The sequence below is a fragment of the Diadema antillarum genome, unplaced genomic scaffold (assembly GCF_040938485.1).
Source record: "Diadema antillarum isolate AM-2024a unplaced genomic scaffold, OU_Dant_1.0 seq00000674_RagTag, whole genome shotgun sequence".
Lineage (NCBI taxonomy): Eukaryota > Metazoa > Echinodermata > Echinoidea > Diadematoida > Diadematidae > Diadema > Diadema antillarum.
The window spans coordinates 2,424,546-2,703,386 of record NW_027271580.1 but is presented as its reverse complement, the minus strand read 5'-3'; the positions used below and the strand labels follow the sequence as shown (position 1 = coordinate 2,703,386).

Here is a 278,841-nt window from a genome sequence, read left to right as displayed (position 1 = left end):
GTCGTCACGGGTTTCCCCCCAAAGGATTGCGTCAGCCAATAGTGTCCCTCGTCTGCCTCACTGCGTCGATACAATCCTTGCAGTCTTTTACACATGGACTTGCCAAGTGAGCACGCAGTACCGCGATTGCGACTGTATTATGCTTGTTTACGTGTCTGTGACCCATTGGTTGGTTCTTTCTTTGTGAGCTGACAAAAGGAGCTGCGTTGCTCCAGGGAGGTGGCTGTCTCTTCCACCTCCCTGGTTGCTCCGTTGCGAGTCGCGCAATTCAGTGCCTCACGAGATGATGCAGATGAAAAGAACTTTGAGGACATCGACAATCGTTGGATATCGAGTCTGCAATTGTAGATGTCCCGATGATGTCGCAATAGCATGGTGCAGAAATGAGTCTGAAAACGACTGCTGGGATTCTTATCCGATTTCATTAGTTTTTACCCTTTCATGAATCCTATACAGTGTACAATGTATTTGGCTTTAAATAATGCTCGAAAATAATCGTCGTTGAAACACTGCTAACGGTCCAGTTTCATCAGTTCTCTCTTCGATCCTAATCACTGCAGGATAGTACGTGTACACTGTAGGGCCTATCTTTACGCAGTCGATTTCCTTGTGACAGTATACCAAGACAACATCATTCTCTGCGTTGGAATTACACGTTCAGAACACCATCCTTGGGAAGAATTAGAACAGAAATTTTTAAGTGTTTTGATATGATGTGAACTAAAACTAAGAATGTTCTTTGTGACGACTCAGTCACCAAACCAAAAACAGCTCATTAGCCCTAATCACATAACAGAACATAAAACAGAGATGGACTCACAGTCGTAGCAAACAATACTTTTTCTTCTCCCATGTTATGTCGAGACATATTCTTCATTAAAATGGTGTAATGATCACGGATAGTTATTCACTGTCATGTTTGTTACACTGATAAGAACAAGTATTGGCACAAACCATAGAGAATGATGTTCGTGGTTATATATACATATATGTACACACACACCTGATATAATATATATACATATATATATATATATATATATATATATATATATATATATATATATTGAAACAAAGAGAGGGAAACCCCATTTTCTTTGCTCAAAGTTTTCATTATATATATATATATATATATATATATATATATATATATATATATATATATATACACTGTATATATATATACATGGACCAAATTACCTTTGTCAGTAAACAGAGTGCATTTCAACAATTATTAAGCAATCTGTATTGAAAGGCCACTGGTATCATTCTCCGCATACAGTTTCATAAAGGCGTTACATGGTGAACAAAATCCTTACACTACATGAGTACTCTTTGGTTAAATTCTGATTTTTATTATTCCACATCATGCATAATGTGTGTAATATGCACAACTGGGAAGGCTACACAGATTACAGCATGCCTGTACTGAACTACATCACTTCACAAAATGGCAGCACATCTTATGAGAGATATCTCTTTCACTTTGTTATACTGATGTTCAGACGAACAGAATGTAAACCATTTAAACGAAAATTAAACATTATTAAGATTTGATATAACGATTTCAAAACAAATGCTTACCAGATTAGGTTGGTCAAGAGAAAGAAAGAAAACATTATAACACATAATCACAACTCATTTCCACGCAAACACCTCACATCTTGCACAATGCACCGCTTCACTTTTCCCCCTCATTCTTCCCTTTCTCCTTAACGCCACTCAGTGAGTGGTGACTTATATATTATATTCTTACAATGCATTGTTTAGACAATCATTTTTGAGGCCATTGTTCTCGTCAAGCGATTGCTTATGATGATGGTCTCCTGAATTTCTGTACATCAAGAATTGCTCAATTTGTCTTCGGGCAAGAGATATACTGTAACTTATGTTTGCATAAATGTATGCACAAAATTGTTTATTTTCATTTTGAATTGTGTCGGGGGGGGGGGGGGGGAGGGAAGCTGAATATTTGAATTATTTATTTGTTTTTAATTGTCAGATTCAATTTATATTGGGCTAAATTTGTTTGTTCAATTGACTCTGTATTTCATTTATGTATGAAAAAGAAATTCAGAAATAAAATCAGAATAAAAAAGAAAGGGGGGGGGGAAACTGGAGCAGGTAGACAGGTATGCTGTTGATGCTCTCTGCTTCTTGTGTAATCATGACACATGCCACATGTAGATGTGACCCTTCATTTATTTTTTTATGAATTCTCTGATCTTGACCACTGACCAAGGATTGAATTTTCAACCCTCTTTCCACAAAGGAAATATTTTCTGATTTACTTTATATGCATTACACAAAATAACATAATTGATTTTACCTAATGTAATCTATGATAAGAAAATTGCAATTACTGATTCACTTTACTATTTTCACCAGATATTACAACTGGACATTCCAAGCTCAAGATATGGCTGAAAATGATATCTTTCACTGAAGCACAAAACCCTTTGACCTCTTACCACAATAACGCTCATACAAATGATTGTCACTCTATTTCTAGCTCTGTCTACAAACTTATGTCACCAATGGACATTGATAGCTAAAGCTATAGCAGGAAATATTTTTTTTTGCCAAAGCACGGTGACTTTGAGCTTGACCCTCACCACTATCCTGTTCACGCAAACAATTGTCAATTCATTTCTCTCCTCTCCATCAACTTACATCACTAATAGACATTCCTAGCTGGAGTTATGGCTGGAAATGACAATGTTTTGCAGCAGTATATTGATGTACATGTATGCCCTGAACTTTGACCAGAATTACTTTCACATATTTCTTTTTTTCTTTGGTTCATTTCAAACCTTTCTACCAAATTATTACCTTTAGACATTTTTAAATGCATTTACATGAGAAAAACACAATTCTTAGCCAAAGTTTAGTGACCTTTGAACATAAGAATTTTGCTAAAAAACAAATCAGCAGATCTTCACCTAATGCAGAATACCTGAGCAATATATGAGAAATCCATCCAGCAATAATGCTATATAGCACAAACAGGCAGACTGATGGACAGACGGACAGATAATTCAAAAACTTCTTTTGTCATACGATGTAATAGAAAAGGGAGGTCATAGCCTTAGAAGTCCAACATAACTCAAAAACAAAATGCTTTCAGTATCATTTGGGGCACAGCATATGAATGTCAACTGTTGTGTTTCTGCATAACACGTTGTCTCTGTAATTCTATGGTGTGTACCAAATACCACACTGTAAGAGATCTTCACTAAAATCTTGATTTGACCACTAAACTCTAAGAATGAAGTTGGATGAAACAGAATTTTTGAGCTATTAGTGCACAAGCAATGAAAATCTAGTGTTTTACTTTGATTCTCAGTCATCGATTTTTGCTTGCGTAAGAAGTGGACCTTTTGAAAGAGTATATCTGATAATTGGCTAGTAACGTCCATCAATGCATCTATGTGATATTAAAGGTAAAACATAGTTCTGGTACGCCTGCAGAACTGTCAAATTTCTCTCCAAAATGTACATGTATGCCAAAGGACTGCGTGGAATAACGCTGTAATGAAAGATATTTGTTGGGTAACTATGAAAATGCCCAAAAGGTTTGCTGGAGTCGCAATCTCAGAACTTATGCGATCAGGGTCAGGCTAACTCGAACTCGGGGACAACTTGGCCTTGCTTTGATGGCAGGGCGGAATTGTCCAGCTCTGGATTGTACAGTGTTGTACTATGGGATCGCTTCACGTTCTGCAAGCTGGTCACAGTTACAGGCCGAGTTGATACAACGCACGTATCACAGAACATCTTTGGCGTGGATACAAATTAAACATGTGCCTAGATGTATAAAATATGGCAATCACGAACTCCTTCTGGAATAACAGTCGGTGTATTCTACACTTTTGAACACAAAATACTCCCAAACAACTCACCAACCCGGCAAATCGCGTAAGCCAGGTAAGTTTCTTGGTAGACTCTTGAAATATCGCAAGCAAATATGAAATGGTGCAAGACAGGTTCTCAAACCCTTACCAGAACTATATTTTCACTTTAACACATCATACTTTCAGCACTGTCGATGCTTTGGTCCAGATGTAATGAAAATGGAAGATGTCCCGGCTAGCACATTATATAATTTTCATTCTGGTATACCTTGTACTTATACTTTCTATGTTGACATGTTTAAGTTTATGACACATGGGGCACTGAAAAATATGAATCTGAGATTTGACAATGGCCATGTGACAATAAGTCCATTTGTACAATTACATTATATTACATGTGTTAACATTAACATTCATGGAATGAATAGAATCAGGGGAAGAATTTCTTGTGTATACCTAGCTCTTGAATTAAATAGTTGACTTTTGACACTCATACAATGTCTGGTACATCATCACCAACACATAGAAAATAGTATACAATGGCATTTAACGACAGCATAAAAATCATTGCAAATCCAAGTTAAACTGATAAAAGTACTGATATAACATTTTCATGCTTCTCTGATCAGGAAACAGTTCTATTTTTAGTTTGTGGTCCCTATATCTGTATATAAACAGATGTACAAGTACTTTTAAGAGCATAACGTCTTGGCAATACTTCTTGTAATCTTGTTAACTCTTTGCTTAAATTAGGGCATACATACTTTGCACACTGTCCTTTAAATTACATGCAAGGCATTTTTTTTCTTCATTACACTATAACATAATCTTTTTTATCCCTACAGTATTCACAAGAGTTCAAATAATAAATAGATGTACATGTATAGATAAGAGAACAGACAAAACAAGCACACCACCAGTCAGAGCTATCATTAATATATTTTTTCCCAACAATAACAATTTGGTCACTGTCATGATGTATCTGCCATATTACCATGACATCCATATTATGCAAATGGACCCTCTCATTTTATGATTGTGGAATCATATCTTCAGGTGGGAGGCTGGAAGTGTCCACAGGTGATCTATAAATGCTGAAAGCATGAAGCAGCACAAAGACAAAGAGAAAGGTCACAAAGTCTTGGATGGCTGCTTGCACAAATCCCACGCACTCCTGAAAGCGAACGATAGATTCTGCTGAAGCGCCTTTGAGGGTCAGCATTGCCGAGAGAACGCGCTGCGCTGAACTCTGGAAGGGTGCCTGGATGGAGAGAAAATGAATGCATGCTATGGAATGAGGCACAAAGTAGACAGTGGATGGATAGCCAAACAGATCAGGTAGATTGCTGATAATTAGGGTGCGAGATTGATCAGACATAAATGCTAAGACATTCAAAAGAATGATGTAACCTGCATCCAAGGTAAACAGAATATGTTACAATTTTGTACACTTGAAATCGCATGCAAAAAGTATTCAAGTTCACTTTATTTCAAAATTTGAATGTACAGCATGAGTGCACATTATGTGACAAAAGTCAGAAAGGTATTGTTATCTATGACTGCACTGTGAAATATGTAGAACAGCACAAAATTCCCCAGTAAGATTTCCCAACATCCAAGCAATGCAGTGAATCATAGTACATGTAGAGCTGGTAGTTAAAGAAGACACTTATACATCATTCACTGGACAGCAGAAAATTACATCCAGACAGAATTGTTGCAAACACAATGAACATAAAGCCAAGACACAATTGAGTGATTATATCATGTACATGCAGACATTTCTCATGTAACAAGAGCATGCATATAGGATTAAAGTGATGGTATAGTATTGGTTGAGATGAGGATTGAGCTTTTAAGTTTTTGTGAAGTACTGAGAAACCACTTAAGAAATGTTACAGGTCATACAATTCTGAGAGGAATTCAAAGTTCATTTGATGCAAATGGGTTTTGAAATGGCTGAGATATCCAAAAACAAAGTAAAACAAGGTGATCCTAATAAAAAGTGGGTCCCACCTCTCATTAGGATCCCTTTGTTTTGGATGTCTTAGCTAATTCAAACCAAATTTTCATCAAATAAACTTTGAATCCCACTTACACTGCACACACTCTCTCATATTTTGTAAGAGGTTTCTCATTATCTCACACAAAACTGTTGGAAACCTGAATCCCCATCTCGACCAAAACCACACCATCCCTTTAAATATCGTCGCTGGTCTCACCTGATCTATTTGAAAGTAGAAAAGAAGGCCTTCTGTGATGCAGAATACCACAATGATGGACTGTCAAAAGATAAAGATGAAGCCAGAATAAAGAGAAATACCAGTGAACCAACATTCATATTTTTCAAAAAATTTCTTATTTAAAGCAAAACAGACATACTGTACATATTGTACATGATTGCAGGGGCAGCAGAACATTGTTAATAGTGGAGGGGCTTTGGGCCTAGGGCTGGGGCAAGCATCAATGGAACACAGCCACCCCCCCCCCCCACCCGAGATATCTATCAAGTAATGCCCTATCATATCAGCCATTATGTAAACTTCTTACTCAAGATTGCAACCCATTTTTCACATTTTCAGTGAGTTTGTACAATGTAAACACATTAATACCGGTATAGTGCATCCCAAATTAGAGTTCTACCGTAAAGCAAGATATTTTTGTGGTATGATTTATTTATTCATTTATTTATTTTTGTGTGTGTGAATTGTCACTGGAATTCGATGCATAGTGTAGACAAGAACTTCTGCATGAATTTAATTTCACAAATCCTGGCACAAAAATTAAAATGCACAGGAACATTCCTTGTTTTACAGTAATCAAATAGAATATAACAAGGAAAAGTAGAAATTACGCGGTGCGTAATATATGTCCCCGCCGGAAGTAGCATTTAGTAGCAAAATGTACAATATAGGTAAAAAGATCAAGGTCAAAGGTCAAAGAAGTCAAAGGTCAAAATTCTATGTAGAAGTTTTGAAGCCCTCACCTAGTGCCATCACATAAAGCAAACGGAATCGAAATCGGGTTAGAAATGGCGAAGGAGTAGCATTTTGTAGCCAATGTACAATATAGGTAAAAAATTAAGGTCAAAGGTCAAAGAAGTCAAAGGTCAAAATTCTGTGTAGAAGTTTTGAAGCCCTCACCTAGTGCCATCACATAAAGCAAACGGAATCGAAATCGGGTTAGAAATGGCGAAGGAGTAGCATTTGGTAGCAAAATGTACAATATAGGTCAAAAATCAAGGTCACAGGTCAAAGAAGTCAAAGGTCAAAATTCTGTGTAGAAGTTTTGAAGCCCTCACCTAGTGCCATCACATAAAGCAAATGGAATCAAAATCGGGTTAGAAATGGCGAAGGAGTAGCATTTTGTAGGCAATGTACAATATAGGTAAAAAATCAAGGTCAAAGGTCAAAGAAGTCAAAGGTCAAAATTCTGTGTAGAAGTTTTGAAGCCCTCACCTAGTGCCATCATATAAAGCAAACGGAATCAAAATCGGGTTAGAAATGGCGAAGGAGTAGCATTTTGAAGCAAAATGTACAATATAGGTCAAAGGTCAAGGTCAAAGGTCACAACTGAAATTCTGTATAGAAATTTCAAAGCTCCCATGTAGTGCTATCATATAAAGCAAACAGAATCAAAATCGGGTTAGAAATGGCGAAGGAGTAGCATTTTGAACATTTTGATCACACACGGACGCACAGACGGACGGACGGACGGACGGACGGACAGACGGACAGACGGACAGACGGACACACACACGTACGGAGCCCGTTTCATAGTCCCCTGCTCGAACTCGTTCGGCGGGGACAAAAATGAAATCTGTCATGAAAATACAATACACTAGTTCTTCTAAGCCTTTTTGACCTGATTTCAGATACCAAGACATAGATCACTTGAGTGTTGATGCTATTCTACACAACATAGATTCTAGATAAAAATATCATGTTAGTAATTCTACATTAGTCCTAATCACCAACATGAGGAAGAATCTACTGGTACATCTTGGATGCACATACTAAAACAGCAATGCACATGTGTGTACAGTTCTGGTCGAGGTGAGGATTTAGCTTTTAACGTTTTGCGAGATATTCAGAAACCACTCTATGAGATGTCAAAGAGCTTGCAATTCTAAGGGGTATCAAAAGTTAATTTGATGAAAATCGATTTTGAAATGGCTAAGATATCCAAAAACAAGGTGAAGTAAAGAGATCCTAATAAAAGGTGTGGCCTGTAGTCTTTTATCATTATCGCTTTTTTGGATATCTCAGCCATTTGAAAACCAAATTTCATCAAATAAACGTTGAATCCTTCTTAAAATGACATGCTCTTTCATATTTCATAAGAGGTTTCTCATTATCTCACTTAGGAATGTACAAAACATAAATCCTCACCTCAACCAGTACTGCACAGCCCCTTTAATACAGTCCACTGTAAAGAAAACAAAATGATCATCATAACTCTCAGAAGCATTTCACACTTTAGAAGATGTATATTTTTTACAAAAATCACCCTTTTGTCATTCCTACATTGTTGCACAAACATTTCATGCACTCACTCTGGCACTAGAGTGGGTATTTTATCACTGACCTTGACCTAGAGATCCCCTTGCAAGTACAGAGTACTTGGGTATTCCCAGTAATCTCTACACAAATATTAGTCAACTGCACACTGGTTTGAATAAAATCAGCTTGAGAATAAAAGAAACAAGGAAAAGTAGAAATTACGTGGTGCGTAATATATGTCCCCGCCGGAAGTAGCATTTAGTAGCAAAATGTACAATATAGGTAAAAAGATCAAGGTCAAAGGTCAAAGAAGTCAAAGGTCAAAATTCTATGTAGAAGTTTTGAAGCCCTCACCTAGTGCCATCACATAAAGCAAACGGAATCGAAATCGGGTTAGAAATGGCGAAGGAGTAGTTGTAGCCAATGTACAATGTAGGTAAAAAATCAAGGTCAAAGGTCAAAGAAGTCAAAGGTCAAAATTCTGTGTAGAAGTTTTGAAGCCCTCACCTAGTGCCATCACATAAAGCAAACGGAATCGAAATCGGGTTAGAAATGGCGAAGGAGTAGCATTTGGTAGCAAAATGTACAATACAGGTCAAAAATCAAGGTCAGAGGTCAAAGAAGTCAAAGGTCAAAATTCTGTGTAGAAGTTTTGAAGCCCTCACCCAGTGCCATCACATAAAGCAAACGGAATTGAAATCGGGTTACAAATGGCGAAGGAGTAGCATTTTGTAGCAAAAATCAAGGTCAAAGGTCAAAGAAGTCAAAGGTCAAAATTCTGTGTAGCAGTTTTGAAGCCCTCACCTAGTGCCATCGCATAAAGCAAACGGAATCGAAATCGGGTTAGAAATGGCGAAGGAGTAGCATTTTGTAGGCAATGTACAATATAGGTAAAAAATCAAGGTCAAAGGTCAAAGAAGTCAAAGGTCAAAATTCTGTGTAGAAGTTTTGAAGCCCTCACCTAGTGCCATCATATAAAACAAACGGAATCAAAATCGGGTTAGAAATGGCGAAGGAGTAGCATTTTGAAGCAAAATGTACAATATAGGTCAAAGGTCACGGTCAAAGGTCACAACTGAAATTCTGTATAGAAGTTTCAAAGCTCCCATGTAGTGCTATCATATAAAGCAAACAGAATCAAAATCGGGTTAGAAATGGCGAAGGAGTAGCATTTTGAACATTTTGATCACACACTGACGCACGGACGGACGGACAGACGGACAGACGGACACACACACGTACGGAGCCCGTTTCATAGTCCCCTGCTCGAACTCGTTCGGCGGGGACAAAAAATTCCTCCAAACAAGCAGCTCTGTACTATACAGAAGAGACATAATCTCTAAAAAAGTTTGTGAACCGTGAAAGGGCCAAGGGGGGGGGGGGGGTGGGTGTAATCAGCTCCCCTTGACGTTTCGCACTATATTTCTGTAACGCGAGAAGGCCTTGTCACGAGGCTTCATGACCTTCTTTGTGTAAGTCTTGTGCAACTTTTGAGACCAAATTTGCAAAGAACACATGTACTTTTACAAGGCCTAGCCCATTTTTGTAAACTGCATGTCACCCCAAAATGGGCACAATTTTGTGAGTTTGTGTACATTTCCTATGGAAAACAGTTGCTCTGTTATGAACTCATAAAAACCTGATTATTTTTACTATCGATTACTTTGATTAATTAATTTTATGCTAATTATGGGTAGAAAAAAGGTTAGTTACAATTTCAAATGAAAAATAAAGAAAAAAAATCAGAGAAATACATAAGAAATTCCCAAAAACAATAAAATATATAAGAATTGAAATGGCTTTTGGAAGTTTTATGATGTACAATTGTTGAATATGTTTGAAAAGATAAAACAAAACAAAACAAAACAAAACAAAACAAAACAAGAAAGTTGACTCTCAATGCCTTTAATTAGGCTAGAATAAGATCATGGGCTTGAGTTACATTATATCAATTACCAATGCAACATAATTTTGAGTTTGTTTTAACACTTTCTGTGGTCATAATGTTTGATTTCTCCAGCCTAAAATGATTTTCTCTATATCATCTGCTGACTTCTTTATATACAGTATATATATATATATATATATATATATATATATATATATATATATATATAATATACACAAATGATATTTATCCATACCATTCAAACTTTCTTTGCTATGTTTCATAATGGAAATTTTCTTGGAAATCACTTTTCATTAAAAAAAAAAAAAAACACACACACACACACACTCAAACAAATAAGGGAAAGGACTACCGGTACTTGTTTCTATGAGTCGGTTTAACATTTGCTCAAGCTTAACCATGCACTATTCTGGTTAATTTGTATGCTACCTACTGTAACAGCAATAACTGCTCATTGTCGATGCCATAAATCATTTCCAGTTGCTGGCCCTTCTCACTACTTAATTCACAGAATTACATTCGTATTGTAAAATTCCCCAAATATATATTTTTCATCTTCATAGATGTACATTTGTACAGAATACAGAGACTCAAACAATTTAAAGCCTCTGGAATTCCCCTCACATTTTTCATATAAAAAATTTTGCTGACAAAAATAAACACAAAGCAAACTACTGAGGTCATCACCATTGTCCCCACCTATATATATATATTTTGTTCTTTCATTACCCTGCGGCAGACTTGCTCAAGGGGCCAACAGGGTATCTACTTCAGGTCTAAGGTCTCATCATATTTCCTTCTAGTAACAGTTACCTGAGCTGATGGCCAGGCTTAATTTCTATGTCAAGAATGTCATATCAACGCATACATTCAATAACATGAAGCCATTCAACGTCATTTGTGCATCCCTGATGTTATCCAATGCAGATATGAGCACAGTGTAAATGTACACACAAAATGTCAAGAAAACAAATGATTCAGAGTTTGGAGTTCATCAGTTGGAACTGTGTGCAAAATGTAACTTACAATACATGTACACATAGTATAAACACATGAGAAATAGCTGAGTGTGTAAACACTTGTGTGTGTTAACACACTTGGCTATCCCCTTTATTATTATCTAAAATTACCATGTGCATACATAGCACTGATACCCAAGCATCATAATTATGTGCCATAGAATGGGCATATAAAAAAGAAAAACACAAGTATTGACAACTTCAAGAGAGGGAAATTTTTTAATGCATACTACGAATTCTCTGGATGTATAAAACTGACTTACTGTACATGATATATCAAATTTCTACAGTGCACATGAAATTGATGCGGTCAATGAAAATAAACATGCAGCATTCATCTGATCTGAAATCAATCAGATTGTAGGATTTCTTTAACCATTCTTCTATACTAATTACTATATACTCCATTTCATGGCCCATTTTGTTCATCAGTGCAAATGATATTGTACTCTTTGCATGCTTGGTTTAAAATACATCTCACAATAAGACAATGTCATCAATTTCAAATATCTGTTCCTCATGGATAATACCCCTTTGATGTAGAATACAGTTTAAATAGAGTACTGATGTGACAACGTTACAGTCTTGTGACATCAGCCATAGCTTAGGGCCATAGCTTAGTGCTGGTTCCAAAGAAGATATTCTTGCAAGGGGCTTCGAGCAATAGGTTGGAAGCGCGTACAAGCATTGTTGGCAACCACTGCATTCACAGGTACTCAGGCTGCCTTGGGTTGTTTTGAATCAGTTTCCGTGGCAGTGAATGGCTTATGGCATCAAGCTCTTCAGAAATTATCCTACCTAATTTAAACTCTACCAGAGCATTAATATCATGCCTTTCAATTGGAAATCAAAACACAGTATAAGAATGAAGGAATACAGGGACTTTGAATACCAATGTGATGATGTCACAGTCTTTTGTGTGACAGCTTGGTGCTGGTTATAAAGGAAGATATTCTTGCATGGGGCTTTGGGCAGTGGGTTTGAAGCAGGTACGAGCATTGTAGGCAACCATTGTGTTCACAGGTATTCAGGCGCCATTGGGCTGCTTTGTTTGAAAGAACCCCACCCCCTATACAAAAAGGTTAAACAAGGGACACCTTCAACTCACCTGCTGTTCAAAATACATCAGAATCCAGAGTCTGGTGATGATGGCCAGTATTATGAATACAACAGTCTTCATTGAGATGAGGTGCTGCAATTTCAGCTCCCTGTCTTGTCTTTGGGTTTGCATCTCTGTACCAAGATCAGGTGTCTGAACAGGTGAATGTTTTGAAGCACTTGTCCTATTACCGGTCATACAATTCCTGTCTGATTCAGAACTGTGAGCATTTTGAGCTTGTGAGGCCTCATATCCTGTCCCTAGGTGCTTGGTTCCATCCACCAAAGGAGATGATGCTATTGCAGGAGCAGCCCGTTGCTGGAAGTCACTACGTAGCACTCCTGGGGTGTGATGTGGAGCCTGGTCTGGACAGGAATGGCAAGAGGCAGGCACACTGCCAACAGGTCTAGAGGGCGAGGATTGCTTACAGGCAGACTCCTCAGATACTGCATTGCTCCGTGCACCAGTCTCTTTTGCCATCTCACAACCTACAAATCAACAACATAACAGTTTATGCAAAGTGTGAATCCTGTTCTCTGTCTTATCTTTGATGCAAACGAATGAATATTTCCCTTATTCTCTGAGTTACGGTTCTGTACGACAGAATTTTTATGAAAGCAGGATTATGCATATCACATAATCACAGTTTTCAAGAAATCTTTTGTAACCAACATAATTACACCTAATTTAGATATAAAATCATGACTTCTCCATCTTGGATTATAATGATGTGCCATGCTCTCTACTATGTAGGTCAAAACTGTTACAAAGGCTTTGAACTATATCAGGAACCACTGCAGGAGTATGCTGTCAGGGTATTGCCAGTGAAAGAAAACATGATCTACATGTATTACTTTACTTTGTTGCCAGCAATATATCCTTATCACTTTTATAATTTTAGCATTATCATTTTTTTCTCCATGTCACTGTGATTCTTTATTATCACCATCATAAGCAACATCAATACAACCATAACGGCTGTTACTATAGTTGTTTTTGTTATTTCATTAGTTGCCACTGCACAACGGAAGGACGGACGGACGGACAGAAGGATGGACGCATGGACGAACAGAAGGACAGACAGACGGACAACCTGAAAACATAATACCTCCAGCGACGCTTCGTGGCGGAGGCATTAAGGGCGGACGTCCACTTGGGCGCGGACAAGCTCCGGAAGGGTTGCGGAAGCAAATTTTGTTATTTCGGCATCCTGTCCGTGACAGACGCGGAATAACTTTGTGAATCGGCTTGTCCTGTGACATTCCTAGGACTGTCCGCGGACTGTCCGCGGACTGTCCGCGGACTGTCCGCGGACTGACTGCGGACATTCCTAGGAATCACTCCGGAAGAGCGCGAAATACCTCGGAATATGCTAATCGTAGCCGGGCAGCGCGGAAACATCTAGGATTACACCAGGAATGAACGCGGACAATCAGGATGCCTTCCGGACAACACAAGTTAGGCATGCGGACAAACTGCGGACAATACCAGGAAAATGGAAAGGTATAAATTTGGCGCTGACTTTGACTTTTCCTCATTTGACTGCTAGCCGTCATTGATGCTCCTTGTTGTGCTTCCGCAGTAGCGGCTGATATGATTGGTCAATATTATTTGATAAATGTGACCACCAAAAGTCGAAGAATAGGATTGTCTGCATGTCGGCCGACTACTCATTTTTTTTTTTAATTTCTCTCATCTGGGAGAACAATTTTTGTCTCTGCCTACAGTCACATGGATGATATTCGCAAACTTTTTGAACCATACATAGCATATGATATATATATAACATACATGAAAATGTAAATGTATATACTGATACATATATATATATGTATATATAATCATGTTGATAAGGTAATAGACGTGTGGCCAAGATAAAAAGATAAGTAACAAAACTGCAACAAAGTTCATGCTGTACTCACTACGATTTATTTCTTCACAAGAAATAAACCGTTGGTGAATACAGTACAGCATGAACTGTGTTGCAGTTTCGTTACTTTTATATATATATATATATATATATATATATATATATATATATATATATATATATATATATATGTATATATATATATATTCTTTATTCCCTTTTTTAGACCGGTGCTTTATCCATCGTGAAGTATATACACGTTTTGTCTGATACTTCTGTAGAGCATGCCAAAATGATCCTAATCATTAAATTTGTTTTTCTTTCTCTGATTTTTACCCTTGTGCATCTCTAACCCTCCCTTATTTTGATCACTTTTGAACATTTTCAAGTCCGAGAATTTCTTTTTTATGCTTAGAGCTTACTAGCCTATTGTCAATGAAGTGTAAAAATTGGGAAATATTTGTAACCTACTTTAATTTACTTTTTTTTGGGGGGGGGATTTCAGCTGGGCTGTCAAATTGGACAATCGAGTTTATTTGCAACTAAAACAAAAAGAGAAGAAAAAAATATTAGGTAATAACAACTACGAAAATCATTCACGTAAAGAATATTTCTGAAATGATTTGTGATGCTTAATGTGTACTTAAATATATACACTCAGCAAAAAATAAAACAAAAGAAAGACAGAAATTTAACACTTTTTCGAGTTCATGATTTATTGCCTTTTCTCTCATTTCACTTGAATTTTGAAGTGACAGAAAATTCTTCATTTTCCTCCATCATCTTTAGCTTTCATTGTTATTTTGGGCTTCAAAGATATTACATTGTAATGAGACCACAGGTATATCTTTGCAATTGAATTCATGCTTTTTAGTGTGATGAATTTGTCTTTTGTTCTAATATGTTGTATCATTAGAAAGTATTTACGTATGAATAACAACTTGTTCATGTTTATATAATGCATTAATATTTAGCCAAAAATATTATGCTTTTTTTCTGAGTGTACTTCCACCTACTTTTGTGATTTTTCAGCTGGGCTGTCACATGGGACAACCTAGTTTGTTTGCAAATAAAATACGAAAACAACATAAAGGGAAATGTACTGTAGTAAGTAATAGGAACCAGGAAAGTCACTCAGATGAAAGACAATTTCTGAAAAGATCAAATCAAAACAAACTTACTAGGAATTTAGGGGGCTGATTTCACTTCTTTCTGGTTGCTTTTGGCACAGTCTCTACTCCCTTCTTCTTTGTCTTCTGGGACCGGAAATTCCTTAGATTTACCTGTTCTTCATCACTAGACGAAAGGTGTGCCTGTGATGGGGATATTTGCATGGGGGCCTCGCCTCCCTTCTTGCTCATTTTGCGTTTCATTGGCATGACGCTCGCGGAAAGTGTCGACATTTTCGTGGATCACAAAATTTCCGCATCGGTTCACAAAATTTCCGCATCGGTTCCGGACACTTGCAGATATAGATCCGCATCGGCTCCGCGCTGTCCTAAAACATTCCTGGTGTCTTCCGCTTTCATTCGGGAAGCTTCCCCACACCGCGGGATTCTTTCCGGAGCGTGTGCGGAAGGAGCGGAATGGTTCCGGACAAGCGGGACATCCTCAGGACATCGTCAGGACAAGTTGCCGAAGGTGTCAGGAAGTTCATTTCCGCGTCCAAATTTTGGTCTCCATCAAAATTTGGACGCGGAAATTTTTCTCTCTCCCGAAGGTGCGGAAACGCCCGGACATGTTTAGGACAGTGAGCGGACACGTTCAGGAACGTGCGGACAGGTTCCCGAAGGAGTGCGGAATACCAAATTTGCATTCCGGGGCTTGTCCGCGTCTTGTCCGCGCCCTAGTGGACGCCTGGTCTAAACAAAAAATGAATAGCAATAATGGTGGAAGTCTTTGTTAACTGTTTAATATTTTTTGTAGACAACAATAGCAGTGGCAGATCCAGAGGGGGGCGCACCGGGCATGTGCCCCCTCTTTATATTTTGTTAAAACAAAAGAAATAGAAAGAAAAAATGGAAGGAACGTGCGCTCCTCCTTTAATTTTGTAAAGGCGTCTCCCCTTTACAGAATTCCTGGATCCGCCCCTGCAATAGGTACAGGTGGAGCACCACTTTGATTATTGACAACTACTCCAATTTGCCACATTACACAAAATTATACATAGGGCCATCTTCCTAGTCAAGCTATGTTCACGAAGATGGTCCCCTGCATTCCAATCATTTTCTGTGAGCATTATAGACCGATCCAACTTGACAAAACACCCGCCATTCATTGTCGTGTCCCGGTGTAGCACACATATGCTAAATGCATGATATATATCGCGGTGGGCACGAGCTTGGGCACCACATATATCATGTATTCTCATATGCACCTATGCATTGGACACTGCAGTAATGGCAGATTTTACTGGCAGGTCAGATCAGTCTAGATACTACAGCGTTTCCCCTTTCAGTGTACATTTAACATTACATTGCTTCATATCAATAATTTTAACGTTTTCTCATGTATGTACCTACTACATGATAATGTACTACAGTAAACCTCGCATGAGTCGAAGCTCTCGGGGACTGACAGATTTTTTTTCGACTCACAGTTATGTACATGTATTATAGTACATTTGCATGCATGTGTGTATGTGTGTGCGCGCGTGTGTGTGTGTTTGCATTCAAATTTGTCTGTTCTTGAAGATAATGTTCTTATTTTGTTCAAAATTGAACATGGAATTTGTATCAATACTAGTAGCTAAATGTAGTTCTGAGAATGTCTGCGCTAATGTGGCAATGTGCATGTGCTATGTCTATGGTGCAACATAGGTAGCCATCTCTGTCAACCTACCCTGAGACAAACTCTCTCCCAGGCCCATCCCACCTCCATTGAACAAAACTATACAGCCAGCCGGGCACGCACAAACAAGCTCCACCCACTTGGCCTGTCACTAAAATATTAAAGCAGCGATTGGTTGACCAAGGAGTTCTGGTTTGACATGGATAAAGTATGAATGTGCTGTGTGTATGGATAAAGTATATGGATCGATGTGCTGTGTGTATACATGTATACATGTGTATGTATTCGACATGCGTGCAGAGCGGTACGTGAGTGTGCATGCTTACCTGCAGCAGGCCAGGGACGGGGTTCTGCGACATGCCAATTTTTTTTTTCTCCTCTAAATGTAATGAGAATGCAAGACAAATCTTCTTCGGCTCAAGTGATGTTAACTACGTGTATTTTGTACAAAAGGGACTGAATGTTTTACTTCGACACAGCCGAAATTCGACTCTCGTACTTCGGCTTATCCAAATATTTCTTAGAGAAAATACATAGGGAAAAATCGGGACTTTTTATTTTGCTTCGAGTTAAGTGATTTTCGACTCACTCGACGTCGACTTATCCGAGGTTTACTGTAGCATATTTATTTTTGTGCACTTTGTGAGCTTTTGTATTGACAATGGAGGGGAGAAATGAAACTGAATCGAACTGAACAGAAGACACATTTACACCAAAATTGCATAAAACTACATTATACACAAAGTGTATGACAAAAGGAAAAGCTCTTTTCCACCAACTTTCCAAAACCACATAAAACATCGCCCAAAGATAATATCTGATGTCTAGGTGGAATGCATCAGACTTTTCCTGTAATCCCATTTGTGTTGGCAGGTGAATATAAAAGTATACCTTGATTATGATATCGTGTGCTACAAGAAGTTAAAGCACCATCTTGTCACAAGAACAGAAATCAACATAATCTTTACAGTTTATGTGTTACATCAAAACAATGAAACCAATCATACTACATCAACCGAATGATGTATCATTTCAACTGACAATATGCATAATCCAGTTCAGCTCTGGCAAGGTGCTCTCTCTGTATGAAGGCATATAAGCTTGAAAGCTGATGTCTTTACCCGAGGAGAGGCAGGAAGGCTGGGCCTGGCCTTGCTGCAGAGGGGTAACCTCAACAGTTGGAGTAGTGGATGAATCCTGTGTGTCCTCACTTGTCTGCCTCATCTGCTCTTTGTCTCCGGTTGGTCCTTCATCTGCATCTTGAGCTTTAATCAGATAACAAATAAACAAAAAAAGAGAAGATAGACCTCTCCTATATTTTGGATGTCTTATGATCATGGAACAAATCATTCTATGATTAAATCTATTGGAAATTAATTGTATATTGTCACAGAATGGGAGACTCTGATCTTTGGGGGGGGGGGGGAACAGATCACTGCAATCAGAAACCAGTTTTTAGTCCATCTACATTATCTACATCTAAAAACTGCATGATGCGCTTGTTTATCACTCCCACTGAAAACAAAATGGTTCCTCCTAACTACAAGGAGGGCAAACCAGCCTCCCAAGGCAATAATGGTTCCTCCTAACTACAAGGAGGGCAAACCAGCCTCCCAAGGCAATATGGATTTGAAGAGAATTTTTCTGTCTTTAACCCATTGGAGAAGGTATGATTTTGCTGCAACACGCATTTCCCATAGACGCTTGTCCACGCGGGACTCATCCTCAACAAGTTAAAAACAGAAAACTTCCCTGCTGAATTTCTTTTGTGTCTCTTATTTGTATCAATTTCTAGTGTGTCATCCATCATTTGGCTGCAAGAAAATATCTATACTGGTTCATAATAAGAACATAAAATGTGAAATCTAGTTGATATTGTCAAAATTTGGGTAACTTTTTTCGATTATACCCCTCTTTATTAATACCCAACCCTAAGATATACATCTGAAGCGCAATTTTAAACATAGTGACATATACATACATGTAAATGTCCATAGCCTACAGTGAATCCCCGCTACCTGTTTTCAAATGGTGAATTCAGTGGCTGTGACTTTTCCATTTTTTAGCTTAGGTGGTCTCTTTTTTTTAATACAAGACGTCTGTAATGAGGTACCATATTTATGGGGAAACTCTGCCTAATGGGTAAACTCATCCATTACCCGTAGCGCCCTCAGATTACAAGTGGCCGAGTTTACCTGATAGGCCGAGATTACCTATAACTATGGTACCAGTACCGTTTATTAACAATGTAAAGATCAGTGGTCCATGCAACATTATTATAGTTTCCCTGTAACTTTAGATTCCAAATCTATTTCTTTCTCTCTTTTTTTTTCAATTTTAGTGGTGGTATATTACATACGGTACTGTATTTTACCAAAAGGTTAGTCTGTATTTTATCTATATCGTCGGGGACATGTTTCGCAGAGACTTAAAATGTCTGGCTTCGACACAGAATCCCCTCCAGAGGACGGCCATAAAACTAGAATTCAAAAAATGTTACAAGAACTCCACTGGACAGATTCATCTGTCTAATACTGTATTACTGTAGGTCTATGTTCTATGCCGTATAAATTTTCAATAGCCAAAGTTTTTATTTTCGCATATTTCGGGAGTCTGGTGCTATTCATGAATCTGAGTACTAAAACGCGAACAAAAAACAAGGGGAAACTGACCAGGGTTAGAAATTAATCATATTATTAATAGTTCTACACCTATAAACCAAGTTACTGGTATAATTTAAATAAATTGTGTGAAAAACTGAGCAAAGAAAATCATGGAAAATGGGATTTCATAGAGCACCAGTATTTTACTTTGATCCCAACATGAATGTGACATGCACGCATACATTTCTCCTGTTTACATATTTGCGTTTTAGACTAATTCATCGTGAATGTCTGGAATGTCCTTTCAGTCCCATATACTGACTTTCCTGTGGCACTTCGTGCACAAACGCATATTTTGATATCATTTGCAGCCGTGAAGTTCCACTTTCTTACGATGAAACTTTTTTATTCTGCATTGGTTTGATAGAATGAAGTATATTTAAATGAAATATACGTTTACAATAACAAAAATACACTAAATGGGCCAGAAAAGTGGCCATTGCATTGCCTTGGCAGTTTAACTTTTACGTGTAAATTTATTTTTTCCGGGTTTTCTAAACTTGTGAACTTACAGGATAATTTCAGTCGTTCAATCTTTTTAAGGCGATCCTCAGAAGACATCAAAAGTTTCTGACGTCGCAATTCTCTTCTTCGCAATGCACTATTGGCATTATCCATGATTATTTCAGGAGAGATTTGTATAATTCGTCGTCGAAATTCAGGGAATCGCGCTTCTTCCGACGCTTCACTCGCGCTTTGTTCACTTCATCATACGGCGCGGCCCGCACACAAAACGCAGCTGGGCTGGCGGCGAAACAGCTCCAGCAGTACGTGCGGACAGTACTTGTGTGCAGCGCTGAAGGCTTGTGTACACAGGAGGACCAGGGAAAAATGACTTCCTTGGCTATGTGTTCAAACGCAAGCAGTAAGTAAAGAAGGTGATAAATCAATATTTTTACGAGTATACATCTCTGCTAGAACCCTAACCTGCCATGCTGGATGTATGACACAGTTGAAAAAGAAAACAAAACAAACATACAAACAAACAGACATTTAGGGGAAATAAGAAATACAATGTCCATCCCAAACATACAATTAAGTAGATATACCCGGTACCAGTACCATATATGGCATACTGCAATGACCAAATCTGCACAGTTACTGGTACTGAATGATAACGAGCAATATGTCTATTTTTTGCCATAATAAAGGCATGATCCAATACCTGGCTGTGGTAATGTAAAATTACAGCTGTACCTATCTCTTGTAGGTTGACCTTGTCTATGCAAATACAATTACAATCCTCGCAAATCTTTGTTCAATTTAACACATTTTTTTTTTTTTTCAAAAGACAAAAAACCAGACATTTTCTTCATGAATAGATCGAGCAAAGGAGTGAAAATTATGTGAATAGCAATTACAGGAAATTAATGGGTATGCCCAAATTCACAGAAATTACTAGCAATATTAAGCCGCTGGGGGGGGGGGGGAGGGAGGAATAGAATTGATTTAATACAAGGGAAAAAAAGAGGAGCATTATAACCCATTATTCTCCACCCATTACTCCATCTCATTTTGATCTTTGAGAGTAGAGTTAATTTTGAGATTTTTTTTTTTTAATTCTCCACATCTAACCCACCCCCCCCCCCCCCCCCCGCCCACCATCACCATCTAAGGTTACTGACAAACAAAAGTTTTCACTTGCCAAACTCTGCAAACCACTGCAGAGGGAGTCGACCTCATTACCACCTGGTAGGCTACACTCAATTTTCACTCTAAGTCTTATCTTGATGAGGAAGAAAACAAAAATCAGCCTTTGTGTCATACTAGTGCTTTCATAGACAGTACTTATCACTGGCTATCTACAAACACTGAGGGCGACATTATGTATGTGCAGCAGTGCAGCACCAGGGGACCGTTTCATGAAACTTTTTGTCAGCTGCTGACAACTGTTCAAAGCTACTGAAATCCTTGCGTCTGATTGGCTGATAGCAAATTTGTCGGTGAAAACCTCCGACGAACTCGTTGATGAAATGCCCCCCAGATCACTGATCTGGAGATCAGTGCACCAGATGAATGCATGCTGTGACAAAATTTCTGTCATTAGTACAATGTATAGCCCAAATATGTACCACATCCACTGGTTACGGTACTGACGAGTTTGACCACATACACAAATGCACGCAAACATAGAGATTCATTTGGACCAATCAAACTCTATGTGATTTCACTGTTTTGTATAATGGTATTATACACCCAAAAGCTACCTGGTACGCATTCATGCAAGCTTATGGACCTCTTGCAATTATACCATGGAGCTAATTAAGTTAATTGTAGCTCCATGATTATAGGCCTACTTGTATTTTCAGATCTTCAGGTTCATATTCTTCATAAACAATGGTCCATCTCAAATTATCTTTGATCTGCATTCACAAAACAAACACACACACGCGCGCGCGCACACACACACACACACGAACACACACACTAATCATCCACAGACATTGTATATAAGTACAGTTCGACCTCGATTATCCGGCCTCCTTTTGTCCGGAAATCTCTATTATCCGGACACGTTCACGCAGTGAAGGACTTTCTTTTTTCATCCAAAAATTGAGCAAAAACAGTGACTTTAACATCTTTTCATGGATCTATTTCACTAATTTCATAAGATGTGCATGATAGGTTTCTCAAAATCTAATGAGGTAAAACATGTATGATTTGTATGATTTTCACATAAAGATATACTTTATTTTTGTGAAGAAGGGACTACAATTTTGTGCAGGCTGGCATAGATTACACCACCATTGCGGGGTACGCTACCTGCCTAGCTGCCAGTGCACTGGGACGGCAGCTTGGACGGCAGCTATATACATTAACATTGTGTCTCCCATACCAGTATCCGGCCAATTCACTTATCCGCATGAGCGCCGGTCCCGACATGGCCGGATAATCGAGGTTGAACTGTAGTGCACAAGAAGATCACTGGTTGGAACTGTCTTTGAACAATGTACATATTTACAATACTTTGGCATGGTTTCTGACCATGTGATTCAGTTAAAACTTGCAAACCATTTGCTTCAATATAAAAAATGAGCATTTGCTCCATGTTTTTAGAGTATACACAGAGTTTTAACCACTTCAAAGCAAGAACCAAGCAGGATGAATAAAGTTAAAGGACAAGGAGTTCACCTTTAATATGGACATGTGGATTGAGTGAATGCAGCAGTGTTAGTAGAACCATGGTCTATGGCATAACACATCAGTGAAAGTTTGAGGAAAATTGGACAATCTGTTCAAAAGTTATGCATTTTTATATTTTCTGCAGTCACAGCTGGATGAGAAGACTACCACTGTTAAAGATGTCACATGCTTGGAACAATATAAAGAAAAATCCATAAAATTATTATCATTTTTTGAAAAAAGAACATATTCCCTCAACTTGTTAGTACATGTAATGTATGCTAAGGGTAATATCATTCCCCCTGCCTTCTGAAAGAGGCAAGTCAAGGGCACTTCTATGTGAGAAAAATGACAAGAGACCCGCGGGTCTAGCGCTCACCTGAGTATCGCAAGTTCACCTTTCACGCAGTCACTAATCTAAATTATTCACAGCTCTACCAAAATTTGACCAGGCATTCTCAAGTAGAAGATGAAAATGTACAATAAGGGCCCAAATTTTTTTAAGATTCCTTAATTTTGGGGGAATGGGGCCCCCTGGGGCCCTCTGGGTGGAGCATGGTGCCCATTTTTACAAATTGAGATCCTGACCCCCTAGGGATGCTACCTGCCAAGTTTGACAAAAATACATCATGAAGTTTTCAGGAAGACGATGAAAATGTACAATTCAGGCCCCCATTTGGACCTTCCCAACCACCCCACCCCCCACCCCCAATAGGGGCACCCCTGGATCTCCTATGAACAGACTTGAAACTACAGTCATTAATGTACTCTCTCATAGTATTATCTTAGCTCTATAAATTCTGATTCTAGACAAGATTTTTAAAGATACCTTTATTTTGGGGGTTTGGGCCCCCTGGGGGCCCCCTGGGTGGGGCATGGTGCCCATTTTAACAAATTGAGATCCTAATCCCCTAGGGATGCTACCTGCCAAGTTTGGTGAAAATGGGTCATGGGGTTCTCAAGAAGAAGATAGAAATGTACAATTTAGGCCCCATTAGGACCCCTCCTCACCCCCCTCCCCTGGGTCCCAAGGGGGGCACCCCTGATTCTGCCATGAACAAACTTGAAACTACAGTTATCAACGCACAAACTCATAGTATTAACTTAGCTCTATCACTTCTGGTTCTAGAGAAGAAGATTTTTACAGATTCCTTAATTTTGGGGTGTTTGGGCCCCCAGGGTGGGGCATGGTGCCCATTTTCACAAATTGAGATCCTAATCCCCTAGGGATGCTACCTGCCAAGTTTGGTGAAAATGGGTCATGGGGTTCTCAAGAAGAAGATGAAAATGTACAATTTAGGCCCCATTAGAATCCCTCCCCACCCCTCTCCCCTGGGTCCCAAGGGGGGCACCCCTGATTCTGCCATGAACAAACTTGAAACTACAGTCATCAATGCACAAACTCATAGTATTAACTTAGCTCTATCACTTCTGGTTCTAGAGAAGATTTTTACAGATTCCTTAATTTTGGGGTGTTTGGGCCCCCTGGGGGCCCCCTGGGTGGGGCATGGTGCCCATTTTAAGAAATTGAGTTCCTAACCCCCTAGGGATGCTACCTGCCAAGTTTGATGAAAATCGGTCTTGGGGTTTTCAAGAAGAAGATGAAAATGTAAAAAGTTTACGCACGACGCACGCCGGACGCCGGACGAAGGGCGATCGCAATAGCTCACTTGAGCCTTTGGCTCAGGTGAGCTAAAAATACTGTATGTTGAATTTTTGTATATTTTCATCATATCTTTCTATGTATGCATGTGACATCACAAGCTGTAGTAGTCTTCTCATCTAGCCATGGCGGCACTGATGTCCAAAATGTATACAAATGTACTTTCGAACAGATTGTCCCATTTTGCTCAAACTTTCACTGATGTGTTCCACTAATACTGCTGTGTTTCTCAATCCACATGTATATCACGGTGAACTTGTCCTTCAAGCTCCTCTGTAAAAATACACCACCAGCACTATTTGGCATACATGTACTAGTACAGCAGTCAAATTGCAAACTCTGTATTTCTTCACCCATTCCACACTACACACTAACACTGTTGAATTAAAGGCAAAATGAACAAGAATGCATTATCATTAACTGTTCAGTGTTTTATTTGTCACGAAAGTTGTCGGAATTATCTGTTTCTCCTCACAAAGCTTTACCCTCCCCTTGAGATTCAAACGGAACTTCCGTGCACCAGGGATACGATTTACATAAAAGAACATTTATGAAAAGCAGAAAACTATGTATACTGGTTTTTCCCTGGCCTACGGAAGTTCACAGTGGAACCTACATTTGATGAAAATGTTCCCAACTTCTAAGTACAAAGAAGACAATTCAGTGGTCTGCACAGTTCACAAACAAGCTATTAACCCCAACATACTTGTAAAGTGTGATGGATTAACTCCCAGTATATGAGTAAACCTTTGAATCATTCTATCACATTCATTTCTCGTCAACATTTGAAGATATACCCTTTAAAAATTGCACACACGCTATTATTGTTTAGCTCATCATACAGTGCACCAGAGAACAGATGACCACATTTATCACTCAACTGCATGTTCTGTGTATAGACACTGACTTAAATATTTGGCTTACTAGTTACATGGTATCAAAGTTAAGAATCATATTTTTTTCTGCATTTTTAACATGCATTTGGTGAATTTAACGACATGCTATACAAGGAACTATGCTACAGTTAACGAGTTAAATGGATTGGCAAAGCCTATAAAAAAAAATAAAGTTGTTTCACTTGACATGTACTGATAATTTAAATTTGTAACACATCTAAATAATAAACATTTAACACCGACACAATCTTTCCTTGCAGTTTTAAGTGACTCCACATTACATGCTCAACATCACTACTACATGCTTGTGAAAGGAATGCAGATATGCGACCCACAGATTTAGTCAATACTCTCAGCAGTCAAGATTTTTTTTTTTTCCTTTTTCACATCCTTTTTGAAACCAAATCATGGAAAACTGTACATAAGTTCAGATAATATTTTGACATGCTGGCACTGTATCAAAAGGAGATAAGACATGTGACAAGACACCAACTAACTTGCAGTTACAATCCAAGAGGTTTGGCATATCTGGAGGCAGGGTACCAACAACACTTGTTTTGCTTTGCTTGATTTTAGGGGTCAGGGGCAGTAAAACTGATTACGGCACGAGTGCCAAACATCTTGGATTTTCAATTCAACAACAAAAAACTTCATAGGCAAGTTAAGCTGCTCTCTTGATGAACTGTACAATACTTCAATTTCTAGGTTTCTATATCAGAAATGACAACAGAGTTCTCAAAGAGAGAATCTATCTCCTGGTACTATACCCACTGACTTCTTTTCTTCTTCTTTTTTTTTTGTCTGAGATTCACGCAGCTCACTTCTCAGTCAGACAGTGGAAGATATCTCTGAAATATCACGTTACGACTTCAATTTACACATAGAAGTTGCAAATTTTTGAGTATGTGTGTAGCTTCTTTTTTTATATATATATCTCAGATCCATGAACATTTTCATACATGTGATGATAAATAGCAAAGAACAAATGAAAAAAATGTGTTGTATCATACGAATGTGAGATTTTTACAGTATACATTTCAAACACCATTGCTCCAGTTGTGCCATTTTCTCTTTTTCTCTCTCTTTCACATTCACACACACACACACAGACAGACAGACATACATACACATCTAGTAGCATAGCAATGAAGTACCTGCTGTGACATCCATTTCTGTGTTTTTGGAAAATTATGCTTCGACATCACATAGACAACACCGTTATTTCAAACTCAGAATCATTTTACAATTATCCCTTCAGAATGGAACAACTGCTTAGCAAGGATACATGAAATGTGCAAAATCGTAACTCCTCTTCTGCAGTATCATTACAGGCATCAAAAAAGTTACTTTGTTAAATAGTGGCTGCACTAGGCAAATGCCTCACACAAAAAGCACTTCATACAGCACTGCCAACAATACATACAAGTTGTTAAAGTAATGTGTCGAATAATTAGCAAATGTTCTATTCCGTAAGTTTTCTTGCTTTGCTAATATTCTTATTTTTCTTTAACGTTCACAGATACTATTATAACACTATGAATGCCATCTCTTTATCACTGTGTGGAAACAAGGGAGCACCTAAGCCATTTCCCTTGACATCACTGACTTTTTGACATAAATATCTAGCTATAGTCAGACACTGCTTAGATTTTTTTTTTCTTTTTGTTTAAATGTGTGAATTTTTGTTCTTCCTGAGGCTTTTCTCGTCCCATGTCTTCATTCTAAACTCACACACTGCCCTCTCACTCTCTCATTCTATGAAAGTTTCAGGCTAGGAACATTTGCATTATACTCAAATTTCCTTTTTCATCATTTTTTTTAAACAGACATTTTCTTTTTTATTGTAACAAAGCTACACGTACAACTTACAGAGCAAAACATAAACAGAACCAAAAAGAAAAAAAAAAGACAGAACCCTCAACAGCAAAGAGACATAGTTGTGGATACTGTTGGAGGAGCACACACTAAATATTCTTGACCTTTAAACAACTAATCAGCAGAAAAAAAAAAATAACCAAATCGCTCATTCTTGATAACATGTCCTCTTTTATTGAACTACAAGGCACCAAGGTATAAACCAGGAGTTTAATCAAGACTAATGAGCGCAAACATTTCACATCATCAAGTCTTCCAGCATGAGACGACGTCATTTAAGGGAACACTGGTGACAAACACTGGTGACTAACATTGCAGATTGATAATAATAATAAGAGGAAATAAAACTGAAAAATAACATACAGGTGAACACATATACAAAGAGAACTCAATCCCTTCCCATGCTTGATCTATGAACATTGATGACATATGACACACACCAACATACTTTCCTTGTCTACAGGAGAAAGCATAAAAATAAATCTATGATCACATACAAGAGTACAAGTTGAAAGATATGTGACAAAGAGACCTTTCAATTGCATTATCAGTACTTGTCTATTTAAGGGAAAAAAAAAATTGCATATAAACTTCAAAATTGTAACACACTTGCTAAAATGTGCCATTCACTTTGAGTGTATTTCAGGATCTTGTATCTCATGCAGAGGGTAAGCTTATACCTACTGGTTATCATTGCGTGCATTTCTGTAACATCTCATAATCATCTTCAATGCAGACGCTTCCCACCCCCCCCCCCCATCCCCCACTCCGCCCCCCCCCCCCCCAATCCAATCCCCAGAATCCCCCAAAATCCTGCCCAATCCCTACCACTCTGATCCATTCCATGACTCAAAAGTTGTGTAGAAACTAATCTATTACAGGCCCACAGGCAGAACATTGGCTCCTGAGCTACTCCATCCTTGTTGCATTTAACATCTGACTCCAGTCCAAGCCTCCCTGGCCTCAGGTACCACTGACTTAGCGTTGTGGGTTGTAGCTTCTGCTTCCTCCACCTCCTTTTCCGACTCCACCTCCTGCACTGCCCCTACCGCCGCCCCTACCCAGGGAGCCTCCACGTGGGGCTCCACCACTGCCAGGCCTGGTATCTCCACGCGGAATGCGAGGGGGTCGCATGTCACGGGCCTTCTTCTCCTCAACATTCAGGCGATGTTCTCCTCGGAGCAAGATGGACTAACAGAAAGAAAGAAAGATGACAGGCCAACACTGATCAAATATTGATTACTCTACTTTAGAAAACAAACCAATAACAAGACATAAACAGCTGCATCTCCTTAACTTCATCTTCCATCATAAGCATTTTCAAGACCTCTTCCAAAAGCAAACCCTCCCCTCTCCCCCCCCCCCCCACCCCAAAAAAGAAGAGAAATAACTGGGTGTTACTTGCCAACATAGAAAATGACTGCCTTACAGACATTCCATCAACCCATCCACTGCAAGATTCTGACATATCTATGGGCTGTGCAGAGTGGATCTACTGGTGCTGGCATCAAACACATACATGCATTTTTGAGTCAGATGTGGTGTGCTAACAGACATTTAATTACCTTTGTTTTCTTCAGAGCAAGGATGTTCTGAACTGGCTCTGCATCGTCAAACACAATGAAGCCAAAGTATGGGAGCTTGGGTCCAGAGTTGCGGTTGATGCGCATCTCGACAACGCGCCCAAAGTCTGCAGATTGAACAATGTCGGCAAAAACAATGTTAGCTCTGACAATTTGTTGTACCTCCATACTCATGAAACATGATTACTTTCTGTGCAATTCCACACCATGTCAAAGTTGGCTGCATAACAAACCAAAAACAAAACAAAAAAATCGAAAACATATTTTAACATTTAGTTTACTGTTCATAAGTATTATGTGAGGTCGGGAGTATGGGAGCTCATAGAATTCGACTGCGGCTGATGTATATCCAGTGGCGGGATTCTTGTGCTGTACACAACACCACAAAATAAATGGAGTAAACTAAGATAAAGTAAATGGTAGATGTATCATCAACATCAGACCTGAATAAGAGGGTTATTTTTCAAGTTTCCTTACACCTCAAATTCCATTTGTTTGGGGTCATAGCAAGTTTGGTTTTACTCTCATTTATTTAATACATTTTTGAAGGCATCAAGTCGGGGGTTAATGGCCAAAATCAATTCACCTAAAATTTATGTTTTTAACTTCAACTACATTGATTTGATTGGTGTTTCTTTGCCTGGCAACAAAAGTTACCACAATGTTTCAGGAGGATGTGCTACTGTACATACAATACATTGATATACACAGTGCACTCCCGTTATATAACGAAATGCTCGGGACCGGCAGTTTTCTTTCGTTATAACGAAATTTCGTTATAACCGAACAAATACAATATATAACGAAAACAAGGAAACCACGTATATATATCATATTCTGTTTGCTGAATACTTATCATACACTGGAAAGCTATGTAAAATGTGATGGGATAACTGTATCACAATAATAAACGCAAGTTCCCCTCAGAAACTGTGCGTGACACAAAGAGCGAACACACAGTGGTGTGAAGCGTTCACCCATGCAGAGACGCTGTAAATGCTTGTTCCGCTACGTATTTTCGAAAGCAATTCGCATTTCGTTAACACGGAGCACATTTCTTTTGTTTTTCTTTGTCTGTGGCACTCGGAAAAGACTTCGTTATAACGGAAATTTCGCTATAACCGTGTTCGTTATAAGCGAATTTTTTACCATAGACTTAAATGGTGATAATTTTGGGACCAGAAGATTTACTTTGTTATAACGAAATTTCGTTATAACCGTGTTCGTTACAACGGGAGTGCACTGTACTTAACAACCATTGTGCATTACACTTTAGGCATTATGCAGATCTATGGAAAGGCGGGGAAAATTATGTTTTGATCTTTATACTTATTAGATTCCCTAGTTTTTTTAACCAGAAAGGATCACGACCAATAGTGGCCTTAAACTCGTCGAATTTTGGAGGGGCACTGCAGCCAGTTGGTGGAGCGTCATTACTGTTGGCCTCATGGCCTCAGGGTAAGTCCAGTGCTGCTTTCTATGTTTTATTTCCTATGTTTTAAATCAGTATTTCTACGTTATGAAGAACTAAAATTTCTTCTTGGCAAACATCAGTGTTGCCACGAACTGTTAATGAAAGCTGATAACTTTGAGCACTGATGTTAAGGGCCAAGAAAGGCTTAACTCTCAACACATGTGAACAATCCTATTTGGTGAATATCTACTACGTTTCTTCTGGCAAGTTAATTCTCACCTGAGAAGAAAATCTTGAGCTCTTCATCATTGATGTCTTGAGGCAAGTTGCCCACAAACAGCTGATGACTATCAGGGTAGCGGTTCGATGATGGTCCCCTTCCCTTGTCAGGACCCTCCTCAAAGCCTCTCCTGCCACTGCCCAGCCCAGGTCCCATGCCAGGAGCGGGACCTGGTCCACCGCCCATGCCACCCGGGGGTCCGCGACGTTCTTTCTTGGGTTCTCTTTGGGGGAGGACTTCCTTGGCTCTTGAAGGTGGCTCCCTCGTCAAGGTGGTCATACCACCTATCTGATCACTTGCCTTTGGGGCAATAACCTGGCTCTGCCAATGATGAAGGAAAATAGCACCAGAATCATAGTAACAATGCACTAATCTACTCTACCATCTGTGGGTTTTCAAGTAATCTTCTAGGGTGACGAGGAAATCACATGTGTAAATTGCTACAGTCAATACAAAGCTGCTCCTACGTGCCATTACCTTCATAACAAACAAGCAAAATAGAAAAATAGAACATAGTTAACAACCATTAATCCTACTCATGGCTATCAGGGTATAGCTGGCCATAACCTCACAGTGGTCTGCCAAACTAGAGAACTTGTCAGGAGTCCTTTACATGACTTAACTTGCAGAATTATCTTTCCAACCATGCACAATTCTTGTTGGTGTAGCACAATTTAAAAGCAAGACAAATATGTAAGAGAGAGGAAGAGTTACCGGTGCTGCCATGGGATTGCTGGCCAAACCAGTGCTGGGAGCTGTGGGTCCTCTGGCCCTGTCCGCCCAAGAAAAGGTTTTCGGCGCTAAAGAAACAAACAAAAAATTCTTTTATAAACGTCATTCTTACAGGGTGGGGTGGGACACATTACATCCCATAGCACTGACTAAATATGAAACATGTTCATTTCACAAGTGTGCTTTCAAACAATATCTAATCTTGTCTTATTCTTGTTGAGCAAATGGGAATGAACGGCAAAATTATTTTTATTGTTGATATGATCATAATTACAGCATTCAATGGCTTCCAATACTGTAAAAGCTGTTCAAATCACTTTTGGGCCACAAATTAACCCTAACTAGGCCGGGGGGGCCTCTGAGGCCCCCCTCGACGTTTTGCACAATGTACCGCTAACGCGAAAAGCTATCGCCGCGACGTTTCATGACTTTTTTCTTTCGAGACTCCCGCATCTTTTGACATCAAATTTGCGATGCCCGGGCGCGCGGTTACGAAGTTGCGCATAAATATGTACGTGCATGTCAGACCAAAAATTGTTCAAAAACGTGAATTTGTGTACAATTTCAATGCAGACTGTGTTTACAGGCAAATTTCATCAAAGCATGATTACTTTGGGGTTTTATAGATTAAAATCAATTAATAACATATTTTCTTGTTCGGAACAATGTTGCGGACAAATTTCATCGAAAAAACAATGAAAAACATAAAGTCCAAAAAACAAAGAAATACATAAGAAATTCAAAAAACAATAAAATACTTAAGAAATTTTTCTGATTGCACGATTTTTTTCTCTCACATTTGCTAAGGACACTAAAAAGAATATTCAAACAAAAAATGTGCCTGTTTTGAGCTTTATTTAGTGATTTATACCAAATTGTCTGATTTCATGCATCATTATGCATAAATTACCGTAAAGTTCCATGTATAAGACGCACCCGTGTATAAGACGCACCCCTACTTTTGGACCTAAAATTAAAAAAAAAAAAACATGAAAATTTCCACGCAAATATTGCGTGTGTCATACATATTATTTCAGCTCAAAATTTCTCTAGAATACAGCATGTATTTGCTCTATTTTTCGTTTCCTTTTATGCTTTCTTTTAACGGTATTCATCGGACATCGGCAAAATATGGAAGACGCAAAATGCGAGACTTGTCTCGGTACTCACTTGCTATTGTTTCGCCTTTCAATCGTGGTACATGTATCATATCGTACTCATGAGTGTACAGTACGATCTTTGCTATCATACATAGCAGAAGGTGTCTCGCATATTGACGCATGTCAGACTGGAAGATTCATTACGAAAAATAAGAAAAACAAAACATTAACAAATGTAGCAGAGGGATCGTATGGCGAGACATACGGTGCGTACGGTAATTATACTCAATATTGTTTCGCCCGGAGGGATTACCAGTAACATGTGTGTCTCTTGTACCATGCTTGTATGCACAGTGCTAGCCTTTTTCAAAAGGCAGCTCGCTATAATTTCAGCTCACGCACACAGAGAGCAATGGACTTGCACACACAGCGTGCAACGGGCAAGCGCGCTCCGATCCGATCGCTGTGTGCACACGAGTCCATTGCAAGAGCCTCTCTGCAGCTGCTGCCTTTGCAAAAGGCTTGCTAGCTAGCTAGCTAGCTACAGTGTAGCTATGCTATCCTACCTGGCCTCGTGAAGAGCAAACGAATGCCATGGATATGCATGCATGCTTCACACGTCGTTCATATTACGGTGACATAGTGTCGATTCTACTCCGTATTTTACAGCTTTTGTCTATGGCCATATTGATACTAGTACATTGATAAGTTTTACGGTATCGGTAATTTAGTAATGATACCCGTACATCGCGTATTTCAGCTACTAGGTTGGCTGTTGGTAGCTTGGTAGACTGATACATCGGTAGCAGTGCTGTTACAGCTGTTGTCTATGGCCAGATTGATACATAGTTACTGCACAAGGCCGATGTAAGTTTATCCCGTATTTGCAGCTTTTGTGTGTGTCCAAATTGAAAGATTGCTCATTTATCCGTAAGTTTTAGTGATTGCTTACCTTCTAAACATCGATGGGCATACATGGCCCCAAGTTGACCTTATAAAATTGGGTGTACATGACAGATTTTTTTCTGTGATTCGACTGTACCCGTGTATACGACGCACCCCCGATTTTCAATGTTTTCCAACGAAAAAATAGTGCGTCTTATACACGGAACTTTACGGTAGCATAATTTAACATAAATGATAATTTTAAAAAAAATTAACTTCATGGTACTTTAGATTACATCACCAAAGAACTGGACGCCTAGTGCACAAGTTCAACATACCAGCTGAGCTGGTAATTAATTGGGACCAGACAGTAGTTCAAGCCAAACTAGCTACATCATGGCAATGAATCCAAAAGGAGACAGGCAGGTGCCCATCAAGGTATCTGATGACAAGTGGCAGAACACCTCCCTCTTAGCATGCTCTTGAGTGGAAAGTTCTGACCCCTCAGATATCTACCCGGGTAAGACAGATAAATGTGATCCACCAGTAAAATACCCACGAGACTGGGACATTTAGCACACTGACAGTGACTGGAGTACTAGTGATAGTACGATTCGGTACAATGAGAAAATCATCCTCCCATACAATACTCAGACCAAGGAGAAGATGGGTTGGCCAGCTGATGTATAACTCCTCCTGATCTTTAACATCTTCCATGCTCGCTGCACCAACAAATTCCTCAACATGCTCTATGAGAATTTCTGTATGTTTACTCCTACCCCCCTGATGCCACCATCAAAACTATGTGAAAGGAGATGCAGGCACTGTTTTCCAACCGGTATGCCAAGAGGGTAGCTGATGGCACTGAAGGAGGAGGAAATGTCAACAATGAGGTCAAATCCATGACCTCCACAACTCAGTCATCAAGCCCATTCATGAACAGTGGATGACGCATTTACATGTAATTCTGAAGATCAAGACATAATCATGAAGGATTTCCATAAGACTGGGATCATGAAAGCCGTTGCAGATGCGAGACTTCCAAGCTGTCAAGAGCTACTATAAAAACAGCGATGCAGAGGATGCATACCTGGATGAATTAATGTTTCGTCACTCTTGGGGCATTTTACTGTTTTAATGCTCATCACTTCTTAATAAAAATTTCTGCTGAATTTTTAACAGTTCAGTGTTTTTCCATGTGTTGGACTTCACACTCGAAGAATTGAAACACTGCATAGTGTTTATAAATTCCTGGATCACGGACTGAACAAAAACTGACTGAGGACTTCCCCTCTACAAAGGATGCATGACAATAAATGGAGAGCGCATAACTTCTTACTCCTATTTTGGAAAGTGAAATTGTTTTCATATCGAGTAAATAACAGTCTTGCATAAGTTTCAGCATACACATGTCACATGACTGGAGCCCCAATCATGTGACTTCTGTAAGTATACAGTATACGTGTACATATGCATGGCACACACAATTGTGTGCACAGCAGAGTGTATTAGTGCATTGCAAATATGGGCATGCGAGGCCGCGCATGTTTTCTTCCGGTCCAGTTGTAATTGCTAAGGTATGTACTGGTATCTTTGTGCTGTCACACATCTAATAAATACATATAAAGTAAAGTGACAGAGTGAACAGACAGGAATTGTCACACTTATGATAGCCAGTGTCAAACCGCTAAAACGTCGTGTGAAAATGGCTGTGACCTCCTCATTAGCAAAAATATTTGTACGCAAAAGTAACCGCTTTCACAGATATCTAAGGTTTACATAGTTAGGCATGTCTCTAGGAAGCTGACAGGCATTATTGCACTTACTTTAAAGGGATAGTACAGTTTTGGTGGAGGTGAGAATTGGGCTTTTAACTTTTTGCGAGATACCAAGAAAACACTTATGAAATAGTACAGAGCACACCATTTTAAGAGGAATTCAAAGTTTACTTGATGGAAATCGGGTTTGGAATGACGGAAACATCCAAAAACAAGGTAAAACAAAGCGATCGTGTCAAAGTGTGGGTCCCACACTTTATTAGAATCGCTCTTTTTGGATATCTCAGCTTTTTCAAAACCAATTTTCATCAAATAAACGTTGAATTCCTCATGAAATTACATGCTCTTTCATATTTCATAAGAGGTTTTTCATTATCTCACCAAAAAATGTTAGAAATCTGAAGTTGGGTCTTAACCGAAACTGTACAATCCCTTTAATTTTGAGAATTCTTATTGAACTGCTAGATTCCTGTGGAATGCTATGAAATCAGCATAGATGTCACCATATGTGCAACATTATCAGCAGCACGATGCAAGGTTAGCTTCTGCAAATCGCTGCTTGATTTTTCACAAATCTTTGATGGCTATCTGAATTATGTGCCATAGCATGTCCATTAATTCAAGCTAACCAGAAAAGCAGACTAATACCCTTCTCTATCTAGGTGCATACTGGCAATATGCTGCATGGCATAACTTCCTGAGGAAACAGATCAAGGCTGGCATTATGATACAGATTTGTGTTTTTTCTTATATCTTTCTTTTGTGTTCCTCATCTAGTAACTAATCTACAACTCACTGCTTTTGAACATCATCTCCAAAGATTTAAAGGTGCATGGTCCCGGTGTTTTAGTCAAATGCATACGCAGGCGCACGGTGCAAGTTTCCTATAGAAACCTATGCTATCGACTCCTCTTTGGCGCTTACGCTATGGCCCACTTCCCAGAGTCCGAAGAAGTCCGATTCACTGTAGTCAGTGGTCCGATCACAGTTTGGCTCATGTTTCGGCTCAGGGGGATGACAGCTTTAGCAAATTTCTTTTGTGATGTCATAATAAGAAGCACATATGCACGCACCCTGGCATTACTACAGACTGCGTGATGCGCAGAGAAGACAACGAAAGCAACATTACTTAGCAACACCTACACGCTTTACTCTTGATAACAGCTCAACTTCAGCTATCTTCGTATCAATGCTGACGGTGATCGGCAGTATCATCAACAGCGCCCTCTACACTACTGGGACTGTGCACCTTTAACATTAATCTTTCGACTCACTCTTGTCCACTGGCTCCTCTATCAGTGGCTTCTCCGCCTCAACAGCCTCCACTTGGTGATTCTCCATGGGGGGCGGTGAAGCCACCCTCACAGGCTGGCTAATTCCAGGGTCTTCAATCTCACCCTGTGGTTCGGGGGTGAAGGTCTCCACCTCAGGTGCCACCGTCTTGATGGGCGTGTCCTCAGGGGAATCCGGGTGCGCAGAGCCATTGCTGTGGATAAATTCATGTACAAGTACAGATATACATAAGCCTGAAGTCATTCATTGACATTCTAAAATATTAATAGAAAAAAAAGAACAAACAGCAACAAGGATAAGTTTAGGTTATATTCCCTGTCCACACAATCTGAAAATAGAACCTGACATTATCATGCAGCCGGACCCCACACCAGTCTTGTGTGGCAGTCAGATGCTTAAAAACTGCAGGAAAAGAGAAGAATATGAATAACACTCTTGCCTGCATGCATCATCTTAACCATCAATCAAACAGGCCAATGCAAAACATATGGTGTACACTCATTCACTCACTGAGGCTATCAGTTTACCGTAAACATGAAATGTTGTATTTTCGAGACGCCTCTGTTTTTTTTTTCTGGGATTCATTTCAGGCCCAAACCTCCATACAATCAGACATCACCCATTCCCTCCCCCCCCCCCCAAAAAAAAAGGGTAAATAAATACCCAAACAATAAGCTAGCAGAAAAGACACGAGAAAATGTGCAAAACAACTACATGACAGGGTATCCGGGACACATAGTCCTGCCCAGACAGGAGCGTGACAGACACCCACTGACATGACAAACTAGACGTTACCTCACAGGAACTGGAGGCTGTGGCTCGTAGTAAGCCGTGGCCTGGGGTGGCACCTGTGGAGGCTCCTTTGGGATGACAGCCGGCTCTGGCGTGGCAATCCGCTGCTGGTCTAGCCTGATCTCTTCTCGGCCACCATCAGAGTCGCCTGCAATAGTCATAAATGTCAACCACAAATAATAGGTAAGACACACAAGCGGACATAATCACTGCTCCAATCATTTCTTCATTCGTGCAGCACGATAAACCCGCTTTACCCCACACATGTGTAAACTCTATTTTATGCATATCGGAGAGATAGATTATTGTGCCCCAAACTAGATGGGGCAGCATGGTAACATACAATTTTATTAGACTACCGAATGAACCACCTTCAATAACCAATGACTGCAGATACCAACATGATATTATCATCAAATATCTTCATTGTGACCTCCACTGACTCTTTTGCAGACCATTATGGCAAGAAACTACAAACTTCAAAATTACCCTGTTCTTTTTTTCTCCTTTCTTTTCAAACTTATGAATATTTCAGTTCTACAACCTATCGAGTACAACTGAAAAGCCTGTAGATGGCTTCGAAGACACCTAGCCCAATTATAACAGCACTCCACTCTACAGACACAAAGATTACAAGAGCAAACATGACACACACTTACAATCAACGCCAATCTCAGGCTCACTCTCGGTCTCCTCGTCCTGAAAGACTTCATCCTGGTAGCGGAAGATGTCATTGCGGACAAAGTATTTCTTGGCAGCCTGGGGCGCCAGCACAAATGTCTGCATAAAGCGACGCATGGGCTCTCCGTTATTCGACAGCTCACCAGTGACCTGTGGACGGCAGGGCAAAGAATCTCCTTCAAAGTCGCCTTACTCACCAACGCCATTATCTCTTCACCAAACTAGAAATATTCATGGCGTGAAAACTGAGAGAAACAGACACGTCTCTTCAACCACAGTCTAGTCTCTATGAAAGTTGCTTGCCACTACTGAGTATAAGCATGACACTGGATCATGAAAATATTTTGCAAATTTCAGGTGCACACAAATAATCCCTCGGTCACAAAATGCAATACTGAACTACCTTTGGATGCATTGGATAGAACCATTCACCTGTGTTCTAAATGTTCTAAATTGTTGCTTATTGTGATTTCTCAACTACTGCTGTTATCATTTCAATAAAAAAAAAATAACTTCAGTATATCGCAAATCTATAAATACCATACACGTAATGATTGCTGAACTTACCTGCACAACAACACCATCCCCTACTGTGCCATGACTGTCCACTTGCCTGATCTTAGCATGACAGTCACGGAAGTTCAGAGACACGATCTTGGCATGGATGGCCTACGATAGGAAACAGGAAACAGCAAAGATTCAACATGCTGCAACAAGATAGCAAATAACTGTGTATTGTGATTGAAGTTATTCTAAATCATAATGCCTTGCTCAGCACCATAACATCACTCTTTTAAATTGTCGCTGGCAGGAAAGAGCAAAAGTCATCATGATTGCGTGAAACCATGTTATAAGATCCTATTCCTTGACACCGGCTACTACATGCTAAACCACTATTTTGAGGGGGTGTATCTAGCAAGGTATGAATCATTCTGTCCTTGATAAATACGCCACAAACTTAGCTGTCTCATGGCATGTAAAACAGTTATAAATATTGCTCTTATCTTGAGTGATTGCCAATGTGTGAAGCAATTTCAGACTTCAATGACCTTTGAACTCATTCCAACACGTTTTGTCTCAAATCAAATTTGTTAGTCTACGTCAGAGCATCATAATTAACGAAATAAATAAATAACCTGATGCAAAACTTTCTAGACTATTAAAAGGCTACTTAATAATGCCTGTGCATCAAATGCCACAGTTCTGTTGACCCATTCTGTCTTACAATTCTGGTATGTTTAAATCATGGAATGCAGTAGAATGGTCAATTCTTACTTGAAGAAAATAGTGTCACTGTCAACCTGAGCAAAGCCTGGAATATAGGTCTGTGGACACTGCCATGACCTTGATTAAAATTTCTCAGTCTGTGAGTGCCTCATCAGAGTCTACCTGAACAAGTTTGGTGACATATGAAAGGCTGCTGGAATTATCTCACATACAAACAAATTTCAGATGTCTACCCTGGAATTTGAACTTCGCATCACATCTTCTTATCAGCCTTGTGGCATAAGCACATACACAGGGCTGCACAACAACCCATTTTTTTATTCAACGGGACATACTAATTCTATACCAAGTTTTACTAATTTTTACTGGTTTGAACCTAAAATTCACTGGTCCTGTTCTTTTTTCAATCAGCCCCAATTTTTTTTCCATGTCCGACCATTAAATTTGGCAATTCCTGAAAAGGTACTGGCCCGACGGTGATTTTCATGGTCTTGGACTGTCACCAGTGTTTAACATTAACATTCATTGTATGTGATTAAAAAATAAATAAAAAAGATCATTCCTGTTCTGATCCTCTAAAAACATTGATATTTCAGTCCCATTAAAAAAAAGGCATCAGCAAAGACATGGAAGTGAGGAGGCCAAGATTGCTGTGTTTAGTATATGCTCAGAGGATGCCAGGAGCAACAAGTTTCTTTCCACTGGCCATACTTCCTTTATTTTTCTCAATATCACTGCAGTTTAGTGTGTGCTGATTTAGTGTTATTTTCATCTCTCTCCCTCTCCTTGTTTCCTTCATTTTCTCTAAAACATCTAGTTTTAATAGAGGGGGAAGACATACGTACCTCTTGGCCATAGACAGGATCCTCCGGGCTCCCATCAGGATCAACTCCACCATGCACGAAAGATGAAGCATTCGTGTAAAACCTGTGTGTGATAGAACAAAACAAAACATGAAAAATAAAATCATGCCACTGCAAACTTTTACATATTAACTTGCAGTTGAGCTACCAGCAGGTGTATTTCACAGAAATATTTGTATTGAGTTAGTTATTCCGGAAAAAGACAAACAATTGAGAGGAAAAAGTGCAAATGAAATGAGATTCTCTGGGACTTCATGTAGCTCTCTACCAAAATTCTTCATTCAATTCTGTAACCTTTTAGGTACCGGTATATGAATAATCTGCAATATGACATGTATGCATTTTTCAGTTAAGGAAACTGATAATTCATGTAGGTACACTGTATCAATTGAAATAAAACAGACTATAAAGCCTACTAACATAATACCTTACATTCCAAACACGTGCACAAATTTTATACCCTGCTGTAGACAGAGGACAGTTTTCAGGTATCATAACCTCTAGATCCACTCAATTTGCAGGCATGAATGAGTGATGGGAATCTCATTCTTCTTACCAATCATTACAACTGTCAAAAGTATTGTGCATTGCTCTTCATTAATATATTGCAGGAACCCAGTGATCTTGACTTCTGAACAAGAATTGACTTTAAACCATACTGTACATACCTGCAATAAGGAAATATTTTCCTATATGTGACCGTGCATCACAAAACGAACAAAAAGTTGCACCCCTTGATTTTACATGAGGACTCAAAAAAAGGTGAAATGGGTCAACCGAGTCAATCTTGAGTTTTTCATATTTTCTGAAAGAGCTATCCTTCTACGTTATTCTTAAGTTTTGGATCACAACATGAATGGGAAAGTGTGTTTTGAGCAGTTTTTCTACAACCCTTTTTTTTTTTTGGGGGGGGGGACAGTAGAATGATCAGCTATGTCTTAGAGGCCCCTTTTATTTTCTTGAAATCCTTTGAATAGTCTTCACTTTCAAGTGTAACTAGAAATGTCGCTACAGCGACTGGTTATACCCCCGCCAAACAACATTTCATAAGCTTTGGTCAAAACAACATTTCATAAGCTTTGGTCAAAAAACTGAGGAAGTAGTTAAACCGCAAGATCTTTCCTTGATCTTCTGCCATTAATATGCCGTTACCGTGGCAACGTACTTTCGGGTACTGTCGAAAAATGCGTCTTGCACATCTATCTTGTACAACCAAAGGCACACATCTGTACCAAGTTTCATGGAAATTGGGCAAAAACTGAGGAAGTAGTTTGCAACACAAAATTTTCCATCATTTTGGCTCATAATATGTGAGCTGTTACCATGGCAACATACTTTTTGTCACTGTCAAGAAATGTGTCATGCTGACCTATATCCTAAGACAAACATTCAATATGAATTCCATGAGAATTGGAAGAACACTGATGAAGCAGTTTTGCCATGAAGCATTTTGCCCTATATTTTACCAATAACATGCCGTTACCATGGCAACGCACTTTTTGCCATTGCGGAAATATGTGTCTTGCACATTAACATATTCAGATGAACATCTGTACCTAATTTCATAAAAATTGATCAAAAACTGTGGGAGGAGTTCGCGACGCAAGATTTGTACCCATTTTTGCCCATAATATGCCGTTACCATGGCAACGTACTTTTGGGTACTGTCAAAAAATACGTTTTGCACATCTACAACGCAAGGCACACATCTGTGCCAAGTTTTATGGGAATCGGTTGAAAACTGAGGAAGTAGTTCGCGACGCAAGATTTGCAACGGACCGACCGCCCGACCGCCCGACCGACCGCCCGACCGCCCGACCGACCGCCCGACCGACCGCCCGACCGCCCGACCGGCCGCTGATTCCTATATACCCCCTTCAAACTTCGTTTGGCGGGGGTATAATAACTTTTGAAAGGACAATGCTACTGCTTTGAAAGTTGGCAGTAATCATGGACAGAATGTGTTGATAGAGCATGCTCAATTTCAGCTTAATCTGATAATCCCTTCATTGTTGTTGCTCCTGTAGTTTAAACGCTGTGTTTAGTCCTCCTCATCACACAGCTAGTGCGGCTTGGTAAAGATTATTAAAGCGCTTGAATAGACCCTGTACTTCAGAGCCTCTTTTCTCAGTTCACACTTTTCCAGAGTGTGTACTTTCTTTCCAGTATTTAGATAGGTTAGGGGAGCTCCTTTGAATTGAGTTATGTATATACATCATTTTAAATCTTAGAATCTGCTCTTTCTGAAAATCCATGTCTGGTGACTTTTTGTTGGTTTTGTGATGCAGGGTCACATATATTCCTACATTCACATCTATTCCTTTATACATTCATATCTATCACACCAAAAGGCACTTTTTTTCAACTCAGCCTTGACAGCTAACCTTGACTTTGACATTTTACTGGTCACTTAAGACACATAACTGTTCATTTTTTTTTTATCTTTCTCAGTACTATATAATCTACCAAGGGACATTCCTAGCTAAAGCTGTGACTAAAGAGTGATATTTTTAACCAAGTACATGTTGTATGATGACTTATGACTTTGATCTTTGAATTGTCACCACCATGAGGTTCACATAAATACTCATCATCACATTTTTATCCAGTCTGCTGAGTTACATCATCATTGGGCATTCATAAGCAGAGTTGTGACTGGAAAATGACATTTAAAGCAGAGTTCATTGACCTTGAACTTTGACCTTAAACCACTATCATTTCATGATAAGAATTCATTAATTTTTACCCTCCCCACAAACTAATATCACCAATGATACTCCTAGATGGAGTTACAGCTCAAAAATCCTACTTTCAGCCATACTTTGCCACAGTGACCTTGGATCTTGAGGCATTTTGCCAAAATCTGAAAAGCATAATACTTCACTACAACATGTAGCACACCTGGGCCACATGTTTTTGATCATTTACCCATTTTAATCTCCTCCTTCAGAGTTCCTTTCAAAAGTATTTAGTGTTTTAAATCAAGAAAAGTTTCGCTCTTGTTTTCAAACGTTAATTCATATGCATGACCACCATGTACTCCTACAGGAAGATCTGCAATTCATACACACCAATGTTATAAAAAGAATACAAAAAAGAGTGCATTCATTTATAATTATAAAACTATAATATATGCAAGTATGCTGCAACAAATGCATGTCCTTCAGCTTGCAGTCTTGAGCACAACCCACATTAATACAACACATGCATGAGGCCCCCTTAGAGGGACTTGTTTAAACTGCTGCACAACGCAATGTGTGTATTCAGTCTACGTACTGACTCGTAGCTGTGATACTAACACACTTTGAAGTGACACGCATGTAAACCTTGCCAAAGTTCAATGAGTCACAAGTCATGCAAGTGCAAGTCATCATGTTACAAACTCCTATGGCAAAGCAGACACCTATAATCTGTATCCATGCTGCTGGATTTGAAGCCTGGTATACTGTCTATATTGCATTACAATCACTTTAGGGTAATGCCACTATCAACCATAATCATTAATTACACTGTCTATCGTAAGCATGACAGCCCAAAATTATTCATGAACAAATTTACTCTTCATTATATCAGCGTCATTTAAGTGACTTCTTTGAAAGTTACCACGCAGCAACGACATTCTCATGCGCATATTGGATGGATTGTACCGAGTAAGACACTAGAAAATCTCTGTTCAGCTTAAGGCCACACACCCATCAAAGATCAATGCAATTATGTAGCTGGAACAGGACAGTATTTTGTGGTGTTCAACAATACTGAGCCAAATGTTATCATTCATTTATCAACTAGTACTACCACTCATTGAGCACTTAATCTAAAATCTTTAATGTTTCACATTATGCTTGATGTTTACAAGTCAACATACATTTTTTTTTTTTTTTTTTTGGTAATCTAAGAATGTGCTATGCAGTCTACATGCACATGGGCTAGCATCACTCAAGTAATGCAATGAGTCTGCACACTTTACACACAATCCTATGAGATTTCTAGTGCTATTGTGCAGTTTTGCAGCAGTAGTTGAAAAGTGGTCATCCCAACTAACTGATTACTTACGTATGTGCGAACACACTCGGTATGACCAAAACAAAATACTGTATATGCCGAATATTTCGCGAGGTTTTTTTATTATTGCAAATTTCGCAAGTCGGGTGCAATTCACAAATTTAAAAACATTCAAAAATATCAACTCTGATCCTGACATGAACATTTAAGGTCCAGTTTACCTTTGGGAGCAGCGATTAAAAATTTTTTCAAGATATCACATTTGATGCATATGTGTAGGCCTGTTGTATCACAAAACATCCTACTATATAAAATTTTCGCAATAAAGCCTAAAATATAAGGAGATATCAGTATTTTTCTTGATAAACCAAAACTGTAGACGGTTTAGTCTGGAAAATTTTTTATTATAACTATTGTTCACATTTTGTGTATTTAACAATACTTTAACATCGATAATACTGCTTCAAATTTTTACAGTGGTTGTTTCTATCCTTAACTCACATTTTAGAACTATTTTAAAGCACTAATGCTGGGTTTTTGTTTCATCTGCAAATGGTAAATTATGCCTTTAAGTGCACGCATACATTTCTACATTCAGTGTTGTGCTCCACAATCGCAAATTTAAACCACTCGCGAAATTGTCTGGAAGTCCTGATTTGTGAAAAATTAGAATTGCTAAATATATGATGAAAATAGTACTACTTTATCACTAAACATTTCATTAGTGCAGTGGTCTACTGGAAAAGTACTGCATTTTTAATACAGTGCATACTGGACACTTTAATAAAAGATCGCAAGAAAACTGAGGATGCATGTTGTTTGCAGTGCTGTAAAGTTGAAATGCCCATCACAAATGACCTCTTTAACAGCTGTTGTGCATCTCAACTTGGTCCCATGCACTGATGATTTAAAGGGATGGTACAGTATTGGTGGAGACGAGAATTGGGCTTTTAATTTTTTGCGAGATACCAAGAAAACACTTATGAAATAGTACAAAGCATACCAATTTAAGAGGAATTCAAAGTTTATTTGAAGAAAATCGGGTTTGGAATGACTGAAACATCCAAAAACAAAGTAAAACAAAGCGATCGTAATAAATTGTGGGTCCCACACTTATTAGAATCGCTCTGTTTTGGATATCTCAGCCATTTTAAAACCAGTTTTCATCAAATAAATGTTGAATTCCTCATGAAATTACATGCTCTTTCATATTTCATAAGAGGTTTCTGATTATCTCACCAAAAAATGTTAGAAACCTAAAATTAGGTCTCAACCAAAACTCTACCATCCCTTTAAGCTGTAACATACACTCAGGAATGCTAACATTCACACAGGAGGAGAGTGACCCTTGTTTGAGTTCTTGGTTGTCTAGCATGAAGTTGGCATACAAATGTATGTTTAGTTTATGAAATGCCAAAAGATGAATGACTACAATAGCTCACTTGAACCTTTTTGTAAAGGTGAGCTGAAAACAAGTATCCTCTCATTTTACATACAAAATGTGTACTGTAAAACGAGAAATGTTCGCGTGCATGTTAATTTCTCGAATTTCGAGAGCGCCAACATTCGCGAACTTAAAATGCACACGAAAGTTATTGTCTACACAATATGCATTGGATGCCAGTGGAAATCCGCGAAAATTTCATGCTGCAAGAAAGGCTGTCGACGGGCTCAAATTCGCGAAATTTTCATGCCGCAAATTTATATCATGTTTTACAGAACTCAATTGTGGCCATCAGTTGACTGGGGCAAGCAGGCATGACGGTTGTAGCCAGGCTGCCAACATGCCCATATCAAATTCAAACAAAAATCATTCCTGAATGCAGGAGACTTGTATATCCCTTCTTTCCATACAAGAGGTAATATGAGTTAATTTATTGTACTCAGTCCATACTTTCTTTTTCATGAAGCCTCCTACAGAATCCGGAAGACTAGTAAACTCACTGGCAGCTCTGGGGTCTGTTTCATAAAGAGTTGCGAATTGATCTTACGCTCCATTTATTGAGCGTAATCTTTACGAAACAGGCCCCTGGGTAGGACATGCCCTACGTGGGAAGGTGTAAAAGTTGTACACAAAAACTGTGCACAAAACTCACCTGTGCAAGTGCTTCGGCGCCTTATTCAGCAGAGTGTAATACTGCCTCACAAACTCTCGCCCCACAGACTGAGGAGTCACGTTGTTCATTGGAGCAGCTTGGTTGGGTCCTTGGGCTGAGTTTGGCGGATTGGTGGATGCCGTCGTGGCCGGAGCAGGCTGAGGCGCAGCCGGAGGATGGGTGGCCATTACCATGACTGTACCACTTCAAGATGATATGATAAAAGTCAAAAGAATATACACATTAAAAATAAAAGTTTGAATGGGAAGACATGCAAACACATGCACTTGGTACATGTAAATGCCTTGTCTTACCCCCATAACATCAAATTGATGACTGACAGCATGAAATAGCACCGGTTCACTTTATGACTGACATTGGTATGCAATCTGTCAGGCCATACCACACATGTGCATCAGTTACACATATTCCTATCATACACGGAAAGTATTTAAAATGTGAAAAACTAAATGTCCTATAGACATATGATCTCACAAAAATCTGTAAATGTAATTTACTACATAGCCAACACAGAACTCCTGTATACGCTGTATATTTCGCAAGGTTCTCATTTTCACGAATTTTGCAAGTCGCGTGCTATTCTCAAATTTAACAACACAAAAATTTGACTCTGACCTTGACAAGAATGCAACATGCATGCATACATGTCTCCCTTCATTACTGTACTCTATGCTCGCAAATTTGACCACTCACAAAATTGTCTGCAAGTCAAGATTCCCTTAAAACTAAAGTCATTAAATGTATGCTGTATACAGTATACATGTGGACCCCTATGGAAACCAGCTCTACTGATCAGGGTGTTCCACCCCATGAAGTGGCAATAAATTCAAATTCAAATGAGGCATACGATCAGGAATATATCTATCCAGAATTGAGACAATGTACTCGCAGTTAGACAATACAGAGGTACAGAATGAGAAACAGATCTTTATAAGGTATAAAGTTATCTTGTAAATACCAGGGTATACAGCCGCCAGTGAAACAGCATCTCTGTATGCAGTGCATTAGGCTGCGTTCACATAGAAGTATAAGTATACTATTCGCGTATTCGGTGCTCGTTTTCGAGTGCACGCGAATAGCTTGAATCGAACGATAGGATTTCCGAACACCGGTTCACATAGGAGGGCACTATTCGAAAATGCTGAATAGCATAGAATAGTATAGCATAGTGGGAATCGCGCTTGTTCGATTTTCGAGCAGCGTATACCATCTTTCGTTTATGAAATGATGAAAATTTTGGTCTGGATTTGCCCTTAAGCAAAAATAAGCATGTAGACTGACATTCTGATGCAGTTTAGAAATTGTTATTGCTGGGATGATTGTGTTGGAGGAAGAAGTACACATGTAGGGAGTTGATGGTGCGGGTGATGGTGTATTGGGTCGACTTGACGGTGCATAGCGAATAACGAATAGCGAATAACGAATAGCGAATAGCAAATAGCGAATAGCGAATACCGTATACTTCTATGTGAACGCAGCCTTATGGACTGACAGATCCTAGTAATGTATTATCATTTACTGGAATTAAATTAGGCTCTCCATCAAATTCCTGACATACAACAATACAAAGCCAAGCAATGTCTCTCCTGCATACTGGTATCACAATTTGTACTGCATAAGCTGTTATTTTTGTGCACAGATATTTTTGCAAATGATGTGGTCACAAACATTTTTGCAAGATGCTGCTTTCACGATTCTGACACTGACGCTATCATAAGTGTACTAATGCTTGTCAATTTTAGATATTTTTGTGTGTTGTTAAATTTACGGTGATTCACAAAATTCGCGAAAATTAAACTCATGTGAAAATGACAGCTTATACAGTGTATGGTTAGGTACAATATGTACATGTAGCTTGACATAGCTTTCAAGCAAGAGAATGTCATCAAGACCTGAAGAAGCTTAAACATAGATTATACGTTTAATACCAGGAAACGCCAGGCAGAGGTCGTCAGAGGTCAATTTAATTACTAGTAATTATAATGTAGTAATAAGTGTATGGTACTTATTTCATGGTCATAGCTCAAAGCTGTAGAAATTTTTTGAGTTCACCCTAATGCTGAGAGTGTAGTGTTTTTAAATTGTTCATTGACCTTTTGACCTTTGACCTTATCTGACTTTACTCCTATTTGAAAAAGATGAGCATAGGTGATGTACCTATAGTGTGAGTTTTGTGGTCTAGCTCAAAGCTTTGGAAAGTTGAGAATACAAAATATTGCAAACAATGCTCATCAGGGAAAGTTTATTGACCTTTTGACCTCTGACCTTGTCAGGCTTCACCCATCAGGTACTCCACCAGCATCTTAAGGTGATGTAACTGTGGTGTGAGCTCCATGGTCATAGATCACAGATCTGGAAAGTTATTGCAAGTACACCACAGTGCTGTGAGTACAGTGCTTGAAAAGGAAAGTTCATTGACCTTTCGATCTCTTCAGACTTCACCAATGCTCAAGCCTGGCCAGCATTTTTTAGGCCAGCACCTGTGGTACGAGCTTGGTGGTCACAGCTCAAAGTTGTGGAAGGTTCTATTGAGAGTATGCTAAACAGCTGACGCCTCCACTGAAATTGTTACGCAGTATGTCTTCCTTGTGCTATGCTGGCGAGACAACAAAGTGCCTAACTACATACATTATGCACATTTTCTGTGTACTCATAAACTGGCAAAATTAGAACATAAGCCTACAAATTATCTGAGAAAACCCTCTAATTTCTGTTCAATCAATATTTCATCTGAAGTATCTTAAATCAAGGATATACACATATATCCTAATTGAACATTTGCTAATGATTAAAATCCTCAGATATGAATCCTTTGAGGACCTAGAAACAAATCATTCCTTCTTTCTGTACATACACCACTTGTACATGATGTAATTAGATACTTTCATCCAGTATGTATGCAATACCTGTTGCTACATCAAATAAGCCTTAGGCAAGCTTTTTGGTGGTCAGAATTCACCATTCTAAAGGCATGCATGGAATCTGAATTATTATGTTATAACAGTGTATCCTGAGGAGACTAAAAATCAACAGCAAATAAACACGACATTATGAAAATTCTTTGATCCATCCAGCACTTTCAGGAAGCCATTCCTGATTTATTGGTTTTCACTCACTTTAATCCTATCTTATCATGACACTTAATCTTGGGGATAAGAGAGCAGCATCACATAGATTTTCCTTCATTGAACAACCCTACAATTCAAAGTCAGTCAGTCTGCAGGGCGAGTGATATCACTCACACTAGTATTCATTCAAGTTGTATGCATGGCTGAGTGGTGCTTGCATATGTTATGAGCAGATACATGGTCATAAACAAATTTGCATAGAACAAAAAATTGCTAGTCAGTTTTGGACAATTTCACCATCAAATGAAAGAGAAAACATCAAAGGACATGCCCATGATCAGAATAAAATGGGAAAAAAAAAAAGAATCCAGATCATCAAAATTCCATGCAGGACAAGGACTTCTGATGCATCGTCCTTACAGGGGCATTCCAGGCGATTTTCAAAACTTCACGTCATGTATTGTACATAAATAGACAGCCACATGTATAGATTTGTGGAATTCATTGTGGCCCTTGAGCAGAGAAACCAGTACTCTGAAATATCTTTAACAAATTACCGGTACACTTAACAATGCTGATGACATAGAGCCTCACATATTTCAGAAATGTAGCAGTGTAATTCCATTACAATCCCGCTTGATTAACAAGTTCACCTGTGCAGAATTTATGCATGCCTTCTTTAGTTCTGCTTCCTTGAGCCCCAACTCATGCATTCTTATGGTGAGGCTGCCATGTCTTCATCCTGGTTCACTGCAATTTGTTTTAAATTTTGAAAAAATTCTTATTCCTCAACCCAATCACTATAAATTCTGATACACTGTACTCAGAATAATTGATAGTTGTTCAAACGTAAGAGTCTGAAAAACATCCCGAGGTCTCTGTTAATTCCATTTGTTTATACTGCAGTGCTAAGCCACAGCTAGTTCCCATGACACACACCCTAGGCTGCTCAACTCTTCAGGAGAGATAAGTGTATAGAGCAAGCAATCATGGTGCTCGAGGACAACACCTTCATGAGTTCCTCCAGGGCAGGCATTTGGTAAGACCTGCAAACAGCAAGAGTCACTATGCGCTACTCATGCCAGCCAACATGTTCAAGCCTGGTGGCAGTGAGAGTTACAGTACACTGAATTTGTGTACATAAGGGAAGGACATACGTGTTAGCTACCAGCAAAGATGTCGCATAGTTTGGAACATATTTTACTTGGCATTATTGTTTCGAGTACCTCTCAACACAGCTGAACTTAAAGATCAGAGGGTTAAAGGGATAAGAGGGTAAAAGGGATAAAAAAGAGATTGTTTGTTTTTTTAGTGGAAAATTGTCCCAGAAACTCTTTCGAATACAACCATGAACCAAGCGTACAAGGTATGTTCCGACAGCTGGAGTGAGATTTGGATTGCAATCTGAATTGCAATCCAAATCTCACTTTTCCACATCACCGTTCAAACGAGCCAAAAATCCTACTGAATAATCGCGATCAGAACACCAATGCTTTTTCGGTAGCCATTCTCAAGAGAGCCAAAAATCTCACTGAACCACTATACTGGAACCCCTGCAACCTCAGCCTGACCCCAAGGAGCTATCCTGCATGTAGCACAATTGTGTGTATCGCATGTGCTCATGTATTGTAGCACACTCAATGCAGGCCCAGGCCTGGACACGGACACATACACACACACACACACGCATACACTGTACATGTACACCATGTGATAATTGCACACATTTTTTCCCCTTGCAAAGATATCAAAACACTAACTATAAAACAAGACTGCTATATTAGTGTATGAGGTCAACATACAAGGAACAAAGAAGCTCAGATTTGAGCACAACTCACACATCTTTATCCTCAATTAATCAATAATTTTTGCACTTTAACCTACCAAAATGAGTGCAAGGGCAGAGACCTACATTGTTGTGCATAAATGCTAAACTGTTCATGTGAATTTCACTGTTGATCGCTGAACAGTATTACTAGTATTTTAACAGTTGAACAAGGGTATGTGGGTATTATACTAGTATTAATTCCCATTTACATTCGTGGCAAGAAGTAAACACACACACTACAACACCAAGAAACGAAATGGCACTAAAAAATGACACTTCATCCATTGGATCTGCAAAATTAATCCCTCTGAATCAAGTCATAATGTTAGTGACCCTGCCAATGCCATGAAATAGGCAATACTACTTATCTGGAGGTGTTTTTGAGTATAAAGCACAAACAGTATGTACATTATGACACTTATCGACAAATAAGTTGTGCTCACATTCTTTTTACTAGGGTCAGGGCTTGAACCTTCACTTTTCTTTTTCTGGTAGCCCATTTGAGCAAATAAAATCTTGAAATCTAAATTTTTGGTGGCCTGAAAAGGAAATGAAGTGGCAAAAAAGAAAAGAAAAAAAGAGCAAACTTGACAATCCATTTTGAATCTTAGTTGCCAAATCGCGCCACTGAAATATAATTCTTTTTTTTTGTGTGGCCTAACATACATACCGTAAATTCTTAGTGGCCAAGAGCCACTGCTTATGTCCAGCCCTGCTAGGGTGTCTGTGGGGTTTCAGTAATTTTTGAAATTCCATGAAAGTAGATGATGAACTATTTCATATGAAAGAGAATTATGTTACTAAGCCATATTTCATGAAGTGATGTTTCTATCTCGAGAAAATCGGCTTTCAAATCATCAGTATATTACTATTTCTTTTTTTTACCAAGTAAGAGCGAAACAGTGACCCAATCATGTTTGCAAACAAAGCTGATAAGATGCATAACATGAGGACCTCCAGCAAGTGGTTAATAAGTGCACAGTGGTCAGAAAATATGCATTAGAAGTATTTTTACCAAGGCAGAAGCCACTCCCCCATTGTGTCATCATACAATGTAAGTGTTGTGTGTGTGCACACATGCTCTATCTCGCTAACCTTCCAACATATATTTCTGCGCTATTCCTTTACTGTTTCCATAATTTGCAGTCCCATGCGTGCAATGTCATGTCTCTTTGCATCGTAAGTTCTATAACCACCATCATCATTCATAGCCTTGTCAAGACATAGGGAGTGCCGGTACGGTCGGGGTAGTCGGTGTGGAGAAGGCATGCATTTTCAGGTAGCCGGCACAGCGAGCATGCTGTAAGACTGTTGCAGTAGATTGTTTAGCAGCAGGTCATATACAGATGCTCAGTCTTGGAATTGAAGCTACTTTGCCAGTATTTGTGCACACATTTATTGCTAGAGTCTTTCGAAATCTTTCGAAAGTAACATGCACTTTTCTGTTGATTGGAAATTCAAGGCAAATAATCATCTTCGAATGAGTCACTAAAATCGGTATTTGTAATACTCATACTCACAACAGACCATTCAGTGGTGTCACGCACACGCGAGAGACTGACTGTGCATCCCGAGTGCACTTCTCACCATGATAAACAGCTACCGGTCTATGTATCCGTCTGTTTGCATGGTTAACTCGTATGTAACAACTGCTAATCCATATTTTTCCATACAACTACATGAGCTTGTTCTCTGATGAAATCAAGAGTCAATTTGGGAGTACAGTTGAACCTCTCGTATCCGGACAAGTCAGGACCGGGGCTCATCCGGATAAGGGATTTGGCCGGATACGGGAGACTCAATGCTTTATACATGTACTGATGTAGCCCATTGTAGTACCACATGTACCGGTAGTAAAGTGTATACTGCAACCTTTTCATTGTTACACTCAGTAACACTAACAGACCCCAAAATAGAGGTTCGTGTTTGCAAGAATGAAATCATTTTCTTTTATAAATTCTTGGGATGATTTACCTAAATAATTATTAAGAAATGTATCAAGTAGATCTTGAAAATAAACAGTACGAGTTGACGAAACTACGCTTCAAAATAGATAGCGCATTGCGATTCGGTTGCTCTCTTCCCCACACTCTCTCTCCCTCTCTCTCTTTGTGTGTGTACTGTGTGTGAACAATTTTTGAGTGGTCAATATCATTCGTTGCTCAGCCAATGACTCGAAACAATGTATGTCTATCTAGTCACAGAATATCGACGGCTGTGTATGGACCTATATGTGGCAATGCGATATGACAGGACTCGAGCGCATAATCTGTCCATGTTCTTGCGATGATTTGGGGATGTTTTGGGATGTTAAAATGTCTGAAGGTAAGCAATTTGGAAGGAAATTTGATGTAATGTATGTTAATCATGTTGGAAGTAATATGTAATTCATGTGTTTGTGTAGGAGTTCTCAAGGAGTTGGGAATCCCCCTTTCCTCCCGTAATTATTTTTTTAAAAATCCCGGCGAGATTGCGTCCGTATAATAGAGAGATCCAGATAAAGGGAGGCCGGATAAGAGAGGTTCAACTGTATAAGGTTTGTGTGATTGTGTCCATGATGCACATTGCGAATCAGAATTATGGGGATTTTTCGTCCTCTCACCCATCTGGTTTTGGCGCCACATCACTCTTTTTGAAAATGGCGATGAAAATATAAAAAATTTGTGTTCCTCGTCCGCATCTTTGTTGAGTTGCCAATATGTAATTTGTCGATATTTTACTGCTTTAGAGCAGCCACAAAAACCTTGCAATTTCACCTGATCGTGATGTCATGCATACCTTGCATTAGAATCTCCTCTAGTAATAATTTAACACTTATCCACTATATTTTGCACCGCAGGGCGAGATTGCTTTTAAAAAAGCCGCTGCACAGCGGGCCTGCAACCTGCAACTGCTATTATGCAACGTGGCAATATTGAGGGAAGCATCACGGTAGATTTGTACATGGTGAATGCATGTCTTCGCATATCACGTACAAGACTTTAATTCGCACGCGCTTTGGATAAGTTGTGCAGATTCTGCATTTTTTACGCCAAAATTTGGGATTTTGATGGATTTCTGGGGGTGACTTGGGGACTTTCCTGTTGTGAAAGACAGTGCCAGTTACTTGTAGATGTGAAATGATGTGATATGCATGTGTTGTGACAACAGAATTTGCTGGCTAGTGACATGTGTCCGGTTTCTGGAGGGTGGCGGAAAAATGGTGGTTTTACTCTACTTTGTGCGTGCATGACAGAAATTATCAGACCCAATACAAGGCAGTACAAAACTACACTAGCACCTTGTGCTAGTTTGCACCTGCCAACATATGCAGCGGCCTCAACCGGCAGATTAGAAAAGTAGTTAGTAGACCAATAGTATGATATCAAATACATATTAAGGACCTCGCCCATCATCACCGCTCTCCCAAAATCCAGACAAGAAACTCCTTTTTTACTTGGGCTAGGCTACAAATAGATTCATATTCTACATGTAATGTCACCTACCATTAGGTCGCCATTACCATGAAGTTGCCACTCATTCATGCACCTGCCACTGTTTGTTACTTTATTATTTCATGTGTATGACTCTTTTTTTTATGTCCAGTGGAAAGTACAAAAATATGTCCTTCTGTCAAAGTGAAAAATCTCTGTGTGGCTGGGAAGAACTTTATGAACAAATGAGTTTGAATTCAGTACTATGTTTGACACACACCCACTACACGACAGGTCGAGCACCGTCCACTTTTTCATTGGGGGAACAAGGTGATACACGAAGGGTTTCAGCATGTCCCTGCAACATGTTCAAATTCTTGTGCAACATCCTCAAAAGTCAGCAACATATTGTGCAACATCCTCAGGAATTTGCAACAAGCTCAAAACAAAATGTATTCAAACATGTGAAAAACATCAGTAAAACACAACATCAAACTACCTTGTACTTTGATATTTGTGTGCAAAACATGAGGGATAACATTGAATGTAAGCAGCACAATGAGAGATAAGCTGCAAATTATTGCGTTCTACGAGCTCATGATGTGCGCTCTGCGCATATACAATTTCTGCAATATTCTCAGATTCTAAGCTAGCAACATGCTCAAATTTCAAATTGTGAACCACCCTGAGGGAAGGCAATATCTTGAAGGTAAGTTAGCTAAATCACATATCATTTTGAACTTTGGCATTTACAGCATTAGGTTGAACCATTTATGGGTGTGTTTTGAAAAATGAGAGAAAATAAGGGTAGCAGCTCGACAGTGACAAAATGATTGTCCGATGACAGCCCTGAGAGTATTGATGAATGGCGAATTGCATGTGTTGTGTGTGCATGGGTGCTGGATTGAGAACCCGAGTGCATGCACGCACAGCCATACGAGTACATGCGGGTCTGATACAGGGGCATTTACACGTGCAAGCTGCATCATGCACGCTGGCAACCGAACGCTAGTAGTACATACAAGGTACTCTCGTCACGTCGTCAGGTCGCCAGAGGCATTGGAAAATACTAGTACAAAACGTTTTCCCCATAAATTTACAAGTTGTTTTCATCACAAACTGCATGGAAGAGAAAGGTGAGAATTTAATTTTCACATGACGAGATCATCAAAGCCAAAAGGATGTAATATCAGTTTTAATTTACCCGTTATTCTCAATATCGTTATAAAAAGTGCCGCCTTCATAATTATTGATCCTAATCAATTCAATACACGAAACAACCTCTCCCAAATTACAGATCAATTCTGCAATTCATTCATTAGAATTAGATTCTGTAAATTGTAATCATTGGCATTGCCAAATGTCATGACAGTGCATGAAGTAAAACAACTTCTCCCAAAGATTTAATACTAAATCACTTCTGCAATCATCAGATTCATCACGTACTAGTGACGTAGACGTATCACTCCTCATCAAGATTGTATGTAAATAATATTAATCACTGACTGACATTGTGCATCATTGCCAAAGTCATTATGCACAATCTACTGTTATTCAGCTTAAAACTCGATAGCACAGATGTCAAGCAATTGAACGTGCCGACCACGTTCATGTCGAGCTATTTACCCAGTAGGGCTATGTGCAATCATTGCTGTAGTTCTGATACTGTAGGTGTAGGCCCTACACACACTACCTACACAGTCGTCTACACACAACTACGCCGCGCCGCTGCACTCCCGCGATGCCCCATGTCAAAATCCCCACTAATGTTCACGTGCGTTATTGTCACGCGTAAAGTGGAGGTAGTGTGGCGGTGTTGGCATGAAATACAATGAAATTACAAGTAAAATAGACAAGATTCCTTACATATGTAATATACATTTCAGCTTCTATTCACAAAAATTTTCTTTACAATGGCATAAGTGCGAATCGAGAAATATGCAGGAAGGAAGTTGTTCGACCTCATTCTCAATCGGCCCGGCATATTTATTGTGGGGATAAAACGTGCGTATTCCAATCCAAAACAAAGATAAAAAGATTCTTAAAATACACTTTCCTCACCTTGCACAAGTAGAATGGTTCCTGTTCCCCGATAAGCCCTAATTTTTCATCGGTATTGAAATAATACGACTGGTTGATGAGCAAAAACCAAAAAAATTGATGAAAAATTGTGTGCCGGGCGTTCAAGTAATGTTGTTGCACATGTACTCAAAGTGCGCGTCTGATCGAAAACTGTAGTCTTACTGCGCACCGTACCAGTAGTGCGTGCCCTGATATGCAAGTGGGAAACCCGTAAGAACAGCACACGCGCACCGTACGCGTACAATAAAGTGAGTTTCAGGGCGAGAAAACGATCCGAAAAATAAAGCAGAAATTGGTGGCGTGACGTAATATCCTACGGAAAGGTGCAAACAAAGGGCAAACGTGCTTGAACATGACACCGTTTCCTTCCTTGCAGAAATATCACAATTATAAAGCTTCCTATCAGCATTCAGGTCCAAAAATGTCTTTATTTATGTTAGACCCAGTAGGCCTACATTATATAGATGATGACTGGCGGGGGAGGGAACATAACGAATGTTCCATCCAAAGGGTTTGAAATGCTATTGAGGGATCATGAGGTTATAAGTCCCGAGACGATCGAAGTCGAGGGACATGTTATAGCCTCCCGAAATAGCATTTCAAACCCTGAGGGTGGAACGTTTGATACATGTTCCCGACAACAAAAGTGATCATCTGTTATATTATATGGGTTAGTCAAATACGTCAACGTCAACCACCAAAGATCGTAGAGATTCAATCGGGGGGGGGGGGGGGGGAGGTTTCATCGACGTTTGTCAGCGCTGACAATTTCAGCAAAGCCCTTGGTTTTGATTGGCTGAGATGCTCTGGTCACTGACTGTTACTACGGTGATTCAAGATGTCAGCGCTGACAAACGTTGATGAAACACCCCCTGCATCTTTGCAACCACCAGCATGCAGCACAACGCACTCGATCGCTCCCTCGCGCAGAGCCAAATTCACTGTGCGTCATTATTGTTACGTGAAAATGTTTTCCCATGGGAGAACAATACCAAAAATGTTCGCCCATGGGCGAACATAACGAATGTACCTCCATCACGTGACTCTGTTTAGCCCATTACTAACCTGTATTTGACTAACCCATTCAATATAATGATTTATTTCCATTTCTTCTTCGTGTCTGTGATGTTGTTCTTGCTCTTTCAGCTACGATTTTATTTTCATTATAAAGTAAATGCCATAACGTTATTAAACAAACAGAAGGTCCAATAGGCCTATGTTTATTCATATAAGATATAGCTAGAAACAGTTTCAGTATAGGTCCCGCGCGGCCTGTTATAGCTTTATTGCAGCTAGGTAACTTTTCAGTTTATCATCATCTTCTTTCCCAGTAAGATTGCAAGATTTGTAAGATTTTATTGACTCTATCGACCCCCTCTCGGGATATGAGAGTAAAAACATATTTACAATAAATGAATACAAAAATATAAGTGATAATGTACATGTACATGTGAAAATAACAGATATAAATAAATAAATATGTTTACAAAACAAGGCGTAAAGTATACTCTACCACTACGTGTACAAACATTCACATCCAGTTTACTTTCTACAAAACTACTGTCTTTCTTCTTTGGTATTGAAGAGAACTGAAACATAATAATTCTGACAAATTTGGCTAGTTTTTTCAAATGGCAAGCATTAGTTGAATTGAATAATTTGGCCATAATGTACTTGGTCTACTGGCCGTCAAGCTACTTGGTAAACACAATAGTCTCTCTTTGTGAAAAAGGGACAAACAAAAATATAATGAAATTCATCCCCTATATCGTCGGATGAACATATAGTACAATGCAATTCATCTGTCAGGCTTGCATCAAACCTGCCCTTATTAGGTATCAAACCGTAATCCATTGGTCTACATCTAAATTTACTTAATGTAATGTAATCTTTCTTACACAAGACCTGTAAATATTTCTCTAACATCAAATTATCCTTAAACATTCTCTTTGTACAGATTCTATTTGACCATGTTGCTGCTCTCCACTCTTGAATAAGCATATCACAAAGTCTAACTTTTGAGGTGTTTGAAATCCATGCAGCACTAAATCCACCCCCTTGTGCTAACCACACATTCCCTATAGCCCTGCATAATAAAAAATATTTGCAATGAATAAGAACCATTGTGATTTTGACGGGGAGTGTATGTCTCCTTGTAAATGCAGAAGAGGGACTTGGTTTCTTTTCCCTTGACTAATCTCAACCAGAATCCAATCATTCGACATTTAATATAGTTCAAAATTACTCCACGTCCAGTTTCACCATAAACTATGGCAATCAGGAGTACATTTGTTCACAAGCAAAATTTTTCTTAAGAATTTCCTATGGAAGATTTCAATTTGGACTATGCACTCATAACCCCAGACTTCACAACCATCGAGTAAAACAGGTAAAACAAGATGATGAAATAGATGGCACTGTGTGTCCACAGAGAGCTGTAACTTTTTAGCCTTGACCAACATGCTATAAAGTGCTTTTCTAGCTTGTGTGACTTGTTTAGAAATTGCCTTTTTAAAACTGCCATTATAATTGAATTTAACTCCAAGGTACACAAAGTCATCTACAACCTCAAGTGGATCACCAGCATAAACGAATTCAGGAATTCTTCTAACCTACCCACGGGAGAAAATAACAATTTTAGTCTTGCTTGCATTTACAGTCAAGCGCCATGTCTGACAATAACTATCTACAGCATCAAGAGCGTGACGTTCATAACATGTATAGTGCCTCCTTGACATTAGGCGTTTTCACATCAGCCCGATGTTTCGAAATAGCGCGCTATTTTTCTGACTTGGGACATTAAAAAATATCTCGAGCTTGGATTTTTATCGGGCTGATGTGAAAACGCCTATTGATAGCTATACTGAGTCAAAATGTAGGCACTAGGAATATGCCATTGCTCGCTCCTACCCAGAGTGTTTATAGTTTGACCAAATAACTTTCATATTTTGCAAGCTTGCGAACAGGAATTTACCAACTCGGAGAACGTCCGAGTTGGGATACAATAGAGCACTGCAAAAAGTCCGGTGTTAAATAGTGAACACCGAGCTGGTGTTAAATTTTCGGTGCTCATTTATGGTGTTAAATTAACACCTCTAGGTGTCATTTCCAAATTGTATAACTGTTTTCAAGTTTCTTAGTAACTGCACTTCTGGTTGATTTTTAATTTAAACAAGACGATCAAGAATTTTACATTAAAATACTAGATTTTTGAAAAAATGTGAAAATAAGTTTACACCAAAGTAACACCAGCTGGTGTGGTCTCTTATTGAAGCTGGACGGGTGTTAAACTATTGATATTAACACCAATAAATATCAAATCAACACCATGTGGTGTCATTTTTGAATTAACACCAGTACAGTGTCAAAATGACACCAGGTACAGTGTCAAATTAACACCACGAAGTGTCAGGTGAACACTTTTCAACACCATCACAGTGCATTTTTAACACCTGTGGGTGTGGTCCTTTATTGAAGTTTGATCGGTGTTAGATTTAACACCTGTGGTGTTAAATCTAACACCGATGTTTTTACAGTGAGCGATTTCAAGCGCATGGCGATTACAAAAACAAAACAGAACAAAACAAAACAAAAACAAAAACATGGCGCTGAATTTCAATCCGTAAGAGCCTTATGGTATAGGCCCAGGCCCTATCTTTAACTTGGAAATCAGATGCATGAAAAATTCTCTTATTCGTAGAGTTGGCAGTCTTCAACTAACAAAAAGATCTAAATCGACTTTCTTCATTGCGACTGATCCGAAACTGCTAATCTTTTATTCTGTGTATGTAATAACCGTTAATGCAAGGCATAGACTTATAATAAGGAGTAAAAAAATATCTCGTGCACATGTATTGATAATCGTTAGATCTATCATTTCCTCATGTTGTAAATAAGTACAGTCAAAGTATCGTTTAAAGGACAAATCCACCTTCATATGCTGTATACATGTGGTTTGCAGGGGCGGATCCAGGAATTCTGTGAAGGGGGGGGGGAAGCGTGACTAATATTTCTTGTGCCACTTCCGGGTTTCATTTCATTGTTTTTCTTTTTATTGCTTTTGTTTTATACGAAAAATAAAGGGGGGCGTGCGCCGGTTGCGCCCCCCTTTGGATCCGCCACAGCTGGTTTGAGTGAATGCAGCAATATTAGTGGTACACATCAGTGAAAAGTATTTGTGCAGTCACTGCTGGATGAGAAGACTACTACAGTGTGATGTCACATGCGTACAACGATGATAAGGAAAATAAAAATAGAATTTCACAAAACTTTACTTTCTGAATAAAGTGCACATTTCTTCGACTTGTTACTGACGTATGTTAAGGGTAATATTATTCCCCCTGTCTTCTGAAAGAGAGAAGTCGAGTATTCTTTTGTTATGAGAGAAAAGTGAAAATATGTTGAATTTTCTTTATTCTTTCTTTATATCGTTGTACACATGTGACATCACAAGCTATAGTAGTCTTTTCATCCAGCTGTGACTGAGCAGGAACTTCAAAAATTCATGACTTTTGAACGGATTGTCCGATTTTCCTCAAACCCTCACTGATGTGTTCTACTAATATTGCTGCATTCTCTCAACCTACATGTCTATGATTGAAGGTGAACCTGTCCTTTAATCTATTGTCTATGGTGCATTATGGAAAGAGCAAAAAGAAATGGGCCGTCTACCCTTATAGAACCATTATCGAAGCTTCTTTAGAATCAAACTCCTCCTTGTCTAACTTCGGGGCCAATAAGTGATCAATGAGACAAGACTAGTGATCAATAAGTGATTAAAGCAATCAAATGCGATTAAAGTATTACTGTAATCATCTATGCAATGTGATTATCATGGTATGAGTCCCTAAACTAATAGGCCCTCTACATAAAAGATGTATCCAAAGTATACCTCTAGTCGGTTTTTTCCCCTTAGTCTATAGCCTATAGGCCCCCTGTGTTCGGTGTTTGTGTGTGACAATATTTACATAATTACCCAACTCTTCACTTACGTTGCCACAGAAGTTGTATGTCTATTGATCAACGTGAAGAACGTCATTGTCAGAAATCACCAGAAATAGGATCGAAATATTTTTCTATAGGCCTATAAGCTTTATATGACCATTTGAGTCTTAAAGACATTATTTACCCTTTGCAGATGAAACAAAAGCCTAGCTTTAAGTTCTTTAAAATAGCTTTAAAATGTGAGTTAGGAATAGAGACGCTAATCAATATAACCAATGCTAAGTATTGTTAAATTTAAAATGTGAACAAAAGTTTTAAAAATTGTTTCTAGAGTAAACCGTCCACACAATTAATATGGTTTAATGAGAAAATATCTCCTTGCATTTTAGGATTAATTGCGAATTTTGTATATAGAGTCCAAGTTGCAACGGCACTGCTCATATAGGTTTAATAAGGCACAACATACATCTCCGCTATCCACTGTAAAACGAGGAATGTTCGCGTGCAATTTAATTTTCCGAATTTCGCCAAGATTCGCGAAATGATAAAATGCACGCGAAAGTTCTTGTCTACACTATGCATTGAACGCCAGTGGCAATTCGCGAAATGATAAAATGCACGCGAAAGTTCTTGTCTACACTATATATGCATTGAACGCCAGTGGCAATTCGCGAAATTTTCATGCCACGAAAAGGCCGTCGGTTTCAATTCGCGAAAATTTCATGCCGCGAATGTCTGTAATCGCGGGGACTTCTCCATGTCTTTTCAGTTGCGACGTCCCCGCGACGTCTCCAAATCGTATCGAAATCGTCCCTGCAAGGTTGCGGAGACTTTTGGAAACGCCACGGACAAAAGTATGGGAATCACTTTAATGCGCCAAGTCTCGCTGTAAATAGTTATAGGCCTAAACGAAAATTGAAGGCAATTTTGTTTGGTTCTTCTAGATAACATGTTATCATTTTTCTTAATCATTGTAGGTGCCATACATGCTCCAAAGGATGATCTTTGATAATCAAAGTACAAAGACGGTTTAAGTGACTTGTATATTATGTGCAACTAAAATAAGGCAAACGCCAAGGGGTGCTGTTCGTTATTCCGAAGGTTCGTTTATTCCGAAGGTTCGTTATTCCGAAGATTCTTTACTCCGAAACACAAATTCCCTATACCTAGAGGTTCGTTAATCCGAAAATGAAAAAGGTTTCGTTAATCCAAACATTTCGTGTGGCGTTATTCCGAAGGTTCGTTATTCCGAAGGTTCGTTGATCAGAAGATGAAATATGGTTCGCTATTCCGAAGGCTCGTTTATCCGAAAGTGAAGTAGAGTTTGTTATTCCGAAGGTTCGTTAATCCGAAAATGAAAAAGGGCTCGTTATTCCGAAGGTTCGCTGATCCGAAATGAAATAGGGTCCGTCAAATAACGAACCTTCGGAATAACGAGCTTTGTTTCATTTTCGGATTGACGAACCTTCGGAATAACGAGCTTTGTTTCATTTTCGGATCAATGAACCTTCGGAATAACAAACCTTATCACATTTTCGGATTAACGAACCTTCGGGATAACGAATCTTCGGAATAACGAACCTTAGGAATAACGAAACCACGCCAAGCGATGCCTTGCATCGCATTTTGTGAGTACAATGTCAGTGCTTTTCAATGTAAGTTTACTGACCTTTTGACCTTTGACCTTGTCAGACTTCCCTCAACATTTAGAACTTCACCGGCATCTTTATGTATACCTGTGGCGTGAGTTTGGTGGTCACGGAATGTTATTGAGGATTATAAACAATATTGCAAGTGATATACGTACGGTGCATATCAGAGGAAATTCATATACAGTTTGACCTTTGGCATTCTCGGACTTCATCCATTTCTAGGTGATGCACCTGTGTTGTGAGTTTGGTGGTCATAGCTCAAAGCTGCATTGTGGAGAGTTATCTCTATTGATAACCGTGCACCTAGACTGTGAGAGTAATATTGCTTTGGGACTATAGGAAAAGTTCATTGGCCTTTGCTTTTGACCTTTGACCTTGTCGGACTTTACCCATTATCTGAACTTAATCGGCATTTAAGGTGATGTACGGTGGGTATAAATTTCGTGCCAGGTGGTCATGGCTCAAAGCTGATGCAAGAGGAAAGCCTTAATTGAGAGTACACCAAATTGCTGACAACAACTGCGGCAATGACCACGACGACGACGGCGGAAAATGCCGTCTTTGTCCGGTATGCAGGGAGAAAACAACAACATTCTATCGCATAAATTACTTTTAGTCGTCGATTTTTTCCTTTCCTCTATCAAATGTGTTATTTTCATTAATGAATACCACAACCAGGTACAATTGTCATCTTCTCCAGAGAAAACCTATACTCGTCAAGATTATACTCTGCTAATTGTATACAGAGCTATTCATGGTAAAGCACCAGTGTATACAAGAACTTGTAGACTTAAAAACATCATTTCAAATATTTTATCATCTTCGAAGTTCACGGGATCAAACATTATTGAAATATCCATCGGGGAAATCAAAAGTTACTCTTGGTGACAGGGCATTTTTGTACGCTGCACCAAAATTGTGGAATAATCTCCCTTTGTTTGTAAGACAAGCAGTTACACTGCAAAAACAGTGGTGTTAGATTTAACACCACTGGTGTTGAATCTAACACCGGCCGAACTTCAATAAAGGACCACACCATCTGGTGTTGAAGTAACACCGTCTCTGGTGTTAAAATATCCAACACCCATGGGTGTTAAAGGGTGTAAAAATATACCAACACCAGCCTCGGTGTTTTTTCAACACTTACGAGAGTGTTAAGAAGTTGACACCATAATGGTGTTCATTTGACATCCCAACACCAGTTATGGTGTAAGTTCAACACCCGTGGTGTTAAAATATACCAACACCAGCTTTGGTGTTGCTTAGATTACTGATAAGTTGACACCACTTTGGTGTTCTTTTGACACCCTTTAACACCAATGACGGTGTAACTTCAACACTATTTGTTGTTAGAATCTATACCCCAACACCTGTCATGGTGTTATTCTAACACTTCAAAGTGTTATAAGTTTGCATTATTTGGTGTTTATTTGACACCACAGAAGTGTTGATATAACGCTTCAGAGTGAGAAATAAATTCCAAGTGATGCCAACTTATTAACAATTTGAAGTGTCGATACCTCGACATCATTTCACACTCTCCACATTCAATCGCACAAAATAACACAGTAATGTAAGTAGGTGAAAGACAGTCACGTGCTACTAGGTTGATCAAAATATTTAATAAATTCTGTCTGTCACAACAAAACACAATAATTCTATTACATGTAATGAAAGCCTCATCTCTACAATATAAGTATCAAAATGGAATACCTTTGACCCTGTCAGATGGTTCTTTGATTATCTATGCAAATGAGATACATTATGGCTATTGTAGGCTAAAATATCAAATTTAAATACAGTACTCACTCTGAATACCTTTGGCCTTCTTGGCACTATCAAGTTGAATTTTCAAATGAAATTGATACTAGTATTATATCTTCTTGGCTCTATCATTCAAACGTTCAAATTGAATTGCCTACTCAGCTGTATAATTCAAATATTCAACATAGATCATCCAGTCTGGTTGTAAAATGTTAACATTAAAAAAAAATTATACTCTTTCTTTTGATCAATGCTATTGCAAGTGATGATACAAGCATGTGAAATTCGGATCATTTAAATATTCAAATGACACACATAAGGCCTTCTTGGGCCAATATTTTCAACTCGAACTGGATGTAATTGATACCCCCACCTAAAACTTAGAGAGTTAGCTCAATTCATGATATTCTTGTATGCCTTTTGTTGAAAAAAAGTACAATGTAACAAAAGTTGTTACCATAGCAAGATTACTCAACAGTGAGATCAGTGTGCGACTCATTTTAAGATTACACTGGTTACATGAGCGAAACCTCAAGTCAAATGCTAGAAAACTGAGGGAGCTCACCCAATTCACAGTATTGTTTGATTTTCATTTTAAAAGATGGTTGCCATTACATTAGCACTCTGTGCAATATTTCAGGCCAGATGCTCAGAAACTGAGGGAGATTGCATAATCAACTGTTGTGTAAGTTTTTAATTTGAAAATGTCACTGCCATGATAACACTTTCTTTGACCGATACAAAAGATGACATTTGCACATTAGCGCACTACAGTGGTCACGTGCCAAATTTCAAGTCAAATGCCTAAAACATGAGGGAGTTATGAGTCAATCACAATATCTTCGATTGCTTTGTATTAAAAAAAAAAAGTTAGCATGGCAACGCATTGTTTAACATTGACGAGAAAAGTGTTTTGCACATCTAGAATTTATCTTGTCACAATATATAGGTGTCATATCTCAAGGTTATTGCTAAAAATTGAGAGAGTAAGCTCAATCCACTTGTAGTTTATACGATTCTCATTACAAAATACCATTAACTTTACAACATACTATTTGACAATGACGAAAAATAAAATTTGCAGAGGTGTATAATACAGTGGTCACATGTGCCAAATTTAAAGTCAAATGCTCAAAATCTGAGGAAGTTAGCTGAATCCACATCGTACTTGTGGATGATTTCTATGAAGATGCTGTTGCCATGGAAACGGATTTATGACCCCCACAAAAAGTGTCTTGCACCATAACATATTATCATAGTGACCATATGTATCAAATTCAAATTTAAATGCTAAAAAAAAAAGAAACTAAGAGAGCAGTGTGATCCACACAATTTTGTATGATTTGTTTAAAAACTGCAATTGCCATGGCAACAGATTTCTGGACAATCGAATTTCAACAGAATTGATTTAAAACGGAGTAGCTTGATCCACATTCTGTATTTGTAATCTTTATGAAAATTTGATGTTACCATGGTAATGCATTACTCCATACTGACACATGTAAACTAGGACATGTAAAATTACAAGGTCGTTGTTCAATGTCCCCTGGACTAAAGGTAATCACCTCCTCATCAAAAACTGTCATCGACTAATGGAGAGTACTGCTTCATCAACTGTATACAACTTGTATCATCAGTCTCTATCTCGGTTCCTCCATAGAACTGGACTTGGAGTATCTTCACAGTTTCATTGTCACAATGATGATTCTTCAAGTGTCTTCTAAAACCATTGAACGAATCAAATTATGTCCGTACACAGGCCCCCTGGGCGCAATTTATTGTTTGTCCATCACTCAGTCCATGTTCGTATGGCAAACAGTGAAAAAAAAAAGCAGTTTCAGTGGGAACTCCTAACGAATGCTTCACTTCATTATCTATTTGAAAGTTTAGATCTCGGTTCACGAACTCGGGGTAATTCCAAATGTCCAAAGGTTGATGAGAGGTTTTGCATACCGTAGACAAAACACATATTTAATGTGCTTTGAACGATGTGTCGAAGGCATTCTGAATGATATCACCAGGGCAGGGTAGTACCAAGTGGTCAACAATGAAGTAATATTGGTACACATGTATGTTATCCTTCTGACGTCCTCTGTCAAGCAAGCTGCATATTCTGATCTTCAAGCAAGCAAGCTGCATCAAGAGCTGCATCTTCTTCTGCTTTCCCTCTTCAAGTGGTGATCAAAACTAGCATCAGGCTGAAAATGTAAGGAAACAATGAAAAACAAACAGACATTGTATGAATCTATTACAAATAAAAACTAGACAAATTTGACTGTGACCTTTATTTCGATTCAAAAATGCAATTTGATAGACTCAGTCATACATAGGCTTAACACATTTTATTCACATTTATGATTATTTTAACAGATTTCAAGCTATCACACACACGGAGGGATGGACTACTCAAAACCATAACAATTCAGGCACCACTTCTTGGCAGAGGATAATAAATGGATCTTATTCCATTTTACTTAAAGATCACTATAATTTCACAATTAAAACTCACTTATACCTATTTTTTCTTAAAGAAGCTTTGAAATTTATCACTTTTCTCTTATTCGTGACTGATCAAAAAGCAACTTCAAAATTTCAGCCTACATATGGGGAGTCAATCTTTAAAGTTCAAGGATCGACTTTGAAGCATTCACGAGTAAAGTTCTCGTCGACATCAGGACATAACCCTGACAAAGGCAAGTGCGCAAAAATATTCACAACATCCAAAAAAAAAAAAAGTTAACCTGTGAAACATTGAAAAGCAAGTGATCTTAATAAATTACATAGTCCAACAACACAAAAAAAACCCAGAAAATTTCCCTTGACCTTTAATTTCTTTTCTAATACAAAAACAGATCATAGAAAGTAGAAAATGCAAAATCAATTAAACTCGTAAAAATCAATTTCATTTTCAGAATACCAAAGTACTGTGAGTTCTAATTGCCTGTCCAAAATGATTCATAAAGGCTTGTTCAGATATGATGAGTCAAACTACGGCAACATTTTAGTGCACAAATCAATGCGATATGAGATGGTAAAAAACAAACAAATAAACAGATCAAAATGCAACAAAACAAAACAAAAACACTGAGGCAAGAGGAATATATTTTGCCACACAGTGGCAAGAAGTTATGGTGCAATCAAGCTCAAAAGTAAGTGAAGATACAATGTCATGAGTTTATCTTTATCTTATTATTTTTTTTTTTTGAGTCATGTGCATTCATTAACATAATGAAAGTGGCGTGGTTCGGCGCACCATATCTGAACACTAAAAATGTCAGGGGGTTTGTCGCATCATATTTGAACAAACCTTATAGTCATGTAGACTTACCTTTTGAAATAGGATAAGGTAGTCTATAGCCAAAGCCACAGCAATCTTGCACAATCCTTGCGCCCTGGTTCACAGGTGAGAGCAGATAGAGTACAAGAAGGATTTGCAGGTTACTTACATTCTATGCTGTGTTGTAAGAAATGCATGCTATATACAATATATTCTACGACTCATTAACAAAGTATCCAGGTATCAACAGAAATTATCAGTGAATTGCACTGCATAATCAGGGAGCATTAAGTAAAACATATGATCCTTCATGTAGGATGAACCCATGGGTTGTTGTGTGACTTCTTTAAAAAAAAACAAGAAAAAAAACTCTTCTTTATTTCATCAGCATCTCCAAAATAACAAAATTACATTACATATTGATTTGTGACTGTGAACTTTTATATTACAATTGAGTTTGGTGAAATCCATTCATCTGCCTTTGAAAAATCAAAGTCACAAGATATTTCCTGCATTTTTTTTTTTCATAATGAAGGGCTCCTGAACCTTGATTATTGACCTCATGACCCTTATCGACTCCAGGGAAACGTTTGATAAAATGTATTGTCAGATGCAAAGATTTCAGCTACTTATAACAGTTGTCACCAATGACAAGTTTTGTGGAACGCCCCCTGGATTTACATAGCCTTACCAAGTTTCATTCACAGATGATTGTTTTCAACTTGCGGCATGATACACAAGAAACGATATTGGATGGATAGAGATCTAGAACATAAAAAAGGGGCTTTCAAAACCTATAGTATTGTGCATACCCTGACTGCTACCAGGTCTGGTGGTACACTATTTGATGATTGCTCCAAGTCTCATGAATCCACATCAGTTTTCCGCATGTGTTCTCCCAGCAATCTCAACAGCTTGACTGTGGTTTCTGAAGGCTTTCCTCTTGCTAGCTTGACAAGACCTTCCACCAAAAACTGGCCACTGCTCAAAAAAGCTTGGCATCGTTGCCTGGGAGAAGGAGTGAGAAGTACTGTTCAACCTGCAAGTGTAAGGACCATGAACATACATAATTATTAAGTGGCTACAAGTCCACAAACTGTCAAACTGGTGCGCAAGGTGTGATGCACTGGCTTAGGATTCAAAGTACTGAACATCCACATAACTGCACTAGTGTATTTACTGTATACAAGTGCATGAAACAGATTTATCTTGTGTGCATAAAAGATTTGATCAGAACTGCAGAAAACAAAGGGTTTTGTTCAGGTGGCTTCAGATTAATTCAGTCGGTGATTCTATTATATATACCTACAATGTACTTGAGATATGCTCATAATTTCAAGTTCGTTTTAATTAGCCACGAGGCGGGGGGGGGGGGGGGGGGGGGCAATAATATCCTGCTTCCAGGTATTCATCATCTTTATGCAGTGTACATTTATGCAAATATTATTTGAGGAGAAATGGAAAAATCAAATGCCATTTTGCAATTAATCTACTCTCATTTTCAAGGTTTTTTAGATAGATAATAAAAGGTCTTTTTGCAATTCTGTCATTTTCAAGATTCTCAAGTGCACTATTGCCAATATCATTAAGTGTGGCAATAACATAAGTATGGGGAAGAGGCATATTCCAGAAGGGATTTTTTTTTTTTCAAGAGATTATTTCAACAAATACTACCATCAAAGTAGACGTATATTCCCTCACCTGAATCATGAAAAAAGCGATGATACAGTACATGTATTCCATTTTGACTCATTTGTGAAATTTAGGATCAGTTCTCAGACAGAGAACAACTGCCAATTAGTAATATGGGCTGTGATTCTGTTTCTCGCTACCCTTGAACTCGCACCTTACGATTAGATCTAGAGTCTAGAGTCTTAACACGGACTCGGTGGAAATGCCGGTTTTACATGCATGTGACGTCATCAACTTTATAAGAGCATATAATTATAAGTATTCTTATATAATGTAAATTTGTAAGGGGTTAGCAAACTCATAAATAGTAGTACTCATATTAGAAACTAGTTAGTAGATTCTAACGTAAGATCCACGCGTAAACACTAGCGTCCTATAATCTATATAGGCCCCTACGTTCCTACGTGTACACTGTAGCTACTGAAAACATCACGTACCGGTAACCTGTTGTGATAAACAAAAATCGGGTCGGGAGAACCCCCCACCCAGCCCCTTTAATCGGGTATTCACGCTCTTTTTAGAGCGATATTTGCTACTAGTACCTAGTACTAATTTAAACCTAACAGTTTGGACCTAGAACAGTTACTGTAGGCCCTACAAAAAATATAGTAGGCCTAGGGGCCTACCACCAGTATACCTACGAACATGTACAAACCTACGAACATGATATTGTACACACATTGTTCGAACTTCGTCTTCGTGCACGTCAGTAGCGGGTAATGATTTGCGCGCTAACGAAGATCCGCACCAGAGCCTCAGAGGAAAGAAAACTACATCAATAACAATACAAAATGCCACGGAACCTTTTATATTCAAAATTTGATGATATTTTTAAAATGCAATTATTGGACAAAGGAACCCTCAGCGAAATTCGGACTCAATGCACCCCTGCAGCGCGTTGGTGTTATGGCCTATCATGTATGGCAAACACTATAGGCTACATGTACTTAGTATGCTGCGCTACATAGTATACTATAGTATTACGTGCGTGCAAAGACAAAGTTGTCTATAATATGCGATGAAATCCGTGAAAATCATGCACATCGTTTATGATAGAAAATAACTGGTACAGGAAATAATTACCTTAAAAGATACTTATCCCTGCTGACAGACTTAGCAAAGTCACCATCATAGATTCAATGTCATTTTTAGCCCCAGACGACATCGAAAACCTGACTATCGCGATGACAGACGTTGACGACTCCGCGCCACAGCAACAAATTTCAGGCATTGGCATGTGTAACCAATGAGATCATCGGACTGCGAACAAGTGACTTTCTCTGGTGGACAACTAACACCGATACGGTGTTATTAGTGAAAACCCCCTTTTCATGACAAAACTATAACACCACTTGGGTGTCATTTTAACACCGAGAATCTAACACCCAATGAATGAGAGAATGTTGGTGTTAAATTAACACCGAAGGGTGTCAAATTGTGTCAATTTAACACCAAATTTAACACCCACAGTTTGACACCCGGTTGGTGTTACACTTTTAACACCGCATTTTTTGCAGTGTACAATTAATGAGTTTAAGGCCAGGTTAAAAAGTCATCTCTTGAAGTAATGCATTTTCTGTTTGAATCTCTTGCATGTCATTTTGTAATGCGCAGTGAGAGTATATTATTATAGTAGCTGCGCAATATAAATGTCCTTTATTATTATTATACGCAGAAATTCATAACACTATAGGCCTACTCTAGGCCGACAGCAAAATTATTTGTAGGCCTAGATAGAGGCATCTCATAATTCGGTACCTTTACAGGCATAAACCTCCACGAACATAACAGGACTATCCCTTGTATCTGACAACGTTGTCATATTTTTTGACACGGGCATAAGCACATCATGCACCCGGAAACGGTTATTTTGAGAGGAATGTGTATAAGTACTATATCTGTGACGGCAGCTTATACGTCACATTCCATTGTTCTAGAAGGCAGGATGATATTCACTAGCCAATTATGGCAAAAGCTTAATAGCCATTGTAAGAGGGCCGAGTCACCATAAAAATATCTATAGCAAAATTTCACTCCATCCCACAAGACTCGTTTACCATTATAGTGCCCGCGAGCCAAGTTTAATGACTTACTTTTGTGCTTCGAGTTGTGTAAACGATGATTTTTTTTTAATACGAGGTGTTACAAAAAACATTTCCCACTTTTGAACCTTAATAGTTCGAAAACTAACACTGTCATTGATATGAGTAATAACTGTGTATATAGTGTACAATTTAGTTGATGGTGATTTTGAATATGAAAGCATGAATCGGTTTCATTAAATCTATTATCAATTTTGAAATTAGGTACCAGATTTTGGTAAAATTTGAATCCTCTGTACAAAATTGAACTTTACACAGGAACCAATGATGTGTGTATGCGGGTGTGTGCTTACAATGACCCTGAACAACAAACATGAATACCATGCACGAATACCACCTATTCAGAGCTCTGCTGACTATTGGCTTCTGGTCTCTTGCTCCAAGGCACTTAAGAATTAATAACTCGTGATGAACTGCCCTGGGCACTGCTACAGTCTGAATTCCTGGTAAAGGATGTATGCATGCACATGAAAAAAGTAAGCACATGTTTTCATGCGCTTGCATACACTATACATGTCAGGATGAATAAAGACTAGCTGTGATAGAGGAATTTGTCATGAATGTGAAATAGAGCATTCAAATCCTGGCCATTGTTCAGGACCATTGTCTGGGTGTTAACCACACACTCCTTTAAAACACACCAATTGACCCGTGTGCAACTGTGAAACTGAATTATGCTTTCATTTTTTTTTTATACCTCTATCAAAATTGTACACTATTCAACTATTGTTCATATCGATGTCAGTGTTATTAGGTGATGCGAGCATCCTCTCGGATCACCTTCTGTTTCTGTACGGATTCTTTCTTCTTCTTCTTCTTTTTCTTCTTCTTCTTCTTATTATTATTATTATTATTATTATTATTATTATTATTTCTCCTCAAAAGTTGTGTAGAAGTTAGCGCAGAAAGTCCTCTGCCTATCAATTTCAAACTTATACCATGTATGTATCATGTCCCAAAGACGACAGATCTATATAGTCTGATATAGTTTTTGAACACTATTAAGGATAAAAAGTGGGAAATGTTTTTGGTAAATCCTAATATCTTTTTTTTTTTTGGGGGGGGGGGGCTATACTGCGTTTTTTAATAAAAAAAAAACACAGTGTCCCTTGCATAATAAGAGACACACCCTCAAGTCAAAATTTATATAGAGGAAAAATAGATGGTAAAGATGAATAAAAAAAAAGTTACACATCAAAACACAGAGCTGTTAATGCTTCGTGGGATTTAAAGGCATACTGCAGTTTTGCCATTCAAAATTTCACTTTTTGAATTCTATACTCAGGTGACGAGTATACTGTATAGTCCCTCTGAAATTGAACTACAGTTCAACACCTTGTACCAGATGGCTTTGATTATTAGGGGTAAATCAAACTAACAGAATGGCGACGTTTACCTGAATTAAGAAATGAAACTGTCCACTCATTACCTTACCCGGCAGTCTAATGCATTTCACTTGCCTTTGATGAGGACTATTTTTGCCAAATCTATTTTTCTCTTTTTCTGGCCCTAAATTTTGAAACTCTCTTTTTAGCAGTATGAAAGAAGCTCTAAGTTTTAATATTTTACTGGCTTAGAATAAAAGAGTTTTTAAAGAAATTATTCTACAGCAGATTCAGCAGAAGAAGTCACTGTTTTGTAAGCCCTAATTTCAAGTTTTGTTTTAATTTACAAATATTTATTGTCTTTTAATACAATCTCCTCCCTATAACTCCAATTCCAATACCTTAGGGTGAGGGTGAGTCCATGCATCTCGTGCCTCACGTGCCTTGGTGTTGACCCACGGAGTCCTCTCAATTTAATTTCAATTCAATAGTTTATTTATTTCCATCAAAGAAAAAAAAACATGATTCAAAGCGGTACAAGTTGTCAATTTTACTTTCATTCATCTGATAAGGACAGTTGATCAAACACAATTAAAAGTATATGCACAAATGATATTATGATAAAAAAGAAACAATGTACACTTTGTTATGGTAAAAAAAAATTGTAATCATTATAACGACGGAAAAAGTGTTCCACTATAAAAAGCCAAGCTTGTAACATGGAATGACAACAACAACAACAACACCAATATACCGATATAATATATTCACCTATATACCGATTGTACATGTAATCATTGATATATGATGCTGATAATACAAGCATACATGTATAAACAATACTTACTATTATTTTAGAATGCATGATTATATTATATCAAATATATCATAACATAACAAACAAAACAATATTATGGCACAGACACTATTTGGCCGTGTATACCAAAAAATTGTGACCAAAAAGAAGATATACACGCGGTCGCACAAAGCAACAACAACAACAATAAAACACAGAAATAACAGAAATGAAGAAAAATGCACACAGTTACTGGACAACTGGACAACGGACAACTCCCTTCTTCTTTTTCTCTGTCCACATTAGTCTCCTCATGTCATTCCTTTCTTATCTATATACTTATTCTCCTTTTTATTTTACAAGAGTACTCCTTCCTGTTTATTCGTTTGTTTGTTTGTTTGTTCTGTGTGTGTGTGTGTGTGTGTGTGTGTGCGTGTGTGTGGGCACGTGTTAGTGGGTTTGTGTGTTCGACTTTTTTCTCCCTTTTTTTTTCTTTTTTTCCTGCATATGCCCAGTTTTATTAGTCGTGCAATTACATGTTTTAGTTGATTTTTATAAGTCGTGCTTTTTAGCAGTCCCCTCCATTTCAAACAACTTTGTTTCGTTATTTACTTGTCATAGAATTTACGACGTGCAATACAATATAACATTGTATCTCAATTCACTGTTTTGTATTGTAATTAGTATGTGTGTGTGTGTGTCGTTGTGTGTATTCAAACGTTTCAATATTTTCACATTTTGTTGGAGATGAAATAAATAACCTGAACTTGAACTTGAATTGGATCTGTTATACAGAGAGCTTTAAAATTCAAATTTTCACACATTTTCAATAATAAAGAAACAAACATCTGGTACATATTTTCAATAACTCCCACATAGGGTACAATGAGGGGGAGGGGTTGTAGTTCCTAAATCATCGACCCCCCCCCCCCCCAAAAAAAAAAAAAAAAAAAGATAATGTACTGGAATTTATCCTAATTATATATACGGCGTCTAACTTTATATCAAGTGGCACTATTCTTTCTTTTTCCCCTTTGGGTAAGATTTCCTCCATTGCTGGTCAATACAACAACTGTCAAAATTACATTGTGTTGACAGATAATTGACAGTGCTATATACCGGTTATATAATTATGAACATGTTCAAAATTTTAATTGCGACAAAATTTTGTGACATACAAAACTGTCTGTTTGCGACAATGAAAACTGTGAGTTTGATTGCAGCTGTTAACGAACTTGATTGCAATCCCTGGACGAAACCTAAAGTCGCCCCGTTCTGAGCGGCGAATGTTTGCGATCGTAGTGAATTCTGTATACTCTTATATTTGGTAAATTTAGTTGAGTAATTTATTGTTGGTTGGTTAAAAAAAAAATCATCATTCTGGGCAATTATCGCCCAATTGAGCTTTTAGGTGATTAAACCAACATTGGACAATTATTTTTACTTAAATATTTTATTATTTAAATTATATATCATATTAAATATTTACCAACAGAATTGGTAATGGAGGGTTGGGTGCTTTTTGCCCCGCTATTGTGTAAGTGACGCATTCTCTTTGCGTGTTGAGTAATTATTGTTGGGCTACTGATACTTGGGTAGAAATTCGCCTTATATAATTTACGAACATTATTTTGCACATTAAGGCTGGGTATTTCTTACCAGTACTTGGGTAATTTTGTTACGTTCCTTTCTAAGTTGGTAAATTTTCATGGACAAGTAAAAAAAGTCTGTGCGTGTACGCGTGTATGTGTGTATGTATGTGACGGTGTGTGTGTGTGTGTGTGTGTGTGTGTGTGTGTGTGTGGGTGTGTGTGTGGGTGTGTGTGGTATAGGCCTACGTATGGAAGGATGGTCGAACCTTACGAATTTGTAGGGGGTACCAAGAATTACTATAGGGTGTTCTCCGTTTTAGGAATGGGAGGGGGGACCACACACACACACACACACACACACACACACACACACAGGTTGAAGAGAGACACGATATTGTATATACACACATATATATATATATATATATACATAGAGAGAGAGAGAGAGTTACTTTTATTAATTAATTATTTAATTACTTTTATGATTTTTATTAATTGCCGTTATTGTTTATAATGAATTATGGTTGCCTGTCTTCACATGTGTGAGGAGATTAACAAGCATGTATGTGCGTACATATTTGTATCTATATGTACATGTGTGTGCGCAGATGTTTAGTCATACGTGTTTGTAAGCGTTTATATGTATGCTTGTTTGTGATGGTAATGTATGTATGTTATATTACGTAAAATTGACGCATGTTTACACTCCTATTAGTGTTGTTATTTTCTGCCGTCTCTGCCTCTATCATTGTCGTTATTATTTTCACTATTGTCCTGATCATCATTATTATTTTTTTTTTGTATATAAAATCCATGCTCCGTATTTTGTCCGATTTGTCCTCAGTCTTGATAAAGGGCAGGGCCCGAAAGCTCGAGAAGTAAAATCAATTGTGAGGATTCAAAAGCTACGTCTACCGCACCTTCTTTATTCTCGTTATATATATATATATATATATATATATATATATATATATATATATATATATATATAATGTAAAGCGGGCTTGGCCTCGTACGTGGTGGGTACTGCATCATTGGTATATGTGTGACGGAAGGAACACTTGCAGTATAGACGTTGCAGTGATGTTCAGTCTTGCCTTTATTCCCCGAGCTTTCGGCTGTTTCACCAGCCTTTTTCAAGGGCTTGATGAGACATGTTATGTTATGTCATTTTATGTTATGTTATGTCATGTTATGTCTCATCAAGCCCTTGAAAAAGGCTGGTGAAACAGCCGAAAGCTGTTGATACCAGTTGATACCAGTTGGTTTCTATTGGTTTCTACTGTTTTTTGTTTGTTTTTTTTTTTGCTCATGAATATTCATAAGCTATTCAAATTCTCTTCTTGAAAAAGATAAAATATTGGTAGAATTAATGTTTTTTTATGATTTCAATAAACTTTCAATTCAATCAATTCCATCATAGTTTATTTCCAATCATCGAAAATCAAAAAACATAGTACAAAGTATACATGTGATGAAATAGATGCTTTTTAGTGGATCACTATTTTCCATAATCGAATTTATTTTCCGCTCGCCCACGAAGTATTTATACAGTGTTTTTCCTAAATATTGTACATGTTATATTTTGTTCTATAATTTGTCTCGTATATATATTACATGAATCTTTTGCAAACGTTTGAACAATATTATTTCATCACATGTATACTTTGTACTATGTTTTTTGATTTTCGATGATTGGAAATAAACTATGATTCAATAAACTTTGAAATGTCTGAAATGTATTAGACATGTATTGAATAATATTGCCGTGATATTCACAATTTCAACTTGTACCTTTGATGAGGTATTTTCATAATTATTTTTTATAATAAAAGTGTAATCTACATGGTAATTAAATGGCCCTATATATGTAAATGAAATATTGCTGGTACTAACTAGGTCTAGGATGTAGGCTAAACCTAGATGTACTTGTAGGTATAGGCTTTACTACTACCTGTGGGACTATGATAGGTTAGATATAAACAATGTCTTGACATACACATGTTCTGGTAAACACCCATAGGGCCTACATCCAACACAAAAGTTTTGATCAACCAAAATTCAACTTACTAAACAGTTGGACAAATGGATGTTGGACAATATCTAATTGGGTAAAATTGATTGTGCAAATGGTTGTGCAACTCAAAATATAACCAATGGTTGGGAAATTGCAAAGTTGAGTAAAGTCTGATTGGTCAACAGCTGATGGGCAATTTGATTTGCCCAACTACATAGCAAACTCATTACCCAACAGCAGTTTGGCAGATTTTAACCGATAGTTGTGTGGACAGCATGTTGCCCAGTCTTGGTTAAAAGTTGGGCATTTTTTGCCCAACTATTTTAAGAGTGCAGGGAATTTTAGATTTCGCCAGGGTTCGTTATCAGTTGCTACTTGCGATCAAATTCGTAAACAAATCAAACTTGTTCGAAATTGAGACAAGAAAAACTGTTTAAGACAATGAAAGCTGTTTGGAAATTTGATTGCAATTGCTTGTAAATTTGATTGCAACTGGTAACGAACGCTGAAATTCCCTAGAATTTGCTACGCTCGCAAAAATTCGCAGCTCAGTGAGATACCCCCTTTGCATTACTAGTAGGCCTAGGCCTACGTGACATGCATTACATGCAATATGATATTTTGGATCAAAAATTTATCATGTAATGATTGGTTGAAAGAGCTTCACGCGGTAGTACATGTATTTCAACTATGTCAGTGTTGGCATGTTTGACACTCATGAAGTACTATTTGCAAAATGACGTCTATACTAACATTTTGCATATAATGTAGTACAATAGTACTACTTAGTATTTGCAAAATGACGTCACAAAGCACTTCTGAAATCGTGCGCAGCTATGTACCGTCACTCTAAAACATAACAATTTTCAACAAAACAACTGTGACATAACAAAGCAATTCTGACATCGCGCACTGCGCCATACCGCCTCTCTGTGACGTAATAATTTCTAACAATCATGACGCCATATCAAAGCAATTTTGACATTGCGCACTGCTTCGAACCGTCACTTTGTGAAATATAACAGTTTCTTACAAAACAATTGTGACATCACAAAGCAATTCTGATATCGCGCACTATACCGCCTCTCTGAAATGTAACAGTTTATAACAAAACAATTGTGACGCCACAAAGCAATTGTGACATTGCACGCTGCTACGAACAGTCTGTGAAATACAACAGTTTCTTACAAAACAGTTGTGACGTCACAAAGCAGTTCTGACATCGGGTCCCTTCTAAACATCGCATTCATCACACGATTTCTCGCCTTGAATTTTTTCCCAATTTCCCCTTCTTTTGATTAAGTTTTGATCCAGAATAGAAAACAAATACACTTTGCCTAATTTCGAGTTTTTGGTTAAACTATTAGGCCTCGGTGCCTGAAGACAAAGTATAATTTTTATGCTATATTTTGGATTTAAAAAATATATATATCCTCTGGTGACTGGTTGAAAGAGCTTTACGTGATTACAGGAATTTTTAGGTATGTAAGAAAGTTGGCAAGTTTGAAACTCAAACATTTGCAAAATGATGTCACAAGGCAATTCTGAAATTCTGAAAGACTTAAAATTTCTTGTTAAAACTATAGGTCTCAACGGTGCCTCCAAAAGAACTATTCACTTCAGTGCTGCACCCCTCAGTACATAGTTCTTGTGGAGTCACCTTTGCCCATAGTTTGAACAAGAAACTCTCAAGGCAAAGTATTTCAAACTGTATACAAACTAGTAGTTTTGGTGTCAGAAAGGCTACTCAGTTGACGAGAGCCTCGCAACCACACTCCTATCAGGTACCATATTCGAGAACTGAATCGCATCGCCATTCGTTCTTCCCAAGAACTGTAAGGAACTGGAATTCCCTGTCGTCAGAAATTGTTTCAGTGCCATCTGTGGGATCATTTCGAAACGGTCTAACGGTTGATCACAGTGGCTAGTTATTTTCGTCAAATCTTCTATGTGCTTGTAAATATCTGTAAATAAATTGTATTACAGTGGAAACTCGATATAACGAGATGGTCGGGACCGAGTCATTTTCCTCGTTATAGCCGATATCTCGTTATATCAGTAGGCATAAAAGAAGGCATAAAATAAAGACATTAATTTGCACATGTGGGACTACCCATCATATTTCAATCAATACTGATAACTTGATATTGTGTGTGAGGGAATTACTCACCTTTAAGGGTAAGAAGATGTTTTTTCACCAAGGAAATCCAATATCAAGAATGTGTTTCTTATTAACTGTAGATGTTTGAATTTGTAAATTTATATAGCTTGCGATTGTATCAAGATCGTCTGTGGATTGGTATGTGGTTATCGTATGGGTGTGTGTTGTGTGGAAAGCTTGAATACACATGGTCTGCACAATGGTGTGTGTGTATGTGACACATTCTGTATGTACATTATGACTGCGTGTGTGTGTGTGTGAACTTTGTGAAGACGGGGAATTCCCTAAGTAGAAGGCCAATCACAGCATCAGATTGCCTCACACCTGCTAAACGTCATGATGATGTCATGTATACATATGACCATCCCACCACATTTTCTGCATGTATCAGTGTGCGTGCACACACACATTTCACACGTACAACATGCAGTGCTAGCTGGAGTGCACTGAAGAAAATGATTATGTGTGTACAAGACAATTTTTGGCGCATCAAGCTTTACAGTCTCGGAAGATGAGAGCACAGGCAAAATAAAGCTTTACCGAAGGCATTTTGCTTTACCTCGCTATAGCAGGTTTGATTTACTATGTTTTTCTTTGTTTGGAAGTCACAAAATTTATCTCGTTATAGCAGTTATTTCGTTATAGCCGATCTCGCTATAAGAGTAGCATTTTACATAGACTTGTGTGGAAGGAAATTTGGGACCGAGAAAATTTCCTCGTTATAACCGATATCTCGTTATAGCAGTGTTCGTTATACCGAGTTTCCCCTGTATAATGTAAATAGCATCAGTCTGCAAGAATCTTCAGTCTATTGAAGGAGGCAGACTTAATCAGAAGAAGAAGAAGAAGAAGAAGAAGAAGAAGAAGAAGAAGAAGGAGAAGAAGAAGAAGACGAAGAAGAAGACGAAGAAGAAGAAGAAGAAAAAAAAAAGAAGAAGAAGAAGAAGAAGAAGAAAAAGAAAAAGAAGAGGAGAAGAGCTGGTTCATGGAATACTAATAGGCAGTCGAAAGATGGCGCTGCACTCGTTGTCATAGTAACCGAAGCGCTGTATGCGGCTGCTGGGCACAGCTCTAACATGTACACGTACATACACACGTAGGGTACACAACGTATCGCTTTTTGTTGTCTACATACCCACGCCAGCTCCACACGGAGAGTGTTGCAGCAGCCTACGACTCAAAGGGGATGGTTGCATACCACAACAAGCAATTGCCAGCCAAAATTTCAAGAGAGCAAGAAAATAATACTGCAAAGCTTCCCCCAAAGAAGCCTTCTCTGAGCCGTCAGGATGAGTGAGCAACAGTATCATTGGGAGGCACTAAGAAAGCAGCGTGTCATCGATAGAAAATATGCTGTCATGAACAAATTTGCGGCAGAGCAGGTAGGTTTTCATAATCTGAATTATAAATAGTAAAAACTATTAAAAGTTCAAAACATTTAATGTCCAGAAATCCCAGAATGAAGGCTGGCCTTTCTAGTATTGGAATGTTAGGTTCTCATCTTTCTTCTGTTTTTAAGAAATGAATCTATGTTCTACACATCTAAATATATTTTAACTTAAAAGGGGTAACGTAACTCGAAGTGGTGGGATTTTCCGGAAGCTTAATCTTGTGTCTGGTGTGCAGGTATTAAACCGCAGCAGCGACCCCATACGGACAAATAAATGTTACAGCGCCCCGCGACGGGGTTAGTGTGCAGGAAGGTCTAACCAACACGTTAGAAAATTTATTACTATAGTAGCTAGAACATAACAATCTAGAATCTAGATTTATTCCAGGCACTATCTTACTACTAGGTTAGACCCTTTCTAAATTCTAGACGATTTTGTCAGTCAGAGAGTCGGTCATGCAGTGTTTGTGTCAGTGTCTTGCCTGCGACTGTGTGAGGCTCTGGCTCTGTCATAAAAAGTACCCGTAAGGCCGTATTAGGCCGTAACAACAGCAAGAGTACAAAATATGTGTAACATGACTATCACAGTATACTGCCTGTAGAGTTTCTACCATCCTGGCATTAAAAACTTTGTAATTCGAAATGAAACCTACATGTAACACATTCCTGTATCCCAGATAGATGTCTACATTCTAGAGGAAATGGTTGATTAATTATTTAAAGGGAACAAGCTATATGAATAACTTTCACAAATGTCAGTAGTTTAGTTTGTCAAACATTGACTGTGCTGATCTCAGTCAGATACGAAGGTGAAACACAACATCATGTGATGTACTTCCTTCAGCATGGGGATTTCTGACAGTTCAGTATTTTCTAATTCTATCATGCCTACTGTAAAAGCAATGTAATTTGAAAAGTAATCCTGTTTCAATTTGTATGTTTTTGTGATTTGTCTGCATAGAATTAGCACACATAGATTGATTAAATGTAAGCACTGTGTTCAATATTTTCAAAATCTTTGTGCGATGTAGTATTGACCATACACACATAGAACTCTAATGATAGCAATCCCTAACGTACTGACTGATTGTCAATCGTATCTCTCTGTCTATCCCAGCTAAAGGAAGAAGAGGCGAATGCACATGATGCAGCAAGAGCTAAGCTGCAGAGTGAACAAGCCATGCATGAAAGAAGAAGAGAACTGGCTGAACAGGTGAAGCAGCGAGACAGACAAGGAATTCAACATTCCTACTCAGAAAGAGAAAGGTAAGTCAGAAGAACATAAATCAACATGCATAAAGAGTAAAGAATAGTTTGTCCCTGAGAACAGAAACGATCATACATTGTAACTCTCATATATCCATGTGGGCTTTCAATCTCACACACACATTCAAAACAAACAGCAGGCCAAGATGTGTACACATGTGTAATGCCACTAAATGAGTTACAAGTGTGTATTTAAAGGATGGATGATGATGCAAGGTGCTAGAATTTCCAAAACTGTCACCAGACTTCATTTTCTAATTGTTTATCTGATAGTCTTTTGATGGTTTCTTGTGGTCTTAATTCATACTTCAAAAAAAAATTCTAATGAAAAAAGGTAGAAACACATTTTTTAAAAATAATTCTTCAATGCTTGAAGTGTTCATTCAGTTTAGTTTTAGATTTCATGTGCAGCATTCTCTGTATACATGTATTTAATTGCCCTTCCCTAAGACAAATAAAAAGTTACTGATTTGATGATATGCTTTTCTATAAACATTAATGTAATGAGAAGAGCACAAAATGTACTTCTTGGTCTTTCTCATGTTAAGCCATTTGTCAACATCCTTGCAAGACTCAGTAGATAATCATAAAACCAGAAATTGTACTAAAATAAGTTCCTCTGTAATGTTGCATCATACAGGCCACTTTGTCAACCTTTCACACTTTGAATGGCTGAGCGTCATTTTCTACTTTGCTCTTTTATGCTATTATTCTTTCATCTATATCTGTCATGTGTTCCTCCTATTCCTAAATATCCATATATATATACACAAGTGGTGTGAAATTTGTCATGCATTCTGGTTGATACTTTTCCAGTTTTCTTTCTGTCCCTCTATCTGTGTAGTTTGATGCCAACTGGTAATTTCACTTTGTTCAAATGCACTTTATCTCCCCCACCTCTCTACTTCTCATTTCCTTTCTCCCTCATCTTGTTCCTAACCTCATTAATTCTCACTCATCTTCTCTTTCTTTCTTTCCTTTCTCGTGTTTGTTGTCACCTTTTCCATCATATCCAGTGAACCATCCGATAAAACCTTCCATTATCAGCAGGGACACAGAACACTGACCGTCCAGTTCCAGGATTAGCTTATGCAGTACCTGATCCATCTGGAAATATGGATATCTGTGCTGGGCGAAATATTGACCAGCTGTTACTAATTATGCCACAGAGCACAAAATGTGTCAAAAGCAACTTCTTTGTCAGCTAGTTGGATAGACTGTGGATATTTGGTGAAATATTAAAGAATACACTGGTCCATCAGTACATCAAAGGACCATTGTGTACATTTCACCAAGATATCTTATTAGTGTGCATAGAAGGCTTCAGGTTATGGCATCACTTCTTCATCCTAAAGCAAACAACAAAATGTTCAATGATATGATGAACATAATTATTTTTAAGCCAAAGAGACTATAGTGGCATAGTTGTTACTGTTGGGAAGGTTATATTCCATGTCTTTCATGTCTTAACTTTCAACTCAGTGCCATAATGTTAGTCTGTCTGACCATGTGCAATTGTAGACACTAACTCTTAACTCGTTGTCTCATGCAATTCTAAGTGTCATATGAAATAAACAGTGTTCTGCTACTATTTGTGCTGTTTTGTTATCTTTATCTGCTGTGTCTATTACTTGTAAGGCAAAGATTCAACATCAAATCTTACTTCTGAAGAATCATCCCATGGCATTCACAGAGAGTACATTAGTGATGTGATATTATGTAAAGTTTCTGTTTTACTCATTTGTCCAGACTTTTTGTGTTAATGTTTTTAATACACTTAATGCAAGTTGATAGGATGAAGTGGCTTTGGGCATTTACTCTTCCATTTTACCCATATGCCTTTACCCTACCTTGTTACTTTTCCCTTTCCCTGCTGTTATGACCCTATTCCCCTAAACCCTATCCCTCCCATCCAAACCAACCCATGTGGCTGGCATCCCATTTTCCAGGAATATTCAGCGTCTGTTGTCCGAGCGGAATTGGCACGATGAAATGATTGCAAAGTTGGACCAGGAAGAGAAGGACCAGCTTCTTAAAGACTTGCTTCGGGATCATGCCCAAAAGTCCAAAGTCCTACGCAACCATGGTCTGTACCGAGGGGATGCAAAATTCTTTACTGACCCGCAATATAATTGATAAAAGATGCAGCGAACCTATTAGTAAAACATACATTTTTGGCTGTATCAAATCTATCGCACAATTGTCACGAAAGTTACTTTGAGGACATGCATACTGAAATGCTACATGCTGTGAATCATTGGTATTAACATGTTGCAGAACATGCATGCCAATTAAAAATTATAGCAAGTTGTTGTTTGGCCACAAGACATTCAAGGCAAATGAATTTGAATATTACAATTTTGTAGTGTATAATTAATTTCAATTACAGATAAAACATGGAGACTAAGATGTATTTTATATCACGTAAATTGTTGGTGTCACGGTTTGATTCCCTTATCTTAACTATCTAAAATTGTGATTGTGTGAAAAAATCTATTTTGTGCTTGTACAGTTAGTGCTTTTCCAATGTCAGCATTGTCAATGTGTATGCATGAGAGCACATACCACATTATACATCATCTGTAAAATTTACTTAAAACAGTTGCATCAGTTTGTTTACTGTGCTGTTTGTTTGATTTGTTTGTTTTTGTTTTGTTTTTTAAATTTTTGAAGACAGTTTAAATGCACAAACTTGTGGGGGAACATGCTTTTTGAATACTGGAAAACCAGAAATATTCGCTGCATGAAGTTTTCTCAAAATTGGAGCCAACTGCTTTTTCACTACATGAAATGTTCACGAATTACCATTGGCATTTAATGCATATACAGTTGTAGTGTTATCAAGATTTTTTGCATGCATTTTAGTTTCGTAGATCTTGGCTTGGGAAATTCGTGAAAGTTTCATGCATGCGAAAATGTCTGGTTTCACAGTTATGTACTCATTTGTAGCGTGCTTGGTCGATGATGTTGGCAAATAAAAAAAAAAAATGCGTAGTAATCTGTGGATCGAGTCCTGTATGATGCCCTGTATCTTTTTTTTTTTCTAATTATTTTCATTTGGTTGACCAGTCATAGTAGTGCAGCATTTTTTTATTATTATTATTTAACAGAAACTATTCGAGCTGTACTGATACTTTATATCTATGTAATTATCACTAGTTGAGTTTAATTCAGTTAAACCCATCCCCACTGATCTGAGAAAGATTATCCTGATTTTGTTCATCTTGGTTTCTTTTAGATTAATGTTTAGTAGATGCATTGAATATTTAGTGTTCTTGAATACAAGGTATTAAAGCAGTCTAATTGCTTACATGGAATATGTGATCACATTTTGCAACCGTACAACAAACTGTGTATAGACTAATGAATTAGCAAAATGCACTAATGTATCTCAAAGGACATCTGAACTTTTCTAACATATGCACCTTTATGTGGAATGACCCCATGTGATAATCTTATGGATGAATTCTTCAGGGCTTCTCACTAGTATGGTGGTTGGTGATTTAACAAATACCGTGCAGTAAAATCCCTACAGTATTGTTTTTTTCCTTCCTACAAAATTTGCAACAATTATCTTCTATTTTTGTGTCAAATGAATATGCAAACAGCTTCTCTGGGGAAAAAAACATCATAAAAGTCCTGAAACTTAATACAACGTCTCTAAAGAATCTGTATGATTTTGTCTTATTGATGACTTGAATGTTCTGCTTATTCATATTAGAGGCTTTTTTTTCCCCAAAATCTTGGTTCACATCATGGTATGATATGCAATATGTTGTAAAATTCCAGTGTACAGTTCCTTCATATGCAAAGTGAAAAAAATAATGGAAAAAATTTCTCAATCATAAGCAATACCTTATTTGGCAAGCTGGTCTGATAACTCCAAAAAAAAAAAGGGGGGGGGGGGGCTTGCACAATGAGAAGACAGAAAGAGTAATACTTCCCCCCTTTTTTTTCCTTGAGGACCTTGGTGTACTGGTTACCCCAAAGATGTGAACAGTTTTAAATCAAAGATCCAATGCCTGTAGCATATACTAGAAGGGAAAACGAGGCTTTGGTACTTGCTTGCAGAATGTATCACTTTCTGTATTGCAATATTTGAGAGTAAGCATCACTAGTTTCATATTGTGCTCTGGAAAAATTATGTTTATTGTTGCAACTCTAGTGCACTGATGTGATTGAAACGATTGAGATTCTTGTTTTGTAATAAATGTTGAGAATATCACATGATCCCAATGGTATTTTAGTGCATTTTATTTTGTCTTGCATGTCAGCTTGCAGGTGTATGTGTGTGTGTGTGCGTGTATTTTGTACAGAAACTGAAGAGTTTGTTCGCAAAAACCGATAAGTCCATTTTTGAAGATTTTGAAGTACGGTCTCTGTCATAAAGTACAAAATAATACCTTTTAAACGATATATTGGTCACTACAAATAAAGGTACTTTTTTGAAGTTATGGTCAAAAGAAGCAAAAAAATTCTTATTATTCTCTTCATTTTTCTCGACCTTTAATCACAAATATCTCCATTTGGCAAATATGGACTTATCGATTTTTACAAACAAACTCTTCAAGTACAGTTTAGATTACTGTGCTCATATTATTTAGATGGAAATGAAATAAAGTGTGTGTGCATGTGTGTTTGCATGAATGTGTGAGGGGAGGTTGAGTGAGACCCATCAAGAGTTAAAATCCACCGTTTGAGGGACCAGTGGATAAGATTAATCAAATCAGACGTTGAATGATCGAGAAAGTTCTGGAATTTATGAGTTTCACATGTTTGAATGAGACTAGAGAGAGTATGGTATGTATTGGTCAAAACCACATTTCGAAATTCATCATCGCAAAAACAATGACAGTAGCCCTTGCAGGTTAATGCACAAACGTCATCCTCTATCGTCTGCTCGACACTTCAGCCTCTTCAGTCATCATTGCTGCGATAGGATTAAATTCTGAGTGATAACCTATCTCATATCAAATAATAAGTTTAGATTTGTGTGCAGATCAATGGTAGATATATGAAGACATGAACTCCTTTTTAAATCTACATTATAGTTACAACTTAATGTCACAGTTTCTGTAAATCAATGAAAAAAATCCGTACGTTTATCACTGTACATCTATTTTAACAAAATATGACAATACTCTTGGTTCGCCTTTACGCTATGAAATCTGTCTGCAGTCATACTCTCCACTGGAAGAGAAAACAACAATAAACCGACCCTCAAGCCACATTCATTTTTACGTTTATTTTCTTTGTAAATGGAACTCGTGATTTCGGGGCACAGTGAGATTTAAAAATCAGACTCGGGCTTGTTGCAAGCAGAGCTTCCTGTAGTCAAAATCATTGCAGACAATGCCGTAATGCTTCGGCACTGATTGCAGACATTGCAGAATATGAACAGCGCCACCTTGTGTCTGACCTTTTCCACTACCAACCCATCCACCGCTCTGCTACAGCTAGCTGAGTACTGTGGAGAACTCCATTATTCGAATGTAACCTTCAAAACTTTGAAACGGATTATCCGAGTTTCCTTAAACTAGTTAGTGATATGTTAATATTCTGCATTGACAGAATCCTATAATATAGGCCCTACATGTTTGGGGTAAATGTCCCTCTAACGATTTTCACCATTTCCTACTGCAAGATGGCATTAGCTGCATAGTCTTTCTCACCGTCTGGATATCTGTACATATGAATATATATATATATATAATTGTAATATATATATATATATATATATATATATATATATATATACATATATACATATATATACATATATATATATATATATATATATATATATATGAAGAGTTTGTTCGCAAAAACTGATAAGTCCATATTTGCGAAATGGAGATATTTGCGATTAAAGGTCAAGAAAAATAAAGAGAATAATAAGAAAATTTTTGCTTCTTTTGACCATAACTTCAAAAATGTACCTTCATAAGTAGTGACCAATATATCATTTAAAAGGTATTATTTTGTACTTTATGACAGAGACCGTACTTCAAAATCTTAAAAAATGGACTTATCGGTTTTTGCAAACAAACCCTTCATATATATATATATATATATATATATATATATATATATATTATATAAAGTTTGCGTATAGCATTGTCATGACCTCAACTTGATTAAAAAAGTGAAGCAAAAAAAAAAAACCAAACAATCGGACAAAAAAAAATAAAACCAGGTGACATACACGACCTCATAGGGTGGCTGAAACGATTAGGGAAATACAAGTACAGACAAAGGGATGTGCAACCAAAAATTGCCCCAAAAGTGCTGAAATAAAAATCAAAATTAATCGACTGCATACATATCTGTAGACATGTCACTTTATACAGAACTTAACTTGAAGAATATACCATTTTAGTTTCATTTGTCGGAAATAATCGGACAAGTGATAAAACCAGCTTTTGAGGACGAGGACAAAATTTCAAACACTTTCAAAACATACAGCTCAGATTTACACTTTTGCGCGTATTTTTGGACGGAATTGACTTCTGTTTCATATTCTTTTTTATCATAAGGTGAAATTTCATTTTATTCAATAAATAAACAAGCAAAATACAGCCGACATTAGATTAGGAGTTTAAAAAAAAGATTTATGAAACTGCTCAGAGAGACGGCGTTAACGAACCCCGATCATCAAAGGCACAAAATAATGCACCTGTGGAATTATTTTGTGCCTCAATAGAAAACTGACAACAACTACAGCCAGTTGGAACTCTATCTTTTGAACCTTCTTGGTAGGACTTTAAAATAGAAACTTTTAATTCTTTAGTTTTAGTCGAAATGGTGTACAACAGCGTATGCAGCATCGCCTTATCTGTTTAATAGTGTTACAGAACGACGGTAGTTGTCTGTAATCTATGTAATTCTAAGACCTAAGCCTTTGGGCTTGTGCAATCGGATCTTCACTGTAAGAGCGTTATGTTGTTGACAAACTTTGGTTACCATTCAAAATATTGTGCCATGCACTTTACGGTCTACTTGGACGCATCTCTCGTCGATGAAAAGGAAATCTCATGTCTTCATTCATCCGAATCCCGTATCCTAATCCTATCAACGTCCACCTACGAGGTGACCTATTTGCACTTTGCCTATGTAGACATCAAAATCAGAATTTCACCTCCATTTTCCTGCTGAAAATGTCAGTGTGAAGTAGATACAGTCAAGGTGCTTTAGACAGTTTTATATCAGTGTTGTCAGTTAATTGGTTGATTTTTTTTTTAAATCGTCAAAACACCTGTTGAGGTCGGTGCTATTGTCAGAAATTGGTTCGTTCCGAAGTAAGCCGCCGCCACGAGGACGACGGATTTTATTGGTAGCTCCCAAAGAGGTTCACGTTCTTTCATCAGTCCTCGTAACATCCCATTGATGTCTGTTACCCGTAGCAACACGGTGCGTAGTGCATTGAAGTGAGAGTATGCACCGCACCGCATTGACCCATACGCAGTGCACGTCGGTCCGATTGTGTGCCCGATGTATGGTGCGCTGCGCACGAGTGTTTGTGTGCGTGTGTTGTGAATTGAGGACCGTACATCCGAGTAGCTACCCTGAACTCAGCGGCTGTGGCGGACCGACGAATCGGTTTGCGTTGGTTGTTGCCTGGCCTTGGTGTGTACGTGTGTGTGTACACAAGATCGTTTAGCGCACACAAGACGAGTGCGAATGGTGGAAGAGTAAATAGATTCTGACTTGCAACATTGTGCCCATCTCATTGCTGATATATCCGTGATTGAAGAAGTCTCTCAGACGTTTCTAGGGACATCAGAAATATGACAGTATACAGTGTTCGCAGGTGAGATTCTGAGAAGTATTGTCCATCGTGATTGCCGTCAATTCCACATAACTGGTGCATACTTTCGTCCTTCTCTTGAGCTTCTCAGCCGGACTAGTGCCGCGTAGCGTAGCGTCGCGTTCTACTACTTTCGCAACCTCTTGTACTTGGAGTCTTCATTTACGTTTGTATACTTTTCCAGCAGTTGTTAGATCCTGTTTTGTTTACAACACGCCATGAATACGAACCACAAACTATGACCATAGAATGTTGAAATGATCGTCCTTGCACTGTCTTGTTTTAAGCAGCATTTAAGCTAGAAATTCTAGTCGATCCGTCGCCTGAACAACGAAAGAATCAGTCAGTATTCGTCTACGTGCCTCTACCTCCTAACCTCAGCTCTGAAGAAACACATCAAACCATGAGGACAACAAGAGTCGTGAGCAGTACAACACCAGAATAAACCAAAGATGTAACGATGAAGGGTTGCAAAAAGAGGAAATGCAGAACTGTCTTACTACATTGTATCAAAGCCAAAGGAGTCTTTCGTGTTGAAAGAGTGAATCTGCACTCTTCAACTGCTGGGCGGTAAGTTTCCAGCAAATTTTTCGACTGGTGAATAAAGTTCTTGCTTCATTCACCAGTCTTTACCTTTCCAGCTTACTTCATTTATTAACAGTACTGTTAAGTTTCAGATCTATAGAGCCTATTTGTTTTTTCTCAAGTGTTTAAATTTCATAAACTAAAAAGACAATGTATGATACAGTCACACACATTTATGTGTCTTTAATACCATCCAACCACACATGTGGTTGCAACTTGTTTGTTGCATTGTAATGTATCCACACTACACTAACGTTACAGCCCAAGTGACTGACAGCCTTATTAACATGCGATTTGCATCACACACCACCATCATGAAGGAAATTACCTATGGTTTATGAATTTTCCTCTTGTTTTGTACAAGTTCATTTTCTTGCAATGTAGTGTTCACTCCATTCTCACCATGCACCATCTTGATACTTGACACAAATGTTCATGTGTTTGATTGTACTCCATTTTTCACACATTCCGCCTGTTTCCTGAGTAATTTTATTACACATACAGTACTACATACATGGTAAACTGGTGCTAAATTTGTGCAGATCAAATTGCATGCAAATTCTCTGAAAACTAACCAAACAGACCAAACTACTGAAGTTGGAAGCACAACTGAACTAGATGTTCATAGAAACATTTGCAGTTTAACAGGCTGACATTTGTGACAAGACTGGAAAAGCAAGGAGAAATGACAGACAGATACTATTGGAATGAAATGGAAATCATTGTAAGGAAACAAAGTTTCTTGAATGTGAGTTAAGTGAAGTGAGCCCCCCCCCCCCCCCCCCAGTCAAGTCAAGTCAAGTATTGCATACAAAGTCTGTCTACATTGATGGATCTTTTAATCTTATTCTATCCCATTTGAGTGATGAATAAGAAGGCAGAGGACATTTTGGGGCATGATTTTGACATATTTGTCAGTAGAATATCAAGAGAGGAACATTGCTCGAGCTCGCAGTACACATGTAGATTGTTGACATTATCAGGATTTAAATAGTTGTATCCATTTAGGTACATTTATCTCATATTTCCAGAGCCTAGAATACTTTGGTATGACTTTATTTTCTTATTTTCATTGTGAGTTTATCCTCTACCCATCAGATTTTGTTATGTTTCTCAAAAAAAAAGAAAAAAAGAAATTGACTCACTAGGCGTGATCCTCATGACTTCAAATTGTAAGATCTAGTACAACCAAAGTGTTCCCATGCACTACAGAATGGGTATGACTTTGATGAGCCATGGTAAACACTGTCAAGAAAATGTCTTGTTAAATGCCACACACCCCACCAAATGACCATTGATTTTATTCATTTGTCACATTGTGGTATTGGTATGTGATTTCAGGTACTTTTTTTTAAATCCATCTGAAAGTATACTATATCATGATATCATGAATATGTCAAATTTGTTAGAAAACAAGAAATGTTATTTTGAATGATTTGGCAATATGATAAATCTCTGCTAGTCAAAGTGGAATGGCACTCAATGCTTTTCCAATTCTTGGAAGGCAGAGTGGTAGGCTTGTTACTCCATGCCTTAAATTGTTAGCTCACCTAACTTTTCTCTTACCACGCACAGGTAACTTGCACAGGTCGGCCCATAGCTCCCAATGAAGGGTCCGGCCACGGCAATGGAGAAATATGAAAGCTTTGGCCTGGTCGGAGAGGGGAGCTATGGCCAGGTGCTGAAATGTCGGCACAAGGAGACCAATCAGGTGGTAGCCATCAAGAAGTTTCTGGAAGGAGAAGATGACAAGATGGTGAAAAAGATAGCTATGCGAGAGGTTCGCATGTTAAAGGTATGCGCCACTCAGTCTCTCACTAAGCTTGTGCATGATGTATTATTGTTGATGTAATTTGGGCTGTTAATGTTGTCCTAAATTTACAGTATCACCTTGTGTAGGTTTTTCTCAAGAATTGATTTGTAATAAGTGTGCCTCCTTTAAACTTACATCATATCAGTAATGTGGTAAAAATCTCCTTTCAGAATTTAAAGTCATAAAGACAAATTCTTGCGCTCAAGTGTTGTTCAAAGGAAGTTTTTACCTCACGTGCAGAGTACATATACTGTACACATGGCAGTATGGTAGACCACAGATTTCATGTGCAAAAGAGCTCATTCCAGTTCATGAGGGAAGTCTTATGTGAAGATGGAGGGGGAGTGGGAGTGAGTGCAAAAACTGAACTTTATGAAGGATTAATGATTAGAGTAATCTGATTTATACATAATTTACGTATAAATCAGATTACTCTAATCAAATGTTTAGTGATGTATACATTTACAATTTTGTGGACCGATAACATCACAGTGAATGAATGAGCTGTTGAAAGGTCAGCCACAGATTACAAGATTACAGAATGGGTTTGGTACTCCTCCTTAAAGCTAGTTGTATGCTATCACCTTGAAATCATGCATCTGAACTTCTTTCTTTCTTTCTCTCTTTCTCTACCCAATTAAGCTGTGTACTGTACTCAGGTTTGCAAAATGTAGATTGCCTGATATTGCGCATTTTGTATTCATGTGCTTTCCTCACTGTCATCAGCAGGGGCATTACCTTTGCTTCTGACAAGATTTGATATTCATGGGTGTATTGATCCCATTTCCAACATCAGATGCAATCTGGGACCAAGTGTAATCTTAATTTGTGACACAGATGATATCTGTTCCACCATGCATTGTTCATGCATTGCAGTTGTACGCGACCACAAAAGAACTATTGATATCCCTTGCACAGTGCGTTTCTATCAATGGCTCATATCATTTGAAGATCAGCATGTCATTAGAGTCTGCCAGATTGAACAATGCCCACGCCCAGTTCCTAGGCAAGTGGCAAGGGGTCATAAAATATGGGCAAAAATGGGTACAAATCTTGTGTCGCGAACTCCTCCCACAGTTTTTGATCAATTTTTATGAAATTAGGTACAGATGTTCATCTGAATATGTTAATGTGCAAGACACATATTTCCGCAGTGGCAAAAAGTGCGTTGCCATGGTAACGGCATGTTATTGGTAAAATATAGGGCAAAATGCTTCATGGCAAAACTGCTTCATCAGTGTTCTTCCAATTCTCGTGGAATTCATATTGAATGTTTGTCTTAGGATATACTGTAGGTCAGCATGACACATTTCTTGACAGTGACAAAAAGTATGTTGCCATGGTAAAGCTCTCACATATTATGAGCCAAAATGATGGAAAATTTTGTGTTGCAAACTACTTCCTCAGTTTTTGCCCAATTTCCATGAAACTTGGTACAGATGTGTGCCTTTGGTTGTAGATGTGCAAGACGCATGTTTCGACAGTACCTGAAAGTACGTTGCCATGGTAACGGCATATTAATGGCAGAAGATCAAGGAAAGATCTTGCGGATTTAACTACTTCCTCAGTTTTTTGACCAAAGCTTATGAAATGTTGTTTTGACCAAAGCTTATGAAATGTTGTTTGGCGGGAGTATAACCAGTCGCTGTAGCGACATTTCTAGTTTATAATTGATATGGAATTATTTGTAGATTAAGAAATTTAGAAAATTTAGTTGCAGTTCTAAGCTTACTGCTTCTGCTTGAAGTGCCAGTTTGTTGACAATCCTACATGTAGACTGAACATTGTGCAGGGTAGCACTGGACAATGTGATTAAGATATCATTTTATTCTGTGAGAACAGGGGGGTGTTTCATCAACGTTTGTCAGTGCTGACAACTTGAATCACCATAGTAACAGTCAGTGATCAGAGCATCTCAGCCATTCAAAACCAAGGATTTTGCTGAAATTGTCAGCGCTGACAAACGTTGATGAAACACCCCCCTGAACAGCAGTATCAGTTCATTTGAAAATGAAAACAAATCCATTTGCCTTCTCAAATGAGTAGAATGCAGTTTCAGAGACTCCAACTCTCCCGTTTTCGACGGGAGATCTCCCGTCGAAAACCCATTTTTGCAAAATCTCCCGTTCTCCCGCTTGAGATTCAATTTCTCTCGCCCTGGGTCCGTGTCTCCCGTTGGAAAGGATTTCTATTGCTATTATATGTTGAAAAAATAAGCCTTAGATAGCACCAGAGAGCATCTAGAACCCTATATATTGTAGGAACTTGGCGCTTTGCACACATCAACTTGAAGTCTCCCGTTTGCCAGGGGTTTCAGGCGGGAGAATCTCCAGATCAGAAGGTGCTTTGGGTAGGAGTCTCTGCAGTTTACAGATTGCATTGTGAAATTAACATTGGAGCATATATTGTTATCAAAATGTGTAAACAAGTGTATACATTGTATAATTTCACCCCCCCCCACATTGTTTTCAGTGCTAGACTCTACAATACATGTTATGATTTTATCTTGTCAAAGAGATACAAACATATTCTGAGGATATGCGCAGATTACTTGTGGAGAGTGTATGTTGTTCAAAACAAGCAAATCATGTGAATGTGATCAGAATTGGCCCGCATGCCCCAACTGATAGCAAGTCAATGATGTGTTATAACACACAGTATAGGAATAAGTTTCCTGGTGTTTTGTTTTGTTGGTTTTTTTTTCATAACACTGAGATTCATTTGATATGCAGTTTAAACTGAGAGAGTTAGCTATTATTGACAATCTATCAATTCTGTTTTGAAGAATACAAAGGGTGTATTTGAGCACTCTCTTATAAAGCAAACCGGACTGTACCGAACCTATGCCAGACATGATACACTGTCCAAAATGTACTGAAGTGAACCAAGTCAAAAGTGGACCACTTCACGATGTGCAGCAAAAGTTTGCATGGGATGTGAAGAATGCGCGTAACATGCGTCAAATGCAAAGAGTTCAGTCTCTTTGTTCGGGGTGTTGTAAATTTATAGTTTACCTGTTGAGGACGGACTGAGTTTGCTACAACACACATTTCCCAAAGACACTTGCTTGAGTATACTTGGGACTCATCTTCAATGGGTTAAGTGCACTAGGTGAATGACCCTCTTGGTACAAAATGTGTGACCCCTCTAAAAATGACTCATGAGGTTCACTTTCTCAACAGAGCATTCAAACTCTAAATAAAGCGTTGCACGTTACAGTTCACTTTGGTTCATTTTTTAGTGCTCGAACGCACCCAGAAAAGACAGTTGTCATGCGGATCTTGACCTACCCGCAAAACTTACCAATTTGACCCTTTCTGCTAAGAGTTTTAACAACATTCGTTCAAGATTAGGGCAGTGACACACCTGTATGATACCTACAGTGTACACATGTACATACCAAAGATATCCCCATATAATGCGTCCATACAAATCACTATTGTACGCAGACCCCCAAACTGCCCCTTAAGAACAGAAAAATAGAGACCATTGTGGAAGCAGTCGTGAAATGATAAGCTTCTTTTCCAATGCTGTGAGTTTAATGCTGAGCACTCACTTGTCAACAGGGTGAAGGAAAAACTTTGTTGCATGGTGTGCTTTAAAAAAAAACACAATAACAACTAGATATCCATTTTCTTTGTGCACTTTAGACTTTGCCATGGTTTAGTACTGTATATGAATTGTACATGATATGCCTATCCTTTCCTTTCATTTTATTTCTGCCTCCAAGTGCTGCCACAATACAAGTGTAGTTGCAGTCTTGATGTAAACTCATTAGTGTTTGACACTAATGACAGACCATTTTTCAAGTATACATATACATGTACAATGTACACAGTACATGAGCAAAAAACAAACCAACAAACAAACAAACTTAACAAAACAAAACCACTCAAAATGATGTTCTGTGGGATCTTTGACATCCAGGTAAGCTTTAGTTCAAGCAATATGTAAACATTGTGAAACTTTAGCCTGGAATTATCCAGTGGTTGAGCGCAAAATCTTTATCTTCAGTTCAAGTCTGAAGTGTTCTTCTATTTTGCATCTCTACAGGTATAAATATCACGTTCACAAAAGCTTATAAACTATCAATAAAAGAACCTCACAGTTATTGAGAAAAGTTACAGGATGTCATGATTCATACACCGTAGGATGAAGTTCAAAGCTTAAACTTTTCAATAAACTTACTGCAGAATCATTTCTAGACTGAGTGCAAGAATGTACTGTTACAGACAGGAAGAGCAAAAGTTGTGGATATCAAAAAAGACTGTCATGACATTATTCAATGGAACTTTGCTAGCTCTGTTTCAAACACATATTGTGGTCCATGGAAGGCATATTATTGCATATCATGGTATCGCACGCTTGTAAAACCAGTGCAAAGTTTGCGAAACCAGACAATTATTTCATTTTACTTTTCCATGAATTGTTCTAGCAATCCTTCTTTAAAATGATATTAGGCACTTAATTTGCTCAGCTTTCATGCCTTCACTGTGAAGAGTGTCTGACGGCAGTACTTGTGTTTGGATTGTCCATGGGATGTACATCTGTCTGTTCACATCTTGTTCAAATTATTTAAGGAAAATAGCTCAACAGATTTTTTTTAAATCTTTTTTGTTTGTTTTTTTTTAACTTGGCCCAGGTACTGTATGCTATATGATGTTTGCTAAATGTGCCTTACAGATTTGTAGGCAAAATCTGTTAAGGTTTAGGGTCATTTATAAGTCAGTTGTAATGTCTTTTAGAAGTGTTCAGTGGTAACATGATTTGGCAGAAAGGGTAAAAATGAATAGACAGTTGTATAAAATAATAATAGCAAAAGGTTAAGGTCCAAAGTCTCTGTTTTGAAAATATTGCATCAACTAGAAATTTTTCACAAGGTATACTGGCAACAAGGGTGTCCATATCAATGAGGGTAGAGTAGCATTACTTGATATCAAAGAAACAGGATAGCCCAAATGGCAGTGTAATGAATCAAATGAGTTTATTGGAAAAGAGGGACGGGGATTGTTCTTCACTGGTACCGGTATAGTAGCTGTGGTAAGTAGGTAATGTGCATACATTTAATCATAAGCCATAGGGATTTGCGCTGATAACTAAAAAGCAATAATGTCTTAAAATTTGGTAGAATTTAATCCATGTTCCCATTTGTTAACATCTCCCTGTGACGAATAGCCAACTTTGCAGGGGAATTTAAGAATATGTCCTCAATTTAAATTGTATGACGGCAGAGCGCATCATCACAACAGTAGCAAAAATAACCCAGTGATATTTAGCTAGAGAGCCCACACAACCCATCAATCATGTGGCCTGTATATATAGAACTCACCCTGTTTCATTCCAAAGACTCAATATTGCACCAGTTTTTATGGTGCTGAGATAATACTGTGAGGAAGTATCATCTGCCAGATGCACCTGGCAGAACTTCCCCGTCATTGTCTCCTGAAAAGATCTCAATTCACAGTGATCGCCCTGTTTGGGCATTAAGCCGTAGCCATGGCAACATATTACATATGCACTGTGATTGCAGGTCAGTCTATATTTGGCAGCCACATGTCGGCGATGCATAATTTAAGTGCAGAGGGCTTATAAGTAAAGTTATCAAAAGTAGTTTGAAAGTTGCTATTGCCTTGAAATATAGTAGAATCTTTTTTTTTTCCATCTGTGTGAGGGAACAGACATTATTTTTTTTCTTTATATTTCTAGTGTTTTGGTATCTATAACCATTAACTAGTTGTTTATAACGGTCTGTTATCATAGCACACTCAGTGAGAGGTGCATCAATCTTTTGTCTCCCCTCTCCTCCAATCAATAGCATCACTGTATTGTAAGGGTGACTTCTATTCACGTAACCAAAGCCCCTTCCCGCTCAGCTATTGATTTTCCTCGGGCTGTTTCCAGCAACGGACAACTCTGTTTTCTTGACATGTACCTACACATAGACATGGGGTGTCAATGGTTCGTCCGCATGCTCCTGTGGCCTTTCAAAAGTGACAGATGAGACATAGCTTTTTGTGGCTGTAGCCTTCACACAAGGGGTTTAGCTTAAAAACCACAATTAAGCCTGTTTGATCATTATTGATTCAGTGGACAATTCCAGTACATCATGCAAGCCACATTGATTTGATAGTGAAATTTATGTCGAAAATGAGATGAGGCTATGTTTGTCAATGTCAACTGCAGATTGTAACAGCAAGGTTACTTTGTTACGCAGTGTGAAAGTACTTTTGATGTGAAGATACATTAGAAGTATAAAGCAACATGTTCAGGAACATTTAACAGTCGTCACAAACATAATGGTTATTGTGCAAATTCTGTAGACCTATGTGTTACCTTCTAGATTTATACAATTTGCAGTGTACATATTTGTAGCATTAGCAGTGTCTTTGTGCCCAATCTCTCCTTGATTTTTATTTTATTTTTATTTTTTTCATTTAAACCTTGTGACAATCACACCCTTCAGCAAGGTTCAGGTAAAAGATTTCACACAAATTAGTTCTCCATGTATACACATTTGTTTCTAAAGATACAAGATTTTTAACAATTTATGAAATACATGAAAGATTTAATGTCTTTCCTGTTTCATATTCAAACAAACCAACTTGATTCAGGTTAGTCCTACAATTTGCAACTTGGGGTTTTCAGCTCAAACTCTGCTCAGAGGTACATTTTTAGCACTCATAAATTTCATGTGATTTATGTACATATCTTTGCCAAAGCAAAATGAGTCCCTCTGAATTTATGAGAAAACATGCCCAGCCTCCAAATAAAGTGTGTTTCGTAGCTCTAGACATTCACCCATGTTTTATAAATGAAGCTCTTATGAGGCTTGTACTGTATGTCTCACTTTTATAAACATTTCCAAATTTTAATAACAAAGTGATAGGTCTTGGGCCAGTCCCTCCCCCCCCCCCCCCCCCCCCCCCGAGTAGAGGGAATATACACTGCATTCCTAGGAGTATGGCATTGCCTACCAATGACAAAAGCCTATTCGTCAATTTTTACCAATATTAGTTTGTCTATATGCGATGAAGCTTGTGATTATGTGTGCAACTTTTTTTTTTCAACATCAAGCAAAAGCCTTTAGAACTTTTGTATTGCCAACAAATTGCATTTTATTCTCTTTATCACAGTGATCCCATTGGCCAGTGTATACACTGATGCTTACATTATTCTTTCCTCTCTTTTTTTTTGCACACAGTTAACCAGCAAGTCAGTGAGATAATCAGTTGCTTTGTGAAAAAAAAAGTCTTTCAGCCATGACAAGGGCAAAATCATAACAGGTTATGCAGCTTTTCTATGAGGCTGTACATTTCAGATGTCTCATAACTGCCAATTTCCAAGTTAAAAGTTTTTGGCAAATTGTGACATTGTCGTGGACCCCAAATCTTAATGTTTTTTACAAACAAAAAGAGAGTGCGTATCGTTGATACCCTTTTCAGGTGTGCCAATTTTATCAGAATTCTTTGGTGAGAAGTAGAGGGTTTTCTCTGCAAAGTAAAGTGATGATGTTTGTGTCTGATTAGATTTGTGTACAGTGACACCCTGGTAATGGAGGCATACACTATGGGGCAGGACAAAGTATGAGTATATCACATGCACAATGCAAACACATGCTGATATATGCATAGCGTTTTCACACATTTGGTGCCAAGACAAATACAGCAGTTGATCTCAGGCCTACGTGACTATTCTTATCTCTCAGATAAATTACCAATTAATTGTATTTTTAATTTGGGGATATCACTTGGAGAATGTCTTGTAAAGTTTGATAGAACTAAAATATGTAGAAGTCCAGCAGGTACATTGGTCAGTCTGAGTCTTGCTAGTGTACTGATTTTGTTCCTCCACCTAGAAAAGTGGCATACAAATTTATAGCCATTTATGTTTTGGATTATCTGTCTGTCCATCCATCCCAGATCTCATTCACCCTATTTGACAGAGAAACTCCCCTCCCTCCCATCTTTAAAGATGAAATGCAGCTTTTAAGAGTACACCAGACATACAGTGTACAAAATTTGCATATATGGTGAACACACATCTAGCTAAATGCACCCGCACATTTTTCCCATAGCTGTAGGCTATTCATTTGGTGACTGTAAAAGTCCAAGTGAATCTGGGACCTGGCTCGTGAAGAGGCTTGAAAATAATGAGTTGCAGTTACTTGCTATTTCTCTTGCCAAAGAGTACAAATCAAATACGAGCGTGCAAGTCAGTGTCTGCTCTGGTAAATACAGTCATTGTGACTTACAATAGTTAACATCTGTATGAAGCTGATCATGGATCAAAATATAATAGTGCAATGTACCTGAGGAATGATTGCATGAGATATTTGTTTTCATGTATATATTATCAAGGCAACTGTTTGCACCGCACAGGTACAATTGTAGATGGCAACATTCTTGTGGGCTGTTGAAGTCACTTTATACACAGAGCTGCACACTGGCACTGGTCCGACGATCCCTGACCAGTAAAAATCACTGTCCGACCAGTAACATTTCCAGGAATTGACCAGTAAAAAGTAGAAAAACTGGGAACCTACTGGTCTGACAGACAAGTCAGACCAGTAGAAAAAAATGGGCTAGTGTGCAGCCCTGGTATACGAGTTTGAACTTGCAAAATTCGAACACAAAACCCACAGGACTATAAAATCTTATACGGTATTACACTTGTTGAGCAATGTATTTTGTCTTTTTATGCTTTATCTAGCAACTCCGGCATGAAAACTTAGTCAACCTCATAGAAGTTTTCCGACGGAAGAAGCGACTCTACCTTGTTTTCGAGTTTGTTGATCACACGGTGCTGGATGAGTTAGAGAAGTACCCTATGGGCCTCGATGAGGATCTTGTTCGCAAGTACATGTGGCAGGTGCTGAAAGGAATTGAATTCTGCCACCACAACAATGTAAGTGCATCCTTCCTTTAAATGAAAATCCAATCCATATTGGATGCAGAACTAGAGAAGTTCCATCAAATATGTGATAAAAAGTGTTTTAAAATGTTTGATTTTACTGTGTTTTACCAGACAAGTAATCAGTCACATGTGCAAATAAGATGAAGGTAATGATATCGTTGGCTCACAAGTCTTCCATGGATTTGCCTGCAAATTAATCTTCAACCAAATGTCTTGCTATGACATGAATTCAATAAGGAAAGCAATCTTTTGCATCAAATTTTCCCAGAGTTCTCATAGTGACTTTGTACAGAAAAAAGAAGATAACTGTCAAATTTGTTCTCTGATTTATGTCAGAAGTACTTTTCATGTTTTATGCATCTGACTTCCTTCTTTGCTGTCATTGTGTAGAGATTTTGTTGCACATTACAGAGGATCATTAAACAACACGCATACTCTCAAGAAAATGATTCTTTCTCATTGCATGTGAGGATTAAATCTCCCTTTGGAGAAATATTGTGTATTCATGTGTTGTACTTGTAGTAAAGGATGTCTACATCCAATTCAGTAACAAATTGAGTTCCAAACATCATCCATGCGATTGGAATGTCATTCATTCTCACTTTCCCATGTTGGCTTTTAATGCATACACTGTACATGACATGGCAAAGTAGCAGATTGTCCAGAAAAGTACACCGCGCTGCTTGTAATATAAGAAAACACAAAGGAGACCTCCTGTTTTGTGTTTTAACATTTTGGCCACTTCTAGACCAATGTCTAAAAGGTGAGATACAGAGTGCTGTTCAGGACCCTACCATGGTTACAGTAGCATACTATGCTATTGTAAACACACAGAGGTATCCTCACAATTAGGGCACTTTTGTCCTTTCAAGCAAACCAAGTATTTACTCAAGAGATGATCTAGCCTAAGTGCAAAAGGGTTGTGAGAGTGGACCAAAGATTGTATGAAAGGTTGGTGAATTGGAGATGCCCGTTCCCAAAGACAGACATCAGTTGTGTTTAAGAATCAAGTCAGTTTGAGAGAGAGAGGCTGATGCAGCAGTGATGTGAGAGAGGCTGATGCAGCAGTGATGTGATATTGAAGAGCAACATATAATGAGCGAGAAATTTGATGGTGAATTATTGCATCTTAGAATGTACATGTAGGCACTGGAGTTTTAATTACCATAGCTCGATGCTTAAAAGTTGGTGTCACAACAGAAGAATTTCTAGTAGCTTTCGATCTGTTATCTGGCCCTGTGGGGACGCCCTTATTGATAAGTGATTTGGCCAGATATTGGAGAAACAATGAGTGCAAGTAGGCTGCCTGCCCAGTAGTAGCTACGTAGGTAGTGTTCATTACAACAAAATTGTAATTAATACTTGTCTACTTAAAATCATAGTCATGAAATTGAAACATCTTACTGTGATTCATCACATCACATATTGCTGTAGGAATATCATAGGTAAATTGCTTGAGTTTTGTAGAAGATCTAATTATGTTTTAAATCAGTTTCTACTTCCATCATATGTCTGTTAGTGTGCATAACTATCTGTAATCTTCCTCATTGTTTCATAATTTGATTTATCAATAAGATAAAGTATAAAATGAAGTATAGACAGTTTCTTCCTCCTTCAATGAATGATATTCTTTTGTGTAATGATTGTATGTTATTCTTGTCATCTTGCAGATTATCCACAGGGATATAAAGCCTGAAAACATCCTGGTTTCCAAGTCCAAGGTGGTGAAGCTATGTGACTTTGGCTTTGCCCGGACGATAGCTGGACCTGGTGAGATCTACACCGACTATGTGGCGACAAGGTGGTATAGAGCACCAGAGCTTCTTGTGGGTGACACCAAGTATGGAAAGTAAGTCTTTGATATCTTTACTCAAGTAGACAGATGTACTGTAGTGTCAAAGCGACCACATGTTGTATTGTGGGAAAGATTACATGACATTCATTATGAAATCATTCCCTTCCCTTAGCTAGTATTTATTTACTACGGTTTCATGAAGAAGAGTCTTCCTAGCCAGCTAATTTCTGTGTAGTGTATGACATAAGAGACAATTTCTCTCTCTCTTTTTTTTTTTATTTACAGTTGAATACTGAATCATTATGTGCAATAACTCAATGATGATATGTATTCATAGACATAACTGAAACTATCGATATCGGTCATGACTTCCAAACCTGGTAAATTATCAAAATTGTGATGGCTGTAGTGTCTGTATATCAGAACATGATTTTTCAGTGTATGTGTATTGACTACTGTGAGAGTCAAAGTGCATATCCTTGACCTAGGTTGATTCTCACAGCCATTCTGTGCCCCCTAACTCTGCTTAAGTTCATATCATGTCAGATGGAATCAACACATGTCAAGGACTTGTACTATAGTCAAGATGAAGTCAAGGACTTGTACTATGGTCAAAATGATGAAGCAGTAAATATTTGCTTTTTATTCCATGCAACAGCAAATATAATCTATTAATAATTTATGAAAGCATCACAAAGGAAGAAAGACATTAATATGATTATGTATCTTTTGAGTAATGATAGAATTGAGTTAGGTCACTCGTAGGCTGCAGGCGTAGGCTCCTGCACATACTAATCATGCGTGCATATTAAGCCCCCTTTGCAAACAGATGACATAGTTGACATATCCCTTGTATATGACCTCTCTGATGAATGCTTGGCCATTAGAACTTTCTTTTGAGTCATTACAGCTTTCTTTACCTCTCCAACAATTACTCAGGAGCCATCATACTGAAAGTGAGGTAATGTAACCCTAACAACATCCATTCACCTTTTTCATATTTGTTCATCTTTGGTGCAGAGCAATAGACTTGTGGGCTGTTGGATGTCTGCAAGCAGAGATGCTGACTGGCGAACCTTTGTTTCCAGGTGATAGTGACATTGATCAGCTGTACCACATCATTCGCTGCTTCGGTAAGTGAAGGGAATTCATTGCAGCAAGCAAGAGAACATGGGCATGGGACTAAGGGGAGTGGACATACTTTCTTGTATGCAAAATCATGTTTCTGTTTTGTTTTTTGATTTTCTAGGAAGTAAAATTTGAAAAGAATTTGGTCTCTTTGGAAGGGTATTTTCCTTGCTTGGCCTGGAACTTGAAACTTTGATCACAGAGCATGTACATGACCTTATCTTTTCTTTTATATCTTTTAATGCTCACACCAAAGTTTCCCAAAATTTGAGCACTTCAGTTGTCTCTCCATTCATCAATCCTGATATTTTTAGACAAAAATTTTGCACTTAATGTACTTAATTTCAAATTTATCTCTGAAAATCATCAAACTAGGTATGCAGTAAAATATGTGTATTGAAAAAGGCGAAATTGATGATGTAAATAAAAAAAAAAAACACTTTTTAGCCACTACGCGAAGTCATTATGCCATTACTTACCACATTACATCATCTCTTCTGAGGGTAGGGTGACACAGAAGAAATCATATATTAAATTATTGGCAAAATATGGTCAATGTGGACATATCAATGCCAAAAAAATATGTGGGTGATGAAAACGCACAGTAGGGTTATTTGCCTTTAATCATATACATAATCAAAGTAGAGCAGTGTTACAATTGAATGGGATTTTGTAATTTGCAGCGTGCACCTCTTTGAAATCAGTACAGGTTAACTTATGAGACTGTATGTATAGAATTTACCCCATGTATGAATGAAATACAAAACCAAATATGACAGATGAAGAAAATATATTTACGTATTAATGCTGGTGAATCAAAATTTAGGCAAAATCAAGGTATCAAACAAGACACAATCCAGCCAATCTCCTCGAGTTCACCACAGCATTTGAAGGTATTAATGGTATGGTTGTTTGATTCCCAGGTACACTAATACAGAGACACAAGGAGATCTTCTTGAAGAATCCACTATTTGTCGGCATGCGTCTTCCAGAGGTGAAGAATGTGGAGCCCCTTGAGAAGAGATTCCCCACCCTCTCTGGACTCTCCATCTCGATGATGAAGGTGAGATACTGTAAAACAATATTTTCGCGGCATGAAATTTTCACGAATTGGAACCGACAGCTTTTTTCATGGCATGAAATTTTCGCGAGTTGCCTCTAACATTCAAAGCGTATAAAGAACTTTCATGTGCATTTTTATTTCGGGAATCTTGGCTTTCGCGAAATTCTCGAAATTTAAATGCACGTGAACATTCCTCGTTTTACAGTAAAATGCCGAGCCTCAAAACTTTTGTAGACTGAATCTTGGGGTGGACTAAACCTCACAGGTAAAATCATTTGAAGCATTGAATTACTGTTGTAATTAGTGGCTGTACCGTGATACTGTGTGGATGAAGAATGTACATGTATAAAAGTGATAACTTGTCGTACATAGTGGTATTCTAGGGTTTAGAATTGTGGAAGAGTTCAGTGAGATTTGGCGATTTGTGTGTTTATGCACAGATAAGCAGATATTTAAACAGGGTGGTTTGAAACAATTTTGCAAAGCTCAACACTGACGGCAGTGGCAATTTCAATCCAGACGATATTTTTCTTATCTCTGCACATACACACAGACACACACCCACACACTTTGGATGATACTTTGATATGTAGGCAGTACCAGTACTCGAGCATTTTCTGACCATATAATACATTTGTTATGGCTGCTAGTCCTTCTGTCATTGGTCATCTCTTGTTATAGGCTTCCCCTTCTCTTTTTCCACACTAGAACATGGATTTTAACCCCCTGAATCATACAGGCATGATATTCTGTAGATTTAAATCTGATTTCAGTATTTTGTTCTCAGGTCTATACACATTTTACTTTTTTCCATGTATCAAAATCACTTGAAAATTTTGGTTTTCGACAAACCTCAATATCATCCCTGATCTTAGGAAGTCTCTTTGCATCAGGGTAATATACAAAAAGATATTAAAGTTACATGTTCTTGATTGGCAGAGGATTTTAATACCTTATGTGTTTTCACTCACACAGAGCTGTTTACACCTGGATCCGGACCACAGACCGACATGCACACAATTTCTGAAGCACGAGTTCTTCAAGAAGGATGGCTTCTGTGACAACTTCCCCAGTGAGCTGAGCTTGAAAGTGCAGAAGGAGTTTGAGAACAACCCACTCCTCAAGTCACTCCTGGGAGATGAGAAGGGGGACGAAGAGAAGAGGGGAAAGCACAGGAGTAAAAAGGTTGGTGTTAGCGTGAAGGAGGCGGACTTGGTGTGAGGGACAAAAGGAGGGAAAGACTGTTTTGCAGTTTCAAGTTTATTCAGGATCCATAGGAGGATAGTAGGAGGGTGCTTAATTAGCATTTGCTTTATTCATTAAAAGAGACTGGTCATTACTTGTACAAGCCATCTGGCCATGTTACATTAGTACTATTTGAAAAAAGACAGTCCAGTGATATTAAAAAAAAGAGAGAAAACATTGTGCATTAAAGAGATACTGTGGCACATTCAAATTAATGCAGCATTTATTACCTTGTATGCCTTTCCTCAATGTTAGAAAAGCATACTGGAATTGCCAGCAATTATTCTAGGAGAAGGGTGGTAATTAGTTTTATTGCTCATTTTGCCCCCCCCCCCCCCCCCCACAAAAAAAAGAGGAAAAAAGCAACAAATACATGCAACAGTACTGAAGTGAAGTAGATTTGTTGCTCTTATGATTCAGTACTTCATAGAAATTGATGTGGTCATGAAGATTTTCAATCTATTAATCTCCTTGTGCTTGGTGAATTACAGCTCCTCACTTATGATCATTTTTTTATGTTGTTAATGTAATAGATTCATCCTTTGAAACAATCATCCGTCAGATTGGTGCGAAGTACCTGTTATATCATGAGGCTTTCATTTGAGTAGTTGTTTTGACTCGTGTCTACATTTTAGGAACTAGAGCTTGTGTGTATTCATTCATTCATTTATATACTAGCTTTCGTTATAATGCATCAGCTGCCTGCCATGCTTATCAAATGATGATATATTTATCTCTGGAGAATGATCAACATGTGAAGAATATAGGGCTGTACCACAAATAGTACACATTAGCTCTATAATTTGATGTTGGTATTTTCAATCCAACTTGAAGGACAAGTTCACCTTCATAAACATAAGGATTGAGAAAATGCAACAATATTAGTAGAACACATCAGTGAAAGTTTGAGGAAAATTGGACAATCGATGCAAAAGTTATGAATTTTTAAAATTTTTGTGTTGGAACCGCTGGATGAGGAGACTACGACAGCTTGTGAGTCATATGCGTACAACAGTATAAAGAAAATGTAAAAGGAAATTCAACATATTTTCACTTTTTTCGCATAATAAAAGAGCACTTGACTTGCCTCTTTCTAAAGGCAGGGGGAATAATATTACCCATAACATGTGTCGGTAAGGAGTCAGGGGAATTTGTACTTTTTTCAAAAGATGGAATTTTGTGAAATTCTCTTTATATTTTCCTTATATTGTTGTACGCATGTGACATCTAAGTTATTCATGCATAGCAGTAGTCTTCTCATCCAGCGGGTACTGCACAAAAACTTCAAAAATTCATAACTTTTGAACGGATTGTCTGATTTTCCTCAAACTTTCAATGATGTGTTCTACTAATATTGCTACATTCTCTCAATCCTTATGTTTATGAAGGTGAACTTGTCCTTTAATAGTATAGATTTTTTTAAAGGAGTAGATGAGAGAATGAATTATGTTTTAATGTAAAGTTTTTCTTAACTTGACAGCAATCAAGTCATGAGAAGATTGACAGAGAGAGGGAAAAGGAGAAGTCAAGAAAGCGACACTCTGAATCAGAGAAGGTCAAGAAGACGTCGTCCCCTAAAGATGCCCAGCAAGAAAGCAATTCACAAGATGTCAAAAAGGTGAGCTCACTGGGGCAGATTTAAAAAATACAGTAAACCATCTTTGTTCCAGTGATTATAACTAGCTAAGAAAAGCACTCTGTGTTGGCAATTCATGGATGTCAAGCAGTCCCTGCATTTAGTGTAAGAGCTACAAACAAATATATGATACACTCATCGTAAAAGCTAGGGAAAAAAAATGTCTAGTCTCTTTCAAGAAAACAAAGTGCTGATACCATAATCCTATGAAAGTCATGTAATATGGTACATGATTGTAGAGCTTTCTAGTTTTTTAGTGATATGTATTGCATCAGTAATTTCAATAACGCAATGCCAGACTGCAGTGCTATATATCCATAAACATGTGGGACAATGCTGCCACTGAGACACGTGTGTGTGTGTGTGTGTGTGTGTGTGTGTACGCATCATACACAAACATTGTGACCGCGAGCTGCGGTGATTGGAGGAGAGAGGCCAGAAGACGCGTGGCTCTTTTGGCCTCTCTTTATGCGCATGCGCACTGAGAGTGTGCGTCCATACGGAAGCTCTCGTGGCTCGGACAGCCATTTTAGGTCAGGTGATTTTGAGCGCCAGTGGTGTTCGCTGACCCATTGAGCCAGCGCTATTCTCATTCAGTGTCACGACATTTGATACAGAATGGGGGGAGGCAGCGTATTGCATTCGTCTCCATGCCGCACAAGCCACTTGCCACGATTGTAAGGCTTTAAAAGTAGTAAATTGGTATTCACCTATCAGTTTGTTTTTGCTGATATTTCCCAATGGCGGCACTTCGAACGTGACCTTTATTCTTGCTGACATTTTCCCCCCCAGATAAACACCTCCTTGACATCTGAGAAGAAATCTACTCCAAACACTTCAGCTGCCGAGCCCATCCCACCGATTTGCTCCACCAACAAGCTTCCCTCGCACATAGGGGGTCACAATGGTCCCACCAACCACGCCTCACAGGGTGCCAGCCCCACCCAAACTACCATTAATCTCACCATGGGCAACATCACCTCCAACAAGTCCAATTTCTCATCCAGCAACATGGCTGGTCCCCCTCCTCTAAGGTAAGTGGTATATGATGCATGACTCGTTTGTTTCACTCACTTACTGCAAGACACTCCTTTGCTTACAGTATTTGCTGGTGTCTTAACTGTCTGCGCTACCTGTGAAAGACTGCAGAAGAGAAATAGGGCTGGTGACACAGAAAAGAAATGAATGGAAAAAAAATAAAAGTAGAGAAAAAGAGCATAATTTTTTTATACAGAAAAACAGCATATGCCTACAGGAGATCATTGATGCTTCATTATACCACCAACAAAATCATTTTAAAATGAGAATGCGGGCATGTTTGTTCCATTCATATATTGTGTCACAATGAAATTGTAATCACTCACATGCATGTTTGTTAGCTTCTTAAGTCAGTAATCACAGATCTTTCAAAGAGGAAAGCAAGCAGCATGGAAAAAAGAGGATAATCAATCATTATTTTTTTTCCTCCAAATTCTGCCACAGGCCCAATGAGAAGATGACCAAGAAGTCCAACAACTCTTACTACAAGAAGGTTGGCAACTCTGGCAGCGACAAGACCATGATCCATGAGAAGACACTGCAGTTTGATGTCATGATGTCCAGTCAGCGCAAGTCGAAAAAGGATGCGGCCAACACTTCTCCGCGGGAGGGCGAACGAGAGGTCACTCACTTGCCAAACCTAGCAGGACGAGACGGTTAGTGGCATTTGTTTGTTTATTTGCTTGTTGTTTGTTTGTTTGTTTGCTTGTTTGTTTGTTTGTTGTTTTTCGGTTGTGCACACCTACATCAGGAACCATTAAATTGTAGGCAGCTGTCACAGAAATGAGACGATGATACTTGTTGGTTGTAGGTCACTTGCCAAACAGAATTCATTCCTCTTCTTCACACGATATATGCGTGTGGCATTACTTCTTGACCTTGGTTAGGACGCATGCATACAAGTGCATCATATAGTCCAAGGAGCTTTCGCAACACAAATCATAATTCTTTTATAACAGCAACCGATACTGACTAGTTTGTATGAAATATTTATGCATCTATGCTGAAGCTTTTTTTAGTGAAAGACATCAGGAAATAGGCTTGCAAAGCTCAATTAAAATCAGTGATATGAAAATTAGTCCAAAGCTCATGTAAGATAGGCCTACAGTGGCAAATGTGTATTTTCAAAATATGGAGATTTACTGATGGATTGATCACACAGTGAGCAGAAATCCAAATATGTCGTATTGGATGGATCACCATCAATTAAAGAAATGAAGCTAAATGCTGAATGCTAGTGAAAAATATTCCTGTACCCTTTTAACAAAAGTGTTGTTACAGGTGTGCAATTAGTTGTGTTTTGTCTTGGCATACTTCAGTTTCATTCAAACAGATAGGAAAAGAAAGGGAAGCTCTGCAATAGTATGTATCATTTCCCCAACCATTCACATGGGATTTTATCTTTAAATACTCTGTGTGAATGATAACATTGCTATGTTTGGATTTTGTATGGTTGTCACATATTTTTCCCCCTAGTGGATACACTTTGCTGTGTGTAAGGATCGACTCAAAAGTATCTTATCTCAAAATGAATCATAGATATGGAGAGTATTTAAGTCTCTCTTGTAATGTTTCTTTGTTATGTAAACTTATACAGAATATATGCAACAGATCCTGTAGAATGTTTGTAATCATTGAATGCCCATTCTTGTTTTTATGTTGGAGTGATATGTTATGTATATCTGGAAGCCTTTGTCAATGAAGTTTATCTTACATGTATTCTAAGATATGATTTTGGATTTGATACCATCGAGTGATGTGATACCATTGTCCATTTATTTCATCCACAGCCAAGTCAACAGAGCGGCAGGATAAGAAGCTGAAGACCAAGAAGAGTCATCACACCACAATGCCTCAAATTGCCAATCACTCCGAGCCTGCAGGTCATGGGTTCAACGCCAACGCCTCTTTCTCCTCCACGGACCACAATCTTCCGGCTGTTTAGGACCGTCCACTTCTGTCGTCCTGGATCCCCGGGCCAGTTGTGTGAATTGAGAACCTATTTTTTGAGCCAACAAATGGAAAAATTGCAATTGACCTGACACGAAGGCTGTGCGAACAATCTTTTTTTTTTTGCAGGCCAGAAAGACCACGTGAGAAGCGATGTTGAATGTGCAACAGGATAATGATTGGAGCTTCCGAGCCTTACAGCATTGTTGTTGTTTATTTTTATCTTTAAAAATTGTCACATACAGCCTTGTTGTATGTCACGTGGATGAATTTATGAACTCTTTGATATATCCCACCTGAACAATGTTTGTCACCGGGATGAAGAGACTTACGACTTGCATGTGAAGTGGCATGTTGAGATCTGTACCCACTCTGGGAGCAATGTCGCCTAACTTCCACGTGTGGTGCAGCTATGAAGTCGATGTTTTGGTCTGATTGCAGCTCAGTTTTTTGTTTGTTTTTTTAAAACAAATTGCAACAGGATGGCCTCGCCATGAGAATCAGCCACCATGGAAGGGTTAAAGTCTACCTACACTTCAAAGAAAGAACGAAGGAACTATAGTCTTTACCAATTTTGGGAAGATCTTGCAGAGTGAAAACGAGAGAGAAGTGAGGTTTCCTATTGGCTGACAAACCAATGGTTGCCATCATGAAGAGTTGAATGACCCACCCCCAACCAAAGTGCTCGCATATTTGTTTTGCGAGAAAAAGTCTTGGCAATGAGAGATTTGACCATTTGATAAATGAGACATCAAGCAACACCTAACCAGCATTTTATATAATGTTCTCATAATTCTTGTTGCCATATATTCACAAGGCTGCTGAATGGTTTGTTACTACCTGAAATTGTCACTTGCCTATATATGTACATACATACATGTATCTTATTCTTGGCAGTTCTGCAACGTGACTCTCACTTCGTGAAAAGACATTCATATTTTTTTTTTCATACTGGACTCTATTCCGAATAATGACTGATGAAGTAAACATTATCAGTCAAGTATAATTCTGACACATGAAGCATTTTTAATGGTTAGTAAGTGCTGCTATGACTTGATTCAGTTGTGATTCAGCTGGAGAAAACGAGAAAATTTCTCCTTGATTATTTTCATTCAAAATATGGCATAAAATCACATAGAACGCAAATAGTACCAGGATGATTCAACACGCAATGTAAATAAAGGGAGGTGTATTCTCCGAAAAGTTAGATGGTTGTATATAGTTGTATGCATCATATTTTTACATGTTATTTCAGAGTAAAACGTTGCTGAAATTTCTATCTATCTATCTATGTAACAAACACCTCACTATGTTTGTCATGAAGTGTGCAGTCCCTAATGATATTACATGCATATGCAGTTGAATGAAATTCCTATGCTTTGTTGATATTTAGTTACTCTGTTCCTATGAGCACTCTCTTGGTGAAGGGTTATCTACGTGTAATTAATCTTGCTTTCTAGAAGATGCATGTGCTATTTCAGAATTGAGCTTTATTTGTGGACCCTCATATTAGCTAAATTTTGTATTCAATCGTGGAATGCCATGACAGTTTGCATGAAAAAGAGCAATTTACTCAGGAAAGGCATTTTGTGTCAGAGTCGTAGGAGTGGGCTTTTCTTTCAGGGGGGCATTTCATGAAGGAACTTGTCGGATAAAATGTCCAACAAGTCAATTATATCCAACAAGTTCAGAGAAATCAGCCAATCAGACTAAAGAATTTCTCAAAACTTGTCGGATATAATTGACTTGTCAGATATTTTATCCGACAAGTTCCTTTATGAAATGCACCCCAGGGGGGCGTTTCATCAACGAGTTTGTCGGAGGTTTTCACCGACAAATTTGCTATCAGCCAATCAGACGCAAGGATTTACACTGACAACTGTTAAAAGGTAATGAAATCCTTGGTCTGATTGGCTGATAGCAAATTTGTCGGTGAAATCTCCGACGAACTCGTTGATGAAACACCCCCCTGGTTGTTAGTTAACAGCATGCATAATCGTTATGAACTAGTCACCCCTTTCATTGCACTCTTTCACTTGATGAAAGCACTGAAATGTATTACTGGTAATCTTTGCCATGAATGCTTTCATCTTGTGGTCCTATGCCTCATTTACTGAGGGAAAACAGCAAAATTCTATCAGTACGTATTGCTTAACTTGGGGTTAGTCAATATGGAAACTGACTTAGCATGTAGTGTTTGTAGATGTAAGTCCTGATTAGAGGCTGATTTTTTTCTTTTCTTTTTCAATTGAAGGACAATAATCATTTTACTTTATATGGCAATAATTTACAAGCCCACTGGTATATGACTAGTGGCACTGTGCGAGAATTGCTATACAAAATGAATATTCTGGTAGGCTACTACATTCATTAAACTGTTTAGTCTACATAGACACCACGGAGAATATTACTCTAATTTTTTACTCTTACAATATCCACACCAAATTTCTTGTGGTCATACATGTTATGAATAAGAATGCAAGAAAGTACATTTTCATAACTTCTTTGCCTGCACGTTCTACGTCAACTTTGGCATCTCTGATGCCATACACTCTACTGCAATATTTGTGTCCACTTTCTGGTGTGATATTTTCATGCACTGCTTCATTAAGAACAATGAGTTGTCATTTTTTTCTTTGTTTTCCACTGTTATTTTAGTTTTTTAGAATCTTTATAGACTAATGCAATTTGATTTAAGAGTTGTAGCTTCCAGAGTATATCTTATGCAAAATTTGATTTGCAACATGTTTCTAGACTACTTGTGGGGATACTTGGGTGTGTAATGGGACTCATTTATACATAGATTAATAAACTTTTCTTCATGAGGTGTCTTTTTGATTCTTCTTTTTTTTTTATACAGTTTGAACAGGGAGAGAAGATATATCTATTCGTGTAATTTGACAGAGCAGTGCATCCGCTGCGCCAAGTACATGTGAGATATTTAGAGACATGATGGTTACACGGTCTCACCGAAAAAACTTCTCTGGTGTGCTTTATCTGACCTCAGGAAGCCAAATAATTCATGATGCCAACAAAAGTTATGTTTCTGAAGGGGAAAATAAAGCCTAAGCATAAACCCACGAAACAACTATGTCTAGAACACTGGATATGCCTTTCTTAAAAGATTATTAATATATATATATATGTTCTTTTTTTTTTGGAGGGGGGGGGGGGGAGCCAAAACAAACTGAAATCTTCCTAGTGCTGGTGTTGGACAGTATTTGCAAATACATGAAGTTGGCTAGATATGCCGAATGCAATTAATTAATTTGAATTTGAAGATCAGCCGGTTTTAGCCCAATAGCTATGCAGTATATCAATTGCTGTCATCCAGTGATGTTTTCCGTATTCTTTTTCACAAGAGAAAAAAAAAATCCCTCATGTGCAAAAATTTACTCAAAAGGCAACATTCTGTTGACGTATCCGGCTGAATTGTATGAATACCAGCTTTGTTTTTAGTATTGACTTTGAAATTGCCTTCCAGTCAGTCTCAAAAGGAGATCCCAAGACAGGCAAAGCTTGCAATTCCCTCTCCTCTGGTTTTTGCAAACATCCATGTACAGAATCATCAACCTATTGGAGCGAATTAGTCCAGTCGGTCAGCTCATGTTAATTCAGCTGGTAAATAATTTGCCTACATGCTCTCCCAATATCTGCTCATCAGTGGTGGATATTGGGGGGAAATATATTTGGGCTATGTGGACATGACATTGCTTATAAAGCTTTCTGTCAAGACATGCTTGTTGACATCTTCAGACCATTCCCATTTGGTAATGATGTTAAAGCTAGGGTACGCTGCATAAAGTCCTTTCAGTCTTGGAAAAAGACTATATCCACAAGAGGAGACATGGAATGCCTTGCAGATGCCATCCGCAACCCTTTATTAACTGTCCTGACATGGAAAAAAATGATAGTTTTACATTTTTGTGATGCCATTAAGTGGCATTTTCATATGGTAATTACATAAGCAGGTATAGCCACTTATCATAATTATTATGTCTCTGGGAGTTGCTAAAATCAATTGTATAGGGAACCCGAGTTTTGTTTGTATGTTGTTGAATTAAATAACCAGAGGGTGCATTTTATTGTACGTTTATCTGGAGGACCAGGAGTTAGCAGTAATGAGTGAAATTTTGGCGTCTGAAGAAAAAGTCAATGCAGATTTTTGCTTTTCTTCATTGTGTCATGGACACTATAAACGCTATCTCTCAAGGGTTTGTTTTCTATGGGGGCATACAAAGGTAAATCTAGGGATCTGTGAAGGCAGGGTCATAGAGTATATGAGGCACAAAGGTGCTTCCAGTAACCCATGCGCCCCCCTCCCTTTTTCTTTTAAAATGATGTGACATCAGGTAGAACTTGGTATATGTCTGTCCTTTTGGATTTTGGGTATTGGTTATGGTTATGCTGTCTCAATCATTTTGAATTATCCTTGTTATCATTTATATGGTATAAATAGATATGAAAAGTCTGTTTTTACCGAGGATTATGTGTACATGCGTTGAAGTTGTTCAGAGAGTTCGAGTGTTATGACTGCTATGTGCAAGAGAGCAGATAAATATTGTCAGTTGAAATCATCACAAATTCATGGGTATCCAGTACAGTTCAGAAGCTCTGTGAAGTTGTTAGTTGGCCATACATCTAACTCTGATTCTTATTATAAATTATGACTTTACACGAGAGTCATTTGAGATAGAAGGGGAGAAATAAACCATTCTAAAAGAATTTCAAGATAATATCGGACATGCTTGCAATTATTATTGTTATAAAACACCTTTTTTCACAGGATGTGACAGAAAAAGTTGGTGACCCGTCGTACAGATCTACATTCTAACTGTATTTTGCCCTGGAGAGTGAACTCATCTGACCCACAAAGGGAACATTTCTGATCTATTCAATGAAATTTGCTTCCATGTTTATTCCTACTTATGCTAATCCAGGACTCTGACAATAATTACTAGGACTTTATTTTGTTTAAATGAGAATAATCCGTAGTATCAGGACTAGAGGTGCATACAAATCGAAACTATTGACACGTACCATGTAACAGTATTAACGGTTAGATCCACAAAAGACCAGTACATACATAGTCTTCAGCATGTTAGCTTGCAAGCTCTTTACATGCATTTGACAGGTATTTTGTACTAACAAAGCCGGTATTAACTGCAACTACTGCAAAGTGATGATACATGTTGTATGTATTCAGAATTGTTTTGCTTTTATTGCTTTTGTGAAAACCAAATAAAGGCAAGATCACCAGTGTGGAGGTGTTCGGAACTAAATACATTTGTCATGTGCATGAAATAATTATCCAAGGACTGTTTGGTGGTGTTCGTGGATGTGAATGTAAACTCTTGATATTCTCAAAAATTCGCCATGGGTGGAGAAGTGTAGAGATGTAAGTTTATACTGTAAAAGTGTAAATTTTCGCACATTTCACGCAACCTGAAACAAGTATGAAAATGAACCACGTAAATACTTTTCCTTGTCATTTATAAGAATAAGCTAATTCTCTGATTCCACTGAATTCAAATCATGAAATTTGTTTTACTCGACAGTGCAAAAAACAAATTACCACGCCAAAATGTCCACTTTCACAGTACTTAGCGTCACACTTGTCTGGACATCACCCACATTCTCATCACACACTTTGCCTTTTGCTTTATATACCACACATCATGCACACTTATTTGTAACAAAAGAACACATTTAATGTGTGTATTTGTAATGATAGAATATATCAAAATGTACATAAGATACACAGACATACACTGTACTTAATGTTACAGACTGACATCTATCTTATAATGAAGAAAGAAATTTGGGTCAAATGTGCAGAATACAAGGCACTGTTACTATTTCATGATATTTGTGACAGCAAGCTTTTCCATAACTTTTTATATACTAACAAAGGGTTATAACACCATCTTTGTATAGTGTGCAGCATAATAATAATAATGATAATAATAATAATGTAATCTTACGTGAACCATGGAGAAAAAAAAAAATCTGCCAATCAAGATTATGAGGTGGGCATTGTAGCATTAATTGCTGAGCACATATATACACATTGCATTAAAAAATGAGCTGCATCTTTAATGAGTGGATAATTATAACTCACTTTTGGTCTTTCACATTAATTTAAAAAACACTCTAAACTATGAGACGATGTAAAAAAAAAATATAGATAGTATATCGGCATAACACAGACACAAAATACATATCCAAGGCACTATAAACTGGAATGCTAAATACACAAGTACCATGTTAATCTTGAAGCCGATGTGCTATTTTAGAGGCAGAATTGGCCACTAACTTTAACAAGTCACCTTGAAAACAAAGAAAGGCAAAGAAAGAGGAGACTGACAATACAATAGAATACTGTAAAAGTGGATATTTTTGGCCCGACTAATTTTTCGCGCTTGGCCAGGTAAGAAGAGTTTCACACGTTTTTAATTCCGCGGAATCAGGACATCATAACAGCAAGCAAAAATATTTGTGTGCTTTTATTTTTGTGCTAGTTTCTGGTTGCGCAAAATGCATGAAAATTTCAACACTGCAAAAATTTCCACTTTTACATAATTTGGCATTGTTTGCTGGGTTGCCATGACACTATTCACAAAAAGAGAAGTAAATGTGCAGATGATCTCTATCGCCACCAGTGTTGTCATCTTGCGGCATCTAGTTATACACAGACCACCACCCCCTCCCCCGGCAAAAAAAAAAATGTAAAAAAAAAAAGAGTATATACATATATATATATATATATATATATATATATATATATATATATATATATACATGTATAAATATATATGACCATAGAAGAACCACGGAAGAAATTTCCACAAAGAATCGTGAGTGTGACTTATATAGATATGGTATCCACAAGTAGCACGGTGATTGTACACCTTTTTTTTAAGCAGCATCCAAGAGTTAGACTGGAAGTGAATTTGGCTTGTTAGAGATATTACAAACAAACCCACTCTTACAGAATTGTATTGAATACACCAGTTGTTACGGTATTTGTAAATTACCACAGAACGGAAAACTACGCTTAGTACTGCTGGTTTTCAGTTATCATTTCCCTTAGCCAGAATTCACAAAGGTGGTACAATTGAAACCATGGTTTATACCATGGACAATTTGTATGGAGCTCCAAGTGTCGCATGGCCTAATTCATTACGAAATCAGTCATTTCGTCGACGAAATGATCATTTTGTTAACGAAATGAACATGGCTGATTTCGTAACGAAATAAGCCATGCGACACTTGGCGCTCAATACAAATTGTCCATGGTATAAACCATGGTTTCAATTGTACCACCTTCATGAATTCGGGTCCTTGTGTAGAAGATGTTAAAACAGACATAAAGAAGAGAGAGAGAGAGAAGACAGAGTGTGAGAAAAAGAGAGAAAGAGAATGATGGAGTAACAGAGGGAAGAATAAAAGAACCTAGACAAAGCAAATAACATGAGATAATATATTAGATCAAGAGCAAGGCTGCATGTACTGTCCTCTCGAAAGGTGCCATTACAGCAATGTAACAAAATATCTAAATGATAGATAGACGAATGAATAGATACCTACAACAAGCATGATCTATTCCTAGCAAACCAAACATGAATATCAATATATGCCCCACATCTAGTAAATCTACATATTGTCGCTGGGGTGACAAGACCTTGTATTTGCAATTTTGGTGAAAATGACTTTTTTGGATTAACCCGTCGAGGACGGACTGATTTTGCTACAACACACATTTCCCATAGACACCTGCCCGAGTATACTCGGGACTCATCCTCAACAGGATAATGGTCAAATAATGGGTTAAGTGATGTCCTGTCCAAATCCCAACTGTCTTACTCCAAAAATGAAGCCACCATGGCATGTCAAAGGAAAGACTATCCCATTCGCCACAATGCTTTGGCCACAATGTTTTTTGGCTATCCTGAACATTTGACATTTTGTAGATACGAGGTCTTGTCGTCCCAGCGACGATATATCATTGTAAATATCACACAAAGTTGTCACGTACAAATACCGCATGAAAACACTACTTGGACACTGCAACGTGTGTACTTTCAGTTGTACAGCAAATACTAAATCAAGTCACATGCATTCACATTCATTCTGAGAAAGGCTGCTCCACAACTGCTTAAACCCTTATGCATGTCCATTAGGAGTCACTGGTCAATCTACGCCACTTTTAGTATACCCATGCTTGCCGTGCATATCTTGGGTTATTAACTCCTAAAGTTGAATTCACAGAAAACAAAGAGAAATCTCACTGTCCCTTTCCTTTAATCTGTAAAAGTGGAGAGAATGTATTGCAAAATACAACGTACAAAATATTTTCAGAAGGCTGTCACTCTCTCTCTTCTCAAATTTGATCATCAATTACTTCAACAGTTATCACCCAAAGTTGGTAGTAACTTTTTGTGATCTTCCCCTTCAACCCCCTGGGGTGCAAACTGTGCCCTCTGACAGACCAGCCTGCTGCTCTTGTGGTAATAGTGTGCCCATATCTTAGAGTGGGCACCGTGGAATGATAGTTCTAATTGATTAGTCTTGCTTCAACCCTTTCTTATAATACAAATGGAATGTGCTACCAATGTGACCCTGGCAAACATGAAGCTACGGAGAAAAAGATGTGTTCATTTGAATTACACAACAAAACACACAAAATAAATCAAACAAAAATAATAAATAAAAAATATCAAGTAGACACAATTTTTTTCCACCCACAAAGATCACTACATAGTTTGACCTTTCCTGCTTCATTATGGATTTTTCCACCACTGAGGTTTCTCTATTTACTGTCTTCATAGTACTGTGATATTGCGACAAAATGCTTGTGAAAAAAGGAAAAAATAATATTTTTGTCATGTCAGGAAGCATTTTTCATCAGTACTCTCTCATCACTATCTTGATTCACAAACAATTATGTTATGCAAGTATTCTCCAAAATGAAAGCTATTAAAAAAAAAAGATGAAAGACAAATGTTCAGAGGCATACTGAACCAAAGATGAAATTGCTTTCTTGTATCAAAACAGAAATGAACTAATACTTTTTGGAATCATAAGAGAAAGAGCTGTGCCTTTTTTCATAAAGTGTGTGTAAAAACAAAACAAGGCATTTGATGTAGATCATATGAGTTCTCCAGACATTTGTAAATCATTTGTAAATCATGGTACAATTAACATCGGCTAATATACATCGTCAACTCACTCCTGTTGCTTATCTGATTTTCAGAGGTAAAATGTCATTTCAGTCCACTCTTGAACTTCATGTAACCTTGGCTCTTACTCGTGGACAATTTGCTGAAGCGCTAAATCAAACAGCTATATTCCAATTCAAGCCCGACAGTCAGCTTTGACCGTGTAACACTTACTTTGCATCGTAACACTTACTAGAAAACATCAATATGAATTAATGACAGAACCATCTATTGCATTGCAAGTACATTAACTGACACCTGTCACATTCATTTATTTCACAAATTGCCTTCCATAATGTGAAGTACAACATCAGCATCAGACGCTGGCTGTGTGATTAGAATGATTCAGGTGCACAAAACAGTACACTGTGCCTATTAAGTACTGCTTTGAACCTTAAAGTACTGAATTGCTGTAGTACTGGAATAGATGAAATGAAAGGCTTCATCAGATTCCACATTGGGAATACAATGAGAGTGACATGATAACACAGCATTCATGAATTTGGAATTAGGGCATATATTTCTCCCGGAAGACTTTAAGATAACATGACTTGACACACGAACATGAATCCACTCATAACAATGGAGACAAAATTTGCTAGACATTGTAAGAGAACCAAGCATTCTGATTTATGCAACATCAGAGTGGACGGCGTGCATGTGGTTATTCTATCTAACTGGGCAGACTTGAATGAATGTGATTTTCATCATGCTGTGAGCTTACTCTGTGTACTCTGCAATATGTTTTCAGCTTGCATAACGCATCCATTTCCATAAGCTGGCATCATTACAATCTGAGTAAAAACATTTGTCGAATTCAAACACATCTTTAGGATTAACTCCTGAGTCATCGGCACTCGGTTCTACACTGACCCAGCTCCACATGACTTGACCCCAACGTATACCAAGAAACCTAAAGGCCACTACAACGTGAAGACCCAAGACTGTCCATGCATTGCTAAGAGTATTATCAAAAGAAGTTTCTTCAATCAAATACACATTGTATAATCTACTCATCATTGTATACTTTTTTTCATCAACTATAACTGATTTCTTATTAATAAAAAGAAGAAATTTGTTAATACAATTAGACTCGCATTAAGATTTACATCTTAAATTCAAGTTAAAAAACAAGTTCTTTGTAGCACAGCAAAGCACTGGACAGAGACGTAATCAAATTATCAATGCTGCAATCAGAAATACCTTTACTTTCTTTACTTTTGTATGACCTTGGGTGTGATAAAAACCAAGATTTGGTTTACACAAAAAGTGAACATGTATGTATTACTCAGTGATGAGCTTTTCTGCAGATGGACTTGGATGATTTGAAAAAAAAAATCAACACAATTCAGAGTACTTGGTATTGCCAAGCTACCATTTAAGCAGTGTAGAAAAAGACTACCGCATGATCCTGCTTTTACACCGTTACAACAGTAGAAAGTTGATTGTCGTCTCAAAATTATCTGCGTCATTCGTTGTCTCATGATATCTTCCTCTCCTACTTAAAACATATCCACAATCAAAATTAGCAGAAAGTCATCTTTAAATTCAAGGTGATCATTTATTTTCTAACATTTTCTCTGTGAATCTTTGACCAAAGCTGCTTTCAAGACAGGATCTCATTTCTGAATATGTGCCATCAAATTAAAGAATGTGTGTTGTATGCATAAAACTCTTTGAAAAATGTTCTACTGATATTTGATGTAGATGATACATAACTTCTTCAAATGATTAATGAAGTGACATGTTTTTGTTTAACATTCAAAAACTATAAATACAAACTTTATAGGAAATACACGCACATCCTCTTCTTAAGATAAGAATACCAGCTTGCTTCATGTATTCTCTGCTGCATCACATACCATTTCACAAATTCTCAGAGTGGGTGTCCCTTACCATGAAAATCCATAACCCTGAACATTCATTTCCATAGTTATAAACAAGTTGGATGAAGAATACACACAGAAACAAAAAATATCTACATAAAAACAAGTATACATCCGTTGCTTCCAAGCAAATACAAAATCAAATCCATGATATACAAGTATAAGATACAACCCTACTACCATCTTGCCTACTGCAAATGTCAATGTCCTGATTTCCAGAACAACAAAACCCAGTCCACTATAGTTCTCTTAATCAGAAATAGCAACTGTCTTACTTTCTCATAATTTTTTCCAACATGGAAGCACTTTTTTATTCATGCAGACGAATAAAGTCAATAGATATCTGGAAAATGAGATGAAATCTGATATGTTGTGAAGACTTAACCGAGCCCCATGGAAGACTATTCATATACTGGTGACAGATCTACCCTGTATAAAACTGGAGAAGTATAAGATAAACACATTTTTTTTTTTCTGTAAAGAAAAGAAAATTCTACATGAGTACTGGTAGTTTACAAGAAAACTGAAACACACTACCCCCTTTGGGTGTCAAATACGAGTCCTGGTATGAACATCCAACATTCTCATGCAGTAAAATGTCCAAAGATCCTTGTAGAGGAGAATATTGATATACGATAGAATATTGATATACTATATATTTGTATATTCTCCTTGCAGTCAGTACCATCACCCCTTATACATTCTGTAGACTAGTGCTTCTGGTTGCATGTTACAAGTGATGCTGCCACAACTACAAAGGCAGGAATGCTAGTCACACATACATTCCTATAATGTGGCTACACTTGCTCAACATGCTCTGATGCATAACTGCATGGTGAGTTGCGATTTGTAAGAAGGTAGCTCCCATCGTTTTGCAAGCCATATATGACATTAAGTGAACAACAGTAAAAAAAAATTACTTTATACCAGGCAAGGATTTGGTATCCAGGTATCAAACATACATTAAATTTCCTTTGATTTTTCTCTAATGCCTATGACATTTATCCGGATATATTATCAATGGTCTGCAACCATCACCTGGTAATGAATTGTTGTGATAAAAGTCCTGTATGTGAGTTGTCATTTCTAATTAAAGGACAAGTCCACCTTTATATACATGTGCATTGAGTGAATGCAGCAATATTAGTAGAACACATCAGTGAAAGTTTGGGGAAAATCGGACAATCCGTTCAAAAGTTATGAATTTTTAAAGTATCTGCGTAGTCACTGCTGGATGAGAAGACTACTACAGTGTATGATGTCATATGCGTACAACCATATAAAGAAAATAAAAAGAGAATTTCACAAAACTTTACTTTTTGAATAAAGTGCTCATTTTGTCGACTTGTTACTGACATATGTTAAGGATCATATTATTCCCCCTGCCTTCTGAAAGAGAGAAGTCAAGTAATCTTTTGTTATGCGAGAAAAGTGAAAATATGTTGAATTTTCTTTATTCTTTCTTTATATCGTTGTACTCATGTGACATCACAAGCTACAGTAGTCTTCTCATCCAGCCTTGAGCGACCAGAAACTTTAAAAATTCATAACTTTTGAACGGATTGTCTGATTTTCCTCAAACTCTCAATGATGTGCTCTGCTAATATTGCTGCATTCACTCAACCCACATGTATATGAAGGTATGTATATGGACTTGTCCTTTAAAAAGACCTTTTTGGTGCTCCTCACGCAATGCTACCATGTTTACCACTGAAAAATATAACTAAATAACTTGAAAAAAAAAAATTAACATCAAACTCCTATACATTTGATCATGAATGAGAAATGATGTATCTGATCAGCATCCATGCTGTTTTCAGAATGCTGACCTTTACCCTTTTCACCCTTTAGTTCTGGTGTCCTCATCATCATGCAAGGAACCACAGTGAGCAACGGGCTCTACTATGGCAAAACAGAAGGCACAATGCATGTTATAGTCATAATATATCTTTACAAGTTTGAGATATCCATCAAATCGCAATCCATTCCTCCAAATTTTGCTGAAGAATCACAGTCAACAAAGCAACTTGGTCTTTGCCTTGTAAGCTATGACAACACAGCTTGGCGCTGGCTATTCTTTCAAGTAAACCACCTCTTCTTTCAATATGAAATATCATGCACAGTGGGTTCCTAAAAGACAATCATAGAGATTCATAACTTGATTAAAATGCTTCCCAGAACCCATCCAACCAATTTTTAATTCAGTAGCAAGATGCAGACTTGGAATTCCACAGGAAGATAAATGCTGGATATGAAAGCAACATCATTGCTACATCAACTCCCATGGATTCACCCCAAGGCGGCCTGACATCACAAGGGTCAGGTGTCAAAGTGCCGTGTTCTGGTTCTTGAGGTTGGAGAAGAGTTCTTCATAGTCGGGTGGCTTGTCTGCAGCCTGGCCGCACGGCGTCAACAACATCTCTCTCCCCATCACAGAAATTGGCACTTTCTGGGATGGGGGCAAACAAATCAACAAACAAACCAACAAAATGAAAAGGTGTCACTATGTCTGTGAGAGCACATGCAGCTATTTGGGGTAATACTACTGTTATAACTTCTACTACTGCTATTACTAGAACTCATAATAATCATAATGTCAATGATAAAAACTGCCTATAAGACTGACTTTAATCAATATATAATACTACATTGATAACAACAAAAATAATATCAATCATGATGATGATGAAGATGATGATGATGACAACAATAATAACAATAACAAAAGATATATAAATATTGATACAGACAACATAAATATTCATTTACTAACTGATCAAATGCCTCAATGCAATATGGTAAACTCTGGGACTCCATCTTACTGACAATGTCATGGTAAGAGGGGCTGCCATGGAGACCACTCACCTTATGATAATTGATGAGGTCCACTAAGGATGAATGGTCAATCTGGTCTTGGCCAAAGAAGCGGTAAATGCCGTCCGATGCATCTATCAAAAAGTGCTTTGCACGTTCTTTGTCCCGGAGTGAGAGGGCATAGCCCCAGATGCGCTCACTGACTCTTATTAAGAAGGAGCCTGGTTCCTTGGGGTACAGGAGGTACTCTGCTTGCTGTCTAGAGATGATACCTGCCACGACATTTATCATTATCATCATTATCTTTGTATTTAGCACTTTATGATTATACATCGAAATTTACGCTAATACCACATTTGCACAATTTGATTTGTATTAGTCTGGGCTACCAGTTTTTTTCTTATTTCTTTTTTACTTATGTTGACAATGATCGTGGCTGTTTAAAATCATATCATATATTAATGACAATGTACTATTATGCTTTGATCTACAATATTTACACTTCTTGATTTTTTTGCATATCTCACTCTCATGTTATATAAACAAAGGCAAGCTGTTTACATTTTTTAAAAGTTTGGCTGAATTCTTTCAAATATATACTTTAAAATGGTGACACTTCAGACTTTCGCCTTGACTTGTGACCCCTGATTTTTTGACAAAATGCCCCTGAACTCAACATAGTCCATATGTTCATAGTCCAAAGTCAGAAATGCATCCAATAAGTTTGAGTTTGGTGCAGGTTTACAGCGTGGCTAAGAGAAAAGAAACACATAACCAACTATGCTACACTATGCAACATTACATACAACCTGAAAACGTAATGCCTTTACTTATACAATATGGAAGAATATTAATATCAAACTTATTATGAATACACACACACACAAAAAAAAAAAGAACATGAAAAGTCCTCTTTGGAAATGCTCATATGGCAGGACACACTATCAGCCAAACACAGGGAAAATGATTTGCTCACCATTGTTAGCATTAACTCAATCTCTGTTGGAGAAAGGATCTGCTTCCATTCTCCACATAATTTCTCCATGGCATATTGTCATATGACACTTAAAATTGAGTAAGTTTTGCGGCTAAACTCTAGAATGCATACCCTGTAATCTCTCTTACAGTGCTATGATGCTAATTAGAGCCATGAGACAGAGTTCGACCAGGATAAGCCTAAACACCTTACCATGAAACCAGGGGGCCACTTCATTGGAGCCTGTAACCAGTCCTGTCTGTCTGCCTGTTTCCTCACTCTGGAACCACTCCACTACGGCCTGGTGAGATGTGGGCTTTGGAGTCCTGATGATCTTCCTGTAGGCAGGAACAAGACATTCAATATGGGAAAAACTCTTCCCTAACACCAGGAGCAAATACCAACCAGACAATTAACACTGAATCGTAGGATAACATGGATTCAGTCAAACCAACTGTGTGACCAACACATTGGTCAATACCTAGTTCGTCGTACACAATTTGGGATTACAAAAGATACATCACCGCATCTCAAGAGCTATGAGATTTTCCATCACAAAATCTGTAATTGTGAGATATTATGGTAATGAAAGAATTCGGTACGACCATTTGCACAACTTCCCTTTACTTTGAGAATCATTGTTGTTTGTCATAATGTAATAAAGTTGCTCTCTGCATCATGAAAATGAGCAGACGCTAAGATGGTTCGGAACCATTGCGAAAACCCAGAAGACGCGAGATTGATTTTGATAAGCGGTCTTGCGCATGTGCAGAACAAGTCTCTCTTTTTTTTTCCCCTTTAAAAGTCCCCATTGCAGATCTAAAGCTCCGTAATATCAGCATCCTGACAATATGAGAAGGGAAAAATAAGTAAGAGCTTACCTTGGGGGTAGACTAGGCTTCTCATCTACTGGTGGTTCTTCTGGAGGAACAATCTTCTTGTTGTCTAGGATCTCCTCAATGTTGATTCCTGATAGGTCCTTGCTTATTCTTGACCGTCTGACCTCTTCTCTGGCTATCCTGGCACGATGGCTGCGGTCCTTGTCCGCTTTCTTTGATTCTCTCACTGTATCGTATGGAGGAGGTCAAATCAGTACACACAAAGAGTGACAGCATCCATACTTCAAACAGATTTTACACTCATTTTACTTCAAAATCACATTAAAATGAAGTAAGCAGTAAATCAATCGATGCATCAATTTATTGCTTAGTAACTTTTTGAGTGCAATCCACCTTACCTTTCACTGGCTAGTTTTTGTCCACTCCTGTGGACTTCTGCAAGCCAGTTGACCCTTCCACACAATAGCTGACTGCTGGAGACTACTCTGAGATCACTAGGAGCCAATATGTATTCAGAACTTAATAATAATAATAATAATAATAACATTAATAATAATAACAATAATAACAACAACAACAACAACAACAACAACAACAACAACAACAACAACAACAACAACAACAACAACAACAATAATAATAATAACTAATATTTATATAACCCATTTCATGCTTCTCATAATCCCGGTCACTGGATACATTTTTTCCAATCTGCACTGACAGTGCTCACTCTCCAGTCCCTGGGGAGCATTCCAGCCAGTCGCCATTTTACAGGCGCGCACATGCTGATCAACCAACATTAACTTCCTCATCCTACCTGGTACCCATTTATACTCCTGGGTGGAGAGCAGCAATGTGGACAAAGTGCCTTCCTAAAGGGCAAATGTGTCAGGCCTGGATGATTAAAATCATTAACTTCATTATGGGGTTAGTCTATGTAATCCACATTTCTCCCTTTACCATCTCAAGATGAATGTAAGTTTCAAGCCAATTTTGTGTGCATGTTGATGGTATGCTCAGAAACAGCTGAATCGCATACGTTATTGAGTCTAAAGAATCAGAATCTTGAATCGAGAATGCCTTCCAAGAAGGGAGCTGAGTTCTAACCTCTTCACAGCACAAAACTTTAACCATAGGGCTGCACTATCAGTTCTGAATTTGATAGCAACAGCATTAAAACATGCCTTCTGCAGCTAAAAACCGACACTATCCACAAGAACTCTTATTGCTCAGCCAGCTGGGTTATCCAAATGACATATCAGACAAGGGATAAGAATTACGCAAAATAGCTAGCAGCCTGTGAAACGCCTTCACTGAAGAAACTGGAAGATCTGGAAGATCGCTGGAAGCATGAGACTAAATTGAAATCAGTGATGCACCAGAAGTTGAGCAAATCATTGATACAGATCACATTTGATGGAATGATGCACACACATATTTGACCTTGAAAGTAAACTTATGGCCATGCAAGGTGAAAGAAGCAATTTTGATACCAAAGACTAATCACCGACTGAAATGATCATATTTCCTGTTTCAACATTTATAGTGTATCAGTACCCTGAGTATTATGTTTGCTACATTTGTAGATTATACTCGAGACATGCCCTCTGTAAAATATTAGAATTTTTCGTCACTCCGATTTTTATTTATTGGGGTCTAAATGTCAATTTCAAAGAGTATACAAAAAAAACCCTGATTTTTCAAATCGAACGATCGTGCTATCGTTATTTTTTGTCACGTACGTCTTGAACGATATTGATATGCAATGCGTGCACGTTATCAGCCGACCGATCAACAAAAAATCTCGATATTAGTCATAAAAACGTACGTGAATAGCTAGAACATGCCCACATCAGTACCAGAGCTCACTGAGCAGAGCTTAAACAAGCGGAGCACAAGAGCAAAATTGTTATATAGATATGATTTCATCTATCAAAATATGTATACTTTCAGGGGCTATCTTTAAATTATGGCTGGGGTGTTTTTTGTTTGTTTGCTTGTTTGTTGTTGTTTTTTTGTGTGTGTGTATTCTAGCTGTACACAAATTTGATTTCCAGGGTAATGGTACACTTTAAGGCTAAGGCATACAGCCTACATGATCTGAATGGACTGAACTAGACTGGGCTACGTACACTGGACCTGAAAGATTTTGTCTGCTTGGTCCCGCTCCTTCATGGCTGCCGCCTTCTGCTTTTCTCGTATCTCTTTGAGACTCATGTAGAGCTCCTTCCTTCTCTTTTCCTCCTCCTCCTGGAGCCGCCGTTCCCTCTCTTTCCTTTCCTTATCTTGCTGTTCCTGTAGGAAGTCAGTCACAAACACAACAAGAGGGTTATTCTTTGATCAAGTAAATGCTCCCTATGCAAATAGAATTCTTCAGGAAGTTTTCACTAACCCTTACCAAATCCATCCCTTAGAGTCAAGATTCTGGTGGTCTAATTCACCAAGGAGAGACACTTGCTATGTTCTCTTCAAATGAGTGACTATTCAAGTCCACCATTTTCTAGATCATGTAATCGTACTATACCAACGGTATAGTCATTAACTTTAGACTTTTTTTTGGGGGGGGGGGGGTAGGGTCTAGATGAGTCGAGTAGCATATCTTATATCAAAAAGTCAACTGATATGCTTTCTACCAAACACACTCTTCTTCATCCTAATCTCCTTGAACTCTTTTAAAATAAATGAAAAATATCCCCCTCATGACAAAAATATGATCATGTATTTTATATCATATGTTGATGTTGTTGTTGTTGTTGTTGTTGTTGGTTTTGTTTTGTTTTTTGTTTGTTGTTTGTTTGGTTTTTTTTTTTTTTGGGGGGGGGGTCTATGGAAGTGGCGGCAAAGGAATATTTGACATCATAAAAATAACCTAACACACTCTCATTAATCCTGATCTCCTTTTGATACACTCACATCTTCTTCAACATAATGACTTTTATTAACTATTTTGTTATATAAAAACATGCTGAAATCAGTTTTGGAGCATGATCTGAAGAAGATTTCAATTTCAGAAGAATGTAAAGGTACAAAGACATCTTGCAGGTTACACTGCAGTTTGAAAACTCAATTTTCAACATTACACTGATGCTACACCACCAGCAAAATACAGCTTGTAGCACAGCCGAGAAGCATGAAAGTAATACTGTAATTGTCAGTGACTTCAACAGAGTTACCAACCTTCAGGTCTTATAAGAATGGATAGCATCTGTTATCTTCACATCTGTTGTGTGTAGTCAAGTGCTGATGGTTTTACCTGACCACTAACAATCCAAATTTAGCTGATGTAACAAGTAAAATATTTTGCGACAGCTAACATAACAAGCAAAAATGCCAAAGCAGTTTGCTGTTTAGCCAGACAATAGTGACAGGCTCTTGTGAAATCAGGACCTTGGTTCTCTTCCAAATTATTACCTCTACCAAGGTGGTTAATATGTTTTAGCTAGCATTGGTTTGTCTGTCTGTCAGTCTGTCTGTCTGTTCACAAAATAACTCACAAAGTTATGAACGGACTTGAATTATATTTTCAGGAGAAGTTGATAATGACTGGAGGAACAAATAATTCAATTTTGGTAAAGATCTTGATCACCATCAAAACTCATAAATTTAAAAAGAAAAAAAAATTTTTTTTTGAAGGATTCTTTATCACTGATGGGGTCCACCATAAAGGCTAGATGGTGTGTTTGCTTTTGTGACCCTCAGAGCTATAATTGCGCTATAGCTGCGGCTGGTAGGCAGTGAGGGTATATTTTGATGGTTAAGGAATCTAATGATGCAGATGATATGACTGTAGGACCATAACATAGCTTGGAAATCATGATATGGGAGGAAAAAGAAATACTTGGCGGAGGTCTGCACTCTCTGAGCACTTTTCTAGTTACCTTGGCTTTCCTCAGCTGCTCTTGCTTCTCCTTCAGCTCCTCCTCCTTGCGTTTCTTCTCCGCCTCCTCCCTCTCCATCTTCTCCTTCTGGAGCCTCATCTCCTTCAGGGAGGCGTAGGCTTCCGCCTCGGCCTTCTTCCGCTTCATCTCCAGCTCCTCCGCTACCTTCTTCAGTCGTTCCTCTTCTTCCTTCAGTTTTTTCCTCTTTTCTTCCTCCTCTTTCTCCTTCTTCTTCATCTCCTCTTCCTCCTGCTTTCTATCAACAAGATAATGTTAAAACAACAATTTTATTTTGTAAAAGCATCATATTTCAACTATAAATAATGCCTCCAGCACCTTCCGGGCAGAGGCATTTTAAAAAAAAATCCAAATTTAATGTACCATATATATTTTATAATGCAACTTACAAAAAAAAGAAAATTTATCAAGTGAAAAAAAAACATTTCTTGATATGCAATTAGCTGAAAACTGGGTCATAGAATTTGGTTTCCACAACAGCTGAGATACGCTCTCACAAATTTATAATCACACCATTATCCTATGCATTTCTTTCCTACAACTCCACTTTTCCTTCCTTGATAAAAAAAAGGTTTTGAATGATTTGTTTTCCAATACGTCTTCTTCATCCAGGAAATACCAGCAAAGAGGGGGAAAAATAGCCCTTGTTGAGGCATCAAACAAGTGTATTCATGAAGGACAGATTGAATTTGTTGTTTGAATGTTGATATCGATCAGTTAATAGAGTCTGACAGTGATGAGTTTAACACTCAAACACCACACTTCTCATTCAAGAATGTAACTCTTGTATATATATATATATATATATATATAATATAAACAACTAGCAGCTATTCATGTTAGTATTACCGAGCAGTCTTAAGAATAAATTTTCGCTTTGTCTCAACAATTTAACCTTGCTAAAAGCTTAAAGGGACTATGCAATGCAAATGTATATTGACTTGTATTGCTTCATCGTACCTCGATTGTCACTCACGTGGCTAAATGCATAAATATGGGCTATATATTTCATAAGAATTTTTCAACTATTTTTCTTCAGATTACTTGGAAATGCAAAAACACCCCACAAAAAAAACACACAAAAAAAAAACACACAACTTCCAAATCAAGAGATTCTGCCAGTGACATCATTGTCAATCACTGGTAAAGTACTATTAAAATGTATGATTAACAAAAAACATTGGGATGCAGCTTCCCCAGGGGTGGATCCAGGAATTCCGTATAGGGGAGGCGTCCATACAAAATTAAAGGGGGGTGCACGCACCCCCCCCCCATTTCTTCTTTTTATTTCTTTTGTTTTAGCAAAAAAATAAAGAGGGGGCGCGCGCCAGTTGCGCCCCCCTCTGGATCCGCCACTGTTCCCCTAGACTCAGCATAACTTGCAGGTTTCCCTGTAATGTCTGTCCTTTATCATATTAAGTAACATGGAAACATGCAAGTTATGCTCTGTGTACGGAAAGGTGCATCAGCACTGTAGCAATGATTAACAGATGATGTCACTGACAAAATCTCAATTTTGACGGCATTTTGTGGGCACGTTCAAGTTGATGAAAAAAAGTAGAAAATAGAAACACTTAGATATTCATATGACCACATAAGTGATGGAGGGCGCGAATCAACACAAGTCAACATGCATTAGCATCCCCTTTAACTACTGGATCACTGCCTGAGTGAAAGAAGGCAGTAATGTTTGAAAATGCTGTTGAACTCACACACAAGTTTCTACATGTGATGTACAGGAGCTTAAGACGTCAATTATTTCAGGCTAGCACTGAATTGGCTGGACATAACATGCATAATGAGGGTGAAACGTTGAATGCAACATATGCAAAACAATGCAAACGAAACATGCGGCAAATCAAAAAATATATATGCACATGGATCTATGAATGACATTCAAACTGACGAAGGAAGGTGTTCATTCTTCCAACTCACTGTATTCATAAACAAATTTGGTGATGATGAATAAATCTAGACTCACCAACAATGTACGTTTAAAAAAATGAAAATCATGTGACTGCCCACATGAGCACATGGAATGATGACAAATTTTCTCATATTCAAAGCGATATTGTGAATGTGGAATATTTACAGAACAGAGTGGTTTTGTTTGTTTGTCTGTCTGTCTGCTCATCTGTTATACAAAACACATATATTAATGTTTAAATAGATCATTTCAAAAGTTTTTTTTTTTTTTGCTTTTTATACAAATGCTCTTTAAACTGGTACTTTCCATCCGTCCCCTGCTCCAAGTTGAATACTTCAAATCAACCAGGAAATATCATATTATAAGGATTATACATATGTTGTTTCACAAGTACATATGTAGGTGCATGCAGTCAAGCAACATAAAATGCTGTTCATCACAGAATTTACCTCATTTTTTCCATATCTCCAGTCCAATACCTTCATCGATGAGAATACAGCTATTAAAGGATTTGATTATGGCAAAAGAACTGCATATACACGCAACATATTGGTGAAAGCAAGCGAAAACATACAAGAATTTATACAATTGAAACCATTTAACTATCAGGAAGTCTTTTGAAATAATATTTCATGGCAGCTGTTGTAGTGATGTCATCACTGTATTGCTTACAATTGCACATAGTGTTCCCAATTTGCACATTATGTCTTGAATTATTATCATATACACAGTATTATGATATCGTATATCTTATCAAAACAACTTCTTCTCTGCCTATCTCAACGTATATCATGATAATTCTTTAAGTGAGAAGTCTGCCAAATGATAATGAAATATAGGATTTTGCCTCAAATCTGATCTGCATGAGATATCTATACCTCGTGTAGCATCATGGGCCAGGTACCAAGAAATCTTGCATAATGTCATAATAACAAGATTTGGGACGGATGGACTCGCAACCTGAAAACAGAGTGTCCCTGGAATACCATCTGTGAGGTCCCCATGTGGCATTAAACCACCATCATGGTGATCTTTCACTTGGTCTACTCCCACTTCGTCTAATAGCAATTTAGTCTCAACCCACATGATCTAATCCTGTTTTGTCTACAACCAGTTCGTCTAATGACCGTTTAGTTCGATTGCCACTTAACCTCATTACCAGTTGGTCTACTTCTGGATAGGCTATGCCCATTTCATATAATGCCCACAGTTTATTTGACAAAATGGAAAAAAAAATTCAAGGAGAAAAAAAAAATTGTGATTAGACCATCTGGTCATGAGATGAAATGATGATTAGTCAAACTGGGCATTAGACCAAGTAAAGACTAGACCAAATGGGCATTAGATGAAACTTACAGTAGACCGAGTGAGATTAGCTGTAATGATGTTAGACGAACTGGGAAGTAGACCATCTGATATTAAACCAAGTGGCAGTAAACCACCATCAAACTTCTACCCAGTCTTGTACCTAGCCTCATATCAAAATCTGATGCAATTTGTGAAACTTTGCATGTTGTATGCATGACATCCTGCAAAGAGAATGGTCACTGCGGAAAAATCATTACATGTGACTTCCATTTTCACTCCCCACAGGCACAAATTGTGACCATGAAAAACTAAATATCAGCTCAACTAGAGATGATAGTTTCAGTGAGCTAGTTGGGTGTTCTCAAATTACTGTGCGACATTCAAATGTAAGAACAGGACAGACAACGACGGTGTACAGCACATCTATAGGCCTAAGTTCTCTGTTACCACAATGTAGTGAATGCATAGAAGCAGATTCACATCATATTCACATTGATTCAAAGTGCCTGCCGGAAGTGTTATCCGGGTAATAATTTTCCTAGTATCACATCACACTTTACTATGCACTTTGCTACATGCACTTTTTATGGCGCTGCTACACAAATGATACCTTACTTCCATAAAAAGAGTACAGGATACCATTTGAAATGATATTCATCAGCTGAATTGGCAAATCAAATTTGAGTTGGAAAATTATTTCCTGGTTGTCATTCAAAATCTTAAGTACTTAAATCTATGCTCACTCCATCCTGCATCAACGCAAGAAAGTGTTGACAAATAGAAGCCTCAAACTACTCATCAGAAGCATGTATCTGCAACAAGGTATGCATTGTGTGTACCATATCATTGTTTACTGAAATAGGGCCAGTCAAGCAGTACCTACAACATCACATTTCCAAGATTTCATCCCATGAACGATGTTAAAGCAGCGTTCCCACTATCGTGCGATCCACAATTTAGGACATTTTTGTAACTAATCGTGGAAGTTTTGTTCAACTCATCTGAAATTTCACGTTTGGTTACGAGGTGATGCGAGTTGATACGTGTTGGTACGCTTGGATGAGATGTGGTTAAGATTAGTTTTTCTCACGCGATCCGATCTGTTACGACCTGGTTTCCCATTCAAATACGATCCCATAGGATTGTTCCGATTGAGTCAACAATTGGTGCCAATCTAAAAGGATAACTACAATCGGGATCCCTGATCTGATATGTTCAGCTAGGTTCTGATATGTTCCAATATGACTACCACGAACCAATGCAGTCTCGTGAGATAGGATACGATATCTTTCATGATCTGGATCGAAAGTGACCACCATTTGAGCTACGACTGGACCCGAATGGGAATATCATAGCCTGGCTGACAATGGATTTCACAATCCACTACCATTGATCATGACAAGGGTTGAGAGGTAGAAGTTGATGAAAATGTGACATTTGTAGCATTACATATGACTATCAAGTTATCAGAGAGGAAGAGGGTGAGGATCATTCAGACCAGCCACAATCTCAGATGGTCCCTCCCCTATTAACCTAAAGAAATAGATCAGACCATTTGCCCCTCTTCTCCAGAAAAAAAAAAATAAAGAAAATGTTTGCGCTTTCCTGTGAAATCCATGTAGAAAATATGACAAAATATGACAAAATAGAATCTAAAAGAAAGATGAGATATTTTTGAACTGCTCCTTCTTATGTTCACTCGACATGTGCTGTTAGATGTTGGTTACGACATCGGATGTCAGTCCTTTCAATAAACTAGATAATTTTTTTACAGTTTAATGAGGGTTTACCACAGCCATTTTCCTCTAGATTTCAGCTCAATCAGCCATAAAAAAAAAAAGCGCCACAATAGATGTGAAGAGGTCAAACAGTGGATGATGAAACAATGACAGCATTTAATCATAATATATACACAAGAAAAGGAATGGTTCACAGACAACCCCCCCCCCCCAAAAAAAAAAGTACTCTAGTTACTTTAAAAGTAAACATTTGCTTTTACATGTGGTCACTCAGGAACGATTCAGGAAATCATTCTTTTTTTTTGTACTGACGTTATCGTCAATAGGCCTATGTGCAGAAAAATCACTGCCATTCCCCCCCCCCCCCCCCCCGCAATTTTTGGTTTTCCTTAAAATGTTACCCTTTTTTGATTGTGGGAACTTCATTTTTGTGTATCAGTAATGGTAATATGATAATGATAATATGTATGAATATATAAAACATATATTTCTTATAATACAATATCAATCTCAAGAAATGATAAGCAATTGAATTATACATACCTCACAAATAATGCCAATAAAATGGCCATACAAGTATACAATTGCTCATTTGGAAAAGATAATCTAAATATGCAGGCAACCACCTCGCAGAATACAAAATATACAGTCTGTGAGTAAAACAAGGGAAAGTGTGCAAAAAATAAGTGGGAAGAAGTGAAGTAGTTGATCCCGATTAGCATGATTAAGAAGCGTAATAGATGAGATTCGCTGCGTTTTGTTACAATCCAAAACGATCTGATGGGATGATCACGATCAAAAACTAATCGTGTTAATCGTACAAAATTTTTGAACCATCCAAACGACTGACCTCAAGATCTGATAAGATTTGATAAGATTTGATATGATCACCACGAGTGTTCCACGATTAAGACCACAATTTCAATTGTGGCGCCAATCATGATAGTGGGACCACCACATAATATATCTTTATCAGATGACAGTTCAGAAACACCTGGTGACTATTTGACTATTTACTTGACTATCATTCATTTTCATTTGTTGATAAAAATCATTGTTTACATTAACTGTAGTTTACTTTTCAAGGGCTGCCACCCTCTGCAGATTAAAAAAAAAACTGAAGCAAAACTCAAAGAAATAATTAAAACTCTTTTTTTTTGGTTAGAGATGGGGACATTTTACGAATGAAGCATGCTAAATCAATTTTTTTTGAAAGCTCATATTTTCATGTCAAAACCATATTCTATTACTTTTGAGGAAGAAAAACAAAAATATGGCAAAATACTATATGGCAGCACTGCTATTCATCTTTACAACAAAGGTATGTCAAAAACTTTTCAAATTCAACGCTTGGTAAAATGTTGTTATTTTTTTTTCTTTTTGTGCATGAGCGACTGCTCTATGGATGCTGAACCAACATACTGATCTTCATGCAGAAGCAACTGAGGAATGCATGACTTCAGAAACACAGAAAAAGTGGGTGTGACAATGAGCTCATTTTTAAATGAATTTTGGGATGAAGTTCATGGTTTCAATTTACTACCGTATGAATGCACATGACATCAGATGGCTACACTCTTTTATCTAAGTTTTTTTTTTTTTTTTTCAAGTTTTACAAATGACTTATTAATGAATATGAAAATGTCTGTGACTTCTCTTTGTACAGATTTGTAACTGAGATGATGTGCTTTGGGTATACATTCCACAGCACTGGAGAAATGTTAGAGATACTCACTTCTGCTGTAACCTAAAATGTGAGTTGAGAAATGTATAAATCGATTCGGTCATTTCAAATGCAGCAAAGCAGATATTAAAAGTTACAGATGAGGTAAGGAATGGTACAAGTGATCAGTCGTAGTCCGCAGTTGAGGGATGAAATTTGGCCAAAAGACTTAATCGATCATGATTCCAACTGTATAAATACAACTGAAGAAGACTTCTGTAAATCAGGATCTAAAATAACAGTGGCGGATCCAGAGGGGAGCACAACCGGCGCACGCCCCCCCCCCCTTTATTTTTCGTTAAAAACAAAAGAAATAAAAAGAAAAAAAAATGAAATGAAACCCGGAAGTGGCACCAGAAATATTAGTCACGGCCCCCTTTACAGAATTCCTGGATCCGCCCCTGAATAATATGACAAAAGAAAACTGAACTAATATTTTGTCTTTGATTATGCTGCTTTTCTAATTCTAACAAACCAAGCTGCACAAATAAAAACAGAACTTCATAACAATACAGTATGCAATTTCACTTTAAGCAGAGGAACACGGGGGTCTTACGCTCACCTGAGTATTGCCAGTTTATCTTCCCTGCATTCTTGCAGACTACTACCTGAGAATATTGCAAACTTAGAGTGTGGGGCAAATTTGAGGGCTTCTATGGGGGCATAATGTCCATATGCTCAATGTTCCATCACACTGATAAAAATACCTGCCAAGCACACTGCATTTAGAAAATTTAACTATGCAGTTAAAAAATAAGTAAATAAGTAAAGATCAATATTGCTCCCCCTCCCCCCCCCCAAATCAATCACTGCCCAACCCCTGGATCTACTATAATAACCTTGAAAGTGCATTCACTAATGTATTTACTCAGAGCATGTTCAGTTTCAAACAATACATTTCTTTTTTTGAAATAGGGGGTCTTGTGGTCCTTCTATCATTAAAGTACATAAATTTCCTATTGTCATCTCTGTGATAATGCACTGAGTTCGTTGACAATTTTGATCATGTGCTTTCAAGAAGATGAATTATACAACTCTGGGAAACATGAATTTAGTCAAATATTTTCTGACTGGCTGTTTTGTCATATGCTTACCTTTTCGCTCCTGCCTCCTCCTGAGCCAAGATGCGTGCCTTCTCCTGACTCTCCCTCTCCAATATCTCCTCTATGGACTGGTCATCCTTGTGGTCACCCATCACCCACACCCACTCACAGCCATCACGTCCTTGCAGCCATTCCACTGATTTCTTCCCTGAAGGGAGAATAGGTGGAGAGAAAAAGAAACATGTCTTCATAGACAAGAGACCCGCGGGTCTAGCGCTCACCTGAGTATCGCAAGTTCACCTTTCGTGCAGTCCCTCATCTAAATTATTCACAGCTCTACCAAAATTTGACCAGGCATTCTCAAGTAGAAGATGAAAATGTACAATAAAGGCCCAATTTTTTTAAGATTCCTTAATTTGGGAGGATTGGGGCCCCCTGGGGCCCTCTGGGTGGGGCATGGTGCCCATTTTGATAAATTGAGATCCTGACCCCCTAGGGATGCTCCCTGCCAAGTTTGACAAAAATCCATCATGAGGTTTTCAGGAAGAAGATGAAAATGTACAATTCAGGCCCCCATTTGGACCCTTCCAACCACCCCCCCCCCCCCCCCACCCAAGAGGGGCACCCCTGGATCTCCTATGAACAAACTTGAAACTACAGCCATTAATGTACTCACTCATAGTATTATCTCAGCTCTTTAACTTCTGATTCTAGAGAAGATTTATAAAGATTCCTTCATTTGGGGGGTTTGGGACCCCTGGGGGCCCCCTTGGGTGGGGCATGGTGCCCATTTTAACAAATTGAGATCCTAACCCCCTAGGGATGCTACCTGCCAAGTTTGGTGAAAATGGGTCATGGGGTTCTCAAGAAGAAGACATAAATGTACAATTTAGGCCCCATTAGGACCCCTCCTCACCCCCTCCCCTGGGTCCCAAGGGGGGCACCCCTGATTCTGCTGTGAACAAACTTGAAACTACAGTCATCAATGTACTAACTCATAGTATTAACTTAGCTCTAACACGTCTGGTTCTAGAGAAGAAGATTTTTGCGGATTCCTTAATTTTGGGGGGTTTGGGCCCCCTGGGGGCCCCCTGGGTGGGGCATGGTGCCCATTTTAACAAATTGAGTTCCTAACCCCCTAGGGATGCTACCTGCCAAGTTTGGTGAAAATGGGTCATGGGGTTCTCAAGAAGAAGATGAAAATGTACAATTTAGGCCCCATTAGAACCCTTTCCCACCCCCCTCCCCTGGGTCCCAAGGGGGGCACCCCTGATTCTGCCATGAACAAACTTGAAACTACAGTCATCAATGTACTAACTCATAGTATTAACTTAGCTCTATCACTTCTGGTTCTAGAGAAGAAGATTTTTACAGATTCCTTAATTTTGGGGGGTTTGGGCCCCCCTGGGGGCCCCCTGGGTGGGGCATGGTGCCCATTTTAACAAATTGAGTTCCTAACCCCCTAGGGATGCTACCTGCCAAGTTTGATGAAAATCGGTCTTGGGGTTTTCAAGAAGAAGATGAAAATGTAAAAAGTTTACGCACGACGCACGACGCACGACGCACGACGGACGACGCACGACGGACGCCGGACGAAGGGCGATCGCAATAGCTCACTTGAGCCTTTGGCTCAGGTGAGCTAATAAGTTTTGTAAATAGAAGGGGTAGCATTCTTCAGGTGCATCTTTAGAAACGTGACAGGACATAAATAGTGGATTTGACTGACAACACGGAAATAAAGGCAAAAGATCACTGCAAACTTGATGACAAAACAAAAAATACATAAAAGAATTAAATCGTCTGAATATCAACAATTCATCTAACTGTCCTCAAGTGTGATTAAACTGGAACTTCAAAGAGAATCTTAAAATCAGCAAACAATACCTCTAGTGAAAGCTGTGAACATCCTAAAAGTGAATCCTGTACTTTTGCAGGCCAACTGCAGCTTAGAAAATGAATATAAAAAGAGAATGTTAACCCTCATTCTGTGGACCTGTTGCAACTAAGTGCACCTAAGTACTTTCGTGGTGAAATATCGCCTATGATTTGATGACGTCACAAGTGGTCTACATATTTTTACAGCGACCCATTAATGCATATGTAGATTGACACTGATGTACTTTTGTATCCATGTAAATATAGACTATAATTCCATGGAACCAAATTGCACCAAAATCACAGGAAACACTTGATACAAGTGTAGGTCATTTTCAAACACTCATTTCAATTTAGACCAAATCGGTAATCTGGACTGTTGATGATGAATTGCATGTCGTCACGCAAAATAACTCACTGTTACTCTTCGCGAGCTTTGCGGCGTACGCTGCTTGCACAACCTGAAATTATAATGAAAAAAATCTGAATCAGATATTCACACCCACTGCCCGCAATATATTCAAACTCTTTCATGTTGTGAAATGGCTTCAAAATATATTCTAAAAGTAATGGCAGTAGATGATGATAGAAAGTGAAGCTCCTGCTCGAATTACAGATTTGTGACAGCAGTCTGGTTTGTGTACCATGTGTACACGAGTGAATGCATTATCCAGCCTGCCAACCTCTCCACGGTAGCTGTTCTAGCAGCCAGCAAATGGAGCGCACTAGCAAGTTGCATTGGAGCACATTCCCATAATGTTACATCTGTTTTTGAGGATCATGACTCAGTATCATCTCCTCATTCCTCCATTTTGCCGCTTTCCACTTCAAAACTCAGATCAAGAGCATTGCTTTCCATTTTCCTTCGAACAATAGCTTGGGATTGAGTTATACTGCACAAACTGTGTAGGAAGCGCGTCCGCAGGCTTCAGAAAGCATAGGGCACTTGTGACATCATCAAAATCAGGCTGTTACTCTTGACAAAAGTAGGTTATTCAACGACTCACATTTTTGCTGAATCTTCTTCATAATTTCTCACTCAGGATTGCAATAAGATGCAAAAATTGGGGATATCTCTAGATATGAAGTTTCATGTGTAATCATACCAACTTTGACAATATAAAAATCATTTAGTGATTCAAGTTTAGATCATGTGTCTTCATCACATGAATGTGCACAGTATCATGTCTTTAGTGGTACATAATTGTACCTCTTTATCTGTTGGGAAGCAAAAGGATTACATGCTTGCCAACATGAACTTCCTATAAAAAATGGCAAAATGCTGCAGGAATGCAGTTTTTTGCAGGGATACGGCACTCATATACATGTAGTTAAGAAACATCAAATGAGAAATCATAGTAAGACTACATACGTATACATATTATGCATTAATACAGACAAAGTCTTCCACATGGGATAACGTTTATTTCCCCTCATACGCAAAACCCTTTCAATTATACTGCCATCTTGGCATCTATAGAGATGCTACATCTCTATGACAGTTTTAAGAATCTACTGAAATATGTAACGTGGCAAAATCTAAAATTAATACTTGAAGGCTACATACCTCTAAGTAATATCTTCTCTTTTTGTTTCTTTAATTTCACATCTTAATTTCTTTTGCCTCCATCAGTCTTCTTTTTCTTCTCCCTCTCCTCCTTTTCATTCCATTGTCTTCTTTTCCTCTCTTTTTTCTCTCTATAGTTTCTTCAGTGTCAATCAAGATCTTCAAGGGTGCAATTCTAATATTGTTTCCTTGGCATGCATCATTATTGCAATTTGAAGTATGAATCTCTAGAGACTCATGGAACCCCTTTTTAAAAATATTCCTCATTCAATTACCAACCCACCCGCTAAAATGCATTTCACGTAGGGTTACCAACGACATCCGCCTTCAAATGATACAATATATTAAAAAAAAAAAAGAACTGATCTACAGTGATTTTACATGAAGACAGGTGGCTCCGAAAAGCTGGTATCACTCACCAGGTTTAGGGACCCTCTTGACTGCCTTCTTGCTCTCCGCCTCGTCTCGGACTTTCCACCGCCTCACCTGCTCCTCTCGCATCTTGACGAAGAGGAGCTCCTTCTGGTGCTCGGACAACTCGGCCAGAAGGTCTGGGTCCACGTACATGTCCCGTAGGATCTGCTGTAGCATGGTTGCTTGATACGGGACGGCTTCCCTTACCTGGTCTGCTGAGAATAACATAGTACTCATTTAAAACAATTGCATTTCAATTATGACAAATTATGCGACCTGTCATAACGAAAGCCTGAAATCAACACCAAATATCACTTTCCTGATTCTGGAATTTTTAATTCTCCAGAGTAAGCTTTCCAACAATGTTTAATATGTGCCACCCTTTTCATAAATGAAAAAACAAAACAAAACAAAACAGAACAAAATACTGCATGACCTACACAAAGCACTTGCCAAATTCAGTCCACCTCACTTTAAAAAACTTATTCATAATTCATATTATAAATGTTGATTCAGAAGGAAATCAATTTAATCAAAAGTACAACATGTAGCAGTGTGAACCTTCATCAATATTTGAAGAACAGAAATACTACACACCTATGTGAGTTTCCACAGAAAAATAATGCATATAGACAGTAATGGATTAATAAAATTAGCAGTGACATTTCATTGGTGGCCTTTGACCTCAGCTAAATGATCTTGGACAGGACCATACAGAGTAATGTGAAAACTCCTTATGTGCATCTGTGACCAATGATTGGTCGCAAGTGGAGTAAAGTTTACATGTCATGTGAGTGTTGCAGGTAAATATTAACATTTGTGACAGACAACAAACAGATCCCATTTGGATCCACGGCACTTGCTATTCTTTGTCTTTGTACTTTTGAAATTTGTATTCAATTTGTATTTGAATGCAGAAATAAATCAAATCAAATCAAAAAAATCAAATCCCCTAAGTGGACCCACTTTGATTCTCACTGAATGACACCAAACATGTTGAGAGAGTCAGTCAAGAGATAATACACTTGGCGCTCCATACAAATTGTCCATGGTTTAAACGATAGTTTCAATTGTACCACCTTCGTGAATTCGGGCCCTTGTGTTTATTTTTTCTTACATATCAGGGCATCATTGTGAAAGGTCATCCATATCACAATATCTGACTTGCACTTTAAATTGTTTGTCCTCATATGTGTTTACTGGTACAGTTGAACCTCTCTTATCCGGCCTCCCTTTATCCGGATCTCTCTATTATACGGACGCAATCTTGCCGTGATTTTTTTTCCTAATAATTACGGGAGGAAAGGGGGATTCCCAACTCCTTGAGAACTCCTACACAAACACACATGAATTACATATACTTGATACATTTCTTAATAATTATTGAGGTAAATCATCCCAAGAATTTATAAAAGAAAATGATTTCATTCTTGCAAACACGAACCTCTATTTTGGGGTCTGTTACTGAGTGTAACAATGAAGAGGTTGCAATATGCACATTACTACATGTGGTACTACACGTACAATGGGCTACATCAGTACATGTGTATGTATACAAATATGTACATGTATAAAGCATTGAGTCTCCCATATCCGGCCAAATCCCTTATCCGGATGAGCCTCAGTCCCAACTTGTCCGGATACAAGAGGTTCAACTGTAGTTCTTATAGATGCTGGATACATTTTTATATTCTAGTATTCAGAAGTCTGAACTGGTGCACTCAACGATCAAAGTAGGCTTCAAATGGTAATAAAAATCAATACCTGGTACCATAATGAAACTTTCATCAAAATTGGACTACATGAAAGAACTAGAAATGTCGCTATGGCGACTGGTATGCCTCCGCCATAATGCATGATTCTCCTAATAGGTCTATAGTACATGTGGACAATGTGTGATTACATTTTCACAAAATTGGCAAAATATTAAAATGACATGTTTGTTACAAATGTATCGAATGTTCACCTTCCTTGACCTATGTTTAATTGGATGAATAGGAGAGCATGCATTTGGGGATTTAAGAACTTTAACTTTGACTTTGACCCTTTCATAAGTTTACGCACTTGAGTAATTTTGGAGGTATGGAGAAAAAGTGCAATTTCTGTATTGAACAATAAATTGTTATCATTTTTATCTGGCCTTTGATTCATAAGAGAATCACTGTCCAGTAGAACATACATAAACATGTACTGTTTAAAGATAACTTCAGCCACTTCCGAGATATGAAGAAAGTCCAGGTTCAGGTTCAGCACTTTCACTTGATCTTTGACCTTTTGACCTTTGACCTTCTTGGTAAAAAAAAAAATAAATCCCAGAGAATCTCTAGTGGGTTATACATGCATACATCAAGTTTAAAAAAAATAATCCTGCTGGCATTGCATAAATATAAGGAAAATAGTAAAATTTTAAAGTATTGCCCTTGACCATTGACCCTTGACCTTTGACCCCATGAACCCCAAATTCCCTAGATAACCACTGCCAGTCAGTACATGCATTATACTTTGTTCCATAAAGATACCTTGAACATTTTCCAAGATACAGAGAAAAAAGTGAAATTTTAACATTTTACTTGACCTTTTGACCTTTGACCTTTTGACCTCATGACCCCAAACTTTCACCAGAGAATCTTAATTGGGTAATACATGTATACACTAAGTTTCAAGAAAATATCTTCAGGCATTGCATAGATATGGGGGAAATAGTGAAATTTTAAGCATTTGACCTTGACCTTTTGACCTTTGACCTTGAGCATGTGCACCCAAAAGTTGATAGGCATAACTTCACCCCCTAATACACATACATGCTAAGTTTCATTAGGATACCTCAAAAGGTTTTGATAGTTACCCTGTCCACAAAATTCATTACGGACAGAAGGACGGACGGACGGAAGGACGGACGGACGGACGGACGGACAACCCGAAAACATAATGCCTCCGGCACCACTTCGTGGCGGAGGCATAAAAATGCTGAGATTTCAAGTTCCATAAGTTTCAAGAAAGAGTTTACAGTGCTGGCAGTCAATCATGCATATATAAGGTCATAGGTCATGCTTTCAACAGGCTCAAATTCACTTTCAAATGCAAAGACTATAACTTGATTCTTTTATTCGACATGAATTCAAGAAGAAATTATAGCCTTATCAAAGTGTCTTTGAGTTTGAAAGGATTCAGGAATATCAACAACTTTGCCCAGAGATGAAAATCCACAATTAATACATAATTTTAAAAAAAAAAAAAGTGGTTTATAATACACAGTGCTTATATAGCGCATATCACTACCGTGGTGTCTCTACATGCACAAATGTAAAGACTGATAGAAGAGTGCTCAACACTCTAGTACAATATGGTACCAAGACCTTATATAGCCCCATTTTCAACAGTTTAAAGGTTACTTGGAGGTACAATGTACATGTGCTTTGCCTCATTACATACTTGATTTAAACCAATCTTTCATGATTGCCTTGAAACACAAATAAAATTTGGGAAACACATCCTGGATAGGGCAATTTGTCAATCAGTTGGGAAAAAAATATTGATGCAAGAACCATTAATTTGAATATATATGCAGCATCCGCTGATACAAGCAGAGATCAGAACTATGACTGGCTATCGGACGGGAGCTGGGTACCCAGTCTAGTGGATATGATGCTCTCTAGCAGTCAGGCAGTCATGAGTTTGAATCCCATACATCGTACAAGCATGACATTCATCATAACTGCTCAGTGCTTATTTACAATGTACGTCAATAAAGGGCAATTTGTCAAAAAGTTGCAATGAAAAACAGCTTGACGAAAGAATCGTTCATTTGAACATTCTGGATAGCTATACCCTGGCAGCATATGAATACTTTTGACACAATACCTACAAAGATCATTGTAAGTTTCTGTAATCAAATGAGGAACATCAAATATGTAAAATAATAGGTGGGAATGCCCATTGGTTTTGTTCATTTGTCTTTGTCAAGTACTGGCAGCTGCTAGCATATCAAGCTTATATATGGAATCTGTAGGTTCTGTTTCATCAAGTACTCTAACCCAAGTCAGAAATAAAAGTAAACTGCAATCTAAGCCTGTATTGTCAGCGATTTGTAAGGGAAAGAATGCATTTTAATTACAGCATTTGATTTTGGTGGAAAACAGGAAGTAAAACTTGTCATATTATATCGAGAAGCTGTCTCTCTTTCAGAATGTGTATTAAACACAAGAGTTTGATTATGAAAGGCTAGTTTTGGGATGCCTATCTTACATAGGAATGTACAGATATCATTACAACAGCAATCACACACAATAAACTTGGTTTCTTCCAAAAATACATTGTTTTTACTACCAAAATTGCCTAGGAGTTACTACATAAGAGGTAGTGCTTACTAGGTTCAGACTCAGATTTTGTCAGAACTTAGCCAAAATAACTCCTACTGAAGTATTGAATCAATTCTGAAAATGTAAGTTGTAGCTGGGAAATCTGCTACAACAAAATAAAACAAAATACAAGTTTAATTTGTGTTCACAGCAGTTTGAGTTTTGGCTGATGCATACGCGCACAAATAAATAACATTTTGGGTTCATGAAAATATTGTTCTTACCTCTGAATTGAACTTGCCTCTCCGGGTTTCTGTATAAAATTGTCTTACGTTGGACACTCCTTCATATCTTTTTATCCTGGTAATGGAGTCAACAGATTCGGACCGATACCATCTAGAATCAAAGAGAAAATCGGGCACTAGTATGCAATCTCTAAATCTCTCTCAGTAAACAACTCCCAAAGTTATGTTTGCATGGCGGTGTGCTTAATTCAAGATAAGGTTAACCTACATACCACCAGCCCCATAGTATATTTGCTTTATTTTTCAAAATACAATGTAGTATAGAGTGCATGCAAAGAGATCAATAGCACTTTCTGAATAAATGATTTGAAAACCACTGAGATTAAAGTGCAAGTTTACCTCAATGTTCAAATTTACTGTCGAACAAGAAGAGAGAAAAAAAAAACCAAACAAACCTACAAACTTAGAATTTAGTAGAAGTTCTATGAAGAATATTACATACATTAAATATTCAAAGGAAAATCCATCAAACAGCAGTATTAGTCATGATCTAACCACTGGTATTCAAACTAGATTAGGTTGTTTAATATACTGTGGCACATGTCTCCCACTGGGCTTCACACAAGTCATTACTTCTTGAAATTCAATTACATATATGACAAAAACTTACACTCATTCATATTAATCTCTGCTTTCTTATACATTACTGTAAAACGAGGAATGCATGTTCATGTGCATTACTTCTTGAAATTCAGTTATGACAAAAACTTACAATCATTTGTATTAATCTCTGCTTTTTTGTATATTGCTATGAAATAAGGAATTTTCGCATGCATTTTAATTTTGTGAATTTCACAAGAGCCAAGATTCATGAAATCAAAATGCACATGAAAGTTCTTATCTAAACTGTATGCCTTGAATTTTAGAGGCAACTCACGAAAATTTCATGCCGCCAAAAAATTGCGTTTTACATTGTACAGCACAATGAATGTGATAATCTCTACCAATGATGACATGTACATTTGTATCTAGGGGAAGGAGCTGCAGATCTATTGATCTACCAAAAACAAGACTTTCAAAAGTTTGTGCACTTAAGCCAATAGGAGAGCTGCAAGGTGCTGACATCATCTAATCTAATTTGCATGTGGTTGCAACTGATGTCATCTTTTCGTGGAAACATATAAAACTGTAAAGCGCCTATAACTTTTATGTTGAACATGACACATGGTATTCTCATAAAACCTGTATCAATTTGCTTACAAAGTTTAAATTTACTCTACATGGTAGAGTCAACTTGAAGACAGAAGAGTATTTCTTTTTTAAGCCTGAGTAAAGTTATTTGAACCAGTGGACAATATTTCCAGCAGACACAATATTGTCAATAACATGAAGGGCTGGCATACTGGTATCTGCACCCTTTCGTCAATTGTTATTATATTTTAGTTGTTGAACATAGCAATGTCAACATCGGGACGTACCGGTAGTATTGATACAATGACATTCAGGAGGCTTTCATTTCTTTTCCTTTCTTTTCCTTAAGGCCAAGTAAAAAAAGAAACCAGTTTCTCGTCCTCGCGCGCATCGATTTTGGCCGCCGCATCGATTTTTTTACTATTTACTATTTTCAAAATGGCGCTGAAAACACCAAGAAATTCATAATTCTCGTCCCAGCCCGCTCCCCGCCCGCATCGATTTTCAGTTACCGCATCGACTTTTTTGATATTTACTATTTTTTTCGGCCGTGTCTGTAACTTGCTAGCTGTCCAAATCGGGTCCCCAGGCCATCGCACGCATGAACACATTCGAATGTGTAGAGGCCCATACACTCTGCTCTGTAACGTTGCATCTGACGGCGATGTATTTTGAAGAGAAAATGAGTCCGCTTTTCCAGCAAATGTGGAATTATAAAATGGGTGTATCTACAAAATAAATAACTTTTCCACGGATTCTGGTTTGTATCATATTTCTGCGGGATACTTTTCTTTACGACGTAAATTCACGGACACGGCCGTGAATCGTAACATCTGTAGTGTGGTATACAGGGCAGGGGAAGCTCGGTATATAAAACGGACACTGCTATAACGAGATATCGGTTATTACGAGGAAATTTTCCCGGTCCCAAATTTCCTTCCACACAAGTCCATGTAAAATGCTACTCTTATAGCGAGATTGGCTATAACGAAATAACTTCTATAACGAGATAAATTTTGTGATTTCCAAACAAAGAAAAACATAGCCAATCAAACCTGATATAGCGAAGTAAAGCAAAATGTCTTCGGGTAAAGCTTAACTTCGCCTGTGCTATCACGGTCCGAGATTGTAAAGCTCGATGCGCCAAAAACTGTCTTGTACACACACATTTTCTTCATGACAGTTCACTCTACAGCTAGCACCGCATGTTGCACGTTTATGTGTGTGTGTGTGTGCGCGTACTGATACATGCAGAAAATGTGGTGGGACGGCAGTATACATGACATCATCATGACGTTTAGCAAGTGTGAGGCAATCTGATGTTGTGATTGGCTTTCTACGTAGGGAATTCCCCATCTACACACACACATGCAGTCATAATGTACATACAGAATGTGTCACACACACACACAGCATTGTGCAGACCATATTCTAGCTTTCCACACACAACACCCATACCATAACCACATCAATCCACAGACGATCTTCACACAATCGCAAGCTATGTAGATTTAGAAATTCAAACATCTATTCTTCAATTGAGAAGAAAAACATTCTTGATATCGGATTCCAATGGCGAAAGGTGAGTGATTACCTCACACACATTAGCAAGTTATCGGTATTGATTGAAAGATGATGGGTAGTCCCACGTGTGCAAATTAATGTCTTTACGTTATGCCTTCTTTTATGCCTACTGATATAACGAGATATCGGCTATAACGAGGAACACGACTCGTACCCGACCATCTCGTTATATCGAGTTTCCACTTGTACAATCATCATCCAAATGATGAGTGAGTATTAAATGTCTTTTTAGAACATGAAGAAACATCTTTGTTTAATGCTATAATGCCATAAATCGTATCATTTTGACATCCATCTGCAATTGTACAAGCCAGTTTCCAGTTCAATGTGCTACAATTGTACTGTGAAGAAATGCATATACATACACTGTACCAGCTGTGTGGACACAAAATGTCACAAACACAATAATAAATAAAGCAGTGTTTTGAATATCATGGAATTCATTTCAGTCGTACATTTGTTGAAAGACATGTTTTATACCTGTTTCCATTAATAGCACAATACATCAGAATTGTAAATACACTGGTATCAGAAATGCCATTACAACACTAAATACCAGTATTAAGAATGAGATGGTCATTTTCCCTTGACATCTGTAATGGAAAGAAAAAGCAAATGTATTCTGCATGCATGAAGTTTCATTTCAAGTATGGTCCATATATCTATTTGTTTGAAAATGTTTGAGAGTGCAGGCAAGACATACACTTGGGACCTGGTTTTTCATAACACAGCTACCACTTAACAGAGTGATATTTCATTTCATAAATTGGATATAGAAAAATAGTAAAGCCCTCTCTCGTTACTTTTCTCAGAATTACCGGACGAGAAACACATATTACTTTCATTTTGACAATCCTCGAAAAAATAGTAAGATATCAAATAGTAAGGACCTCCCTCATCGCCTTGCTCAAAAAACCCGGACGAGAAACTACTTTCTTTTTTTACTTGGCCTAATACTCTCAGCAGTACCTGGGAAGGGCTCAACAGGGGCGGATCCAGGAATTCTGTAAAGAGGGGGCCCATTTAATATTTCTGGTGCCACTCCCGGGTTCCATTTCATTTTTTCTTTTTATTTCTTTTGTTTTTACAGAAAAATAAAGGGGACGAGCGCCAGTTGTGCCCCCCTCTGGATCCGCCACTGCTCAAATGTCATGATCAGTTTTGTTATTTGAACCAGGTCTGGAACCAATGCTCTGCCAGGGCAAAAATGTGACAGACATAAAAAGTTTCATATATGGCAAAGTACAGACTGATGAAAATTCTTCTCATTCATCCAGTCAAAGTACAATCTCATCAATTAGTTGAATCAAACAACTGGAATTAAACTCACTTGCTGCAATGTTTCACCAATTATCAATTGACTTCTTTGGGCAAAAGACGTTCCTATAGATGGAAAGGCCAATCTCAACATACTGTAAAACGAGGAATGTTTGCGGGCATTTTAATATCGTGAATTTCGCGAGCACCAAGATTCGCGAAATTAAAATGTATGCGAAATTTCTTTACACTATACGCATTGAACGCCAGTGGCAATTTGCGAAAATTTCATGCCATGAAAAAGGCTATCAGCTCCAATTCACGAAAATTTCGTGCCGCGAATATGTCATGTTCTACAGCGTACCATCAGCGGGAGCATCGTTCACCTGAAGAAGCCAATTAATATCTAAACAAATTAAAAACACAAGAAATCCATCTTCCCCAGCCACCCAGCCCACCATGACAATCAAAATTGCTCTTGCTAAAATGTCTATGTTTATGATAAATTTACCATGTACTGTCTTACAAAGCCTGCCACATATTCCTTATCATTTCTCTTCAAATACCCTGCACCTGATATAGTCAATATTTGAAACTGTGCATTGAAGAACATGTATGACTATAAAATTGTTAATTTGATAATTCTGCAATAAAGGCATAGATCTAATTAAAGTGGCCCTACACCAAGTATGCAGTGTCTATTAATGCCTCGAAGTTAATATTTTTGGAGTGCTTCAAGGTAGATGTAACTGTTAGTGAGATATACTGTACAAATGACCAAAGTACCAGTTCTAAAGCTAACATTTACAAACAACAGTTCCCCAAGCTACTGCAGCATACCAACATCTGATTAGATGGCACCTAACAGTTCACTTGGTCAACCTTGAGTATTAGTATTACGATAACAAATCACTCTGTGACTGTGTTAGCCAACTATGGAGTGTATACTTCTCCAACGAAGAATTCCCCTACATTTCTTTACCTACCAGCTAGTACTATACTGTAATATCCAGGACAGAAGATTAGACTCGGCGTGGGTTAGGATAGGCTGGAGTACCATTCGCGTGTGTGTGTACAGACCGTACGGTCATCAGTCATGATAGCGAGTGATTACTAGACTATAAATTCTATGATAATAACAATAATGCTTATATACTTACCCTAAAACTTCACACATGCCTCGTCTCGATAATCAGGGCGTGTACATCGACGAGTACTCATTTTACAAGGCAGAGGTGTTTCCCAACAACGGTGTGTTCATTTACAATACCATCGTACACCTATTTTTGTCCTCATTCCGCTGACACCGTACCGACGCACATGCCCACTAATACAATGTGATGGTTCAGCTGTTGACTGATACTGGTGGTCAGTTCATTGTTAGTGCTCAGTTCCCCGTACTTCTGGCAAGCACAGCAGGCAAGACATGTGTAATGCAGCGATTTATGCGTGTGTGAGTAGCTGGCCCGTCCCTTCTATTATTTCACATTACTTCCGCATTCCGTGTTTGTTGCTTCCATCCGAGAAGCAGAATGGTCCGTACACTCGCGGCGCCATCAGAGTCAAGTTGAAGTCATCGGAGACTTTTAGACCTCGAACTTGATTAGGCCCTACTCTTTTGTTTTCTTTCATCGTCTCTTTTTCAAGAGAATAAAGAAAAATTAGCCTTCACGGTGACACATTGCTCCTGCGACATTTGCTCCGGTATAAGGGTTGTAGGTTTAAAAAAAAAAGTTAGATGTTAAAAAAAAAAAGTTTGATTTGAGGATTAGGATTAGGGTTACGTTTTTGGGTAGAACTTTGGATTAGCGTGCCGATATTTCATGGGAACAATTGTTTCAGGAGCAGATGTCATGGAACCAGTTTGTACACTTTTTTTTTGTTTTTCAATGATATTTTATTGATTTCATTCAAATCAATCATAAATCAACCCATTCTGGGTGTAACATGAACATAAAAACGGTACAAATGCCATTCAAAAGACAAATCCATTATCAACTTATACTGCCCATCATCTCCCTTCAAAACATAACAACTCGATTATAAATCAATGCTACTGACCATTTCTTCACGAGAAAGTATTGACATGTACAAATATATATATATATATATATATATATGTATCTTTGACTATGGTATACTTATACTGCCAATCATCTCTCTTCAACATAACTCGATTATAAATCGAGTATGTAAGGGTATATATATACAAGGGTATATACATAAAAAAGCAACAAAAATACGTTATACAAAACTAGAATGAAATCATTTCATTGAAAATCAAATCCCCATCCCCACCAACCCCGTTGCACTCAAACCTATCCCACACCCCCACCACAACCCCAAGCACATACATCCACAACCACCACACACATACACCCCAAACACCAACACACATACACACCAACACCAAAAACGCACATACACACATACACCCACACACAAAACACACCCGAAGCGATACCACCTTCCTTCCTAATGAAAACGACTTCCAAATGTTGATTGATACATACAACATATAAGCGTGTAATGGCCGTATGCAGAAAAGTATCGTCCGCCCGCACCCAAATACCGCTCCAAATACCCATTCAAATTCACCAAACAAAGCTTTTTTTTAAAAAAAACATGCATGTGAACATGCATGTGTGAAATGAAAAAAAACAAAACAACTCATCAAACTCCTAGCTGCGGACATAATCCTATAACTTTTACACCACCAAAAACTTATCCCTCCCCGCGCGCGGCCAATGACACATTATTGCCTTCACCACTAATAACTACACTGTACTAATAAAAAGAAAAAGAAAACAAAACAATACTTAAGCTCTCGTTTCAGAAACATTTTCCCATTTCAGCAAATGTAATCCCAACTTATTTCTTTTTATAGCAATTTCTTTTTCTTCATCCCGAAAACTTATTATTCTTTTACAAATTTCCTCCAAAGTAGGAATTTTTCCCTCCGACACACACACACACACACACACACACACGCACGCACGCACGTACGCACACGCAAAGAAAACACACACCAAAAAGACACATGTTGGCCTATAATAACAAACACAAATTCATTTTGAACTGTAAACATTCTCAACGACGGTGTTCATGTAGCTGTGTGATGAACTTCCTGGCTGAAATTAAATAGATATGAAGAGTTTGTTGGCAAAAACCGATAAGTCCATTTTTGAAGATTTTGAAGTACGGTCTCTGTCTTAAAGTACAATATAAAACCTTTTAAATGATATATTGGTCACTTCATATAAAGGTACATTTTTGAAGTTATGGTCGAAAAAAGCAAAAAAAAAATCTTATTATTCTCTATATTTTTCTTGACCTTTAATCGCAAATATCTCCATTTGGCAAGTATGGACTAATCGGTTTTTGCGAACAAACTCTTCATATGTTTATTTGAATATTTCATACATCGTACCGGGTATAATAGCCATTTTTTTTTAATTGACGGAGGTTGTATTATAATAATTGTTGCCTAAATACTGTTACATGATTAATTTCAAGGTATGGTCATTTTCTACCGAAATTCTGTGGAAATACTGAATAGGAATTGTTCGATTATGTTACAGGAATTGCTTGTCACATCATCTGACAAAGGTCGAATTCCCCCTCCCCAGAAAAAAAAAGCAACAATGGAAAAACAAACAAACTGACAAAAATCCCGAGTAGCAATTAAATTTAGGCAGAAATACGATATAAAACACTACATAAACAAGTGAGAGTGACATGAAATCAAACAGAAAAATGTATAACCTTCTCATCAACACACTCGTGTTTTGGTAACTTGATAACTGACCATTAGGTAAGTGTTATAGGCTAACTTATGAACCAAAAAAAAACAAACATTATTTTTACAATATATTTTCGCACACCAAGAGCTGCGATGTGATTAATCTATATCATGACCTTATCTACTTTATTTCATTCATTTCGTTTATTTCATTTCCCATAATGTGAAACATTTTCATACACAAAATAACACAATATCAATACAATGTAGTAACAAAGAAAAATACATGAAGTTAAGAATACTACGCCTCGTGCACAAAAGCAAGTGAAAATTGAATTAAATCTATCAGTTGCAGAAAATGGAGGAGACATGCTAAAAAGCTAAGCTTGTATTTGGCAGTCTCCTCGTGGACAAAAAGACTAAATAACATCAAAGAAGCAATTTGCTAGATATAACATAAAAGGTGCACAACGCACACAGACCTATACAAACAAACAAACAAACAAACAAACAAACAGACGGACAAACAAACAAACAAATGGACGGACAGACAAACACAAGCAACCTCTTTTGTAGAGAGAAAAAAAGAACACAGTGAAGGAAAAAGAAGAAATTATTTTAAAGAAGAAACAGAAAGAGACATGAAGACAGGAAAAAGGCGAGAAGGGAGAAGAGATGAAGAGTCTATACCAGCACACGCGAGGCACATGGTGCGATGGATCATCGAGGTATATGTAGGAAAGATAAAAGAAAAGAATGAGTATAACGAACAAAAAAGAAGGCTCAAAATTAATGGAAACTAAAATGTAACTCATTCAGCTATATAGGAATTTATTAACAACTTCTTCATGGAGTTTGAATGTGAATGTGTTTAAACTTAGAACTTGTTTCATGCTATTATCGAGAGAGTTCCAAAATTTGGGGCCAGTAAAAGAAAATATAGATTTAGCAAACATAGTCCTAGTTAACGGCAAATGAAATGAGTCGGATTGTCGGGTAGGATAAAGATGAACAGATCTATTTTTAGTGAACATGGACTCAAACACAAATGGGAGAGAATTATTGGCAAGTTTACACATGAATTGTCCTAAATGTAGAAAATACAAATCCTTTACCTTTAAGATTTTATTTTCATGAAATAACACATCAGTGTGACTTCTCCACGATTCATTGCAAATGATACGAAGAGCTTTTTTCTGTAACAAAAGTAGTCTTTCCAAATGCTAAGAATATGTGTTTCCCCAAGCGAGTATACCATAATTCAAATAAGGTAAAATCAGAGATGAATATAACATTAAAAGAACGTTCTTGGGTAAACAAAATTTAACTTTATTTATAACACCTATATTTCTTGAACGGCTTATGGAATCAATATGTAAATTCCAAGTGACTTTACGGTCAAGAATCAAACCTAAAAAATTGATTGAAGAGACTTCTTCAATAACTGTGTCATTCAGATAAACATTCCTTGGTACATTTTCCAAAGAAATACTAAAAATCATACATTTATAGTTTTTTGAATATCTATTGACAATTTATTTGCTCTTATCCATTGAAGTAATTTATGCAATTCAATATTTAAAACATCAAAAACATATCAGGATCAGAATGTGACAAAAATACATTAGAATCATCAGCAAATAATAGAAAGGAAAGAACACTTGATGAATTCGGCATGTCATTAATATAAAGGATAAATAAAAGAGGTCCAAGGAAACTTCCTTGAGGCACTCCACAATTGACATTTTGCATAACAGATGTATGTCCATTAACATAAACAAATTGCTTACGGCTAGAATTTCCATTAACATAAACAAATTGTTTACGGTTGGAAAGATAACTCCTGAACCACTCCAAGGCCTTTCCTCGGATACCATAATGTGATAATTTATACAGAAGTATATTGTGGTTAATTGTATCAAAGGCCTTGGAGTAGTCCAGGAAAACGCCAATTGTATGATGAAATTTATCAATAGCCTTTGAAACTTTATCTAGAAAGGTAAGTATTGCGTGGGATGTGTTGTGGTTTTGCCGGAAACCAAACTTATAATCAGAAATTATTTTGTGAATATCCAAAAACTTAAATAATCTAAAATGAACAACTTTTTCAAGTAATTTCAAAATAGAAGTCAACAAAGATATAGGTCGATTATTACAAACATCTTCCCTATCCCTTTTTTTTTATAAATGGGAATTACTTTAGAAATTTTCATATCCTCAGGGACAACTCCGTTATAATACACACAGACAAATCAAACGCATGTACCAATGGGTCAACAATAGAATTCATAATATTTTTCAAAAGGACATTATCAATACTGTCATGCCCAGCACTTTTCTTGTTTTTTAGATTCTGAGCAATATCCAATAATTTTTTTCTCTCTAAAGGAAGGAAAAACAATGAGTTGGAATTACGAGATTGTAGAAACTCAGAAAACTTCTTTTGAGTATCCGGAATATTGCAAGCAAGATTATTGCCTATTTGTGAGAAATACTGATTTAAAATATTTGAAATGGATGTAACATCATTAATAATCAAATTATTATGTTTAATTGTGGTAATACGTGGTTTCTCTGTATTTTTATTAATAGCTGTATTAATATTTTTTTGTTAATGTGCTTGATTGATGCGTTATTATCAGCCAATCCCGTGAAAAAAGCCTAGTCATACTGATATGGCATTGCACTTCAAATTTTTTGCTCAATTAACAGTGAAAGCAAGATATTAATAAAGACAAAGCGTGGCTTTAATTGCCACTTTACACATCTCGATCAATAAGGAAAATATTCATATGAAATTATGTCAATAATTCCATCAAATCAATTCGTTCCAAATTTATCTATGATTCAGATAATTAATTTTCTATCAACGGGGAAGCAAAATTTACGTTGATATCTGAATGCATGTTGTATTATTCCCATATTGTGATGTCAACACTGATAAGAAAAGTCTGCACACAAAACTTGACACATGCTATACTTAACCATGTTGTCTGTTATTTTCTTATTGATAAAACCATCAAACCAACTTGAAATTAAAGTGTGCAAGGTAGTATTTGACAGTAGATCCTTTCCAATTTTCTCTGATCATTTAGCATGCAATCAGGAATCTCACCCTGATAGCAGGAAACCATTGATAGTCAACAATTATATATTTAGTCTTGCAATGTCGTGTTGTGCTTTAGTTTTAGAGACAAAATAGGGAAGATAGAAACTTATACATGTATCTGTTCGGATCATCTTAATAATATAACCTCATCAAATGGAATCTCAGCGTCACATGGATTGATTAATTGCACAGTTTGGCTTGCAGTATAGAAATCAATACGTTTCATCAGGCGCGGATATAAAACTGGTACTTGGGCTTACGTTTTACACACACTCTCGAGGACTGTTAGTACTCCTCTCTGGAAGTTATAGGAACACAATTAGTTAAACATTCAAACACAACACTTTCCAGAGTCTTTACAGTTCACCTCATTCAAATGTCATTGAAACTGTAGACGTATAATATACTTTAGTATTAAAACATGAGTTCCAGATGGGGAAAAAAGTCAAAGATTCATTCATACACAGTGCAGAAGGAAGACCCTGTGGACCCCCACCAAGATCAACCCCCGCTCGGAGGCCCATTATAATCATTAAATTTTTGTACCTCATGCATGAAATACATGTTTGCATCCGTCTTTAGCATGTTTTAGCTGAGGGCCTAAACATTTTGTTTTGTTCATACGCATGATATAAAAAATATGAAAGTATGTATAAACACGCGATAAAAAGGTGACTACGTGAACCTCGTCTAATTTTATTGTATATAGGCGCCTAAAGCTTCTTATGAACGCGGAGGGCATGACGACTACTTCAAAAAGCTTACTTGAGCACTTAATTTGTTTAGGACGAGAGAAGGTGAGCTGGCTGCTCGCCTTATGGACGTCAAGGAGTTTTCTTGTCCTATAAGATAAAGCGAGTTTTGATAAGGCGCCTATTTCTGCACTGAACAAAGTGCATTGGCGAGTTTTATTCAGGTGCCTTCTCACCCTGAAGAAAATAATTGCGACTTTCATTTTGTCTAGAAAAAGAAATAACAACAATTAATTTCAAATGTATAATGATGCTTTAACTATACATTTGCTTTTCGTTTTGAATTCATTGAAAGTTGACATGGTGAAAATAGTCATGGTAAAATGCTTTGCCTTGAGAGTTTCATCGTAAAAACTATGGACAGAGGTGACAAAATAAAAATCATATTTCACTTCTGATGGGCTGTGCCCCTTGTGAATGGCGCTTTTGAGAGGCACTGTCGGCGAGGGCCTTAAGTTTAAAGCATGCAGGGCGCGATGTCACATAATGTTTGTGACAAAAGTGACTATTCGAAGAAGAGCGCGATGTAAGAATTGCTTTGCGACATCATTTCACAAATAGTGTATTATTTTGGAAAATTGGAAATTTTTGGAAAAATGACGTCATTTTCAAAATAGTATACCAAGGAGTGTCAAACCGGCAAACATTCTAAAATTCTGAAAATATATATAGTCACGCAAAGCTCTTCAAACCAATCACTATAGGGGATAACAAATTTTGATCTAAAATAATGACGTGAGGTATAACATCATAGTACCGCGTTTGTGACAGATGATACATAAGGCAGATTCGTGAAAACGTCACTTCACTGTCTGTTCAATCTTTTCCTTTTAACGTTCTTTTATTTCTCACTTCGTATTCTTTGTTTGGTGTGTGGTTTGTCTATATTTTTGTGGTCGATTGAAGCAGGAATTAGTACATGACTGCTTTGTGGCACTTACAGCTTTATCATAACACGTAACACACGCACGCACACACACACACGCACACACACACACACACACACACACACACATACACACACACGCATACACAGAGAGTACTAGTATAATGCGCGGTTAAAAATATGGATTCTTAAAAGACCCCAGCGGGAAAGAAGTCAGAGATTTCGTCACACCATCAGCAGTGGGATTTGATTACGAGTACTTTTACGACGAATAAGTCCTCAATGGGCATCATTTTGGAACTGTTATAGCGGCTTGCTCGTTTTCCACTACGAGCGTATCAGTGTTGTATAGAGTGTGTCCATCATTTGTCGTCACAGTTTGGACGAAGTCTTAACGTGCAATATAATTTGACTTCTTTTATTATTGTGGTTTGAAAGGTAGGTGAGACTGGACCGCTTTTATGCTTTCAACGCTAGATGGCGTTAAAACAAAAATGTGATCGTCCGAATGCGCATGTCTTGTCTTGCACCTGTTGATAATTTACCAGACACACGTCTGGTGTTCAAAATAAGAAATAAATAAAACTCCATAAAAACACAATAGATTCATCAACGTCTCTTGTGTTTCACCTCTATAAAGTAAACTGACTTACTGCATTTCAGCCCTAAAATGTTTTATTGTGTGTGTGTGTGTGTGTCTGCGTGTGTTTGTATTTTTCCTGCTCAAAATCCACTCAGAGGTCTTTAGTTTTATATATATTATATATATTATATATATTATATATATATATATATATATATATATATATATATATATATATATATATATATATAAAACACTCAGCCCAAAAAGAAAGTAAACTATTTTTCAAGTTCATATTTCTCATAGCATTTTAGCTAAATATTTATGTTTTATATACCATGTTAAAGGAAATCTAATTGGCTTGCTCCTGGTTAGTAAGGGGGGGGGGGGGGGGGGGGGCAAATTTACGCATGAGTGAACATATTCATTTTTCTCTTCCAAGGCACAAAAGTAAAGATTGCAAAAATGGACAAGGTGTCATTCAAGCATACATACTCTTCCATATAACAGTGAGAACAAAAGACAATCTTAACACAACAATAAACACAAATTAATTTTAAAAAATCAACCTTTGATCTGTATAATGTCTTTGTAGTCCCCCAAAGATAAAAAATGCAGGGAAATTAAGAATTTTTGGTCAAATCCAAATTCAAATGACATTAGAGAAGAAACAATATTAACAAAAATGGTAGAAATTTGAAATAACATTTCAAATTGAGGAAAATGAAAATAATATTTGGTTCTTGAATTTGTCTCATGAATTCATTAATTCCTAAACTAAAGGAATGAAATAAAGAAACTCTGTCCATTTTGTCACCTTTGTGGCTTACTCCCTATGCCAGTATGAATTCCACAAAAATTCATTTTTCATGAAAATTACACATTCCATAAACTTGATACAGACATATCTTAAGGGTAGCAATTATTCCCCCTGTTTTCTGATAGCGGTTAGTTAAGTGATCTTTCATTATGCTGGAAAAGTGAATTTTTTTTGGAATTTACTTTATATCATTTTCTTTATATTGTTGTCCACACATACGTCATAACCTCAAGTAGACTCCTCATCCAGCGGTTCCAACACCAAAACTTTAAAAATTCATAACATTTGCATCAATTGTCCGATTTTCCTCAAACTTTTGCTGATGTGTTCCATTAATGTTGCTGCTTTTACTAAATCTACATTGCTCTTTGGGTTTGGGGCCCTTTATAATCAATAGAATATGAAGAAGGCTTGGAAAGACATTCAACTTAGACGATTATTCGACTTAAGGTTGACTGCACTTTTCACAAAAAATGAAATCTTCGAGAATTCTCTTCATATTTTCTTTATTATTGTGGTTCTGCTGTGACATCATGAACTGCCGTCTTCTCATCTAGTGATGGAGGCACCAAACTTTTAAAATCAATACTTTTAGAACAAATAGATCTTCCTCAAACTTCACATCTGATCTGTTCCACCAATGTTGCTGCATTTACTCAATCCACATATTCCCCTTTAAGGAGAGGGCTATGGAGTGATGAAATGCATTACTAAAATATTGTAATTTTTGGTAATGTTTCTTGTATCATTACAAGGTAAAACTGAGTCAAAAGGGGATTGAGTTTTCTATCCTAGCAGAATCTTTGTCACAGGCAAAGTGACAGAACGTAAACAAGCAGACGCATATAGTATGGACCACAGACATACAATGACACAACACACACAGTGTACAAACTGTGAGGGGCCGGGGACATAGAACAATGAAAACAAATGGGTATGTACGGTGTCTTCGCAAGGCGATTTAAAAGAATTCCACTACAGTCTATTACAGCTGTATACATGTGAGCATTCCCTAGTGTTGTGAACACATACTGTAAAAGGTGATATTTTTGCGCGACTAATTTTTCGCGCTCGGCCGAGTAAGAGGAGTTTCGCTTGTTTCTAATTCCGCGGAATTAAGACATCAGCTACTGGAACACATGGCAAGCAAAAATATTCGCGTGCTTTTATTTCCGCGCTAAATTCTGGTTTCGCGAAATACGCGAAAATTTCAACACCGCAAAAATTTCCACTTTTACAGTAGATGCTTGAAATGAAATTATGCTACTTCAAACAAGTGTAAACTATGTACATGCACCTATGAATGACTTCTAAATGCATTTATCATTCTAATTATTGCATGAAATGTACCTGTACACGTATATGATTTGGCAAGAATTAATTAGTACTGCAAAGCAATCAGGTAAGTGTTTGTGTATGAGATCATGTCTGTTGCAATTGACATATTTGATACTGTATGTCAGATAGGGGTGTCAAAAACAAAAGGTCATTGAACTGCCTGTTATTACCATGGCAACCTTTAATTTGTTTTCCTCTCATCTGCCTGCTTAGCATCCCCTCAGCTCACACGGCTAACACAACTCCCTGCTTGTACGCCTTATGAACTCCACACACCGATGCAATAAAAATCCATTCGCAAAGTGCATTTCTCCCTCAATGGGGAAGTGAGCTTTATTTGTCCTTTAACACCAAAGAGTTTTTTTTTTGTTTGTTTTGTCAGAGTAGAAGTCATAATAACAATAATAACAATAATGATAATAAGATATTGTAATCATAATACAACTTTTTCACTTTTGCTTCCTCAGGAAAAAAAAAAATTAAATGCATGCCTTTCAACAGATGCACAAGTCCCCATTTTCTTTTCTTTTTTTTGTTCACTCTACAATATAATACAAAATTCTGATGTGATTACATTTCCTAGTAACTGTACAATTGCTGTCACTGTTCTACCGTGTAGTTCATGATTCTAATTTGATTTTTTTTTTCTCTTTTTCTCTTTTGCACAAATGAGCCATGCTCCATAGATCAATCTACGCAAGTATACTGGTATATCAGAAGTTTCCACCAGCTACACTCCAAGCCATTCACAGAGTGAGTAATTTCATACTTGGATAGTAAACCAGATCGAGTGGGAGTAGCAAATCACTGATCTGTGATAGAGTAACTCCATGATGTCCATGTTCATTGTCATCCTTCTATGGTGTTCAAATCTACAGACTATTGGTATAACTTTATCAACTGTATTCATTATACACCACTATCAAGTATGCTAGATTTTGTTTTGGTGTACTTTGACACTTTCTAACATGTAAACCTTAGTTCAATAATAACATTTTAGCCCTAAAAAGATATAAATAAACAAAAACTCAATGGTTTCTGAAACAGGATGTTACACAGACTCTTTGTGCTCATTTTGTTCCCATATAAACAGCAGGTTTGTCTATCTTTTGGGAGAGGGCAGAAAAAAAGACAGAATACATCATCTGAACAGCTCATGAGACACCTTCTGCTTTACATGGTGCTCTAAGACACAGTATGAAATAATTACTGTACAATGATTTAATTTTTTTTTTCTTTCCTTCCAGAGGGGTAGAATCTATGACTTGAAAAGATAGCAATCAGGGGCACTGTTACATAACGCCTATGCCTCATCATGGTTAATATGGCTCCCTACACTTTAATTTTTCAAATAGTTGATAAACTGGTGTATATGGCCTAAGCCCATGAACAGACCAAATACCAGTATAGGAACTGCAGCACTTTTGATTTTTTTTTCCCCCTTCATAATCTGCCCAATTAGCTTCATCTCTCTTTGATAGCTCTTACACTTTCTTAACAATGCTGGAGGAGGGGGGGGGGGGGGGCTAGATGAGGAACTTACTGGTAACTAATCACACAAATATGTGCAGAACATTTATTGACATCTGTAGGGAAGTTCACCTGGCAATCTGGAGAAAGGAGGGGGAGGGAATATGAATCCTAGCATAAAAAGGCCCAACCAAGACTGCTTGTTTTACTTTGGCTCGCTTGGGACCCCCCGTTTCAGAAACCTGCACTAGAACAAAAAGACAGTCAAACTTCCATGCAAGTATAGATGTTGCCCTCACGAGACAAGAGTTCAGTACCTGCTATACACACTTTTGTTTCATTAGTTCTCACTACATCCTACAGCTATTTCCCTTCAATGCCGACACATCCAGCAGGGATGTGCCAAACAATGTGGTAAATACTCAAACTAACTGATGCTCAGAACAGATCAAAATATCAAACACTTTATCTTCATAGCAAAGCACACAAACTTTGACCCAATATCATTAAAAAAAAAAAAATGAACTGCTGGGAAAGAATTGGAACAAAAGTTTGCCAAACGGAATTGGAGTAGAGAGAGACATACAAGTCACAATTATAAACTGGCTTGATTATTGAAACCACTGCTGTGTTTATACCATTGTTATAGAGTAAACAATCCGCCCTAAATTGCTAGTTTGGAATAAGTGTGTACAAGTTTTCACAATCGTAGCTAAAGTTAAGATAGGCAAACTTTACTGTAGGCCTCTGTACATCCTCTATACATTCTCATGTTTATGTAAACTACAGACACATAACAAACAAGCAAGAACAGACCTTACACTGAAAAATCCTTCTGTTTTAACACACAAAAATCTGCGCTCTTCCGACTGGAACACCCAAATCGTTTGTCATAGACAATATCAGTGATATTAAAGATGAACTAAAATATTTGCGTATATCTACACACAATCACATCATTATTTACCTCACATATCTCTTCAAAATGAAAAGAGAAATTATATCACACTGTTATGTATACTTCAGATCATCAGGCAAATAAAAAAAAAACAACTTTTGTACAAGAAATGACAATGAAATATCAAGATAATTGCCTATTCACACATTATTGTCATACAGATTTTTTTCTTTTTTTTTTTCTTCAATCCATGCTATCAATCATATATCTGTACACATTTCAAAATGACAGGGAAATTCATTACAGAACAGATTTTCCCTCGGTAACATTGATAATTATACTGGAAAGAGATCTAATAAAGAATGCATGGTACAAGATATAATTACGTATATAACTTTTGATGTATAGCATCTCCATTCACACTAATCCTGTTTTAACAGCTAATTGTATACACAGGTACATGGTCATAATTAAGATTCAAATTCATGACTTTATAAATTTACTCAAAGTTACAACTCCTACAGATTATTTGCATAAAAGAATACCTGAATACTCCACTACATAGAAAAAAAGCATTGTCCTGAAGTCTAGAGTAGCTTATACAGGTCTGGCACAATGAAAACTACTGGTCTAGGACCCATATTGTATGACCTCGCCTCAGCCCAATGGATCAGCAAGACACGCTGACCTTGGAGAAATGATAACAACGATTCCTTTATTCATTGATTTTGAAGAGAATAATTCTTAGCAAGAGTCAGACAATCTGAGCACCTGTATCATCAGGGGGGCAACACCACAACATGTACACCGACACCAGATAATCGTGACGTGGTCTTCCGTTTCACCGGTCACTTCCCGTATTGGCGTGCATGCCGTGAGTCTTGTTTCAATAAACGTCATTCTCAGCCTTGGTTCGATACTCAGTGGAATGGGAACAAATATGTTCGATTGTCTAGTTTGGCACAACCTTGTGCAGCCCTGAAAGGTAAACCGTTCTACATGGGATGTCTGACGATCCAGACCCAATTGCACTTTGAAATAGACTAGTTTCTCTCCCTGTCCTTCCAATCCAGGCAGTTATATTCTGAAGAACTCGTGTCTGGACCACGCAGCCCCAAGCAACAACTTCCCCCAAGCCATAACTTTCCCAAACTTTGATAAGCTTGGCATTTGGATAATTTTCTCTCCTCTTTTCACTCACCCCTGAGCAATAAAAATTTCAGTAAATTGTCATCAACACCCTCGGCCATAGCAAGTCATAAACCGCATAGAATTAAGTGTAATTGTATGTATATTGAATGTACCCTGTAATACAATGAACTAAGGAAAGCCAAGTTCTGCCGAGTTAAGAAAAAAAGCAACTCTTCATTTTCAGTATGGGGTCATTTCTTCTTGGCACAATTTGTGACGAAACAAAAACAAAAGCTGTTGAAAGAGGCAAAGTGGCTACATCATGTGAATGAAATCTGACATGTGATCAATTTAATGTGTCTTCTTTAGGAAGCAGTGCATGCTTGTGAGCAACTATCTATGGGACTAACAACCTCTCAGATGGACTAGGCAAAGAAGATATGAGTACCTTGCCCAAGGACCCAGCCACTGCTGGCAGGGGACTTGAACCTGTCACCTCAGCATTGAGAGTCCATAGTCTTATCCACAGAGTCACAATACCTCCTACGGTGTACAGTTAAAATGCCTCTTCTCATGTAACTAGCCTTCCCAAACCAAAAGCGTGTTTAACCAGAGCTCCATTACAAAGTCCTATAGGACACAGATACATGCTTTCTAATGCTGCACAGGTTTAGTCAAGACGTATAGCCTAGACCCATAGCCACCTTATTGATATAAGACTCAAAGAGGTTAAACAGCAGCTATAAGTCCTTGTACAAATACAAGCATAGTGACTATACCTGTGGCTTGCATACAAAGGGATCAATGTATACCAATACCACTCAGTAAAATATGGAAATACCATCATGAATGATGACTAGCTCAGTTAAGAGAACTGGGAAGAGATTATTACAGATACAAACTTAATGTGGTGACATCAGAAAATTGTACAAATTCTGAATAAAGCATCAGGGGAAAAAAATCAAAGCTTTGATAAATTTGCAAAATACAAGAGATTATACATCAAAGTGCAGTTAAGGTGCAGATAGGTAATACAAAATGTTTTGTCGTAAAAGATACAAATACATACCAGTGGATATGTTTTTTCCCCATGTTGACATGACATGTCATAGTATATGAACTGTGGTCTTTCCACATAGATAGATTTAAATGAGGCTACTGCTGAAGTACATTAGCATTATCAAAAAGGAAATTCCTCTGCCGCAAACTGAGGGTGTGCGATGGTGCTCCATAAAGAAAGAAAATGAGCATTTTGCTACAAGTTAATGTTTGTGATGCATAATAACAATTAAAACAAAAACGTCTGATTGCACAAGATCTATTTCAGACCTACTCAGGTCACACCTCAGCAGCTTCCGTTCAGATTCAGTGAGCCCTACATAAAGTTGGCAGTGTATATCCAGTCAGAGAAGGACATCTGTCTTTTCTTTTGACACTGAGCACATTGATAGATCTTCGACCTTGTTTGTCAGCACACTCTCTTTTGACCAGCAAATAATCAGTTGCAAATAATCTCTGTGACACACGCAAAAACGAAATCTTCCTTGTGCTCCTTGTTTTCTTTTGAATATAATGGTGTTATATAATTCTAATAACGAGTGAAAGATACATGGGGCTCAATATAAGCACTGAGCGATTCTCTTCCGTGCAATTGTTATAACATATCGGGTCATGACCGGCACGACCCTGTGACCACAATCATCCCATTTCATAGCATGAGATAAGAGTTTTCAATATAAAATTATATGAATAGGCAACTTGTACATTGATGATGGGTGAGGGTTATCTTCTTCTTCTTTTTTTTGTTCTTTTTTTTTCTTTTGGTGGTACAGGGTGATATAATAATATGGCAGGTTATGACACACCATGCTACTGCTAACTTCTCTCTACAAGGATATGATACTCAAACACACAAGACCTATACTGTACAACTATTTACACAGACATCACTGGAGCTTTATTGGGGGGTTGGCAACTCTAGATCTTCATGACATACAACATGACGTGTTTGCTAAGGTCTGTGGTAGAGTAGGTGGCGCCTTGAAGGCGGTAGGAGATTTCAGGTTTCAGACTAGCCGGAATTCGTGTCCACGTCTGTTGGCCGACAAAGGAATACGCCGACTGACTCCACTCTAGAAAGTTTCCTGCGCATGGCAGACCCATTCCAACTCGAGCTCTTCAATTCATACGATAAAAGAGATGACGCCTCAATGGCTAAACTTTTTGTACGATGATATACTATATTAATGTGATCATTATCTGTACACCCAAAGACAATACATTTTCTGAAGTCTTCTTTTGAGCATCCTTTCCTAAAGGCGTATTTTGTATTCTTGACTTCGATGCTGCCAGTATCCCTTGCCTTCCTGCCCCCCCCCCCAAAAAAAAAAAAGAGAGAGAAAGTTTTTATTCTTCCCATCTTCGGTGCATACACACATAAGAGTAATATAGCTAGGTATAGAAAATTTTAGCCTATGACAAAGAGTGAATCTTCAGCAAAGAAAGGATAATCAAGTAAAAAAGCAACTGTCTGTCCTACGGAGAAACCTAGCCATTGTCATCTTCCATATGTGCGCGTCACGTGCTAATGTGCATGTGTCGAAAAGATAGGTGCAAATGAATCTAGATTTGGAGAGAGAGAGAAAAAAAAAAGGGCACAGCAAATCATGACACAATAACAACTCAGGGTGAGGGAGGGCCCAAAGATACTGCCAGGCTTTAACTATAAGCATTATCATCATACCCCCAAGAGAGATTGGGCAGCCAAGAACTAGGAACCCATGGACACTGTCTTTACCCCCGTAACTCGCTCTCTTTTTCTCTCCAAGTAACACTTCCGCCCCTGGTGATTCATGGGAAATATTGTGGTTTGCCGAACTTCCTGCCGCTGACTGCTAAGGTCAGATGCTCCCACAGTCTATCTTCCACGGACAGGATTAACCGCAGCGGCGTAATCTCTCGGGAGCCCTGGATCATATTGAGAAACGGCTTCTCGTCTTCCGTGTCTTTCCTCTATCTACTTGGCGGCGGGACAAGAAGCATTATCATTCTCCAGCCATCAAGAACTCTGACTGATGCTAACCCCTTGGCTCATTACATAGCAGAGCTCAGGTATAGTTTCAGCATCCAATCTACTCCTGAGCAAACAAGAAGAAAAACCTACATTTGTGGACTACAAATTTCCTTTCCATCAAGGATGAAGAACTTTGTTATCTGGCTCCCAAGCTTCAGTTTCGTCCACATAATATTTTTGCTTTCTCCATAACACTTTCATGATAAAACGAAAGAGAGGAATGACAAATTCTGTGATCACCCTTAGAGTCAGAAGCTATCAAAGGAAATATGGGTATGCATAAACAGATCAGATCACTGTGGTCCAGAATTCCCACATATCACTGATACACGTGATGTACCAACTTACTCTTAGTCACTTTTCCCACTGAAATGCAACAGTGGGGTCTTTTTAAAACAGTTTCCCTTTTTTTTTGTTCCATTGTTCCACTGTTTGCTGACAAGGAGGAGGCGATGGCACATCGCAGCAGACTTTGTTGCCTTGTTGAGCAGCACAATTGTAATCAATTGTTTCTTCTTGACATTGGATCCATTCATCGGAGGGGTGAGGAGACACCTCACAGGGCAAGGGAGAGCATGAAGGAAGGACAAACACAAGGGGGCGGGGACATTTGGTAATAGAGAAGGAAAGAGAAAAGACGGACAGAACGAGTGGGAGAGAAAGAGAAAAAGACGGACAGAACAAGTGGGAGAGAAAGAGAAGGATGAGGAATACTTCGTTCACAAGAATACCACGGAATGCTCAAAGGTGAATCAGAATGGGACACGGGAAGGAGGGGGAGGAGATGGGGGGGATGAGGGAAATCAGCCAACAGTGCTCACTGGGGAGGTTGGGGGGTTGGGCAGGGACATTACGAGCCCTTGTTGTTGGTTGGGGGAGGAGGTGCATCCTTGCGTGGGGGCATCTTCTCGTTCTCCTTGTCCAGACCCTTGGCCTCCTCAAAACCACTGATCTTCTGACCAATAGCTGCAGATGAGAGGGGAACAAAATTTATACAGCGATCAATTCAGAACTTTCTCAGACAAACATACACAACAATTAACAACACCATACCATGCATCTGTTATGTTTATGTTCAGGTTGTGTACAATGTTAATGCCTAGGATTGTTCACACAAATCATCTTAAACAAGCGACCTATTGCTACATCATCCAGATACATAAACACTAAACCTAGCAAAAGAAATATGACATCACAAAATCAGAAATTTGACTTCCGTCAAACGTTAAGAGCTTGATATATGCAAAATTGACTGCATCTACACCATAAAGCCAACTACCTCAAAGGCTATGTTATAACATAATGGTTGGCTTTCTCACCATTTGTTTGGTAGGTTTTGGGATCACAAAACAGGAAAAATCACATTCCACTGGTAAGAATAGAATCTGACATACATTAACAAATATCTGTGATATGACTTTTGGAGACTTTATGAGGAGTTGATAACACTACGTCACATATTTTCTCTGACATTTTTTGAAAAATTCTCAACTGAGTGGACAAATTAATAGAATGACATTAGAAGGAAGGTATAAGAAGCAGAGACCTATACATATGATTAGCTAGTCTGTCGAGAGCACATTCAGGAAATAACCAACTGCTGCAGACCTTGTAGCATCTCATGTTCCACATTCACACTACTTCCTCTAAAAATTCAGATATTTCACACAAGAGTCGAGGGAACTACATGCAACATCATTTAGCGAAAACACAAACCCGCACTGTCCAAACCTGATAGTCCTCATGTGTATTTTGTGTATTTCATAACATACATTTCCAGCTGTACAGTACATTAACAAATTTATCATATTTTCAAATAAACAGCTTTGCAGACAAGTAGTCCATCACTCGGATGTTGTTTTTGTTTTTAAATCCCTTTCAAAGCATAACACCTTTCAGTCCTCATATCTCCTGCACCAATCTGTGTCAATGCTTACTGGTTGCAAAACGTGACGGAATCACTGTTCAATTCCATCACAAATGATTCACATTGCTTTTTACAGCAGCACGATTTTAAATAGCAAGGAATGCATAGTCTAACTAAATGCTCAATTTACACATAAGACATACACATAGAATGCATGTCTCGTTCACACCTATGCATTCTCTTGTGCTCTATTCTGCGCAATCTCACACACCATGTATCTCTTTCATAGCACACCTGGACCTTGCACACCCAAGCACACCTATGTGTACCTTGGTGTAAGTACAGTAAATTTACAAGTGCGACACACCTCGCACATCTGTTGACTTGCATACATGGGTTATTGTGCAGTCTGTGTAATTTTCTGCACAGCTGCATGTTGCATCAAACATGCACATCAAATTCTCAATTCCATAAAGTGGGAATAACACAATTAAAGAGATGTTTTCCATTAGAGCCCCCATGTATTCAAAAAGTCTGCTCCTGAAATCTGTTTGAAGGGCATGTGCCTGCCATTACAATTATTTCTATCAATGAGATTAGCCATTATCTCAGTAATAATAATAACTGTTTGGATATAAACTCCAAATTTTATTGTCCAAGAAAGGAAATTCTTTTTGCCCAATTGATCGTGGGCCCGGCAGCCACTGAGCAGCGCCAGATCGACGTTGCTCTAACCTTTTCAACTGTTGAACGGCAAACAAGGTAGCAGCAACTCCCATCTTTTAACGTCTTTTGGTATGACGCGGCCGGGGTTTGAACCCACGACCTCCCGATTGTGAGGGCAGCCGCTCTACTCACTGAGCCAACACATCGGTAACTGTGATACTAAGTAGACATTCAGTATCTATGCGAGCTAGATTGGAAAAAAACCCAATGTCTTCTGAGATGCTGCTTGTCAAGATATATGTTTATATGACCACTTCTTCTCTCCACAAAAAAAAAAAGAAATACATAAAATGAGCACACATACACACACAGTATGAAAAATCAAAGAAGGGGAGGCCAAAGGTTTGTAAGCAGTCTCTTTTTTCATCCACGGTATTAGTCATCATGATGTCTATTCATGGTACTACTTTTTTTTTTTAATAAACAAATTACCTTTCTGGGTTATCTTCACCCATTCTAACTGTGTTGACATATTGTGTTTGATCGCATTCAAAACCCACATCTTGAAGGACGTGACACATAAACCCAAGCAGTGTCGGAATCCTTGTATTGGTGGGATTAGTACGACTTTTCCATATATGATTATATTCCATATTAAACAAACAACATTTGCAAACACTAAAGTTTCAATGTAGGGTCGGTAAACAAGGATGAGGTGTGAGGACTAATACAGTTAAGCTTCAGTGCTTAAGACTGAGTTTAGATATCATGTTTGTTGGTTTGTGTTTATCTCTTTTTTTCTCTCTACATTGTTGATATGTGCCTTGCATGGGACCAGGGTCCCATTTCATAAAAGATGTTAGGATAGCAACTCTTGCTGGAATGGCAACTTCCAATAGCAACAGCCAATCAGGAAGATGGATTCTTGTCGTTACCATGACAACTGCCATTCCAGCAAGGGTTACTGTCATATCAACTTTTTATGAAATGGGGCCCAGATTCCCTAAGTGGCCTGAAGGTAGTAACTCACCAGTCTGCAGTGTTCTCTTGCCACCGGACAGGGCTCCTTGGGGCAGCATGCCTGAAGGCGTCAGTCCCTTCAGTGTCAGCACACTCTCACTCTCTTCCCTAGAGACAGGAGGGGGAGGAACACACAACACAGATGCTTGATTAATGCATACTGTCAACATTTTCCTTCTTTCATAATCACCTTCAAGTCAACTGAGAACAAATCTGTATCATCAACATGACAATGTATCTCTATGCACCCCAAAATCTCAAAAAAAATGTGGGCACAGGAGTGCCACCTTGCAAATTTGTCCCCAGTACAGGACATTTTGATCAAAACTGCATCAACGAGAGAAAAAAATATGAACAGCTCAAGTTAAAATGGCAACAATTCTCTACAGTACAAGGTATTCCCCTCTATTGTTACATTATATCCCTGCACATGAATTCACATATCACAGCATGTGCTACAATCAAATTACAATAACGCTGATTGCAGCCAAGAGGTAGGAGATCTCTTCATGTGCATTATATCCTCTATAATCTACACATACATGTATGAAAATATGGTCATTTCATATAACAGTGAGTGCTGTGGAAGTCATGACTGCTCGTAAGTAACAACCACACAACCAACGGCTTGAATTTCCCGCTGAAGGACTATTTATTTTAATTTATTCATTTACTAATCTCATTTCTTTACGTAGTTGTAAACCCCTCCTAGACTCCAAATAATAAATTCATCAACTCTGTTTTCCGCAGTGTCTACATGTCATCACTGCACGCCTAAACACCACAAACATATATATCAAAGACGTATTAGTTGCAATACCGACAAGTCTATCTTTACGAACCAAACAGAGATCAATGAATCCATTAAAAAAAACATCGAAATTGTCATTTTTGACAGAGGAGAAACAGAGATTTGACAGAAATCTGCAAATTCATCCACTCGTGTTGATTGAAATCTATGCCACAAAACAATAGTGTCTATAAACACCAGACGGCAGCCCTCATTTCAGAAACTCACAGCACCTGCACAGCGCTCATAGCATCAGCAATCAAGTCCCCCCTCCCCCCATCCAAGACACCATACGTAAGACTTGAGAAGAAAAAATGCTCTCTGACAATTTTTTTTTTCTCTCTCTCATGTATGTGAGTAATCAATTCATACTTAAAGCCATAATGATCAAACTGGGACACGATCTCCAATAATTGCTTCTTGGAAGCTGGATGACTGTCTTTCTCTGTTGCCAGGTCAAACAATAGATGTTCCAGCCTTAACCCTAATTCAATGGATCGAGAGAGTATGCCTCTATTCACTGAAGTCATCATTATTAGCATTTTAAGACTTGACTTGCTGAAACACACTTTTAACATACACACACATACAGATACACATGGTCACCCACACACATACATACACTACAGCACAGTGCTGGTGCTATTGCTGCACAAGTAGACACAAGACGAGCACTATTAGTCTAATTGCAGAATCGTGAGAGGCCTGGTCGGAGGCTAAATAACCAATTTATCTAAATAATTTATCTCAATTTTACAGACTAAGAAGAGGAAGCATTCTCATACATACTTGTGTATCTCTTCTCTCTCTCTTTCTTCTCTTTCTGTTTTTCTCCCCTCTTTAATGTGAAAAGAGGCCCCGGAGAGTCAAAACCAGGGTGGGGGGATACGAGGCGATGCATGCCAAGTCGGAAGATGCCATCTTCCAGGTCCCACTCATTACAAATGCTGCCCGGGGCCTACAAACGGAGCCAGCAGCATCCATTTTGCATGGCTCCCCATTCATAAAAGATGAGCTTCACGCATGGCCAGTGCCGGAAAAATATGGCTGCTTCTGTCTTCTTGCAATAAAATTTGTCATAAAATTCTTTTGTCTTGCACTACCCATCCCCTTTTCCTCAGCACAGTTATTCAAGCAAAACGGAAATGTGTGTGATGAGCCGAGACCACTATAATGAATGGTGAACATTTAGATCGTATATTGTCAACACTCGTCTAAATTTCTTCCCATTAGACAATTCAAATCATTACAAACCAGCCCCCTGCTGAAGGTGGACAATGAAATTGACACAATCTGGGATCAAGTCACATACTTCCTTCCTTCTTGACCTATGAACCCTGTCCTGTCATCAGATGGACACTTAGCCTGCACCCTAGCCATCTTGTCACAGCTATACACACCATGTTGTACACCTCATCTACCGAATCCCTCTTCCCCTCCCCCAAACTCCCCCTCCCCCTGCAAATGCTGACCATATCATTCAATGGCAGTTGACTCTCGAAAGCCCTGTATATTGCACAACACACCACGACAATTAGCTGCAAACTGGCATTTTATTTGACATTTATGAAGGCCAACTATGATTGTTTGTTGTTGTTTTTTGTCCTTGGCATTTATATCACCGATCCTGAATATGCAGCTTCCAGTTTCCATATAAGATTCATGGACTCTGAAACAAGATTCAGAGAGTACCTACAACAAAAACTGTGACATATCTGACACACAAGCACAAACAAAAGTCTCTCTATACACCAGCTTAAACCCCTCTCCCATACCAAAATCAAAATGTACATAAGCCATGAGTAGGTCTTTGAGTACAGAGATACTACTGTCCATCATCTGGTGCATCCTCTACCGCTACAATGAGTGAGGTAAAAAAGAGGTGTATCAAATCCTTCCTAACATTGTCAAACCCACATGCATGCTGTCTTAGAATTCACCTCAACCCCTCTTCGTTACCTGAGAACTGTGAAGACTCGCGCCATCTTGCCGATTGCTCTGATCTTGTTTCGGATGATCTCTTTCCTAGCTGCTGCCGAGCCACCTGCCAGAATGGAACAAAATCGAGAGGAGAATTGAGATTGGCGTTGGGAGCTCTGTACGGGCTCAAATCAGACGATACTGCCACACATTGTCAAACAAGTAAAAGGAACATCTTACAATTCCCACAGCTCTGCCTGCTTAGCAATGCCACATGTGATAAGAGTGTAAGAGCTACCAGTCACCTATTGCAAAGCCCACTGTACATGGAGACAGACATACTACTGTATTGCTTAATGTGTAAGTCTCAGCTAATAGAGGGAGATATGGGGAAGATATAAGGCCTGCTGATACCGGGAATATCTAGCTCGGCTACTCATCACAACCCAACAGTCAGGCAGTTTCTCTTGGTCTCCTGTATCTACAGTTAGTTACAAATTTAGAATAAGCAGATGGGGACACAAAGTGTTGGAGGATTGGAAGGCATTGAATGGCAGGAAAACTGTTACAGATCCAAGAAAACTGTTACCGGGCGCTTCACTCCCTGCCCCCATGATTTATACTCTTCTCACAATTAACACTAGTTTACACAATAGCACCCTGCCTGAAAATGTTTAAAAGCAATGTACCAGGTATACATGGGGATAGGGGGTACCTTGAGACGATGAGCAGTCATAACTTAAATCCATACAACCTCTACACACTTGTTATTACATTCCTCTACAGTCACCACCAGAATAAAACAAATTTTGAAGTAAAAACTGCATTCTTCATGCATTTGCATGTTATTCTGTACCCAAGGCATATGCAGATTTAGAAGAAAAAAAAAAATCTCTTTTCGTCTGCTCTTTAACATTGTACAGAACTTCAGACTTTTGTAGCAAAGAAGCATGTTAATAGCAAACTGGACCAAATGGAGTGAAAGTCACTTATAGGAACACATCACCAGAAAAGAACGCAAGCACAGTGTATCATAGAACAGATGGTATGTACAGCCATCTTTTGGAAAGGTCCGATAGCATAGCAGGGGTTGGGTGTCTGTGAATTAATTGATCACATAAACACTGCAACCAAGTTGTTCTAACAAGGCATGAACAAGAATGATCACAGGGCATGTCTGCAGGGGCAAAAGAGTGGTATAGACCCTGAAGGGGAAATGGGAAGCGGGAGGGGGGCTGCGGGAACAGGATGTCATTATGCAAGAAAGTCTAGGAAACATGTTTAATGCCATCACTACTGACACTCTTGTTCTTGCTCACCAAACTGCTTAAGATTCTGTTCACTTTCATTTGCCCACAGGCTAAGCAAAACCAGGTTGGGGAGTGACTTGTTCATTTGAATTCATGAAAACTCCTACGCCTTCCTACCTACCAAACCCTGAATATTTAATGCTCATATTTGAACCACAAATGAATTACATAACGGCAGGCATCGCAGCCACTTTTAAATAAGGAGTTAGGTCAAAAACAGGCAAGTTTACAGCAGTATCCCTCTCAGCTTACTGTTGGTTTGTGCTCTGAGTTTAACTGACCAGCATGGGAGATTATACTGTCATCAACACAAACAATAACGTTGCATAATGACTCGGTGATGAGCTAAGATATATCACCGTTCTTGCAGATCATAGCTAAAGAACACAGCTCAGTCCCACGTTGTTAGTGGGAGGCTGTGGACCCATTTTCCAAGAGCCTATTTCAGCTAGATGAGCAGCATTATATCTCTTGTATCCTTGTTCCCAAATATCATGCACCTTTGCTCTCACATACTAAATATGTATTTTTATGTCCCTGCTATCTTCGAACTCTCTCAATGTATATCACAATGATGCTGTAATTCTTTCACAAGAGCAATTTTTTGGGTATCACAGAGCCTAGCCAACAATAATTCTTTTGATGATAAAATCAAACCAGAATCCCCAACAATATAAAACTTACTGATCTCCAGTCGTAATTACAAATATTTGCAAGCAGCCATTCAAGAAATTTGAATGTTCTTGTAGTAAGGCCGTTTCATCAATATCAGTTGAACTGTCTACAATATTAAAATCACAAATATATAAACAAAGGTTGGTTACTCATACAACCATATCAAACACTTTTTTCTCCACTTTCACTGCGCACGTAGGAAACAGGCAATTTCTCCTTTTTTTAAAAGATTTTTAAATCTACTGCAGATGAAGACATATTAGTATTACTAAATTTCAGATCAATACCTTCATGACTCACATGATTTACATATCATCTGGGACGCAACGGTACAGTCATAAAAGTTTGTTTAACATTTTATTTTCACCATCACAAAAGACCAGCATGTATAGCATTTTCCCTCGAGCACTCACGGGAAAATGTGTCCTTGTGCTATTGGCTAGCAAAGAATTGAACATTTATGAACATGATTCAGCTTGCCCGACCTGATACATATATAACACATTGAAAGGTGGGAACTGGAAGCATAACCTAGATGAAATCATGCATTCTCTTCCCATTTCTTGTCCCTCCCCCTCCTACATTTCCCATTCATTTTTAATTCTCCCCTTGATACAACTGTGGCCAGCATCATCAAGGCTTTCTAATTGGTTTACAGTCAGCTGACCGAGTTGGTCTATTCAAACCAGCCATGAATCATTACCAGGGCTCAAAGTAATATCACAATTGCTATTGACTGATTGGATGTGGTAGCCAGTGGTTGCCGTGACAACAGACATAGCTGGAGGATAGCCGCCCGGTTGCACATCTCGTGCACCCCACCCACGAGTCGTCATTCTCCCGTCTAATTATCCCAGCACAGTGGGCAATCAAACTGCTCTCACAAATTTGCCTTCATTCATTCATTTTTAATTGCACCTACATGTATCTCTAGCCGTGCATCATTCTTCTCCAAAAACATTAAATCGCACAAGTAATGCTCTGACTAGTGATTTTCAAATCCATCACTAATCGTTCCATTTGAACATTCACATCTCTTCTATATCATGCCCCCTACATAGGTGGAAGAAGAAAATGGGAAATGTCAAATAATGCAACTATTGCAATTTAATACAATGGCTTCCACACAAGCTTTTGTCTTTACCATTACCTTCTGAAATAAGTTATGGATTGTTCTCTTGCTGTTAAGATTGATAACACACACAGCATTACGACTTTTGTGTAGAGCACTTGAAATGTTAGGATCATACGCATATCAACAGTTTTAGCCACTACCACCTATCACACAAAATATAGGCAAGAAGGAAGTACTTAACTATTTGTACCACCTCAGAACCTAACACACACACACACACACACAGAAAAAAGGTCAGGGCCCTGTTTTATCAAAAGATATAATCAATTTTAAATTTCCTTAACACACAGGCTGCCATAGACTTATGATAGAAATCAACTTTATAATCAATTTTAACTCTTCATAAAACAGGGCCCTGGTATAATTGTTGTGAACATTGTGTCAACGGTAGTATGTCAAGACTTCATGGTTTAAAGGCATTTAAAAGCCTAGGCCAAACTGCCCGACAAGAGCCAGACTGCTCATTCCTCTTGCAACATCTTCACGCAGTCAGCTGCAATCTCTCATTCATAAGCAGTCTGTCAATCACGGTTTGCAGTTCCATGGATTAATCGAGGCATTCAAAGAAGGATAGATGACGCAGAGAACATCTACTTCTCCATGTAATTTGCATATATAAATATATACGTACTTGCTTCACATAGCGGGTGCTGCTAAAGGAGGGCATTTGGAAGGGCACTATGTGCAGGTGTGTTGTGTGTGTTACACACAGAGACAGACAGACAAACATATAGACAAAAGGAGAGAGAGAAAGACACACAGGAAGAGGATAACTCTACAACATGACAAACAGTAACTAGGTACCCTATCTAACCCTTGGTAACAACATGAAACTTCAATACAATTCATTATGTCTTGAATGGTTGTGTTTTCAAGGTAAACCAAAAGGGGCATTCCATGTGTACACACCAAGCCAAAATGCATACAAAACTTGATAATAGGAGGGCTGGTGCTTCCCATCATGTAGCAGCTGTAATTATATTACTCTAGTCAGATGGATTAATACATTTCATAATGCCCTACATGGTAATATTTCATCGCAACTGAACAGTGTAATGGGACAATCTCTTTTCAGTGGTAATGAGGATTGTTACCACAGGGCTTTTCAAAGAGCTGAGCCCATCGGAATAAAACTGCGGCTCATTAGTGTCTACGGCAAGAGATGCTCTGACAGTTTAATTTGGTGCACTGGGGACCATGTCTATGTAATATATAAGTTTGATATCTTACACTACATTTTGCATAGTTGAATTTATCATCCAAATTATGCTGTACCTAGCTCGCATGCTCAATCACACATGATGTACTAAAGGTTTAAGGTCATTCATCATCTCAGCTATGATAGAAATGATTATACATGTGAGTCAGCTGCATCATAGTGAAGCCATATTCCAAATGAGGTACTGTAAAAGTGGATATTTTCGCACAACTAATTTTTTGTGCTCAGCTGGGTAAGAAGAATTTCATGTGTTTTTAATTCCGTGAAATCAAGACATCAACTACTGGCACATATGGCAAGCAAAAATATTTCCCTGCTTTTATTTTTGCGCTAGTTTCTGGTTGCGCAAAATGCGCAAAAATTTCAACACCGTGAAAATTTCCACTTTTACAGCAAGCCTTTCTTGTAGGTTGAAGCCAAAATGACTAACAATTCACCCCCTGGCTGGCTGCACTTAATGCAAATGCCATACAGGTGAATTACCCACACTGACAAGCATACTGTTTGGTCAAACGTCATCATTTAGCATGCCCTGGCCAGTGGATTCACGACTTGGCCATGTGAAACAGGCTACCACACATTGCAGGAAGGGGAACAGAGCTCTATGATGTACACAAACCAGTACATTGGGGGATCATTTCTCTCCCTTGGTTCCAAGTCATAAGGCATACATGACCGTTCATTGAAACCTTTGCTCAAGTGCCTGATTATAGAGCTCATTTGCCTCTGGAACTCGACATAATTCACTGAACTTGAGAAAATATTTCAATACCCCTTTTCTTTCAATTGAAAGTATTGTGAAAACACAGATATACACAGGTGGCACTATTTGGAAAAGTTGCATGATACATGTATGCCACTATGTACTCCCTTTCTTAAAATGAGGGAAAATCGCTCACTCTTACTTTTACTTTTACTATCAGATATCACTGACATAAGAATCATTTCTATAGCAACTCGAAGCATGATTATCACCTAACTTATTGCACATATCTGAATCAACGTCATTCCAATATGCCTTACAATATGCATAAATTATGAGCAATAGAAAACTGACTTTGAAATGGAAATGGAAGCACTGTACCTATACCTGATGGCTCTCTAGTAAACCATACATACCATTTGAATTATGGCTGCATTTTGCTGTATATGAGAATAATAAATACCACTAGAAAACTTTAAAAATACCTCACAGAATCAGCAAAAAGGCAAGAACTTCAACTATCACTTCTTTTTCAGGAGTACTAATCTGATGAAACATTTTATCATATATTCATTCATTCATGTTATTTAAACAGGGTAACCCATTAGAGGTCATACACTATTTTTCTTGGGGCCCTGGCATATATCATGACATATGCTAAATAAGGATAGATCAATTTTTGCTGCAGACAAGGTTAGCAGGCTAGCACCTGCAAAAAATTGTGAAGATTTTTGCCACTTAGCCCTTGTGGATTAATCTGAGTGCACACACCACCAGGGAACACTTCATAAAAAACTTGCTGGAAAAAGTTTAATGAAATCGGTTAAGGCAGCAGCACCACCAAACTTTACCAAGCTAACCTAATATGCACTGATCGAAAAGACATTTAAGCACATGGCGACTGTATCTAGTAACAACAGCACAAGATGAGAAGCATGAAAACAGAAAACTTAAGGGGAAAGTCATTGGTTTCAATTCACTCTAAGGAATGTAACATTAATGCATGGATGTTGTTCACTTGAACACAGTCCTGTTGATAAGATAATGCTCCAACATGTACTTAGTTTTCTATAAATGAGAGTACCACACATTAGTTTGCTTATTCAAGAGAAGCAGTATGTGAGTACAGAATATAATAATAATAAAAATCATCATCATGATACTATTGATGATGACAATAATAATAATAATGATTATAATAACAATAATGAGAAGAAGAAAAGAGGAATATAACAGTCCAACAGGACCCTTCTGTTTAGAACACTTAAGAGCCATCTAGAAGTGTATTCTTACATTGACTGGTTTATGCCACAACAAACTACCCCCTGTTTTGAAACAGAACAGGGAAACTTGTAACAGAGATTGTTAAATACCATTGGTTTACTTATGATTAAACTATCTCGTCTCTTTACATGATCATACACCCCTAATGTTGCTAATCATACATTCTCAAAACAGTGAAATATCTTTCCACAGATAGATTTGTCCTTTATTTCTAAACAATTATGCCTACGAAACTCAAATAACCCAATCATTAGATAAGCACAGCTTTAAAAACAATTCTACTTTGAAGTTCACACATGTTCAAGCTTGCAGGTGATTGGGAACTTCATCAGACTATATAAAATCAGCTCACCAAAATAATATGCTTCCTACATACCACAATAGTTCAACTTTCAATTTTCCAACTTTGAAATTTTGAAAGGAGGTAGACTAGGTATAATGAGATCAATTTTTGAAAATCAAATTTATTATTTTTTGCCATTTTTAATATCATTTGTCTTTAATAGCTTTTATAGCATTAATGTCCCTGATTAATAGGGCTAACAGTAAGCAGGTCACATATTTCTATATTGAGTTTCTCATTCCTGTTGGCTGATACTTTATATTATTTTCAATATCTTCCTTTTAGTGCTCTTAATTAGCATTCATGAAAAAAAAAACACTTTTAGTGCGATGACAGTCTGTGATTTGAGAACACTGAAAAGTTGATGCTTCACTTACATCTTTTTTTAGACCCAAGCTTGGGGGAAAAACCCCGCACAAATATCCTCGAGACTCACAAAAACTTAACTGTCAGACATTTTGTTTGTTTCTTGTGAAGAACCATCTTTGTCACATTTAATCTTCAAAGCCCATGCCAATAACCACATGTTACAAAGCACCATAAACATGATAAGAGCTACCAGGATTTTGGACTACGGTAAAAATTCCTGTTCACAGACGATTCTGCACTCGATTCAAAGGAAAGGGAGCTCAAGGTAGATCCACCATGATTTTCTGCATAAGCTAAATGCACCGCAGCAAAACTGTGAGGACCAAACAATTGCACACTGAGTCACTCACTAACAGAGCTGACAGCATCTAGCTACCTTGCTCCTCTTACTTATCGCCATGGTTACCACCACGCTGTGACCCCCTTTTTTTGTTTGAGAGGTGAGAAGAGGAGCACGTGCCAGTTGACAACTCCAGGTGACTACACACTCCCTTTGTGTTTGTGCACATGTCAAACCTCACCTACACATCACAGTGTTTGTGTGTATAGATGAGGCATGTTGTCTGCTATCTTTTTTTCCTTAGGACCAGAGATGTGACTGTCACTAACAGCGATTTTCCGAGGTCTGTTCATGCTTTGTTTTTGTTTTGTTTTTTTGCTGTCGTTCGGTTCCCTTCTTAGGTTTTTTTTTCTTCTCCTTTCCCTATGAGTGCAGTATCACTATAATGAAATACACAGTTTTATAATATTTCAGATATTTCACTGTACTTAGAAGGAATCATTGATCATTTCTGAATTCATGTTTGTTTCATGGTATAGGCTGGACAAGGGACAGTGGACTTTCATACTTACTCTTAAGTTTAGCCATAAATTACAGCAAGTCATTCCTCATGGGGTAACCACTCTTAAATGATTCACACAATCCCTTTGATATGTCCTTGCCTAGCACAGTCATTGTGTAAAGAAAGACTTGGAGAGTCTCTAGAGCATATATCAAGTGCGCTCCCATTATAACGAACATGGTCATGACACGGTCATAACAAAATTCTTGTTACACCAAAGTAAAAAGTCAGGTCCCCAACTTATCATCTATATATCTTTATAAACTAAAATGATCATCTACATAATCACCATACTTTACTGTTCGGCTACACTGAAATTTTGATTTAACGAGAGAAAATAGCCAGTCCATAAAACTTCATATTAATGGGAGTTGCTTGTTCTTCACACTTTCCAAGGGTTCTACAGTACTGCTTGTAATGAAGTTAGAATACTGCAAGGATTTGTGAATATATATCTTAAAAAGGCAAGAGTTACCCGAGATGACACAGGACATACTGAAATTATGTTTAAAAGCACTAAGGCCTCCTCTAGAAATTTGGCCATGGCACATTTGTAGCAGCACACCCACAGCTGATTAGACAGACATCCCACAACATTTATGGTGCTGATGTATTGCTTTACCTAATGAGGACAATACCTCTTAATCACAAGGTCACTGAAGGATATTGATAAAGATTCAACATCTAGATTCTCATGACTCTTCTTGCTATTCCAAGAGCATGTTTCACCATAAAAATAAAATTTGAAATTTTGATTTTTTCATACCAAAGGCCATCTTTAAACAAGATTTGGCAGAAATTGAGAAAAAGAAAATAATGCTATAAACTTTCATCCGAGCATGTTAAGATGTATGCCAGTAGCTATTCTCTTTGACTAGAGTCAACTGTCTGTCATCCTCTTATCTACTCCAAAATGTTCTACAATTCCATCTTTATCTACCCTTCGCCACTGAACTGGTGAGGGACACAAGCTTAGTTGGAGTCAAAGAGGACGCTTGTGGTTGCAGACCTCAATTGATTTGTGAGTTGATAAGGTGATCATTCACGATAAAGCATTTGTATTCATTTTGATCCATCTGAGCCCTTTTGCATTAAGACTTGTGGATAGGCTCCACTACTCCTGACACAATGATTCTTAATGAGTTCAAGATCATTTCTTGACTCTCCACAGATGGTAACTTTCAACATAAGAAGGCCCTGTGGGAGCACACTATTCTGCAAAGTGGCAGATCACTACACAAGGAGAGTTAAGTCTACTATCATCCTCTCGGTAATGAGTCACTGTTCATGAACTCCCGCAATTTAATTGATGAGACAGTTTCTCATAAATATTCTTTCTAAATATTCCTCGTGAACATTCTTTCTAACTATTCCTATATCCTGTTCTGTCTTACTACAGTCATGAGTAATCGTTTAACAGTAGGCACAATGAAATCTCAGCCGACTGTAACATATCTACACACATGGTACTCCTGTTACGACAAACCCAGTTATAATAAAATTTTGCTACAATGAAGTGACAAGGTAGTTCCAAAATATTTATCTTTATGTATTACATATCTTTTTGTTGGGCTTTAATGAAATTTTGATATAACAAAAGAAAACTACAGATCCAAAGGACTTAGTTATAATGGTAGTTGCCTGTACAAAAGGAAGAGCCTAATGTCCAAGAAAGTAACAAAGTTGAGGCCTTTTCACCATTAATGAACCTATCTCCCGCATTTTCTTAAATACTAAACAAACATCTCATTCACAAATGTTACAGCTAAAGTCCAGATGCTTCGCAATTCATCCCAGTATGCAGCACTGCAACAGAACAGGCTTGAAAACACAAGAGTATCTCAAGAAAAATCAAAAACTCAACAAGCAAATGGTCTCCTGCCACCCACTGGAGAAAAAAAACAAAACATACAAAGTACATGATAGGATAGAAAACCCAGACCACACATTGGTTTAATATGCGGGCATATCACTCTCTCTGCCACATACACCATAGATACAATTATGTGTATATATAAATATGAACACACGCAGCAGAGGGCATGAACACGAACACCAAGCAAAGAAAGAAACAATTGTAACTACATACCAACTCTAGAACCTTTACCTGAGAAAACATAAAAATAAAAAAAAATACACAAACAAAAGATACATAGACATAGTTATGGGTATTAAGGAAAATGAAAATGCAAAATTCAATCATAAAATTGAAAATGGTTATGAAGAAAGGAACAGAAAGAGAAGAACAGGTAGCTGTCTCAGTCTGGGTAAGCAGAAATCGAAATAACAGTACTACTAGAGATAGAGTAACCAAAAAAGAGGGAAGGAACAATAAAAAGGTAGTTACAAAGACCAAGTCAGAAGGAGGAAGATAGAAAGAAGAAGAGATAAGTTGGTAGAGCAAAGGGACGACAAAGGAAAAATAACCCAAAACATTCAATCTAATGGCCTGCCAGTAAACTCATATGATCATAAATGACTACATCCATTCCAGCAATAGATTGCAGATGTCTACAAATCTAACAAAAACTTCAAGAATTTGAATCAATGTGATTATTTCTAAACGTACGACACTGTACCTCGCCACAGTGGAATACCGCTGGTACAGGAATAAATAAATACTATGTAACACAGACAATAACAACAATAATTGGCAATAGGTCAGTCAGAGGCTATAGATACTTCCAAGCAGACACACAAAGAGCATAGACAGGTCTAGTTAGTATTGAAGGCAACACACCAGACATGGACTATATGTGCAAAACTCCCACAAGCAAATACACAGGAACATACATGATTGGACATAGAGCATGGAGTAACTCAGAGCATTCAAATTTCTGGATATAAAATTTTCCTGCATTGTCTATGGTAATTGGTACTTCCCTGGCATTCATTAGATTTCAACAAGTTTGCCTGTGACATTCTGACAATATCTATGGCTGACAGCAGGTGACCCAAGTACATCACTTATCAGAGAAATATATTAATTCTATCAACACAACCTCAAACACTTGGGCATCATAAAATGCTATCCTTTATCATACTTTCTATATCCACATATGACTTTCTTCCATGAAAGGAATGTGAAACAAAACATGGAACTTGGCAGTTCAAAAAGAATGAAGTTAAGATTACAATCGAAGATGAGTTTTATACATCAAAACATCTTTCCTTGGGGTCAACATCTTAAAGATGGAAGGCCAAAAACCCAGGTGAAAGTTTTATTCAGAAGTTGGATAGGAAAATCTTTGATGAGCAGTGAAGTTTTCAATTGAGAGTCTCTTTATGTTGATGAGTGTGCTTAGCAGTGATGAAGAAGCACCCTTCCTATGTGCATTACTGTCAAATGGTTATTTTTTTTCCCCCCTAGGGCTGTACTATCTAAATTTCAACATTTCAATCTCTAATTCTAAGGTAGCATGCAGAGTATTTAATTCAGTCAACTATCAAGAGCTCCTTCACGAGTGTAATCTCTATGCTGACAAAAGCATTCTGCTGCTGAGGTATCACTGTTAGCGTGTCATCTTGCTGGCTACATTGAAACAGACAGTCAACAATACTATCTTGTTCCTCAGCAAACCAGCCAATTCCTACATTTTAAATTTCACCTGCACAGGTTAGCCTAGCCAGTGACATGTGAATTAAGTAGAGCAACCATGCTTACAATTGATCTCCTCCTAGGGGAATGGAGGGGGGGGGGGAACAGGTTGATATTGGAATTGGAATTGAATTTTGGAAAACGATTTAAGGAGTTTAAAACAACAAGATAAATGGGCAAAATCAACAACTATGGCTGCGTGTCAACAGCCATTGTGACTGGTTGACTTCAAACAGCATACAGTAGTACTCGTCTAATAAGGATTTCAAGATCAATGAATAACACATTTTGTTCTGGGTAAAGCACTGTGCCCCACACATAGTAATTTTATACTTGCATTAAAGAATCTATGAATTGAGGGAGGAAAAAACTTACAAGACCCATTACAATTTGCAAGAAAGGAGACTGAGAGGAAAATATTAGCTGTTCCTTTAAACCTGCTAAATCTGCATATTAAAAGAGCAATAGGAAGAAGCAGGAGGAATTAAAAATGGAGGTTTAAATCATTATTGCATCATTGCCACCATCTAAGGTATAATATTACCAAAGCTTACGCAAGCAAATGTTATTGGCCTAATCAACAAGTAGATTTGTGAAAACCTGAACTATGTTGCAATCAAAATGTCTGAACCCCAATACAAATTAAAAGAAAAACACCCCAAATTAATGAAAAGACACATTGAAAATGTTAAAAAGAAAACTGAGAAATGAATATTCAAGATTTCTGCTGAGTAAACACACACATTTTCAGGTGGTCTTTTGTTGTATTGGCCTGACTGTCTACCTGCTTACAAGTGTGTTTTCCTTACAGTGTTCACATTTTGTGCTATTCCATACCGTATCCATGTTGATTTTAATAGAGCGATTAAAAAAACAACAGAAAAAAAAGAGAAGATCCATCAAAATCAGACTCAAAAAGAGAAATTATTGAATTTCTATGTTTCAAACATTTTCAGCAAATACTGACAATGCTTGCAAACATATGTGCAAGTAGCCCGAAGTGATAATGTCACCAATTTACAACATTTTGACTGCTTGTGCCTAAAGAGTGATGATAATTATGTTTTAGGTTAATAGTTCTGCAAATAAAAACCACCCCACCCCCCCCCCCCCCCCCCAAAAAAAAAAAAAAAAAATAGAGTCATTGCAGCTATTTTCTTTTTTTTGTTGTTAATGAATCAACGATTTAGCATGAAAAACACATGTTAATATTAGGTTCCTGTTATTTTGCACTTCAAATTAGAAATTGTGCAAATATTTGTGTTGTCAATCAAAGACCCAAGCACATGAAATTGTTCCCTTATCTCATTTGAATACATTCAGTTGCTACCAATGCCACTGTTTTGTTAAAATACAAACTTTACAATTTTATAAGTCTCTTGGTTCAGGTTAACTTTTGATAGAACCTCTCCTGCCCTGTTCATTTGATTTTGAATTATTTGTTTCAGCTAGTGTGTTTTTATGTCACAAATCAATCACGAGACATACTAGAGGGTGGGATGACGCTAGCATACTGTGTAGGACCAGTACTATTATAGTGTAATTTTCGAACTAGGACAAACTAGAGGGTGAGGCAATGCTAGTGTACAAAACAGGACCAGGACCACAAGAGTATAACTATCAGAAATAAGTCACAGGGCAAACTAGGATACGATGCCTAAGTACCATACAGGAATGGGACCATAAAATCATCATTTTCAAGAATCTGCCATAGGGCAAAACTACAGAGACAATGCTGGTGGACTAGATAGAACCAGCATCAGGACCAGGACCAAGACTAGGACCAGGGTGGGAGTTGCCCATGAGGAAGAACGAGGTATACAGTCCCGAGACAGGAACAAAGATGCAAGACATGGATCCCAAGGCAGCCTTGACAATGGATGTGCAGCAAGTATCTTACTGAGGCAAAGCAATCCTTTCGGAACTGCTCCCTTTCTACAAGTAAGCACTCAACTCTTATACCAATAACTGGCAGGTTATGGGGTTGGTATAGCTGCTTTGATAGACTACAACATACTGAAATGAGCCATCTGTTCTTACATAACATGCACGTTGGCCTCTCAGAATCTCTAGATATTATTAACCCTGACCCAAAACCCCCTACCCTCTTCTTCACAGATTGAACCATTTCAGAGCTAACAAAGTTATCGTGGGAGATCCGTTGTCTTTTTCTTTTGTACTCTGCGCTAGCCGTCCATACAAAATACACTTAAGATAAAGCTTGCTGATAATATCATAATGGTTCATTTGGCCTGATCATAATGAAAACTGTTATGTTCAAAACCTGAAAAAATACAGGCTACTACAAATGGTAAAATACAAATATTTTGTCATTGTGCAATATTGTTATGGAGGTCTTTTGAAATAAGTATTTTCACTGTTCTAAAGAAAACTAAACAGTGAACAACATAATGTTAGCAGAAATGTTTTGAACACTTTTAACACGATAAATTCAGATTAATAATTTATGATTTACATACAGCACTTTAGGTGTACATCTCTTCTTCAAGAAGCACTGGGTGAACATAGGAGAAACTGAGTTTTTAGCTAAAGGTTAGCTGCACATCCATTGATGTCCAATATATAAAAGTCTAGAGAGAGTAACCATGGATGAGAGAATGAATGAATGAATGAAGAACGAACAAGGTAAAAGAAGAAGATATACTGGCTGAAAGATGAATGAAGGAGCTGCTTTTCCCTCGTTTTTTTCTCTTACCTGGATCTGCGTTACCCTCTGTCGTGGAATCTGAAAACACACACATGACACATGGTAGGTATAGTGGTGAAAATGGTTTTTACGCGACTCATTAATGAACATCAACTCCTCTGGCACATAGTTCATGCCACCCTCTGCAGCAACTCATATCATCTAACAGCATAATTAGTAGAAATTGCCACTCACATCCCGTATTTCTTGCGCTTAGTAATAGTGCCATTCCAAGAGCACTGGAAAAGCTGTAAATGTCTTGTTTGATTTGTAAAAGAAGGAGTTACAAATGAGATCCATATGAACTTCTCCATGAACAACAGTAGCTTATAAATATTTGAAAATGCAACATGTTGTAAGGGGATGATTCCTTGCAAAAGAGTCAGAAAGTATTCACCTTTGCATTACCCTTCGTATACTGGTTAAAAGTTTCTTCTTTAATTCCTCCTTAATTCGTATGATTTCAAATGAGTTGCTTGCACAGGGTAGTATGAACTCGCATAATTCCAACATGCAGAGTGCAGTCCCAGCTATCAGGGCCAACTTGCCCACAGTACACACACATCTTCATTCAGGCATCATGCAATGAATTAGCTCTGCACTGGTAGATGCAGGTCGACAAAATGTTAATTTTTAAAATCAGAAATGATACAAAGTCATGGAGATTTATACTCATTACCACTAACACACATGCATCTCTTCTCTGGCAATTTTGTATCTTTGAAAAAAAAAAAAGAGGGAGGAATCTCAAGATCTCTTTAGCAATACAATGTTTCTTGTTCCGCTATCAAGATGCTTTTTTTCCCCCAATATGCCTATGACATTAGTGCTCGCATAACTTGACATGCTGCAAAATGTAAAATGGTTTAACATTCCACTGCATCAAATCAATCAAGCTATTTTTCAAGCATTTCAAGCCTGCTGCTGGATAGGCCATCAAAGAAGTCACACTTTCTCACATCACTGTCGTGCTCTTGTGTTGCTGATGTCAAAAATGCAAATTTGCAATTTGTTACATGTACGTTCCATTTGTACTGCCCTTGAAAATATCAACCAGGCACTATGATTTCATTTTCACAAACTTCTCTGACATGATGATAATACAATGTATATTATATATAAATCGACTCGACAAGTGATAAGATGTCAAAATGTAAGTAAGAGATGTAGACACACACGAGGAGATATATGGATGTTATGATTCTAAAACTCACACGATGCAGATGGGAAGAGGAATACGGGGGGAAAAAAATCAGGAGTTCAGTCTTCTCGCTAGGCTGCCATTCAGTGGTTACTTACAGGGGGTTGAGTTAGTAAGGGATGGTCAGGGAAGAGAAGTAGGGAAGGATATATATCTATCAAAGGTTAGCACTCTTGGATGACATCTAGTTCAGTTTACAGCAAACTATCGTACACATATCTATACGGTAGCTATCTAGGGTATATTCAGACACAAGGTAAACTGACAGTCTCTCCTAGAATGTGGATGTCAAGCACTCTTGAACAGTAAAACCAAACTTCTGGTTGGCTACACAAATATATCCATGACAATTATTATCTGAATGATTGATCCAAATTTTGTCCAGGCAAGAAATTCACATTTTCATATCTAACTAAGATAGCAATTATAACAATGATCTGCACGTCCAAGTTTAATTATCATCAATAAAAAAATGCTCCAGCGATCATGTAGTCTCAAGATTGCCAGTGGCACAACTAAGCCACTGACATTCTAGCAAACATGTTTTTAAAAAGAAGATAGAAATGAGGTCAATAAATTTTGCCAGGAATAATCACTGCTGCAGAGATATAAGTAAAAAGACAGAAGGTCAGTAACAGTTTAGAAAAAAAAAAAATCTTTCGACATCATATCAAAGTAATATCAGCTCTTGATATATTTACAGTGAAAGTATGAAACTATTCAACAGATGCTTCACAGCAGTTCTTCCTTGAAATTAGCTTTCCTTGAAAGGGAAACAGAAAGTGAAGAATCATAATAAGAGAGGGAGAAATAAAAACATGACAAAGGAAAAGGATTATAGAAAGAAAAAGTACTTGTGTGAGAAAGGAAGTTGTATAATTCTTTGTTCTAATGTTGTCTGTGGTCACATGACATCCTTTACAACACTAATGTTCTGTTCATGAAAATTCTGAACAATGTTAAACATTATGAAAAAACTATTGCACTAATGAAGCTGTGAAACATTGCTCCTTATTTGCTCACTGAATCACATAGCACAGATCAACCCCCCCCCCCCCTCTCTTTACCTCCCTCTCTCTCACTCTGCTTCTCCTCGATACATGCAGAGAGGAGTTTAGGCAGACCCATTTCCAGTAAGCAAATATTGAAAATGGCTCGATATAACCAACTCAAATAAACTCATTCAAACACGCCTGTCAATGTCACAGCACTTCTGGCGGAGTCTCGCACAGAGGCAGGCAAACAAGAAACCAATTTATTCATCTAATAACTGTCAATAGTCATCTAATGTGTGGGACGGGAAAGCAGTGAAAATCCCTCCTCTCTTTTCCTTCCCTCCAATCCTCAACTGTGTCAAATACAGCGCGCTGAGACCCAGAGTCAAAATGCAAAATGCAAAGGTAGGGGTATTAAATAAGTCTAGAAAAGTAGGGAGAAGGGGAATAGGAGAAGGCAGTGCTTACATCACTTGAGCAAACTGGCCCGATTCAAAAAAGGTAGTTTAATTCAAATCCACAATTTAATTTAGTACATGGACTAAAATAAGCGTGAAACACCTATTCGTTGCCTATGCCCATGCTCACACGTATTTCTTATTGGAGGGCGTACATGCTGTGTCACACGTTTTTGGACAGTTCAAATGTGTATAATCTGTTGAATAGATTTGAACTACCTTTGAGAGTTCTGTCCACTGAAAGTAAGGCACAGACTCTATCTGACAATAAGAGGATATAAACTCCATATTCTGATACAGATAACATCCCAACACATGAAGAGCTGCTACACTGTGCGTGTAATAAAGCATGACTTGGTTTGTAACTAATGATACGCACAGGCATAGCAGATACATCCCCCTCCTGTTCCCCCTCCCCCCCTGTTATTGTATGCTTTAATGAAGATACGAAGGGATATTAATCAGAAAACAGATCCCTTGTCCCTTTTTCATATGGTTGATCCCTTCCATCAAAGGTTGCGTCTCAAGGGAAATGTTCTCGCCTCGTACCAAACACAGGGGTTTGGGGTCAAGGGTCAGGAAACAGACCTGTATCTTCCTCTTTGACATGTCTATGCCACATCATTAATACAAAGTCCCCCTCTGCTATGCTATTGGGCTCCTGTACAAGCTATGATGATAAGTAACAATAATTGTAAATAAACAATAAACAATATTGCTTAATTTCTGAGAAACAGTGATCAGTCAGAGGATTCCTAAGCAAGAATGAAGGAACTAAAGGAAAATGAACATGGAGTAAACAAAGAGCACAGTAGTGGCCTTAAGAGATGAAATCATTTAGAGATATTAGTGAAGACAGATGAGGAAAGCCATATCACACATCCTAATGGAAAGCAAAAACTGGTTTGACTAAACCACAGTCATTTAATTCCAAGGCCTAACACGTTGAAGACGAAAAGTTGTATAAGGTGAGTTATGATGTATACACGCAAAGTTTATTTTCATTGTTTACAAGCAAGTAGTATCATACATGTGGGAAGGGGGGGGGGTGGATCAGTGGGGGTAAGAAAGTTTGAGTCATGTCACCAGGGAAGTCAAATTCCTCAAAACTCTGGCATCCTCCAGAGGGGCAGTGGTTAGCCACATTGTTGACTGAAACCATCTTTTTGTGTCTATGACAGAGTCGACCTAATTTCGGGGCATCCAAAACCCCCATGCTTGAAGGGAACATCTCTTTAAACAGTCACACTCTTCCCTCCTCCATGGCTTCCCATCCATCTTTCCCCCTCTCAGAATTGATCAATAAAGGTGTGTGACAAGCTGCAATGCATTGATCCATTCCATTCTTGACAGGTTGCACTGGCTTGGGTGGGGGGTGGGGGGGGGGGGGGGGGGGAGAGGGGGCAATAGCTTACAAGTAGATGTTGTCTCCTCATAGCTCACATACAGGAACTATTTCAAATGAGAATTGAGATTGTGCGCACAAAATGATTACTTAATTTCTTACTTCTCTTCCATTTTACTGTCTTTACTATCTCGGAAAACCTTCATCCTAATCACTACTTCCTAATCTGTTTGATCATACACAAATTTTATGCAAGCCTGTATGCTTTGATATCATCTTGTTGCATGAAAGACTGTGCTTTTTTTATTTTCATTTTATTCATTTTGAGAATTTGGGTTCAATAAGGATGGATTGCTGTCCAAGGTGAAGCATTAGAAATGCATCTGTTCATGATAAGTCATTCTATCAATCAATGTCAACGTGTTTCTTTTAGTCTATTCTCAGTGCTGTGTTTCACAGCATTATATTCTACAAATATGTTTTTGTGGTTGTTGTTTGTTCCGTCTTAGACCAATCACTCAGCATGACAATAGAGAAGCTGTCTGTGCGCAAATACTGACTCAAGTGAACATACAAACGACGTGATCATTTCTGATATGACTGACATACTCAAAATCAAAAGTTTACACAGGTTCCCTTATCTAATGATCATTTTCTACACGAGCAAATGAGCAAAATGCTGAAATATTATGGGCAATGGCTGAAAAGCCTTTACCTTGGCAAGCTACTAGTAAGCCTTTTATACAAGGCTTCGGGTATTCTCTATTGAGTTTACAGCTATCACAGCAGCATGTTGATTTCTAGCACCGAAATGTTTTGACTAGATTCTCTGCCTGATAGCTGCTGTCATGGATAAAAGCTTATTGATCATTAATGAACACTACACTTTATCCGTTGTGGCTTTCTTACGCAAACACTTTGCTTTACTTAAACAAAGTATCATACAATGATCACATGGGGTCATGTACTATGTGGTAGCCTCTCTGGCATTAGCACTACTCTTCCAGACAGCCTGCCATTGTTATTACCCTAGCACTGCTACATACCAATGTTTCCATCAGAGTCAAGAGGTACATAAGGGGGTGAAACATCTTTTCTAACGATGTAGGCAATTGGCACGACATCCTCTCTTCAGAGTCTATAGTCTCTTCTCTGGCCAAACAAAGTTAGTACTTTACCTACCCTCTAAATTGCTTCAAGCAGCCACATTGATGTGTGGCAAGCTCAGAAAGGAATCTGCTTATAAATGAAGTCCTTTTGCAGAGCAACAACTATATTGGGAAGGACAGGGGGATGGGGCAAGGCTTCTAATCTTGAAAGGATGATCACTTGGTTTGCTTGGCTTTTGTCACAGTTGCACTATTTCCTTACTTTAGGATACCTAACTGTGTTTCTGATTTTGTTTTTGTTTTCGTTTTTTTGTTAACGAAACAATGCAACTTTTATCACACATCATAAACCAAACCTGTGATGATTTCCTCACAGCCAATGCTGATGTGCACATCTACCGTATGCAACGTATGCCCAATTTGCAGCAAGGGGTAACCGTGCTTAGGAATGACCTTTACTTAAACCGTATTTGTTGTTGAAACATAATGCACACGTTTGAATACATATCAACATGTACAAAATGTTGGTAAAGCAAGGGCAAAGCTGCTGTTTGTGGTTTTTTTTAATACCATAGACTACGTTAAACACATAATGTATGAAGATCACTTGTTCAGGTGTATGAATTCTTTTTTCACCCCTTTTGTTCTACAATATTTCACTAAATTCTTGACATACTGAATTCCCCGACTATAACATAAACAAGACTATACAAAACTGAGACATGAACATCAGTCGCTTGATCATCACTTGACTAACAATCCCACCTGAGGCATTTATACCTGGCAAGATGGCAGTCAAAAACACATGGACAGTTTAATTTTGTGACATCCAGTGGAGAACATTAACTCATTTTGGCACAAGACTGATACATACTCATCACTTGGTTGGGCACACCACAAACCACGAGAGGCACAAACACAATAAGAGGCACAGCAACCGACAAGTCTTTGCAGGTTGCAGGAAATCACTTCAGGTATTAATTTGAACACACAAAATTAGTACTTGAAATCTGACACATCCAAAAACAATGTTAATCGCACAGCACATGACTTTATGAGAGCAAAACAAACAAACAAAAACACACACTAAAAGGATTAGCTTCATCTTTCCTATAAAGGACAGAGCTAGCTTTCCAATGTTCAGCCTTTGAATTGAGATGTATGTGAGGAGCAAGTTTGAAAGAGAACTCAAATGTGGAGGCACCTCTGATGTTAACTAGCATGAAGGGCCAAAAATCTCCCCATCTTTCTTACAGCCTGATGCCTCCCTGCAAGCCAAATTAGTGGCAGCCTTCTCCATGTATCTGATCACTCCTTGGTGAGTTTTCAACTTGTTTGCAAGGTAATTTGTGGTGCCCCAACCAACCTGCACCCCTTGTTAAGACTGACTTAGCATTTATAAAAGCCGACACTGGTAGAGGAAATCAAAGTGATTCATTCAGGAGAAACTATTGACAAATTTAAAGCTGGATGTTTTTTAGAAATCAGAGAAGGCAACACTGCCGCTATCAATAAGATGGCAAATCATTGCTGAGAATGTTTCAAAGAGAATTAGAAGTGACAGACAGGAAACGTATTACACGAATGCCTTTGATGCAAGGAAGTGAAGGCCCTTTTTTCTTCTTTCCTTGGTATTAATCTGTTACATTATTGTGAGAAAAAAACCCACACATATTAACAGTTTACAAATACAATGATACAATTAAAATACAAAGATATAATCAAAACACAAATGTATATTATCTGCGCTAGATTTTGAACTGCTATATTCTTCTTGAGATCGGAACATCATTTGTATAAATGAGCTGAATCACTGAAGTGCAGACAAGCTGACCTCACCCGTACATCATCTGTTATACCAGTATGGGCTGGAATCTGATGTCTACATTAACATACTTGTGTACAAACTTATCAAGTCAGCAAAATAATTCATAATTCAGCAAAATATTTCCAAACTGATAAACCTGCTTGATAAATCTGCTTGACAGAATGGCTGAATGACTGCTTTTGACAAAGCAATTGAGGCAAAAAATCCCCTCTAGGGCTTGAATTCTCTTGAATGCTTCTCATGAAATAGTAAATCCACTTAGTGAATAAAATCCCGGTAAACTTTGAGTGAAATCTCCTTGATGCAACTTGAGCCCAGTCAAAAGAGAGGAATGAAACAAATATAACTGTATGCTTTGCGATACTCTGGTACTCTGGTACAGGGGCCCATGTAAGGGTAGTCACAAGCAATTACCCAATTACAAACTGAGGCATCTTGCAAAGAACTGGATGGGAGGGGGTTAAAGAAGACACATAGCAGATGCCAATTTATCATTTCAAATTCAGTGCTTACACATAATACAAGGAGGCAGATACAAAGGGGCTTGGACATAATTTGGCCAACATTAACTATATTTCACAGATCCAGCAAACTATTGAGATGCCTAGATTTCCCTTCCTCTAAGAATTGTGAGAAAAATTGAACATATCTCCACCCCTTTTTTTTTTTTTTTTTTTTTTTGGAGGGGGGGGGGGGGCATTGTTTTCTTTTAAAATCTAACACACGTAGCTCTAAGAGGCAGACTCAATTTGTACACATTTTCGGAACTAATATCACCCTGTCCCTCTCAGGAAATATCATGGACTGTTTTAATATACAAAATACTTGGGGACTGTATATGGCACTTTCCTTGCCTCAAATGAAAGTGTCCACCAGAAAGGATTTGGATATTCTAATCTTTATATAAAAACAAAATCTAAATACAGTTGGATACTGAATTACATATGGATAACACACAGGTGTCTCCCACACTACTAAAAAAAAAAAAGAGTATCAGCTTTAAATGCCCTATCATTTGCAATAAACCCATCACACTGTTAGTAGGGTGTTAAGAAAGATACATAGTTATTGTATAGTGACACATCAGAGTTGAGGCACTGTGAGGTGCAGGAATTATATGGGCAAAGGCAATTTGTCAAACACACTGCTGTAAGGTTAGGCAACAAAATAGTTCGTAATCTCTTCCACTTACCATTTCTTTGTAATACTGGAGTGTTGTGTGTTTGTGATTCCTTGTATAAACCTACTCTCCAACATTTGGTTTTTATCATTTATTTATCATATATATATATATTTTTTTTTTTTTTTTTTTTTTTTAATGATAAATGATTTTGAGATCACATCACGTTGGATTCCAGGGTACCAAATATTTTGAAGGTGAAGCATGATAATTTTCGGTGAAATTCCAAAAATAAAGTGAATTATATCGAAGCAATATTGAATTGTAATTGAAGAGTGAGTTTCGGGACAGCATTTGCCATCAGTTTCCAATTTAAGAGGAGTATCAGTCCAATTCAATTAAGTGCCAAAATTTTTTAACCAATATTGGGATTAATTCATTCAATTTGGCCAATTCATGTGAAAAACAGACAGGGAGGCGGACAAGAGTAGGACGACCCATGCGATAAGAGGTTTGAAGAAGGAATAGGAGTCGACAAAAATGGAAGGGAAACGGGAAGAGAAAGGTAAGGCAAACATGTTCAGATGGAGAAACATGACAAATCAGTATTATTTCATCTCGAGGTAGGACATTCACACATGGTCAAAAATACGCAAACATTCATAACATTACAAATTATAGGAGTGGCATATAATATCCAACGGGGGGAAACATGATTTCAAAGTTGTCATTTCTAACCACATGGCACATACGCAGTCAAATTGGGCATTCAAAATGAAACAAATGATAACGTACACACACACAGCTATGTGTACAATGTAGTGAGATGCAAACATGTGCAAATCTATGGCCACCTGGCTTTATATTCAACAAAATGAAAATCATTGTAATTATCAACCAGTAGTTGTAAAGTGCCTGATTTATGTTATGGGAAAATATAGTTTAATTCATTTCGTATATGTAATGCATTTCTTTGATGGCTAAGGATGAATTTGGAGTTCATGGAAAATCAAATAGACAAAATAAACACTATCACAGCACACCTCCCTCCCCCCCCCCCCCCCCCCCCCCCCCCCCCCCCCCCACCAAACTAAACTGTTAGTGGTTACTGGCAAGAAAACAGGCTTAAGTATCATCTCGCAATCTGGCTCAAACTCTGAGTACTTCTAGTGTACACATAAGCATAGTAGAAAACGCATACACCCAGACACACAAACAAACACACATACACACAATAGAAACTCTAGTAATATGCACATATTAAGTATATTGTCTGTTATACAATGAGACCATCAGCTATGAGAGATAGGTGCTTCTACATATGCAAATATGAAAAAGGTCATAGTCAACCTAATATTTCACTCTTTGCACAGCCACACCATCACGATCTTCCTACAACTGTATCCATTCTGAATTTCATGTGACTATGGTAGTTCATCGAACAGTCCAAGTTTTGTTGTTTATTTTTGAGGGGATGTTTTTTTTTTCTTGACTGCATGAGCTTCCAGGAGTCTACATTCACTAACAGAATACAAAATTTTACATACAAATGATAGCTACAAAATTGTAGATGTAAAATATAGCTTCCTGCATTAATTTTCTCACCTACACTGTCAAACAGATAAGTAACATCACAAATTACCATGGAATATGATTCTTGTATGAACTGTCTTGTGTCTCATAATGTTGAATACAATGCCTTTCCTTCTTTCCCAAAGAAATCAGATTTCAGATGGTCCACATAAGCAGAGTTGGAGAGATGAAGTTATGGGGGGGGGGGGGGGTGTCACACAGATACATGGATTGACGGAGAAGAGAGAAGAGGCATATGAGGAGAGAAACATATTAATAAGACAGAGACTAACACACATCCCTTCCTAACCAAATTCAATGCAGTGGCCATGAGCCGAGACATTGGGACCTCCACGAGCAAAGGGACTAATCAATGAAGAAGAGCTCTTCATAGGTACAACACATGTCGCGTGCCCCAACTGTCTGACTACAATGTGTACTCCTTTAATATGAAACATGCAACACAGTCATGTCCCGTGTCTGAATGCTGCACATACAATGACATGCATGGAGCCAGTGATGTATCGCTTGCTCCTCGCAGTTTATTATGTTCAAGGCGGCTCACGCATTTACTTGACATATCACCAAACATGTTTTACCACAGCATTTCATTTGTGCGTAGAAAAAAAATAAAAATAATTGCATCTTCTTTGCGCAAACACACCTTTTATTTTGGGTTGTTACTGTTGTTTTTTGTCTTTCTTTTCTTCTTTTAGCAGGACTACAGATGGGGACACTGCAAATCTTGGACATTATGCAGCTGCTGCATGCACAAGATCATGCATACACGATATTCCTTTAATCTTATGACTCCCTAACCATGACCTCTCCTTCACCTGTGCCTCGATATTTTGGGGCAAATCTATCTGTCAATTATCATTACGCATCCTTTTCTTTGCTTCATTGTTTTCTACTCTGATGCAAGCAAAGCTGCTGTTCCATCATCAACGAGGGGCCTGGTGTTTTGTCACCAAGTCCGTGAGATGCTGCTGCCACAAAGTGCCAAGTGAAGGCAGATATGATGAAGGAACAGCGAGGGCTCCTTCAGGGATACATCAACAGGTGGTAGGAGCACAAAGTTATTGGCAAAGCCAGACCGAATGACAGAAAATCTACATTGTAGATACTATCATTTCCCAAACCAGGTTTCAAAATATGATTTTGACAGCAGGGAAGTGCTTGTGTACACAGAAATCATCAGATCATGAAAATTATCGGGTCTTGCCTTATTTCACCTGTGTAAACTGTTCAGGACTTTCTCTGTTCTCGGGATATAGTTCAGGAAAAAATTATTCTTATTCTTATCATTTTTATTACGATATTAATATCATCATCATTATTATCATCATTATTATCATTATCTTTATTATCATTATAGTAATTATTATTATTATTATTATTATTATTATTATTATTATTATTATCATTATTATTATTACTAACATCATCATCATTATCATTATTCTTATTCTCATTCTTATTAGATGAAGCAATAGATGTCCTTGCTGAAAACAAATGAAGATATTCTTAGACACTTAACAGATTCAATCTGCATGGATATGGCATCCACTACATCAACAGCAAGAAATACAAAGACAATCTAATTGTGACCAAGTTCCTCTACATCACCATCGAGTGCTAATAATAATGAGCTCATGTGATGAAGTCTCATCATGAATTATAGAAGAAATCACCCCCTCTACGGGACACCCCCCCCCCCCCCCCCATCATTTATCCACAAGAAGTCCCAACATTAACTAATTGGACGACGACAAGTGTACCTCGAGGTATTCATCATTCACTTCCTATGCAGGGGATCACAACAGGCTGGAATCCACTTTAATTCTCAGAAACCAACACACACGAGCGAAGCAAAGCAGACTGGTGCCTCTGTCTGCTCTCTCTCTCATCAGAGGTAGCGATAAGCTTTGTGAGTTTGCATGCAAGGAAATTCATGTGGAATTGCATAACCCCCTTTGCAGACCAGAAATACTATAATGGCCCCAATATTTTCCTCCTCAAACGCCTAATCACATATGTATTCCCCTTCCTTACTTTTCTGTGCTTCCAAATGCTAACAAAAAAATTGATGACCTGCAAAAGTCAGTAACCATCTGACCATGGGGGTGGGGGTGAGTTCACACTTAACTCATTGTTTACCTGCCACTGCAAAATGCAGCTAAACATTTAATATAGTATTTGAACTTTCACTGCTTTTGACATAAATTTTGACGTGATGTACAGTGCTGGTTCTCATTTAGGGAATTTATGTTCGACATCAAAATTAGATACTTAAAACCATACATTATTTAAAGAGTGAAACTTTTATGAAATGGATGCACAACTTTGCCCCATCACCTGCCTGAATGCAGTTTTTCAATATAAATATTTACATCCATTCAAAAATTAATGCTCATTGCCATTATCTGACATGATACTTGACAAGTATGACTAAAATCCTGACCACAAACCACATCAAATCCACCTGCACTGTGGAATTTTCTCTTCGCCAAGCATCATCAATTATCTACTGACAAACATTTCATGTCAGTTGATATCTTGAAACTGCAATCAATCTACATCCAGCTCGGAAGTAAACAAACTTTCCCACACAATTACATATAATTCTCATGATGAAACATCCATTCACAGACATTCCACATTTATCCGCTGTGAAAAGAACTGTGAAGGGCACATATTGTCAGTAAAAGGGGAAAAAATGGATGCTTAAATTCCACTCATTTGGCAGCCTGCCGAAAAGGATAGTTCCGAAGTTGAGCCTCTAAGTAGCATAGGATTAACAGAGGACGTCTGACAACATGAAGCCAGAGTGAAGTGTTAATGAATTCCTTAATCTCATACACAGCGCTAATAACGCTTGCATTTACCACGCCATTTAAGGATTGCTCCGTCCAAGGCCAAATGACTGGATTCCCTTTTTTGTTTACAAAAAAAAAGTGTAAGAGCTCAAGAGCTACTCTGTGGATAGAGACAAATGGATTCTACTGGTACAAATGATGCTCTGTAGCGTGACTAACTGTGGGATCTGGCCAATCCAGTGATTGATGACTGCAGCAACATGCAGCCCGACTCAATTTATCAGCCACCTGTTTTGTGAAAGTCGTTTGCCGATACAGTGGCTGACAATAATGCCACGGAGAGATCGCATTATGTGTTCGGCAAAGAGGCTGGCAATGGTTTTAAGCTAGATATCAACATCTGACTTCCAATTCCGGCAATAATTCCTCTACATTTTCCATCTCATAGCTCGCACTCTGTGAATGGAATGACAGGGAAATTCCCCATCAAAGGAAAATGAAAAATAAGGATGTTCTAGGAAGGACAGTAGAAAGGGGACACTCGGCTTGGTCAGATATAGCACAGAGGAAAGATCTGTCTGGGCTTAACTAACAGGGGAGTTTCAAACATATCTTTAGCAGATAACTAATGTGTCTCATAAGTGACAACTACAGATTGATTTGACTGTTTACTTGGTAAGATCACAATTACTGAAATTCAAAACATGGCATGCATCTCTCTGTTTTCTTCTTCAAAGATCCATTTTGTGTTCACTTCTGGCCCTAAGGCACATCAAGCGATGGTTGAGCCACAATGTCAATCCCAAGCCCAAACCGACATATAGCAGTTGCACCTCCTATTCACTTCAAGAGATGTTTCCATCTCAAATAGAACAAAAAATAAAAGTAGAGTGTAAGTGCTCCATGTCATGGCCTTGTGTCAAACCACATAACTCTGCACAGGTGGCAGGATATCAGGGACCAAGAAATGATAACCAGTGGTGGTAGGGTGGAGAGTGCGTAAAACAATGTAGGGTGTGGTGGGGGGAATGGTGGAAGTGATGCTAGCTGGCAGTGGAGTTGGTGGCAGCGAGGGGGGTAGATGTAGGAGTGGAGGTGGTTACTGGAAGTATGGGGCAATCAACATTCATGTGGTGGTGGGGAGGGAAGATCCATCATGCGACACCAACATTCCACGTGGGGTACGGGGTTCTACGGTGCCTACCTTCAAATGTGTCGTCTCCCTCAGAGAGGAGCTCATCGTCTGAGCAAATGTTCAGAATTGACACCAGCATCTCTGTGACTGTAGAGTGTACACATACAAGATAAATATTATGATTACATGCATATGGGATCCACATTCATGATAAATAAGAAGCACTCATATAAAAAGATGGACAGATACATAAGAAAAGGCAAAACAAAAACAAAAATAAAAACAAATAAGAATAGTACCCAAGGCACCCTGCGGGGGCAGAGGCATACAATATACAAAAAATTGTATGCCCCTAATGATGTAAGAGTTAATTATTACAATAGAGTTGAGCCACTATGGACTGGGGCAGTCAATTTTCATTTTGTATGCTGACATGCAATATAAGTATTTACTATATGGGGTATAATCTTTCACCATTACAGTCTTGTCTTCTCTGCACTGACCAATATCCTTCAAGTATGTTCGAGAGAGTAAATTTGCCTTAATACATAACAGTTTCCTTTTTGCAGCAGAGGTCAAAAAGTAAGAGAATTAAAACTTGCCAATGAAAACCCATATTCTACCCTCCTACTCCTAGCCCCAATGTTATACCGTTAGTACATACCCCTCCCCCCCCCCCCCCCCCAGTTTCTGTGAAAATGAAGATGAAACATTTAGGACAAGAATGCTAAAAACAAACATAAAACAAAGAAATACGCCTGTCCTGATATTGACCTTACCATTACTGCAATATATCACCCCCCCCCCTTCAAGAATATTAAACTGCAACAATGAAATAAATATGAACACACTAAAACTTACCCTTTTCACCAACAAATGGTAACGACCACGTAAAGACATCCATGAAGTTGGGCAGCCAGTAGGGGTGAGGTGAGCAGTTGAACTGCCTGATGTTCATGACATTGTTCTCGTACTTCAGTACTGCAGCTGCAAAAATGAACAGGAAAGCACACCACTAATTACGCAGACAGGAAATATGGAGTTGAAAAGCTGAAACAGACCAAACACTCTCCTTACGAAGTATCCCCAACTCAAACGCAAGAAATCCTGAGAGTAGTTAGGTTATAACTTAAAAATAAACATCAACATTATGAATTTAGATGCCTCTGGTATGCTTACATTTTTCCCCAGTTGATAGGCCTCAAGAAAGTCACTGAATTTTTTTCAACAAGCATGCATAACAAAAGTTGACATGTTCATTTCATTAATTTTATAGAGCACTATGTATGACTGTTTTAAATGCCTGTCACTCAGCATTGCAGGTTTACCATTTCTGAAAATATGAAATATGTCAACATCAACATCCGTATTTTACGGGGGGGTGGGTTGCAATTCAGAATTGCTGGTTTACATTGCATGTATAATGTCATGAGGGAATGTGTGGAAATACAGCAAATCTCTTGTCTTCATAACCCTTGACCTTCATTAGGGTTGAACGCAGACAAACTCACTTTAAGGGTAGACACTTATTGCTGGAGCAAATCGCTTGAGATAGACTGAATAACTGGAGTAGTTTTCATCAAAGATTAGTCAAAACTAACAGGCCCTTAAGGAGTATCTATTCAGTGAAGGGTACAATTTGACTCATTTGATTGGCATACAATGTTGCATTTCTTTGGAGAAACAAATTTGTCATCAACAGTACCGGATTGAACAATCATTTGAAACTGTTGAAAGTCAATAGCATGGTCAAACTGAGTGCCAGATCACAGCCATGAAATGATATATATAGTCAAACATCTTTACATCAACACATGACGTTATCCAAAATGAGAATTATCCAAAATGAGAATTATACACTGTCTTTCTCAGCGTATGAAGAATGGCAAAAATTGATGAAATATTAGTCACTTCTGAGAGTATCTCTGGTGCATTTTTCTGTATTTTGTCCATACCTACAACAATCTCCCATCAATCATCATTCACACATTATATACACCACACCCTCCCCTTCTTTCCCATCTCCCCTTCCCTCCCCTTAAAACTCTCCACACTCGTCAAGATTTCAGTGAAACGCACAGCTGCCACTCCAGCGTTCCAGCAGCCACAACGTCTAGATATGACTTTGACAGCTCCTTGCATATACTACAGCATACTAAACGATTTGGACAAACAATGCTTCCTTTAAGTAAGCTCTTAAATACAGCGTATAATCAAAGATTTAGAAAATATAACAAAATCTCATTGGAGATGATAGGATTGTCATCCATGGAGAAAAAGTGAATAATGCACAGCACAGCTGTAATTAATTATTACAGAGCAATAACAGGTGCATTAACTATACGCTTTTTTTCTTAGGACTAGTGTACTAGCTGCAATACAAAGTTCTACAATTCTCATAATAAGCCCAATCAAACTTACCAAAAAATTATATTTGCCATGAAAAACGCGGGATGTTTTATTCATTAAAATGTAATGCTTGCAGTTCAATTACTGACCTTTTGAATTCACTTAGATTTGCAATGTAGGCACAAGACACATCTCAACATTTTTGATTACCAACAAAGGGAGCTAGCTCAATGTCATGCCATCATTTCAGTCATTCTGACTAAGAATTGGCTGGTAGGTTTCATCTTATATGTTTATTTCCTGCTTCGATAATCCTGAAAAATCAATGACTGAAAGACTCTGGGAATGACATAAAATCCTAGTGTAAACATATCAAACTATCCCTAGAAGCAATATTTCACTTGTATTAATCTTGCATAGCTTCAAAACTTAAGTTGTGGGCTAAAGAGAATTGAGCAGTTCCCTTTCAGCTAACTATAGATTTAAAGTAGCAAAGATGTGGACACGTGTTGGCTGCATCTCTCACCCTCTTCATGTCTTTTGAATGAAGCTGGGGATCGACACTTGGCTACATGTGCAAATGTACTGATGACATTTCCGTCATCCACACAGTCAACAGAGCCTGACAAACGTTACCTAATGCAGTTTTGCCTGAGAGGAGTCTGCCGAATCATCGGCAGAATGGTACATGAATGATGAAGAAGGGGGGAAAAAAAAGATATAAAGTTGCTCCGCATTTGTTTGGTAGGACGTAAAGCTAATTGTGATGTAATATGTTAGTCACCTCTGATGTGGTCGCCTCAGCGTGACTGCTTAGTCACTTCCGGCTGCCATAGTCGGCCCCCTTGCATTTCTACGGCAACGCGTGCATGCTGCGCTTAGCTGGGAGAGTTGTATCTCTATAGAAACATTTACTACCATTGCAACAACAGTAGGAATTTGTAGCTGAAAACTCCACTTCTCTCTAAGGGTACACTGTATTAATCCATGCTGGATATCTCTGAACAAAGAGGGAAACACGATGGTGGTGGTAGTGGCGGCAGTGATGGAGGGAGGGGGGGGGGGTCGTGGTGAGGGGATATACAGTTCTTCCAGATACTTGCGGTGTGTGCTTCACATGAGGATTTCTGTCATCAGATATCCTGGTTTCATATGACCCAAACATGATCCCTTCATTGACAACACCTATACCATCCCAGGGTAACAAGACTGCACCTGTCCAGCAACTAAGTCCCTACGGGCATCGAAGGGGGTTGGGGTTGGGTAGGGGTGAGAAGGGAAGGATGTCAGCTTGGATTTCATGCCTATGTGTCACTATGACACAACTTAGTATGGCTTTCACACTTGCAGAAGAACCAGATTGCAATCACCTTTCTGAAATGTGCCCCTAAATACTAATAGAGATGTAAAGCGTTTGGACACTTAAAAGTCCTCCTCCCTGACAGGTAACTGCGAGTACTTTTCAAATATGATAATACATGTAACAGAAACTACATGACCTGTTACTCTGAAACCTGAAGTTCCATATACTTGCATGCAAGAATATGTATGCATACAACATGCCCAAGCCTTGACAGCATCAAGTATGAGGTCAAGCCGTGCTAAACCACCACAATCATGTGTAATGTTTTACAGGTCAAACTGTTCAGACTGCAGAATATGGACCTAAAATCGCGCAAATCTAGATTATATGACACCCTCAGGCCACAACTGGCCAAAATGAGTAAAGAAATGTCTTTGGGAGAAAAGTGAGACATGTTTGCTTTTACACTTGTGGTTACTTAATTAGCATTACGCATGTCAAATCAACACATTTACAAACAATTTCCTTGATAATCTGAAAGGGCTCTTGACTTGGTCAAACTGATCCTCATGGGTGACCCATTTTCGATCACACTTTAAAGCTAATTGTGTCTGTGTGTGTAAGTATAATGCTTTCACTGGTTTGGGATGAGGTGGGGTTTTAACATAATGACATATACTGCAGAGTTGTGGACTCAAAATATGGTGCGTCTTCATAATCTCTTCAATTCACTGCATGTGACTTGCAAGCCAGCAAAGAGAGGGACATATCCATTCACAGAATAATATATGCATACTGTTGTTTTGGAGGATGAACCAGATTTGGGTTGATTTCTCTTTGAGGAGGCCACATACACACACACACACACACACACACACACACACACACACACACACACACACACACACACATACACACACACACACACACACACACACACACACACACACATTACATTACCTCACTCAATTTACAGCAAAGCAACTCACTGTGAGTACCGTTGTAGAAACATGTAGGCCCCTATCCATTTAAATCCCGTTTGCATCTTTATCCTTTACCTTTATTGTTATAGACATCCAAGTAGTTGGGTGCTGAGAAGATGGTGATGAGTGAGGGGAAACCTGTTGCGGGACTCTTTCTGTACATTCGATACCTGTCGTGGAGAGGGGGAGAAAATATCATGCAAATTGGTTGACAATCAAGGTCGCACACCCTGAAACATGGCTGTTTTGGTCCTCCCTTCTTTAACGGAATGATGGACTAGGTTGTATAGATACGGACTGAAGTTTTAGAATTGACATTAACACTTTTTACAAGTGACACCTAGTGCAACTACCATGGAAACCATTTGCCAACTGCCTGTCAGGTGTGACTAAAATGTTGTCTGCTTTGATGGCACACTTACCTCAGTGTTTTGATGTCATATGATAACAATCTTGAGTGATATAGAGTTAACCAAATGCCAGTTTTTGCAGTATTTCATGTTTGGCCATTTCTTATTCGATCGGCATGACCAAAAAAAAAAAAATTTTTTTTAAAATCACCAATTAGAATCAAAATCTTTAACAATTTGAGATATAGCACATTTTAACGGTATTAAAACGCACTAAACTTACCATGTTCTATTTCTCTAACCTGGCCAAGGTAAAGCATGTCTGTCATTCTCATTCCACAGCAGTTAGCAATCAAGAATATAAAACATGTAAATACAATATCATGGAGGATCCTCACTGCTTATTGCTATTTAAGAAAAAATATATATTTTGATGCTAAGGATGTAACTTTTCCTTTTAGGAAGGATATGAGGAAAACAAGGATATAGATATTAAAAAAACATGTTTACAAACCAACAACACATTTGTGGCATAATTAAATCATCACCTTCTACCTAATTTTGGATGTATCAAATATGCCGTATTTCGCAAAGGCTTTCATTTTCACAAGTCGGGTGTTATTGGCGAATTTAAAAACATGCGAAAATATCAACTCTGATCCCAACATGAATGTGACATGTACGCATACATTTCTCTAGTCAGTACTGTGCTTCATGGTCGTGAATTGAACTACTCGCAAAATTGTCAGGAAGTCCCCATTCGCGAGAACTTCGACTCGCTAAATATATGGCATATACAGTATTTTGATAAATATCAACACGTCCTGAAAACATGCGACTCCCTGAAGTGCTCAACATAAAATAAACCTTACACACACATTTCATTATCCTTATGAGTGAGAGATGCATGCAATTGTCTGTGCCATTCTACTTGGGGCATGTCACGCGATATCACTTCTAAGATAGCCTAAATACCTTGCATATCACATAGAATTACAAACATCGTGCACAGGAGATAATTGGAAGTAATGTAATCCACACATACTTATTTCAAATTTAAAAATAAAGAATAAGCAAGGCCTGGAAAAGAGAACCCAAAGAGATAAATCACACTTAAACTACCAACACTTATTGACTATTTTCATAAACTATGACAGGGGGGTCAAGCTGTGGAATTCTATATACCATATTATGTGAATGAAATTCATATGAATAGATATTTCTAGCTTGCACAATACACATTCAGTGACAGGAATACTAATGAATTCCCTAAGCAGATTTAGCTATTTGTATCATCCAATATGACATAACACAAAACAGTAGCTGTTAAATATTCAACACATCAAAAGTAATATGAAAGAATTGATATGCACAATCTTTTTCTTGTTTCTCTTCTTCTCTGCCCTTAAGATACAATGGCCGACAATTACAGACAGACCTTTGCTAGGCTACACGGGGAGCTAGTGCCGGGATATTTTCCCTTGAAGGCAGACTAGCTGTGCATTGGAGAGTTGCTGTCTGCTGTACATGCCGGTACGTGGCCTGTATGCATGCCAAGGGAGAATTTTCACTTGGCAGGAATGGGGAAGGAAGGAGGGAAAATGAGAGATGACATCTTGCCACTTACCCAGTATCCTGAGCCTCATGCGCTCGAATTATTGAAAGAAGGTTATTCTGTTGTAAGAACTCACAGCAGGCTGAGTAGCTGCAGAGACAAAAAGGGGCAAAGGCAGACAGAAATTCATGTTATGCAGAAAGCAATGCTGTGAGGGTTCTGTCTTTTATGTTTTGCATTAAGTGAAGCATGGCACTCCCGAGGTGCTTTGCATGGAGCAAAATTTCACTCATTCTTCAGGAATGCGCATCTAATAATCTTTAAAGCTAATTTGTGACTCATTTCACTGTACACAAAAAAAAAAACAATAAAACTTAGTATGAAGAACAAGTAAAGCTTGAGTGTGTAAATAAAAGCTCTTTGTTCAAGTTTTGATGGTATTGGAATAATTTCTCTATGTTATGGCATCAACCTACTTTTAAATTCTTAGTAGTACACTCTGGGATCTTGTTTCATTCGAAAATCATAGCACACGTGGTGGAAGAGATAATTCACTTCATAATGGCTTCATAATGAGGTGCAATGATTGTAGCTGTTAGCTCTCATCTTGAACTTCTACTCTAGGGAAAATCACAAGTCAATAAATCAACTCCATCAGGCAATCAAGAGAATGGAAACAGTAATACTACACGCAACACAAAACATTATATCACAAATTCATTTGGCTGCATTACACTGTTTCACCTGATTTAATTTTACAAAGTGCATTTTGAATCATTGCTTGAAATTTGGAATTTCAGCCTCTAAACTCACCTGGGATGTGTGACTAAAAATCATATGTTCACTGCTGTTCTGCGCATTTAAAGCAAGTTTTATCACAACGCCATAGGCATTTCTCCAATATACATAAGAACAGGTTTACTGAAGAGCCAAGTATGCCCCTTACGGCTTCAGTGCATGATAATAAAAAGTAGTTTGCAACATTCAACAGTCAAGGAAACGGTCAACCCATATTCCTCTGCAAAATATATAGCATGTTGATATTTGTGACACTGATATTCACCATATTTTGCACAAAATATGACAGCTAATGATTGTCACAGCTGTAGAATTTGATGTAGCAACTCTAATGACATCACACATTATACAATTTATTATTCATAAGTTGACAAGTCTTAAAGGTGCATGGTCCCCGTGTTTTAGTCAAATGCGTACGCGGGCGCACGGCGCAAGTTTCCTATAGAGACCTACGCTATCGACTTCTTTTGGCGCTTACGCTTTGGCCCACTTTCCCGAGTCCGAAGAAGTCCGATTCTCTGTAGTCAGTGGTCCGATCACACTTCGGCTCATGATTCGGCTGAGGGGGATGACAGCTTTAGCAAACTTCTTTTGTGATGTCATAATAAGAAGCACATATGCACGCACCCTGGCATTACTACAGACTGCGCGATGCGCAGAGAAGACAACAAAGGCAACGTTACTTAGCAACACCTACGCACTTTACTCTTGATGACAGCTCTACTTCGGTAATCTTCGGCAGTATCATCAACAGCGCCATCTACACTACCGGGACTATGCCCCTTTAAGTTTTGGCCTTCACCTTTATGAAATCTCAACAACCTTTTTTTTTAAACAGTTAAAACAATTTGTCTGAATACTGTGAAAGTGTGAAGGAACTTGAAAATCTTTTCTTGCATATACAGGAAATATTAGGCCTATAATCTTATTTAAAAATGTTAATATTTAGTATGACCTTTTGACCCTGACCTGTACAACATACCTCCCCAACAAAATCAGTGAATGGCTCATGTACCACAAATGATGGGAAAATATCACAAATCTCTCACAAACAGTTAAATTTTGGTATCTGCAGAAACATTGAACACCAGCTTTTTCCTTCCAAATCTAATTAGTAAATTGCCTTGTCCCATAACATCCATGTACCCTGTGTAACCAATAGTAGTTGAGTATAAATGCATATCAACAATGCTTCTGCATTTCAATTTGACCTATAACCTACGACTAGGGCTGTTATTTCCCCACAATGTAAGTGGTTAATTGACCTGTCACACTTCACTCTGGCACTTAGTTTGATGACAATCTGATTGATGCTTTCCGAAGTCATCATGTCCACTGTGTATCTAGGTCTGGATATATTCGGCAGACTGACAACATACTACAAAATGCCTCTGGTTGATTGCGACATAACATTGGTCCATTTTGCCAATCTTCAGCATCATATGACAGTGCTCCTCCTGGACTGCTCAGGGGGTGAGATATGTTGTGAAGTTGATCATTACAGAAAGATAGAGCCCGAAATGGCATGAAACTATGCCAGCCCCCCTACAAAGATATAATTAACGTCTCAATCTGGTTGAGGTCGACAAGTTCACCCAGACAGCAACACATGCAGCCAATAAGCTTGAAGTACTCAAAGTTTGGAGACAACAAACTACTGCCTGTTTGCCCCCTTGTACATTATCACGATGCCAAGCTGGCTAGCTCTTGCTGAAATTGAATGCGCTCATAAAACATTTCACAAGAGTGCAAGCTCTTTTGTAAACTTCTCCTTTCCTTTCCTTTTTTTTTTAAAAACAGAACAGTCTCATTCATCAGAGCCATTTTCAGTGGTTCCCTACAACAATGTCAAAATTTCAGAGTAAAGATTACAAAATGGCATCCATGGCATGTTCAATGACTTCTTAAAAATTTGCTAGTTGTAACTTCTTTTTACTTTTCATTTACTTTTTATATGGACACATTACATATCTTGCTCATCAGGAAATAGTGCTTCAGGTCAGATGCAACCTTAACATCATAGGTTTCTTCGAGATGACATCAAACTGAAAAGGGCCTTGCAGTTGCAAACAACTATTCCACATAAATGTCTTATTGTTGCGTCAGGACATGATCATGCCTAGATATCAGATTGGGACTCACACTGAGTCACTGCAACTAGTTGTGTCAATTTGTGCCATCTGAGGTCTCTTTCACACAAATGGTGCCTGTGCCAACAGCAACACGCTAGATCACAAGCTAGATCACTAGCAAGATATTGGGCACATACCCAGGACAGGGCACACAAGGGTGTTTTTTCTTTTCTTTAATCCCAAGGTTTCCCATCAAGAAAACGGTGCTCACTGCCTATTCATTTGGGGGAAAGTGCATGTACACTGTACGCACAGGTAAGTATTGAGACAATCACAGGGAAGCAGTTCTACATTAGCTATCAAATCACAGCTCTTTGAGTGGCACAACATTGTCTCACATTTTCATTTTTTTTCTTCTTCAAAATTTGTGAATTCAATCTGATTGACACTCATGAATGTAAACACATCCACACCACTGATATTTTAGTGACAATAAACATTCTGAGTAGCTCACTTACACTACTTGTGTATGTTGGCCAAGTGAATATCATGTTCTGGTGAAAGACAATCCAGTAATAATATATATATAGAAATGATAATGGCACACCAGTGAGATGGTCAGAGTATACAGAAGGAAGTATTCTGTTATTAGACCAAGCTGAATGCAAACAAGTTGCCCATTCCCCATCTCCTTCCTTCTTGTCAAAACAACAACAAAAAACTTTTTCTTTCTTTTTTTTTTTGCCCTCTACTATTATAGCACTACAAAAATTAAATGTGGTTTGGATACTATTAGCATAGCCTTAGCACAAAAATTTTGCAATTAAGCCCTACCAAAACACATTACAAATAGAGAACATGGTATCAAATTCAATTCCCTGCATAATTTTTGAATGAAAGTGAAATTCACATCTCGTATGTGAAACTTTCATCAAAGCCATGAAACTGGAAAGGAAAAGTACTCCTCGATAAAGTTCAGAGGGAATACCTTAATACCGAAAACTGCCATAGAGTTAGTTCATGCCTTCTTCCACATAATATTTGCCTTGTATTACATGCATTTACTTTTTCTTTCCTGGTGTGCAAGGTCAGCCTCATGATGCATCATACTCCTGCATATCCACTCTGTCCCTCATAACTAATGCATGTAGATCTATCGTTACTTGTTTCTAATTTGTGATAAAATGTAATGTCTGCTGTTTAAAATTGCATGTTGTCATTTGTAAATGACCTTTTCATTTCAACCATGAAACTGAAATATGAAGTGATTAACACTTAAAAGTTGGACACCAGCACAAAATATCTTTTAACATGGAGGGAAATAGAAAAGGTCCGCCATTAGGACACAAAGCAGAGCAATGAATCAGCACAATACAAACAGGATAACACCTTAATCGGCGCAACCAAACCTCCAAACATGATAGAATTGACATGATCAGACAACAGATAATTCCTCTATGCCCCAGCACCCCATCACATGAATGGTGTGGATGAAATTATTCCCTGGACCCACTCGACAACAATTTACCCGGGTGCTGATGCTTGTATGAACTGCAGTGTGCTCTGGCCCCCTCACTCCTACAATGGCCGACTGCCACAGCACCCGAAACCAGCAGCCGCAATGATAGGAAATGTTGGTGAAATGTTGAGAGGAGGCAGAGGGGAGAGTGGGGGTGGCGCCTGTAATCAATGCAAAACATCGACGCTCACAGATTCTCCATCCACAAACTGCCACCAGGAATAAAACCACAAAGATGGCCCATTGAGCCACTCTTTCCACAGAGCACTGCATACATTCTCTCCTAAACCCCTGTTGCTGGTTAAGAAAAGCTCTAGAGGCCTTCAATTTCAGTCTCTGTGCTCAGTTCACCTGTTGGAAGAAAAATCTAAGAATCTCCACTAAGCTGCAGAGGTTACAGCATGTCCTGAGTGACAACAATTGTAACTGGTTTCTATCAATACTCATTCAAGAGCCTTCACACTATTAATTTGCTGCATATGATGCTAATGAAAGGCAGTAATTCCTTGACCATGGCCAAAATGAATGAAGAAAAGCAAAAGGTTGGGGATGCAACGCTCTTGGGAGAGGGAATCCAACACTTGATGCTTGCACAAGTTACAAAATGCCACTTGATTTTATTCCAACTTCTGACTTTGCTACAATGTCTTCTAGAGCCATGTTTGAACAGATCTTACTGCGACAATGTCGCGGCGACAATGTCGCGGCAACGTTTGGAGAACAAACTTCCTCACCTCTGGCAATAAAACTGCAGGAGAGAGCAAAGGGTATTGTTTTAACAGACACACACCCAAAACCTTACATGGATAAGTTTCCACAAAGGGGTGTGTCCACTGTTGCCACTACCCTGCCCGCCGGCCAGCACCGCCTATTGTTCTAGAATTTGTGTATACAAAACGTGGTTATAATCACTGATCTCAACTACACAGAGATCAGTGGTTACAATCCATGCACGTGATCAGCGCGAAACATGTCAATCATTCTCTGTCTGCAATCTTGCGCATACATGTTGAGGATATCAAAGGAATGTTACTAACAGGAGAGCTGCCAAGGTAGTGTTACAGTAACGTCAGGGTAATGTCGCAGCAATTACCCCAGCTGGCTAGGGTAGATTTTGGCAAAAGTTACCGGAAATCGTTGAACAGGCAGGGTGAAAAGAGATCACCCTGACATTACCCGGACGTTGCCGCGGTAACTCTAGATCACATTTATCTTATGGCTACTGGGATAGATGGATACATATAACCACAGGCAAGATAGTCGGCCTCATACTGTCAAAGAGGTTATGTGTGTATATTACACTACTGTTGTTAAATCCAATCCATTAGTGATAACTGCAAATACCTGGGACATCTTTCTGGAGTTAAAAGCAAGGTGACTGCTCTGACTGATGCTCAAATGACACCTTCATAACTGTTTTGCAACACAAAATTGCATCATTAACTAACAATATCTATGGGATCCATGAATAAAAGATTATCTGTCTTTCGATTGTCATTGAAAACTAACGTAACAGTCAAATGCATCCTCGTCAGTATTGCCAAAATGCTCATATACTGTAGTACTACAGTGAATCCTGTGCTCATACAAGGTACTGATCTTACAGCTCTGGTGGCTTTGAAAACATTACGGTGAGGATTATGCATTGCTAACAATCTTGTGTTTTTCAAGACCTTTCCTCTCTCCCCTCTCCTTCCCCTTCCTCCTCCTGTCTCTTCTTCTCTCTATCTATCTATTTATCTCTCAGTAAGATCGCACTTCTCATTTTCTGCAATGGCACTAGGATTAGAGTGATCGGCTTGTCACCAATGGAAATATTTCCTTCTACACTGGACATAATCTCATAATAGTCAGCAATGACAGAGTGTTTGTATAAGTTGTTTCGGCATGTATGATTGGCACAGACTGCACAAGGTGATACACATTTGGCAATCCTGGTAATAAGCTGAGAAATCAAAACAAACAAAAACAGGAAATTCCGTGAAAATACAGGTATACCATATCATGTGGAAACTTGCATTACCTAATCTAAAATGCATAATACTGTAATTGCAAACTAACACAATCATTTATAAAACTAAACAAAACTACAAAATACTGTGATATCTTAATTTACATCTGATTTCATTAGAACTTCTAATGCCCTTCTAATTTGATTCTTCTCCCTGCAATAAATTCAACGTGAATATGGGAGTGGAATTGTACTTTCATCTATGCATTCTCATAAAAATACCAAGCTAAAGCAAAAAACAAATAAACAAGTAAACAAACACAAAAAACCACCAAAAACACTTCATTTTACCAAATAGTGAAGGATTGAACTGCAGATAAACATACTAGACAGTGCTGATGTTTCAATCAATATTTTGTGCATGTTGTAAAATTGCCAGACATTGAAAAGACAAGTTCACCTTCATATACATGTGGATTGAGATAATGCAGCAGTATCAGTGGAATACATAAATCACCTCTCTAAGAACCATGTTAAGCAACAAATTTCTTTGATAATGGTCGTAACTCTTCTGTATAAGAATTTTTCTCTGGTATATGCTGCACAGCTAAAAGTTGACAATATCATCCAAATTACGTGAAGGCAAAATCACCACAAAAAGTCATAACTATTCATTTGTTCCGGAGAAAAGACAGCTCCCCAATCCCATACTGTGAGAGTAGGCATTGAATATTACCAAATACGATGCTGTCACTGTGCATTACTGCACATGCACACTATGCTTAATGAGTAGGGGTACAGTGTATCACAACAACTTACTATCACTGCCACAGTACCGGTAATCTTTGCAGCGGGACAGTGCCACAATACAGCCTCTCATTTCTTGCTAAGTGCAGGATGTATCTAAAACAAGTATGAACTTGACAGTCAATAACTAAAAGCAGTTTGTTTCTACTACTCTGAAACGAGGCATTGAATTTTAACAAGGCTTAGCGGATTTTCATGCCTGATTCACTGTCTTACCCTCAAATTCACTGAATCTGTACAGACTCTGCTTTTAATCTGGAATCTCAGAATGAGGTTCACCCACGACACAGCTGCAAAACCTTGCTACAGGAGCACCGTTTCAACTTGACCTGATGCATGAGCCCTTTGGCATTTTTGATTATCATGGCATAATGCTTCAAAGGCACCATCAGGGTCAAACTGACCTTTATCAAGGCTCGAGTAAACCTTTCAAGAGAGTCTCCAGTTTGCAGGATTCACAATTCATAGAAGGTGGCACACGCATAATGCCCACCTATAGCACATGGACCCTGAAAGCATTTCATGTCTTCTTAAGATAGAAAAATTGACTGCATCTGAACAATAATAAAGCATTTTCCCAGTTTTTTCAAGTTTGATCTGCTTCAAGGTCACATGCAACACATAATTCATGAAATGAGTGGGAGGTCATTGAAATGCTCTATTATCACAGAATACATGGATGAAAGCACAATATCAAAAGAGGAATAATAAAAACTAGAATTCAATAAAAAACAGCACGAAAATGAGTGGTGTGTTTCTTCCTTTTCTTTTCTTTGTCCTCGAGTGATATTGCACTGGAAGGTGATACAGGCTCTAAAGATTCCTGAAGCTGTGTACATACTTTGCAACCCATTGTAGACACAAAGCCTGTCTAATTACGCCCATGCATTTTGCATGAAGCAATCACTGCATCATTACAGCAATACTAATTGAACAATATCACTACAGCACGGTGCTGTGTTCCTCTGACCACCTCGGATGACAGTCTCATAAATGGCTTACAGGCAACAGGGATATAAGGGCCAGCGTGGCCGCCTCTATGAGGATCCAGACATCCAAAATGGCAGCATGTCTGTCCAGCAAGGACAGACGGGCCGGCGGAACCAGTAAAGATGATATTATGCGGGATGACAAATTGTAATGGGGAAATTAACATTTACAGATGCTCCTGAGCATGAATGCACACAATTATTAGCGCCAAGGTTACCTATTCACCTGCAAGATCTCGCTCACTGCAGTTAATTAAACTCTAATACAGCCAACAGTGCACATGTGCAGTTAGGCGTGCACACCACGCACCGGTGCTGCCTGAGGGAAGATGTACACAGAAGGAATTTGATCGGTCAATCACTCTCTCTTAGAGCTTCCCAAGTATTTAAAAAAAAAGAAGAAGACAAAACTGACAAGTTTTAGAACAGGCCACAGAGTCACATCAGACAGACACTGAAGGGAAGAGTGCATTCATGGTTAAGAGGGGGAGAAAAAAGGAAACAGAATAGGGAATAGCATCAATACAACGAAGATGATGGGTACAGATCGATATAGGAGACTAGGATAAAGACAGGATGAGGATAGAAAGAAACAGAAATGGAGAAAAGAGAGACAGATAGCAGAAATGTGGTGAGACCCAAGATAGACACTGACACAAAAAGTGAGATGACTACAAACAAGTGGAAATTCAGGGGAGAAATACAAATATATCTCAAGTGGAAGGGATATTCTAACTGAGAAAAAAAAAAGGAACATAAGAGACATGTACTTGAAAGTGTGCAATGTCACTCGCTATAAAATAGGCTCGATAACTGGAGGAAAATCATACGAACATTTTTAACAGAAGTTTCATGTATATCACATATCAAATTATGTCATGGAATTCTATAGTTTCTCATGGTTTCATGAAATGGTGATATTGAACCCTTTCCCCCTAAAATTTGTTCAGTTGTTGACTATTACTGCACAAATGATTTATTGTGAAGAATTTACATTTTTCTGTTTGTTTTTTTCATGTCAAAAATGGAAAGAAATTAAGTAACATGTTCACGCCAATAGAAGATTTGTACACCTATAACATCATCACCTAAACGACTCTGTACATGCAGTTGCAACTATACTGTGACTGGTAAATTATAGGAACCTTCTTATTTCATGTTAAATGTCGATATAACTTCAACCATTTTGTTCAATGATTGTTTTTCCTTCCAACGATGGAAAAAAAAATGAACACTTGAAAATTCAGGTAGCATCCAAAATCATAATGCTACAAACCCACACACCTGCTTTTCCAGGGCAAGCACAATTTACTGTTCTCCAAAACAGTTCAAAACACATGAGGCTGTCCACAGAATGTTTGAGGTCTGTGTGCTAATACTGTCATGCTAGTTATAGACATAAGTTCATAAAGTTCTTGGAGTGCATTTCAAGAGCAACACTGGTCTTTTAACTGTTTCACTCAATTAAACTTGCACACCAAATGCCAACACAGGAAAAAGATACCACAAACGATGTGTACAGACTATGAAAGAAAGAGAGAGAGACAGGGCGGATGGGAGGGAGGGTGGAAGAGAGAATGAAAGGGAAGATCTAGTTCTAAAAACAAGATTTCTGCAGTACACCATCATCCAATATTTGGATTGCTTTTCCCAATCCCACAGACACATAGCATACAATAACAACTGAGAGAGGCAGCATGGCTAAGCCAAAGTTGATGCATCATCATTCCCAATCTCTCTCTTCCCTCCCGCTCTCTCTTGCCCTTTCTTGCCACAACAAATACTCACGAAGGTGGCCTTTTAACATAGTCTGCATGGCTGTCAAGAGTGCAAACACGGTAGCTCAATTCACAGGGGAAAATCCAGGTGATTTCGTATGCACCCATTTGAGAAATCCTCTGGCGATACCCGCAGATTGCGCACAGCTTGTGGAAGCAACCTCGGTACACATTCACCTGAAGATTACAATGTCTGTCAAAGGCATCTTGGCTCAAAGTCTGTGGAACCACCTCAGACTGAGATGAAAGGCAGAGTGGTTGCACCTTCAGTGCTTGTTCATTTTCTAACATGGCACAAAGCTTTTATTGGTGAATCCACAAAGTGGACATGTCTTCATGTAACCAATTTCAAAGCTCTTTTGTTGCTACATTTCTTTTTTTTAAATATATATATTACTGAAGGAGATGTGTTTGTAATTAATCAATACTACTATTCATTTTCCTATAAACTCCAACTTCTGATAAACATGAGGCACACTTGGTATGGTGTTTACCTTTGGAAGTTTATCAATGGTGAAAAGATCAAGGCCTTTCCAGGAGGATAATTTATCTCTCAATGAAAGGAAGACAGCTATTTTTAGAAAGAAAGTCATATTTCTTTTAGCATCTCATTTTCCAGTTAGAGATAATAACTTTCCTTAGATACCTGCCCTAGAAACATCAATGAAAAAATGTTAATTCTTCACCTATGATGACTCTCTGATACAACTCAAATTTGATCTTATCAACTGTGGATCTAGTGAAGACTAGAAGATAAATTAGGTTGTTTCTTCCCAATCTTCTCAGGGAACAGATGTGGTGATTCTACAACTATTCTTTTATGACTGTCATTCTGCACCATCTGATGCATTCTATTATTCATATCACATGAACAAGAGCTTTGAATATGATCAGAAAAGTAGCTTCTTTGGGGTTATTGAGTTGAAATTTTTCCAGCTTTTTACTAATAATTTGTGAATTCCTCAAAAGTTTGGCTGAAATATGAGTGACGTTGAACCACTCGTGTGTAACAATATGAAAGACCAACGTAGAAGCCTTGGGATAAAATAGGGGTTGATATAATCACATTGTACCAAATCATCAATAATTCCTTGCACCACCTAGCTCACATAAATTCAACTTTGACAATATTTCTGACATTTGATTTATGAACTAATTGAAAATGCTGCATCTAACATGAATCCATTCATATTCAAGTTGAGGATGACTCACACGAATAGATAAAAAAAACTGTCAAGTTCAATCAGCTGAAATAAAGTGTGCCACACAAATCACATGAGAAGATCACAGCACTCAATGCAACTTGCACAACAAGGGCAGCTACTTTATGTGGTGATAAATTTGATTTTCATTGCCATGAAGAAATAATACATTGCTACAGAGACTCGACTTCTCCCAAGACAAACTAGTGTGCTTTACGAGGATATCCCCGACTCTATGATTGGATCAGCTTGACTGCATATAAGCAGCTTTGATGGTATAATGGATTCCTTTAATCATCAAACAATGCGGAGAGCCGTAACTGCCACCTCACAGGGGCACCGTCGTGCCATCATCAGAGTGCAGGCCCAATTTCTCCCACGCCGGCGGAGAAGATCTCGTATCAAAATTTTCATTTCAGCAGTCACGCGGGCAAACTGCACGGCAAACTTATGGATTGACTTCACAGTTTTATGAGCACGGGCCGAGGAATACAAATTAGACGATCTCTCCGCGATGCTGTATTTGACCGGTGTCTGCATGCATCCTGCTCTGTAGATTATCTGCCTCCCGATGCAGGAAGGGGGAGGAGTCGAGCAGAGACAGCTTCACAGCTAGTGGGAATGTCCTTTCATGCAGATGTGGGCATCCCACATGTGGCAAACATGGTTTAAGGGAGGGTAAAGCTGGGGGGGGGGGGGGGGGGGGCAGGAGCTGACTCAGAACTTTAACAGACCTAGGCTGCCCTTTATACATTAGTGGTCACTATGCTTTTCTCAATCTTCTTAAGACTGTTAATAACACTAAATTTAAGAGGCATCTGGTGAAATGTTTTTACAGTGTACAGTGTAGAAGTACCCATGTGCTACTGTATAAGCTGTTATTTTCCTGAGGGTTTGATTTTTGTGAATTTTGCATGTTACTGTTGGACTGCGAATTTAACAAAAATGTGGCCATGCACAAGGATAATAGTGCACTCATAATAGCCTCGGTGTCAATGCACAAAAAGCTATATCTCGCAAAAAATGTCTAATACCTCCTCATTTGTGAAGATATCTGTACAAGAAAAAAGCAACTTATAAAAAAAAAAATACTGTAACTCTTTATAGCAAACCCACCTACATCCACTAAAGTCTATCTATGTGGGACACTCTTATTCAGAGCAATGTTATACTCATGTACAAAGGAGTATATTCTAGACCCTTACACAGGAGATCCTGATTTGGACTCATGCCCAATGCCTACATCATTCATTCAAGGTGTTTCAACCACCATGTTTATCTCGACCAGGCTGTATGAATGTATAGCCTCCAGTGTTGGGATAATGGATTTAATGCATGTACTCAGGAAGAGCAGACTTAATGCTGTCAAGCCTACTATGAGCAAATTTTACCAACCCTTTCAATATACCCATCCTCATAATCATAATCACCACTACCATGGTTCTCCGTATAATAACTGCAACAACCACTAACTGTAATCAGTCACCCTACGTATCCAAGGCATACTCCAGAATGTCTTCTTTTTGAGATCTCCAATCAACAAACGGCCCTACTTCCTAGAATTGAAAATAATCCTAGAGCACTGGCCACACAGCTGGTGTGTATGGTAGAGATATATGTCTGACATCAGTCAAAGTTTTGGGTAGATTGGTGAAAGTATCAGTGGCAGGAATACACTCGGCTATTCATGCGTACCCTCTGTTGTTTAAACTGCCATTCACTATTGCTCTCAATATCACTTCATCTGCAGCCACCTCACAGCGATTGCCCTTGTCAGCAATGTCATCATCATTATCATCCTCCTCCTCTAATGCTCATGTGACAGAAAGCACTGAGGCCATCATCAGGTACAAAAACATATTATATAGAATGATCACACACACAAGCGATTATTCATCTTCAGAATGATGCACATGACGTCGCATTTTTACCTGTAAAAGTAGGAACACCCTCTGACTGTGTTGTGACTGAAGTGTTCTGTGGTCTTCTCGCTACCAAAGTCCTCCAGGGGATCTGACCATAGGAGATCACACATGGGACCGAATGCTGGGGGCTCCTTGAACCTGTCCAACTGGAGAGCAAAGTTGGTACAAAGAAATGCATCAGTATGCAAAGAAAGGTCCCCCTGCATTACAGTTCTTTTGTCACCTTCAGATTCTGAAATATAAAATCCATTTCAATATCAAATTTTGACTCCTGTCAAAGGGGTGGCATGTCCAAAAAGTTGAATTCCTTTTCCCATAAATGCTAAAACCCCAACTTGCCAGCTAGTCCGGGACAAGTAAAACTCACTAATGGGGGGGGGGGGGGGGGCAAGGGGCAATGGGCACTTGTCTATCAGAAGTATGGGGCTCTTCCCAATTTGATCAAGTGGGATACATATCTTCTGTACTGCCCTGATTTCTATCAATAAATGAAAACTATTACATGTAATATCCTTTAGTATCCACCTTTGACCTATCTACGAGTAGGAAAGCACTCATTTACACCAAGAGACACGGAGCAAAAGGTCCCATTTGAGTTTTGACAAAGTCGTCGGAAAGAGTCTTTCCATTACCACCAGAAGGACTACTAAATGACTGAAAAACAATTCAGAAAGTAAACAAAAGTGAAATATTTTTAATGGACTTTGCATACTAATTTGCTTGGTCCAAAATCCACAGGATAAATAGACAAAATTTCAGACACCTTCAAAGTGTCAATCTGTCCAGAAATTATGCATTCAGTCATTTATTTACACAATATATATATACATATATATATATATATATATATATATATATATATATATATTACAAAAGTTGAATGCATTAATTAAATTGTATAATAAACAAGATCTATAAGTCTGCAAATATTGAAAGTATACAGAAATGCTGGAAATGGGGAGGAATGCTAAAAAGCAATGCTTATTATATGCATTCCTCCCACACATAATACAACTCATGATTGATATACTGTTACATAAAAAGGTGAAATTACAAAACTATTACAGACATGGAAACCAAACTAACCCTAAACTTAAGAGCATTCTCCAAGCGTTCAATGACTAGATTGATGATACTTACATTCCTGATGTCATCTAATGAGTGTATTTCTGGTGAGAGCCCTCCATGCACACAGAGGAACTGTTGGTTCATAACAGCTGCTAGTGGTAGACAATCGAATGCTATCATACATGCATTGTACACATTCTCTGTGTATTTGATTTTGCCTGTATGGAGGGAGAAAGACAAACAAATGTAAACTTGTGACTATTTGGTTTCACCATTCCGTTCATTGACATGAAACGACCAACACCTGCTCGAATTCATTTACCATTTTACTGAGCAAAATAATTTCGCATTTATCACAGTTACATGAAAGCGAGTGAACACTGACAATCCGTTTAAATGCGTTGACTGCTGCTTACGTTTGCACAGTTCAATTACACCACACATCAGATAATCCCAACATTCTATTCAGCTTTTTGACATACCTAGACACATCATGCTTTTGCTATGTTATTGTACGTCCTTCTGCATAGTTGATATCACTTCTACAAAGTGGTGAATAAATGAAACGTCTGAATGTGCAATAGTATCATTTTAACAAGAACAAAATTAGTTCACAAGATTGAAGTTTTTTTCAAAAAATGAGTGAATTCTTGACAAAAAAAGAGAGAAAATATTATCCCCTGTTGTGATCAATTGACTATATATACATGATATGCAAAACGTGGATCTCATTTTACTTCTCTCCTGATGCACGCTCTAATCGAAGGGTATGCAAGGTTGGGAAACAGAATGAGATGGAAAACCCATCTCATGGTAGTGCCTCCAGTCTAGACTCTACTTAGCAACAGTACAGATGACATGACTTTTATGCACCACAGTGAGTGGCCACATATTCAGCTGACAGCACACGCCCGTATCAACCCTATGGAGGTACACGGCGTGCAGCGAGCCCTCCCTCCCTCCCCAGGCCATGGCATGTGTTATTAAAATTTATGGCGCAATATTGAATTTTTTACAGCCAGTCGCCCTATGTGCATGTTATCCGATGCTAATCAGGCATTACTTTGCAAGGGACAACCCTCGTTTCCCGCGAGAGCAGATTTTGATAAATCTGTCCGACGGTCTTGAAGGCAGACTAACATCAGGAGGCCATTATATGAGCATGCAATGAACAAATAATTTGACATGCACTCGCCACCGGCAGCCTCATGCAGTACAGGACCCTAGGAAAATACTATTCAAGAAGGCAACACACTTGAAATTGCCATAGATGTACGCATGTATTCATGTGTAGAATAGATCAATTTTAAGAAGACGCTGATATATTGCAATTTACATTTTCCATTTTTTTATCCAGTCGTAAGGAATTTTCAGCTCTTCTTGACGGACTGGAGGAATAATTTTGCAGCTACATAGCACGCTTTTCATTGAAATATTAATCAACCTACCTCATAACTTTTTCAAGACAAGCACTCTGATGGGAAACCTAATGCCTTTCAAGTCAGCACTTTCTATAGTCAAGTAATCTTCTGAGAAACTATCAGATACCTTACCATGTGACTCAACTACTGCATTTCAGTGGAAAGGCTTTCGATTAGTGTAACAGTTTAAAATGACATCCACACTATGAGAATGTGTAAATGCACTGACTTAGTTTTCTTTAGGCAGTGCTACCCTGCATGAACATTAAAAAAAAAGCTCGAATGGTTGTTTTTTCTTTCCATTTATCAGTTGATAAGAAGTCTGAACAACAGACACAAGGACAGGGTGGCCATGTTTTGTGCTTTATTATCAATCATAAATAGCAGGTACTTTCTAGTAATCAGTAGTTAATCAGCAGTTGATAATCATGAAAAACAGATTATGTCTAATGCTTTATATGACAAGAAAATACTGATATCTACCTGAAGAAAAAAACAATTAGTTGTTTTTCAGTGGTATTGCATTTTCCTCTTCTTTCTTTCTTTTTTATTTGTGATCTTCATACTTTTTTTGAGGGGGACAGAAGAGAACTTTTTTTTTCTACTCGAGATCATTCTGTCTCTCCTTTGATACAATCATGAATGCTGATTTGCTTTCTGTTCCTACACAGCAGAGAAACATTTTCAGTCATCTCAACAGATTTCAACTACACATGGAAAGCTGTTCCATTCAGGCAACCGACACACGAGTAAATAGAGACCTCATTCTAACTGGAGAAAGAAAGAGAATTTTCTAGTGATGATCTTTCAGCTTTTTACAGCCATGTTAACATTGTAATCATCATTGATGAAGTCATGTGAGTTTTGACAGGTGCCTTGACATGCACTGCCTGGAAGCATGTCATGTATTTAGAGATGCACAGAAAATTGGGAATGATTTTCCACTCCATTACTCATAACGGTTTCTGCCATTCCTCTGGAATGTTATGGTTCACACTTTGTACAACAGATGTCATTACACATCAGGAAAGATGATGATAGCAGCCTCCAACATACACACACACACACTGCTGCCACTGATGACCAGATGACATTCTACGCTGTGCATTATCACTGTGAACAGCAACAGAACAATCATTCACAATCTAAGCTCCCACGAGATGTATTAATTATCTCTTTCTTCTGGCTAGGGGTTGTATTTTAAGGCATTCTGGAGCTGAATTATTTTGTAGGTAATATTAATTCTGCATACAGCATACGTACAAATATGCATGTGAATGTAAAATACTGAGACAACTTTGGTCACACATCACAGATTTATCAGAGAGATTGGTAAAGCACACAGGCACATAGGTACCACACCCACACGCAAATGAAAAATTAGCTATTTTTTTCTGAGACTCTAAAAGCAAAACCATGCAGGACAGCAGTCACGTAGCCAGCTCATAGGTAAAATTGAGCTACAGTTTTAGCACTCTTAAGGAAAACAGTTATACAATGCTATTACATGCATTGGGATGCTGACTCCAACTAATGACACCAATCAGCATTAGAAGCCAAAAGGGACTCTGGAAATCATACTTACACTCTGTTTTGAATGTGAAGTATTCTGTGAGGTGCCGGCACTCATGGTTTCCTCGTAACATGAAGAGCGTCTTGGGACACAAAATCTTCAAACTCCAGAGATATAGCACACACTGTAGTAGACATGGAGAAAGAAAGAATACAAATGTGAAAAACATATAACTCAACGTGATATAGTTATGCTCATGAGTTACTCTGATGCTAAGCTACAGTGCACTCCCGAACATGGTTATAACAAAATTCCAGATACAACAAAGTAAAAATTCAGGCTGCAACACTATCTGTTCTATGTTTTTTTATTGTTTATTTGTTCAGTTATAAGGAAATTTTAACATAATGAAAGAAAATTGCCGGTCCCGAGAACTTCGTTATAATGGGAGTCCACTTAGGTTGTACTGCACTTATAAGCACATTACTTCTTTCAAGACTATAGTTGTGTTGGAGAGCCCCTGATCATCACTCACTGCCACTCTTTTATGCAATTTCATGGCTTTAACATCTCAGGTACAACCAAGATCGCTTTTCCCACAGGAAATTCAATAAACAGATAACTAAAACAAAACATACTATACTCACTACAGTACATCAATACGAAATGTCATTGATTTCAGTATATTCTTTTTTAATTCAAGGTGATTGTTTTCATTCTGTAAAGCGCATTGAGCTGCTTAAGAAGTGTGAAATGCACTATATAAAAACCAGCTATCATTATCATTATCATTATTATTATTCTGTTTTGACGGTACCTAGGGGACACAAGCTTGATAACTTACTTGTTTTTACAGCATATTCAGCAAGAATTTATGAACTTTCCTTTAAAAGGGGGGGGGGGGAGATTCATAAACAGAAACATAAATCTCATTCAAGGAAGATATTACTCAACCATTTCTGCTGTGGTATGGTAATAAATGTACGTTTTGGCTTCTAAAAACAATGTTGTGGAAAAAGCAACAAAATTTTAAGAATTTGAAAAAGCTTTCCCTGTTCAAGCCCTTCCTAATGCCATCAAAAGTGACACCCACCCTGGCTGTCCCCTATGCTGAATAATGGATTTGATAAAATGTGAGGAAAGCAGAGACCTACAGAAGGCAATCATCATGTTCCAAAAGATGGATAGATGTGTCAGCTCATTCGCCGCCACTTCACACGCACAGTATTGGCACACACTCGAAAGTTAACAACATGAAAACACACACCTACAAACCTACACACACACACACACACACACACACACACACACACACACACACACAGATTATCCCAAGCATGTCTTTCTGCCATCATGAAAAACAAACATATCTAGACCAATACACTTCATGTTGATAATTCCCTCCTTGAGGACTAGATTCACCCTGTCATACTACAAATGGGAAATACTTGCTACAGGCACTCTCTTCATATCTTAGTTAGATGCAGGTACAATCACACAAAGAGGTACTGGTCCAATACTACAATACTAATGCACTACAGACTTTCATAGAGGGATATTAGAAGCTTTTTCAACAAGGTAAATATTCAGGTAATCAATTACGTTCTGTTCTAATAAATCACTATCATACTGAATAGGGGATTCTATCAAGTATTGTTTTTTAACTGGGATTAACGAACTGGTCCTTAATTTCTCCATTAAGAAGCAATTTCACTACCTCCTCAGCACCCCTGTCTAAAGACCTCATGCTTCAGTACACTAATTACTTTAGAGTCAAACCTTCACTCATTATTCAGATCTGGTTGGGCTTCATTCGCCATGCTATGTCTTGAATGCTCTTCACTCTTCAAATGAAAATTGCTTTCTCCAATTTCACTCTGTATTTCTGAGTTTCACTGAAAAAAAAAAAAAGGTGAATTGTAAATTTTTAAATTCTAATGTACTTCAGAGAGCTGGTTGGTCTCTCAACATTCCATTTCAAGGTACTGTATACTGCAATATGAAGCACAACTGCTGCATGAGCCATTTTCAGTACGAACACATGGTTTATTCTCCACAGCCAGTAAGAATCCATGTTTTATCATTACCATCACTAATGCCTAGAGCTCCGCCATATTTATTGATCTAATTTGAAGCTAATTTTGCTGTCAAATATCAAAAGGTCACGAGGCATTCATAAATGGGTCACTGGCTCTGCACTTTGTGCAACTGTAGGAATGTTTGTTTTGCAGTCTCTGAATAGCCTCTTTACTATGCAGTGCACCACCCTCCCACCGTCTGCTAACCCCACCCTCCTTTATTTAGCATATCTCAGATCACTTCTCCAACTTGTAGAAAGAAAAAAAAAACCTCCCTCTAAATCTTCATATTGTAACCTTTAAGTTGCCATTGATCTTTCCAACAATGTCATATTGCTGCTTCTTTTGCTCTCTCTCTCTCCATCTCGTTCCCTGCGCCAACCTTTTTCCGATTTCTTCATATCCCTCAACCTTCTAAAATGAAATTGACTCTCCTTGATTGCAGCCATCTCTGGTTCTTTTCTTCCAAGTCTCCTCGTCTCTTCTTCACACGGTTTCCTCGTCCCCATCCTCTGCACCAGCCTCTGCTCCATCTGATCTATCAATGTGCTCTCTCTCTCTCCCCTTCTTCTCCCTCGCTACCCTCCTCACTCCGGGCTCCAGTGTAAAGTGCCGTGGTTGGTTTGTCCTCCATCTTCCCTCCTCCTCCTCCTCCTCTCCGTCCACCTTTCTTTCTCCCCTCCCTCCCTCCCTCCCTCCCTGCGCTCTTCTCCTGTTGCAATCACATTTGCAACCTGTAACCATATCAACGGCTGGGCAGTCAATCTTGCAGGTTTCCACAGAAGGTCAAATGTTTTATGTATGCCCTGACAGAAGGAAGATCGTCGCACACACATGAATCCCTAACACAAAGCGCGTCTCACTCTCTCTCATTCTCTACCTCTGTCCCTCTCTCCCCCCAATCGAGAGTAATATTCTCCAACATTTTTCTTCCTTCATTTCCCTGAGACATCCGTCGGTGCTCGACAATTAGAATGGAGTCTCTGCCCAGCACATTACGGCTTTCATTCTCCCTTTTTAACTGCTCCCGAAGAGCTGTCCCATTAATTGAGCAACATTGACTTACATATAAGACATCCAAACAAGAGATATTCAGCTAGGGCTATGAAAGACTACGACGAGACCTAGACCGCACCTATGTTCTTTTTTAGAAGCCAAGGGAAGACTCCATGCTGGCATCAATTCTATGCATCAATGCACATAGGCACACACAAAATTTAGCAGTCTCGAGTGAAACAAGGAAACTGCTAAAGCTTCAGCGTAAGGGGAAAAGCAGCAGGCTCTGCCTCTGTATGTGTAGTAAGTGTGTGTGTGTGTGGGCATTTTTTTTTTTTTTTCATTTCTTCTCTTCCTGAGGAATGGTCATAATGTACACATTTTCAGGCAACCTGCGTGTACCCCTTTCAAGCTCACTTGCTTCATCGAACAGCCACAGCCCTGAATGTGTTTTCTCTCTTACTCTTTCCATCTCTCTTTTTCTCTCTACAGATTTTAGGGCATTGTGTAACTGTGTGGGCGTGTGGACACGCAATATACAACACCAAAAACTAGTATGCTAAATTGCTCTCATCTTAACCTCTCAATATGCATATTACAGTACCTCACATCTCGAGTCTTTTATCTATTCTATCAAGGTCTTATACAAGTAGCTTCTCCTTGTATGTTGCATTTAATTTGTGTGTGTGTGGTTTTTTTTTTCAATTAGGCAAATATTTTAATAGGTAACATCCATAATATACATTATTCTGTTAGGGAGAGATTGACTTTTTAACATCATCATTTCAATTTTGTGAGGAAGAACGCACTCAAGAGAGTATATGCAACAGACATAAGCCATAGCTGCATTTTCATTTTTTGTCTAATGATATTCAAAGCTCACACAGAAATATAATTCAACACATTTTTGCACCTGACTGCAAACTAGGTGACAAGCTTTCTGCTCCTTTAGCTTCTCGTAATTTTCTTGCTGATTCACATCACTTCCATTCGTAATATTTCCACTTGTGCTAGTTCACTTTAAAAATTGAAATTAATAAATGATGAAAGTAACTGCTTTTTCTCAATGCCACCAGTAAAAGTCATGGCAATAATGTTGACTTTGAAAAGATTAATACCAGCAATTCTCATTTTAAATCAAAATAATATTCAATGTTATCTTATACTGCATACTTCATCTTAATTGGAGCATTTGGAGCATGGTCAGTTCAAAGATGCTAGCCATGTGCTATCAATCTGATTGCTGACGGCACATTTTGGAGAAAGTACATAAAATGGGCACTGAACAACATGAAAATACTACTGTATACGCTGTTATTTTCGCGTATAGATATTTTTGCAAACAAGAAGTTCATAGACATTTTCGCGAGATGTTTTCGCAAATTGATGCTGACGCTATAATGCAATATCATCCAAGCGCATCGAGACATTTTCTTGTGTTGTTAAATTCGCGATCCAACTGTGATTCACGAAAATAATAGCTTATACAGTAATACTGCACATTGGGGGGATTTTACACTTGCTTGGAAATTTCGTGATTTGTCTCAAATTGCAAAATTTCTTAAGCAATTACACCCAAACAACATCGAAACATAGCCAGAAAAACTGCTAGTCAGAGTGTGATTCTTTAAAACTTTGCGTAATTTGAGGCGAAGTTTTAGCGAGTGTAAACCCAAACTGCAGAAATATCGTGATTTTTCATCCTATGACTTTTGGTATTTCAGGAATGCACCGGGAGTTTACACGCGCTCCTGATCCCTCTTTGGAACGTGTAGAGTACGTAGGCCACTGGCCAGCGTACACGTTACAGCTGTACAGGTACACTGCCGATCCTCGGCATGGCGGTCTCCCGATCTCTTTGCCCAATAGCAAAGTTTACTGTCACTGTGTAGGACAGAAGTACAATCTATAATCAACAAGACAACATCAAGCCATTACCCATAAGCTTTTGTGTTTTTTTTCCATAACGGTAACAAGAATTAAAGTGATTGAAACTAGCAGTAGCAAACCTGAAGTTCTCCAGTCATATATCATCATCCCAAGGCGACATAACAATACTCTCCCAGAAATGTGTTGATCTTGAGAGTGCCCATACTGATATCGGTATACATTGACTTTGTGTATCTATAGAGGAGTACAAGTGTCAGTAAAATGTTGGTGAGTTCTTGCTGTTGCCTGATGAAATACCTAAAAAGCTGAGCCTGCCTCTCAATTTTCGTCACATCTGGAAAATTTCATGATCCTCCTGAATGCTGCTTTCCTCAACTTCCCTATACTTAGCTGAAGTTTTACACAACTACTAAATATGTGATCTACTGTAAAAGTGGAAATTTTCGCGGTGTTGAAATTTTCGCGCATTTCGCGCAACCAGAAACTAGCGCGAAAATAAAAGCACGCGAATATTTTTGTTTGCCATATGTTCCTGTGCCTAAAAACACGCGAAACTCTTCTTACCCAGCCGAGCGCGAAAAATCAGTCGCGCGAAAATATCTACTTTTACAGTAATATGGCAAGCTATTAGTTTTACTGTACGTTTACACTCTCGAGAAACACAAATTTATGTGTGCATGGGACTGATAAAAAGCCCTGGCTCAACATTCCAACCAGCTGCAAGCAAAACAGACTGCACTGCAGTGAATACGAAAAGTGCGCACTTCCACTCGTCTACCGTCAACCCGGAAGTGAAAGAGAGAGGTAAATACACATGTGCACTACCGACAAAATTGTGATGTTTCGTGAAGCTCAAACTTTGCATGTTTTTGCGCAAGTGTAAATGGTGGAATCAAAATATCATGATTTTAAAAATCGCGAAGTTAGTAGGTGTAAATGTGGCTATTGGGAGAATTGCAAAGGACACAGCTGATTTGGGGCCCCATGTGAAACTGAGGTTTGCACTCAGAATTACAATAATGGCCGTTTTCATCGGAACAGTAATAAAACTCACAGGAAACTGGTTCTTGTCCAGCTGCCACCACAGCAGCAGCTGCACACAACAACCACTGGAAAATTACAGGAAAACTACAGGAGAGTAACAAGGAAGTTATCCCTTTGATTATTGACACATTAATTTATAAACATTAACTTTCCCCTCCTGTGGCTAACGGTATAACTTTTTATAAAATGGCTTGCTTCCTTTTATCTGTCTACAGACTGATTGATCTTGGGCGCTGTTTTTTATGTTTATATCTTTTTTCAACCGTAACTGGGGGGGGGGGGGGGGGGTGGGGGGGCCTTCAGTTTGCTTAACAATAGTTAATTTAGGCAATGACATAGCAATGCACCTAACTCACTGTACATAACCCAATTGAGTCATACTTTCTTCATATGTTGGAAGCCTGCCTGGTATGTCTGTGACTGACATTCAAGCTACAGTGTTTTAAAACCAAATTAGTCTATTTCATCACCATCCCCCCCCCCCCCCTCCTTTCCTTCCTCTGCATCACAATTCTTTCTGGGTACCATTTGTTCATATTTCAAGCTCTTTTCATCAATTAAAGTTGCAATAAAATTGCAGCTTCTATGACAGCAACTACGCAACAACCAATCAATGTGAGTATTGGAGTCATGACTATAGTAAAAGAAGCTACAGCAAACTTCAGCCGTTGTAAACCTCTTTGTGAAATGGACACCTGATCTTCAAAGTGCTGGTACAATTATATACTCACATGATCTGGAACAGTCAGATGTCTATCTCCCTCTCTCTTTGTCTCCAGCGAATAACATATCTATAGCTCTTTGACTCCTAATATTTTCTAATCGCACATATTTCCCAAGCTTGCTGTCCTAATATCAGCAAAACACAAAAAGAATAATCTTTTCTTTCAATGGTTCTCCCTATACATATGTATACATATATTTCTTTCAAATACAATATGTGTACACGTTTCTTTTTTTTTTTAACCAGGCGACACATTTGTCAAGAATTTACCCACCTCGCTGTCCCATCAATAACGCGAGGTACAAGTTTAAAGTTATCAAATGCTTCTGAGGCATAGACCATCAGTGTAGAGTAGCTTTCTACAAAATGAATCACTCTTGAATAATTTCAGCTTGCCTGGCTATATTCAGTCCATCGGTCAGGATTCAGGGTATTCCATACCAAGGGGGGGGGGGGGGGGGGGGGAGAATAGCGTGTGATTAATTCCGTCTCTGCAAGCATGGTTATGGTGATCCCATGCAAAACAGGAAGAACACCCAGTCAAACATAAACAGTTGGGTGTTGGGAGAGGGGAGGGGTTTTATTTCATAGAAAATTTCCTGTCATGTATCTAATGAAAACACGTGTATGAGCCAATGTGATAGATGAATCGAACATTTCCATCATTGCTCTACAGCAATTCTCCTCAATGCGCCTCACATCACAGAATTTCTGATGTAATTAAGCGCTACTTTAATACTGATACTGTATAATGCGCTGTTATTTTCGCGTACAGATATCTACCTTAGTGCATGATGACATTTTCGCGTGGTCTTAAATTCGCGGTCTAGCTGTGACGCGAAAATTAAACCCTGGCGAAAATAACAGCTTATACAGTACTACTGGCAATATGTAAGAAGAATCCTGACATACCATTTAGAGGAGCATGATACACTAGGGTCAAGCTCCAGAGCAGGCAGAAGCCTTTCTGCATTGGCTAAATTCTACAAAGCACAGAAAACTGCATCATTCTGCTAACAGACTACACAAATTTATTCAAGCTAAAGGAAAATTATCCCCCCCCCCCTCCTTCACTTCATAAACCTCTACATGGGCGCAGGGGCCTGAAAACAATTAGATTCCACAGGCTCTCCCCATGCATTTCATGAACTGGACAGGAAATTGACAGAAAGACAAGAGACTACAAGCCTGGGAATATGCATCCTACATTATTCACACAAAAGTCATCTTTCAACGTGTTTGCCCGGACGCCATCATTCTACAAGACAAGACATTCTATACTTGCTGTGTGTGTCTTACCTACATAGGATTATTTTCTTCCGGACCCCCGACTGAATTGGATGGTCATGACATGTTAGTTCATCTTGCCATACTGAACATTTGTAATTTCTTCCAAGGTGGTTGAAAATTGGCTGTTGTGTCTGCCAGAGTCATGTTGGGAAAAAACAAATTATTCTGGATTTCAAGGGTAAGAGAAATTTTAGACATCTAGACATCAGTTTGTTTTTTCAGGATGCAAATTGAAACAAAATAAGAAAATATGTTGAACACTTGTGAAATTATGCAGTAATATGCTCACAGAAAACTCGGCACATTTAGTGTCATACCATCCTCATCATTCATCTTTACATTGTGCCCTAACAGCTACATGTAATCAAGATAAGTACTTAACATGAATTTGAGTCAATTGCATCAAGATATTTCTCTTCTACTTGCACTATATAATATAGTATATTCTCCATAAGCTGTTAGCTGAAGTATACTACTTTATAGTTAAATCCTTTCACTACACCACTCTAAAAGTCTGTCCTCAGACATCAATGTTTTTCTCTTCTTTTTTTTTGAGTACAATCTGCCTGTGTGTGCCAGATAATGTCTGAGCAACATGATGCAAAGATAAAAGGCAATGTAGATATATATGGACATGCTCTTAAGTACAATCAAAAGCTCAAGACAGAAAAAAATTGATATAAGCATGATAATGATAACAATAATAATATCTTAATAATAATAACATGAAGAAGAGTCGTAAAATAACTATTTCAAAGTGGCATGACAACTCATGTGGTACGGACACGGCTTACCCATGTATGTCACATAAATTTGTTCGTGATATAATTGTACGCATTAATGTCACAGCCGTGACTTTTCCCATTAAACCCTGTTGCAGGAACACTATCTCAAAAGGCTCTTGACATTGTACACACAAGCTTCTGATGAGAATAAGAGTTGACCTGGCACTGCCAAAGATATCTACATTATACACCTTCCCAAAAGAGATTGTTTATTTGGAAAACTTGGGATACAAAGGCTGTTCTACAGACAAAGAAAACCTCTGAAGAGTTGGTTGGGGTTTTTTTTCACAGCTGTATGACCTTCAAAGTTTATTTTGAAGTGTGCACAAACCAAGATTGATTACCAAAAATACCATTTGGAAATATTTTGCTTGAATTCTTTGTGAAACACACCTAAGATTTTTTATATGGCACATTTTCCTTTTCAACCTCTCTGCAACAGATCGGTTCAGTTTAGGTACTCTAGTTGCAGTAATTTCTACCTGGGGGTTTCAAGTATGCCTAACAAAAGATAATATTTCTAGTTTCCTTGAGGGTATTTTTTTTTCCTTAATAGCACAATTGTATCTTGCACAGCTTTATCATTCTAAAGATTACACAAGTGTCAACCCACCTGGCGTCTGCCCAACTAGAAAGAATTTTCAACATGAAAAAATAAAAGACACCAGAGTATGTTCACAGGCAACACAGACTGAGAACAGAGTCGCTGTAATTTCACGTTTCCTCTACTGCACAATATCTGTAAGGGATGAAATATTGCACTTGGTAGCACTGAATAATCAGCTGCTTTATTGTCATCCTTTGTAATGCAGTCGGACTGATCTTGACAAAACCATCAACATACAGATCAATACGGTGACAGAAGCAAGTAACATTTGTGCCCATAATATCTCCATACTTAATTTCAATCAATGGACTGGGGATTAAGCCTAGTGCCATCAGTTAGGAGTTAATTAGCTAAGTGGCACTCTCTCACACTCTCTTTCCCTCTCTACTAACAGGCTCAGCAGTAACATGAACGGTTGTACTGTCGTGCATGCCACATTGTACTAGTATGTGAGTCGGGTTTCTGGGTAATGGTGATGGGCAGAAAAAGGGGAAGGCTTAATCCAGAGAGCCTACTCCCTTTTTCTACTCATGAATAATGCATGCCCAAGTGCAAAGCAAAAACAATCATATTTTTAACACACATTTGTGTTCATGAGCACACAACTGCATGCATAAGGTTTGACAATCTTTACTACAATAATCAATCTGAATAAAATGAATTCATAACAAACATTAATTTATTCAAAACAAAACTATGAACAGATGCAGGTTTTCTCCATATTTTTTATCAAAGGTAGTGCAGAATATGGTTTATCCTTTAAATGTAATTATCACTAATAAAATTCTTTTATTCTTTTCCTCAACTACAACCATGTATGGTTGAATTAGTTCTTCATCACTAGTTACATTCACTAAAACCTATTACAGTATTTAGGAAGCAAAACTGTACTGCTTGCTTGTACAATAAAGTTACTTGATCTCAATGCAATGGCAAACCACAATTGTCATAAATCATGTGTCACTCCCCTACATTTTATACATGTGCCCTTTTATGTATGTTATATTGCAAAATGGCCAAATAAATAAGTAAAAAATATAGAATAATGATAATACAATAATAGTAATAGTAGTAGTAGTAGTAGTAGTAGTAGTAGTAGTAGTAGTAGTAGTAATAATAATAATGATAACAATAATAGTAATAATAATAATAATAACAACAATAATAATAATAATAATAATAATAATAATAATAATAATAATAATAATAATAATAATAATAATAATAATAAATATGCAACCAGGATGATAAACTAGGAAAGAGTATTGTACACTACAACAAAGGTGTCAGATGGACAGGTGGGAGTATTGTGGTACAGAAATGAAGGCCCTGAACTCTAAAACAAAGTGGAGATCCCAGAGTACAGGTTTATCCCAATGCTTTTAAGTGCCCTTGTTAAGAGAGTTTCACCTCTCAAGTCCCTCTTGATCTTGGTGCAATAACAGGTACCTAGCAATCCTCAGTTGAGGTAGTAATATTGGCAGGGAAGGCTGCGGTGTTACCACTACACATGCTACCCTGGGCAAATAAGACTGTATCATAAGGTCATGGTGGCTCCTGCAAAATAAAAGGCACGGTGCCAAAAAGAGCTGATATGACTTAAAGCACCAATCAATGAATATAAGTTTTACGCAAATTCCCAAATCTTTCTTCTAAAAATGACTTACTAGAGTATGGTGCAATTTCTCATTGAGGGTAGTACTTGAGATGAGACACATGGAAGATTAAACACAACATAAGAAGTCATATGAAGATGGTTTAAGTCCATATATTCCAGCTTAAGTATCCAATCATGGTTACCTGACTATGTAGGACCACTGCACCCATTTTTTGCATGTCTACAGATACTAAGGTTTGTGGTGAAATGATACAATTTACTACAAAATGTTGACTTTGGAACACATGCAAATTGCACACACACACACACACACACATGCAATAATTATACACAGTTGGGGCCAAAAGTTTACATAAACCTGGAAGGAAAACAATTTTCCTCAAATTCTAACATCTTCTCTCATTCCTGTCAGCTCATATTTTCATGAGAATAATTTTACAAGTTGTATTTCTGCATAATGTACATAGTACATAATCTATCAAAAACATTCAGAGGCATATATATGGTTCATGACATTTGAAGAAAATTAGGGGGGGTCAAAAGTTTACACACATGTACATCAACCATTATCATACATTGATGGGCAAGTTTCCTACTATCTACTCCCACACCTTTTCTTGCCACACTCTCAATCTGGGAACATTTTCCATATACCAATGGCCATAACAATTGAAAAGCACTAAAGATGTTATTCCATGAAACCTGTCTTGCTATTGTGAGTTTGTGTATCAGTCAAGGTAAGGTGCATTCGGCATTGTGATGCTTTTTCACCCGACGCTACTGTTAATAACATTACAAAAGACAAGTGCATTGTTACTTCAGTGCAGACCCTTGTCGGTGCACAGTAAAAGACAAATAAAGTGACTATAAAAATCCATGCAACAAATTTTGATAAAAATATGCTAGAATTTGTGATTGGTAGACCTTTTCACATATGAGTAGACCTTTTCACAAACGAAGTGTTTGTTGCCACATGCTAGTGGGCTTGTGGGTACTGGATGTAGCATGCTATTGGTGTTTCAGCAAACATTATTAGCATCTTCCTGACTTTGAAGTAATACAATTTCCCCTTTCTTTATAAGATTCCCAAAAGGTTTCTACTCATTCTCACATGGGACAATAATCCCAAGAAAATCATGCAATATAGAGCCTCTGACTGATGTTCTACAAAGTATATTCAGAAGATGTTTTGATTACTTTTACACATGTATGATAGACATTCTCCATGATTGCATTTGTTGTAACTTTTCTTTGTATGTGAAGTGTATTATACTTTTTTTTTCATAATCCTGCAGTCATTTTGGTGTTTTTTTAACAAAATGTGGGAACCAAAAATTAGTGCACATGGTGCACAAAATAGTCCTCAAAATCAGGGGTGATTTTCCTTCCATTCTACATGTGGGACACAAAAACCTTCACTCCAAAAGTGATCTTCAATGATTACTTAAAGTATGTATGGTATTGTTCCCTTTTCCTCATGATACTACTTTTAAGTGTCTGGTACTGATGTACTGCACTGCACTGGACAACATGCTAGGGAAGAATGCCTTGCAAATGTCTCATGATTTGAATGGATACAATGTACTGAGAGTAGATAGTTAAATGGAGGCAATACTGCAACTTTTTGATGTTTGAAGGTATGCAACAAATAAGTTAACAATTATGTTGTATGGGTATAACCCACAAAAACCTTCGTTTTGTTTCATCATGAAGTAATATAATACATTTTTGTTAATCACTCACCTGCTTCAAAGTATTTCCAAAGTTACATTCAAATATTACTCACTAAATTTGTTCAACCGAATTTGTGTTATTCATGTATGAAAAAGGAATGCAGAAATAAAATCCAACAAAATGTGAGTATTTAGACCTAAAATGGTATAGCAAACTAGCTGTACATGATGTCGAGGTTGAGGTGAGGGATGGGGGATATCTCACTCCAATTTCCCATGCATTCCCTCCCCCCCCCCCTTTCCCACACTGCTAATTTCTTTTTTCCATAGCAATAGATCACTTCAATAATAGATGAGGTCAGAGATGAGTTTACTCTCACAGGAAGAGTGATGTTGGCAAGTGGATAGGGAGTGTGATCTCTCTCCACCTGGCTCAACCCTTTTTCTCATGTGGATGAAGAGCAGCACAATATTTGAGGACAGTCTGTATCACACCATAATATTGCAGAATAAATCCACAGGAAGGATCACTGATGCAGCAGCCCAGAACTTGCTGAATACTTGTACAATGAGCTTGGAGGGCCTTCAGTTCTCAAATCAAAGATTGGGGGGGGGGGGGGGGGGAGAGATGAAGTTGTCACTTTCATCACACAGAAGAGTTTACTTCAATCATTGGTATTACCATTCCTGGAAAAGTATGATACAAGTTTCCCTTCTTTCCAAAATAGATCCCTTACCATCTTTAATACTGTGACACTCACCCCCCCCCCCATGTCCCTCTATTCATTAGGATACAAAAGAAAATGAAAGCAATTCTAAGATTTGCAGCCTACTCATTACAAATTATGTTTTTGCTGTTTTCAACTTAACATAAGATTATACCACTATCATCAAACAAAAGGAGTGAAGCTGTACAAAATATATGTGAAGGGCACAGCTGAATCATACTATGGTAATGGCATATATTCTAATCATGATCTGAAACAGAATGGTAAGCTTCATACAAATAAACCTTAAACTATGAATGTGATTCTTTAATGGATGATGATAAAAGACTAAAACTTTGACTATAAAGGAACTGACGACAGGATGACCAAAAATATAGCCTCAATCACTGAAAGGAGCCTGTAGTCATTCAGATCATTCATTGCTTTGAATTTGTTAAAATGACTTTGCACAAATACATATTATTTGCCTGCGGTACACCGTATAGCAGGCAAAAGTTGTCTGGAATCATTAATGAGAATTCTATTGTATACATTATGCGAATATGAGGCGATGTGGGAATTTGCATACAGTAATTATGCAGGAATGATGCGTCCTGAGTACAGTGGGTTTGGTAGTGTTATTCGAGGGCGTGGGGATTGTCAGTTATTCTAGCTTGCGCCTTGAACACGTACAGACTTAAATGTTGATGATTTTAATCACATGGGTTGGTTTCCGAATAGTGTCAAATGTCATACAATCATTTCAACGTTATCACAATATAACATTTTTATCTACAGAAGCTTTTCGGAGTTAGAGTATTGCGAGGTCAAAGGTTTTCCAGATAATTTTTCGTCTCGTTGAGTAATTTACCTTTGGTTTTTAATCCTGGGCTGAAGTACATGTTAGCCTGTCTGTGTAAACGCACGAAAGTAACTTGAATAAAATTCACGGCTGGCTCTTGTCTTTGGGCAAGCTGTCCCCAAAGTGAATATACTTTATAATACCGTGTAATGCTTCGTGTGGTTGGCAATACAGGAAGAAATTAAGAGAGCAGACTTTTGTTTTACGCCATATAAGCATTCTATGGTAAAGCAACGGTTTATGCTACATACATTTTATTGGCATGTATTTTTAAAGGGGAAAAAAACCCAGATCAACAAAAGTACCCCTTAGCCTGCCATCCCCTTTACGCTGTAACCAGTCAACACAAACTATTCATGCCATTGCACAAGGCTGATAATGCATGATGTATACCTCTACGTTATTCCACACAGGATGTTAAAGATCCTGTTATATCATGAAATATGGAAGCAGGAAAACCTCAAATACAGACTGTCTTTGGCAGGACATTAACCAAATGAAATGTTTAAAGCAAGCATGATATCAGGATACAAAAGCTTGGGAGAAAAAAAAAAATCAGATTCTCATTATATGGTGCTTCAAGTTTCACATTACAACTAGCAGAACTATACTTTCATTCTAGCATCAAGAAGATGAGTATCAAAGGCAGTCTTCCAAAACTGAAAACATTTCAAAATGCCTTCCAAAACCGCAAACATTTCATAAATACTACAGTTTTACTAAGAAATGGAGAAAAAGAAGATACAGTGTGATACAGATGAACTAATAATTTCTCATCAATAAAATAACAAAACTTTGCCATCCTTCTTTTGGAGTTGACATGAGATCTATAGCAAAAAAACTACCCTTGTAACTGCCATGAATACTGTATAGGCCTACGCCATATATTTTGCTAGTCTAAATTTTCGCGAATCGGAAACTCCTGACAATTTCGCGAGTGGTTAAATTCGCGATCAGGGAGTCCTGTACTGAACGGAGAAGTGTACACGCGTACGTCACATTCACATCGGGATCAGAGTCAATATTTTTGTGTGTCTTTAATTTTGCGAACATTTTTTTATTCGTGAAATTAAAACCTCACGAAATATTTGCCGTATACAGTATATAAGACGTAGGACTGTAGATATTGTAGAATCGTAGGTTGTGTATGGTTGCTTGTCATCCTACCACTCTTTATCTCATGCCTTCCTCTCATAGCGCAAAGCACAACAGAAACATTCCAGAGCACTAACTTCTACAAACCCTGATTACAAGATGTACTGAAGCAACCAACAAACCATAGCAGCAATCTTATTTTCTCATATAAATACATTTTTACACACACACACACACACACACACACACCACACAAACACACACACAAATAACTCATTTCAGTGTTAGTATAACTTGTTGTTTATATAAACCTTTTTGGTACAATTCACTGACTTCTTTCGGTAAGTCATCAATTCATACTTACTCTCAAACTGCCAGCACTCAGACATTGATGAATTTTAATAGTGATCAATACGAGATCATAGTAATCTATTCCTCAGGTGGGGGGGGGGGGGGGGGGGGGGGAGGGCTGTGGATAGAGACTGCAGACATATTGCTGATTGATCTCCTGTCTCTTGCCACTGTGAGGTCTTGTTGAGGGTCAACAGCCTGAGAGCAATATTGGCCAGATGGGAATGATGTATTTATGGTCCCTGGAGATGGCCTTAAAGGAGGACATCAACTCTCGGAGCTTCTGTGTCACCCTACATACAGCACCTCATGCAAGACATTGAACGATGACAGCTCTGTCCGTGGATATGAGTTTTTGGTTTTGTTTTTTATCAAAAGGAATAATAGCAAAACTTTTAAAACTTTTCATTTTTGTAATATTACTATGGATATTATACAAAATAAGAAAATGTCTTTAGAATCCAGGCAGTCAGTCCATGAAATATGTTCTCATTGTTTGTTTCTTTTCCGGTTTTCAGGTACTCTTTGTAGGCCTATTTGGATTTTGTCACTATAGAGAGAACAATAAATGAAGAAAAACATAAAAATTATACTAGCAAATATAGGCCTATGCTTTACAATTACAAGTAACTGAGAACAGATAATGCAGACTTGACTTCAATGAGTTTCACAAGAAATGATAGACTAAGAGGACTACTTTATATTAGCTGAATTTGGCCTATCATTTTTTTTTTCATAATTTTTCTTTGTGGTTATCACAAAGTCGAAAGATTTATCCTCCATCCAGATATTATCTTGGCAGATCCAGGGATCTATATCCACTTGAGATTTAACTTGGTGCAAGGTAAGGGCTCTTGATCAGATGGCTAGCCAAAGATGAAATTGGGTCAGGAAGGTAACATGAGGCACATGGCAAGGGGAACGAACCACATTTAACCCTTTCTCTGCCGCGCAGCAAGTCAGTTTTATTCAGGTAGCAAACAGCAATACACTGGATGTCCCCTTCGCCTGTATTGCTCGGACTGTTGCAAACCACGGACTTGCTGCACCTAAAAAATCTGTGACATCGTCTGTTTTTCATAGTACCTTTGGATCTAAATATAGTGAGCGTCCCCATATCCTATCACCTTTCTTGAGCTATTGAAGCCTCGAGTGGATGAAGTATTAGTAACTATCTTAGCTATTTTTTCAGTCACCTTTGCCAAATAAAGGACTAAAAAAAAGCACAAGAGCAAAAAATAAATCAACGACAAAACAAATCAACAAAAAAAAAACACAAAAAACCACAAAAAACAAGGGCTATAAAAACGGGGACAATACTTGATTTCACATATAGTTTCAGCTTGCTGACAAGCAAGAGGAAACCACTTCACAGCACATTCCAATTTGAATGTATACTTTGAAGGTGCACCACACAGCATTACATTAAATACTCACCTCTATGCTAAAGTACCCTCTGTCCACGTAGTCCCCTAAAAAAAGGTAGCGAGTTTCACGTGGATTGCCTCCCACATCAAACAGCTTCATTAGATCGTAGAATTGACCATGGATATCACCACATACTGCAAGAAAGAAATGCATTCAGAGTAGGCGTCATCATATAATTTCAGAAGCTCATTTCCATTACTTAAGCTATATTAAAGAATCCTATAAAGTGTGAACCCTCAAAATGTGTCAACCCCGAAAGAGTCACAGAGTGTTTAGCCATGAAAATGTAACACAGGGTGTCTTGGTGAAATTTTGTTGACAAAATGAAATTTGTTGCAATATTGAAAATTTGATATCTTTCACTGCTTTCAAATCAAATGTCAAAGTTTTCAACTTATTTTAGTACAAAAGCAGCATGATTTCTACAGCAATAAGTATGACCCAAAGTGAGCATGAGAACCTGATTAGAAACTGTCAAAAGCAGTATAAAACTGTTTTGGCAGGTGTCTCTCTCCCCTCCCCCCCCCCCCCCCCCCCACCACATACATCACTGAAGGTGACTACACATTTGTAGTACCCTTTTCTCAACATACTCACAGCTACTCTTGAAAAAAAGTAGCTGTGGAGTATTTCTTCTGAATCGCTCACCAACTACAGAAGCGTACAATCTGCAGGGCTTTTTCCTGATTTGGAGGCCATAAGGCACTGTTATCATGACAACACACTTCCAGCTACTCTTACAAAATTGTCACAATTTAACATCAAGTTCAACAAGTGTATCAAAGTTGACTTGAATCGCCTGAAAATTGGAGAAGTTCACCCCACAAGCCCTTTATCTGGTTTTGGGGTCATTATGCACTATTACCATGGCAATGCATTTTTCAGTGCTTTTGAAAATGTGTCACACATAATTTTACATTGAGCTCAATATGTGTGCCAAATTTCATCTGAATTGCTCGAGAACTAGAGGAGTAGTTTGATCCGCAGGCCTTAGTACCTGACTTTGAGGGCCAGAATGTGCTGTTACCATGGCAACACACTATTGAAAATGAGTCTTACACAGCTCTACATCAAGCTTTTTATGTGTACCAATTTTCTTGTAAATAACTGATAAACTGGAGAAGAGGTACATGATTCTCAAGTCTTTCACATGATTTTGAGGGCCAAAATGTGTTGTTACCTTGGCAACACACTTTCTGCTACTCTAAAAAAATGTGTCTTGCATAATTTACACTGAACTCAACATGTGTGCCAAATTTTGCTTGAATAACTTGAAAAGTGGAAAAGTTATTTCACAATCCTTTTACCCAATTTTGAGGGCCATACTGTGCTGTTACCATAGCAACACACTTTGTACACATGTAGTGTATCATACTCTTGAAAATGTGTCTTGCACAACTTTACTTTGAGCTCAACATGTGTGCCAAATTTCACTGAACTGCCTGAAAAGCAAAGAAGTAGTTGAAGAGTTGTCTGGACCAACAAATCTTAGTATGATTTGTAATAAAAAGATGTTGTTGGAATAGCAACATATTTCTTACACTGACAAAAAGGTGTCTTGGACGACTACATATAAAAGCAATCATACATCCTAAATTCCAACTCAAAAGCTCACACGCTGAGAGCAGTTCTATATTTTGTACCATTTGTGTGTTTTTTTTTTTAACTGTTGTCATGGCAGCATCTTCTGATACTCACGAAACAGGTGTCTTGTACAACTACACATAATACAGATGTGCCAAATTTCAAGTAAATTGCTTACAGAGTAGCTTGATCCATAACATTTGGTGTGACTTTCATGAAAATCTGCCATTACTGTAGCAATGCATTACTTGATATTGACAGAAATTTTTTTCAATCTCTTCATAATGTGCACATATATACAGAATCCTACAGAGAGAAACAAAAAGTGACAACTTTGCATTCTGGACTTTCATATTGCTCTTTTTAAACGAGATATGTCAATATCCTTCATTACCCCATACATGAGGAATACAATTATTTTTTTTCTAGACCATTAAGTCATGTGAGATAACAATCCACTTTATAGTGACAAATGCTGATTAATTTTGGTTAATGACCTGACAACAAGCAGGTCAGCTAAATGTCTCTCTCACGTTCTCTCTGAACATGAGAGAATAAAGTTGATTTTTCACATTGGACTGGATGAAAAATTGCTGTGATTTAGAAGTATGACTCACTGATGGCCCAGTAGAGTGCATGAGAAGAACAGTAAGATAATCATGGGAGGAGGTTGAATCAGGAAGGGACATCCTGCCATGTTTCTCTGCTATCAGTGTGGGAATATTCCTGATAACAAAAAACAACAACAACAACAACAACAACAGCAACTGCCCTTCCTGAGTGCAGAAGAATAGAACCTTGAGGATGGGAAGTGCCCCTCAGAGGCTACCCAATCCATTTGAACACCTACCCTTAGAGAAAAAAAAAGGAAGGGGCATCCTGATTCTTGGTGGGTGTCTGTTCAACAACAAATAATGCTCATTTTGCAATATCATCTTCTGCCTCTAGTCTACTGACTGATCATTTCAAGGGACAGGAGAGAGATAGAGAGGGGGAGAGAGGCTTTCCCCCCTGAAGTCGTCCCTTACCAACTCTCCCAAACTCTCATGACAGGAAAGGGGGGAACTCTCACCTGTGACAGGCGCTTCTATTGTTAACATAGTACTTTCGTTCCGTAATATTTCTGTGCCTTCGTTGATTATCCTCAGGGCCACCTCTTCTTCTAACCGTCCCTCCTGGAGAAAGTGCTGCTTCAGGACCTCTGGTCGCGGCTTGCCATTGCAGTCATACACCTCCTTCATCGTCAGTCTGTGCTTGGGCGGATGAGGGACCGCTGCAGGGAAGAGCAAAGTGAGAAAAGAAGGAATGACATAAGTGCATCTCACAAAAAAGAAAGATAAATAAATAAATAAACATGATGATATGGGAAGGAGCTTTCTGCCCATCATTACTTCAACTGTGGAAACTCTACAGGCCTGAACCTCATTTTTTGATGAAACACTAAGTGTAATATAAATACAGCTACCACACCAACAACCACACAACCATGACAGAGCAACAAAGACTAAAAACTTGCTATGACAGCAACAATCATTCTAAATTTTAATACAATAACTGCAAATCTCTTAAAGAAGCAGGGCCTAATAGGCTAACTAGTATCTATACTTGTTACAGACTCACAAATATGGTGCTGTCGTTCATTGTAACTTTGAGGATGATTAAGATGCTCTCTGAAAATTATCATATTCAAAGATACTTTCTCCAATCTACCACAGTTACTCATAACAAGCCTACGATGCTGGGTTCTGATTGGTTGAATGTTGAATTGTGTTCGATTAAACATGATGGAATAGGAACATAGTGTTTTGACCCAACTAAAGATATCGGGCATCTAAATTTGTAACACATGTAATTCTTTGGATGACTACATGATGTGGAGAGAACCTCTCCTAAACTGTCTTTCATGTACATAGCACTGCTGTGTTGACATTACACCTTACACTTTTCAGAAAAGAAGTCATGCCTTTTTGGCCAATATATGAAGAGGTGCACAATCTAGTTTTATGCAACTTATGAAATTAACTGTTGTCATGTTCGAGTCAACAGTACTAAAAAACAGATTTTTGAAAGTCAGGGTAAAAAAAAAGGAATAAACTGGAAAGAGAAATGTTCATACAAGGACAAATGCTTAGTGCCAGCACTAGCCTCACATCCTGGTCTCAAGAAGTAATAGGCTTATCCATACAACTATGAAAGAGACAGCAGACTGCAAATTGCTGGCTTTGAAGGGAGAATTAGACAAACAATGCTCGGTCACGCTCCAGCTCCAAACACACAGCGGAACAAGAGGAAGCTTACGTGACAACTTCAGGTAGAGGACAGAGCCTCAGCGGCTCCCCATTGACACAGCTCTCAACAAAAAGGCCGAGATTAACCTAATCCAGTTGTACTCATGGGCCCTGATCCACCAACATCCCCCCCCCCCTTTCCCTCTCCACTCTTGTGGTCACAAGTGACTCTTCACATTTGATGTGGGCAGGTGGCAGTGTCCAGTCATTGTTGATGAAGACGAGCTTTCAAGCAATCCAACTTCTGCATCCCACCTGTACCCCTTTCCTACTGACATTTCTTGTTCCACCCTCGCTGATTTGAGAAGGAAGAAGCTGATCATTATCCCTGATGAGTTTCTCAATGGCTCTCTCTGGCCTACCACAAGTGACAATCATCTGCAACAAACCTCTTTTAGAAATGCATCCCCATTGTCTAATTCTTAAAGGGACTGTACAGTATTGGTTAAGGTAAGGGATTCATGTTTTGGACATTTCTAAGTGAGATAATGAGAAACCTCTAATGAAATATTAAAGAGCATGTAATTTTAAGAAAGATTCAACATTTATTTGATGAAAATTGGTTTTCAAATGGCTGAGATATCAAAAAAAAAAGTGATAATAATAAAAGGGGGCCCCCCCTAACTTTATTAGGATCTCTTTGTTTCACCTTGTTTTTGGATATCTCAGCTATTTCAAAACCGATTTTCGTCAAATAAAGTTTTGATACCCTTTAGAATTGCATGCTCTGTGACATCTCATAGAGTGGTTTCTGAATATCTCGCAAAACGTTAAAAGCTAAATCCTCACCTCGACCAGAACTGTACACACCCTTTAAAACTGGCTGGCTCTGAATTGTACTTGTCTGGGCGAGAAAGACGTGTGAACTTTGATCATCTCTGTTGATTTGGTATCAAAATTGGTGACAAAAGGCTGTTCAAATCTGGCACACCCATGACAACATAGCCTTAAGCTTCTCTTTCGTTTTCAGTACCCAGTATTTGGAGTTCATCATCAACTTTTCACAAGGATTTACTTTCAGAGTGCAACGAGTAATTGCAGTCAGTGGGTCACATCCATATGAACCTGATGAATACTTTCCAGTCTGTTAAATAGTAACACCCTTATATGTACAGAGCCAAAGAAGCAATAATGCTTTATCCTACCCGCTAAATTTCACTAATTTCATTTCATACAGTTTTTTTTTTTAATACGGGTCTGTGTTAGCTGAAAATTATCTAGATTTTTATGAACTGAACCAGGACCGAGCAAAAACAGATTTCTTCCACCATCAATTAATCTTATGGTAGGCACATTTTCATTCAAAATATTCACGCTACAGCAAACACAAATATGATTGTGGCTGATGTGCATGTCTACATCAAGTTCAAAGACCTTTCAGTGGTTCCACCATGGTTGTGCACCATAGCAGCATTGAAAAAAACATTGAACAATAGAGTCTGGAATGGCTACCTTGAAAAAAACAATGTTCATTTCATTCCATCAGTGAGAAATTCACATTAAAAAAAAGAACTGACATACACAACCAATGTATGCATGTATGTTCAAGGGAGGAAAATCAATTGTCAGTGTCTTCCGAATGAATGTACATCAAAGTCTGGCATCTTAAATATTTTTCCCATGGATAAACCTCAATGTTGAAAACATTTTGAGATAAGAGAAATCTTCCCTGGGGCACTTGATACACTATATCATGCAATACAATGTAACAATCATGCTAGATCTTGACTGTGTTATGAGTTTGTTTTGAAGATGTGTGTTTAGACTGCCATGATTAAAGTTAGTCAGAGCATGATGTGAGGTTAATAACTTCTCCCTTTTTTTTGTGTCTTAAAAATAACACCTTTCAGTCACACCTTGAGAGGTCTAAAAAAAAAAGACAGGCATTCAAAATCACAACCATAGTGTGATGGAAACTTCTGTTTCCCGCTCTATTCTCAACCTCTTGCTTGCACTGCCCCCCCCCCCCCCCCCTTCTATAATGGGGTGACAATCTCATTGATTGTAACTACAACAAAAGACTCATGCTAAACTCCAGGAGTGTTTATCTGCCTGTAAAAGCCATGGATTAGGACAATGGTTTAAGAGCATAGTTGCTACCTCCCCCTGGACCCATGGTGCGCTGAAGCAGCACAATGATTTCAATAACAAAGAAGATATTGAGTACTCCTTTATTTGTGCTATTACGTTGGGTTTGTATGCATCTAAGGCAAGGGCAATGCCCCCTACCACGATTAGGACATGGGCGGTACCTTCATCTTGCTTTCATTGTCTTGTTTATAATTATAACTAGTTAAGGGACACTGGGCTAATTCAGGTGATATTATTGAGGCACTGAATTCACACACAGCTGTCAGTGGTGAATAAAAGCAGTGACCTGTGTCATTGTTACTTACCTGTACACTGTGAAACTCTATGAAATAGTGATATGAATAGTTAAACTGTGGCTTGATATATCTTGCTCAAACTCATTCTCTTGCTTGATTTTTCCCACAGGATATAAGGGCAGGAGTTCACACAATGCATCAGCCCTCACTAACAACCGAGTTGGCCAGGAGAGGCATATGGACCAAAATTGCTTAATGACTTTAGTATTGATCCTGACTTGAAACAGTCAAGGCAAAAATATTTCGGAAAGGCTGATGTAATTACATGGGCAAATGGCCTGCTCATGATGAATGGGGGAGCAGCAAGCCACCATCCAGGCATGATAGCACTACTACAATGTGGAAGGGGAAGTCTGCTAGCTTCAGAAGAATCCCTGCATATCCTTAATGACATTTTTTTTTTCAATGTCATGATGGCATTACAAGTGTATACCTCACAGACTGGAAAAATATTTAATCACACTTGCTTATTGAACAAATGCATCAGTTTCTTGTAAATGTGAAGGCCGACTAACTAAACAAACTGTTAACCTCTGATGCTTATTTCTGACAAATATATAGAGATATACATAGAAGACATTTCAATGACAGAACCTTCAAAAGCAAAGTTCTACGTAACATTAATAATTTTGTATGTAAGCTAGGTTTGTAGAACTTTAATCCAAAAAAAAAAAACACTTCATGATTAGATTATCAATTATGCAATATAACATGCATCACTGCATCATTGAATTCAAATTGCTGTCATCCTACACTTTGGTAATTTACAAAAAAAATTGTAGATCTAGGCAGACATTTAGAAAACTGCACTTATCTAGAAAGAAGAAAAAAAAACACACCTCGTAAACATGCACCATCAGATAAATGGGAATAATAAAGTAAAATATCACAGCTCATTGAGGGTGCAATGAGGCCTGTATGGATTTATACAAATCTGAGGGTAATCAGTAATCACTTAAGACTATTATCATCTTCTTATGGAGGTTTGTGAGGTTAAATGGACTGCTCATACCAACAAACCTCTCTGGATCTCTTCTTCCACCGATAAGATGTCCTTCTTTATCATTATGAGAGAAAGTAACACTTCACTGAATATACAGGCCTGTATAAGAATAACCACTGACATTCAACGAGCAGTTAAAAACATATTCCTTTTGCAAGGAGTCAGAAACTAAAAACTACGTTTAATACCAATGCACATACATAAAGATATAAAAACTGTTAGGAGTTCAGTAAGTAAACCCCTCCCCAATCCCCACCCCATCACTGAGTGAATTTTCTGAAGTTTTACTATCTGTCACAAAGTCTGGGTCAATAATTTCACTATTCATAATTTCAGGGCAAAAGTTTTTATTCATTTAAAAGTTTGGCTGTATTCAGTAGCAAGTAGGTTGGGTTAAGAATTTGATTGTTGTTGCTTTTTTTTCTTGCCCATTGCGAAGTTTCAGAAAATAACTGATTTGGGCACAGCAAATGGTATTCATTTGAATCTCTGACCAATACACTATATACTGGAGGCTTCCTGGAGGACAAGCTACACAAGTTGAGATTTCTTATAATACAATAAAGTCATTTTTGTTTGAAGTACATCAGGGATCAATGTACTCAAATATTCTCGTTTGTTACTATTCAATGCACCAATCAGTTCCTACTCCGATACATTGTAGGCCTACTCAATGGTACCAGCACAAAGAGTGTGACGAATCCAGTGCAATTCATTTGACATAATGCTTTGGATGATATTTCACTTCCGTCTTCCTATTAAGGTGACACCCCCAGAAACATACTGAAGGCTATGTACACTCTGTACATCAGGACACTACCACCTTTATTTCTAAACCTTCCAGCCACTGTACATACGTACACAGTGGCAGTTCACAGCTCATCACAGGTAGCTCTATTGCATCTTGCCACACATGGGTACTTGCAGACATCCACTCAACAGGCAAATGAATATTGCAGAAGTGTTCATAAGCAGTAAACAAACCATAATACAGGGAGAGGGGAAACGGTGGATCTTGGGAGCGAGCCTATTATCAGCACTTACTGCGTATTGATTTAACCAATGTATGTTAGTTGCTATGACAACCAGCAGTAACAAAACAGTTCAAGGCTATTTCCTTCCTCCAACAGCAGTCATCATTGATTGCCATATCAAATTGGGTGCCCATGAATTTTGTTCGTTTTCCAGGCACAGCAGGAAATTATTTCAGGGATAGAACTACACAACCAGTGGATCAATGAATATAAAACCCTGATGCTACATTCATCGATAAATGTTTACTCTCTGTATATCACACACTACGACAACCTTGCAGCTCCTGTTTGCACTCCCATCCAGTAATATCAAGCTGCTTCCTGAGAAGGAAAGCACAGTTCTACATCAGCGATGATAAAGAACACTTTGGTAATACTTAGTAATCTTCAGTGCATTATTTTGGTCACAGTGTCGATGAACAAATCTGCCTGGACTATCAAGGAAGAGCTATAGTACAGATTAATGAATAAAAAACAAACACTGAAACAAAGGAAACAGAAAAGACATACTAGTACTTGTACTTCAGTGTCATACTATTTCACACTAAAGCAGTAGCTGCAGGAAACTATGCATCTGTTCACATCACATTCTACATGTATCTGCTGCATCTAACATGACTTAAAATTTATATAACTTTACCAAGAGGGGTTGCCTTGCAGCAAATAGGACACTGGATATCATACTGATTCCACTTTCATTTCATCAGACTTTGGCAGAAATAACTTACATATGATGAAACGAAAATAAAATTGTTCATCTGATGAAAATGATATTGTATTTGATAAAACAAATGTACTCAGATAGAGAACATGCTCTCTGATAGTGTGAAGAATTTTGGTACCAATATGATGGTACAATGTAGGTAGTGATTTTAGAGACATGGTTTTATAAAAAAAAAATGTACACTTTTACAGTTTCTAAATATTCAGACATAGGCCTATACACAGAGATAATTGTGACATCTTTGCAGCAAACTGTTTTGTTATCTTCTGCAGCTTGCTACATCCTGAAATCTACAGATGGCAATATCTTTGTACAATATTCAACGACACGAAAACTACCATTACAAGTTGTTCAGGATAACTTCATAACCAAGACGTCAGTTCTGACCTGCCCCTCCGTCCACCCCTCCCCTTTCTCCAACTATGTCCCCAACAACTCCTCCTACACATCCCATCCATGCAGAGACAATTACGCTTGAAAGCCATTCATGATTATTTATGAATATTATGGACCCAGGCAGACACAACCCGTAGATGTACAGTATATAATGCATTCACACAACGCAGTGCAATCTTGCATGAATATATAACCCTGTGCAGTGGGCCAAGCAGGCATACGGCAGGCGTACGCCGCAGCAGGCTGCGCCAAGCCAAGTCTGAAATGCATTTCTTGAGTGGGTCTGATGCCTGACTTAAAAACTGGCAAAGCACTCAAGTCTGTGGAATATTATGTGAGTGGAAAGAAAGGTCAGCGCAGCCAGCCGGCGGCAACCGTCCACTTTTGGCATTCAAGTCAACGATGGAATAAGCCCCACTCTGATGCACTGGAATAGAAATAGCAATGGCCAACCTGAAATGTTGCCAGATATTGATTTATTTACATGCACAAGAAACATCATAATGACTGTGCATTAGCAACACTAGGTAACCTACATTTCCTCCATTTTCTTGTTCTTTTATAACCGTGCAACCAGTCTTACCCAGACAAGAGCAGGGCTTTGAGCAAGGTCGGCTGTCACTCAATTCCATTATAGATTTTTCATACAATATATCTCTTTCAAAGAAACATCTATAGGATCTTTACTTTAAACAAATTTATGTCTTAAAAAACAGCAGTATAAAATTAGAGATTTGCTGCCATCACTTTCAACTACCACCATCCTTTTTTTTCTTCTTTTCTTTTCTACTACTGATGCCTTGATAGCTGTAGGTCATGAAATGTACCACAGGTTAACAGAGGTATTAATGTATACAATATTTTGAGATTGCGATAGCGATTTTATGCAGCAGGAAGATTTGTGTAACCCAGAGAGTTACACTGCAATCACATTTAACCACAGATTGATCAGATAACCATGCAAGTACCTACATCTGTACACAGCAAAGGTAATTCACAGCATTCAAGTTTGATGAAGATGTTCCCATGATTCAAAAGATCCACTTCAAACTACTGAATATTCATTCACTAGGTAAACAAGTGAAATTTCCAAGATGTGAGATGTAGTTCCCTGCATATGGAAGTCTTGACTCGTTCATTACCACCAAGTGTTAGAGTGTATAAACAAATGGAATGTAACATAATAAAACCAATATTTTCCTTCTCTAAATCTTTAAAATGTTTGTTCCTGTATTCATAAAATTACCTCTCAGTTGTGGGGGACGGGGGATGGGGGTCTAGAACATCACAAACACATGCCAAGTGTTACTCGTAGCGATATTTCAAGCTCAGTGAATCGAACTGGCGGAGTTAGATTTAAAAGGGGACATGTGGGAGGGCTTATTTCACAAAATGAATAGCATAAATCACAGAATGGCTTCCAGAATAAACATCCCCACAAAGCAAGTGTTCATTCATCACCATGGCTCTCCCCTCCTCTCATCCTTGGCAATCAATGTAAGCTGCCAGACATGGACGGCCTGCATTTGTTACCTGCAATTTCATTTGCATGGGGAAATTGATAGCATGCAAATGTCAGCAGTGACTTGGCTTGGCTGGCCATGTCAACAGTCAAAAGTTGTTGTTTTTTTCCCCCCTACACTACACAGCGAGCAGGCCAACGCCAGCTAAATTATTAGCTCGACGACGTTTGTTCATGTTAGCCGGCATTTAGGCAGTCCCAGTGAGGCCCACACACCAGCATGGCATTCACTCTCTCTCTCTCTACGCAGAAATTGTTTGTTATATGCTGGCTGATTAATCTGCGCTTTCAATCAATTATGACTATATGTGATCTGCCTGTGTAGCCACACGGTGTATGTTACAAGTACTCTGCCAGGATTAGAAACTGGATCGGTAAAATATCATGTCTGATATGTGGCATGACATACATTGCCTCTACTAGATCTGCCTTCGATGCTACTGGAGGGTGTGTATATTTGGTGTGGATGTGCATATGAGTGCATTTCATGTGTATCTGTGCATGACATGTGGTACAACTGTACGTGTCTCGTCTGTGTACTGGTACATGTCTCTTTATATAAACTACAAATGCACTTGACACTGTAAAACACAAAGTGTAAAACACAAAGTGTTTTCATATTGAAATAACACCATCTTTAATTTTAAGCACATGCTGCTTATTTTTCTCTTGAGAGTCATATACATTGTACACTGTGCACAAAACTTCTAATCATTTCTGTGGCAGCAAGCTAACCAATCATCATCCTTCAGAATGGTTAACTGCAAAATTAGCTCATGATTTGAGATGAAGACGAACTGCATGCACTGTTCAAGTACACCTGCAGCCACGACCTACCCACTTAATTTATGACCTCGGAGCAGCATCTAATCAGATTTGGCCTCAGGAGGAAACTTCTCCCTGGAAATGTGCAGTGAGTTTCCATGTGCACACAGTACGTATTATTCACTCAACTTCCAATTTAGTGAACATTCATGAATCTAAATCTTCACATGAAACATTTGTGAGCCGCTGCAACAAAAGGATCCAAAAGTCGGGGGAGGACAATTTTCTGAAAATGACATGACATTATTCCCTTACTCTTCCACTTTAATGTCATATATAACATGACTCATAAATGTACTCGGTTGCGGAGATATGGATGATTTTATTAGCGCATGTCGAGTGGTTTAAAGCCCAAACAAAGTTCTGGTACGCCTGCAAAAGTTGTCAAATTTCGCTCCCAAATGTGAACGTATGCCTAGGATATGTGCGGAATAACGCTGTAATAACAAGATATTCGATGGGTAACGACGAAAATGTGAAATATTAACCAAAAAGGTTCAGTCTCAGAACTTACCCGAACGGGGTCAGGCTAAACTCGGACTCGGGGATAACTCGGCTTCGCTTTGACGGCGGGATGGTTGTCCCTCTGATTGTACAGTGTTGTCCTATGGGAGCGGCCTGTATAAACTAGCGCTTCGTGTTCTGGCCACTCGCAGTAATGGTCCGAGGTGTTACAACGCGCGCATCAAAAACCTCGTTTGCGCGCATGCAAAATTAGTGTGCGCCTATCAAGCACCTCTAAAACAATCAAAGGCGCTTGATAAACAACAACAAAAACTCCAAAGACTGCGCGTCTCAGCAACTGAGGACCGCGCGCTGTCATTTTTGTTTTGTTTTGTACAGGATTACGTTAGCACGCTCCTGTCCATTCAGTTAGGCCTCATTTGGTATTATGCAGTGGCCAGTAGAATGTGGCGATCACTTACTGCGTGTGAATTGTCTGAAGTAGGGTCGAATTTTTCCCGAGACCGAGTTAGTCTGGAGCCTTCTGGAATAAAAGTCGGTTTTCCTACTATTATTATTTTTCTCAAAATACTCCAAACCGACTCATCATTCCAGCAAACCGTGTCAGCCAGGTAAGTTTCCTAGCAACGCTCCTAGCAACCTCTACGATGTTCATTCAAGCTTAGCGCCAGTGGTCTACGCACGACCAATCAGTTACCAGGATGCCACGCACTGACCAATGAGATCACTCCCTCGTTGCTATGGGCGGAGTCTAGCTGCGGCGCTAAGTCCAAATCTTTGGACACATTTCTGTTCCGTTGAAAGTCGGAAAATCATGGCCAAGAAAAATGCTATTTTCTTGCCTTTCCTTTGATCATTTAGCTCCAAAATTTTGGCAGATGATAGAAGATACATTAAACCACACAATTATGTCAAAAACAGAAATCCAAATGTTTGGACAGATTTTGAGGATCTGACTTCAAACTCGATTTTCTCGGCTCACCCGTCAGCGACTTTAAGGATCCTTTTGTTGTAGCAGGTCACATTTTTCCTGCAGTACTATAATCCCACATGACGAAAATCATTGAATCACATGAAATTTATCTTCTTTGTACCATACAGCCGATGGAAACATCACTCCTTTGAAAACTACTTCGTAATTGCATCAATCAAGAGGTTCACGGTTTATCTGATGATGCTGATGTCTATGATGTGCAAAGAAGTTCCGTCTGGCAATTTCAAACTTCTTTTTTTTTCCGCTAAAGGACCAATACTTGGTCTTAGCATGAAGGGTAGGCTTGATTTTGTGTATCAGGCTCCAATCCCTAAGTACATTTTCCAGCATTTTAATCAGTAAACGATATCTCCAAGGAGACATACAGGTACTGTATCTTATTTATTTTTCTAATGAAAACACATACATGTACAATTGTAAATAATTAAAGGTCCATATTACATCATAGTTTCAACACTCACGTCCATGTGGAACAAATTTGTAAAACATACATCAGGCCCTACATCCAATAATAAAAATGCTTGTAATAAATTATGTCAAATAACTGCTAATGATGACATTTTGCCTGTCCTGATTACAGTGTATGCTGGGTTCCCATTGTAGTGTGATCAGCTACACATACCATGATTGGCCAATAGTACCTGATCGTAGAATTTTTGGTTGAAACGTCTATCAAAATTTGTGCCACAATCGGAATCATGACAGTCTTCATCGTGGAGTAGTCGTGGTGATCTCATCAGATCTTGAGGTCAGTTGTGGCATTGTGTTAATGGCAGACAAATTTTGGATGGTTCAAAAACAATGTGATTGCCAGGACTGACTGACAAGATCACCATGACTACTCCATGATTAGGATCACAATTTTAAAAGTGGCACAATTTTTGATAGACATTTTTATTTAAAAAAAAAAAATATATGATCAGCTGCTAATGGTCAATTGTGGCATGTGTAGCAGATTGCAAGACAGTGGGAAACCAGCCTATTATGACAATATTCTGTGAATGCTTTTAAAAGCATATTTTCTGCAAGATTTTTTGCAAAGTATCCAGGAACGTCATTTTATACAGCTTCTAAAAAGCTTTTACACGCTCCATTTCGAATTAAACACATTTGTTTATTATTGGGTCTACTCTACACTCAACTTAAGACAATGAAAAAAAAATGACAACCTGCTTATCTCACAAGAAAAAAACAACTGAAAGAACTCATTTTTTTTTTTTTTTTGGGTCATTACTGCTAATCCCTGTTTGTGACAATTTTCAAGAGACTAGGCAAAGTCTTAGACACAAAGTGCAGCTAGAATAAGTAACTTTGCGCAGCCGTAGTGGCCATTGCAATGCAATTACCTGCCCTCCACGCATCATAACATCACACTCTGATAGCGCTAACTCGTGCAATACTCTACTCTCATATTTGTAGCACCCTGTACAGCGTGTGTGAATGAAAATACAAATGTGCAGACTCTTTTTCACACCAGTTTAATTCTCAAGTTCTCCACATCAACATTTTCCTTGCACACACTCAATTATTCTTTAAAATCCTAAAATGGAGCTTGTATCATTCAGTTTGTACTCCTATAACTTACATTGTACAATGAACAATCACACACACTTGTAGGATATGTAAAACAGGCAGAAATAGAAATGAAATTTGTGGTCCACATTCAGAAAATCCTCTGCATTTTTTTTCTTTTTTGGTTTAACTAAAGTCAAATGAGGCTTATACCGAGGTGCAGCCTTCCAAAATTGCTTGTGAATATGGTAGCTTCCCAGTGTGAGGAAGTCCTGTGCATGAATTAGATACTAGTATCAGGCCAAGTAAAGAAAGAAAATAGTTTCTTGTCCTAATTTTCTGAGAGAGGTGATGCAGGAGGTCCTTACTATTTGATATCTTATTATTTTTCTGATCTGAAGCCGCTGAATATCAAGGGCCATTGCAAGCTAGTGCAAGGCGCTAGTCTAGTTTTGCACGATCTCAGTCTTATTTGAATGATTTTTAGTCATGCACAAACTACCCCTACAAATTTCAAAACCTACAACACTTGTATCTGAGTAAAAGTTGAATATTTGCCAGTTATTTGCCATTACTTTTGGCACTTTTACACAATTGAGAATTATTTTACAGTATTGGTGCATGAGTGTGTACGTAGCATATTCGCACACCAATGGCTGTGCTATACCATGAGTGTATCGTACACTGTATATACTGCGACCGACTGCTTGTCATGAAGACATCATAAAGCTTTCAATTCACGCAATCTAGTTATTCCGAAAGGTACCTGTCTTCTAACGGACTTTGGAGACTCAGAAGCACGTGTATTAGTGTATAAAATAATTTATTAGTGGAAAAACAAGCAAAGAAAATGGGATTCCATCGGGATATGAACCCGAGACCTCCAGAGCTAGCCTGGTGCCTTTACTGACTAAGCTATAGAAGGCCCTAGTACAGTGTTTGTCCCAGAAACCCTTAATTCTCAATGCTCGTGAGGTCAGAAGCTATTACTGTAAAACGAGGAATGTTCGCGTGCATTTTAATTTCGCGAATTTTGCGAGCGCCAAGATTCGCGAAATTAAAATGTACACGAAAGTTCTTGTCTACACTATATGCATTGAATGCCAGTGACAGGTCGCAAAAATTTCATGCCGCAAAAAAGGCCGTCTGCTCCAATTCGCGAAAAATTCATGCCGCGAATATAACATGTTTTACAGTATGTAGCTGTGTGTGTGTGCGCGTGTGTGTCACACACCCACATTTAAACCTGACATAAACCCAAAGGATAATTCAACTTGGGGATAAATGCCAGGGATCACTGAAGTGATACAGCTTTTTGGGTACATGTATGTAACAAACGCAAACAGAGGGAAGTTGACCAGAAATGAATATACAGTAATTCATTAGTGGAAAAATGAGCAAAGAAAATGGGATTCCATCGGGATTCGAACCAAAGACCTTCGGAGCTAGCCGGTGCTCTACCCATTGAGCTATAGAAAGCTCTATAGAAAGTGTGTAAAATACTTACAGTGAGTTTGTATATGTTTGAAAATCATTTACGAGGCAGCACGAAACTTCACTCATGTTTTGGCAAGCACGGTATCAGCTGGCATGAGTACAAAACCATTGAAAATAGGTGTCATATGCATGCAAACGCGATGTATGGAGATATGTTTGTGTATGACGATGTACAAATGTATGACATGTTGTGATGCTTTCTCAATACCTCGCGTGCAGGTCCAAGGTACAGCAGCTGGTTTGTACAACAGATCACTCTTGCCGCCTGGCGATACGATACCCTGCACAGACCATATCATTACTACATGTATACAATACTAGAGGAGATTCTAATGCAATGTACAGTGTATGCATGACATCATGATCGGTAGGTGAATTTCAAATGTTTTTGGGCCGCTCCATAGTAGTAAATATCAAATAGTTGATGTGGCAACTAAAAAAGGATGCAGAAAAGGACGAGAAACACATTTTTATATTTTCATTACCATTTTGAGAAATAGTAAATAGTAAAAAAAAAAATTGATGCACCGCCAAAATCGGATGCGCGTAAGGATGAGAAACTACTTTCGTTTTTTACTTGGCCTTATAGAAATGAAAGCCCATTTCCACTCACATACAATAGGTCATAACGGCCATTAAGAAGTGAAATACATGTACATTGTAACTGTAGTACAGTTTGCCTTTCAGTGCATCCGATAAAATGATCTAGAAATCACTTTCAGTACATTGTATATTGTGGGTTTCGATGCCAATAAACTATTATGCACATACTGTAGATTGGGAGAGGCACAAAGAACGACTAGTGAACTGGTGACTTGAATTGAATCTACAGCTTTCCACTTCAATCTCTTTTCTTTCTTTCTTCAAATTGACAGCACACAAATTTCACTTCAAAGTGACAATGCTGTCACATACTTTTGTCCACATTTCTATTATGTGTAATATGTCATCCAGGGATTGTTGTTAGCATTTGGTAACACTTGTACCATCAATCAAGATTCCCTTTCATTGAAAAAGAGTTTGAGCAAGCACAAATATAAATCCTTTTCTCAAAAACTACATTTGCTCTAAAGTTTGAAAATGAGACAATTGCAGTGTTTAATACAAGTGTTTTGATCAGGCCAACAATTTTGCATGTTTGGGCAGTACTGATGCAGTGTTTCAAGGTAATCCAAAACCATTTACAAGTAGCGTGAAATGGTTCCAATTTGCAACCCATCTTATACAATTGTAAGTGATTTAAAGTGCGAGTAATTCACAAACTGAACTAGCTTGGAATAGCTGATAAACACATCCAGATTTCAGCAAAAAGAAAGGAGGGGAAAGTAACTTACATGCAAAACACAGCCTTACTCTATACCATACATTGTACAATGCAGTAATAGAAATGCTCCCCCCCCCCAAAAAAAAAAAAAAAAAGAAGAAGAAGAAGATAATTACACTACTAACCACCTTTGTGGGAATCACACAGGACTATGCACTGAGACGTACAGTAAACATAAGCATCACAGGGTAAATTTAAAACACATTCCCAGGGGTACTGTGTTATCACGCCTTAATTGCAGACATGTAAGGCACTATATTATTGAAGGGAAAAGGCTAGTCCAAAATGGCCATAGGCACACAGAGCATAGTGAAAGCAATAAGCGACAAATTTGGCAGGGTACATGCACGCTGTGTGTCAGCAAATTGCACTACCAGATGCACACACAAGACAGGTAAATGTCAAAATAATTTGTATGGGAAGAATCGTAATGCATGTTTGCTCAGGGAAACGGGACCCTTTTCATGGCATGATCTACAACATTAGGGAAGAAAAGAGATCCTCTGTCAAATCAAATGGGAGTTAACATCCAGTAATGAGCATCTACATGAGATACTATAACTGTAATCTTATACAACCTGTACATGTACAGGGAAAGATGAGCATAAACTTACATTAGACATGTTTGACATGAGCATGCACCAGTGCGGAGGAACCAAATGTGTATAAATGAAGTGCTCAAATGACTCAAGACACACTACAAGTACTGGCTCACACTGGAGTTTCTACAGTTGTAGTACATACAATGTAAGTATGCAATTTTGCATATTATTCAAGTGTACAGCATAAGATTCAAACAGACAAACATGTACACAATGTATCCCTGTATGTGAAAGTATCTATCACTGACTAGTACACATCTGAACAAACAAAGGATGATATTGGATATTAATGTGTTGCAAAAGTATGCTTTATACAAATTTCAAAGGCAGCATTATAGTAACAAGATGGTAAAATGTGTCCCAGTTGTCAAATTGATTATCATCTGTACTGACTCTTTCTGTTACAGTGTACAATCTCCAGAGATAACAAATGTTGTATGTTGATACTACACAGCATGTACACAGCTCATGTAAAATGTTACCATAAACACAATTCATAACATGGGATTCCATTATGTAATGACAAAAGCTCTGATTTTTTTTGATTTTTTTTGATTTTTTTTTGATTTTTTTTTTTTTTTTTTTTTTTTTTTTTTTTTTGGGGGGGGGGGGGGGGGTTAGTGTGTGGAGTGCTGCACACCCACAATGCCTGCTTGTCCAGAAAAAAAAAAATCTGCCTAATCTAAATGTGTGGACAAGCATATTGAGACACTCTATTAACTTGCTTTAGCTGACACTCATCCAATTACCTCTGAACACCAGAGGATTTGTTTTGTAAAGCTTATTCTCATACACTTGGCATGATCTAATGAATGCTTTGGGTGCAAGTTCATCCCAATTAAAGTAAACCTATAGTATTTTACTGATTGGTGATACAATTTTATATTGTATAACTTGTAGTTCCTACAGAATATTACACCTTTTATGTAAAAGTGTAGTAAACATGAGAACACAATAACTTTAAGATGCATTACATCATGTATAAAAGAAGCTACACATACAGGGTGGTCCACAACTTGAAATTTTAGCATGTTGCAAGCTCAGAATCTGAGAATATTGCAGAAATTGAATATGCGCAGAGCGCACACGATGAGTACATAGTAAGCAATATGTTGCTGCTTATCTCTCTTTGTGCTGCTTACATTCAATGTTCTCTCTCATGTTTTGCACACAAATATCTAAAGTACCTGGTAGTTTGATGTTTCTTATGTTATGCACATGTTTTGCACATTTTTGAATACTTTTACTTTGAGCTTGTTGCAAATTCTTGAGGATGTTGCACAGCATGTTGCTGGCTTTTTAGGATGTTGCACAAGAATTTTAGCATGTTGCAGCGACATGCTAAAACCCCTCGTGGACCACCCTGCACATAGTCTGCTAGCAAATACTGATTTCTATACAAGCAGTCAATTGCAAAAGACTTCATTTGCATGATAAAATACACAGGAAAGCCTCTCTTGAAAATACTTAGTGAGAGAAACACATGATCAGTGTACTTCTTTACTAATCATCATAGAGCCATAATCACTTGCAAAGAGAACAGGCATGTACAACTGTGTACAAACAAACTTGCTATAGCTTTCTTTTCTGCTCAAACTTGATCATACTATGATAGAACAGTGTATATGATGCTCGCACGATAGTCTCACAGCTTTTGGGCATTTACTGTGCTTACAAAATAATAACTCTGCCAAATGTTCCCAGATATCCCATGCATATTTACAGTCTGTGAAAACTCACAAGCAGGATACAAAGTGTATATGGTACACATTGTACATTTATATATAGAATACATTGTAGTAGCTCACATCTAAATTTCAAGTCTACTGTAAATCAAAAATTCTTGCATAAATGAAACTTAGAATACAGATTTTGCGAGGAGCCAAGATGGTGGAAGTAAAATGCACGCAAAAGTAGATAGTATTTTCTACACAATGCTATGAATGCCAGTGGCAATACACAGAAGTTTCATGCCACACAAAAAAAGAAAAGAAAAAAAAGGTCATCGGCTCCAATTCACATATTAGTTTCATGCTGCAAATGTTTCTGGTTTTATTTGACCAATGTGTAGAATCATGCCATGGGAACAAAATTCCATATTGTTCTTAACCCGTTGAGGACGAGTCCCAAGTACAGTATACTCGGGCAGGTGTCTATGGGAAATGCGTGCCGTAGCAAAATCAAATCGTCCTTAACGGGTTAAAGACAAGGATACCACTCAAGATACACTATGTGTAATGAGTTTTCATACTGTATTACTTACAATTGTATAGTACCAAGGTATTTAGTATGCATACAATTGTCTGTATGAACTTTGGAAAAATATTCACAAAACTTACAATTGCTATAAATCTCATAATACATTGTACAGTGTAAATACTAGTATTGGCCCTTATGTGTATAGATATGAGTAAATGAGTACTAATCTAATTTATTAAATAAAAAACAAATCTTTGGAATTTCCATAAACATGTCCACATTGTTGTCAATTGTACAGTACAATTGTAATTCCATTCTCCATTAAGTTAAATGTACATTGTACATAGTCTCCCTCGGACTTGTACACACAGAATTTCTGTATTCATGAAATTCTTCCATCGAGATGTTTTTCATTGCCCTACATCGACGTCGATGTAGGGCAATTTGTCAATCAGTTGCAATGAAAATTTCTGTAGTTGACTTAAAATTTAAGACCACAAGTCATCTTTACACAAGATTATGGAAGCATTGCAAATGATGACTTTGGGGAGGCAATGGATTATCAGTGCTTTCTAGTAAATTATCAATACTAGTTATCAACATTTTTAAACAATATTTTTCATAAACAAACAGGAAATTTGTGATGTAATGATATCATCGCCTGTTCTTATTAACAAAGAATGTTGTCGTCCCAAAATCAGTTTCGTATAAACACAAGACACTTGAAATATTTCATAACTTTTTTACTTTACGCAGTGTGCTACAAATTCACTTGTGCCATTGCTAGGGCAACTAAAATCCACTGTTGGGCAAACAACATAAGTGGGCCATTGCCTGAAGCGCAACAGTATGTACCCTTATGTGGGAGAAATTCAACATCACATGTAAATGCAGAAACAAAAGTCCTACTTCTGAAGCACAAACAAATGTATTGATGTACGACGTGTACATTTTATAGAGTTTACAGAATTTCATAATGAAACAAGGCTGTTCCTTCACAAGAAAAGGAGCACACACACACACACACACAAACACACACAAAGCGATCATGGACTTTACACATGTTCTTTGTGTAGCATACCATGCAAACAAAAGCTGCTTGATAATAACATTCATGAGCACAGTAGACAATTACGTTCTCTAATTGGCATGAGGAAGGTTGAGCATTTCCTGACTACTCGGGCACGCAGGTCTCGGCTATCAGTCATTCAGCTCTAAAATACAAGATTGTTTATTGTCATCAACTGCAATGCAGAGTCACATTTGTGACAAGAACATTCCATGTGCATTGTACCATTATAATTACGAGTGTATAAGATCATCTATGCAAAGTCTGAAAATTGCACTGCTCTTTTTTTTCCCCTCTGCATTGTAAAAGATGAAGGAGCCAATTATCTCACCTTATCATACACCTAAAATGCTTTCTCTTCAAGAAATTATTATTTAAGCGCTAACAGCAGTACTGCCCACTGATTTCTCAAAGCAGGAATGCAAGCCAAAAGCAAAGCACAAGCACCATGAGCACCAAAAAATGGACCTGTGCACTATACAAGTACAGTAGCCATTATCATTATTATCATTATCATTCTTATTATTATTATTATTATTATTATCATCATCATCATCATCATCATCATCATCATCATCATCATCAACAACATCATCATCATCATCATCATCATTACTATTATTATCATCATTATTATATTATCATTATTATAACAAGTAGAATAAAGGGCACATGTTACACAAGAAACAGAATCTGCATGAACTGTATGAGAAAAACATAAGAAAAGGACAACATGAAACACAATGTACAGTACCGTCACCTGGTACCGTAATGTTGCATTGTAAAATTGATCACTGCTGCAACAAACTTTATTTCTACAGGGGTCTGAGCAGTGTTTATGTCAGATTTTGTGGGTTGTTGTTGTTGTTGTTGTTTTTTCAAAGGATAAGAGGTCATGAGGGTGTAGACACTGTCATGATGTCTATTATTAAATACATTTACAAGTGTACAGTTCTTGGATCTTTGATGAGTAGACCTCCCACACATCTCCAGTGGAGTTTTAACTGGAGGTTGCGTAGAGAGTGGACTTTCAGAAACAGGATGAGAAGGAAGGGTCCTCAAAAAGAGCATGTTTGAACTTAGGAGGGTCCTTTTGGGAAATAGTACAGTGTAGATGGAGTTCATTTTGTTTCACAGGAATGCCAGCTGACTGGTAACCACTCTGCAACATATCCTTTGTTTGTTTGCAGTTTGTTCACAGGTTTGTTTTTTGCTGTATTTCTTTTTACATTCAGCTATGCCAAACACAGTCTGATATAAACAGAAGAACCACTAGAATGTCTTCTGCACCACTGGAACCTATGGTTATACTTCGTAGTTTATTAATCATTTTTAGAACATATGGAAAAAATTGCTAAAAGCAAGCATGAAGCATCCAGCAACCTGTGAATCTAGGCATACAGGACTGTTCGGAGCTGGACCATACAATGCATTATGTACCTGTACTTGTTTTAGCTTGACACTACTGGGCATTCTCACAATATTGATACAATGTCTGACAGCCTGTTTACTGGCCATGCCTGAATAATGAGGAAATGGGTCATTGTCCATTTGGTTTGGGGTTACTTTGATTTCAAAACTTAATAACACCTTGCTACTTAAAGCAAACATTTTATCAAGCTACACATATCAAAACACACCAAACTGCACGAAAACTTCTACAGTGACTTCAGGCAGTATTAACACATAGTAGACAGGACAGTGAGGAGAGGACATGAAACCTTAATCTTCCTACAAAAGGAAACCTTAATCTTCTTACAACAAAATCAAGTTACTAATAGTGTCTTGTTGCAAAGAATATATTTGGAAACATACTGCCTATCCCAAGCATGGTAACATTTGAATGTAATTTGACACAAAACATTATATCAACCTGCTAGTATGATCACAAATTTGTATGCGATTTTAACTTCAATAACTATTCAGGAAAATTCAAAACCACACATACTGACACACTTTTTAAAAAAATGCTGTTATGCAACAGTGTATAACATACAGAATAGTCTGTACAGTTAAACTTGAATTTAAAATCATACAATTTCTAAAAAACAATGATCCTAACCATCGTGACACAATTAATACTTTAAAATCATGGGGGGGGGGGGGTGGGGGAGGAACATACTGTATAATATATTCACTCACTGATTTACTTACAATACATTGTTCATCAAACAGCTTATTACATTTTCTGTTACCAAAAAAAAATAATTATTATTATTATATTGTTGAATTTGTGTGTTATGCAACAACTGGCCCCGACTTTAGTAGAGTTTTACTACTATTTGTGGACACTACATTTTCTCAACTGGTAGTTGAAAGGTGGAGGTCTCCCGAGGATACGAAACGCACAATTAATTACATTTTTCAAAAATAAACCGGCAAAGTTCATTTCTCCCTTCATAATGAGAATCATGTGTTGATATTAAATCCTACTCATGATTCAGCAAAACTTTCTTTGAGTAGACAGAATGAGAATTCATAATCCAAACCACAAATTTTTAATCGATGCAGTGTTACTCATTAACTACTAGATTCTACAATTGTAGGCCTAAATCTTCTAGAGGATCTATGGAGGTACAAGTGTAACTCCCCTCCCCCTCACACACCACTCTCTCGCTTGCATCTGAAGCTGTCGACAACTTAGGTCTCCAGTCACTGGAATTGTCAAATGTCCCATCACTTCACTACATCACCACAAATGACATGTTCCAAGATAGCTCCTTAAATACCACAATCCCACAAATCTATTTTAGGGTTTCTTTTCGCAAACATTTTAAGGCTATCCTGGGTTTTAGGGGGCAAAATCATTTTAAGCTTCTAACTTCAGCACAGTCCCTAACCTAACCCTAACCCTAAAACTCTAACCCTAGCCCTAAACTCTCACTCTATTAAACCCTATAGCCCCCTATATGTAATCATATTACTTTAATACATATCACTTAATTTTTCTTTCAATTTTAGTGAGGGTAAATTACATATGGCTGTGCTTAAGTTAGAAGCCTAAAATATTTTAACCCACTAAAACCCAGGATTGCCAATTTGAGTAGGGTTAGCCTACCAGTATTCAGTCACCTACCAGAATTTGTTCACTTACATGTATCACTAATCACTAATCACAAGACACCAAGTTTTATGGTCACAACACACACAAATCACATCATTTCACATACCGGCAAGGTCGTTTACAACAGGAGAGTCCCTTAGTCCCCTCCAAAAATCCATCCAAAATCCCACATTTCACCGTCAAAAATGCAGAATCAGTGCAACTTTTCCATAGCACGTGCAAATTAAGCCCAGTTTGAAGAATCAGGGTCGCCGAAAAGTGCTAAAATTTTTTCGCCTATTGCAAGCTCAGAGTGTGAATGGTATCCGCAAAAATGTAAAAGAAAAACAAAATCTCTGTACATGCCAATGCAGTGACTAAATGTTCATAGGGATTAAATCTAGCACCAACATTTTTCAGAGGCCTTGAACACGCACTGACAATGAACGCGCATAGCTGATTGCCTGACTGAATTTTGATCGTGTTGACCGTATTCTGGGGGATTATCAAGGTGATATATTTGGGGATTTTGTGAAATCCTATGATGTAGACTATCCAATTAAACAAAATAAAAACTGAGATAAAAGAAACGTGATATACTTAGCATACATTGCTGTATGCTAAGTATATCACGTATGTAACGTTAATATTAATTTATTTCAGTTTAAAAAATATTGCAGAAAATCTTGAACGACCGAATACTGGGGGTTTTACCCTACATACAGTAGAGAATGCAATGACACTTCATTCACACGCTATCCTTCACGCACACAGTTGCATGATTGCCCTGTTCCATACCAATGCAATTACCAATTTTATAGCATCTATGTGACTTTAACATTAACCTAGTAATGTACACTGTAACTGTTGAATGTTTCTCTGCCCTGCTGCACAAACAGCGTCGTCAGTGCAACACTATGGTGATGGCATTCATTCATGATGATTGTGCAGTCGTCTGCGTACTGTAGTGTACGCGACTATACTTCTAACTTGTGAGAGATAACATTGAGCCTTTTTTAAATTCAGAGCAACAATCATGATTAAATCACAGCTTTTCTACATGCCTAAGACAACTTCCTAGCGAAAAAGAGTATAGATGGGCACACTACCAAAATAGCATGACTTAACAGCTAGGTCAATGAATGGTATCACTAGCATCTGCATTCCGAACAGTAGTAGATTGTGGTGTTTGCTACACTGTCAAGCGGGTACACTCTCCCTGCCAGGTAATGGAAATGGGCCGGGCCGACCTAACCAATAAAATTTGTATTTTACTCCGTAGTCAGGCATAGTAAACATGGCGGCTGCTCGACTAGACTCACTCACTGTTTCAATACTTACTTTTCATCACCCTGTCAGTCGTTGAAAGCTGCTTTCCTTCGGTGGCAGCCATAGTTAGAACACTCTAGCTTCCACCACAGGTATAATTCCGTACGGATGATGTTCCAAAGACCTCGATTTTAGTCGATTGTCGAACTACTATCTCCGCAGCCGCCGTCCCTGTTTCTACGGCAATTCTCGCAATGTATTGCGGTGGGGAAGTGCGATATTAAAGTATTTGCTTTATATCTGCGCAGACAAGCTTTATCCGTATATACCAACACTACAAACGCACTCCGATACACTCTGTGCAACTTGACTGGCGAGTAGAGATACGTACACGCAGATATGTCGATGCTAAATCAAATTGTGTTAATAGTATGAGCGACAAAGAGATTGTATAGGCCTACCTCTTTGATGAACGATCATTCATGGTTCAATGCAAGTAAAAGCGATTTGTCACTTCGTTTTCTTTTCCGTCTGCCTTTGTGACTTTAGGAAATGAGTCTACAGAAGAATTAAAGAAGTGATGATTGGAATACAAGGTGGTCTTTACTGTCAGACAACGTTTTAAAAAGCACGATTTAATTGAACTCTTATAATTGACTTGTGTGCAGTATAGGCCAACGAATATTGCGAGACTTGCGTTTCAAAGTATCTTGTATATATTATACTTTAAGCGGCAGATAATGTATGATCTTTGTCGGCCAGACATCCGCAATATGATGTGCTTACTTAGTGCTTTATCTTTGAAAGACATAATGACACCTTCTTCTACAAGAGAAAAGAGTTGGGAGATGGGATTAACTTGAAACATTTAATTCCCTGAGCCATTAAAGAATATCATCAACATGAAGACAACACACGTCTAAAGCAGCCGATGTGCACGTTTGCATGGTTTTAATAATGATAGTGAAATAATGATAATGATAATAATAATAATAATAATAATGATAATAATAATAATAATAATAATAATAATAATAATAACAATAACAATAATAATAATAAATTCATAGTCATAGTAATGATGATAATGTATGAGATTTATAAGGCGCTAAATCCATTTAATAATAAATGCTCTAGGCGGCGCAACTTGAGCAAAATACGAATAACATACATACCCACGTAAGAAAGAAAACGACAAAGTGAAACAGTATATAATAAAGAAGAACATAATAGTAATTAGTATGAAAATATGAATAACAATCAAATATTGTAAGCTAATTCAAACAAAAATACTTCGTGAGATTCTTTTTCGATACTTCAACGGAATTACTATTCTCAATCAATTATTGAGGGAGTGGGTTCCGATACAGAAGACCCGGCGTGAGCAATAGTTTGTACACCCTTTTAAGAGGACCTTTCTTAAAATGTTTATATGGATTTATTGCAAGGAGAGAGATCGTTTCACATAACATTTCGCTGAATCCACAGACACTGTAATATGATATTGTGTTGACAGAAATTCCCTTTGAATAATATGATTAATCCTTACCGTATTTCGTTATAGATTCAGCAATATTGCATAATTGGTTAGGGTCTTCATGGTTTGAGTCATTTTTTTTTTTTGGGGGGGGGGGCAAAGTTTAAAATCTAATTTTGTTTCATTTTCACCATGCTTACAGGGAAATTTCTATCGCTTTCATGAAAGAAGAAAATTAAACCCATATCAATTGAATGTAACAATGATCTGACATCGTGAGATGTTTCTGTCTTTGGCTATGGAAGAGGAGACAAGATTAGATTACAAATTTTTGCTTTAAGAATTTAAGCAAACCATGTACACCCATAGCTCTTTAGGGAAACTGCATATTGGGTTGTTGTTTTTATTATTATAATTATTATTATTATCATCATTATTATTATCATTATCATTATTATGATTAGATTATGATTGAGATAATGATTATGATTATGATTATGATGATGATGATTGTTATTATTATCGTTATTATTGTTATTATTATTATTATTATCATTATTATTATTATCATTATTGTTATCATTATTATTGTTGTTGTTGTTGTTGATGATGATGATGATGTTGATTGGGCTTTTTTGTTATTGGTTTTTTTGTTTGTTTGTTATTTGTTTTTGTTTTTTTTTGGGGGGGGGGGAGGTCTGCTTGCTTGCTTGCTTCCTTGTGTGTGATTGTTCGATTGAAAATGATTTGCCTACCTGTCAGTATCGAAAATGTTTCACCTTTATAAAAGATCATGATTCTGTAGTTAAATTGCTATAAGAGGGATAGGGGATCAGAGTTAGTTTTATGGTATTATGGTAACTGTTACTTCAGTCGGTGAAGATTGGAGGGGAAAATAAGTCCATTGATGTGGTGGGATAAAGTTTGCTTACGACCCATTGCAGATCACCTATACAACGTATACGTATACTACTCTACCCTCTGGCAATCTCGTCCGGCACACTGCCTTCTGGCCTTCTGACGCCATCTAGTGGTTGAATCTTTGTAGTCTATATAGCTTATTCCATGACTCGAAAAAAATACATTCCATTATGCATGCTGATTACTTGTTAAGTAGTAGACCAGGGCCGGCGCAGTGTTTTCAAAAGTGTGGGGGCCCACTTCCGGGTTTCATGAGCTAACAAGCAAAAGAAAAAGAAAAAGAAAAAAAAGGCTCATCTCTCTTCTCCCCGTCCACTTCCGGTTTTCTTCAGCTGACAAGAAGAAAAAAAAAAAAAAAAAAAAAAGGTCCTCAGCTCATCTCTACCCGACCACTTCCGGGTTTCTTCAGCAAACAAACAAACAAAAAAAAGTCTTCAGAGAAAAAACACAGCCTTACCGCCGCCATACTTCAAGATCCCTATCTATTTCTATTTTAGTGCCACTTACGTACTTCCGGGTTAAAAAAAAGTGTGGGGGCCCAAAGTGATGACACCTTATGTATTCCTTTGTATGGTGCACAAAAAGTGTGGGGGCCCGAACCCCCACGGCCCCACGGCCCCACGGCTGCGCCGGCCATGTAGACTGTATCAAAAAGTAATAGATACCAATTTGTCCAAGTTAAAAACTATTCTACAGAGAACATTATGCACCATAGAATAGTGGGGGAATCATACAGAGCAGGAGAAGGATTTATCAAAACAGTAATGTGAACTATTAAACTGTGAAAGTTAATGTCATTTTAGCAAGTTGCATTATCAAGGCGTAGAGTGGTTGTGAAAATATCAATATAGGGAACAATCGATTCATTGCCTACATGGACAGGTTGTACTGTGAATTAGGTCTCAGATGATTACCATATCCTGGAGGTCAGGTGGGTTAATTTGCTTAGCGTATAGGCCTTTATGGAATTCATTCATGGTAGATCTTCCTGAAATAAGTCCTTCGTATTATACATCAACCAGCCTGACGTAAATGATAATCATTCATTCCCATATGCGTCTAAAAAAAAGACTTTGATGGTTTGTAAAGTAAAGAGTTTCTGCAAAACATAGACGATGAAGATAATGAACGACAAAAACTGTTTTATTTCTTCATCGCCGTCCGCTAAGGGCCCCATGGAAGACCAGAAGTGACAATCATTGTCACTATTGTCACTACAGAAAATGGGCTGCCCTCCATATGTTTTTTTTTTTTTTCTTGACCTTCATGTAAAACATTCTTCTTACTGTATGGAATATGTCGATTTTTAATATACGGAAATAAAACAAACAAACTTGATATTGCTTTCTCCGATCTTCGATATATATAATTAGCGTGCCTGCTGGACAATACAAAATAATGCAAATCTTCATTTTTGTAGAGAGTGTATGGTAAGGTGGACTTGTAAGTAGTTTTACAACACTGTATGATATACGCATGTAGTGTTCAGGTGACTAAGACCCAGCCAAGCAATAATAATGTTTGCATCAACAATTTTGGTAAATTACTACTGGCAACACAGACAAACATGAGAGCCTTTGTTACAGAAGTTAGGATTCACGCACGGAAGGTTACTAATACAGATCGTTTGATCGGCTTATAGGGATGATAAAAGGTTAGGTTTCGGTGTGGCGGGATCCTTAATTCAGACCAGGCTAATTGGGCGTTTAAAGTCGTAAGATATACGAGATTACTTGCAATTTTCAAAGAATTCCTTCCTATAAACGAGGGTGAACCGCTGATTCAAGTGGAATAAGATTCAGCGGCGGAGACATTGTACATGGATTACCATAGGGGAAATTGTGTCTTTTGAGTATGCACGACCAACGTGGAAAGAAGTTGCACAATTCAGAGACAGATACGAGTTGAATAACGGCTTGTTTTTGAAAGACGTTAGCTGAGGAATTTGTGGTCTCTTACATTCTTTTTGGGGTGATGTCCGTTACTCCGGAGATTCAATAATCAGATAATGAAAAAAAGTGTGTTTTTTTTCCCGAAGGTTATTCCGAAATACACAAATTCGGTATAGATGTTCGTTAATCCGAAAATACATATAATATGGTCTTTAATGCAAACATCATCTATGGCCTCATTCTATAGGTTACTCTGAAGGTTCGTTAGTCCTATCAAAATTATATAAGATTCGTTATTCCGAATGTTCGTTCACCTGAAAATTATACAAAAAGTTCGTTATTCCGTTCGTTATTCGTTTGTCCTGAAAAGAAAGAAGGTTTGTTTGGTTGGTTGGTTGGTTGGTTTATTTCTGCCTTTTTTTCTTTTTTTTTTTTTTGGAAATCACACATAACAAGAGAATACATACATTTTGTAAATAACATAACACGACGCATAAGCTTAGCATACCGTCTTACAAACTAATTAAGAATACATACATATAACATTATGAACATAACAGTATTCGATGTATAAGACATTATAGCATAATATACCAAAAAGTTCAGAGGAAAATCGTAAAAAAACAACTATAAACTACAGTGATGATTGATTATTCATTCAGAATATGTTATGCCGTTACAATAACCGAAATTTACATCGAAAATTATGAAATAAGTTCGGTATTCCAAAAGTTCGTTAATAGAAATATAAATGAATAAAAAAAAGACAAGACAAGAAGAAAGTGACGAACCTTCGGAATGATTAACTTTTTCCTGTCATCTGCTTTTGGAGAAAACTGTGTTCAAAATTCAACCGATGTTGCAATGGAGATTCTACATAAAAGAGAGAGAGAGAATATTATCAAGACGACAATAAAAAAGCAGTAATACACATATAGATATCAGCAATACAGATGAAACATAACATTGTTTAAAAAAGAGACATTAGCAGCGGGTTTCAAGAGAAGGGAACGATAAGATACAAGAGGGAGAGGTTTGTGTGACCTGTAACCGTTGACAGGCATAGGGAAACATAAAAGCCAGATGACAGAATTAGCAGGAACATGGTTATATGAATAATGTAACGGGGAATTGTTTTGCCTGGGTACTTGGGTACTTTGAATATCGCTTATTAGCTTCATCTAAAACTCTTTCGGGGGGGGGGGGCGTCTTCTTCATCGCTGCTCAGAGAATTTCAGAATCTGTATTCTGTGGGATCTATACATAGTCGGGCGCTGTATTTGTTTTGTTTTGTTTTTGTTAAGATGCGTTACCTCAAAAGATCACTACAGACACGTGTCTCATCACCTGTGATGTGTCTATGTTCAAGCTGCCAGCTTGCGACCTTTCTGTACTAATGATTATATACGTTCTCCACAGACTCTAGAAATTTCATACCCCACTTGTCAAATCACTCAGGAGCACATGTCTGAAATGAATATGAAATGATATTGTTTTGATATGTAAATTAATTTCACGTTGAACATAGATGTAAGATGTGTGTACATATATTTAGAGCACAGATGTTACGTTGATTCACGCTACAGGTCTCCTAACAAAAGCTAAACTTACCGAAAGTTCGAGAAAATGAAAGATCTATAGGAAAACAACGTCGAATCATTCCTTCCAGCTGCATACAATAAAATTGTCGTACATGATACTACCACTCAGAGTTATGCAGTACCGATCAGGGAATGATTTAAAATCACGCGACCAAAGGAACATTTGCTACCCTGTTCATATTACCACCAATAATGGTGTGTCCCCCCCCCTCCCCCGTTTACTCATTCCTAGCAAATTGAAGAGAAGAGAAGATGAAGATTCCCACGATAAAAGGTATATCTCCATGTACGTATGCGCCGTTTTCACATCTTTTTGGTATACTGCAGCAGACTTGTAATAATTGTCGTAACACATGACACGCTTTTCTTTCCCCGCGCAAAGACATTTTTTTTTCCGGTACCTTTCTTGAATTTCTCGTTACCTATACACTCTATACAGACTTCTCTCCTGGGTCTATTATATTCCGGCAACGCAGGGATCTCTCTGTATTTTTTTTTTTGTTCGTCTTCATCACACGGTAACGAGCATAATCCCTCACGCATGTACTGCAACATCAAATATCTCGCATTATCTCATGATATGAGAGAAAGTCAAAGTATGTAAGAAAGGCAACCCCCCCCCCAAAAAAAAACACAAAAACCCAAAACAAAACAAAAAGAAGACAACTATAAAAACAACAAATAAAGAAACAATAAAATAAATTGGTAAAATCATATTGATTTAGTTTAAAATAAATCAGAAAAAAAATATCAGCATAACGTATAAATTGAATTTCCCCTGAAGTCTGTTTCGAAATTGATCTATGATGCAATGATGTTATCCCATTTGTACTGTATATCATTTTGAAAGACTTTTAGACTAAAAACAAAGCAAAACAAAACAAAACAAAACAAAACAAAACAAAACGTGCTGTACGAATTGTTTCCTATGCCTCTTTTCTTACCCATACCATACCCTTTTTTTTCATTCCTAAAGATACTATGACTGAATATGTTTAAAGCTTTAAACTGGGATTTGTATGTATGTTTGTAAGAATCTATTATTTTACTAAAGACTTTGTTAGGATAATTGTCCACCTTTGATGATCAAATTCACAAGTAGGCTTATATCATAGCACGTGATCCAGGAATATTTTTACTTGCCTTTATCTCGTGCTTTGTATCAACGATCTATCATTTACGATGGTCCTGGCTTTCAGAGTTCTTTACCTGTGCAATATGCAATTCTGAATCTTTGAATATATCTAAATCTGCTCACACACACACACACACACGCACACGCACACACGCACACACACACACACACGCACACACACACACACACACACACACACACACACACACACACACACACACACACACACACACACACACACACACACACACAAGAGTCCCCTAAATAATTACACCCAAACTCTGCAACTGCATTGATATCAAGAGTATCATTCCTTTATCTTTATTAGGTTACGAGACATCCTATATCATTATGTTTGCTTGTCATTGTGTGTTTTGATTTTTATTTGTCATGTCCTGTTCTTACTATTTACATGCCCCTAAAACTCATGAAATGTTCGTAATTGAATGAACATTTTGTTGGTCAGCTGTTAATGAGGGTCACTTGCATTTTGGCTGCTGCCTACCAAAGTATACCTGCAAAGCTCTCTATATATTTGTCATTCTATTTTCCTTTTTTTTTTTTTTGGTTTACCTGATATGTTTGTAATTGTATATAACAACATATCGACATTGGTAAACTAATGTTGGTATGTCAAATAATGGGTTATGTGATGTCCTGTCCAAATCCCATCTGTCTTACTCCAAAAATGAAGCCACCACGGCATGTCAAAGGAAAGGCTATCCCATTCGCCACAGTGCTTTGGCCGCCATGTTTTTTGGCTCTCCTGAACATTTGACATTTTGTAGATACGAGGTCTTGTCGCCGCAGCGACGATATATATAAAACAACATATCGACATTAGTTTACAATTACAAACATATCAGGTAAACCCCCCCCCCCCAGAAAAAGAAGTAAAATAGAATGACAAACATATATATATATATATATATATACATATATATATATATATATGGTATACACACATACATGAACATAATAATGTTTCCTGCTTTGGTGACATAGATAAAACAAGAAACAAACGAAAGCAATGTGATAAATCAAACATTTGTATGCCAGCCTAACATTCTCATGATACATCATGTCATGTATGCATTAAGCCCTGAATGTTACTCCTTGTCACATCTGTTTCAATTCTGTACCATTTCAGTATCTTAACATCGTTTGATGCTGAATTTTATGAGTATTTCTGACAGTTAATCTGGTTGGGAGTCCATGGAAGACAGAGAGTAACATAGATGTTTATGACCAGGGTCGTATTTGATATATTTGATAAAAGATGTTAGGATAGCAATTCTTGCTGGAATGGCAACTTTCCATAGCAACAGCCAATCAGGAAGCTGGATTATTGTCACTACCATGACAATTGCCATTCCATCAAGAGTTGCTATTATATCAGCTTTTTATGAAATGAGGGCCTAGAACTATAAATGAACAAAAGAAGTGATTCATTCCTCACTTGAATAAATACAGTGGAAAACTACTGTGTACTAATGCTAAAATACACATTCTCGTCAGACAAAGACATTTTCATTTTAGCCTTTACATAATCACTTTTTCTTTTGCATCTCCATATTGAAATCCACTAGAATTCCACAGTAACATCATGCTTGAGTAACTGCCAGTGTCCACGTGAGTCTGATCAAACATAAATGTACTATTCATTCAACACACACACACACACACACACACACACACACATTTGATGTGTTCATCTGATTATAAAGAAATCTTACAAATGTATTTCTTAGTGTAATAGGAATTCAGTTGATTTAATTTAATTTTCTAGACCCCCTTGCCATCCTACTTTCCCACCCCCCTCCCCCCACCCCCATTACTGACTCGCCTCTCTCACTATTTCCATGTCTCGACATCTTTTCATATTTTCCTCACTCTACTTTCTATTTAAAGTTTAATAGGGAAATGAGGAGAATTCAGCATCATATTGCAAAAGTCACACCGATCTCTTTGCTTTCATTCTCATTTTTCTGTTAACAAGAATTAACACACAATCATCAGAAACGCTCGGGAAAGTCCAATGTACTGTAAAAGTGGAAATTTTCGCAGTGTTGAAATTTTTGCGCATTTCGCGCAACCAGAAACTAGCGTGAAAATAAAAGCATGTGAATATTTTGGCTTGCTGTATGTTCCAGTAGTTGATGTCTCGATTCCTTGGAATTAAAAACACGCGAACCTCTTCTTACCCAGCCGAGCGTGAAAAATCAGTCATGCGAAAATATCCACTTTTACAGTATGCTTGTCCACATGACTACAAAGAAAATAAAATACACAATCACAGCAGACATTTGCGTTCATTAATTGTGGTTTAATTTTGGCCTCACCATGATCACTTGACAACA

The 278,841-nt window shown here is 38.0% G+C and overlaps 5 protein-coding genes across 7 annotated transcripts; 2 read left to right on the top strand and 3 right to left on the bottom strand.

Annotated features, from left to right (window-relative positions):
- Positions 1-28,094: 28,094 nt before the first annotated feature.
- Positions 28,095-56,544, bottom strand: LOC139736906 (ras GTPase-activating protein-binding protein 2-like). The gene is made up of 11 exons (XM_071647581.1): positions 56,381-56,544; positions 45,990-46,193; positions 39,874-39,955; positions 38,369-38,470; positions 37,780-37,951; positions 37,124-37,268; positions 36,310-36,521; positions 31,255-31,340; positions 30,540-30,861; positions 28,829-28,953; positions 28,095-28,454 (listed from the first exon to the last, which is right to left on the bottom strand). Exons 2-11 carry the CDS (start codon positions 46,181-46,183, stop codon positions 28,242-28,244), a joined length of 1,653 nt encoding a protein of 550 aa, XP_071503682.1. The 5' UTR covers positions 46,184-46,193; positions 56,381-56,544; the 3' UTR covers positions 28,095-28,241.
- A 24,397-nt stretch (positions 56,545-80,941) lies between these two features.
- On the top strand, positions 80,942-84,515 carry LOC139736965 (uncharacterized). The gene is made up of 3 exons (XM_071647640.1): positions 80,942-81,105; positions 82,231-82,379; positions 84,329-84,515. Exons 1-3 carry the CDS (start codon positions 81,013-81,015, stop codon positions 84,513-84,515), a joined length of 429 nt encoding a protein of 142 aa, XP_071503741.1. The 5' UTR covers positions 80,942-81,012.
- Positions 84,516-90,085: 5,570 nt separating this feature from the next.
- Positions 90,086-111,347, top strand: LOC139736964 (cyclin-dependent kinase-like 2). Its single transcript, XM_071647639.1, has 11 exons — positions 90,086-90,756; positions 92,347-92,566; positions 101,294-101,488; positions 103,168-103,346; positions 104,313-104,425; positions 105,344-105,483; positions 106,459-106,668; positions 108,209-108,346; positions 109,157-109,398; positions 109,847-110,058; positions 111,193-111,347. The coding sequence occupies exons 2-11, from the start codon at positions 92,378-92,380 to the stop codon at positions 111,345-111,347; spliced, it is 1,773 nt and encodes a 590-aa protein (XP_071503740.1). The 5' UTR covers positions 90,086-90,756; positions 92,347-92,377.
- Positions 111,348-120,939: 9,592 nt separating this feature from the next.
- LOC139736930 (SH2 domain-containing protein 4A-like) lies at positions 120,940-152,607 on the bottom strand. The gene is made up of 11 exons (XM_071647604.1): positions 152,316-152,607; positions 147,163-147,274; positions 142,586-142,792; positions 138,776-138,932; positions 137,694-137,705; positions 130,967-131,222; positions 129,221-129,383; positions 127,131-127,314; positions 126,463-126,587; positions 125,325-125,545; positions 120,940-124,908 (listed from the first exon to the last, which is right to left on the bottom strand). The coding sequence occupies exons 3-11, from the start codon at positions 142,755-142,757 to the stop codon at positions 124,786-124,788; spliced, it is 1,413 nt and encodes a 470-aa protein (XP_071503705.1). The 5' UTR covers positions 142,758-142,792; positions 147,163-147,274; positions 152,316-152,607; the 3' UTR covers positions 120,940-124,785.
- A 17,167-nt stretch (positions 152,608-169,774) lies between these two features.
- Positions 169,775-269,696, bottom strand: LOC139736904 (protein phosphatase 3 catalytic subunit alpha-like). Of its 3 annotated transcripts, XM_071647577.1 has the most exons (14): positions 269,528-269,696; positions 246,375-246,575; positions 243,728-243,852; positions 226,643-226,754; positions 223,709-223,854; positions 222,575-222,714; positions 209,600-209,677; positions 207,698-207,792; positions 203,849-203,974; positions 203,057-203,134; positions 189,415-189,444; positions 175,260-175,344; positions 172,521-172,618; positions 169,775-169,923 (listed from the first exon to the last, which is right to left on the bottom strand). In XM_071647577.1, exons 1-14 carry the CDS (start codon positions 269,577-269,579, stop codon positions 169,808-169,810), a joined length of 1,482 nt encoding a protein of 493 aa, XP_071503678.1. In that variant the 5' UTR covers positions 269,580-269,696; the 3' UTR covers positions 169,775-169,807. The 3 variants fall into 3 exon arrangements, with proteins under 3 accessions (XP_071503678.1, XP_071503679.1, XP_071503681.1); XM_071647578.1 differs by lacking the exon at positions 189,415-189,444; XM_071647580.1 differs by lacking the exons at positions 169,775-169,923; positions 172,521-172,618 and having other exon boundaries at positions 175,187-175,344.
- Positions 269,697-278,841: the final 9,145 nt, after the last annotated feature.

Excerpts from the sequence above, each read along its gene's own strand:
- LOC139736906 (XM_071647581.1), bottom strand. The coding sequence starts at position 46,183 with ATGGTAATGGCCACCCATCCTCCGGCTGCGCCTCAGCCTGCTCCGGCC. Across the intron at positions 37,952-38,368 it reads GGGATGGTGTTGTTGTGCAG|GTCACTGGTGAGCTGTCGAA; the intron begins GTAAGTTCAGCA and ends TGCCGTCCACAG. Across the intron at positions 30,862-31,254 it reads GCAATCCCATGGCAGCACCG|AGCCAGGTTATTGCCCCAAA; the intron begins GTAACTCTTCCT and ends CATCATTGGCAG.
- LOC139736965 (XM_071647640.1), top strand. The coding sequence starts at position 81,013 with ATGAGTGAGCAACAGTATCATTGGGAGGCACTAAGAAAGCAGCGTGTC. Across the intron at positions 81,106-82,230 it reads ACAAATTTGCGGCAGAGCAG|CTAAAGGAAGAAGAGGCGAA; the intron begins GTAGGTTTTCAT and ends TGTCTATCCCAG. Across the intron at positions 82,380-84,328 it reads TCCTACTCAGAAAGAGAAAG|GAATATTCAGCGTCTGTTGT; the intron begins GTAAGTCAGAAG and ends CCCATTTTCCAG.
- LOC139736964 (XM_071647639.1), top strand. The coding sequence starts at position 92,378 with ATGAAGGGTCCGGCCACGGCAATGGAGAAATATGAAAGCTTTGGCCTG. Across the intron at positions 105,484-106,458 it reads TCTCCATCTCGATGATGAAG|AGCTGTTTACACCTGGATCC; the intron begins GTGAGATACTGT and ends TCACTCACACAG. Across the intron at positions 106,669-108,208 it reads GAAAGCACAGGAGTAAAAAG|CAATCAAGTCATGAGAAGAT; the intron begins GTTGGTGTTAGC and ends TTAACTTGACAG.
- LOC139736930 (XM_071647604.1), bottom strand. The coding sequence starts at position 142,757 with ATGCTACAGCAGATCCTACGGGACATGTACGTGGACCCAGACCTTCTG. Across the intron at positions 138,933-142,585 it reads CAAGAGGGTCCCTAAACCTG|GGAAGAAATCAGTGGAATGG; the intron begins GTGAGTGATACC and ends TTCTCCCTTCAG. Across the intron at positions 124,909-125,324 it reads ACCTCATCAATTATCATAAG|AAAGTGCCAATTTCTGTGAT; the intron begins GTGAGTGGTCTC and ends CCCCCATCCCAG.
- LOC139736904 (XM_071647577.1), bottom strand. The coding sequence starts at position 269,579 with ATGGCTGCCACCGAAGGAAAGCAGCTTTCAACGACTGACAGGGTGATG. Across the intron at positions 243,853-246,374 it reads AATAGAAGCGCCTGTCACAG|TATGTGGTGATATCCATGGT; the intron begins GTGAGAGTTCCC and ends TCTTTCTTGCAG. Across the intron at positions 175,345-189,414 it reads AGAGGGTAACGCAGATCCAG|GTGGCTCGGCAGCAGCTAGG; the intron begins GTAAGAGAAAAA and ends CCATTCTGGCAG.